This window comes from Girardinichthys multiradiatus, chromosome 22, assembly GCF_021462225.1.
Source record: "Girardinichthys multiradiatus isolate DD_20200921_A chromosome 22, DD_fGirMul_XY1, whole genome shotgun sequence".
Taxonomy (NCBI): Eukaryota; Metazoa; Chordata; class Actinopteri; order Cyprinodontiformes; family Goodeidae; genus Girardinichthys; species Girardinichthys multiradiatus.
Window position 1 is genome coordinate 11,578,159 of NC_061814.1, and position 214,020 is coordinate 11,792,178.

Consider the following 214,020-nt stretch of genomic DNA (forward strand, 5'->3'; position numbering starts at 1 on the left):
CTCAGTTGACCTTCTGGGGAGTTCTTGACATTGTCTCTGCTGTGTTTTGCATCTTAGATGTATCTAATTCAAGGATCAATGCACTTGAACTGCTTTCTTTTTCTATGTGGGCTAATCAGCATAACACTACAGCTAATTTGCTTCATACTTACGTTGCAAATAGTTTAACGTTTCCTGAGTTCCACTATAGGCAGCTCAAGTCTCTTGTACTCGAACCAATGCTTTATAAGATGGCACAAAGCTCTTTAATTTCCTGTGCTATACTGAAATGCAGATGCAGGTTTCCTTTTAAGTTTATCTTTTAACTCTTAATAGGCTCGCAGTCTTGTAAAGGTAGTTTTTGAAGTACAACCTGAAGCCTTTACCCTGTTAGAGATATGGTAGATATTGAAGCAATGGTGAAGGGTTGTGGAATTTATGTGGAGATTAAATGCTTAGAGTTCTGCAAAAATAAAAGTTTAGAAAAGCAATGCCTGAGATGAGGGGGATTAGTAAGCACCAAACCCTGTTAACATCTACTTCTACAATTCAGTAAAACTTAAAACAAAAAAACATTTTCATGAGACTTTTAGTTGATTAAAATAGTTTGTTTTTCTTACGTTGTTTATACTATGAACACATAAAAGCATTATGTTCAGTTGTTGCAATAAAACCATCAAATAAGTTGGGAGAATGAATGTTGTGATAGCGGCTCTACACCAGCAGAGGGCAGCAGTGTTTAAAGGGGTTGACAAATAAATAGATTTCTTTTGGCGCCTGTTATTTCGTTGCTGCTTCTGTGCTATTTGAGAGCAGCTTGTCACCAAGAATTCAAATAAAGATTATAATCACAGACGTAAAAACAGGATGCGGGGTCTAGTTCGCTCTGTGTTCAGTAAACATGTGGGCCTCCATTCTGGAGCTTCTCAACCAACACGAACACTAGAGCGACAGTCACTGCCAGCAGAAGATCTAATCAGAACAGCAGAAGAGATTTTTTTTTTTTATTATTAATTGATTTTTGTATTTCTTTATGAAGATCCTGTCACGCTTATCATCATTTCAGCATAGAGGTTACCCAGAAATCCAAAGAAAAAAAAAAGGGAAAAGTTCCTTTTTATGGATTCGTCCATTCTGTATAAATAAACTCTGTGTGTTTAATGTTTTTTCACCTTTCCAATTAGTAGATATCTGAATTACAGTCAGACATCTGCTGAGACTTAATTTGTGTGTGTATCCTCCTCACATGGAGATAAATGTAAGAGGAAACACTGTTGGCAGGAAAATCGTATCCCTAAGACATGGGAATGTAAAAAAAACAGGGATATTCAGTGTGAGAGGACCTCAAAGATCTAATGACCTTTTAGGGAGAGCTGTTTAAAATGAGATGGAGTTTCATCTTTGTCTTACAAAGATCTTGATGTTCCCTATCAGTTTAAAAATTGTAAAATATAATATAATAAAATCATTCTTGTTTTAAGCTTCAGGCAGCTCCCTTCCAGAAAAGAATCCCTATTAATAACAATACAGCAACTTATCTGGTATCTGAAGTGAACTGCTTTAATATATTTTTATTTTTCCTTTTTCCTCTTCCGTTTAGACTCCAGAGTTGCATCCTGTTGGTGGAGATTTGTCCACAGCAAGATTTCAGCACTATGTTTCTCACGTCCTGCTATGATATCCTGTTCAACCTCCAAAATAAATTTAGACAAGAGCTCAGAGGGAGTTTTTTGTAACCGGGAGCCATCTGCTGCAGGAATGATTTCACCAAAAAAAGAAGAGAATCTTGTAAAAGTGCCAGATTTAACCATAAAGGGGTCTTTTTTTCTCTGCAGTCCATTGAAGGTAGAAAGTATAAGTTAATTGCTTCCGATATTGATCTTAAAAGTGTGATTTGCATGTGCATTCAGCCCCTATTATTCTGATACTCCTAAGTAAAATCCAGTGCAACAAATTACCACCTGTGTGTAATTTAATCTCAGATTAAAAACAGCTGCTCTGTGAAGGCCTCAGTGTCCTGTTAGCGAACAGCAGTCACCGAAGAGCATCGCTAAAACCCATCTTCTGAAAACAATTTGTCAACTTGGGCAATCAGATAAGCAGCCAAGAGGCTCGTGGTAACTCTGGAGGAGCTGCAGAGATCCACAGCTCAGGTAGCAGTACCTGTCAACAGACCAACTATTGAGAAAAAGCTGAGACTGCACATCAATGTGATGAAACATGGTGGTGGTAGCATCATGCCATGGGGATGTTTTTGGAAACAGGTGAACTAAAAGGTAATCAGAGTTCCTGAAAGATGGATAGAGATGGACATATAGCAATGCTACAAGAAAATCTGTTAGAAGCTGACTTGAAAACGGGGCGGATGTTAACCTTCCAGCATATGCCTGATATACAGCAGATTGGTTCAGATCAGAGCCTATTCCTGTGTTAGAATGGCCCTGCCAAAGTTCAGACCGAAATCCATTTGGAAATACGTAGCAAACCATGCTCCTCCCAGATGCTCTCCATCCAATTCTGATTGAGCTTGAGCTATTTTGCAAAGAAGAGCGAGCCAAGATTTTAGTGTCTGTAGGCAAAGCTGATGGAGAAATGCAACACTTTTGTGGCTGCAATAAGATAAAAAATGCAAAGGTTTGGGCAGTATGAATATTTTTGCAGAGCACTCCAGCTGCATTTATGCTTTATACATTAGCTAAAGCTGAGTGAAAGATGAGCGTTGCCTCTTAAAAGCTGCATCGGGACAGTGAATCACAGCTCTGACCCAAACTTATACAGCTCTATCACCAATAAAATGTGAAAAATGTTGTGTTGATATTTAAATAGGACCACACAGCAGGAGAAGCCAAAACACTTTATGGTTTCTCATCTCAAAAGATAATTAGAGCAAAAACTGACTGAACTACTGTCTTCATTATAACCTCTGTCTGTAAACACAAAAAACAAACCAGATGTTTTAACTCTGTTCCATAAAGAATGATACTAATAAGCAGATACCTCATGACTGGAAGTAACAATAATAGAAAAAGTAACTATCCTCGTACCTCTTTGCTTCCAGTGCAGAATGCTTTTGAGATACTCAGGATGGGTGGTGCTACAGCTCACCCACCCTTTGGTTTTAACAAAAATAAAGCTCACGGTTTTTCCACTCGAGGTTTTGAGAGGGAGGACACTGATTCTTTACATTCTTTAGGGAGAGCAGAAATGTGGAGACACAGCCAGCACAGAGGGGAAATAATGGAGTGTGGTGTTGCAAGGGGGAGGAAAAAGTGTTTAAAGGGGAAGAAAGGGTGGAGGAAAAGCAGAAGAGGTGAAAAATGGTCGATACAAAGAGACTGGTGAAAAGTGTGGAAAGGGAAGCAAAAGTGCAGAAAATTCAGCAAGAGAAACTGTAACTGGAAAAAAGTTAATCGGTGGAAAAACGTTTGCTTTCAGGCAACATACTACTTGTGTGTACATAGCTTACAAGATAAATTTTCATTTCAGACTTTCTGGCCAGGGGCAGTGGGTAGGCCATTGCTCCCCACCTCCTATCCCTCTTAGTGGCATCATTGCCTTCTTGTAATAGCCTTCCAATGTGTTCACTTCCTCCTTGTTTTTTCCATCTTTAATGGTCTTTTTATTGTCCCCAATAGGAAAGAGATTTACAGCATGTCCACACATCACACAACAATTCACAACAGCACATAAACTGTACAGTCAGCATAAAAAAACTGCAGTGTGCAGTAATATGGTCAACAGAGTTATGGCTTCATATTATGAAGGACAAAAATAGCAGCAGGTACAACAGAGGCTGAGTTGCACTGCAGACCCTTTATGTTGCTTTTGTTTGTTTGATTAGGCCTTTATCTTAAAGTTGATGCACAATTAGCAAAACTGAAACTACTGGAAACTTTACTTGTCCTCATTGACTAAATACTTCCAAAATATTAGACTGTTTTAAAAATGTTAACTTTAAAATCTTTGCACAAAATGTAAGGAAAAACTCTTAAGGCTGCATAGTGACCCAGTTTGTAGCATTGTTGTTGCCTTGCAGTAAGATGCTTCTGGGTTCAAATCCCAGCCTGGGGTCTTTCTGCAGTGAGTTTGCATGTTCTCCTTCTCTCACACTGTCCAAAAACATAACTCTTAAGTTACTTGGTTATTCAGTGTGTCTGTTATGGGTGTTGTCCGCTTCTCGCCCAATGACTGAAGGAGATAGGCACTCATTGGGTGAGAAAACCTTTTAACTTGGCTTAAATCATTTGTTTATCAAACATGCTGGGTTTACTGTCGGAAATAATGATTAGATACACCTCAGTGAGAAAAACATTCAGATCCGACTCTCATCACAGTGAAAATATTTATTTTCTGTTTATTGTCACTCCCTTCGTCTTCCTTCTTTCATTTCCTCTGTTTCCCACTCAGCTGACTTGCAAGGTTTTATTGGACCGGCCCTTTCTCCACTTTGCTGTGCTAAATTATCCAGTGATTGTGTCAAATCCAAGTAAACTTAGAGCAGCATACAGCTTCCATTCCCAGAAATGTAACTGCTGGTTCAGTTTAATACCTGGAAACACAACCTGAAACCTCCCCACAGCGTTGCTTTATTCTGGCTTGTTGTATTTGTCTGATATCCAAGGTTCGCTCATTTTGTTCCTGACAGCCTCTTATCCATCTTCAGACAGATAAAATATTTGCTGGATCTCACAGCAGGGTGAGGTTTTGCCTTTTTTGCTCAGATCTGTATCAGGTAGGAAAATAACTGGAACTGTTTGAACCTTATTGTTTTCCCTCTGTCTGCTGAGAGTGAAAACAGTTTTCTCTCTGTCTTGTACCGAAAACCTGCAGCTCAGAACTTTGCAGAGTCTTAATGTCAGGGACCACGCAGTAAGGCACCAGGACAAAGGTATAGAAAAATACAGGTCCTTCTCAAAATATTAGCATATTGTGATAAAGTTAATTATTTTCCATAATGTAATGATGAAAATTTAACATTCATATATTTTAGAGTCATTGCACACTAACTGAAATATTTCAGGTCTTTTATTGTCTTAATACGGATGATTTAGGCATACAGCTCATAAAAACTCAAAATTCCTATCTCACAAAATTAGCATATTTCATCCGACCAATAAAAGAAAAGTGTTTTTAATACAAAAAACGTCAACCTTCAAATAATCATGTACAGTTATGCACTCAATACTTGGTCGGGAATCCTTTGGCAGAAATGACTGCTTCAATGCGGCGTGGCATGGAGGCAATCAGCCTGTGGCACTGCTGAGGTCTTATGGAGGCCCAGGATGCTTCGATAGCGGCCTTTAGCTCATCCAGAGTGTTGGGTCTTGAGTCTCTCAACGTTCTCTTCAAAATATCCCACAGATTCTCTATGGGGTTCAGGTCAGGAGAGTTGGCAGGCCAATTGAGCACAGTGATACCATGGTCAGTAAACCATTTACCAGTGGTTTTGGCACTGTGAGCAGGTGCCAGGTCGTGCTGAAAAATGAAATCTACATCTCCATAAAGCTTTTCAGCAGATGGAAGCATGAAGTGCTCCAAAATCTCCTGATAGCTAGCTGCATTGACCCTGCCCTTGATAAAACACAGTGGACCAACACCAGCAGCTGATACGTCACCCCAGACCATCACTGACTGTGGGTACTTGACACTGGACTTCTGGCATTTTGGCATTTCCTTCTCCCCAGTCTTCCTCCAGACTCTGGCACCTTGATTTCCAAATGACATGCAGAATTTGCTTTCATCCAAAAAAGGTACTTTGGACCACTGAGCAACAGTCCGGTGCTGCTTCTCTGTAGCCCAGGTCAGGCGCTTCTGCCGCTGTTTCTGGTTCAAAGGTGGCTTGACCTGGGGAATGCGGCACCTGTAGCCCATTTCCTGCACACGCCTGTGCACGGTGGCTCTGGATGTTTCTACTCCAGACTCAGTCCACTGCTTCCGCAGGTCCCCCAAGGTCTGGAATCGGCCCTTCTCCACAATCTTCCTCAGGGTCCGGTCACCTCTTCTCGTTGTGCAGCGTTTTCTGCCACACTTTTTCCTTCCCACAGACTTCCCACCCCACTGAGGTGCCTTGATACAGCACTCTGGGAACAGCCTATTCGTTCAGAAATTTCTTTCTGTGTCTTACCCTCTTGCTTGAGGGTGTCAATAGTGGCCTTCTGGACAGCAGTCAGGTCGGCAGTCTTACCCCTGATTGGGGTTTTGAGTGATGAACCAGGCTGGGAGTTTTAAAGGCCTCAGGAATCTTTTACAGGTGTTTAGAGTTAACTCGTTGATTCAGATGATTAGGTTCATAGCTCGTTTAGAGACCCTTTTAATGATATGCTAATTTTGTGAGATAGGAATTTTGGGTTTTCATGAGCTGTATGCCAAAATCATCCGTATTAAGACAATAAAAGACCTGAAATATTTCAGTTAGTGTGCAATGAATCTAAAATATATGAATGTTAAATTTTCATCATTACATTATGGAAAATAATGAACTTTATTACAATATGCTAATATTTTGAGAAGGACCTGTATTCTGTGCTTAATTTTCTAAAACAAAATAGTTAACAAAAGTCGATGGAAAAGGAAATATTTCAATAAGCTGGACTACAAGAAACGAGGGTGGGGGCACATACCAAGGAAGCTAAATCAAGCCAACAAATTATAACTACAGCAAAAGTGTTAAAACAAACAAAAGTACAAACACAAAATGTTTCAAATCATTAGAATTTAGGGATCTTTGATGGCTTAAACAGAGTCACATCCACTGCTTCCAGCAGCCTGAAGGATTCCTCCACTGGTATGGATTGTGATTCATTACGTTTGATACTGGAGACCACTGCAAGTTTTAATTTGATAGAATCACAAATTTATGGAAGTGAATAATTTTAAAGTGAAATATTTAATGTAGAGCCAGAGAGGTAGGTTTGAAGAGAAGGTCTTTGCTCTTAGAAAGCTTAATGACAACAGAAGACATTTAAAAGCAGTCGTTTCTTTTTTGTCTCTGCTGCGTTTGCCTTTTTGTTAAGTCCTTTGAGTACAGCTGAGGAGCCCTGAGGCAGCTTTGTTTGTGCTTTAAATTCACTTACAGTTCATCAGTCTGTTTAGAAAAGTAATGAATCAAATTACTTAGGCTGAGTTACCCAGGCGGCCACAGTTTGCTGAACATTATTGTGTTGTTCTGTCGTTTGTTGCACCTCAAATGATTGATTAGGGACGCGAAATCCACAACTCACTCAGAGCAGGGCTGCAGGTTTTAAGTCAGACATGCTACTGACGTGTAGCAGGAACTATAAATGAAATGATGTGAAGAAGAGGAGGAGGAAACATTCTGCAGCTTTTTAAGCTCATTTAGAGTTCAACTGAAACATCTGAGCTAACTAATGATCCGTGTCCCAAACAGAGTTCTCATCTTTCTCATATGACCACATGAGGTTGTTGTGGCATTTGGCTCAAAACCTGTGATTAACCTGCTGGGATTTTAGGGGCGGTTCACTTACTTTCTAGAAGGCTCTTTTGAGAGACAGTTCCTCTCATCCCCACCATGTACATCCCATTGTATATGTGTACATTGTAATATGTGGGCCATGCCTGTTTGGTTTTTTTGTTCATTTGCTGCCAACCCCTCAAACAGAACCGTCACATCGTACCGAACTATGTGCTCAAGAAACATCAGACAGTGAACAAATGGATGATAAAAGAAAAAGCTGTTTGGTCTAAAATAGTATCTACATTGGATGAGGAGTATCTGACAGTTGTGTCTTTAGGAAACTGAAACAAATTCACCAAAGATCAGACACAGAACCTGGGAGACGCATCATTCTTCAGCTACTCTACATTATATGTTTAAAGGTCCAAATCAGATTTTTAGATAAGGTCAAAGGTTCAAAACAACCTTTGGTGGGTAAATAATTTCAAACAAATTTTCTGAAAACATATAAATCGGACTTTTGCCCATAGCTATTTGTTTGTAAATCTTAGCCATGGTGTAAATTACAGGGAAGGATGGAGTCTTTGACCTGCCTAATTAAGGCTTGGCCCCCCTGAGAGAGATAAAAATAAAAAGGCTGGGGGGTATCAGTATGCATTCACTTAGATCGAGTATGTAAATTAAGTGTGAAAGGATCCTCTCTAAAGTGGACTGTACCATCGGTTGAGGCTGCCTATCACCGCCATCAGAGAAACAAGCTGAATCAGCCAATCCAAATTAAGTAGGTCCATCTTAAAATTAACTTTGTTTTTTTCTTTGGTTGAATGCTAACCTTTCTAACATTTGATTAAATTACAGTTTTGCTAAATACTCTTAGCAAGTTGCTTCTGCTGACCTTAGGAGCTGAAGTCAACATAAGATTTATAGCCTCTAATTTAGCGCCTAAATAAAAAGACCCTTTCACAAAACACTCCCGAGGTGCAATAAAGGCACCTTCTATTTGCCGTCTCCATGTGTTTTGTGAAAGGACTGATGCAGTGAGGGGGGTAGAAGTCTGCCCACCTCTGTTATGATGCTTATTTATTCCAGATCTGACCCTATTATTGGAACTGTGTAGCTTCTAGGTACCATAATAACCAAAACATGATTTGGTTTAAAGCTGATAATTCATGTGGGCAAGTTAAGTATAAACAATCGAAGTCACAGTTTTGCTGTCTAGTGTTGGTTTCCCTCTTCTGCTTGATTTCTCTAAGGTACCTACACTTATTATAAAAAGGAAAACACTAAAAAGCATAATTTTGTCTTATGTTATTAAAATATGTAAACGTTTATAATCAGTTACAGCTTCGTGTATATATATATAGATCTATCTATCTATCTATCTATCTATCTATCTATCTATCTATCTATCTATCTATCTATCTATCTATCTATCTATCTATCTATCTATCTATCTATCTATCTATCTATCTATCTATCTATCTATCTATCTATCTATCTATCTATCTATCTATCTATCTATCTATCTATCTATCTATCTCTCTTCAAGCTTAGCCTGGCCCAGAAGAAGGTTCCGGTGTTGTGGAAGACCTCCTGTCTTGTTCCGGTACCAAAGAAAACTCACCCATCAGTCCTCAATGACTATAGACCTGTTGCCCTGACATCTCACATCATGAAGGTCCTAGAGAGACTCCTGTTGGTCCACCTGAGTAAGCAAACAATGAACCATCAGGACCCCCTTCAGTTTGCTTATCGCTGTGGAGTTGGAGTTGAAGATGCCATCATACACCTGCTTCAACAAACCCACTGTCATCTGGACAAAGCCAGCAGCACTGTGAGGATCATGTTCTTTGATTTCTCCAGTGCATTTAATACAATCCAACCTGATTTACTTTGTCAGAAACTCCAGAAGACTCAGGTGGAGGCCTCAACAATCTCCTGGATCAAAGACTACCTGACAAACAGACCACAGTTTGTGAGACTGAAGGGTTGTGAGTCTAACCAGGTAGTCAGCAGCACAGGAGCACCACAGGGGACTGTACTCTCACCATTCCTTTTCACTCTGTACACCTCAGACTTCCAGTACAAGACAGACTCCTGTCATCTGCAGAAATACTCGGATGATTCTGCAGTCATGGGGTGGATCAGAGATGGACAAGAAGCTGAGTACAGGAAGGTGGTGGACCGCTTTGTGGCATGGTGTGGAAACAATCATCTCATTTTGAACGTGACTAAAACAAAGGAGATGATTGTAGATTTTAAGAGAAACAGGAATAAGTCAAAAACTATTTCCATCATGGGAGAAGAAGTGGAGGTGGTGGAGGAGTATAAATACCTCGGTGTTCACTTGGACAACAGACTAGAGTGGAGATGCAACTGTGAAGCCATCTACAAGGAGGGACAGAGCAGACTGTACATCTTGAGGAAGCTTAGGTCCTTTGGTGTTTGCAGCAAGATGCTGCATATCTTCTATAAGTCTGTTGTGGAAAGTGTGATCTCTTCTGCCATCATCTGCTGGGGAAGCAGCATCAGAGCCAGGAACTTAAAAAAGCTCAACAAGCTGATAAAAAAGGCTGGTTCTGTTCTGGGGACTCCACTGGAACCTCTGGAGATCATTGTGGATAGACGGATTCTTCATAAAATGAAGAACATTATGGAGAACCCTGAGCATCCTCTTCATGAGACTGTCCTACAACAACAGAGTGTCTTCAGTCAGAGGCTTCTTCAGATCTGCTGTAAGACGGAGCGCTACAGGAGATCCTTCCTGCCCACAGCCATCAGCATCTACAACGGCTCTTTGAAGGAACCCTCATAATATGAGCTACAACAACATTTAATGTCCCTTTGGGATTAATGAACCATTTTTGAATTGAATTGAAATCAATATTGATGACGGATATGTTAAAACAAGACTGAACGTGTCTGTATTGTATAGGTCTGCATTCATATTCTGAGACAGTCAAAATTTAGACAGCTGAATAGAAAAACAGTCCATATTCAGAGGGACTGAGCCAATATTCTTATAAAGCTCTTAAAATCCACCTCGGTTGTACTAAACAAAAAAAACAAAATAATTTTCATAAAATAAAAACACTAGCTTAAAATTCACACTTGCCTCATCAGTGTTGGATGTTCTGCAATAGCATTGTGGGTTCTATCTAACTCACTCACCATTAATGATCCAATAATGCGCCTCATCTTTTCTACTCACAACACTTTGCCTAAAACATGCATAACTTTACAATTTACACCTGAAGGACAATGTGACGCGACACATATGACCACAAAAAGTCTTCAGTAAACGCCCATCCTGCTCAACTGAGGATGAGTTTAAGCTAACGTTAGCATGCCCCTCCTCAGTTTTGATATGTCTCTTTGATAATTCAGCTCAACACCATTTCTCTGTGGTTCCGGTTATTTGTGTGTGGACTTTCAGAAAGAGATGTTCTTCTGCTTCAGGATTTTGCTTTTAAAATCATAATTACTAATGACTAGTGTTTTAACAGTGCTACACTGAGCTATGGTCTCTTCCATAACAATAAACTGTGGACTGGGTCAGGATGGATTTGCCGTTTAGTCTGGATCCGGATCAGATTCCAAACTATGAGAATCGCAAATCTTCTGTATGTGCAAGTTTTAAACTAAAAGTTCTTTGTGGATCACCTTATTGGTGCTAAAACTTTCCAACAGGCTATTTGTGGTTATTTTTAGAGACTCAACTAAAACTAATTGGTAACAAATGTCTGACAGTTACAAAGTGCACAAAAATCCAGTTTAGAACCTGTTCTTTGCTAAGTTATCTGTTAACACTGGTTCATCTATTTGGTTTAGGAGCTTTTTATGTCCAAATATTTCACAGGCTCAAATGATGAAAGACTTTCTAAAGCCCAAAAACCATTTTTGTAAAGAAAAGGACAAGAAAGTCTGCCTCCACAAGGTAACATGTAAATGCATGAGCAGTTACTCAGGAATTACCCACAAAATTCACATATTATGTAGGATAATGATATTCTGTAGCTCATCAGTCTGAAATATGTTGATTCTCAGGCTACTTTGACCAAAGCATCATTCTTAGTATATATTAAATTGACTTTTAACATCGGTTTCTCTTTGGTTTTGGAATCCACACGAAGTGCACTCAATGACCCTGAGTGAACTACCATCTGGTTTGTATTTCCTCCTCTATTTACTTTGTCCTTGTTGGTGTCAAGGTTTGTGTAGCGGAGGACCCCGGAATGCAGACGAGCAGGCAGTATGACGGTAAGTTAAATGATTTAATTAACAAAAACTTACTACAGAGGGTGACGGCAAAAACAGACATGGGCAGGCTGGCAAAACAGGCTTGGCATGATCAAAAACGGCAAGACATGAACAGAGACAGTGATCCAAAAACCTAACTTGACAAAACATGAACTAGAAGACAAAAACTAGAGCATGACCAGGAAAATAATAAACAGAAGCATGATTCAAAACCTTAACTGTGAGAAACATGAGGAAAAACCTGCAACCAAAAACCAAACAACCCCAAATCATAACAGTCGGATGGTTTTCAGCTTCTCTGTTTTCATTCATGTAATAATACTTTCTTTAATAACACTGCTTGCAAGGTTTAAAAATGATGCTGGCCTTTATAAATCAACATCTGACATGATACTGCAGAAGATGACAGCCGTAATGATAGGATGATTTCTTTCTCAGCAACACTTACAACAAGTTGCAAATGTCCAAGTAACACATACCTCCAGGAACATACTGAGGCCCTGGATCAGTTCATGTTGTTATACCTGCAACCAATAAGCAGGCCCACAGGACACTCTGCATTCTGCAGGTCGACCAGTAAGGATGTGAAGCTATCATTCCCTTTTCTCCATTTTTACTGTAACTACTTTGTAGTTATTAAAGCTAGATAAGACAAATGTAGCATTTCTCCCTCATCTGGATGTGTTGTGTTTATTTTTATGTACCTGTATATGGAGGGCCTAAGATATGGACTCAGAAACCAGATGAGGCGTTAGATACAGTCTTACCATGATAAGTTCAAATAATGACCATTCCAGAGAGGTTATGTGGGTTTGTCCAGGTCGTTTTCCAAAGTGGCCATTTGGAAAACATTTGGACATAGAAACTTTAAAATGCTGTAATTCCTGAATCCTTCAGCATACTGAGTATCACTATAGACAATCCTGAATTATCCCTTTCAGTGAAGTTCAGACAATACAAGTCATTTTGAATTCTTTACTTTGAACTTTTGGAGTTTAGTGGGTTACAACTCTACTGTAAGTCCTTTCTAAAGTAAAACTAAATGAAATCTAATGCCTGTCGAAGAAATCTGGTGCTGGCTGCTTTTCAGCCATCTAAACAACTTTAACACATATCAGCAAATTGTTTTTAATGAATCAAGAAAACAAATGAAACTTAATCACCCGAGAACGTAAAATCATGACCGTAAAAAGACTGCTGCGACTCTTCCTCCCAAAACAGGCTGTCATATTGTAAAATGAGGGAAAAGAGGATTCTTGGATGAAATGTTTGTATTCCATCTTTCCCAACTGAAGATCTATCTCTGCCACCTGGAGACTGTGCATGCAGACTGGAATTAATCATATCCCTCTTTAGTGAAAAATGTATCTTCCTAATTTTCCTCTCTGCAGTTTTTCTCTTCAAAAAGCACTCTAAAAAGGAGATCCAAGTTAGAGTAAAGTTGGAACCACCTTCTCTGAGCTCGATATCCAAATAACAGAAACACAACTACAATCCTACTCTTGTCTCTCAAATTCATCTGTTTCTGTCTCTATCTGAGGGAATAGCAATGTGTTATCCATGTGTTAACCAAATTTAGGCTATAATTACATGATTGCTAAATCTTTGACCATCTGGACACCGTTTCCTTTAGTGAGCAAATCAACTTAAGTCAGCAACATATTTGCAGAAATCTGGATGGTGGAAGTAAAGCAAGCAACACTCCCACATGAATAGTCCACTCTCCTACTCCCAAAACAAGTACAGCTACAGGGGACAATGACAGGACAATGGACAAAAGTCAGCTAGCATATCTGAATGTATTTACAGATTAGCACTAAATAACCAATAACGTCAGCAACTTACCGTATTTAAAATGCCACAATATTTCAGAATCAATTTTATTGGCCAAGTTTGTGCACAAAAACAAGGAATTTAACTTTGGTTCTCCTTTGCTCTTAATCTACAGACATTTTAAATATAAACATATAAAATTTGGTGGGAAATAGTTTTTTGTTTTTTTTGTTAATATGTATATACAGTGTTTTTACAAAAGAAGAATACAGGGATAAATTAGTGCAAAGTTGCAGTGTTTCGATCTGGGCACTGGGAATGTTAAGTGGTCATCACAGAGACCGTCTGGTTGAAGAAACTGTCTCTGTGGCGGCTCACCTTTGCAAACAGCGTTCTGTAGCACAGACCTGAAGATCCTGACCCTAGACCTGTACAAGTCCTCGATGGAGGTAAGGTCAGCCCAGATGATTCTCTCGGCAGACCTAATTGTTCTTTGCAGTCTGGACCTGTCCTGCTTTGTTGATGAGACAAACCACATAGAGATGGATGTGCAAAAAATAGACTGAATGATGGAAGTGCAGAAGATGACCAGCGGCTCCTGTGAAAGCTTGCAAGTCTTGAGTTACCACAGGAAGTACAGTCTCTGCTGGGCCTTCTTCCGAACAGTGTCTATGTGTGAAGACCACCTACGGTCCAGAGGTTCCTAGGAACCGGGAGTGGTCCACGGTACACACAGTGTTGTTGAGGATGGTGAAGGGGAGGACATGTGGGGGTGCTCTCTGGAAGTCCACCGTCACTCCACAGTCTGAAGTGAGTTAAGCTTCAGGTGGTTCTGACAGCACCAGTGGACCAGCCGATCCAACTCATGTCTGTATACAGATTCGTCACTGTCACTATGATGACAGTGGGGTCATCTGCAAACTTCAAGAGTTTCACAGCGGCTCTTCTGAGATGCAAATGCTTGTGTAAAGTCAGAAGAGGAGTGGTGAGAGAACACAACCCTGTGGTCGCTGGTGCTGGCGGTTCTTGTATCAGCACTATGAGCCCCTTTCATCCAAGGGAATTCTGCCTTGCAAAATACCGCGTGTGACTTTATCTGGTGAAGTAAGTTTAACATATTATTTTGGACCCCAGGTATGGTAAGGTGAGTGCGCCAAGATAACCCTGTTGTGTCTTCATTTAAGACTCTTATTTTGAAGTAAGTCAGAATCAGAATCATAAAAGCTTTATTGCCAAGTATGTTTTTGGACATACAAGGAATTTGTTTTAGCGTAGTCGGTGCATTAAGTAAGGAAGTAGTTCTTGACCAACCCTGTTATGGTTACAGAGTCAACTAACCAAGACTTCCTCTGGGGTTGGCAGACAACACTTTGTTACAAAAGCAATGAAAGAGCCTCCCCAACCTTTAAAATGTTTTTTTGTGGCACCATTGGTCCTTGGTAGAACAAAGAAAGAATGACATGCAAGTGATTTATATGAACTGTAAGAACCAATGTAAGAATAGCAGCCTCAGAACTTCTTATCTGCTCCAAACTAAAGGGCTATTTTAAGGTTTTTGATCAGTCTTGCCAAAGTTTTCCGGAGGTGGGATTTGTTTTTGTCGTTTCTGCTCTAAATACTTAAACTGACCCCATACAGAAGAAGTCTGTTTCATTCAGGACAGCTACTTAACCTTAAAACTGCAGCCTATTCTTGGCTGGACAGTGCGTCTCACCACACTGCAACAGCAGCACAGCAAGGACTTAAGGAACTTGACACATCCTGCTAATTTGATCATTTCTTTTTGTAGTGTAATCATTTTGGTAGTTCAGGTTGCACACTTATACAGTCAGGTTATTGCACTCTATGAGACAAAAAAAGACCCTGTGAGAAAGATAGTGACAATAATTGTATGAGCAAATGTATGAACATTTTGAAGAAAACAACATGAGCCTGTTAACTGAAAATGTTTTTCCACTTGCTGGAATCATGCCTGTAGGAGCTATTTTTTTAACATAAGACACAACCTTTAACAACTCATCTCACCAACATAGGGTTAATCCCTTGTGTCCTTTCATATGAACACCCTTATTCTCAGAAAGGAACATGAGAACCCTGATAGCTTAGACTGAAGATGAGCTGAGCAGAACCTCAAAATCTCAGAACCTCTTTTCAAAGAGACAGCAGCTCGTTGGTTCTGAAATCACCCATCAGATGATGAAACACAGTCAAAGAAAACCAGTGACAAACACTAGACAGAAATGACTACTGATTTTTACATATCAAACAAGCTCTGAGGTGTTGATTACTTCTGGCTGAGAACACCTTACTGACTTCATCTGGCCACTGCACTGTTAATTAACAAGCTAATAAAAAGGGAAGGAGGAAGTGTCTAATCTTGTCTGCTGGAGCTCACAAGGAAATCATTCTGTTCCCCAATGAGCAGAATGAGGGGCCACCCAGGGACTCATTCAGCCTTTATTCAGGTTCTGTGAATGGCAGTGTGGAACTGCCGCTTGGGCAGAGTTACAGGAGAGGAACTGGCCTGCTGCGCTGTCACTGTTCCTTCACTGAGGTGATATGACTAATAATTTAACTTCTACTGGTTGTTGTCATTTCAGACTGGCTTGCTGCCTTTAAGCTCTAAACCACAGGAATCTCTCATCAAGACATAAGAAAGAATAAACACTAAAGGCAATGTATAACAGTTAAAGCCATAGTAAAAAAAAAAAAATGAAAAAAGATATTACACCCTATTTATTCAAGCGTTTTAGCACAAAATGAAAAGGATCCTAGAGAAAAAGAAAATCTAACCTAAGGGTCTTTTGAATCTGGAATTCCTCAAGGCTCCGTTCTTGGCCCAAGATGCTTTTGAAAATTCGTTTGAATTTCACTTGGTTGAAAAAGAAGTGACAACGTAAACAAATGCGTTAAACCAACATGGAGAGCCAGTTTTGGATGTATCCCTTCTCCAGCACGCATGAATCAAGTGGCTGAATTGCCTCATCAGCAGCTATTAAGCCATGCAGAGGTCTAGGAACGAGACATTCATTAGTGTTCATTGTATTGGAGCAGGGACGCATTTAACGTTGGAGGATGGTAGTTCTCCAGGCTTGGACTTGGGCACCCCTGCACTGTAGTCTAGTTTATATGGCTAAAAAAGGTTTGAGCGTTAGGTTTGAGCTCTGGAATTGTACCTGCTCTAAGTAACTGTTAGCCTAACTCCCCTATAGGAATTACTTCCCATTTGCCAAAATAAAACTGAGCGTTGTCTACTAAAGATAAAATACTGATCACTCATAAGTATTCCACACAACTTTGGATTTTCCCCCCTCTAATGCTCTTTTAAAAGTTTTTTATTAATTTGTAACCTTTGTGTTGAAAGTAGCATCTACAAAAACGTATAGTCCAGTTTCAAACCACAATATGGCGAAACATCCCTTTCAACAGTTTTGAGCTTGCTTTAAAAGTGAGTCTTCTGGGTTTTTTTTATGTAATTGTTGTCTTTGAGATTTGAACAATGTTCACATAACCAGACCTGAGCAACACCTACACACTACAGGTATTCTACATTTATACATGCCATAGCAGAGGAAAAGTCTCTATTAAAGCCCTATTTATGTCTGGATTTTCTCAAGGACCCGTTTTGTGGCAGCAGATGCTTTTTAAAATATATTTTTATTTTAGGGTCTGTGTTGATTAAATACATTTTTTGGCAAAGGTAAAAATGTTTAAGTGTTTTGATTATGTTTACTGTTTGTTTTAATGTACTCTACGCATAATTACAATTTTGATCAGAACATGACTTTTAATTAGTGAGATTAAATTAGTTCAAACTTAGAGCATTTTGCATTATCTTTATTACAAAAATGAAAACAAACGTATGGCTCTTGTCATCTTTTTTTCTGCAGTCAGAGGGGATTTGGAATACAAGACTTTGAACCTTTCTGTGCAGGTTCATTCAAAGATATCCAGGCCAGCTGCTCTCAGACTCTCTGCAGATGATGGGATTTTAATCTGTAAAAGCTTGAGCAAACATTTATTTTGTAACCGTTGTAATCCACTGTATCACCCAGCCCTGTGCTGTCCTTACAGTCAGCTAAAAGTGGAAGTATGAGGTATTGGTTTTCACTATCAGCAGCTAGCAGTCAACATGTAATCAGCACAGAGTTGCTGTGAAAGAAAAAAAGATTCTTCAAACGTAGGATCACTGAGTAGTCTGTGCAGTGTCAACGCTCTCCCTGGTTTAATGCGACTTTAATTTCAGACTGATCAGATAACCCCTAAGCTGAGTGAAAATGGGTAATTTTCTTTTCCTGTTGATACATGTCTTAGCTGGTGTTGAGAATTATTTTACCTCAACACTGGCAAAAAAAAAAAAAAAGCTAAATATAACTCTGATTTTCAAGACATAAAGCAGAGCAATCCTGGAAGGACCTCTGTGACCAGGTTTAATGGGTTCATAAACCAAACACCTTAAATGACCTGAATATAACAGTTCTCCTTTGTTTTTCATTTTCAATTAATTATAGGAGTCCCTTATTAAGTGGTTTGTTATACTTCACACTTTGGTGTAGTCTGTTTCCTTCCAAATGTTGATTTTACCACATAGAGAACATAACTTTGTTTCTGAGCACATATCTTGGCAGGTCCTGAAGAGCAGGTGTGAGCTTGCAGCTTTCAGTAACTGTGGGTGTATTGACATACTTTATGATCACACCTGTGTAACTTTCCCAGCTACAGACAGCATTGTGGCAGTGTTGCATTTTTGCTGTTCCTGTCACAGAAATAAAATGATCTTTCTGCTTTATCTTAATATATATTTTTGCAATTTGAATGGATTTTTGTCCTGCAAAGAGGATTAGTTTAGCTTCTAAACTACAACAGATTTCATTTTAAAACCTGTCTCCATTTCTGAAACTTTTGGTGTAATGTGTTGGCATGCTAAATATTTGATTTGCATTTATATATCTGGAAGGAGCAATAAACAGTTTTCTGTGCATATTACAGTATAATAATGTAGTATTTTGTAGTATAGTTGTCAAACAGCCTAAGTAGTAGTTTTTACAGTACAGTTTATAAATGTTAATATAAATCAATTACTTTATTTGCAAAAACCTGCATCTTTTTCTATAATGGGTCTGTAATCAAATTAGTTAAACAGTAAAGTCAATTTTTCATCATAGGCTGCCTAAAAAAGTTGTCTAAAACAAGCTATTATTGCAGGTCTTTCCAGAATCAGTTGATTGTTTTGCCATTATTTCTCTTAAACCAGTTTAAAAATTAAGCTGGTATGAATGTTAAAAAAGAAGTTGTTTGGTAGCTATTGTCTAATGGTTGGCTGTGAATCACAGCCATATTTGACTCAGTCATGGCATCAATACACACATCAAAGAGGAAATTACCTCTGCTTTCATCGATCTTTGAATCCAGTCAAGCGTCTGAAAACATGGAGCTTTCCTGAAACAGATAGAAATCAAACACTATACCATGAGTCAGGAAGGTGCACTTCAAATCAAGAGACGTTTATCTGGTATCACAGTCATATCAGTCACTCTTCCACAAGGAGATGAGCTGAGATATTTGAAGGAGCAAAACAACAAGCTGCCTTTGTGAAATTTAAGTCATTTATAGCTTGAGATTGGCATCATATCCAAAATACTACACACCTTACAAAAGTATCCAGGCTCTTTGAACTTTTTCACATTTAAACCCTTTTAAACCCACAAACTTGGATGTATTTTATTTGGATTTTATGTGACAGACCAACACAAAGATGTGCATGATTGTGAAATGGAAGAAAAATGAACAAAGTGTGGTGTGCATTGGCATTGAGGCCTTCGGTTACCCTGTAAAAAACATGTAATGCGACCAATTGCCTTAAAAAAAAGGACACCCTAATTACTAAACAGGGTCCTCTTGGATGTTTCCATCTCTGTAACAATCCATCTGCTCTGTGAAGGCCTCAGAGGTTCGTTAGAGAACATCAGTGAACAAAAAGCATAATGAAGAACACCACATTTTACAGGTGAGACATAAAGTTGTGCAGAAGTTTAAAATTGGTTGGGTTAAAAAAAAAAAAAAACTGTCCAATCTTTGGAAAAATTTGAAGAGCACATTTCAGTCTATGGAAAGACTATGATACAGATGAGACAATCAGTGAAACAGCAAAGATGCCAATGGTAGCTCTGGAGGAGCTGCAGGGATCCACAGCACAGTTGAGAAAATGTTGACAGGACAACTAATTATTCTGCACTCTACAAATCTGTCCTGTATAGATGAGTACCAAGAAGAATAACATTGTTGAAGGGAAGCTAGGAAGTCCACTGAAAATGAATGAAAAAGATGCCAAAAATCAGACATATTAGAGAACTATTGATCGATGTGATTTTAAAAGATTGCAAAAGATCTGCAACGCAGTTTTTGTAGAGAGGGTGTTTTGCAATTAATTACTAACAGCTTAAACGGGTCATGAATTTAAAATACATCAACAAACAAATACCTGAGTGAGACCTTTTGCTTTCTGCAGTGCCTGACTTACATGTGCTGATAGAAATAATATCAGTTATTGGTAGTTATTGGTAGTGAGGTCTATGGCTCAGAGAATCAATGTCATCTGCTAGCCATACGCTGGATGAAGGCTTTGATAACATTAAAATAGTAATCACTGATACAATTTAATTTTAAACTGAATTTAAAATGATGCAGAGGAAAGTTCTTACTACTACATTTACACTAGGAAACATTAAATAATTCTGACAAAGATCAAAGCATGACTGAATCAAAAGTCTCTGCCATGTTTTACCCCTATTGGTATTAAAAGAGTGACACATTTGACTAGCTGCGCTCTTCTGAAGTGGTTCAGGCTCACTTGGCTTCTATCTAAAGGGCCGTGCCTTGTCAACAGGTTGATTCAAGTGGTCCAGCTCATACACATCTGATACTCTGCACTCAGAGAGCTGGCTATCATCCTGGAGAACGTGTTTTTGTTGGCTCCCCACAAGGATAGAGAGGTGTGGGATCAAGAAACAGAAGTTAGGCATGACCCTCTCCTTTTATTCAGAGCTGCTGAAATTTTTGACCACACTTGGCAGAATAACGCCCTCAGAAAGATCCACAAACTCATACTCTCTTTGCAAAAAGCCTGGTTTAGTTTGGAATATATTGTGCTGTGCAAAAGGGTTCTTAGTCATTGTGTCATGTAGTAACCACAAGCTTCAATGTATTTCATTGGGATTTATCTGATAGACAAACACAAAACAAGTAGTACATGATTGTGAAATGGAAGGAACATGACCCATAGTTTTCAAATTTCTTTTCACAAATAAAAGTCTGAAAAGTTTGGACTGCATTTGTATTAAGCCCCCTTTACTCTGATTATCCCCCAATAAAATCTCCTGCAACCAATCATGTCAGCTTTATAGCACATAGTCCATGTGTGTGATTTGATCACAGTATACGTTGGTTAGTGAACCTTAGTGAACAAACAGCATTATGAAAACCAAGGAAAAAACTGAGCATTTTGGGCAACTTCCAAAATACTTTGTATAGTGGAAAACCAACACTGCACATCATCCTGAACACAGTCCCCATGAGGAAGCATGAGGATGGCAGCATCATGCTGTGGAAACTTGAGACAGGGGCAGATATTCCCCTTTCATCAGAACGACACTAAGCATTCTGCTGGAAGAGCTCCAACAGAATGGTTTAGAAGTTTCAAAGTTCAGACCTAAATCTGTGGTCGTCAGTGTTCACAGACATTCTCTATCCGATCTGGCTGAGCTTGAGCTATTTGGCCGAAAATTCTCTAGAAATGCAGAGATGGAAACTATGTACCTCAAAAGATGTACAACAAAAGGTGGTTCTACATAACTTTTACTCAGGGACTGCTAATTACAAACACATTCCACACTTTTCAGAATGTTCTTCATAAAAACCTTTGAAAACCATTTCTTCTTCTGCTTTCACTTCACAATTATGCACTACATGTCTACCACGTAAAATTCCATTAAAATACATAGAAGCTTGTGTTCGTAATGTGACACTGTAAATGAGGCAGTGTCTTTCAACATGGACTGGAACCTGGTGAAAATTGTGAGGCAAAGACAAAAAATACAGCCAAAGTTTTACAGGACTAGTTCATGAAGAGAAGATGTGACCTGATTTAAAACACAGGAATCTGGTAATCATTAAATGTATTTGGAAACCAACCATCTCTCTCAGATTCATGTCTCTTTCTTCAGGTTGGGTTTATAATTTGTTCTGCCGTTTTCTACAACAAATATTTTGAGCCCTAAGAGGTTAATGACATTATTGGGAGAATTTCCACTTGAAACAAAACGCTGGAGAAGCTAATTGTTGACGTGATAAATAAAGGAGATGGTATCATGAGGGTGCGCCAGCCTTATTTTCTGACCAATAAGCCATATAAACATCTAAATCCAAAAGAAAACATTTTTACTGAGTTGATCTGTGCCAACGTCTCTCCTTTGATTTCTGTAAAATCCTCATTTTTTTCCACCAAGGACCCACATCAGGAGGCCTATCAGCCCCCGGTGTTACTTCTGAATTGAGGCCTTGGTTGAGAAAGCATTCCTTGATGCATGGAGGGAGTCTCCCTGTAATCTGCAGGGCTGAAATGTAAACTGGCAATGAGAAGCAGCAGGACCAGCAGGCCCCCTGCTGTCAAATCCGCCCTGACCCCAAGCTGCTTAATTGTTTGCAAAGTCATGTGTGAATGTAGGCTGATCTGAAATACGGCTTTCTGTCATAGAAATTTACCACAAACATTAAAAACCTTACAGATAATTGCAGGTAATTCCTTACACATATAATAATAATGCTTATTATCCCTTGCAATCAAATTATAAAACACAATCATGTATTTGTGTTCTATTAATATATTTTGGTAACTTATATTTAGAACAAATCCAAGCCTATGTGAAATTTAATATAATATTTAACATAATGTTTAATGTTTTATTACAATTTACAGAAAATTCAAATCGTTTTTTCTCAGGTTTTATAGTCCATTTAGATTACCTGAATTTTTATGTATTTTTTAAAACAATATCCATATGCCTGAGTATATTAGAAAAACACAGGCTGTCATAGGGTCAGCTAATGTTTTCACATGACTGTAGATCTACTTTTCAAGGTGCTCCAAAATATAAAAAGGAAAAAAGAAAACCAGCATCTCACATGATGTTTGTAGCCTCAAGCAAAGTATAAAAGGCTAAGAAGTCAATTTCCTGTTATTATGCCTGTGTGTTCTTTTAAAATTAAATGAATCTGACTCAGATTATATTTCCCTCAGCATGCATCTTATTTTGCTTTGCAGTTACAAGGCAGTGGTTACTGAGAGTGGGTGAGGGCAGTTCTGTGCTGTATGTATGTATATGTGTGTGTGTGTGTTTGGAGAGACAAGATGAAGTATTGATTTGTGATGGATGGTGAGTGTTTCCTTTCCTTCCAATATGGTAAACAAATCCTCCCAGCATGCAAGATTACAAGATTAATACCCAGTTTTTTGTGAGACAGAATCGGGAAATTGAAGTCTCATCTTCCTTTAAAATGCTTAGATCAAATATTATGTCTAAACTAAATGTGTTGTGTTTATCCTTGATGTAGCTTTGGAGACACAAAGGTAAGGTACGTTTATTTATATAGCGCCTTTTAGCAATGAGACACTCCAAGCGCTGTAAATACAATTACAAAGCAAATAAACACAGATACAGACACAGAAAAACAAATCAAATGATAAAAATCAAACAGAGGTTATTTAAAAAAATTAAATTAAATAAAGAGAATAGAATGATGGACAAGAAAATGAAAGGAAAATTGGACTGAAAACACAACTAATCATGCCTAGATGGCACAGTCAAAGGCCACTCTAAACAAATACGTTTTTAATCCTGATTTAAAGCAACTTAGGGTTTCGGCGATTTTACAGTTTTCTGGGAGTTTATTCCAGATTAGTGGAGCATAAGAACTAAAAGCTGCTTGTCCATGTTTGGTTCTGGGTATGCAGAGTAGATTTGAGTCAGAAGACCTGAGAGTTCTGGGTGGTTGATACACTGACAACAAGTAAACAAAGTAAATGTTTAAGACAAACATGTGACTGTCACGTTGTGGTTTTGGGATGGACTGAAGCACAGGCAAGAGCTTGGCAGCAGCATCTTCATCATGATCTTAAGTTATATTCACAAGTCATGAAATAGCAAAACATAGCAGAACTCACAGCAGGTGCAAGGCATGAGTACAATCGAAACTTATGCGTTGTACTGTAGGAACGTAGCAAACACTGAGCAAAATCAGGTAATGTGATCAGAGGAACCAGCAAAGGACAAAGAAACAAAAACAACTAATATACTGAAGGAGAACAAAGGCAGGTAATCAAAGAAACTAAGAACAGGTGAGACAAGGAGGCAGGAAGGCAGATGGAGCAGGTGAACCTAATAGAACTAAATGAGGAAAAGGACTAAAGACAAGATAGTGAGTCGACCCTAAAAGAAACTAAAAACCAATACTGAAAGAACAAATTGTGAATGAGGAAGAGGAAGCGGGGACAATAATAAAAGTAAACAATAACAAAAGCTAACCTATAAAGAGGGACTGGAGAATTAAGATAAAGAGAACCAGACTGGGAGGACTAGGAAACAAAGACCGAATACAGTATAACTGAAAAGTAACTGAAAAAGAAACTAATAAGCAGAAGAGTGCAAGGGGGAAGAAACAAATACCTAACCACAAATAAAAAACATAGAGAAACCAGATGGAGAACTAATTAAAGAACCCAAGGAAAACAGAGCACAATAATAATAAAAATGGCAACAATGACAACAAAGAGAAAACCATACTAAGTCATAAGAACAACAACAGTAACTAAAGGAGCTATGAACGAGGGGGGAAGAAACAACCAAACACTCAAAATAACACAAAGCCACCACAGAGTCCAAAAGACGACAGATCCTGACAGTGACTTCTTAAAAAGATATTCTTCCCTCAGAAACCCAGAGATATTTCTGTCAATGCACTCTTCAATACAAATTAAATATATATTCAGCAGGTACAAAGCAGGCCCTAGACATAAGCAAGGCATAAGCTGTTGCACAAGGCCCCCCCGGGGGTACCAAAAGAGGGTTTTAAGTCACCCACGACATATATTTTAATCCTTAATTTATATGTTAATGAATCAAGAATGGACAATACTTTAATTTGCTCTGAATTTCAAACCTTTATCCATTATCTATACCTGCTTGTCCTTGCAAGGTTGCAAGGTTGAAATTCAATTTAATTCAAAAATACTTTGTTAATTAGGGTATATTAATTGTTGTTGAAATTCAAATAGAATGGAAATGTTATATACCACAGATGACTGGGAGCTCACACGAGTAAGTTAAAGGATAAAAATCGATTACTACAATTTATTTGCTAATATAAGAAGAGCTACACTGAGAAATCAACTGGTGACCTGAATCATTTGATTTCCCGCTTGTTTGCCCCTGATCCCTAAGGGTCAAATATGGTGGTGTACCATGATGGTGTGGGACTCTGTTGCTGCTTCAGGACCTGGGGCACTTGCCAAAATGAATGGAACCATGAATTCTACTTGCTACCAGAAAATCATGAAGGAGAATGTGTAGCTGTCAGTTTATCACCTTAGACTCAAGTGAAAGATCCAAAGCACACAAGCAAGGTCCACATCTGAATGGTAAAAAAACAAACAAACAAAAAAAAAACAAATCAAGAAAGAAAGAAAGATCCTTGAAATTATTTTCCTTAACATGCTTCTATTGGAACATTGGACATTGGACATCCTCAGACAGAGTTAAAAAATCAAGTGTTTTGGAGTGGCCTATTCAAAGTATGGATTTAAATTTGTTATTGCATGACCTTTTCAAACCCGGATCATGCTTAAAAAATTTCTAATGATAAATTTAGGGTGCAATTACTTTTTCACACAGGGTCGACTAGTTTTTTCTTTTCCCTTTAATACATTAAATCGTCAATTGGGTGATAGAGCAGCAACTTTATGAGTGGCTGTTGCCCAAACTCCCCTGGCCCATCCTTCCTGGCGCCACCGCCGTCCAGGTAGGCGAAATGATGAGAAGCTGCGTCAAGTCAAACACGGAAAATCACAGCGGAAGTAGCATGATGTTGCTTCAAAAATAAAATAAAAATGTTGGTGATTGCATCATTAAAATAAATATCTATGTAGTCGGTTTCTTGCCGAAAAATAAAGGATCCACTGTGATATCACATTTTTCTAAATGTTTAATGTCTAACAGTTAGACGTATGTTTGTCTGTAACGTGGTCGGAAGATGTTTTATTGTGATCATCGTTTAATCGGCGACTGGGTGAAATTCCCCTAACTTTACCAGCTGATAGAGAAGCAGGTCAGTCAAAACTATCGGTAACTACTGGCACTAGTTAGCGGTGGAAATCCCTCTAAGAAGTCGGAATACTTTTGCTCAGCTTAGGTGCGGGAAATACGCAGACAAATGTCGCTTGTTTTTCCGCCCTGACACTCGGAGCTGACCGGCGGAGTAAAACGTCTCAACCGTTAGGCAACGGTTTCCGCTCGTGCCGTGTTGTGATGGCTAGCCGTCGCTGCTAGCGCCGCAAGCTAAAACTATGGCTTGTGTTGCTGTTAGGATAATCAGCGAAGGCTGCTCTGCTTCGGCTGCTAGTTAGTAGCAGACAGCTCGCCATCTCTGTCGTTAAGCCTAGCTTTACTTGAAAAGCGTCGGATATCACAGTAAGGTGAGTGTTTACTGAGTGGTTCTGAAGCCTTAATGGTCCTGCTTAGCGGAATGCAGCGGCTCAGACTATTCCCTGGATTCAGAAACATTCCATTAAATATGATATGTTTTCAGAATGTCTACAGGAATCCCAGTTTTGGAAAGAGCCACTCAGTGTAGCGTTTGTGGACTGGACAAGTAACTCGAGTTGTCTTAGAGTGATGTCATTGCGTCTGTATTTACTGCCGTGGTACATATATTCATATTTTAACATTCCAAGTTGCTTCAATGCGCCAGTGAATACTTAGCCTCCCCCTTCAGCCGAGCTCCCCGGCACGCAGTGTTGGAGCTCTCTTCTTACAGACGAAGTGCTTCGAGCTGTTGGTTGTCCATAAACTTGTTTATAGTAATATGTGCAATGCCATTCTTGGTCCAAGCATCTTTGTATCCTGGAAGAATTTCATTTCTGTAATTTACTTTGTGGTAATTGTAGAAATAATCCAGATTGCTTCAAAATGCCTTGCCTCTGCAGCCTTACTTTTGATCTGCTGACCGTCTTTTATTTTTTTCTTTTGCAGGAAGATCATCAAATGGAAATGGAAATATGATATTTTTACCCAATGGATTACTCATCATGCCATTTGAATCTATGGAGTACTTTGCCTTTCTGTATCATGTTCACCATTAAATCAGACCCGGAGTTCTGCAGAAACATCATGTCCTTACATTTGGATTCATTCAGCAGTTTGTAAATATCACTCATTGCTGGATGTGCTGGATCTTAACCTTTTGTTTCCTCAACGTTTTTCTGGTGGAACATTAAGTATGTGTCTATCAAGGTTGGACATGCTCGGATACCTGTAAACATTAGCTTGATTTCTTGTTAAGGAAGCCCCAAATAAGGAAGTGCAGGGCTGGAGAATCTCACAAAAACTACCAGTTCTTAGAGAAACATGGCCTCGGTGTGGAAGAGACTGCAACGCGTGGGGAAGCATGCCTCCAAATTCCAGTTTGTGGCTTCATATCAGGAGCTGATGGTAGAATGCACAAAGAAATGGTGAGTGTTACTAGTGCTCTCATGAAAGCACCATAAAATCTATCTGCGTCTGTCTGTGAAGGAAAGCTGAGTTCCCTTCTGGTGACCATGAGACGCGGACACAAAGGCACAATTTTCTAGGAGTGCAGGCTTGTCTTTTGTTGGGAGGGGCCTGACTTTCTTGTAAAATAGCATTTTTTTCTCTTGATGACTTGTGTTGGAGTAATTTCTCGGTCTGTCTTGGCATGTGCCAGTATGAGGATCTCACAGCATGATGACATTGAAGACAAGTACCTTTGTTTCATTATATTTATTAAAATTCAAAAAAAGATATACAATGTGTTTTAACTGCTTTTATTTCAAACAGTAAAGCAGCAATTATTCCAGGTGCTGCTGAAACGTTTATTACAGTTATGATAATGCTATATGTAATAACAAATATTTGCAGAAATATAGAAGAAACAGCCTCTAGATTTCGTAGTTTTTCAGCGCTAATTGCTTGTATTATACTTTCTAACAGTTGTATAGCAAAATGATATAAGCTTGTTTTTGAGCTATTTAATTAGATAGCCAGCCTATAGCCTGCTGTTGAACAGACATGCTTATTAGCTAGTTTTAAAACAGAGTTGCCTCTATCAAAGTGATGGATGGTACTCCTTTACTGTCCTCAACATGTCTTTTTCTTTTGCCAATGGAAATATTCCCAAACAGGTGCAATTTCTTTCTTGACAGCAAGGAAAAATGTGGTCGCCTTCTATCAGCTAGTTGAGGTCAGTTAGGGCATCAGAGATGAACGATTTCCCTTCAGCAGATAGTTCAGAGTGCCCTCATGTTTGTGATATGCTCTTAAGTTGGGGTGCACCGATTGATCGGCCCCGATTTCCATAATCTTAGGAGATCGGTGATCGGCCGATCACCCAAAATTGGGGCAGATTTAGTTTCTTTTTAAATGATGAAAAATGAAAGGTTAAAGGAACTGCAGTGCTCTAAATGTTTCATTTATATTTGAGAACTCCGCCTCATGTGTAGTTAGAACAAGTTTGTAATATTTCATGGGCATTGTTCACTGTTTTTCAGTAAAATAAAATCGGAACATTGAAGGTGTATTGTGACCTTAGAACACGTGACAATGTCAAGTATAAAAAAATGTTGGTATTGGCCAAAATCGGAATCGGCAGGTCAGGCTTTTCAAAGATCGGTGATCGGCCAGAAAACTATCGGTGCACTCTTAAGCAAACCTCTGTTTCTCATGTTTTTAAGCATGTTGTTAGGAATCAGACCTGATGTCTAGTCTTGCTGAGCATTTATAGGACCATTACAATATTAACCATATTCTTCCATTCAAACACTGATTTTCAGGTTGTGTTTGAGGTGAAGTGTCTTATCAAAGGACACTTCGAAATGTTGTTAGGGTAGCTGAAATTAATCTGATTAGGTTGGTTGGTGATTACTCTTCCTTCTGAGCCACTTCCTGAGTAGATGATGTGTAGACACCATTTAGATTGAAAAATGGCTGACATCCAGTTTTACTGATGTTTAAATAATCAGAAAATGTAAAGGGAAAAATATGTTTTGCTGTTTGAATATCTACTACTTAGCTATTCAGTCGTAATTATTTCGATTAGAAACGTAATAAGTGAAAGTCTCTCCATAGAGGCAGACAAGCAGCTGGGTGTGTGTTCAGAGGTAGAGATAGAGAGGATAGATAGGAAGTTGTGTGTTGCTCTTCTGCCTCCAGCCCTGTGTCCTGCAGTGAGGGAGAAGCCAAGGCTTGTGAAGAAAGATGTAGCCTGCAGACATGGATTCTCTAGTAACTCGCTGTAGGCGTGACTATCTCAGCTCAACAGAGCTTCGACCTGGGACAGATGTTAACGTGTTCGAGAATGGAATGAGAAAAATGTACAATTCTAACCAGAGTAAAGGGGGGGTGGCCCCAGTGCGTAATCAGTACTACATGTAGTTGTTAGATTTCAGTGTTGTTTTGATTGGAAGCATGGGGAATGTCTGTACACAGTCGAAACGTTTTCTAAGTGTGACGTTGGAGTATGATGATTTAATGTAGGATAACGTGCAGGTGTTCTTCAGTATGCTTTGAAATGTATTTGAGGAAAAGTTCTTAAGTTAGAGTTGGTGGAAAGTTTAATCCTTTCCGAGATTCCATGAGAACCGTGTGTTGCTGTTGCTGTGGTGGAAATGTTCCATCTGCATAGACTGGGGACTGTCCTCAGAGCTTAAGTTGCTCCCAAATCCTGAAAAATACCACAGTTGCTTCATTTCTTGAAACACAAACCTGAAAAAAATGTTAATTTTGTTTGGCTTTTGTTTGCTACCGATGTATGAAAGTGTGGTTGCTTCTTAACTACACACAGTAAAAACACTGATTGTGTTAAAGTGCTAAGAATTTCAGCAACACCTGATATAATCAGTAAAAAAGAAGTTCAAGCATGTGGGCGTGAATTGGGATGCCTCAGGTGAACAGCCACTTGACACCCTGTGACATATGAGTTTAGTTTGTGCTTGCATGAATAGATCCATTCAGCTGGACTAAATCATTAAGTCCTTGAGTTTTTATAGATATTTAAAGTTAACACCTGCTTGAGCGAAGTTGATGGTATTCAGTTTGGTAGCAAAGCAGAATTAGAAGTTGGGTTCATCTAGAATATTAATTGCAGGGATAATTGCGTTGAAAGGGTCAGATCACAGCAGAAGCCTGTTTTGTTGCCAATTATCTGTTTCCCTTCATTAACAGTATGTCATTTATTGATCACTGTTTATGAGGAATAAACTGTGACTTATTCAGCTTGGCTAATAATTCATTTCACCGTAACTGTCCAATAATTTATGTGGAAACTATGCTCTAAATGATCTTTTTTTTCTGGTGTCAGTTCTTCTGTTTTGCTTCATCTTGCTAATGAAATAACACTGTTAGTGGGAGGATTTCTGCCATATTTATTTTTAAAGTAGCTTGTGGTCTTTATCTGTTCTCCGTACCCTGCTTTAGTCTACTGATCTGTAGAGCAAAGGAAATTGTCCCCTTAACACACTACGTCTTTCTACAAAATCAGTTGTAGCCAATAATGAATTCAGTGTTTTTTGTTTGTCTCTGAAATTAAGTGCCATTTTCTTGTTTAACCCTTTGGCTGTAAGAACTTAGTTTATAACATGTTAGAAAAAGAAAATAAAGAAGCAGAGTATTAGAATAAAGGGTGACAAATCACATTCTTTTGGAAGAAAATTTGTACCAAACAGCTTTGCGTGCACTTATATACACTATATTGCCAAAAGTCATCCCCATCCAGATAATTGAAATCAGGTGTTCCAATCACTTCTGTGACTACAGGTGCATAAAATCCAGCATCTAGGCATGCAGACTGTTTCTACAAACATTTGTAACAGAATGGGTCGCTCCCAGGAGCTGAATGAATTCCAGCGTGGTACTGTGATAGGATGCCACCTGTGCAACAGGTTCAGTTGGGACATTTCTTCGCTGCTAAATATTCCATCATTAACTGTCAGTGGTATTATAAGAAAGTGGAAGCGATTGGGAACGATAGTAACTCAGGCACTTTGTGGTAGGCCACATACACTAACGGTGCGGGGGGAAGCGGATGCTGATGCGCATAGTGCGCAGAGGTCACCGACTTTTTGCAGAGTTAATTGTTACCGACCTCCAAACTTCATGGCCTTCGTAGCCTCAGATTAGCTCAAGAACCATGGTTAGAGAACTTAATGGAATGGGTTTCCATGGCCGAGAAGCTGCATCCAAGCCTAACATCATCAACTGCACTGCAAAGAGTCGGATGTAGTGATGTAAAACGCGCCGTCACTGGACTCTACAGCAGTGGAGGATAGTTCTCTGGAGTGACAAATCGCGCTTCTCCTTCTGGCAATCTGATGGACAAGTCTGGGTTCGGCGGTTGCCATGAGAACAGTACTTACCTGACTGTATAGTACCAAGTGTAAAGTTTGGTGGATGTGGGATGGTTTTCAGGACTTGGGCTTGGCCCCTTAGTTCCAATGAAAGAAACTCTGAATGGTTCAGCAGACCAAGAGATTTTGGAAAATTCCCTGGTCCCAACTTTGTGGGAACAATTTGGAGATGGTCCCTTCCTCTTCCAACTGTTCACCAGTGCACAGAGCAAGGTCCAGAAAGACTTGGATGAGAGAGTTTGGTCTGGATGAGCTCGACTGGCCTGCACAGAGCTCTGACCTTAACGTTGTTAATGTCGTTTCAGGTGAGTAACTAAGTTTAGTGTAGAGAGAGCTACGTACCTTAGTTCTGTTGAAAAATGCTGACGTAAACCTTTGGTTTGGTCCTCGTTTCGTTTGCCATCATCACTGTTGCTGAATGAGAAACAGTCATGTTCCCAAGTAGCAGACTTTACTGATGGCTATGTAGCTCTTTGCTTTGTTTTGCTGCTTCTTTTTAAAGGCACACTTAGTCTTGCACATACACACTGTGTGTGTGTGTATGTGTGTGTGTGTGTGTGTGTGTTTGTGTTTGTGTGTGTGTGTGTGTGTGTTGAGGTTTAAAACAAGTTGTATTAGTTGGGTACTGGTTACCCAAGGGGGCTGTACCAGAAAGCTTTTGTTATGAATTACAAAGTAATTATACAGTACATTTGTCAAATCTTTTGGTTATTCATTCTTTATTCTGTAAGATGTTTAATTTTCCCACATTTTAGGGTTTATTTCCACTCCTAAATAAAACTCTGAGAATGAAATCGCTTAGAATTTGTACATTTGTTTTTCAAGTTCAACTTTTTGTCATCCTTGCGTATAACTGATGCTGGTGATCACTGACATCATTTTCTACAGTAGTTCAGCGGTTTATGGTTTTACTGTGATTGATTTAGTCTCTTCCTGATCGCATATAAGTATGTTGTGAGGGAAGATCATGCACTTCGAGAATTAGTAGGCAGAACCTCGGCAATTTCTTTTGGCAGAATTGAATAATCAAAACATTTTTTAATAACATGAATGTCAGTTTTGCTGTTGGTACAAGACTTCCAACATACAGTATCTGCTGAGTGAGCAGTTTCATTTATGTTACATAACCTGTAATATGTCTTTAGACAGTTATATATATTTAAGCAAACAACATACTATTTAATGTTTGAATTAAAAAGATAGATTCGGAGGATTGCTTTATGCACTGTTTAACTTTGATTTGATGCAACTAAGACAACCAAGTATTTCAGATTAAATAGCAAATATCATGCAACAGGAAGGCCTGTCACCCCCAGGCTGTCCTTTTAGAAAGAATGTTTTTTAATCAGACTTTTTAAAAACAAGATGTGAAGATGGGGGTGCGTGTTGCTGGCTTACAAGCATGACAAAGTCACCCAAGTCATAGGTGTCTGTTAGTGTTTACAGTGTCTACATTGTTTCAGTATCTACACACAGAAGATTTTAGCTGAGAACAAACATATTCTCAGCAGGTCCAAGTTCAGTGGATTGGCTGTGTCTAAAAAAGGCACAGAAAACTATTATAACATACTGTGTAGCATTTAACCTAAAGCTCTACATTTAAGTATAAGTGATATGTTCTCTGAATATATTCCCTTAATCATGTCATGATGACAAAGAAGTTCTCATTAGCTTGATTACAAGTGCCCAGCATGTAAGAATTAAGACGCTCTTAATGTGCAGTATTATATTTTTTATTGGAGGGTCTTTATTCTGCAACAGTCTAAAGTTGTGCATTAACTTTCTTTTACCCATTAGTTGGCCAAAACACTGAATACCTACCTGCTTCTTTTTCCCACTGTGGCAAAACCTGAATGTTGGCATAAAAATAAATTCTCAAATTGCTGGAACGCATAATGTTTCATTGGAGGTGACAAGCGAATGTCAGGCTTTAACATGCTAAGTTCTGCTGAGCATGTGTTCATCTTGGCAAGCATTCATAGGGTTTCTACCAGATGAAGCTCTTCCTGCCAAATGCTTGACGTGGCTCTTCATTTTACTCAAGTCTAACAGCCTCGACAGATTCCTCAGTACAATTTTGGCACCAAAAAATGGTTACCTTGCCAGGTGACAGTACAGTGCTGTGGTTTTAGTGAGGAATTTTGGATGAAACCGTAGTGTTTGGATTTGAGTCCTCTGAGTCACTGAAGCAACGTAAACAGGCAGCAACTAATCGGGATGCTTCCAGTGGGCTGTTTGCAAGCTGGTTACAGGGTGAAGAGTCGTTCAACGTGGAGAGTTGGCAAGTAATCCCAAACAGACCACTGGAGGCTGTTCAGTAGAAGTGAGCTATTTTACTTTGCAGATTATCTTATCAATTGCCATTACTTTCTGAATTTCATTGTTCTTTTGATTTTCCTAATTTGTATTTTCTAATTTTTATATTATTTCATTTATTTTAGTACAAAGTGCTGGTTTTTACTGTCACCTCCCACTTTACAAATCTTGGACTCTGTGGCCATCTGACTTCATAGCCCAGAGGAGCATTCGTTCTCAGCCTTCGTATGCCTCTTAGCCTCACAGCTAGATGGCAGTGCATTCAAGAATGGGTCACTCTGAGGAGATCCGTGAATCCCAGTGTGGTACCGTGATAGGATGCCTCCTGCGCAATAAATCCAATTGTCAAATTTCTTTTCTATGAAACTATCCACTGTAAACTGTTAGTGGTATTTTAACAAAGCTTTAAAGAAGTAGAGCAAAAAGTCAGAGGCCTTGTAAAATCACAGATCAGGCATCAGTGGAGGCTGAGGATGCCAACTTTCTGTAGAGCACATAGCTACAAACCTGCAAGATTCACTTGGCCTTCACATTAGATCTAGAATCTTGTGTAGAGAGCTTTGTGGCTGAGCAGAAACATTGAAGGCCTTTATTACCAAGTGCGGCGCAAAGCGTCAGATGTATTAGCATACAGCAGTGGAGACATGTTCTCCGTAATAATGAATCATAACAGTCTGTCTAACAATCCAATCTGGGTTTGGGAGTTACCAGGACAATAACACTTTCCTGTCTGCATTGTGTCAAGTGTCAGGGTTTATGCAGAGAGGGTTATGACGTGGGCCTGTTTTTTCAGGAGTTGGCCCAAACAGTTCCAGAGATAGGAACGCTTTATACTTCAGCATACTAATGTACTTTTGGAGAATTTCATATTCCCAACTTTGCAGGAACAGCTTGTGGATGCGCCCTACCTTTTCTAACATGACTACACCAGTGCACAAAGCAAAGTCCATAAAGATATGACTGAGCAAGTATGGCCTGGTAGAGCTTCACTGATATGCACAGAGTCCTGACCTCAACCTGATAGAACCACTGTGGGAATGAAGTAAAGCAGAGACTGCACCCTAGGCTTTATTGTCCAACATCAGTATCTGACCTCACAAATGTGTGTTTGAAAGAATGGTCAAAAATTTCCATAAACCAGTTAGAGCTGCAATGGGCAAGGCAACATTATATTGAACTCTGGGGATTAGGAATGGGATGTCTTTTATGTTTATATGTGTGTGAAGGCAGACGATCAAATACTCTTGTTTTTTTTTTTTTATATGAGACCTGAATCCATCATAATATTGTTCATGGTTATTTAAAGACAAAGTTAGTATCATCCGCTTCTTCAGGAAAAAATAAGTAGGACTACGCTGCATACTAACGACCACAATATAGATAGTACAAGTTTGAATAAAAGGGTATTACAGCGTCATTGACACATTGACTCTAGCTGTTGATGTCCCTTCAGTCTTTACTGGTCAACTATACCACTGTATTACTAATGATTTGCTTGTCCTTTTACTAGTGATCTTTGTGTTGCTAGCTGTTCCTTGGGAATAGTACATTGTTGGATGGAGATTGGTACAGTTGTATAAAAAAAAATAGAATCAGCTTTCTGACGAGGCTTGTTTGTCAGATTAAAAGAACCTTTTGGAAATAACTACCTTTAAGCTGGTATCAAACATACTTTCATTACGCCCTAATTTCTGTGTTAAAAACGTTTTTTTATTGGTCTGATGTAATCTAATCTTAAATGTCATGTTTACATTGGGTTTAAGTGGAAAATCATCATTAACAAAAATATGCTTGAAAACATTATTCTGTGTAATTAATCTATATAATGTCTTTCCCTTAGTGAATCGAGTTGCTGACATAAATAAACTTTTCAATAGTATTCTAACTAATTGAATATAACTGTGTATATTATTTCAACACAGTGCAATCTTGAGAAAATGAAAACGATAAAAGTGTAATTAGCCTTTTTGTTTGAAATGCCCTGCTCCAGTAGAGCCCCAGCATGTACAACAAATAGTGTCAACCCAAATAATGTACAGATGGTTATTATTTTGAAGAATCTCTGTTCACAGTGAGTCATGTAACGCATCTTTAATAAGAATTTAGAAGGTCTACAATGCCTCTGCAACGGTGTCTAACCCCCGGAAAAAAACAAATGAAGGCTACGGAGAAGGGTCCATTTTAACATTTTCCTTGGAGGAAAAAAGGTCTGCTTTAAGTACATGGGAGTCAATGAATATGCCCAGCCTGTGAATGCTCAAACATGCGGGCTCCAGTATTTGTGTTCCCTGGTGTCTTTGTTGTCATTACATCAGCAAACATTGCATGCATGTGTAATAGTGAATGTAATGTGTATGTCTTGTCTTTCTGCAACTTATCACAACAGTGAAAATTCATCTTTTCTGTGTTGTCCTTATAACCCCACACAGTCTCCTGATTCCTGAATCCCAGTGGAAGACCTGCTGTAGCCTCTTACTTCCCATGTCACGTGTTTCTTTAAGACCCACAAGAAGATAGCAAACACACATCCTTCTCTTACGCGTCTGAGGTGATTTCTTATAGGGAGAAGACATAAAATCGGCAAGTGATCTTGTATTTAAAGAGGTTAAGAATTTCATTTAGACTTGAAACTTCCAATCATTTTAAATATAATGTAGTTTAAAAAATGGACTTCACCTCTGTTATCACTAAATACACTCTTTGTTTTGTGTTTTGCTCTCAATGTGGCCTGACTTTTATGGCAGAAATGTGGTTTGATACGAGACCAAACATGATGCACTGATGAGGTCCAAAATACATCAAAAGTCTTCAACAGCTTAAAGGGAGGAATTGTTTGATTGCATTAGTAATCAAACAAAATCTAAATTAGTAGTCAAACAAAATCTAAATTTAAAACATCCAAATTTTTAACCCTCCTATTACCTTTGGTGTCAATTTGACCCCAATGTTTATCGTCTCTAAACAAATATATATAATTTTTATATTTAGTGATTTAATGGTTACATATGGGTAAACATAAATAAACACAACACAGACACTACACATGATGTAAGCACCGGTGCTCTTTAGGGTCAATTTGACCCCAGACTGTTTTTGGCTGTAGAAAATGTATAAGAAATATCAATGTTTTACACACACATGTTTTGGATGATATTGATGTCTCTGTAACATGAAATTTTCTAATCTTCAGATAACCTGAGGGCCCTACGTACCCATAAAAGCTTGCAAAGCCACCTTTTAAACCATTCCTTTTGGTTTTCTTCCTTTCTGCTCTCTGCTCAGCTGAAAATGACTTCTAAGAAAATGTTTTCTGTAAATGAGGTGTTTTCGAACTCTTTGACCATAACGGGTGACATAGAGGGAAACGTGTCCGAAACGGAGCATAATACTGAGGAGGACTCTAATAATGAGGCATCCTCCTCTGATGAGAAGGACACCCTCAGTGTTGACCTTCCTGTTGTCTCTCAACTTCCAGCAAACACTCTACTTTCCAAAAATGGAAAGTTATTGTTGTCTGTCTCCCCACTTCCACAACAAGGTATACTTAATGCTGCTAATATCTTTAAAATGGTTCCAGGCCCCACTAGATACACAGTCAGCTATGTCCAAGACATAAAATTCAGCATCTGAGCTGTTAATAACACCATCAATTAAAATGGATATACTTGGGATGACAAATTTCGAGGGTAGGCATGTGTATGCAGAAAGAAGTGGATTGAACTCACAAGCTTACATTGGGTCACTCATTTTGGCAGGAGTGTACAGGTCAAAAGGTAAAGCAACAGCAAGTCTTTGGACTGCTGACACTGGAAGGACATTACAATACAACAGTTTTCTTGCTTGTCATATACTTTGAGGTCGGAGAAACAAGGCAAGGCCGACAAGAGCGTGAGAAGCTAGCAGCAATTGTTTGTTTTTCCTGGCATCAAACTGACACCGAATATAAAATGCGTTGCTGTTCTTGATAACTTCAAATGAAAAGCTTTTTCTGTTAACTGGAGGGTTAGGGGAAGTTCCTGGGTCATGTTTAACTGTTTGTAAAAGAGTCCAGGTGTCAGAAACAACAGATGTGTGTGCAGCCCAACAAAGTGACATTACTTGTTAACTCCTAGTCAACAAGCAACTCGACAAACATTTGTTCCACCAACTACTAAATGTTGTATTTCTAGAACTATGCGTGTCTTAAGAAGGTATTACAGACTGATGAAGGGTGATTTTTCAAAAACAACTTAACTTGGTTGCTTTTATCGTAAATCACAACTTCATCCTGTAACACATTTGTTTAAAATAGATAAAATATGAATTATCCCCGAAATTAAAACAAGTCATGATTTTGTGACATGATCTAATTGGTTTTCTTTAAACAAAAATACACAAAAATATTTATATTTTAACATTTCTTCATTATTTGGATTTTATGTAAAAAAAAAAAAAACTAAGTAGAAACGTAGATTAAAAACCTGCTTCATCTAGTAGCTGCCAAGTGCTTCCTGTGTATACAGGTCCTTCTCAAAATATTAGCATATTGTGATAAAGTTCATTATTTTCCATAATGTAATGATGAAAATTTAACATTCATATATTTTAGATTCATTGCACACTAACTGAAATATTTCAGGTCTTTTATTGTCTTAATACGGATGATTTTGGCATACAGCTCATGAAAACCCCAAATTCCTATCTCACAAAATTAGCATATTTCATCCGACCAATAAAATAAAAGTGTTTTTAATACAAAAAACGTCAACCTTCAAATAATCATGTACAGTTATGCACTCAATACTTGGTCGGGAATCCTTTTGCAGAAATGACTGCTTCAATGCGGCGTGGCATGGAGGCAATCAGCCTGTGGCACTGCTGAGGTCTTATGGAGGCCCAGGATGCTTCGATAGCGGCCTTTAGCTCATCCAGAGTGTTGGGTCTTGAGTCTCTCAACGTTCTCTTCACAATATCCCACAGATTCTCTATGGGGTTCAGGTCAGGAGAGTTGGCAGGCCAATTGAGCAGTGATACCATGGTCAGTAAACCATTTACCAGTGGTTTTGGCACTGTGAGCAGGTGCCAGGTCGTGCTGAAAAATGAAATCTTCATCTCCATAAAGCTTTTCAGCAGATGGAAGCATGAAGTGCTCCAAAATCTGCTGATAGCTAGCTGCATTGACCCTGCCCTTGATAAAACACAGTGGACCAACACCAGCAGCTGACACGGCACCCCAGACCATCACTGACTGTGGGTACTTGACACTGGACTTCTGGCATTTTGGCATTTCCTTCTCCCCAGTCTTCCTCCAGACTGTGGCACCTTGATTTCCGAATGACATGCAGAATTTGCTTTCATCCGAAAAAAGTACTTTGGACCACTGAGCAACAGTCCAGTGCTGCTTCTCTGTAGCCCAGGTCAGGCGCTTCTGCCGCTGTTTCTGGTTCAAAAGTGGCTTGACCTGGAGAATGCGGCACCTGTAGCCCATTTCCTGCACACGCCTGTGCACGGTGGCTCTGGATGTTTCTACTCCAGACTCAGTCCACTGCTTCCGCAGGTCCCCCAAGGTCTGGAATTGGCCCTTCTCCACAATCTTCCTCAGGGTCCGGTCACCTCTTCTCGTTGTGCAGCGTTTTCTGCCACACTTTTTCCTTCCCACAGACTTCCCACTGAGGTGCCTTGATACAGCACTCTGGGAACAGCATATTCGTTCAGAAATTTCTTTCTGTGTCTTACCCTCTTGCTTGAGGGTGTCAATAGTGACCTTCTGGACAGCAGTCAGGTCGGCAGTCTTACCCATGATTGGGGTTTTGAGTGATGAACCAGGCTGGGAGTTTTAAAGGCCTCAGGAATCTTTTGCAGGTGTTTAGAGTTAACTCGTTGATTCAGATGATTAGGTTCATAGCTCGTTTAGAGACCCTTTAAATGATATGCTAATTTTGTGAGATAGGAATTTTGGGTTTTCATGAGCTGTATGCCAAAATCATCCGTATTAAGACAATAAAAGACCTGAAATATTTCAGTTAATGTGCAATGAATCTAAAATATATGAATGTTAAATTTTCTTCATTACATTATGGAAAATGATGAACTTTATCACAATATGCTAATATTTTGAGAAGGACCTGTAATATTATTCCTCTTTTCTGTTCTGCTCCTTTCTTGTCATATCACTGGGGGAAGCTGATATTAGCTGGTTGGTGATAGGGCTGGAGCTATTAAATATTGTATTAGTAATCGAGTAATCTACTGAATAATTCTTCAAATAATCAGATAATTGCGTGCATTCTTCAACAGATGTCCATCCCCATCCCCCTCTTTCTCCATCAGAACTGCCTGCTCACATGTACCTTAGTGTATACATGAAGTATTGTGTTCTATAATACTGAATAATAATAGTTTGCAACAAATTATATTTACTATATAATGGTAGTTTAAACAGGTCAATCTTGAAAATGAGACCTCACACCTCCGTTATGAATGAATGAGTGTACACTCACCAGCCGCTTTATTAGGTACACCTGTCCAACTGCTCGTTAACGCACATTTCTAATCAGCCAATCACATGGCAGCAACTCAATGCATTTAGGCATATAGACATGGTCAAGACAATCTGCTGCAGTTCAAACTGAGCATCAAAATGGGGAAGAAAGGTGATTTAAGTGACTTTGAATGTGGCATCGTTGTTGGTGCCAGACGGGCTGGTCTGAATATTTCAGAAACTGCTGATCTGCTGGGATTTTCATGCACTACCATCTCTAGGGTTTACAGAGAATGGTCTGAAAAAGAGAAAATATCCAGTGAGCGGCAGTTCTGTGGGCACAAATGCCTTGTTGATGCCAGAGGTCAAAGGAGAATGGCCAGACTGGTTCGAGCTGATAGAAAGGCAACAGTAACTCAACTAACCACTCGTTACAACCAAGGCATTCAGAAGAGCATCTCTGAATGCACAACACGTTGAACCTTGAGGCGGATAGGCTACAGCAGCAGAAGACCACACCAGGTGCCACTCCTTTCAGCTAAGAACAGGAAACTGAGGCTCCAGGGTAATGCGCCATGTCATAAAGCACGAATCATCTTAGACTGGTTTCTTGAACATGACAATGAGTTCACTGTACTCAAATGGCCTCCACAGTCACCAGATCTCAATTCAATAGAGCACCTTTGGGATGTGGTGGAACGGGAGATTCATATCATAGATGTGCAGCCGACAAATCTGCAGCATCTGTGTGATGCTACCATGTGAATATGGACCAAACTCTGAGGAATGTTTCCAGTACCTTGATGAATCTATGCCACGAAGGATTAAGGCAGTTCTGAAGGCAAAAGGGGGTCCAACCCAGTACTAGCAAGGTGTACCTAATAAAGTGGCCAGTGAGTGTAGAAACTATAGAAATAAATAACTAATTGTTTGTCCTATGTGCAGCACTGTGCTTGATGATTATACTGCTTTAAAAAAATAAATAAAATACTGCACTTTGTGAGCAAAGCAGAAGTGGAGTGCAGCAGCAGCTTGGTGGAGCTTGTGATCAGATCACATTTGAAATTTGTTGAACTTTGACCGTGTTGCACATTCATGCAGCCAACAGAGTCAAGATATATAGCAAACACTCCAAACTGAGCAGAAAGCCATTTAATGTGGAAACCTTCACAAGCTCCACACTGTTCTCTGAATCATCTCATTATCATTTTCTCTTGGTTTGTTTTCTTCCCTTAGGTCTCACTAAACCAGATTTAGTGTTATTGTTGGTTTTAGCACAAGGAAACTGGCTATTTTCTCAGGTAGCCAGCCTGCCATTGGCTGCTTTACAGGCTGATTGTAATTTCAAAGGAACATTACTTTGGAGCTACAGTAGTAACTCTGACAGGATTAGCGTTGTTTTTCATGATCGGAAATATATACAAAGTGTAGAAGCCTTGTTTTAAAGATATTTTTTCATTACTAGTGGCCTTTATTTTAATTTCTTTGACAGTAGGCAGACAGGAAAGAGGGGTAGAGAGAGGGGGAGACATTTGACAAATGTCGCCGGGTCCGGGACTCGAACCCGGGACCGCCGCTTTGAGGACTGTAGCCTCTGTACATGGTCCCGCGCTTAACCCCTACACCATAAGCGCTACGCCCTAGAAGCCATGTTTTAGCCAGCTGACTGGCAGTGTACAGAGACGAGTGGGGGATGGGGTGCGCTGTGTTGCCCGATGCTTCAGAAAGAGAAAACTAGTCATTCTGGCCCTTTCTTTGGCATTTTGTAAAAGGGTCATTAAATCATAGAAACATTCTAACAACAGGAACCATAACCTTTTAAAAACTCTGAATACTATGTAAGCAGTAACTAGAAACTGGCTGTTCAGTTGATATCTTGTAGTACTTAGCAATAGTCAGATACATACAAACTACAAACTTTTCTAGACACATGGACTCATTCTCTTTCTGCTGTTTATTGGTCATAAAGAGTAAGTCACTAGCTTTACATTTAGAAATGGACCAATGTCCAAGTCCAGTGTTTTTAAACTTGTTTTACCATGTGTAATGCCAGCCTTGATATGTTTTACACTGCTCAAAAAAATAAAGGGAACACTTAAACAACACAATATAACTCCAAGTAAATCAAATTTCTGTGAAATCAAACTGTCCACTTAGGAAGCAACACTGATTGACAATCAGTTTCACAGCTGTTGTGCAAATGGAATAGACAACAGGGCGAAATCTTTGGCGATTAGCAAGACACTCAATAAAGGAGTGGTTCTGCAGGTGGGGACTACAGACCACTTCTCAGTACCTATGCTTTCTGGATGATGTTTTGGTCACTTTTGAATGTTGGTGGTGCTTTCACACTCGTGGTAGCATGAGACGGACTCTACAACTCACACAAGTGGCTCAGGTAGTGCAGCTCATCCAGGATGGCACATCAATGCGAGCTGTGGCAAGAAGGTTTGCTGTGTCTGTCAGCGTAGTGTCCAGAGCCTGGAGGCGCTACCAGGAGACAGGCCAGTACACCAGGAGACGTGGTGGAGGCCGTAGGAGGGCGACAACCCAGCAGCAGGACCGCTACCTTCACCTTTGTGGAGGAACAGGAGGAGCACTGCCAGAGCCCTGCAAAATAGCCTCCAACAGGCCACAAATGTGCATGTGTCTGCAAAAACGGTTAGAAACCGACTCCATTAGGATGGTATGAGGGCCCGATATCCACAAATGGGGGTTGTGCTCACAGCCCAACACCGTGCAGGACGCTTGGCATTTGCCAGAGAACACCAGGATTGGCAAATTCGCCACTGGCGCCCTGTGCTCTTCACAGTTGAAAGCAGGTTCACACTGAGCACATGTGACAGACGTGACAGAGTCTGGAGACACCGTGGAGAGCGATCTGCTGCCTGCAACATCCTTCAGCATGACTGGTTTGGCAGTGGGTCAGTAATGATGTGGGGTGGCATTTCTTTGGAGGGCCGCATGGCCCTCCATGTGCTCGCCAGAGGTAGCCTGACTGCCATTAGGTACCAAGATGAGATCCTCAGACCCCTTGTGAGACCATATGCTGGTGCGGTTGGCCCTGGGTTCCTCCTAATGCAGGACAATGCTAGACCTCATGTGGCTGGAGTGTGTCAGCAGTTCCTGCAAGATGAAGACATTGAAGCTATGGACTGGCCCGTCCGTTCCCCAGACCTGAATCTGATTGAGCACATCTGGGACATCATGTCTCGCTCCATCCACCAACGTAACGTTGCACCACAGACTGTCCAGGAGTTGGCGGATGCTTTAGTCCAGGTCTGGGAGGAGATCCCTCAGGAGACCATCCTCCGTCTCATCAGGAGCATGTCCAGGCGTTGTAGGGAGGTCATAGAGACACGTGGAGGCCACACACAATACTGATCCTCATTTGACTTGTTTTAAGGACATTACATCAAAGTTGGATCAGCCTCTAGTGTGTTTTTCCACTTTAATTTTGTGTGTGACTCCAAATCCAGGCCTCCATTGGTTAATAAATTTGATTTCCATTGATGATTTTTGTGTGATTTTGTTGTCAGCACATTCAACTTTGTACAGAACAAAGTATTCAATGAAAATATTTCATTTCCCTTTATTTTTTTGAGCAGTGTATGAAAAAAGTGGCAGCCTTGTTTGCCGACAGGAAACACAGGGCAGCCACTACTTCCTGACACTCCCTGCACTTCCAACCATCCCCGTGGACAGCTGTGCACTGAGCTTCAAGGGTTTAATCAGCATTTAATGCTTAAATCGTTTATTTTTTTTAAAGCCAGCAACTTATTTCACTGTCTCTGTTTCAGCTGGCTCCTTTAATTCCATTGCCGTCCACATTTATGGATTAGTTTTACTGATAATTTATTCCATAGGTCCTCAAAATAGTTACCTTTTCTTTCATATTTTAAAATCCGTCTGTTTATTTGATGCAACTCTGCAGCTTGTGGTTGCCCTTTTTCCAATTGATTTATTGTTTTTCCTCTCACCCTTATGTACATAGAATCAGCCACAGCATTAAGACCACTGGGATGTGAAGTGCTGATCAATCAAGGATATCCAATACAATGAGACCTGGATGTTACTTTGACAAATGCTATTTGAATGTTCCACACCACGCTCTCCACTGATTATTTTGGCTCTTCCTGCAACAGCAAATCAATAATGTACTCAGCGACTGCAAAAGATGTTCAGGAAACACTCGGGGATGACAAAGCCCATGTTGTGGTTTAAATGACCTAGAATGTTTAGTTGTGGTGTCCATTTCTTCTTAATTTTTGCAAAGAGAGCTAACCATGGAGTTTTCATTTGCCTTCATATCCACTATAATCTAAAGCCCAGTGACAGATTGTTTGAGCTGCAGGTGTGAGCTAAAGCACTGATTTACAGAGCTGGTTCGATACGGCTCTATTAAATTTTTAGGCTTTTCCATTAGCAAAGGTTACGTAGAACCATTACTATTTTAGTATTAAATTATTGTACGCTGGGCTTATTGTGTATATGACCACTATAACAAGCTAGCATTAGGCAGCCTAAGCTTACCCTCATATGTCTTCTAGCTTGTACCCTTCAGTTTGGTACCACTCCATGGCCTCCCTTTCTCCTGTACTTACCCAGAGTACTTTGTCTTGCTGCCTGCAGCCTTCCCTGGCTCTCAACAGCAGCCATAGGCTGGCTCTACTCTGCACGGTTTGGTTCATGCAGAGTAGAGCCGAGTCAAGTAGAGTAGGTACTAATGGAAAAGGGGCCAATACAGAATACTGTATGTCAAAAATGTTACTTGACTGTTGAAGGGAGGCGTTTCCACCCCACCCCTTCAATAAAACTACAAGGGGAACACTGAAGTTTCTCCTTACATCAAGACCTAAGAAGGCATGTTCTTCCGCCATAAGTTGGAAACAATTAAGTTCATGTACAAACGTGTAATAATTTTTTTTTTAAACGGGTGGGGGCGCAGGCTGTTGGGGTGTTCTTGGATGATGGGAGGGGAAACGCTGCAGGTATAAGAATGATGGAGGCACCATCCCCTTTCGTATAGCACTGTTAAGCTGTGATGTGGGCTTGTTCTGCATGCCACAATGTGTCTTCTCTTAGGACTGCTGGAACCGGTCCTTGTAATGTCACTAAGACCCAGAGTGATGTAGTCAGAGCTGGAATGCCGGGGCTCCATCATAATAAATGGTCCTGCTTTCATTCACGGGTTTAGTGATGCCTGGTTGACTTATTAAAGGACACATAATCAGAGGACATGTCTACCTGGGAACGGTGTGTTTGGGGTGACCCAAGGGGAAAAGGTGCTTCTGATAGGAGTTTCCCCTCTGGTATCTTTTAGTGGTTTTCTGCTACATACAGGGACATGCAGCCTTGAAGTTGGAGGGAAAATCAAAAATGGTGGTAAAATCACTTTTGCCTGCAGACAAATGGTCTACATTTTTCTCATAGCAGAGAAAATACTACACAAAGGGAAAACCAGTGGCTGATATTTGTATTTGTGTGCACTGAGACAGCATGTGTTGATGAACAATAGCTTTTCTGTGAGGGGCCTCTTCTCAAGGCTGAAATTGTTTTGTCATTCTCTCGATGCTCTCCTTTCTGTGTTCTGCCTCTGGTACACTGTCTCATTGTTTTCTATAACAGCTGCTTTGGTGTTTTTTTCTTTAAGAGTTGATGACTTAAGGGTTCATGTAGACACAGTTAATCCAGTGTTAAACTGGCAAAGATTATTTGTTAATAGTAATACTTGTGGTATTGCAGTTGCATTAAACTCCATACACAACCATAAACATTATTGTATTTTATTGAAAATTTGTCATAGACCATATTTTACAATTAAAAATCTAAAAGAAATGTCTCTTGCATATGTATTAGCCCCTTTTAATCTTACAACCCTAAAGAAAACCCAGTGCAACCAATACCCAGAGAAGTTTAAAGCAGGATTAGATTATAAATCAATATTCCAAACCTTAAACACAGTAGAGCACTGTTCAATCTATCATCTGAATGTGGAGAGAGTAGGGGACAACTGCAAATCTACCCAGACATGGCCTTCAACTGACAGGCTGGGCATGGAGAGAATTTTCAGAAAAGAGGTCCACTGTGAGTCAGGAGGAGCTGCAAAGATTTACCGCTCAGGTGGAAGAATCTGTCAATTTAATTACTACTCATGCACACTTAGAAATGTGGCATTTATTATAAATGGGCAAGAAGAAGGCTGTAAGATGTCCAGTTTTTAAAGTTGTCCACAAGCCATATAGGGGAGACAACAAACATGCAACGAGGTGCTCTGATCAGATCAGGCCAGAACTGAACTTTTAGGGCTTTTCCACCAAAGAGGTTCCAGTTCTTAACCAGGGCTGGTGCAAGTTCATAACTGTAAAAGAATCTACTTGCTTTTTCACCACCTGAGAGCCAAGTCTGAGCCACGTCATTATAAATGTCTCATTCATACGTTGTTTGATCATTCCCCTTCATTCAATTTAACCAGACAAATGAAATTATTTTTCCCAGTATCCCTGCAAATAGATACTCCAATATAATTTAGTCTGATTTTTTAACGCTTATTTAAATGACCAGCGGTGCTTGTGAATGCTTCACAGTCCTGATCAGCTGATCTCTCATGTGCACCAGCAGCTGGAAAACAAGGAAATGAACACAGCTTTTAAAGCAAGATTTATTAACGCCACCTGGGTATGTTGAATGATGGTGGTAAATGACTGAGTTGAAACTCATATTTATAGATTCTGGGGAGAATAATAAGATGTGGGCAAACCTGTAAGCGGAGCATTGACCTACTTACACTGTGTGAGGAGGGATTTCAAAATAAACTTCAGGAAGGTCAGAGACAGTTTGTTATTTTAGTCCTCAGGTATTTAATGGCTGTTGTTCCCCAAGAGCCTGTCTCTAGCCCCTGATGAGACAGGTTCTTTACTCTGGTCCAACACAAAAATCTCCATGGTGAAACATGGTTGCTGCTTCAGGGAAGTTGGTCATAGCTGATGGGAAGATGCTTGGAGCTAAACACAGGCAATCCTGGAAGAAACCTTTTTAAAGACTGTTAGAGACTTGAGACTAGACTGGATCTAGTTGGCGGACATCTTCAGCACCTCAGTTTCACTGGCATCTGTACCCACCTGCTTAAAGACTGTCACCATTGTCCCTGTCCCTAAGTGTTCCACAGTGACGTACTTAAATGACTACCGACCCGTAGCCCTAACCCTGGTAATCAATAAGTGCTTCAAGAGGCTGGTCATGACTGCTGAACTCGAGCCACACTCTGTAGACTCTCTCTCTCTCTCGCTCGCTCTCTTGCTCTCGCTCGTTCTCTTCACTACCCACTGATCTGCACTAAACACTAAATACCCACCAACGGTGCAATATTTTCATTCATTTATTGGTACAATATTAAGGACTACCTCATGCTTTACATATGTATTTAGTACTTTAAAAAGCAAATTTCAGCTTCACCATTTAACTGTGTATATTATTCTGCTCTTTGGTCAAATACTGAAAGTTTCTTGAATACTTGAATACAAATGCAGGCCACACCTTTCAGATTTCCTTTGTAAACATGTTTACAAACTATTCATTGCTTTTCTTCCTTTCTACATCTAAGCACTACCTTGTGTTTGTCTACCTCATAAAATATAATGAAGTCTGTTTGTGTTATTAGGGCAGCACAATATATTGCGAATAAATCCCCCCTGCGATATCCGCTTGCAGAATAAAGATATCACAACCGACCGTTTGAAGTGCAGCAATTGTTGACTCGTATATTGGAAGCATTATAAACTCTCATACTGCATGCCAGTGCAATATTAGGCTTGTTGGGCAGTCTGACAGCAGTAGGTGCTCATGTGACACAGCACAAGAAATTGTGCTACAAGACTTGTAGCATTTTAACACAAAATGCTTCAAGTCACAGTGAGTTTTTGAGGCCCAAATGAAAAGAGACGAAGGATGAAAAAGTGCCACTTGATATCATTGGACAAAAATATGACGAACGTTAAACAGGAATGAATACTTAGTTATGCCAATATGTTGGCATAACTGCTTTTGTGGAGCTGCTTTAAGAAAGTGACTGTTGTAGTACTTAAGCCACTGTATATTTCAGCATTTGTGTTTGAGACTAATTCCTGTTTTATGTGCTGCAGTCCAGAGATAAAGTGATAAAGTGATTTATTCATGCAGCGAGACTGTGCTGTTGTGTGTACTTGTGTGCAAATGGGGTTTATGTTCTTGATAACTTGTTGAGGCTTTATAAGTAAAGACAATAGGGTAAATGCTCTGTTTGACAGTCAAATACTGATGTTTAAGTCCTAGAGGACTGCACTGATAAACATCCTTTGCCTTTTCCACTAATTCTTTGTTTTTCTTTTTTTACAGGCAACCAGATAAATTGGTAGTGGTTTGGACACGTAGAAGTCGTCGGAAGTCATCTAAGGTTGGTGTTTCATAGATAGTAAATGGCAACAAAATACAAAATAATTTAGAAAATGATGTTTTTCTTTTCTCTCCGTGTCCTGTAGTCCCATAGCTGGCAGCCCGGCATCAAAAACCCATACAGAGGAGTTGTAGTGTGGCCGGTACCAGAGAACATTGAGATTACTGTCACTCTCTTTAAGGTAAACTACTGCTGTTTTTAGGCTGTAGTTAAAAACATATATAACAAAAAACATTTCTAAAACAAAACATGTGTATATGTACATTTTTCTGCATACATTTGCTTATGTAATTGTCTGTAAATGACATTCCTTAATCCACAGGATGTTCCAAGGTGCCTGGCTTACTTAAACATGCCAGGGTCTCTGTGTTGACAGACCAGCTCACTGTTCAGTGTCCTGTTTCAGCTCTTTGCCTCAAACAGGCCTCCCAACATAAAAACCTACACACAGTGCTGGAGAAATTATTGGCACCCCTGGTAAAGATGAAACTATTGAATGAATTTGTATTATATTGGAGTAGCAAGCTTTAATTTGTTTAAATTTGTTCAGTTGGGTGAAAAGTCCCTGTTAGCAATAGTTTTTAACAAACTCACAGGTGGCACTTCTAACAATTCCCTCTGAAATGAATGTAAATGTAGCATTTTCTTTCATTTGTCTTTTTCTTTTACTAAGCTGATCAGGAATTTACTAACTAGTAATTCATGACTTTGTTTTCCCGGGGTATAAATATGAAACGACACCACAGCTCATTTCTTCTTACCGCTGGTAAATGGAAATCAAATTACTGAAGTTACCGCGGAGACAATATGTGAGCTTTTCAGCAGCAAACACTCCAGGTGTTTTTAAAATGTGGAACAGCGTCTCAAGCACAGTGTTAAGTATGGTGGAGAAGCTGTGATGCCGTTGGCCAGTTTAGCTTTCAGTCGGCCATGAGCCTTGTTATTACGTGGAATCATGGACTTTTTGAAATACCAGGAGATTTTTAATACAAATCTGGAAGACTCTGTTGTCATTGGGACTTTGGCACAATAATGAACGGAAAATATATGGCCAAATTAACGCAGAAATGGCTCACTAGACATGACATCATTGTCCTTCCACGGCCATCTCAGTCCCGACGTCTGAATCCTATAGATTGTCTGTAGGGTGAGTTGAGAAGAAGAGAGAAGCCAGGGCTGTGGAAGATCTAAACAGATTCTGCAACAAGAAATAGTCACAGATCTGTTTGCAAGCTCTGCCCTATTACTAGAGTACAAATGATTGTTCCACATTGATTTCTTTAAAAACAGTTCTTTATTAGTGTGGGATTTCAGTCCTCCACTGAATAAATTTACATGAAGTAAAGGTTTTATTTTTCTAAGTTTTACATGGTGAGCCGATGCTACATCAGTAAGATTATTTATTTCAAGGCTTTTTACAAATCATAACCAGGGACAGCAATAAATGGGACCAGCTCTGTATCTAGGTTTCGATGAGATTGTGATGGTCTTTCACTTTCTGTCGCATGTATGTTCTTTATTAACTCTATTAACCTCTTGTAACCCAAAGCGTTATTGTCAAGTTTGTGCTCAAAATTACATGGCCAAATGTAACTGAGTTTTTCTCAGCAATTAAAAACTCTATTTAAATAAGCTTGGTGTCAAATTAAAGGTAACACTCTGGGGATTTAATCAGAAGTGTAAATATCACAGTAGATAATGATGAGATAATGAGGATGGCACACAGAAAAAAAATGACGATTTTTTTCGCTCGCCAGAATTTTTCCTGCATTGTACAGTATATAAATCTTTTAGAAATATCACAAGGAAGGCTACAAACTTTAGAAAACCCTAAATCCACTTGTGGACATTACCTGTGCAAAGGTTCATGCAGCTGAGGTAAACTAAAGCAAAGTTACAGAGGTTTTAGTAAAGACATTCGTAGGCATTTTTCCTTTTGGCACCATATGGCACATTTCGGCACCTTCTGCAAAAGTGGAGATTTCTTGTGTTTTTACTTGAAAAATTTAATAAATTACATTACTTTTTACTTTACATGTCTAAAACAGCCTGTTTTGATTTTTTTTTTGTTTTTATTACCCGCATTTATTTTTTAATAATTTTCAATAGAACAAGAAAATGCTGTGTTGCATCATACTGGAGCACATTTATTGAACAGGAAGCACCAGTGTAAAAAAAAAAAATCAATCTTCGCAATAAAATACGTAACAGCATCGCTAAAAATAAAATAACTTCAATTTAATGCCCACTAGGTGTTCACAACACCTTTGTTTACCGGGCAGGTGGGGGTGGAGGTGTCGGGGCTAATAACAGATGCAAACATTTCATTGCTATCTTCCACTGTGTGGCTTACAAATCCATTTATTACGGGACATCACCAAGCACTAGTGTATAAAGAAAATCTATCTTTAAAAGTATTTCCCACTAAAACTAAAATTAGATACCTTTCAAGCGGCAGAACTGCATAATCCACCTCATCGTTGATCTTGCCGGGATAAATAAGGTCTTCGTCTTCAGATGAGGAATCCTCTGCACAGACTTCAGTACCGCAGTCGATTGTAATTAGGTCCAAAGCTTCAGCGACGGTGTAGAACTTTGTGCGGGAAGCCATTGTGTTTCAAAAACAAACGCTCAAAACACGCGAAATGATAACCACAGCGCATAAACAGCCAGAGGTAGGAAAGTCTGGTGCGTAACAGCGGTAGCGACTGCGCCTTGTGGTACAACGTACTTAATGTTTAAAAATAACAATCTACATTACGCACACCAATAACTCAAGTTTGGATTGGCCAAATTGCACAAATGACCCCTCCTTTTCATCCTTAGAGCCAGTAGAATAAAGTTATCTCCACGTCTTTCATGTAAAATCCCACCAATCAGGAAGCAGAGGCCGAGACGTCCGGTGAATCCATTTTGTTTACTTCCTGCATTTTTCTGATTCATGTCTATGTTTAAGTAAGGGAAGTTGGAGCAATAAACATAGAACAAAAAGAAGCTTAAGAGGTTAAGCTCTTGTTTTTTGAGACAGTTGAGAAACAAGACTTTTGCAGAGCTTCTTAACCATCGAGACAAATCTTGTGACTGCGTCTCCAGATATCTGTGAATAAAACAAACAAACAAACCAGTGTCCTACCTGCTAGCTTTTCCTGGCCTTGCAATCTGGTTTCTTCACAGAGTGGTTTGTGTTGGTCGACAAACACTAAAACAAAATCTAGAGAATCCCTCAATTTATTATAATTCTCGTAGCTTTTTGAACTAAACTCCCTATAATTTAAATTGGTCCAACCATATTATAAAGAAATTAACCAGTGACACATTCCATGCTGCGTAGTGTTTGCTACCTTTAACCTTTTCTCTGTTCTGTGTGTGAGCAGCTTTGTCGGCTCCATTAAGCCTATTTACCCAGAAGTCCTCTGTAGAGTTTTACTGGTTGGTTACAGAGCTACGTGACTTGATCATTCAGTGTTAGTGCAGGTCTAAAAACCTGCAGAGAAATGCAAAGGAATGCAGGGTTGATGTTACTCCTCATGTTACCTAAAACAAATGATGGCTTTAATAAACATCATTGGTGAAAACAGCCCCTCGCAGATATATTCATAGTCCTGCCTGGCCTGAGGCTCAGCAGTGAAAGCAGCTGAGTCAGCAGGGTGCACAACAGCGAGATGTGCATCAGCACACAACCTCGGCTGAACTTTGTAAATCACAAGTAAAGACTGCAAATAAAAATTAACCTTGACGGCAGAATGAGTGTCAACAAACAGAGTGCAGATGGGTATCTGGAATAGTCCGATATCGTGTTTAGCCCTTCGTGTTTACAGGATTTGACTTGTTTGTGTAAATCATGGCAAATGCATTTTCTCAGCAGATGGGATGCACAAGAAGAGAAAACATTATGGAAATACGTTGCCTGTAAAAATCCTTATTGGTGTCAAAACAGGTACATGAAGACAAATACGTGGAAATTAGATCCTTACCTACCTGCAGGTTATATTTAGCAGCACTGCAGGCAATAGAGATGGTTACTAATAGCTGTCAGAAGCAGTTTGTGTGCTTGTGAAATAATGGAATTTAAGGGGTCGTTTGGACCAATCACCTCTTTGTGTTTAGGACTCAAGACTGGGGTGGTATTGATTTCCCTGGGGATGTTTATACATGTTGCCAGACAATAAAAGCTCTAAACACTGATGGAAATTGCTTATTGAACTGTGAAAAGCAACCACATCAAAATAAGTTGATCAATCATTTATTTAACATTAAATTGTCCTCAACGTTTTCTTGAAAAACGTCCAGGATTCTTTGTTCTTGTTATTGTATGGTAATTCTGTGGGGACAGGTGAGAGGCGGTTTCATTATGGTCAGCGCAACATGAAACAGAGTACACACTGACATTACTTGAATTACTACTTTTTGTAATTAAAGCTGGAAGTCTTGTCGACATTTCCATGTCTAGGGACTAAAATCATCTCCTTTTTTTTTGCAAAGTATCCTAGGCTCAATCAGTTTGGATTGATAGTGTCCATGATCAGCAGTTTTTGAGATTTGCTACACATTTCTCAATTGTTTTAAGGCCTGTACTTTGACTAGACTATTCTAACAAATGACCATGCTATGATCCAAATCATTTATTTATAGATCTCGCCATATGTTTACAGTTGACCTGCTGGAAGGTGAACCTTTCCAAGCCAGGGTGTCCTAATATGGAAAACCCTGATTTAATCTTTAACAGTGTTCATCAAGCTCCTGGAACATTCGTGTAAATCAGTGATTTGTGTCGGTTTGTGCATATTTGCTTCTATTTATGCATTCGCCTGCTGAAGGTACCCCACAGCAGCACAAGAAACGGCTGCTTTCAGTCTCTTGCCTTTTCTCCGTTAGGCTCCATTCTCACCAGTTTGTGTGAGAGAGACGGGAAGTCGGACTGGGATGTTCCTAGAGATGTTTAACCCAATCTGACTACTCTGCTTAAAGAATTGGAATACATAAAAAATGTTTTACGTTTCAGAGTTGCAGTTTTTCAAGGGCAGCTTAAGGCGGTGGTGTCCGAACATTTTGCCATGACGGCCAAAATCAACAAGTTCAATGTACTGCGGGCCTCAAAATTTCATCTTTTTCTGCACTCGGTAACAAACTAAACACGCAAGAGTTTGGATTGAAACGAACAAAATATTCAATTTTTTACGAAAAGGATCTGTAGATCATTGTAGATGCAAACTATAAAAAGGGTCAGGCATACAGTTCCCAAATATTTGGCTAATTTGTTTTCTTAGCAGACGTCTGCTTCTCAGTAAACATTGCTGGATAGTTGTGGTTCTATTTTCTTCGAAATTATGATGAATGCAGAAACCTGGTTAATCAATGAGAAGCATTTTGTGTTTTACATAAAATGTCTTTTTATTTTAAGGAGATTTTATTTGTCTGTGAAAATGTCACCCTTACAAACATAAAAAGTCTATCTTCATCAACCAGGCTGCTGACGAATCATTTAGAGGGCCATGAATGGTCCCCAGGCCACATTTTGTACACCCCTGGCTTGAGACTTTCATGCAGTAGACATGTATATAAAAACAAACACGGTACTTATTTATTTCAGGTAGTTGGTAAACCAGAAAGCTAAGACTGCAGAGCACCAGTAAGTGTTCTTCTGAGCATGAGTTAGACTTCTAATAGTACTTCTGTAAAATAAAAACATAAATAAATGGAAAATACTAGCTTAATGACTAATATTCCTGCCTTTACAGGATCCTCATGCAGAAGAGTTTGAGGACAAGGAGTGGACATTTGTCATCGAAAATGTGAGTATTATGTATTATTCCCCGGATTTTAATAAATATTTGCATCATATGATTTATGTGCTCTGCACAATTGGATTTGACAGCAACCTTTAAGTTAAAGTGAAATAGAAAAATGAAAGTCTTGGCACCAATAAAACAATAGGAAGGCGCTGAAAAGTTGTTTTATGTTCTGGAACAGAAAGGGTCTAAAGTTAGGATGTGAAGTTACAGATGGCAGTTGTGGATAGCAGCAAATGTTCTGGTCTGATCCATGTCAGACTGAGTCCACAAGAACATATTTTTATATTTGGGCTGTTTCTGCCACCATGTGGTTACTGGATGTCACTACATGCTGCTTAAAGTTGGGTGAAACTCTTAGTTACGGTATAATAACATTGAGGAAAAATACCACATTATCACAGTATTGACACAAAGGAAGCAATACTTATACCCACTGCTGCGGAAATAATCTTAACATTGATGATTACAGTTATAACGTTATCTGTAACATGTAGTTATTAATTGTTATTTTGTAGAGAACACAGTTGAGTGTATTGACAGTCCTGCATAAAATCAGTCTACAGCGTTACTATTCTGCTAATGTACAAAGTAGGGAGAATCATGCCAACGCTAGTGTAAACACCTGCTGAATTTAGCAGCAGCTTTTAAAATAAACATGCTGGTTCCTTAGAATGGGAGGAGCCGTATTATGGACAATTTAAACCCTTTTTAAATCTGCGATACACTTTGACACTGGTAAACGATTCATTTTCACTTTTCTCTGTTTGGTCATGCAATATTTGGATAATATTATTATTCAGGTGTGATGCATTCACAGTCTGCATGTAGTTTAAAGGTCTTTTCCCACCTTAATGCCATCATCCAATGTATATTTTAGGGGCTAAGATGCTAAAGCTAACTGGGAGACGTAGGAACATCATGGTAACAGAAAATGAAGAGAAAAGTGAGGGAACTGTGGGTTCATGGTGGTCGATATAGTTGATGCAATATTCAACAATAAAGTTTTACTGATATCATGCAGCCCTATAGTTTTGGAATAATTAGGAAACACCGTTAAATATTCAGTTTTTTATTTTTACAGTGGGACTGGACAGTATATCCCAAATGTTTTGTTATTGCAATAACAATGTTTTCATTATAGTAAACAACGGCTTGGCTTGCAGTAAATATTTATGTTTATGTCTCACTGCCTAAACAGCAGGATGTATCAAGATACAACTTTTTCAGTAGACCCTTTTTTTTTTTTTTTTTTTTTGTCATAAATAATGAATTAGTTGTTTTTTTTCCCCATTAGCCAGATAGTCTTCTCAGTATCTGGGTTCTATATTTTCAGTAAACCAAAAGCAACAAAACATTAAAGCTGTTTAGTAGTATTTGTTTGTCAAAAGTCATATCTTCATCGCAACATTGCCCTTCATTATTGCATATCACATGTTTTCCTAATACTGTGCAGGTCTAGTTCACATATTCACTTGTTGATTTCTAATCTGATTTTTATCTGGAAAAGCTGGAAAAGAGAGGGACTTTAAACAACCAAAAAAACCTTGTTTGCCTCATTAAGCAAAATATTTACATTAATTCACATTAAAGTAATCTGTGTGAAATGATTAAAAAATAAATAGAAAATAAAAACATAAATAAAATAAATACTAATAATGTTTGTATTACTATATATGCAAGAATGTCTAATGTTTTTATGTCTAAAATGATCCACTAGGATAATTATCTGGACCAGAGCCCAGAACGTAGAAAATAAGGCTCAGGAGTTCTGATGTTAGCGGGTTGTGGCAGGAGAAGCAGAGAGGAGAGACGCTGCTGTCTGGATGGTGAAGCTCCAAAGTTTGTCTGAAGAAGTTACAATTTTGGGCTTTATGAGGAAGTTTTTGTCTCATCCACGGCAATAACGAGGACAAGGACTTAAAAGCGCAAAACTGCAGACTTATGACCTTTGAAGTTAGTTTTAGGTTGGATATTGCATATTCATGCTCTGCAGATTCAACGGACTCGTCCTCCTGTTCGGTCCGATGCAGGCAGTCTGATCCTCCTGCAGACGCTGGTTCTCTTGAGGACCGACAATAAATGTCCGAACCAAACACGTTGTTTCATGGTGGTTTTGTTTTGTGTGTTTTGGGGGAAATGTTTGTTCCTCTGGACAGCTGATTTTATGTGTGATCAGCTGGTTTAGGATGTTATTAAATACAGCGCTCTGCCTGCGTGTAATTCAGAAAGCTGATGTGTCCTTTTTCCTTTTCTGTCAGCCTTCATGCATGGTTTATGACCCATAAACTGTAAACATTACATGCTTGACCTGCTCCGGCCACTGTGGTCCTTAATATTATTGTAGTTGCTCTTGAGTTTTATTAACTTTTCCCTGCACTGTCTCAACGAAAATCTACTTATTTCTCCTGGTCCCACGGTCAATCAGTGAAAAGAAGTCTGTTCACGTCACATGTTGTCCCTACTCGGCCCCGGTCGGACCTGCTCAGGAGCAGGGACCAAAAAAGTAGGTAAATGTACAGAAAAAACTGTAATGAAAATGCTTGCAAAGTGAGCCGAGTGGAGTCGAGTAGGGCCAAATCGAGCCGGTGGAAAGGGGGGAAGGCCAAATATAGCTACATCTGAGAGTGTTACTGCCCCCAACAGGTCAGGTATAGAAACTAAACACTGTTCCCCTGTTTAGACTGCAAAGTCGCCACTGTGGCTTGTGCTGTGATCAAATTTACCTGCTACGTCAGTAATTTACCTGCATTTGGCTGGTGGAGGGTTCTAATTTCTACCATTGGATAAAATTCTCAACCGTAGACCGCTGGAGATGGCCACCCGCTCCCCCGCGACCCTATATGGAAGAAGCGGGAATGGAAATAGATGGATGGACTTGTTTTCGTTATTTCTCGAGACAAGTGTCATGTTAAAGAATCAAGGTTGTTTTTGATAACATCAGTGGATTTAGTGTGTATTACTTACAACCGTGTGCTGTAGGACTGAAAAGGTAAGACTCAGTATTTGCAAACACTTTCTCACTTGGATCAACAAAGTTGTACTTTGGATATTCCTACCAGTCACTAATCTTCTGAAAGCATTGCTGTTGGAAGGAATAAAAAGGGCTTATAAATCTCTAAAGAAATACTCCCTGATGATGCCTGATGTGGCTTTAGACCAGGGTTTCATCACTTGATCTCAGCAAATGACCTCTGACCTCTGAGACTCCTGAAAAGTTCTTTAAAAGAATGTCAGCGGGGAAAGAAAAAGCATTAGGCGAGCTAACCGAGTGCACTGATGCTGTCGCTTTCTGTACACGTCAAGGTAACGAATGACAGCACATTCCTCCACCTTTATGTTTTGAAAGAGACTTGAGGAGACAAACTGGTCAGCCGATGTCTTCTGCATGGAGCGTGGGAGAGGGCACATAAAAGGGAGAGAAAAGGGGCAGGTTGGAGATTTGCCTCTGTCCCTGCATACCTGACTAATGACAGAAAGATCAAAGCCATACCAGGCTTCTGACAGCTGGAATGAAGGACGGAGAGGAGGGAGGTATGATGGGAGGGAGAAAGTAACCGTACACCTTCGCACACTCATATGTGGAGGGCTTTTGGCTACGATTGCAAGCAACAAAACATGCTCGGCTATTGATGGATTATGTGTAGAAATCACAATATTATGATATCTTTGCTTACTAATAGGTTCAACTAGACTGAGTCAAAACGGCTGGGTTCTTTCACTTCCTCATGATCTGGGATAATAGTAACTGGATCAGGTAGAAAGAAATAAAGTTGTATGTTGAATTAGATTTGCAACAAGACCCTTTTCCAAACTTTTTTATACTATAAAACGTTTAAGACTGCTCTAAAAAAACATTTTGGTTTATTTCTAATTTTAGAAATTTAGAATAGTTTCTACTTTTGGATGACCACATGTCAGCCCTTAAACCTACACACATCCTGATGCAGCAGTAGGGTCACCTGATTGAAGGCTAAAGTGTGGGTCAGAGGTTTGGATACACTCATCGTGGTATTGACAGTCAGATCAGTTTTGGTCTTTTTAATGAAGCACTTGAACTGTTGTTTTTTTCACGGTGCAATGATGATGCAGTACGCTTCCCTAAATGAATTTTATAAACCAGAATTGGATGCAGAGGTTCTTGTAGATTTCTTCAATCCATACAGAGTCAGATCATACAAGCTGAAATATCTACACACGCTTGTTCATGTAAGCAGCTGTGAAGGTGAAACACTGTCAGTCCACAGCGATGTGAAACTCCACTGTAGACTGGTGATCCAACAGTTTCCAGTTTAGAGTCGGCTTGAGGTTAGGGGGTTCCCGGGTTGCTCTTGATCATTCTGACCTATTTAAGGTCAGACGGTTTAAACTGAAACGCACCTGGTTTTTCCAACAGGACACTGATCCCAGACTTGTATCGAAACTGGGTTTGGACCTGATAAATAGGCTAAACTTCTGCGATGGCCCCAACCTCAGCCCTATTTTTAACATTTGTGAACTATGATTAAGAGCCAGGTCCATACTAAGATAGCAACCAATTTAAATAAACGCCACTAAGTCTGCCAAGCAGTTTGCTGAAATTTTCAACCAGAATTATACCAGAAGTTTTAGATGGCAGTGTGGTCCAAGCACTGCTTGCTAAGATACTTCTCAACTTAGAAATATCAACCAGGAAACATAAAAGTAGTTGAGCCGTTAGGTGTAGTTTGTAGCAGTAAATTCCAACTGCGTCTGATAAGTTTTTGTGAAGTCATTCCACCTTGGGAATGGAACATTTCTACTAAATCATGAAGAACTTAAAATCATTATGAAATCAACGCCTACAATGAGTGGGTCCAAACGTTTTACAGTGCAAGGTGTTTCTGGTGTCACAAGAGTAGATTTGCAGAAATGTGGGAAACTGTATACATTCACCACCACAAGAGGGCAGCCTAGCACAATGGTCTGCATGAACCTTTATTCACGCAGCTCTGATTAATTCTGTTTGCTCATGTTTTTATGCGAGTTGAATGTTTGTCTCTAGATAATTCAGCCTCATGTGCCTCTGCTGTCTTCTGTGTTATTTGGAGATTTCCGATGACGGGTTGACATCATTAGGACTTTTTACATATACAAAATTAGCCATTTATTTCCCAACTGTGATTGTTTGTTCACAAATACGTACAGCTTTGATCTTCTGAGGTACCCCGCCACTCGGGTATAAGTCGGGAAATGTGCCCTGAAAGCAGTCATAAGTGCCGCTCTTAGTAGAAGGAACCGAAGAAGAGGAGAGGTGAGTTCTCCTGACCCCTCATCAGACGGCAGAAGAGAAAAGCGGAAGAATACGCCATTGTGCCCAAGCACTGAAGATGATGAAATTCAAGATCCCTGCGCTCTGGCTTCGTCTTAATCTTGAGGCCCAACCTCGTGCTAGGCTAATCCCTCTCTGTCAAATTACTGGCCTTGTCTAGATTGTATTTTGTCATTGAAAAAGGTAGTGTCAAACACTACCTTTTTCCCTCCTCTATTTGTTCGTCTGACAAGGCAAATCACATAATCAAAAGATGGAAAGAGAGCGAGAGAGTGAGCGAAGGGGAGAAAGCAACGGAGAGAGGTGCATGGCTGCAAATGGCTCCACAGTAGTATCTCTAAATTGCATGCCACCCTTGCCTTTCACCCTTTTTCAAACAGCTACATATTATCAAAAAGGTGGGCAAATTGAGAGCCAAAAGATTGGACAGCTATATTTGAAGGCATTGTGCTAAGAGGCCCTTTTGTGTGTGTATAGTGGCGGGGGTTTAATGTGTGTATGCATGCCTGTGTGTATTCTCTCTGCGTTTGCATATCAGCCAAAGCTGGAGATTGGAGACCAACTTCTCTCGTCTTCAAAGCTTTGTGAGAGGATTTAAATAACGTGCACCGACACACACAGAGGGCTGTTGTATTTAAAGCGAGAAGCTATCATATCAGAATACATTGAATATACAGCGATAGAGACTCCAAAGCCCACTCTCCTTGCTCCTCCCCCATCTTTTACCCTTCAGGTCCTACTTCAACAGTTTTTTTGTGCACATTACATCAATGTCACCGAGGAGAGAACGCATTTCTGACCGTGCATGGATGCTCTGCTGTTTGACAGCCAGTTTAAAACAGGTTTCAACGATCATAAATGTTTTATTATTCTTACTGTGCAGTGTTTTGAGGTTAGGGTTCCTGTGTATCAAAAAATGCAGTTTGATACGCAGAAACAAGTTTTCATACTGGCATAATGGCTTGGAAAGCAGGATCTTCTTTTTATAGTGTATCAAGCTCCAGAGGTATGGTTTACTGTAGCCCAGACTAAGAAACCAGAATACTATGATTCAGAGCAGGCCTTTCAGATGGTATATTAACCTCGTACAGTCAGTAAATACACATAAGGATGGGGACACTCTTTCATTAATTGCAGTCTACAAATTCACACCTAGATCTCAGGTCCTGCATTTTTAAATATTTAAGGCACTTGAGTCATCATGTAAATAACTGACATCAAATGAAATTGTATTTAGGACATATTGTGATACATGACACATAAAAATGTGTGCACCTCTACTTTAAAGAGCGCTTGCAAAGATCCCTTTCTCTTTACTATACTAATACTAATACTATATCAGTTTTGATACCACAGCAACATTTTTTGAAAATATGATTGCTTACAGTATGACAGTATTTTAACTTGCTTAATTAGGGGAAAACCAATAGGGACAACTGTGCTCTTGTTTAAAAACTAAATGATTTTCAAGTTTCAATTCCCTGGTTGGCAAAACAGTACAATTTCTGTCTTTCTGGTAATTTTACAGATTTTGCTGTGATCAGCTACAGCAGCAGGGTAGCTTGCTATGGGTTCCTATTTATTTCCATTCTGTTAGCTTCAATCAGGCTCCACCATAACCTGTGTTATCATTAGCAAAATTAGCCTCCAATGCCTTTAAAACTAAAGTGAGGAGTAATTGAGGGGGGCACACTGGCTTGTTTTATTGCTTCAGTATTTTATAGCTAACTGAGCCATCTGCTGATTAAGATTTTCCTGCGTTAGTTCGTACCGCAGTAGAATGGAGCGTTGCATGGTCCAGAACTGCGCGCCTGGGAAGTGCATCTCAACGGAGGAACTCAGACCATCAGGACATCGTCACTGTTCTGTCCGTGAAGCTAATATTTAAACAGATAACATGAGCTTATGTCGTCCAGGTGGTTTACTACTTCACTGTTGCAGATACAGGAGCTTTAATAACCATTTTATAAGTTGCACTCAAACATCAGTGTCGCAGCATTAGCCTGTTGCATTAGCCTGTAGCTAGCTAGAGTGTCTCTGTTATTGCAGCACAGCTGCCAGAAGAAGTCCGACAGTTTGGGAAATAGGAACAGTTTATATTGATTTTTATGCAAATGAGTATCTTTGAATAATAAATTTTTCTAGAATCGATTATATTGAAATATTGATTATTTTCACAACCCTTCTCTGTGTGCTCTAACCTGGTAAAATAGTGTACAACTGTTGCACACAAACAGTTGGTTCTCACCAAGGTATTTTTGCATACTAAATCAATGTGCTAAATTTATTGTTAGATTTTTCCAAACCTCATTTATTTGAAACAGAATGAGAGAAGAGAAGGCAGTGTTCTTTCTTCAACATTAGGCACACCTTCCCAAACACACACCTTTTCTTTTTGTGTTGTACCCAAAGCCACTTTGCCCCCCTCCCCTCTCCCTGTCTGGAACATATTACGTAGGCCAGTGGCTTGTGAGCGCTGACTGGGCCTCGGGGAAGAAAAACACAATTATTTCAACCCTCGGCTATTCACGCAAAGGTGACAAAAGCTGGTATGAAGTATGAAATCCCAAAAGTTTCTCCCATGCCGTGGCCGACAAATTGGGATTAATTTGTGCCTGTGTGCACGCGTGTGTCACCAAAGTTTTCACCTTTGCTCATTTCCCTTTTTTTTAATACTTGTTAGAACTCAATAGGGTTCATTTATTGTGTCAGAGGAAACAGCATGTTCACTTCAGTTGTTTGTATGTGCCTGCAATGCTAATTTAAACTAAAATGTTCTTCATAGTTCAAAGCTCAGAGAATGTACATTATTTCCTGTGTGGGTGGGCGTAAGAAGGCGGGAGGTTTTTTTAGTATTTGATCACACGTCCACACATGCTTTACAAATTAATTTAATCTAATTAATTGCCATGAGGAGAGAGGACAGATGCTTGTGATTACCCCCCACGCTCAGACTCCCTCCTGTGCAGGCACACACACCACATAGGAGGCACACACACAAAACTACGCTGTGTTTTGTTTGGAATGCATAAACAGTTTTTTTTCATCATCTAAATAAGAAAATAGTGCACACGCTCCCTAACAGTTTGGAGCAACCTGAAATACAAGTTCAAAATGTTTATGTAAATGCTTTTATTTCATCTCTGTGTTTGTAAGACTTGTGATTTGTCTGCTGGAGTTGATATTTGGCTGTATGTCCAGTTAGTTGTATGTCAGGCCAGTGTGTGGGTATGTTTGTAGGTTGTAGGTGACTGTGGAGGCCGGGTGGTCCATGCTGTCACCCTAAGAGGCTTATTGGCCCCTAATCCAGACCACACCAGCCTGTCACATGGTCGGTCTGCTGACTGACCGCTACCATTGCCATGAGGTTTCTGTGTGGTTGCGTTTCTTAACAAGTGTCATGAATGTGTGTGACCGTCTGAACTAATGTGCTGGCTGTGTTTTTTGCATTCTTGGCTTCGCGGGACTCTGAAAAGGAAAACATTCTGCTTTTCTATCCAATGAGTAAATCTGCTTCTACCTGTTTTTCAGCTAAAACCATGTTGTTGTTTCTTTGGTGATTTATTTTGTTTTGTTTATTTTTTTGTGTTCTTTATTTACCTAGGAAGTCCTTTGAGATTAGCATCTCTGTTTCAAGGAAGGCCTATCCAAGAATGAACATGTTACAAAGTAGTGGGAGGTGATATAACTATATTAGACTTTAAATAATTCAAACATGTTGATGATCTGCCAAAGCAGAGGGATTGTGAGGTTGTCTATAGCTAGGGTGTCGACCTCCAGTCCTCAAGGGCCGGTTTCCTCAAACTTTTAGATGTTTCCCTGGTCCAACACACCTAATAATGATAATAATAATAATGATCAAACTTTTGTGGGTAAATCAATAATAAATTTGACACACATCATGCATTAAATGCTGCTAAATGTTTTTTCTAACATGCACTTTAACAGAGCTATTTACTTGCTGGTAAACCACACGAACAAGCACATGCTCCTCCAAACTATCTCTCTGCTTTCTATAGCTCTTGGCACACTCATCTTTGTATCTTAGCATGCGGGCCTGTTTTTGCTTACATGCCTATGTTTGTTAATTAAACTGATTAAACCTTTGCCCAGTTGAGGTAGAGCGTTGCTTCTGTGCCTACCTAATTCATTTCATACTTTGTTTTCTCTGACTCTTTTATGTTTCTGTGTGTTTCTTCTGTCTTATTCTGTCTTATTCTGTCTATTTGACACAGTTGCTTTTTTATCTTCATCTTATTTATTCTGTCATCTTTCGTCCTTGCGCTTTTCCTGTCATGCTGTGTTCTGTGTGTGTTATTGAAAGACCCATATGTTTGCACTAAGTCCTGTGTACGCCATGCGCATGCAGCCTGTGTACTTTCAGGCTTGCATGTGTGAGACTGTATTTGTGAAAGTGACTTGTCCCACTGGTCCAGGTTGTGACCTCTGCTTTCATCTCCTTAGTCTGGGGCTTCAGCCTCCTGTTGTGATTCGTTTCCAGCCAACAACACAGCAGATGTCACCAGACACTACAGCAAACACAGACAGTTCATATGTACATATGTTCCATGTCACCGGATGAATTATACATTTATAACAAGTAAATATGCATGTGTTGTTGAACAAAATGTTGCTTTTCCTTGTCCAAAGCTTCCAGTCACACACAGGAACCATCATAACTGCATACATGACTGGCTTCATTGATGATGTGGTTTGTGTAAAGCTTACTGGGAATCAAATAAAACATCATGGCTAGACTATGTTACGATGCTGGTATCAAAAGATCTATTACTCTGACAGGATCTCTAAAAGCTTTGAGTGAGAAAACACTAAGGGTGTGAGGACGCATTCAGCTCATAAAACAAGACAATACAGTTTTGGGTACACGGGAATTAGACAACGCAAGACTTAACCAATACTCCAGTCTCTAGTGGAAATGTTGACGTGCCTCTGAGAAAAACATCTATTGGACAGTCAGCTTTTCCTGTCCATGGCTCTAACCTGTAGAACTCCCAGAGTCCTGAACTCAAACTTGGATTCATTTCTTAAACGTGTTTTAACAAGAAGTCGGTGATGTGATCATAACTAGTTAATTATGAAATGTTTATAGGCCTTTTGTTAAGTGCGTCCTAATTGGGTGCTCTTATTATTGTTTTGTAAAGGCCTTTCTAGGGACGAGCATTGCAAATTAGCCTCGGCTACAAGTGCTATACTATCAGGTTTTCCTGCTAAGTACTCCAAATGCAAATGTTTTAAAAGTGACGGGGGTTTCTTTAATCTTAACTGAAGGACTATTGGCCAATCCAGTGAGCAGTCTTTATTTGACACCAACTTTGCAACACAAGAGCTACTTCCATTTTTACTACAAAATAAGAGAAGATACTCGGGGAACAAGCTAAAAGCACATACCTTCATATCCAAGACCCATAATAATAGCTCAGGACGATGGTGATAACAATTCAGTTGGGCTTTATGAGTCGGTGATTAAAAACATGGCAGCATTTTAATATCGCAAAATAGAAAGTCTCCAACAAGCCGTCTGGGACTAGAGTAGAAGCTAATGGAACTTCTCTCTGTATCAGAAACTTCATGGTGTAAAAAGACAATACAGCATACACCAGCATCCTTGTGTACGGAATCATCTGAGGTTTCTTCAGCCAAAATATAATTTCCTTTTATGCCCACTTTACCTTTTAGTTCGTTTTTGAGTTGTAGTCCTGAATTTTCATTATGGTCATTATCACCTTCACTCTCTCAGCGGTCATGTGAGGTTGTCCTCTATCACCTCGTGACTTTACATGCTGTCACCTGCATGTCTCCTCAGTTGACTCTAATCAGACTTTCCCTCCTTGTCTTTATCCTCATCTCATCTTGTTTTCATTGTCATGTGGTACATAGCGATGATGGGTGGCCAGACGCTCCTGGTGGGAAGCGAGGCGTGACTGAAACGTCCGTTGAACAGTTATCTCCTCTGCTTCGGTTAGTTATTTTGTTCTCTTAAGACTTAAGATGGCTGCCCGCGATGTAGACATGCCTGTGTGGCCCACCAAACAGCGGCCTCTGCAAATCCCTCTGTTTATCCACAAGCTTGACCCACTGGGCATGAGTGGGCGGCATATATGCTGGGTTGTCTACTGGATGGTGAATGGATATGTGTTTATGCATGCAGGCGTCTGTGATGAACTTAGCTTAAACTTGTGTTTAGGGTGAATCATTCCAGATTATCGCTTGAAAATCCGCTCTCAGTGAGTACGTGAGAGTGCCTGTTGGGATATGAAGATGTGAGGGATTGAACCCTCACACACTCAAGATACACACAGAGTTCCTGGCAAATGGAGGCAGCTGTTCTGCTAAGTGACAAAGAATAGGGGTCTTTTGATGTCCTCTGATGCCAGTGCTAAGCCAGCTACTGACAGTTAGACTGATCCCCAACAATGTTCTGCTTTGGATCTTTTTCACAATACCACACCCAAACAGTTGCAGGTGTGGAATCTATGTTACTTTACATTTAATCTGAATCTACAAGAAGGAAAATAATTAAATAATGCATCCCCTGCACTGTTAGGCGACTATAAAAATGCATCTAGAGACAGTATGATTTAATTTGACCCTCGAAGCTGTGACAGTTTTCAGCCCCCCGGTTCAAACAAAGATTGCTTCCATGCACGGCAAAGACGGCAGATGCATGCTAAGAATATCACGAGAACCATTTTAGGTCAATGTAAATGCACAAATACAATCTGCAAACTGTATTGTTCTTTCATGGCAAAAAAGAATTTCAAAGAACAAGCGCTCAACCATGCACCACACATACACACACCATGGCAAACCAGCTTCTTATCCAATCCCTCCACTAATTCCCTCTTGGTAGAAGGTGTTCATTGTTTCTCTTTCATTCTAATCTCTCCTTCTCCTTTTTTTCAAAATCCATATTAGATTCTCTTTGAGTTGGCCACAATCAGAGGCACTGGAGCAGAGCATCACCCTGCTAATGCTCTTTGTCTCCCCAGATTTGTCACTTAGCATGGAGAGTACACCTTTGTCATGGAGCAGGGTGGGAGAGAGGCAGACTCTCACTTGGGGCAATTGTTTCTTGTCGGAGGGCATCTTAACCCCCCCTTTCCACTACCCCTTAAGCAAATCAGCTTTGCCCTGGATTAAAGCCCTATCATAGCCCTGTCAGATCTCAGCAGCCTGACAGAAACTGCTAAAACAAACAGATCCTTAAAGTTTGAATTGGATGGAAATTGCTTCCAAACACGGTTCCACCACATCTTCACCTTGATATCACCACCTGATATCTCCTAAAAATAGATGTTCTAGTTAGATTTATCATTAAAATCCTTGAGCCTCTTAGCAAAAAATGTTATCTTAGAGCGAAGCTAAAAGAAGATTAGGCAGTATTATCCGACCAGCATCTCAGTACTTTATTTAAAAACAAAAATCACTATAGAAGTTCATCATTCAGTTTGCTTACTGTTCAGACGTTTTATTCTAAATACAAAGTTCCAACAATTTGTTTTCCTGAATTTATATAACATAATTGACATCTGAATGTTAAATATTTACCTAGGTGTTGTTTTATTGTCTGTAGGTTCCTTCAAAAGTAAAGTTAAAGTAGTAAAGGGCTATGTCACTGCTTTTTTGGCATCTCGATGAACTATGAACGAACTAAACAGAGTAAGCATGTTGTGTTTCAAGATGTAAAATAAAAGGTCTGCTCTGGATTATTGTACAGTAAATACATATTTCTTAAACCACAGATTGCGATATACGCTAATTTTATCTGTAAAACTTTGCCATCTGAACTAGGCCCAGTGTCAGAACCACAGGTCCAGTTTAAAACCCTGATTCAAGAGGATCCAGAGTCCAAAAGAAGAACAGTGGAATTACGTTTTGTGGTTGATGAATGAATGCTCATTTATCTGTGGGTTCTGTGACAGCAACCCAAAAACCAAAATGATCAGTAAGTGACAAAAAGGTCAGTTGGATATATCTACCGTATTTTCCCGACTATAGAGCGCACCTCAATATAAGCCGCACCCACAAAGTAAAAAAAAAGGAAATGTACATATATAAGCCGCACCGGGCTAAAAGCCGCTGATATCGACTGAACTGATTACATAGTTTAACTGAACATAACTGAGCTGATTAGTTTCCGAATGGTGCCTGTAGCATAAAAGTGAAAGTGCTGATCAAACAGATCAGAAAAGTTATTGATTGGTTTATTCATTGTCCTCCTGCCCACTGAAACCACTGAAGTCATCTTCTTCAGTGTCGGAGTTGAACAGCCTCAGAAGAGCTTCGTCACATACCTTTTCTGTGTCGATGTCAGTGTTGCTCAGTGTCCCACCTGTCTCGTTTTTTTCACTCTCTACTACAGCGCCCCCTGGCAGGTGAAGAAAAATCCACAGAAAATCCGCATCCCATTATAAGCCGCATGGTTCATAGCTTGGGAAAAAAGTAGCGGCTTATAGTCGGAAAAATACGGTATTTATAAACCAATGGAAAGAAGAACTTCATTTATACTTGGATTTTAATCTTTTAAATAATGAAATGAGGTCTGGGTTTATTAAGTCACTTTACAAAACTGTACAGATGCAGTTTGAGTCTCTATAACCATGAGGAAATATGACTTCAGAGATATAAATACATACATACATGGGTACACGGCATTTCAGATACCCAGTGTGAATCTGTGGATTTGATACATACACTTCTGCTTCATTCATAGAGAGTAATCATTCCCAGATATTGGATCAGTAATTCTGTGTGTGTGTGCATGTGTGTACTTGTTCCTGAGTGAGAACCATTTTTCATATTTTTATCGCAAAGTGAGGACATTTTCCTGGTCCTCACTTATCCAAATTCCATTTTTGGGACAGGGGTTAGGTTTAGGACTAGGGTGTGAAATGAGTTAGGGTTAGTGTCAGGGTCAGGCTAAGGCACTAAACATCAAGAAAATGAATGGAAGTCATTGGAAGTAACTAAGAAGTCTTCATAAAGATAGTAAAACACTGATGTGTGTGTGTGTGCGTGTGTGTGTGTGTGTGTGTGTGTGTGTGGTTATGTTATTGGCCATTTTAGGCCTCTATGATGACCAGAGGTGGTAAAATGGCAGGAAACGTGATGAGCAGGCGTTTCACAGACCAGGAATGAACCCCAGCTAATCCCTTCAACCTGTCCTACTCTCTTTCAACGTCCTGCTTTCCCCTTGTACATTCTGCCTCATTTTCCCAAGCAGTTTTCCCTTTTCTCAACCTTCTCTTGTCACTCTCCTAACAGTCGTCTGTTTTCCTCTCTCTTCTTCTTTACCTTTCTCTCTCTCTGTTTTGGACCATCTCCCTTCATCCCAACCAGCCCCTCCCGTGGACCTTCCTCTCTCCTGCAGAAGTGCAGAGCCAGGGCTTTTGCCTGCTGGTAATTTATTTTCCCATTAGCCCCCTGTCTGAAGTGCATGCTCTGGGTGTGAGAGTGTGTGTAAGGGGGCGAGGAGGGCCACCCAAAAGAAAGAACCAGAAAGTAGAAAAGAGGAGGGCACCCTGGACACACTGATAAGACGAAAGAGAGTGAAGGAAGTAAGATGGAGGGGACAGAAACGAGGAGCAGAAGTGAAGACAGAAGATATCCGCTTAGTGTCCATCTAAACATTTTTATTCCTTACGAAGTTAAAACGATAAATTCATTTGAAAAGCAGAAGATTGAGCCGTGATCATCTCTGATTATCGATCCACAGATTAGTCTACAAACCGCTGGCTGTTGATCAACTCAAATGATCGAATAGTTTCTCCTCTGTGCCTCAGTTTTAGGACCCTTTCTGTTTCCAGTATTTTAGGTAAATTTAAACAAAATTGTTTTAATAACACAGAAACAGTATTACTCACTTTGGGTTGCCTAAACTGTAATGAGCATCTTTTAGGGTTTTCTTATATTTTTTTGTAAAAACGATCATAATCCCTGCTGCAGCTGGAATTAAACGATGTAAAATACGGTTTGATGACAGCAGCGGTGTAATAGGTTAGCAACGGTGACATTTTGAAGGATTGATAGCTGCTGCCGCCGCCCAGTGACCCTCTCTCTGTGGATCATAAACTGTGATTACCGATAACGACGAGATGATCTGTAAAACCATCAGAACATGTCCAGATAAATTTCATTACTGGGTTATGCGGGTGTACCTAGATTCTTTTTATATTAAACTCTTCCCAGGCGTCCGTACCTTTGTCCAGAGGTGAGTTGTCTGGATGTCTGTTGCACCAAGTTAAAGGTTTTGTTTATCCTAATGAGATGTTAGTTTCTAACAGGTGTGTATAAAGAGAATAGCCTTAAATTCAGTGTTTTTGTTTTGTCGGGGTGCAAACGGGTACCCATTGATAATCTGGAACCTTTTACCTCTGTTCTTTTGAATATACTGTATTTCTTCAACATCAAACAGACATGACTGGTGGGGAAGCTCTTCATAGTTGGAGTGAGTCAGAAGACTGCATCTATACAGTTTTTTAAAGATTATTTTGGCCTTTGTTGAACAGTAGTTCTACAGGAAAGACGGTGAAGAAATGCAGCAAATGACCCGAATTGGACACAGTCGGGAATTGGACCCAGGACAACCACGTCGAGGACTATAGCCTTTACGAACAATGCGCCTGCTCTACCAGTCTAGCCACCCAGTGCCCATATGGTTTTAAACTTGGACTTATGTTCCTCTTGGAGATTGTTGGAAATCTCTGTATTACATGACACATAGCTCTGTGTTTGGTACTTATTATCACCGAGTCTGATTTGACATTTTTAAGGCAGTTGTCTATGCCACTTGGTGCACGATGATTCGGTGCGACATATTGGCTCGTTGCTTTAACTGTAAAGATTTATTGTTTCTACTGGAAATGCCATTTCAAGAACTAGAAATGAATTCCTTTACAAAGTTAACATTGGACTGTTGTGCTAAGCTTTTGTGGTTTACTACAGAGTAAATGTTTGCCTCTATTTTGTTTGATATAGTCCCAAAGTAATAGGATGTTCTCCTTTATTATCTCATCTCCCATCTTCCTATATTACTGTATTATTAATGGCTTTATGTTGATCAGGAGGTCTTGTAAACACTAGACTAAAAGCAACTATTCTTCTTTTAAAACAAGACCAATTGTGCTATTAATTATTTTCTTTTACAACTTGTCTCATGTTTTACTTTATTTTCCACTTTTCCTATTTTTCACCTTCCTTTAACCCTGGACCAAGAAGGCAATCTGCAAAAGATGTTTTCCTTTCTCGGTTTTTGTTTTTATTCAGACCTGGGACGCAATGGGCTTTTCTAGTGTGGTAAAATCCTGTCAACCTGTTTTTCTGAATGCATGTGAGTGTGGGACAGATTGAATCAGCCTGTCTTTGTGACCATATACGAACACACAGACAAGAAAACCATTCTCACGGTTCATTCCAATAATAAAACATGTTTATTGTAATTCCCATAACCAAAGTAATGGTATTGCATGCCTTTTATGTCCATTGTTGCTTTTAGAATACACGCAAACACACAGCTTTAGGGGGAAAAAAGGTAAATCCTCACATATAATAGTAGCAGATGAATAAATTGGCCTTAATCTCCGTGTGTGTATGTGTGTGTCCATAATGCCTATAGTGTGACATTCATAGATGGTATGTAAAAAGGGCTGCCTTATCAGTTATCAGGGGAGGCCAAATTGACACAGAGGAATCACTCCATTGTGTGCGGATTCAAAGAGAGATGTGAGCACATTGGATGTCTCCATTTCCAATAACTGTGACCTTGAGGCAAGAGGAATAGCACCTCCAATCTGCTGACTGTTGGAGTCGGACACAGCCAGCTGATTTTTGGGTGTTGGGGTGGGGAGGGCTAATCGGTGCTGGCTGTGGATTACTCTGTTGGGTAAATTGAGTTTTGCTGTAATTGTTTCTAAACCCTTTGAATATAGATTACAGAGGAGCTGTTGCATTGTTGTTGTGTGTGTGGTAAGTTTTATTTCAGAGAGTCACATGTTCAGTAAATAGACAAAAACATTACAAATGTAACATGATCCAGATGACTATCTTCCTTAAAATTATTTTAGTTGGATACTTAAAAAGCAACAGATAACACATAGCTGGTGTGCATACAGTGCTTTCACCAGAGCACAATTATTATTATCTAACATAGTGATATGAACTTGGATTTTACATCCTGATTTAATATTCAGCAGGTTGGACAGAGCCTCATGATCCTCCCAATGTTAAAGGTCACATAGTGATGGAGGCACAGATGAGAAAGAGAGGACAGAAGAAAATAGGCAATATTTACCATTCTTATCTTGCCATTGCAAGATTTTCCAATATTGTGCAGCCCTGCTAGTTACAACCAAAATTGTCAATGTATTTATTTTTTATGGCATTAGTGGCCTTATTTTGGCCATTTTTCCAAAGCAGGCAGACAGGAATTGGCGTTGAGAGAGGGGGAAGACATCCTGGGTCGCCACTGGAACCCAGGACAGCTGCGTCAAGGATTTAGGCCTCCGTTTATGGGTTGCAGATTCTACCGCGACGCCACGTGCCGCACACGATTGCCAATGTATTATATTGGGATTTTATTTGATAGACCAACGCAAAGCAGTGTGTATTTGGGAAGTAGAAGAAAATTGGTGCATAGTTTTTAAAGTTTTTATGAATAAAAAACAGAAATCTGTTCAGCCCCATTAGTCAATACTTTGTAGAACCAGCTTATGTTACAGTTGAAGCTACAAGTGTTTTGGTGCATCTTCACCAGCTTTGCACATCTTCAGACTGAAATTCTTGTCTATTCTTCTTTGCAAAATGGTTCAAGCTCCCTCAGGTTGGACTGAGCGCTTCTGGGAACACCAGTTTCCAGATTCTGCCACAAATTGTCAGATTTCTGTCTAGACATTGAATGGGGCATTCTAACAGTTGAATATGGTTTGATCTACCCCAGAGTATGATGCTACTACATCCGTAGTGTATTCAGAGTAACGAGCAGTGTTGGCATTTTTCCACACAAAGCATTTTGATTGTAAGCAAAAAAAGTTCAATTGTGATCACATGTGACTAGAACACCTGCTTCCACATTTGCTGTGGTTCCAATGCAGCTTGTGGCCACTTTTGCATATAGGCCAGATTTGTGGAGACCACAACTTCTACAGCTGATAGTTGTTTCTGTTACTTTTAACTGTTTTTCCTACCTGAGCTGTGGATCTCTGCACATACTCCAGAGTTACCATGGAGGACTTCTCTGATTAATGTTCTCCTTTCCTGCTCTGTCAGTTTAGGTAGCTTTACCATACTCTTTCCATTTTTAGATGATTGGTGGAACAGTGGTGGAACTTTTTGCTTCTGAGGAAAATGGGTTGCACTCGATTTTTAATTATGGGTAACAGAGTAAGAGGTTTTGTTAAGTATGTATCATTGTAATTTCACTTTCCAATTATGCTGTCCTTTGTGTGGGTCTGTCCCATAAAATCACAATAAAATATGTGATAGTGGTTTTAATGTGATGAAATGTTAAAAGGTTCATGCACTAAATGAGGAAAAATGCATTCTCATCAGTTTTCTCGAGCTATTCCCTTAATCCACTCTGTACTTGGAGTGTAGTTGACCTCATCTTGTCTGTTCTTCTTCAGTTCAGCAGTGTTTTGTTTTATGGTAGCAACAGGCTTAAGTGAGATAATCATCTGCTTGATGTGAAACCAGGGATTCATCACTTATCACCCTTGTAATAACAGAGCCATGGTTTAATCTTCTGTCTTTGTCAACAACATATTCAACATCACTACACTCAGTTCACTTTATTAAAAAAGGCAGTTGGGCAATTTGACTATATACATATATATATATATATATATATATATATATGTATATATATGTCTATCAGAGAAGATCATTAGAAATGAAGTGGTGACTTGTGACCTTTGTTAAAACCCCATTAGTTGATTGATGTGTTTGTGTGCACTGGGCACTTAGTCTTTTTGTTGATCATGTGCTAACAGTACCCACCTGTCAGTGTGTATCTCAGACCAGGTCTAAATGGAGCTACGTTCTTTTAGCACTCAGCCTAATTAATCCATCTCTCAGCCACAAAGGGGTCCCTTCCCCTTCCTTTTCTCCAATGTGTCCCATTGGCATTTTAGTGCAGAGGGATTCAGCAGGACCCCCGGGCACCCTCCTGCCCTGACCCCTGCCCCCCCACCAGGGGAGCATCTGTAGATCAATCCAGGGCCAGCTGGCACTAGGGAAAAAGGGCAGAACTGGTACTCTAGAACACAGTCCACCTTAACATACACACCTCCCTCTTCAATAGAAGTCATGTGTAAAGGTGTTAATGATTAGCAACACAGCTCTGAGGCTTGGTAACTTAGTTCGCCAGTATAACTTTGCCCTTTTCTCAATTTGTAAGCCTTTACCTTTTAATAGCACATTGCAGTTGTAAACAGCTGCAGCTGGGGGGCAGCAAAGAGCTATCACCCCTCTTCTCTTTCTATGTGCTCCTTGCTTGTCCTTCCCTCACTCCTGCTGCTTCTCACACACACACACACACACAGATAGACACACAGTTGTTCTCTAGGCTCAGAGAAAGAGCATATTGATAGTCCTATCCTCTTTGTAATAAATTAAACTTCTGTATTGTCCTTCTCTTTCATTTTACACATTGTCACATCCTTCTAGTCGCCCTAATCCGTGCTACTTCCCACACCTTCTCTCAAACACACACAGTGATTGACAAGTAGCATCCAGGGAAATGGAGAACATTTCCATTGTTTGCCGCCGCCACCACCTAAATCTGTTGAAACAGTTATTCCATTCTTGCGCTGCTGTATTTGCATATCCTTAACTATTTCCTATTTCTCAACAGCCCTCCTCCTTCCATCACCCCAAACTGCTTTTCTAAATCCCCTCTGCTTAAGTGTTTGCCACATTTAACAAATTCATTCATAAAGTATCTGCATGCGCTATTAGCTTAGTATAATAGCAATGGGTGTAATCTGCAGGGAAATAAGAGGTAAAAGGAGTGTTTTGCTCTTCTTTTTACTCCCTTTGCCTTATTGGCTCTTCTTGGGACAGTCTGGTCGGCCACATCGCAGTCATACGTCATTATGTTTTCATGGCAAAAGCGACAAGGCTCAAATGTCAGCATGAAATGTCAAGTGGTCTTGCTAGTGAGTTGTGTTTTTTATATAATCATTGGTTTGAGCATGGAGACAGGTGGAGAAGAGGAGCAGATGAAGATGGGAGAGATGGAGGGTGCTGAAGGTTAGATTAGATGGACTGTTAAATGCTGGCAGAAGATGGAGAAAATGGAAAGCCCGTATTGATGCTGGGAAGCATTAAAGGTTTTATATGTAATGTAAAAGTGTCTTCTCCCATAATTTTCCATCTACTGCAGCTCTTCATCCTGCCTGGATTAACATATAAAAATACTGATAAATTTGAACAGTTTTTGGCCTCCTGTCAATGGAAAAAGTCATTATTTTACCAACTGCCTATGATCCTTTACTTCTATGGTTGATGCAGTTATGGTTGATGGGTCTTTATTAAAGAACATTATTATGTACAAAAATGATATGTCAGATGTTTGGATTTTAATTGAAAGCTTTTTGTTGTATTATGATGTTTTGGACCTTTTTCAGGAAATTTCCAGGTTTACTATTTACAATTTGAAATATTTACAGATCCAGATAAATATGAAAAAAGAAAAAAACAATATGTAAAAATGTTGTATTTGTATCCATCCATGTTTTTTATTTTTTTTGCAGATTCCATGTTTCAAGCCTGACCTCTGTACAATAATCTGTGGTCAATTCGTCCTGACGTTTTATATTTATTCTTAAAAAAAAAGCAAGACATTAACAAAAAATGGTGAAAAATTAAGTCGGCAAAAGTAAGACATTTTGAGTAATATGTTGGTAACCTGACTTTGACTATGTAGAATTACTAAAGTCCTTTTATTCATAGTTTCAAAGTGGCATACAGGACAGGTCTCTGTACTTTTATAGCTGACCTGTGGATTTATAATCTCTGTTTGTAGCTTGAATAGTTTATCACCTTATTACCAACCGCTTTACCACTCCATACTGATACATGCTCTGTGTGGATACGTGTGTGTGTGTGTGTGTGTGTGTGTGAATAAATCACCTGCAGTCCTCAGCGATAAGGCTGAGAGTGAGTTTGCCTCCACAGTGCCAAAGCGTCTAAGGTTGAGTGTGTGGTTTTCTGCGTGAAGACATCAGAAAACGTAAAGAACTTGTATCGGTTTATCTGGGACACATGGCGGAGCGTATGTGTATATGTATATATGCTCTTGAACTGGTGTAGAGTGAAAGAGAGCTAGCTGCTCCGCTTTGTTCGCTGTTGTGCACACGAGAGGATGAATCCTCAGAGCTCGATCCACGGCTGAGACAAGATGGTATTTTTACTGCTGTGCAAAACCAGCGTCTGCATCTGCCAGGATCGCTGGGTGCTGTTTGTAGACACCCGTGCAATAAAACCGGGACAAAAAAATGGAGACCAGCTGGATCCAGACATTTCAAAAACAAAACATGTGCTTTGTGCTTGTGTTCAGTTGTGACGACATGTGGGTGAGCACCAGTGTCGTCCCTTTAAAGATCGGTTTTGTCTTTTCATACAGTTTGAACCTGTCATTAAAAAGAAACAGAGTACTTTCCTATCACAAACGTGACTTTAAATGGAAGGCATCATGAATAAGAAATTTTCATGTGAGCGGTAGCGACACAGCAAGGTGGGGAACCAGTCTGATATTCACTGACAGCATGGTGCTTCCGTATCCAGACCTGCAGCAAACAAAACCCATTGGTTATTGCTGGAAGGAGGGTAGACAAAGGGCCGGAACATCCCCAGCTGTTCGGTTTTCAGATCTCTAGCAGTCAGTGACCAGACTTTCACCAGTTCTTATTCCGAATGCACAGCCTTTTCACTTGTTGTACCTGAAAGCAGGATCAGATCACACAATACATTCTTATAAAAACCTCCTCTCATTGTGGTGTTAAGAAATAGTGAGTTGTATCGTTGTAAATCTAATGCAATGTTCAACCTCCCTTGTCTGCAGGAGTCTCCATCAGGACGGAGGAAGGCTTTAGCCACCAGCAGCATAAACATGAAGCAGTACGCCAGTCCTATGCCCACTCAGACAGATGTCAAACTCAAGTTTAAACCCTTGTCGAAGAAGGTGGTGTCGGCCACACTGCAGTTCTCTCTCTCCTGCATCTTCCTCCGGGAGGGAAAGGCCACGTACGTATTAGCAGCATTAACACTTAAAACACAATTTAACCTAAGGGCCTACAAACATTTTACAGTACACACTCCTGTTCTCATGGTTCCAGGTTCTATTTAACATCTTCTGCTTCCAGGTTTAATTGCAGACACTTTCAGTCTGTGTTTGCCTGTTGGTTATTCATCAAAATATGACAGCTGTCGCTTTGATTTTAAACTTTCTTCATTTTAAACATTTGCCCCCCCTCCCGCATTTGAGCGCAGCACTGAGGCCTTTGTTGTGCCGCGGACAGCGGGTCGATGGCGCGTAACCCTTGTTAACCCTTCTGGGAATGATGTCGACCACACACAAACAAACCCCATCACACCAGTTCAAATGAGCCTGTGAGCCGAGGAAGCTCCAAACACAAAGGGGAAAGAGAGAGAAAAATACAGCAATTATGATGGAGCAGTGATATCAGGAGATGGAGGGGAGGGTTAGAAGACTACATAAAATACCAGGAATCATGTAGAGATGGTTGCATTGGTGTGATGGCTGGGAAACACTTGGAGAGGAGAGGATCAGGTTCAGTCAAAACACTTCAATGTTTGGAGTGAATTTGAAGGTTAGGTGTTTCTAACAGAACGTTGAGGAAATGAAGGTCTGAAATAAAAACAAAGAGAAGGTCCAGAGATCTCTCTTCTGGAATCCTGAGACAATTATGTGAGGCTCTGTGAAAGAGCTTTGTGTTAAAATGTGTTTCTTCCTCCACTGTTCAGCAAATCTACGTAGACAAAAGCACTGACACAGTACCTTTCCATACTTCACTTCAGGAAATGTCCCAATCAGAAATACATTTTTTAAGTGCCTCCTACCGTTCCGAGTCATTTACTAATCCCAGTCCAATACTTAAATAAAATCAGTGCCGGGTATATGTTTCCAAGCTTAGAAGCTTAATAGTAATACACCTTATTTTTATCAGTGACGTTCCGTATGATGCAGTATCAGTCTTTGATAGTGACATCCATTTTCCCCATAATAGGTAGAATAACTTTAAGTTTCTAAGGGTATATCTGGCTTAAAACCCAGGTTTGTTAGATCGATGACTGTGCATGAGCTGGAATGCAGTTTTGAGCAGCCATGGATTTGAGGAGTGGGCCGAGCTGACTCCAGGCTCTGGGGGTGTATTCAATCACAGATAGTTCACCAGTGGCAAGTATCTAGAGTTGAGTTTAGTCTGTGACTCTGATATTAATCATTGAAAAAAAAAAAAAAACCCCGATTGGGACCCAAACCATATTCTGGGATCAATCAAAAGATTGTCTGTTCCAGTGATGAGGACATGCAGAGCCTGGCCAGCCTGATGAGCATGAAACAGGCGGACATCGGCAACCTGGATGACTTTGAGGAGGATAATGAAGAAGATGAGGAGAACAGGGTTAACCAAGAGGAAAAGGCCGCCAAGATTACAGGTATAAACTGGAAAAGCCCATTTTTATTCTTAGATAAGGAACGCAAATGTCTTTCTTATACCAGAGTTTTTGCTGTTTTCAGAACTGAAACGGTTGAAATAATATAAGGACAATGGATGGAGAAGCATCCCTCAATGTCTGGCCCAGTTCCTAATGTTTTATTGCTACTATATTTCTTTTTATTTTATTTCGTTTTTTGTTTTATTTTTCCTTTCATTTGTTGTATGGATTGTACTGACTATAGAACACGGTACCCCATATTTCAATGAGATTTACCTGATTAAATAACGGTGTAGTAAAAAAAAAAAAAAAAAAGACCCTTTGGATCAAAGCAATAAAATATTTGTGTACTACTTGTTACCAGATAAATGTGGGTTCAGGATCTGTTCCCAATCTGTCATGAAATCATAACAGAAACCTTGTTGTCAGACAAAGGTGTGAAAATATGTATTTTAATGTTTCCAGTATGAGAGCTTGAACTGGAAGAAAAACCTCGTTTAGACGTCCCTCAAAGATCACCACTGACAGGGCTATATATGAAGCATCTGTGTGTGTGTGTGTGTGTGTGTGTGTGTGTGTGTGTGTACCCCCCAATCATAAAAGCAAGTGGGAGTCTCTAAATGCATGGGTTTATATAGCATGGTTGCAAGCTTCAGGGTTTGTTTATCTTGCTTAGGTTTCTTGTCCCATACATACACTGGGATTTATTGTATGGTCTAAAATCAGGGCCTTGCTATTTCCTGCTTTGCTTAATCCAACTTTTCTGAGCAGCACCTCTTTACGTTAGGCTTCATGCATTCTTCCTTTCTTTTTCCTTCTTCGTCTTATTTATATGTATATGCATTGAGCGCCTACAGCAACGCTCCACTAGCATGCATCTCTAAATCGAAGCCCGGGCCAAGCTACCACATCTCCATGCAATCATATTCCTCCTACGGAACAAGCCGGCGAGCCTCTCGAGCATAAATAATAACATGAGGCCAACTGGAGCGTACTCTGGAAACACTGTGCTCTCTCCAATCGTTTTTATGCAGAATGTAAATATTTGACCCCAAATAGATGTCTGTGTTTGGATTTGATGCTGTTTTACTCATTCTTAGTATTTAATCAAGTAAACCTACCAACTCCTTGTGTTTAGGATAGAAAGATTCATTCATAAAGGAGATTTGTGAGCCCTGTGAGGAGTGGCAAGCCAGAGAAATGCTAGTTGACATCTGGAAAACCAGCGATGGAATTGGTTTCAAAGCCGAACACGACAGCTTTAGCGTGGGAGCATTTGTTGTAAAAGAGTAGCAAGTAAACGCAGCAATACAACAAACCTGCATCGGCACTAAAACATAATCACCCAATGCAGTTTCCCCAGCTGGTAAATAAACAACTGGGCTGTCTTCGTCTTCCCGACAGTGGACAATCACTGGAGCGTTTAATCTGCCAGACTAAACTAGCAACAGATTTACATATGGCCTGTTGACGCATCTGTTCTGATTCAAATCAAGTGCTTTTGTTGTTAGTTTGCTCTTTTGTTTATAAAACCATCAGTTTTATGAGAAATATTTTTGGAAGGGCAGTTTTGTTTACAGAGACTTCATAATCTACTTTATTTATGTTTTTTGGTTGTTTATTTATTTTAGATGTTTAAAATGTCTTCAAGTGTTAAATATTATTTAGAAATGAAAGGTAATTGATCTTGAGACGGTGTTGATTAGTTAAAATGGTCTCTAAACAACAATATTATTGTTTATGGCAATAATTTCTGGGACATTTTGTCATTGTGACAGGCCTGGTCACAGATAATACTTGACCTTCTGCTTCATAAACCCAGATGTTTGATCACCAGAATAATGTTCATGATCTTAAAACGACAACAGAAATCAGGAGTCAGGTTTTTATCACTCCAAAACTGCATATTTCAAAATGCCTTTTTGTGAATCCCAATATGTGGAATAGCATCGGGACATCCCTGATTTAAATGACCTTCCCAATGACAGCTGTCAATAGACTGTCCTGTTAATTCAAGGTTCTTTGTTGCTGATGTTAGTTGAGGTTTAAAGGGCTCATATAAATTTCTCCTGGTAATTTTATGAAAGGCTGTTTCAAACACGTTATACCACCTGTCTTAAAGTGTGCTTTTTATAAATTCATAAACTCTGTTCAGTTCTTCACCTTCAGATCCCTTTTTTAAATGATTAGGATAGCATGCATTGAAAGCTGTTTTAATGTAATGCACATTATTTAATGTGGTTTGTACCAATGTACTGGTGTGCCCTCTTCTTCTCCCCTTGCCTAATGTCGCCATGCTAACTGTACAACCTTTGAATCATGTTATTGAATTTACTCATTTCCTTTTCTTCTACCACATTGTGTTGAGTGTTCCAGTTAGTTGAGGATTGTCAGTAATACACCAAACCGAAGCCAAACCTTCTGTTTGCTTCTCTGTTTTTACTCTCTTTGTGTGTATATATATTTATGTGTAAATAACATGAGTTGGTGTTTGGTTGTGGGTGAATATTATGCATAAAGGTGTGTTATTATGCATTGTTCACTTTTATTTTTCCTCCCTCCCTTCCTGTATTGGGCCTTTCATTTACAGAGATAGTAAACCAGTTGAATGCCCTCAGCTGCTTACATGGGGATGGGGATGATGATGATGATGGTGGTGGTGGAGGTGGTGGAGGTGGTATTCCCAAGCGAGCACGCAAAGCAACAGCTAAGCCTGCTGCTTCCTCCCAAGGTCTTTTTTCACCTTTCTTTCACCCCAACTCATCTTCTCATCTGTTCTTTTCTTTCAATTACCTGTGAACTCAATTTGACCTCTACCCAACCATTACATATTTATTTCTATGTATATGTTTAGTTATTGAAAACACAGTTGAATTTCTGTTTGGTTCCAACCCCACCTTCCCAAACAACTCCTTGATCCTCGTCGTCATTGGTGTTGTGGTCGTGTTGTGATCATGTGATAATAAAGTTTATTTTGCCTCATTTCTTGTCCTGTACATCGTGTTTTAAAGATCAGTAAACATCAGTTGGTGTTCATTCTTTTGGTTCCTTATGTTGTTGACATTGTGACCCTGCCCTTTCTTTTACTGCATTTGGAAGTGAACCAATGTAGGTTAATTGGGTGCTGGTTACTTGGTCCCTTTACCATTTTGTACCTTTCCAGACTTATTCAGATACAAAATGAGGCCCTCAGGATGTTTTGTACTGACCACCATCACTTTTGTGCCTGTTGGTTGGACTTTTTGCCATAGACAGTTTAAAGTCAATTTAGATATTTTGATCACAGTCTAGGTCTAAGAAAATGTGCATTTATGATTCTAAATCCACGTTTATTATATCCAGTGGATAAATAAATTCACTGGATTATGATTTTTCAGTCAATATCCACCAGCAGGAGGTTGTTTAGAGTTACTTTGTTTTGATCAAGGATACCTGTCTGTCATATTTTCTAATGCCTGGTTCACACAACAGAATTTATTGGTTGATTTTAATTGATTTTCAAAACCTGAGATACCCCACACATGAAGATGGAAAATCGTAGATATAACAGGTTCGGTCCTACAGTGTGGCGTCCAGCCACACGACAAGCACAACACACCACAAAGCAGGAATATCTTAAAGGAGTATCTTAAGAGCCATCATGATGATTGGGGCATGTCATGAGGAGAAGATCGGTCAGAAAACGGCATAAATATCCTGCCGTGTGAACCAGGCATTAGACTCAACTCCCACAAGGAGTCAGAACCAGAATGAATGAAAACAGGATTCAATATTTGTTTCAGAAAATGACATATAAAAAATAACTTCTTACTATTATTTCCATAATTCATTAAAAGCACTTAACTACCTGGAGAAATACAAATTGGCGGTGTGAATTGGTGAAGGACCAGATTTACTTTGAGCCAGATTTAACATACCTAATTAAGTCCGTTTTTTCTTCAGTATGAGTAAGTATGAGTTGTTTTGTCCTATTTTTAAAAAAAAAGAACAAAGAAAATTTCTTCTCACGATCTTTGTGGTCTTTGCTAGTAGCTCACGAAAAACACTGTTGTCTAATTTCAGTTGTTTGCATAGTAAATGGCCACAAAGCCGCTAGCAATCGTAAATATATATAAAACCTTTTGACACAACTTGCACTTACTCAGGCCTGAAATAGACCAAGTAGGAGAGCACCAGTATGAGAAGAGATGAAGTCCTGCATCTCTTATCAGTTACCTCCACTTCACACTGCCACACTACATATAGACATATAGGCTCCACACAGCACTTTCTTCCTCATTCAGATTTTCACAAAGCTCTCAGCAGTGCTTCTTGGCATCTACTTCAGACACATTTACGATCTTTTCAAACCAGCACACACCCCTGCCGCCTGGGAACAAGCTACAATGAGTATGATTAAGACAAAGTGGACAAGCCTTTGAGATCTCCAGTAAGGATCTCCATAGAAACTCTCTGCTTTCTCCAGTCTCCCACAAGACCCCGCCATACCGCATAACTTTTCCCAGAATGCCACTGTTATAACATGCACTGCAGTGAGGGAGCTGAGAAAAACAGAAGTTCAGGCAGCGGTCCCCTAAAAGAGGGTGTACTTCTGGTTTTTCTTCTCATGGTTCACTCCAAGTGCAGATTTTGGATACTTGCGTTTTTGGATGTTTGTTTATTGTGCTGTTCTGTGTTCTCATGCTTTTTGGCTTTGTGGTTTCTGTGTTTTTTAAATGTCCTTCTCTTGGAATTCAACAGAACTGATCAACAAGCTGAACTTCCTGGAAGATGAGGATCAGGACACTTCTCCTGCCATGACTTCCAATCCCTTCGATGACCCTGATGGTGGCCTTCAACCCTATCCCTTTAACCCGTTTGGTGAACTGGATCAGGAAGGTATGTGCAGCACCTGACGGTAACAGGACCTGTTTGAGTTTATGACGATGGTTAAGCATTGATCATAATGTTGACTAGTTTTAAGAAAAGATGCACCAATCAGCTTTGCTGATACTAGTTTTATCACAATATGAGCACAGCTTGAAATTTATATATTTTGTAGCTTTTATGTTGTGAGCGTTCATTAATTTTTTATATTCAGAGCAGAGGCGACTTCATGCCACACGTGAGAGCGGGTGTTGCAAAACAGGGTTTTATTAACATTTCAAATCAGGGAAAATGATGACGGCATCGTATATTAGCGGTTAGCTTTACTAAAAGTGCAGTCGCTACGTGTCCTCCTTAGAGAATCTAGAGCCTCGCCTTAACTGCCAACATTTCTGAATCCCGCATGTCTCATGCGAGTCTGGAAAGAATGCTTCTATCTGATGTCTTCCAGAATAAATCGTAGACTTGTCTGGACAAGTTGGAGAAAGAAGTTTGCTTTTAAATTGCTACTTACATGCTTGTGCTTAGTCAGACTTGATTTTAAACACCTCACTAATACTGAAAGTAGCTAAAATAACCATACGTTTTCTCCTGTGAGTAGCATCTTCTACACTGAAGAGAGTTATCTGCGCTACCAGGTAGTGCTGATAACTTTTACTTATACTCACTGGAAAAAGATCAGATTTTTGGGTTTCTGACCAGAATAAATCTGTGTTGGAGGGTAAGCCATACATGTCAGAGGGTTAAAATGCACATACCATTTGCAGAGCACCACAAAAGGCTTTGAGACAGCTAAAGTCAGTCAGTGAAGGGAATATTTTTGTCTGGCCACATGATAGCCAGGTGTGTTGGGCTGCCTTTGTTTTAAAAAAAAAAACTTAAACACATCAGCATCGTTGCTTCTTTTCTGTTTAAGTTGATTTTGATGCTTAGTGTAAACTCCTAAATTTTGAGTTAATACATGTATCTGTCATGTCCATAACGTCTTAAACCCTTTTAGAAATGTTATATTTTGCACATTATTTGCAAGAACTGGAAATAATTTCCCCAGTTTGTTAGAAAATGCTTCTTCCTTTGTTTTCCACATGAACCAATTTAAAATATTAACATATAATGAAGGTAATGCATTAGAGGGGTTGGATGTATATTGTCGGGCATTGGATTTCTTAAGGGAAAGCAAAATAAATGTGCACACATAATAGACACTAGCTGAGCAACCAAGTATGTAATGCTTAGCTAGTTCCCAAGATAGACTGCAGTCAGATTTGTTTTCTTGCTGTCTGTCGTCTGGCTCTGTACTTGCTAACAAAGCTCTTGTCAAGTCTGGTGAAAGACGTGTTTATGCAGCCAGTTCTCTCATCCTTATCAAACAGAGCCCCCTCCCCAGCCGGCTTTAAGGCCGCGGGTTGATGAGGACTCCTATGACTACAACGACTCAAATCCGTTCAGTGAGCCGGATGGACTGGAGACCCGTTCAGCTCCTGGGAACCCATTTGATGAGCCCGACCAGGACATGGAGCTCCAACCAGACCCAGAACCTCCCAGGCCCAAGCAAACGAAAGGAGTACGGCCAGTCGACATGAGCAAGTACCTGTATGCTGACACCCCTCACAATGAGGAAGATGAGCTTGATGAGTAAGACCTTTAAGTCTTTAGCAATAGTTTTTTTTTTTCTACATTTGATATTCCTAGTCTGCAGAATTGAGTTTAAGGTTGTTTTCGGTTATATTTTTTAAAATGTACTTTCATTTCATTTCATCCTGCTGATATAGCTGTAGGGTAACTAGCTTGTTTACCAGTAGCATGCCAAGCTCTATAGGAAACCCTCTTTAGTTGTAGCCATGGCACACACCCCGCCCCCCCTCCCAAAAAGCAGAGTAAAGTGAGGAAGCAGCTCTTTCAACGGGAACAAGGCCTCTGTTGTTTCAGTGCATTCTTCAACTTTGTCTCTCTTTTTCTTCTCTCTTGGCCTCCATCCCACCTATCAACATCTTGCATTATACTTTCACTCTTCGCCATTCTTCTAAACTTCTTTCTGAGACCCCCCTCCATATCTTTTGGAGACCATTGTACCAAGTCACTAAAATAATTCATTATTATTGGTAATCACAATAATATGTTTATGCAATGGTTATTTCAGAACAAACACATACATACAAACCAAATGTAACACAAGAGGAAAATTCAGAGGGGAGTGACACATTTAAACCATCGTTAGCTACTAAAAGGCGCACGAAGGCAAAAATAAAGCTTGGAAGATCAAAGAAAGACACGGTGAGCTTTTAAACAAGTGGATCTTAACTTGTCTGTTGATTTGAGTGGACAACATTTCTTAGATGGTTCTGTAGGGTCAGTTCATCATTATCTCTGGCTTTCTCATTTAGCTCTTTTCTTCCTTCTCTTCAGGCTCCTTGCACTGAGCGGCAAAAGCTCAAAGAAGGCGTCCCATCGCGACGTCATCAGAAGCAAACCACGACAAAGTGTTTGCCGCTTGTGTTTTCACGTTTCAGAGGTCGTCAGGAAAAATAAATTCCAGCATTTTTTTAACGTTTCTCAAAGTTCACACTCTAGGTCTGAGACGGGCTCTGAGATGTTCAGTTTAACACACAGAATTATTATAGAATGATTGTCCACCTTAAAGATGTTTTGCGTATTTAACGCTACAATAGATTCAACACATGATAAATATGCTAAATAATAGATTTCAAGTGCTTAAAATGTACATAATGTTTTAGCCATTCTGCTCTTTATTAAGTAAAAGGAATAATAAGCTGAGTTTGGCTGGTTAGTTAAGCTGCTATTTCACCGCTGCTCGATGCTTGACATCTGTAGCTATAAAACACCATGATAATAAGAGTGGCTCTCCGGTTGTTTCAACACCACAACTATCTTTGTTTTTCATGATTGCAAATATTTCTACTCAGCCATGTTTGTCTTTTAAGTAAGAGAGACGTGTAGGAGCTGTCTTTTAACCCACTGATGGGCAAAAGGCAGACACATTTAGGGTAAGGCCACACTGCTCTTTTCTGTGCTATATTTAGCTGGAGAATAATCTAGTCATTCTTACCTTCAGGTAGCGCTAATAGTATGAAGGAATTGTTTCAGTCAGTCAGTCATTTTCCATAAGCTGGTGCCTATCTCCAGCAGTCTATGTGCGAGAGGCGGGGTACACCCTGGACAGGTCGCCAGTCCATCACAGGGCAATACACAACCAACCATGCACACACACATTCATACACCTAAGGGCAATTTAGAGCGACCAATTAACCTAACAGGCATGTCTTTGGACTGTGGGAGGAAGCCAGAGTACCTGGTGAGAACCCACGCATGCACGGGGAGAACATGCAAACTCCATGCAGAAAGACCCCTGGCCGGGAATCGAACCCAGGACCTTCTTGCTGCAAGGCAACAGTGCTACCAACTGCGCCACCGTGCAGCCATGACTTTTTAAAATCTTGCCTAGGCCCATGCCTAAAAACAGGCTCGACTAGTGGCTAGGTAAAGGTACGAGAACATCTGATGGCTCCTCAGCAGGTTTTTATGACAAAATCTCAAGTCTTTCAGCAAATTTCTTTCTGCCGCGATCATTCTGTAGTACTGCTCAGCGAGATGTTTTAAAGATAGCCGATGACCTTTCCAGAAGAGTGTCCGTGACTGAACTGTAAATGTGAACCTCTCGGCTGTGGCTGTAGAGCAAAGCTGTAGAGCAAAGCTGTAGAGCAAAAGCAAAGCTGTCAGACAGATAGCTATGTTTTTTTTAACGCCACTCAGTTGTCAAAATACAGACAGTTTATTGACTGCAATGTCTCTTTTTTTCTTGCTTTTGCATCAAGAGCTGTTTTCTGCAGAATAGAAAGTTCAGGAGGGCACACATTGTTTTGACTGAAGCCCTTTCGCTTGTCTTTTAGTCTGTGCTGGCTGGTTAAAGCTTGTCTATAGGCCTGACTGCCTTTCTTTACGTTTCTTCACTTGTTTATACTTGTCAGAGTTTATCGTTTTGCTTTTATATTGACACAGAGTTAGCTCTAAATGACCATACCCGCTCAGTCAATTTCTTCTTTCTTACTCTGTCACCCCCACCTTCCCTATCCAGTTCTCTTGTATGTTTAGGGCTGCAAATGACATGTTGAATGAATGTCTTAAGGCTGTGCCCCTGCTTTCAGTGTCACAAGCATGCCGGCATATTGGTAACATCTCAGTGTGTTTTGTTGCATGCTTGTGAATGTGTGCATGCTCTCCTGTTCGTGGCCATCTGTCAGTAGTCCACCCTGGGTAGTAAGGATATGAGGTCACACAGCCCTGACCTCAGTGCACCTGCTTCTTCTATTATCTTACTACTTGTGTGTGCTCTTCATTGTACGGCACTAAACCTTTGTTATTTTGTAGCAATATCTTTCTTTTCAATAATGTCTTCAAAGATTTCGATTATCCCTCTATGATTCTTCATTGAATATGTCCACGTTTGATAAACCGATGTTATGTTTCATCTCTGATGCTTGTATTTAAATTCTTACATTTTTAAAAAGGGACAATGATGCATGGTTTTCAAAATCTGTGACAAGTAAAAATCTAGAGTGTGGCATACATTTGCCCTCCTGAGGTGATCCTTTGTTGAATCACCTTTTGCTGCAGTTACATCTGCATGTCCTTTGGGATATGTCTCTAGCAGCTTTCTGCATTTAAAAATGAAAAGTTTGCCTGTTCTTCCAAGCCAAAACTGCTATAATCTGCAGCCTTGAAGTGTCAAAAGGTTTTTCTTCCAGGATTGCCCCTCCATCCGCCTTCCCATCAATTCTGATCAGTCTCCAAGACCCTGCTAAATAAAAGCATCTCTACAGTTTAAATCTTCCAAAACCATGTTTTTCTGTCAGGGTGTTCAGGATGATGAGCAGCGTGAGTTTTCTGCCACATATCTGGCATTTGGCATGTTGGCCAAAAAGTTCTGGCCTTGTCTGACCAGAGCACTTTCTTCCACCTGTTTGCTGTGTCCCCTACATGAGTTGTGGCCAATGTTTCTTTCACCAATGGCTACTTTCCTGCCAGAACAAACAGATTTGCAAAGTGAAATACTAATGAACTACTAATATTGTCAAATAGTTTCTCCGACCTGATCACTGATGATCTCAAACAAAGCTCTGAGGCGTTTACAGAACATCTATAATTATATGGAGTTTAAATTAGACACAGGGAGATCATTTAGGGTGAGAGTAAATGAAACTGAATTCAACGTATGCCACATTTCTATGATTGTTTTCTTGTCTTTCCTTTAAATGTGAAAAATAAATTATTATCAGTTGATTTTTAAACTTGAGAAAGTTATTCTGGTGACTGTTTGACAAACCTTTGCACTTTTTCTTGATATAAATGTTAACCCAAATGTTCTATTTCCATCTGTTTTTGGCTTTGGAGAAAATTGTAGAGACATTGAAAAAGCAAGGCTGTAATTGTCTGGGTAATGACTCTCCTTTATCATCTTACACTTTCAGATCCAATCCATTTTATGAGCCAAGGACATCAAGCCCAGCACGTCCACCTGCCGGCAGCCCCTCTCCTGATGTTGGCAGTAACCAGAAGAGGAGGGCTCCTCCACCCCCGAGTATCAGCACAGGTCTGGGCCCCAGTCCACCAACCTCCAAACCCAGCTCTGGCCCAGATGGGGAGAGAGCCCAGCCCGTCGGTCCCAGCCCACTGGCAGCAGTGTTTGGGAGAGAGCTGACCTCCTCTTCCCCAAAGGTGAGCTTGCTTCACTTTGACGCCAAGAAACCTGAGTTGGTTCAATGACAGTTCGCAGACCCCTCAAACAAAGAAAAACAAATGAAATAAATGCTAAATAGGAAAAGGCTTAAACAAAAGGTTCACAATTTGACAGTAAGTTTAGAGAAACAGCATAGGAGCTCTAAAGGTTCTGTTTGTTAGAAATACGCCTGCCAGTGTTTTGGCCTAATTAAGTCTGAGCATTAGATTAAGCTCCTTTTCATCATGATAAGTCAGGGCAACAATATAAACTAAAAATGTTAGAAGGAGCTTTGGACTGAATTTATAAACAGCCTAAAAGCAAAAGCTCTGGTTTCATTAAACGGACGTGTCCACTAGTGAAGGCTCACTCTCTAGTTTTATCATCTAAATTGAACACTTAAAGTTTGTCCGAAACTTAAATCAGAACCATTTCATAAGTTCTGATCATAAAACCTGGAAGATTGTGTTTGTGCTACAGCTGAATTAGAAATAAACATTTGCTTGCACCTTTGGTCTTATTACAGTCATACGTCACTGTGAGTTGCATGGAAAAAATTTGACTTTGTTTGCATCCCCCGAATAACTACCTTACTGTATATAGTTTATCACTGACTGACCTTGTTAATGCTACTACCCCACACAGACCACCATTAACCCAAACCGCCAAGAATTGCAAAATTGTAGGATTCGTGAGAATTCTTGGTATTTTGCAAATATCCGGGTCCAGTCTGTGACACCGTAAGATTCAGTTACGACACAGGGCCGATAGCCAAAGATAAATCGTGATATTTGGCTTGATATTCACGAATATAGGAATTCAGTACCGTTTACAGGAATCTGAAAAGAAAAGTGCACAAACGTTAGGAATCAGTTAACAATATGCAGAATGCATCTAAGAATCAGGTACGATTAATTACTATTAGTTGCAATTCTTGACAATTTTCCATCACGATGTAATAAGAATTGATGACTGACTAGCAGGAGGGAATATTATTTGAATGATGGCTGTTGATGTTTAAAATGTTTTGACTGAAGTAGAATAAGATTTACCTTTTTTATTAGTTATTTTCCTTATTTCAAATTTTTTATTTTATTCCAAGTGCCTAGGTGAGATTTGGGCAGGTTTAGGGGTAAAATGGCCTTGAATGGTCAAGGCACTACTTCACGATTGAGTTAAGAACACATAGGAATGCCTTTGAATCAGTTAGGAATCAGTTATGATACCTAAGAATGAACTAGGAAATTATCAGGAATTTGTTGGGGATTTGGGAGTTCTGCACCAAAATTTTGAACAGCTCAAAACCTTTGCCACAAATTCCAGATGGCTTAAGGACAAGAGAACTGACGAAGAATAAGCAGCATCACATTTGCATTCGGAGTCAGTGGAGGGTTCTGTGACATTAGCCCACTTTTGATGTCTAATCTAGTGACACATTTTGAAGCATCCTTCAGTTTATCAGTGGAGCAATGTTTCTGTTGGTTTGTGCTGCCGTGACTTTTTCACCATAGGTCTCCGCTCTAGCTGTCTTACTGTTTCTCAATGTGGATCATCTCTGGCTGGATGTGTCATTAAAAGTCAAGGACTTGTGTTTGTATGTTTGCAATGGCGTGTCCCCCTCCAGTGGTCCTTATATGACTTTTTTCCACATACACAATCTCATATTTCTGCTCATAAAACTCGCCAGCTTCTCATTTGTTATTTGTAGGTTTTTGTTCATTGGGGTGTTTTTTTTATATGTTTATTTATTTATTTAAATTAGTTGAATCATGGCTGGCTCTAATTAAATGGCTGATGGTCACACACTCACGGCCGGAGTCACACCACTGGTGGGGAATGATTGGCTGTGGGTGTGGAAAGGAGTGGAGGTTAAAACTGTGTGTGAGTGTAGGGGCTCAATGAACCTTTTTGCTGGTTTAAACACCGGGGGCTTAACTACAGCAGAGCGATCACAAGGGGGTGTTGACCCCCTGTGCACACACTCACACAAGCACAGTACAGTTACTTACACGTGTGTCCCTCCTCCCTCTGCAGTTGGCTAGTTGACTGTTTTAGTGTAGCTGAGCGGTGATGCTGGCTGTCCGTGTAATTATGGCACAGCGCCTTTATCGCCCAGCTGCAGTTGCCTGTGACCATGGGTGAGGGGCCCTAAACCACTTTAATTACCCAGAGCCAGTGGCCTGTGGTGGACCACACTTCGCCAAGAGATGCCTCTGACTCTGGAGCTTTCAGGGAGGGAGGAGTGGGGGGATATACACAGAAAGAAATGTGAGCGGGGACGGAATCTGTGGAAGACGGTGAAGATCAGAGGGGAACAATGGGAGGAAAAGGAAGAAGATGGCCACATTATTTCACACAGAGGGATATGATGTTCACAGTAAGCAGAGGTAGGCCTATGGGGTTTGTTGACACATATAGCAGATGTGAATAGGCTTTCCATTCTTATTCACACCAAGTGCAGTGATATACACATGGCACAGCCTGCAAATGGGCTGAGAGATGACCTTTGAATGTATGAAGTCAGAAAGGATTAAGAGGAGACATTCACCACTACGAGAGGCCAAGAAGAAACCGACACATTCCATTTTAAGCGTGCACCGGGTATAAATGTACGCTTCCGCGTGTATGTGTGCTTGATTCCTGTTCTTACAGTTTGTTGAGGGCTTCAGGCTCAGTTCAGTAAACACATTCTTGTGGAGTTATAACCTGAACCTGTATGATGAGTTTAAGGTGTGATTTAATGTAGGTTTATTTTTACAGGCTATTAACTAGGGTAAAATGATGTGAGGAACTGTGACAAATGCACTTAATGTCATCTCAGAGGAGGAGTAGAAATTTATATTGAAAGCTACAGCTTCCAGTTTAACATTTACAGCCCCCAGTGACACATTTTGAAACATCCTTCCGAAGATCCCTGTGTGTGGCCATATCTTTGCTAATCAAATGAGATTTTCATGTTTTACGTGTGCGTGTAACGCTGCACGTCATATTTAAACTCCATCCAATCTTACCAAGCTTGGACCGATTTGCAACGAAAGTGAAGTGTCCACTCAGAGCCCATAAATACTTGGCAGTGCCACTTTTCAGATTTTTTTTTCTTTGGAAAAACTTCATGTATCATTTTCCTAACAACTTCCCAATTATGTATTATTCAACTTTGTGATAATTACATATTGACCCCACCATCCACACCTACCAGAGAAAAGATGTACTGAAGTTTGTGATTGTAATGTGACATGTGGAGTACATTCATAGTAAATGCTTTTATAAAACCAATGCAGGCTTGTCTGTAGTTTAACAACACTATTACAAATTAGCTCTTTTAACACAAAGAATTTTGCATTGCTGATTCTGTTGATGACCTTGTGTTTATATTCTTTAAGCATGCAGCAGGAAGAATATTAATGTCTACTGAATATTTTTGTACAGTGTATTGCGGTATGTTTACATCTGCTACACTCCGCAGTAATTCAGGGGCCTTTCTGCCACTCAGTGGGGCTCTTAATGAGACTTATGTAATGAAATTCTGTGAATGAACTCTTCTTTTCTCTTGTCTTTCTTGAACAGATGTTTCATTACCTTTGTCTAAGATGCTTTATCCGCCTTGTCATTGCATTAGAACAACCCACTTCAGTGCCAGTCTGTGACAAATCGGTATGCCTGCATGACATTTGGCATGAGCCGAATCAATCTATATATAAATGAGATGTATATATTAAATTCTGAAAACAGCTTGCAGTTCTGGACTTTCTCCCATGCAACACACATTCAGCTTTAGCAGTTGATGTTTGTGTGAAGCTACTTACTTGTGTTAGTGGCCATGTACATTCTCGCAGTAAATTAATTGAGTAAAATAATAGACAATTTGTTTGTATTAAAAATATTGACAAATTAAACACCTAACCGTTGCTCAATGAAATATTAAACAGAATGGCAGAAGGCCACTTTTTGTTTTGTGCAGCTAAGGTTGATCTCCGACTTGTGGAAAGTGATACTTGAAGCTGTCAACAGACAGTTCACATCTTCATGCCAGCCTGCCCGTCCGTTGTCCTGTCTGAGAGATACGGATCCTCGAATGTGTCAAGTTCAGGATTTATGAAAGAGCTGGAGGGATGAAAATGTCTGTGGGATTAATGTAAATGAACGAAGGGAGTTCCTGTTGGGCGGGCTGGGAGCTCTGTCTGGTCGGATTCAGTCCATCTCTTCTCCGTGGAGCTGATTTCTTCCCTCCATGTAATTCAGTTATCCCCTGCTCCTCCTTTTGTTTTATCTCCGTCTCTATTCCGTAGTCAGACCGTTCTACACTTAGATGCTCTTATCTTTGGATTTTCATCAGGTTTCCGCTTCATGAATTATTTGCCTTATTTTCATATAGAGAAAAGTTAAAAGTTCTCAAAAGTTTCACGTACAATTCTCTATCTTAATTTACTTATAAAACCGTAGAAGTCGGATATTTGTTGTTCTGGAGTTGCTTGTATAATACAGTATCCTTGACAATAGGGCATCATTGCTAGTTCATTAAATTCATTTGCCTAATTTTAATTCCAATAGCCTAAAACACATACAGTCAAGTTTATTTTTATGTCCCATCAACACACTTTGGCTTTCCAGGAGTGAAAATTTAAACCAATAGCAGCAATATGTTTTCAGTTGTAGGGCTTCTTTAATTACTAATGTTAATCAAAGGGTTCAAATGAGAGTTTTGTGGGCTGTGAGAGCTCCTGCGCCGGGGGGTGGCAGAGGCCAGAGCCTCCCTTCCTCTCCCAGACTGTGTTTTCCCACAACCCCCTCCAGTTCAAATTGCCTCCAAATTGAAATTAAAGTATATTAACATTATTTAATTGAGTTCGCAGAAGGCTGGGATATTTCTTAATTAGCTTTTGCTAAGGTTTGCAGCAGGAGAGGACCATATACATACTGTGAGGTGTTTCTGAGGTTACCGTGACGACTGAGGGATGAGGACAGGAGGAAGCTCAAGAGACGAGGACAGTCATCTCTCGTCTTCTGATCTGTGCCCGTTCCATGGTCGCTCCTCTCGTTATCATTTTATTCAATCCAAAGTTATTCCATCTTGAGATAACTTTGACGAACCTTTTAAAGGTCATACATTTAATACTTAGTGAAAGTGGGTCATGTTATGAACATGTTATGTCTCTTTTCAAGATCGATTTTCAGTCACTTAAATTTAAAAGCTGTGTCTGTCCTGTTTTTAAACGTCACATTAGCAAATACTGGTGTTTCAATTTTCTCTAATGAGGAGCCACTGATTCCTGGTTATGCTGTCGACCCTGTGGTCTTGATTCCTTATACCTTGAAGTATTTTTATTTTACTATCGTATAACAGAAATAGGGAGGTTCTGTTTTTTTTTGTTATAATGTATCGCAAGGTTTTAAAAGCTTCAAAACCGCTAAAATGTGGTATCAATTTGCTTCTTCTGTTTTTAAAGTGCTTTTAATGAGATGCTACAGAAGGTGACAGTTGCTGCGCACTGCCTAGCAGTTGGCTGAAAAAAATGCAGCTATACTTTTTCCCTGTTTTGGAAATATTTTGTGGGTCACAAAAAATGCATGAATTCATGTTGTGGAAACTAAAAGAACTGTGGTTGGCTTGTGGGACTCCTGAGGCGGCTGACGGGTACCGTGGGGCCAAGCGTGCTGCGGCCCGGGCTGTGGCAGAGGCAAAAACCCGGGCCTGGGAGGAGTTCGGTGAGGCCATGGAGAAGGACTACCGGTTGGCCTTGAAGCAATTCTGGCAAACCGTCCGGCGCCTCAGGAGGGGGAAGCAGTGCTTCACCAACACTGTTTATAGTGGGGGTGGGGGGCTGCTGACCTCGACTGGGGACATTATCGGGCAGGGGAAGGAGTACTTTGAGGATCTCCTCTGGATCCTCAAAGTACTCCTTCTGGATCCCCTCTGGTCCCCCTTCATAAGAAGGGGGACCAGAGGGTGTGTTCTAACTACAGGGGGATCACACTCCTCAGCCTCCCTGGTAAGGCCTACGCCAGGGTATTGGAGAGGAGAGTCCGGCCGATAGTCGAACCTCGGCTTCAGGAGGAGCAGTGTGGTTTTCGTCCCGGCCGTGGAACACTGGACCAGCTCTATACCCTCTACAGGGTACTCGAGGGTTCATGGGAGTTTGCCCAACCGGTCCACATGTGTTTTGTGGACCTGGAGAAGACATTCGACTGTGTCCCTCGTGATGCCCTGTGCTCCAGGAGTATGGAGTCGGGGCCCTTTATTAGGGGCCATCCGGTCCCTGTACGAGCGGAGCAGGAGTTTGGTTCGCATTGCCGGCACTAAGTCGGACCTGTGCCCAGTGCATGTTGGACTCCAGCAGGGCTGCCCTTTGTCACCGGTCCTGTTCATAACTTTTATGGACAGGATTTCTAGACGCAGCCAAGGGCCAGAAGGGGTCTGGTTTGGGGACCAGAGGATTTCATCTCTTCTTTTTGCAGATGACGTGGTCCTGCTGGCCCCCTCTAGCCAAGACCTACAGCATGCACAGTGGCGGTTCACAGCCGAGTGGGAAGCGGCTGGGATGAAGATCAGCTCCTCCAAGTCCGAGGCCATTGTTCTCGACCGGAAAAGGGTGGCTTGTCCTCTTCAGGTTGGAGGGGAGTTCCTGCCTCAAGTGGAGGAGTTTAAGTATCTCGGGGTCTTGTTCACGAGTGGGGGAAAAATGGAGCGGGAGATCAACAGACGGATCGGTGCGGCTGCCGCAGTAATGGGGGCACTGTGCCGGTCCGTTGTTTTGAAGAGAGAGCTGAGCCGAAAAGCAAAGCTCTCAATTTACCGGTCGGTCTACGTTCCTACCCTCACCTATGGCCATGAACTTTGGGTCATGACCGAAAGAACGAGATCACGGATACAAGCGGCTGAAACGAGCTTCCTCCGTAGGGTGGCCGGGCACTCCCTTAGAGATAGGGTGAGGAGCTCGGCCATCCGGGAGGGGCTCGGAGTAGAGCAGCTGCTCCTCCACATCGAGAGGAACCTGTTGAGGTGGCTCGGGCATCTATACCGGATGCCTCCTGGACGCCTTCCTCGGGAGGTGTTCCAGGCACGTCCCACCGGGAGGAGGTCCAGGGACGGTCCAGGACACACTGGAGGGACTATGTCTCTCGGCTGGCCTGGGAACGCCTTGGGCTCCCCCTGGAGGAGCTGGAGGAGGTGTCTGGGGAGAGGGACGTCTGGGCGTCTATGCTGAGTCTGCTGCCCCCGCGACCCGGTCCCGGATAAGCGGAAGACGACGAGTACGAAACTAAAAGAGCCTCCCTCATCTTTCTTCTTAAAGTAATTCTGTTTTAAAAACTCCATTAGGACAGCTAACAGTCATGTCTCTTAAGCAGTAAACTATATACATGCTAACCAAGCAGCCCGACTATTTGACATTTACATAATTTATGACCACTATGTAATTTAACATTTTATGTTGCATTTTTGTTTTCATTTTCGTAATATCATGACCCTGTGAAACGGTGTCTTATACTTTCAAACCCTGGCAGCAGTATTAAAAAAATGGGCAGTGTAGTCCATTTCTTAGACCAAAGCAAAGAGGCCTCTTTGGCTTTCTGTGGCCACGTTAGCCTTTCCATAAGCTGTGTAATATTAGGAGAATAATCCTTGAGAGGACTAAGGCTGCATCATTACCTCTCAAAGTCTGCTTTTTCCCAGTGTCGGACCCCTCCACAACCCTTATTTGCTGTGTGTGAGTGGTCTGTCATTGGATCTTGTGGGAGAGCAGAGACATGGTTTCCTCTCCGATGCTGTTTAGGCCCAATCATAGGGCTTCCTTTGGATGTTTCAGGCTGAGGGCATTTCTGTCATCAGGTTAGTAGAACGGCACAAGGCATCACCAACTTCTACTCAGTCTCAGCTATTTTAGTTGGGGTGGGGGGTGGGTGTTTTCCCCCACAAGTTTGAAAGGAATATTTGTGTACTTTTTTCTGCTGTTCTGTGAATTTCAACTCAGATTTAACTGTGAATAAATATTTAGATCTTTAATATTTTACAAACTGTTTAGAGAGGCAGTTGTGACCTCAAATATACAGCAGATCTTGTCTTAGAGAGGCACCAATATTTGTTGGAAAACTTAAAAACCATTTAGATTTTACAATGTTGTGATGAATGGACATGCTGCTGTCCATTGCATGGACTTACATGCCTTGTGAGGGATATGCTTTGATACCCTGACTGTAATGCGGCTATCATTTCTGCACCTATTTCCTCTGTTGGGTGCATGTCGAGTTCACAAGTTAAGCACCGCAAATAGCTCTCTCTCCTCAGCACCCGCTCCGACTTCCGCAAAGCGCCTCTTGTAATCTGTCTTTAGTAAGTCCTCCTTAGTTTTATCTGCCAAGGATTACCTCACAAGCTGCAAGCAGGAGAGAACGAGAAAGACGCAAAGCGCGAGTGGAAGGGAGAAAGAAATGAAAGCAAGTCAAACAGAAAACGATGAAGATGGAAGAAAATAAAAACAAATCACTGTGTAATCTCTAAAAGAAAGAGACCTGGCTGGAGTTAAAGGGAGGTTTCCCTCGCCACTCATTTAGAGAGGGAATTGACTAATCCCCCCATGATTGATGTCTGCTATGAGAGGCTCTATAGCAGGCTAATAGGGCTTATGAGGATGACCAGAAAGTCCTCTGTGTGTGTGCGTTGCCTCTGTGTGTGTATATGAATAAACCAGACCTTTTTGTCTTGTGGGTCCTTCCATCCACTGACCACAGAGGCCTCGGGTTTGAATGACATAGCAGCCCAAGCAGGGGTAACTTTATCTTAATCTGGGCTTAATCTGCCCCAGTTCTCCAGGTGTGTGTGGTTTTAAACCAAGAAGGATCCAGAGTTTTGGGGTGAAGTTTAAGAGGGCTTTGGGTGAAGAGAGAAGCCCGAGCACTTGAAAAGTCCTTGGACCTCCAGTCTTCTCGAGACCCCCCGCACATTCAAAAACCAGCTCTCATTTAGTTCTGCCAATCCTCCTAGCCATCTGTGAGTGGCCCTCAGTTCATTTCTAATTGGATTAACCCAATCATACTGCACCATTTAAAAAGACCTGCAAATTATTTGATGAATAAGCTTTTGATATGGATTTTCAAATGTGTGCAAGTGTTTAAGAGTATGAGTGGCCACATATTTAACTTTGGAGTGTGATGGAGGAAACTAGAATGAGTTAAGACATTAACTCCTTTTTTAAAGCCTCCCTATATCCCCCTGTGTTAGATCGCCACATTGTGCTAATTGGAACAATTGGAAAAGCTCAATTTTAGTTTTTATCCTGACTACATGATCATGAGTAGCAGCATTCTTTAATATTTAGGAATTCTGCTTAGAGTTGAGTTGATCTACCAAATATTTGACCATGCAGTCCTATCAGCTCATAGATACAAAGATATAGCAATAAAAATCTTCTGCAGTGCAGATTCCCACACCAGCTGCTATCCCAGCAAAGACTGTGTGGAAGATTAAAATGTACCCTGGTTATTTTACCCCCTGCTTTTAAAACAATGTTCTAGCTCAGCAGATTAAATGAATGTTAACAAAACCAAAAGGATGCTCATTTGTTCCCCTGGTGAACCCCTCAGTATGTACTTGGGTTATTTAGCCTAACGCACTTTTTCATAGTACCACCTCAGTAAATATGTTTTAGTACCATCTTTTGACAGGCATTTGTGTCATAAAACGGTGAAAAGAGAGAAAAAGCATTCTCATGCATTGACACGAGAACATTTAAATGTAGAATTATTAGTGTTATTATGAGTTCTGTTATTACTCGGGTAATTTGGTACATTTCCAAGTTGTAAAAATGAACAAAGATCCCTAGAAGTGGGAAAGTCGAAGGTTTCTCACCAGCTCTTAACACAAAATCCAATATGGCTGCCATGCATATAAAAGTATGTGCCTTTTTGACGATTTGTACCAAATTAAATCTTTCACACAGTGCTAACGTACCTCCTTCAGTGAGCATGTTTTTACAATGTTAGAGCGTAAAAATGTTTCTAATCTCATAAGCCTGGAGCGTGTCCATTTTCAAACCGGAAACTAAACTGACTTCAGACGACTTTAAATAAAACCCAGCCTAAAGAGCAGCCATTATTGTTCCTGGCTTGTTTACATTTACCTTCCAGATAATTACTACCAACATTTCCTCCTAGTACTGCTAAAGGCAGCCCAAGTACCACAGATTGAGAGCCATGAGATCAAACAATGCCCTTCAATAACATGATTAGTAAGTGAAAATCGTCTGCTCTTTGCCAAAGTTGGTTAGTGTTATGCTACTGAATAGAAACAGCTAGAGATGGAGGTAGGGAGTAGTTTTAGATGATTTTTGGACCATGATGATATATTCATTAGTGTTTCCTCAGGGCCTAATCCAGCACCCATACACACTGCCAATAACAGGATTTTTATTTGTATTGATTCCTGTTTCTGCTCTTTATGAAAGCTCCTGCCGTACATCCTGAGTTCTCTCCGCTTATGTACAATTCTTCCCCACCTCATCCTCGTCCTTCAGTGTGTGTGTGTGTGTGCGTGTGTGTGTGTTGATGCATGTGTATTCTGATCAGGAGTCAAAGGGGTGACTTGGTAATTATGTTCATTTTAATTGGCTGTGCTATCATCTCCCTCATCACTTGGGCGCCCAGGCTGCACTGGACAATGGCAGTATGTGGTGTGAGGGGGTTTAGTGGCTGCTCTGTTAAGACCCTCCTCCCGCCCCTGCCCTACACACACATGCATCTTCTTTACCTTCAGAACATAATTCCTGAAGTGGCCTCAGCGGCATTGTTATCGCCACGTCTGATCTCCGACTCCATTGCACCACTAATTTGTTTGTGTAGGACTGCAGTTAAAGGAGATTAATGCGATATAAATTTATGACAGTAGCTCCTCCTAAATTTCCTGTTATTTGAAGTGTCATTCTAATTTTGGAAAAGCTGGTTGAGATTAAATCTGGAGGGTCTACAACACAAAGGTGACAAGATTGGCCCAGAAGGAGCGTGAAATGTCATCTTCTGATTACAAGGCAGCATACGGAAAAGAAAAATTAAAGATTTTAACCATCATCGAGGTTTCTCCCATGTCATTTTTCCGGCTCTCACAGCGTCCTACCTGCATAATGATGGAGCTGCATAAGGTAATTTACAGAAGCATGAGTTTGGTTAATGGGGCTGCTTTTGTTTACATCACAAGCTAAAGCCACATTTTATGTCTCATGTTGCCCCTGCATTATATGTTAGATGAGCAGGTAAGCAGCTGGGCACACTCCATGCCAACACAGGCAATTCTTGTGCCTCTGGTCTAGTTGAACTGTCACTGCATGTTGTTTTTATTAACTGGTTAATGCCTTTAAACTAGAATACAGTAGAAGGACTATGATCTTGAAAAAATAAACTGCTTTTTGTTGTTGCATTTTACACCTGTCTGAAGTCTGTCATATAAAGCCTATTGTGAATCTTCATCTAATCCACACAGGTTCAAAATGATGACCGCTAGCTAAGCATTCTCTAGTGGTCAAGCCTAACCTGGACTACTTTAAACACATGCCTTGTCATTGAGACCATGTGGCTCAGTCTTTGTTTCCTTTGACCTTAAAGCTTCTCCCCAGAAGGAAATCAGCATTTCAAGCTTGACTTATTGAACCTTTATGTTATGTCATCATTTCAACCTGGAGAAGGAATGATTCAGATTTGTCATTGAAAGCCCAGATTCAACCATTTTGCAGGCCAACACATGTAAATATGTATTATTTCCCCTGTTAACACACCTAAAAACATTAAACTTGACTTCGCTTAACATCTGCATGTACGGTCCCATTAATGCGCACTCACTTTCCCTTCCGACCGACTTTGGCAGGAAAGCCCCCTCCTCTCTGTGATTATGGCCGTAAAGCGTTATTTCCTTGGTTGTTAATGTGTATTATTTTTCACGCTACGTTCGCTCCCCTCTCCTGTTCCATCCTCCCACTCCTCGTTTCCTTATTGTTCCATGCACTCCACATCTCCATTTACATAATTGAACTTTTGATTAGGCTTCGTTCCATCCCCTCTGCCTCTCGTGGAGCCAATGAATGAAATCAGACGCACAATTTCATGGGTAAGATGACATGAGGTGATCATCCTCTGTTTTTTTCCTCCTAATATGAGGACGTCAGACCTATAAAGCTAAGTTTAAACTAAGTGCTTGTTTTGATTGAAGGAGCAATAAAATAAATACTTAGGTAGGTCCGAGTCAGCAAATTAAAAGCATTTTTTATTAGCAGCAGGGACAATAATGAATATTTTCAAGTGTTTGAGTTTAAATCTGGTGTGTTTAAGAGTCCTGTATAACCTACGGTAATCCATTAAAGGGATTGTCTTAATGTTGTACAATGCCTGTCCAAATATTTGAACCACCCTCCTCAGACCTATTGTCATTTAAAGCAATGTGTGTTTATATACACTTTGCAGGATGTCGCTGTGTAGATGGGCTTTTTCTTCGTGCGTTTCTTCGTTTTTTTGCTCTAGGCTGCCTTGAGCGGATTACAAGTTTTAAAGAGTATGAGATTCAACACCTCCTCAAATCTGACACTCTGACACTGCTTAGAAGGCTCGAAAGTGAGATTGGAAAGACATGGAAGCTCTTGTCTCTGCACGGAGTCGTGGGTTTATGTCATTGGTTTGAGGCCAGTTAAGTTTCCATTGAAGCGTCATGCCCCAGAGGGAGAAACAAAGCTGGCACTTAAAACGTTTGACTTGTATCTTTTTTATGTCTCCAAAAGGCCAGTTTCAGCCGCTCCAGTGCTTTAAACTCCTTTAGCTGCGTGTTTCTCTGTTAAACTCTGTTTATATTTGTCCATCTTTGTCTCGACCTGCAGGACAGTCGGGCGTAGCTTCTTACAACGAACTCGGTCAAACTTTATTCCTGATGTAAAGAGCTAGATGTGAAAGAGTACCCTTAACTTAACGGTTTCCTGAAAGTTTCAGATGTGTCTCTGCTTTAACACACCAAATGTATGGCTCTTTACCAGGCCTGTGCATACCGAGGAAGTCATTCAGCCATTTGGTTCAGGACCAAGGACACCTAAAAGTTGCAGGACACCGGCCCTTGAGGTCTGGAGTTCCCCCCACCCCTTTGTGTTAGTAGGTGGGCAGCAAGGGAACATTGGAAAAATGGTAAAAAGGTCAAATAGTAGTAGCCAAGAAGCCTTGGTCAGAAAATCTCCTAAACTGCAGCTCTTACATTGTGTTCCCTGTCTGCAGTGGTCAGTATCTACCAGAAGGAAGGAATGTATGGAGAACTGGCAACAGAGCAGCCGAGGCTCATTCATACATCTAGGGTATAAGAGCCGACCCATGTGGTCCAGTCTAACAGACTAGCTACTGGAACTCAAATTGCTGACGTCAATGGTGTGTCTGATAGAAATGTGTCAGAATACACAGTGTTGCTACATGGCTGCAGATGCTAGTCACAATGTTATGTCTAATCAGTGAATCTCTATTTAATTTGGCCCTTGGATGCATAGTACATTAACAGTGTAGTCAGTTTTTAAGGCAGCATCTAATAATTAAGTTGATGCTGCCAACTCATTTCAAAATGTTTAATGGAAATTGTGTTCAAAAGTTATAAGAGATCAAATTTGTTTGTTCTTGTGGTGTATGTGTTGACTTTTAGGCTCGGCCCCTTTGGGACTTGCCTAGGTGCACATTACAAGCAAATCATACGTAACATGGCTTCAGCATCTATGAACAACTAATCCAAGCGAATTACCTGCTGCGTTTAAGACATTGACTGTTCCTAACTTTTCAACAGAACCTCACATTGAAAGTTCTGACCTACTCCTTTAAAGTTTGCTAATTTACTTCATAATGTTTCACCTGATTCACTTTGTCTTCTTATCTTGCAGCATGTTACACCTTCTTCAAAAACTAAAATCACTTTTTTTCCAGACAGGAGAAATCCTCCTAATACCAGGACCAAGAGGAAGTCCAACACTTCCATCACTAGCTTTCTTCCTATCTACTCATTCCGACTGTATGAGCTTAACTTGCCGCTCCCACACCCACCTTTTTCTCTCTCTAACCTCCCTTTTTCCTTCTCCAGTTTTTTTCCCTCCCTTTCTTTGCCCCCTTAGATGTATGTTGTTGACACTGAGGCATCAGGAATAATGGAATCTCTTGTCAGAGGCTTGTATTTTCTGCCCAGGCTGTTAGGGCTGTGTATAATATTAGCAGCGGAGGAGGAAGAGGGGAGGTTATGTACCACTGATAGTAATGAAGGATGCCTTTTCATTTTTTAATATGGGACGTTTGTGGGCCGAGGCAATGCTTTCCGCTAATCCTACCCTCGAGCCGAGCTAGCTACATGGAGGCATCAGTGTTACGCACACACTCAGTGACATTCACACAGCCCGATAAAACACAAACACACACACTCACATATAATGCATGCACCTTCCTTTAGGCGAGACAGCGGTCTGTTTGATAAGTCAGGGTGCATTTGTGCTCCTCATGAAAATTTTACTCTCGCTGTGTTTGTGTCTTAAGGAAATGCACCCTGTTCCTGTTGCAGATGATATGGTTATTTGTTTAATATTTGATAAATTTGCAGGCTTGGCCGACTAGCTGCTGCATTTTGTAAACCTTTATCAGAACAGCGTGTAATGGAACAGTCTGCAATGCAGATTGAGAAAAATACAGCATTCATAAGACTGATGAATAGTCTCTGTCACAGGTTAGATAGGGTGTCATAGAAAAAGTAGTTATGCCTATTTAGACAAAAATGGCAGCAACAGTTAGTATACACTTGCTTAACTTTGTTGGTAAACATGTTATCAAATCATTTTTCTATACAGCCTCAGAAAATGATCCATGCTTATGGAAACTTTTTAATTTTGTCCTGTTACTTCCACAAACTTAATTGTAATTCAATGGGATTTTATGGGCTAAACCAAAAAAAAGTAGTGCATTCGCACACTAACCTACTCTAACACTTAAAGGAGACATGATTTTTATGTTTCTTTAAATAACAGCAGTACAATAATTGATTACTTAATCAATTTGTACACATTACACAGAACTTTCCAATAAAGGTAGAATTATTAATGTTATTTATAATATCCCTTTTTCATTCTTTATGTATTTCAATCGAATCTATGTATTTATTTCTAAGTTTCTCTATCATTGTCTATTATATACAGTATGTATTTACAGCATACTTACCAAGATCAGTCTTGTACAGCCAGGGGGAGTATTTTCCCCCTCACAGCCAGGTCGGGTCAAAACCTGTCCCCCGGTTATGTGTCGGTTTCTGCTGCTTATAAGGGCGGGGCTTGAACCCCGCATACGGAGCAGAAGAGTTATGACTGCTACTCATAGGAGATTGAGGGCTGCTATGGCCACAGCTTTGGAGGCATAAAATGCAGATATTTGAGCCTGCTTTTCAGGTGGTTGCAAAACAAGCTCTGCCACAATCTGTGTTTACTGGCTGGAGTGTGTGTTCACCAGGTGGTGAAAAAGTTCAAGGGGTATAAAAACAGGTACATTTTGTATGTTTTTTTTTTTTTTTTTAGCTGTTCATTTTTGTTTTTTATTTGCTCAGACTTGGAAACTTGCCTGTAAGAAAGTAATGCCTAATCTGTGTTTTTCTTTTGTTGTTTTTCTATGTTTTCTTTTCTACTGGCAGCGCTATTAGGGTGTATTTGAAAGTGTGTCTGTGTTTCCTGCCGGCTAGGATGCAGGGTCTGCAGCACTGGAGTGTGCTGTGTGTCTAATTGCTTTAATAGCACCTGGTCTCTAATCCCAGGTAATTAGAGCGCTCAAATTAGACAGCTACTTTCAACCGTCACTTGAAAAAGCAGGATGAGGAGGCCTGGAGGAAGACCCCTCCACATTGAAGCTCTCATTTTATTCACACACAGAGCCCAGTGAAACAGTGGGAACAGAGGGATACAGATTCAAACACATTTTGTGTAGAGCTTGAGCCTATATTTACAAAATGTACTTATTTATTTATTGTTTTAGGTCTTCGATTGTAAATATAGATTCATTTCGTCACATTGACTTCTCTCTGTCTCCACTCATAGTAATTCTGACCTTGTTATAATCGTTACTGACTTTCTCACTTCTCCGTTCTTTCTGTATTTTTGTCGGAGCCTCCTAAAACGTGTTTGAAGAAGCTGTGGTGAAAGGTTAAGGCCCCCTTTTAAAGATGAGCCGGAAATGTCAAGTGTCTGGCCCTCAGGCTCCCGCTACCGTCTCCCTGTACTAAGACTGCCACAGGGATCTGCATCACTAACACACACACAGACACACACACACACACACACACTCTCTGATAGGAAGGTTAGGAATTACTGTTACTGATGTCCTCTAGTCTCTTCCATTTGTTTTGGCTTTTATGGCGTCTTGGCTGGCTTCAGGCTCGTGGTCAAAGGTCAAACTGTAACGATGGCTGAAAAATTTAGGAACTTGTAGACTTGTTGTTGCACAACTCCATTAGTTCTTCCACTGACATTTTAAATGAGTAATGTTTCATTACCTTAAGACCTGTCAGAATCAATATTTGTCAAACATAATCTTGTTGTTGTCTATAAAAAGTCGTGCAAATTATGTCATTTAGGCTAATAAGAGAATCAATGTCTGTTTTTTCCTTTCTACAACACATCCAAACAATCAAACAGGCAGCAAATATTAAATGTTATATTAAATCTTAGTTCTCTTAAGAAGTTTCATTTTCTGGTCATGTAATAGCGAAAGGATGCCAACAGAGGGGGTTAGTCAGCTTCAGCAACCTGTGTTGGGGAGCAGGGTCCCAGCCAGACAGATTGTGGTGATCATTAGGCCTCAACTGTGGGGCTTTAAACTGGATTAAATGTTTTCAGTGCTCAATATATTGTGATTTGATCAGTTCATTCCTATAAAGATTGCAATTATTGTACAGCAAAAACATCGTGAGGAGGATAGAGTACTAGTAGATTTATTCAGGTTAAAGTAACGCTTCTAGTAATTCTTTGTAGATGTAATAAAAGTTCTCAGAGACAACAACCAAATGTATTGTGCCACGCAGCTGTCCTATGTGTTAAATATTCCCTTGGCCTTGGTGTAGACATACCTTGCACAGTTTTTAATCTCTCACTATTGCTTTTAAATTAAGCCCTCCATCATGTCTGTAATGTTTCTCCAGAATGATCAGAGAGCATTTGCACCTATCAGCCTTCCTGTAACTAGATTAGTAAATATTCATTTGAATCATCAGAGTAGCATCAGCTGTCGGAAGAAGACTATTGTCTGCACAATACCAAGGATTTGTTGGATTTGGAGTCCAGGAGAGGACCGGCTTTTTATGGCGAAGGCGTTCAACACAGATAAGGCTTCAAAGGCGAAGCTAATTAATAAGATGTTTACATTATTCACGGTCACACACTGCTTTCTGAATGACCCTCCAATATGGTGTGTGTGTGCCTGTGTGCTCGCTCTCACATGTGAATGCCAGTATGGCATGCTAATTGATTAACTGGTGGTGGTGGTAAAACATTTGACTGAAAAGTAAATGAACAGAATGGGAGGTAAATGGAGGGTGGTCTGATGTGGGAAGCCATTGTTCATGGAAGCTTAGTTTATCTATGCTCAATTTGTGTTGCGTTAAAAAATACACAGTTTTCATCTGTGTTTCTTTTTTCTATCCATTTTCAATCTTTTCCCCTTTAAATCTACATCCTTTTTCCCTCTCCACCTCCTCCTCTCTGCATACAGCCTAGCCCTGCACCAAGTCCAGTTCTTGGAGGGAAACCCAATGCCAGTCAGTCCCTGCTGGCCTGGTGTCGCGAGGTCACCAAGAACTACCGTGGGGTGAAGATCACCAATTTCACCACCTCCTGGAGGAATGGGCTGGCCTTCTGTGCCATTCTGCACCATTTCAGACCTGACGTAATGTATGACACACACACACGAACCAACATGAAACAAATCTCATTCTTTTTCACAAAATCTTTTATTATAGGAAGCAAACAGTGGAAATCCAACTATGTACCAGCAGGTTTTCCACTTATTGCAATGTAAAAATAAATGTTTCATGTCTTAATATGTATGAAACATACAAACAGGGTTCCTATGCACTCTTGAAAGTCCGGAAAAGTTTAAAATGAGCTTTTACCATTTTCCAAATCTTGATATGTTTGGAAGAAATAAAACTGAATAGGGGAAAATGTTTGCTTCTTTCATTTTCTAAAGAAGAATCAACCTAATAATGATTACTACTTGGTTTTCACATTGATTTATGTTTAAATTTCATGTTTTATCTTTGGTTTGCCACATCACATGTTGATTTCAACATTTAATCCATCAGCATTTTGTTTTGTAACTCAGTGACTTAATGCAGGCTCACTGAAGCATCACAATAGGGCAATTTTAATACTTGTTTGTTTCAGTTTTAAATCCATCGGCTATTGGTTTAAGGTCTGGTTAAAATACCAAACAAAGCACTAAAAGCTGTTTTATTTTTAAACATTTTACAGGTGAGATAAAGATGCTAATGTTCTTTAAGCTTAAAAAAACTGCATTTAAGTTGGATATTTCAGCCCCTATTTGGCAAATGATGCTGATCTATTTTATTTCAGATTTCAAAAAAGCAATAAAGCAGCTCCATACCACACGCTGAAAATCAAAAGACGACTTCAGCTTTGTGTTGTTTCAAAATTTTTAGAACCTAAAGATCATAATAACTGGTTAGTATTTAAGCAGTTAAAGATTTGTCATTTTGTTCTCAAATGTTAAGAGTGAAATTTAAAATGTGACAAGTAAAAAGTGTAGGAAGCCTGTACAAACTAACGACATCTGCAGCGGGATCAAAAAGCACTTCAGGCGTTAGCCGGCTAACGGCATCAAGGTAAACCAGGGACGCCAGAGAAAGTGCTGGAATGACTCATATGTGCTTAACTTCCTGGATTATAAATTAGCAACACTGTCTCTTCCACATTTGTTGCTGCACACTGCTGGTCAGCTGATCGAAAAACGTCTCCTAAATAATAATAACAACACATAAATACACATAAAAAAGGCAGATTTGGACATTAAAATCTACACTTTTCCCTCGCTTAAAGTTACAAGAAACCTATTTCCATGGAAGCATTTCTGGTCACATAAAACACACATGATGTGGAACAGCTATGGACGATGTAGACTTCAAATGTGATCACAATACAAAATAAAAACTATCATCACACTCTCCTTCTCGGTTTTAAATCTGCCGCCGCACAGAGACAAGCTTTAGAGAAACAAATACTGCTTCAAAAATACGCCTGACCTAAAAATCAAAACTGTACTGCTTAATAGTATGAAAATAATGTTTTAATTATATTTTATTGATAATGCCATGGCACCAGCAGCTAAACAATTGTAAAAGTACCAATGTTAATCATATTGTCAGTTTTTGGGGCTGGCAAACATGATCAGTTAGTGTTTATCACTATCATCACACTCTAAGTAAAGTAAAGTAAAGTAAAATATCATAACCTACTCCTAGTGCGGAAACTCAGTGACACCCAGCAGTCTTATTAAGGTAACATAGTCTAAAATAGGAATAATTGTGAGTTTCCTGGTTTAAGTAAAAGAAATTAACCTGTAAAAGAAATTAGAGCAAGGTAGATTTGTTTTTATTTGGATGATACTGTAACTCTGTGTTATTTTTCCTGAAGCTTATCATACCAGGAGGATCTCCAGCCTGCCCATGCCTGGAGCACACATAAAGATAGTTCATTAAAACTCTGCTCTGTGTACACCTGTGTGTGTTTATGCCCTCCAGCCAGTTATTTTTACACATTTTCCACTCCATTAGTTCTGTTGATTGCACTGCTCTGAAATTGCATGTTACAGTTCTAATACCATTACATGTGCTACGCATATTTAAACTCATCTGTTCCTCCACTGTGTCGCTCTGTTTACCATCCTCTCCCGCCCCTCACCCCCCTCCCACTGTTCTTTCAGAGACTACAAGTCGCTCAATCCTCAGGATATTAAAGAAAACAACAAAAAGGTAAGAGGCAGCCACCGCTGGGCCCTTCGCACCACATACCTCCCTCCCATCCCCATCTCCAGTTGGCCTTATTTAGAGACCTGCCATTAATCCCAGGATGAAGTGTTTTTGTGTCTTTACACAGTTTGAAGGGGGGGAGGGTGGCAACGCGCGAGATGACAAGTAAATGTGTGTAATCATACAGAAACGCTTTGGTGCCGGGTGGTGGAGATGTGAGAGTATCTGAGCTCAGTTACCTGACTCTGCTTCATTTGTTGTTGGTAGTGAAGCTTGTATTGTCTTGTGCTGATCAGGATGGAAATTATTTAGTGTATTTATGCTGTTTGCGTACCTGTTGGGCAAGTGAGTATTGTGTTGTTATTTCTATGCATATTTTACTCTGAGCTCATCAGCTGTTGGGCATGTTTGACTTTCAGGGTAAATGTATTTATGTAATCTGGCCTATTGTGTCCTAGAGTGATTAACCCCTCATATCAAGATGTGCACCATTATTGGCAAGCAACTTTCCCTCAAACAAAATGAGCCCAACATGGACATTAACAGGAAAATAAAGGTCTGCAGCACTCTTTAAAAAGCTGTTAGGTTGTTGAGGAGCAAGGATCAGTCGAATGTCTTCTTCTAATGCTCTACAAGGTTGTAAAAAGCACGATGAAAAGAACAGATCCAAACAGACCATATAAGACTTGAATCTGAAACTTCTAGGAACTCGTTGTCTTCCTGTGCCACCGTATTTCAGAACTGTAATCTACCCGTAGTGTCCAGAAGTACAAGATAATTGGTTCTCAGACATGGCCTCAGAAAGTATGGTTAAGACCCAGCCAGTACTGAACAAGACACACAAGCCAAGACTGACCAAAAAAATATCCGAACCAAGAATTCTTTTAAGTAAATCTGAATGAACTAGATGGATTGGCTGCATGATGAAGGGACACGGGCAACACTGTAGAGGTGGTGAACTGGTTTGACTGCCCATTATCCAGGATAGGCTATTGAGTTGAAAAGGAGTTGAAAACCTACTCTCAGTTTCTTGATGATACTTTTTTCACAGGACACCACTACATCCAGGTAATCCACACCATGGCTAGCCACTAAAGGCCTCCTCTTCCTTAGCTGATGTAAACCTCCATCGGGAGCTTGTGGGCCATTCTGAAATGTGAGATTTCTAAAGACAAAACCCAGTATCCCAGCCTTTTGGGGGCTGTGGTTGCTTCTGCTGCAATAAAAAGGCAGATTATCATGATGGTAGCCAGTGAAAAGAAGTATGGCTGGATACTTCACATACTGAGGAGTGATTATTGTTCATTTTGCAGGGTTTTTGGTATTCTCCCAAAAATATAAAAAGTATTACCTGCCAAATCCATAAAGAAATGGCATACAGACCTTTTTTTTCTTTAGCTCTGCGTCATCACATCTGCACGTTTACTCTTGAGGTGCATATTTGCACGGCTCACCATTTTCACACTTGCTTCATGTTTGCACGTTTTGTTCCTTAGTCTGTAGGTTCAGAATGCACAGATGCACACTCCACTTTTGTCCCCTCACTACACACCTATATAGGCACAGCACACAAGCGTCCCCTCTTCGGCCCTGAGGGCTACATAGAACGATATGCGTCAGGTTACTGCAGCTTGATTTCCTCTTCTCATACACACTCTGGCTAAGCGATAACCTCTGGTGGCCCTGTTAGGCATGAATGCTACCCTGTTGACAATAACCACGGTGGAGGGAGAGGCAGAGAGCCATCCCATATCTGCTAACTGTCCTCACCTCCCTCCAGGTCCTTGAGTAGCCCTGAAGAAATTGGTTAGATATAAGTAATATGGGGAATATGCCGTACAAGGTGATAGCTTGTGTGTAGCTGCTGTGTGCTGCACCCAGCCTTTCTTTAGAGCTCTACACCCTGTTTTACACCAACACACAGCCTCCTTAGTGAGCTAATTTCTACCTAAGAGTTTACTGTATGTATTCAAGACTCCAGATTTGTATTTGCCATTTGCTTCAGGGTACATTGAAATTTTTTTGAGCAGTGTGCATCAAGTCAGATTCTCAAAAAGAGCAAATAAAACATAACTAAAAACAAAGAAGAACAAGAGAACGTGAGCAAAAGGGGTTGGTATATCAACAAGCAATGACTGAAAACCATTAGTGCAGCAACTGGACCAAGCAACATAATATTACTGCAATAAGTTTGCTTTAACATGTTGACCTTTGATATTAAAAGTCCAGTCAAGTTGTGTATATTTATATATATGTATGCACTACTCAAAAAGTTTGGGATATTTTGCTTTTGGGTAAAATTTATGGAAAAAGAAAAACGTTCCCAATACAGTGATATTATATCATGCAAGGCGGTGCTGCCTGTGCCTGGTGGTGAGGTCATGTACCCTTGCAGGTCGTGTAGCACGCAGATTACGCTGATGTAAATGTTTTCAAAAGGTCTTACATGACACTTTGGTGCCTTTCACCCCCCCTTAAATGTGCCTGGAGTTGAGTGGCATTCATCTTCCAGCACTGTTCACAGTGAAGCGGTCATCAGTGTTGGATGTGGCCACTTCTATGTCTTTCTGTGACTCTGAGAACATCCTGTTTGAAATTCCTTCAATGGTCGAGGAACGGTTGTTCAACTGTTAGGTGTCATTTTGGTCTCATGATGTCAAAGTGTGAACAGCATGATGAGGAGGACTGTTTAAATACCAGTCCTGATTGAACCTGGGAATGTATTGGTTGACTCATGGATCGAACACCTGTTGTGAATTTTGTGGTTAAGCTCCTTGTTGGAGAACAGCAAGTTGTGCAAAAAGGACTGAAACATCGAACAGTTGGACATGTGCATTCACAAATGTAGAGAAGGTCACATTAAGTTCACCTGTAAAGGTTATACTGCCTTTTAGGTTCATCCTGAAAGCACTTGAAGTTTTTAAAGAGAGGTTGCAGTGAATCAACTCATTAATATTAATTGCTTCAAATATAAAGCAACAACTTGTTAATTAACAGGCACTGATAAGTCAGAGAAGAAATATTTGCCGCCTTAGTTTGGTTTCTATAACAATCAGACTAAATTTAGAAGTAATGAGGTATGAACAGCATAACATGAACATATATGCGTATGGGTGATGTCGTTGGAAAGCTTTGTATGTTATAAGGTTGTTGAGATAAGAGTCCAGGCATACCTAGAAGCTGCAAATGTCCCACACGCTGATGTTTTTTTCTAAAAGCCGACTGGATCAGGGGAAAACAACGAGAAGTTGGGCGTCTTTAGATGTCATCCTACACCCTGAGAGCATTTGACAGAAGGTTACATATGTATTTTCTGCATAAAAACTACATGCCCAGTTATTAACCATAAAAATGAAGTTAAAGAAACTACTTCAAGAAATTAGGAGAAACAAGATCACAGCTAAAAATGTTCAAGAGAAAATCAAAATCTGAGAACAGAAGAGGATAAAAACTTGTTTCTAATCTAATGTAACATATTTGTTAGTTTATAGAATTTATTAGATGGACTTTAAGAATGGAAATGCATAGAGAAAGCCACTATCTCTGTCTCTCATAGCTCGTTGTTAGACTGAGAGAGGAGGAGGGGTAGCTCTATCTGTGAAGAATGATTGCAGTCAGCTCAGACTGCTGAATTATGACAGATAAGAACAATCAATATTTAGGGTGATTAAAAAAAAAAACAAGAAAAAGGGGAATATTATGTCATCTGGAGCCTTTAAAGCTACCTATGATCCAAAGTTTACACATGCAAAAATATTATATAAGGACTGTATTGATAGATGTTGGGTTTGTGGTTAGAATTGTTGAAAGCTCTAAAACATTTTGGACTGCTTGCTTCTCTGTCAGTTTTTTAGCCTTTCGTGTGTGTGTGTGTGTGTGTGTGTGTGCGTGTGCGTGTGTGTCTGTAATGAGGCCAAGGAGAAGTAATTTGTCATGCCATCTGATAGTGTTGCACCAAGCAATGGGATGAATTGCCCTCAGCACAACCATGAGGGGTTGGGCTGAAGGGAGGAGGTGCTGATGATTGACAACGATAGATAGCTGTCAGTCACTGAGAGGGAGTGGAGGGGGAGCACAGAGCGTCGGCCTGGGGCAGGAGCCGTTAACATTAAGTCAAGCCCCAAAGCTTCATCACGTAGATGGGAAGGGAGAAAAGTAGGTAATTCCCAAAACACTGAACAAATGCTTAAAGTAAAACAGATTAAATAGTTTGTTTTCTGCGCTGGTAATAATTATGACCCATGGTTTGTTGATCAGGCATGGTCAGATATGAGATTCTCATGATAATGGAGTTTCAGCTCATGCTAAATAAAGAAAGATGGTTGCAGAATATAAAGTTTTTGGAATGACAAAAGTTGTGCACTAAGTTGAAAGTGAAAAACACAGTCAGACTTGTCCTCAGGAATTACAGCTTGAATTGAAATGATCCGACCAGACAGTCAAACATGAGACATACCCAGGGGGCTCTGGACTTGTTGTGTTTCTGTATTTTATTTTTACATAACCTTTTCTGTGTTGACACAAACGCTATCAAGTTTAACCAAGATCTGTCATTTGGGGTAAATTTAAAGTTTTGAGTTGTTTTTTTGTTAATACTTAATATCCATTTTAACCTAAATAGAATAATTGATGTTTTATGCCACTGGCTGGTTTCTAAATAAACTCTTGTTGTAATTTGATTTCTATTTTTATTTGATTTCCTAGTATAAAAAAAATTTTTTTTTATATATTTAGAAGCGTTGTGTTAGAAATATAATTTTAGTCGTCAGCATAATAGGTGTATTTTCCTGTTCAATTATAATTTCTACTCTCGCCAGAGCTAATAAAAGTTTTATTAGCTCTGGCAATTTACTGAATATTATTAAAATATACACTTGGTAAAGCTGTGTTCCGCCAATATTTCCCCTCTTATCCAAAGCTATAGTTGCTCATGTGTTGTAGTATATCAGCTTGGTATACAAGTATTAGTCTTTTAAGAATACTACTAAATTTAGCAGGCATTATGCTATATTTTTGATCAAGTCAGTGTATAAAAACTGAAATAACTAAATGTGTTATAACACTAAGTGCAGTAATCCACGTGTTCTATTCATTGTAATTGTGATGATTGCTTTTGTGTTTTTAAATGAAAGAACGTTGATAGTGTTATAATTTTTTTGTGTAAATATTGTGACACCATGGCATTATTACTTATCATATAGGAGAATGTCGTACAGTCCCACGTCTAATGAGAATTGTTAGAAAGAAAGAATAACTCTTAAGTTAAAGAGCATGTCAAGACTTACTTTGTTCCTGAAATAAAACCCAGCTCGAGAACCTTCCTGTAAAGCTCTCCTTTGTCCGACACTTTTCTCTATTATTTCTGTTTGTCCATTTTAAGAATCACAGTTGTTGTCTTTTACAGCCTACCTTTAGCATTATGGGAACAATGAAAGCACACTTTGCTCGCCTGAATAAGTTTTAGAAACCCAATCAGCCCAGTTTTTCCTCATACTGGTCTTTTCTTCTTTCTCACACTGTTTCTGGGAAAAAGAAAGAGAAAGGACTCTAAATATGCTGGGTGTAAACATGGACACCTTTGTGGTGTTTCTTTGGCTTTTTTTTTTTCCATCTGTTCGTTACTTATTTGCTCAGATGTTCCCCGAAGTGCAAACAGGGAAAAAATGCAAAACATTTGGATAAAATTCACTTAAGTGTTTATTAAGAATTTAGTTGAATTGTTTCTCTTTCCAGCTTTGTTGCCTCCAGTTTCTCTCTTATGGAAAAGCTGCGTCTTGCATACATCCAAACTAAGAGCCCTGAATACCAGAATGTGCATGTTATGTTCAATAACATGTAGTTTATAGGGCTCTTATTTTGAAGTAGGAAGGGAAGTATTTCTTGAATTGCCCTGCTTGGCCTACAACGCTTGGCTTTAAAAGCACTGAAGAACTCCTCACCACTTATTAGTGAAAGAAATGATGACGGAGCAACAGAAAACATATAAAACATTTGTAAAGGCTGTAAGTGTACAGCCATGGGCTAACCGTTAGCCATTACCGACCTCAAGGTTGACTGTGGGTTGGTTCTATTACTGCCTGTAAAAAGTCACACTTTATAGGAAAATATATTTATTTATGGCTGGCGTGATTGTTTTTTATTTTGTGGTTCCGTCTTGGTTTAATACATTTCTTCTTAGCTTCAGATCATGAGCTGCAGCTCAGTTTGCTGCATGATTTTTAAAACATGTTTAAGTTTTAATGCTTTTCTCCCAAACCCTGTGGTAGAAATGCCTTGCCGACCATATGATGATCACAATATCCATTGAGACGTTTTTGTGGCGTTCGTTAGGCGCAATTTTATCAATAGATGACATAAGAATAACAAAGTTTCCTCGTTTTATCACTGTGAGTATGTTTTGGACAATTCTCAGACGTGGCTACACACATACATCAAGTAACGTCTGATGGCTCTTGTGCATCAGCAGTTGTCTCTAAACTGTGGTTGTCTTAGACAGCCTACAGGTGTAACTAATGAATGCAAAGCAAGGGCTTAATAAAAAGTCATACATGCTTAATAATGGCCTCTTCAGGATTAAGAAAGGTAAGAAAATGTGTTTGGCTGAAGGAGGAGAATATGATGCAGGACGGGGCCGAAAAAAAGGTTAAGTAGGCTCTTCAAGAAACATCTCAGGGGTTGAAAAGAAAGAGGAGGAGAGTCTGGTCTCCAGAGTGGGAGAGTCAGAGAGAAACGGAGAAATTGATAGTCGGGAGATCTGCAGAGGCAGTGAAACAAACGTGCGCTGCAACAGGTTGGAATTAGATCAACACTATCAAGCGGGCCAGATACAAGCCGTGATACCTGGGAGAGAAGGATGAGGAGGTTGTGTGTGCGTGCAGGAACTGGAGGTGGCATGCGTGCTCGCTGCTAATCTATTTATTTACCTGTCATTGGCAGCGATAATGGTTTTCATCCCTTCTCTCTGTGTCTCAGTCTATCTTGTGATGGGGGATTGGTTTCCGTGTGTCGCTTGATAATCACACCTGTATTTTCTCATCAGACTCTAATCAGACCAATTACACGCGCGACGGAGAGCGTGGGCACGACGATGTAGGCGAGCGATAAAGACACGCTCGCGCACGCACACACTTTAGGATTAGGCGCTCTGTCTTGGGATATCTGCGTCTCTTATCGGAGACAGCCAACCCTGACATGACCTGTCAGCCTGTCAGGACTCCTGGCAGAGGTGTCTCTCATGAACATATATAGTGCAGACTTGCATTATGTGTACAATGCTCCAACTATGTGAAAAAACAAACTAGATTCAACCCATGCCATCTCAGTCCTTCGTTTGTAGATAAATTGTTGCTATGGTGAATCTTTATTGAAAATGCTATTTTTTCTTGTTTTTGTAGGCATATGATGGCTTTGCGAGTCTGGGGATCTCTCGTCTCCTGGAACCATCCGACATGGTGCTCCTCGCTATTCCTGACAAGCTCACAGTGATGACCTACCTGTACCAGATCAGGGCTCATTTTTCTGGTGAGGAGCTCAACGTGGTGCAGATAGAGGCCAACAGCAGTCGCAGCACCTACAAAGTGGGAGACTTTGAAACGGATACTAACGCCTCTATAGACCAGGACAAGTTCTATGCTGAACTGAACGACGTGCAACACCATCAGGCTAACTCTGAGCCCGTTACATCTACCGGTGATGTTCCGACTGAATCTAATGGCGCCGCGGCTGCCAAAGGGGGAATGATGGAGCCACGAGCTGAAGTAGAGTCAACCAGCTCCCCAGCAGCATGTCCCGTACAGTCCTCACCTCCTGTCCCGTCACCACGCACAGTATTAGCTGCAACAGCTACAAACTCAGCCCACGTGGCCCCGCCAGGCTCCGAGGACAGAGGGAGTCTACTCAAAGCCAACACTTTAGATCTTTGTGAGTTACCGCAAAGAGTGGACAGAGAGATGGAGATGGACCCACAACACCAGGAGGAGGTGTTAGAGGATAGAGGAGAGAGAAGTAATGAACCATCGTCCCCTACAAGGAGAGGAAACTGTTTATCACACTTCTCCTATAACAGGGACGCAGACCTCATTAAAAAAAAAAGGGCCAGTCTGCGTCACTCAGAGTCAGAGCCGGCTACGAACACCAAATCCACTCCAGTCAACCACACAGATACCCCCATCAAACAGGTAAATCCACCAAATCACAATATTTTGACTTCATGTGTTGACCTTTTTCCTCCACAATTTGGCATGTTACAACTGCAAAATGCAATGTATTCTATTGGGTTTTTCATGTGATTGGTTGAGACAAAGTGGTGCGAAAACATACAGAAAAGTGTGGCGTACATTTGCAGTCAGCCGTCCTTTACTCTGATGCCCCTAAATAAAATCCAGTACAATCAGAGTAACGCAATTAGAAAAGTAGAGTCTGCCTGTGTGTCGTTTTATCTATATCCAGCTGTTCTGTGAAGGACATCAGTAAACAAACGGCATCATGATGTCCAAGGAACACAGCAGACAGGTCAGGGAGATCATTGGAAAGACTTTCAAGGTAGAGTTATGTAATTAAACGATTTCCCAAGTTTTCAACATATCTTAGAGTTATGTTCAATTTATCATCTGAAAGTGAATATTATAGCTCAACTACAAACCTAAACTCAATAATAAGGCCGTCATATGCATGGCAATCTCAATAACACAGGACTCTACTCATCAATTACAGGAATACCTCACCCCATTGCCTTCAGGATGCAGATATGGGACACTGAGGTGCAGAAGGGCTCGTTTTGGGAAAAGCCTGATGTCCGCGGTCAAAGCTGTCCTAAACAACAGGCCCGGCTGAGGCTGCCATTTATTATTATGTCATGCTCTGTGCAGTATTTGCCTGATGTGTTCTGGGGCTGATCTGTGGAAAAGAATTTCTCCTTCGGGACAATAAAGTTGAAAGTAAACCTACCAAAACATGGCTTTCCAGCTAAACTGACTGACTGGGGAAAGAGAGTTTTTTATCAGATAGCAGCCAAGAGATCCATGGTACCTCTGTTGGAGCTGCAGGGATCAACAGCTCAGGTAACAGAATTTATAAACTGGAAAACTGTTAGTCATGCGCTCTACAAATCAGGCCTGTATGGTAAGAAGGAAGCCGCTATTGAAAGAAGCCATACGGAGTCCTGGTTGCATTTTCTACAAGCCACGCAGGGGGCACATCAAACACGTGGAAGAAGGTCTTCTATTTAAATGGGGTTAAATTGGAACAAAATGGCCTCCATAATAAAAAACTATGTGTGGCAGAAAACGAACACTAAACATTCCCACAGTGAAACATGCTGCAGGCATGCTTTTCTCCATCAGGGACTGGAGAGCCTGTCAGGATTGATGAAGGTAAATAGAAGAAAACCTTTTAGAGACCACATAGGACTTGATGCTAAGGCAGAGATTCACCTTCCAGTAGGAGAATGACCAGAAACATACAGCCAGAGCTGTGATGGATGATACATCAAAGCATATTGATTTGTTGGAATGCTTTCAATCTGAATATAATCTGAAAATCTGAGGACAGATACAGATACAGGCAAAGCTGTTAGAGACAAACCCAGTTAGTTTCCTTTGTTTTGTTCCATCACACAAAGTCCCAAATAAATGATGCAGTGATGTATGGTTACAATGTGAAAAGAGGGTTAGGGGCTATAAATACTTTTGCAAGGCACAGTACCTCTGTGGCGTCTAATTCTGTCAAAGTCCACATGCAGACGATGTACAGATCAGTAGAAACATGTCATTCAGTAAACTAGAAAACTAATTCATGAATTCTGTATGTTAAACAACCTCAGGACCAGTCTGGTTTATAAACTCATTCTTGCTACTTAAGATTCCGACAGCGTTTACCTGCAGGTTTCTGTCTGCGCCCTAAATGGATTGTTCATGTTTTTATCCTCGCACCAAGACTTTGATTGAAACTTTCTCAGTGCCGTCAGTCATAAGACAGAGGATACCCAGAACATTCATTTCCTCCTGGCGCTTGCTAAGCTTCAAATCCCAACGTTGGTGATACTAACGCAGAGCTGACCGTACCGAAAGTCTTCCATTCTCCATTAGGTGTTGTTGTCACTTGTCTTGCTGCCAAGAACCAGACACATCGGGACCCTTAACATGTGGCGACTACCGAATGTGCCCAACAGAACCCCTGCTTTGACATTTCATTATATTTTTCATTATATTTTCCATCCCTGCAGTTGATGACAGTTTGTGCCGTGACTGCTCAGGCGTGGCGATGCTTTGCACAGAGCAGACATCATCTCGTCTTACACTCTGACACACACCTGTGCATGAGTGGGTGCACACATGCGGACACGGTGCGGGGCTGCATTGGTTAACCCCAGATTACTGCTGCTTGTTTACAAGCTAAAAGGTCACGGGGCAGGCAGTGGGGCTTGCAGAGAGGGTTTTATTTTGGGGGGGTTTTTTTATGTGACGTTATCAAGTTAATGGGATGCATCGTCACCTTCTTCAAGGTTTAATTGAAATTCTTAAAAAGATGAACACATTTCAGTGTCAAAACCCTTAAAGATAATTTTTTAATCTATTTTGTTTTGTTTGTTTTTTTTGTTTTTTAACTTGTTGCTCTTTCCACACCATTTCACTCCTCATGAGGTCCGTATTATAGGAATTAACCCAGCTCATGCCTTAGCAGACCAGGGCATGAGCTGTAGACCCATTTAACTTGATGTCATGAGCGCCAGCTCCACCCATTGGCCTCCTCCTGGCTGGCAATAAAGCCCAGCTGGTTTATTAAAGCAGAGCGGGAAACTTAGAATATCTGAGAAGTAGATCAGAAGGTTTTATCCTCGTTATTATTCTTTAAGTTTTATTAGGAGGTTAAGAGCTTTTTCTAAAGAAAAAAAACATTTTAAACTAGGTTGATAGATAGCAATGCATTGCAGACATTGATGGCTGTGTGTGCTACCCGCTATTTGCTACAGGCAAATCTTTGTTTACCTCCATAATTTTTATTTAATTATGATCAAACCTACACTTTAACAGTGTTGCCCAATCTCTAACCCTCTGCTGCACAGGAAAGCAACCCTCTGATCAGAGCGAGTGGAGTTGGTTGGGGGCATAAAGTGTGTGCTGTTAACAGTTAACTGTTACGGGCTAGTGGAAGTCAAGTAATGTCAACAGACTTAAACATTGCAGTTAACTTCTTGTGTGTGAAGGAAAATGGAGCTAATGTCTAAAGGGACTGGTTTAGGCAGGCATGAGGAAACAACGGTGACCTGGACCTCTGGAAACCACTGGTTGCCCCTACAACTCATTGACGCCCCACGGGTGATGCTCATCAGCCAAATCAACACTGTATACCTTTCCATGATGGTGCGTTGGCTGCTGCAGGACATTTGAGCACCAGACAGAGGACAGCTACACCACACATTGTTTCTCAGCCAAAACCAGTCCATAACTTGGGGGAATTTTCAATTACTCTTAGCATAACTAATGAAATAGGATTTCAAATATCCACTCAGCTTATCTTTAAATTGGGCACTTTTTATAATGTTTTCTGATGACTCAAACAGAACAAAATTCAATAGCTCTGAAAAGCTTATATAGCTTTAACTAGCTGAAGCTATAGCTTCACATATCTGTGGGCCGCAGCATTTTATTAAAGCTCCATGTGACATGAAATGCATCACCAGTGAAAACTATGATCTAAATAACTCTGCAGACCAGCTTACCTCAGAAACATTGGCTGCAACGCGACACATCCATCCGTGCTAACATTGTTGATTAGTGAGGCTGGTTAGATACCATCCAAGATGTTCTCTTACACCTCAAAATATTAATATTATTTTATAGATATCAGGATGAGAAATAATTCTAACTCATGTTTCCATTCGGACCCAGAACGGTCTAACACCTCATTTATCATAACATTTTTAAAAGATAATGCTTTCTGCTTGGAGTATGTTTTTTTTTTATTCTCAGTACTGATTTAACATCTCCTCGTCATCTCCTGGTCTCTGCAACGCGCATGCACAGAAATCCAGAAAGTAAACATAAACATGCATCATTTTTCCAACTAAAGAACTTAAAACTGTGGCAACTGTTGGTATGAAACGATAGATCATATTAACAGCAGGTACTTTATGTTGCATTTTTCTTTTCAAAGGAGCCATCAGCTGCCCCTATACCAAGTCCTCCATCTGAGAAGGTGAGTCAGATGTTTACTACTAGCCTGCAAAACTATATAAAATATAATGCATTATTAAATGTATTTGAAACAAAGCACAACTAATGTATGTCAAAACATTTTCATTAGGGGCAAATTACATTTGGCTTATTGTCACTACATACTTTCTGAGCTCCAATCACACTTTGTTTTTGCATGTAGAAAGGACTTTCTCGTCAGGAGGAGTTGAAGGAGAGAGCCAGGCTGCTGTTGGAGCAGGCCCGCAGGGATGCTGCCATGAAAGCTGGTAACAAGAACGCCACCAACTCAGCAGTCACAGCACCCAACAGGACTTCAGGCATCTCTGATGTAAGTCCTCCTGCTCGTTGTTTATATATTTATTTATTAAATTGTAGCGTCCTTTTGGCCCTCAATAGAGAAGAGCTGGTCAACTAGTTTTAAGAGCTTAATTTACTACATTATTGTTTTCTTTAGCAGAGAAAACAATGAAGCACAGAATCAATATTTAACAGGTAAAAGCAGAGAATGTCATCCCACGTGATCCACTTATAAATCTGTCTCTGTCTGGTTGGAACTGGTGATCTATAGGTCAAATATTACAAGATTTGACCTTTTTTCTTCCAATTCATTGAATGCATCAGAATGGGAAACACCCACCTTTTTCAGGACCTAAAGCACCAACAATTTCAAGATAAAGGCTAAGGAGATGTTTTGGTGTATAAATGTTGATTATTCAAAACTACTACCTCTTATTGAAGAATCTATAGCATGTTTTCGCTTTTATTACCATTGTTTGTTGCATTTGATTTAAAAAAAAGTTTAAAGAGAGCAGAGCGTAAAAGCCTGGTCAGGGAATATCTGAGCTATAACATTTAAATGGATGCTTAAATGCGTTTATAACGGTTTTTTTAATGTTCATGTTAGCATCCCTGAGAATAAGTGTGAGAGCATGTGCACAAAGGTTTATTTATTTTTTTTGTTTGTTTGTTCTTATGCAGCAACCCTGATAGTTACGTTTTCACTGGGTTGTTCAAGCCGATTCATGATCGTTTGTCCATTTATCCTTCATCTTGGAAATGATCAGAGTGAGTTTGTAAAGGTCCTGGATTTGAGGGGCCTAACTCTCCTGTTTAATGTCACACCAACCTTTGCTCTCATATCTTTCCCTTTTTCTTGTGTAGCATGGCGTCAGTGTTCAGGAGAAGCAAACAGTATGTCTGTCATTCTCCCTCATGCATCTTCCACTGTAGTCTATTTGCTGCTCGTACGCTTCCAACATGTTGGAAAATCCAGTATAAACTGTCTCATCCTCTAGCAGACCACTTTCATGACCACTTCCTTAGTAAGCTTTTAGAAAAGGAGAAGATTTTTTCTTATTACCCTCTGCTCAAATTCTCTCATGGGTGTCTGAGCGGTACAACCTGAGCACGTCAGAAAAGCTCAAATGTAGATGGACTTCTTCGTTGGACTTCTCTCTCTCTAGAACCGTAACTCTCTGTCTCTTCAGTCTGTCTTTGGTCATTTTCACAATTTATATGACAGTGCTAACTAAATTTTCTGCCCGCTTTCACTTTCCTCAGTGCACTGAGCAAATGTTGTCCGCAGACAGCTGTCAGCAGAAGTACATTCATGGTAAAAAAAGGGGGCTGGGAGGGGTGAATAATCGCTGTACTGAAGCTAACTAGACTAGAAACGACGCGATTGAAATTGCCGGCTCTGAACTGAGCACGCTTCACTGAACATAATATACTAAGAGGAAGGGGCACACTGATGAACCAGGAGTTACCCTGAGAAAGCACCGCGGTCAAATCTTCTGTCACGTTTCCAAATATTTCAGAAAAAAAGTAAAGGAGTCAGAAAAAAAAATGTGACAAGGGATTTGAGGGTAAAATGAAATAAATACCTTTTGGTAATGAAATATCTAAAAGGCAACAGCTGCTTGGCCCTGCATTTGCTGCTGGGATCCTTAAAGAGAAATATGCCCTTGAATTAGATGTTTTAAGAGGTGTGTATTTTCGTGTGTGTGTGTGTTTCTGTTTTGGCATCACAGTGAGAACCAATTTTCCGATATCACCATCAAATTGAGGACCATTTGTACCAAAGTGAGGACATTTTGCTGGTCCTCACAACCTATTTTGCTAACGGTTAGGTTTAGGATTGAGGTGTGAATTGACTTTAGGTTAAGGTTAGGGTTAGGTAAGCACTGGTAATGGTTAGGTTTAGAGTTATTGTCAGGGTTAGGGCATAGAAAGGGTTGAAAATGACTGAAAATCAATGGAAGTCAACACATGGTTCTCACTACATATAGCAAAACAAGAGTGTGTGTGTGTGTGTGTGTGTGTGTGTGTGTGTGTGTGTGTGTGTGTGTGTTTGCATGCCAACCACAGGAATAACCATTTTGGAATAATCTGAGGACATAAACGAGGAGCTTCCAAGGACTGGTGGCGTTGAAAGTCTTCAGAGAAATAAAGTAAATTAAAAGACGTTTTCAAAGCTTTTGCAGCACCAGTATATTTCCTTGGTGACAAAAAGAAAGGTCCTCTTCGGCCCCTTGTTGTGTGCCGCAAGATGGCTGACTTAAGTCAGATTAACTACTTAAAGTAGCCAGGCCCACCCTTCCAGCCTCTTTTTTTTCCTGATTTCCTGACTCATTTCCAAGGACAATTGGATAATATCCCCCTCACACGCTCTTGCTATGCATACGAGAAGGAATCAAAAGAGGAGGGGTGAAGGGAGATATTGAATTGTTTACACTTTTTTTAATAGAAAACATTGATCAAAGGAATACGCCTGGCCTCGGGGCCAATGTGCTGATAATTGTTAGTGATTCAGATTAGATTACTTGATGTCTTGTTTTGATTAGCATGAGTGTATATGTGTGTGTGGGTCGCCGTTATCAGCTGGAGAGGCAAAAGCCTTTCCCATTTACCTCTCCATCTGTCTAAGTAGGTGCTTTGTGGTTTAGCATGCATAAGGTATAATTTAATTCAATTAAAGCAGGCTTCTTTCTTTGAGGGAAGTGACTAATGTGGGGTAAAGGAGGGGCCCCACATTAGCTGTTCTAGAGGTGCCGCTTTCAAAGTGAAATTTAGAAATTAGGCTGATTTTACGTTTATTTATTTATTAACAATCCTAATGTCTTAATCTGAGCCTTACAGTTCAGGGTTTTCAAGGTTTTGCTGGAAAACAAAAATCTGAATCCTATTATGAATGCTTCCTGTGCGTCCCTATGATTACATTACATAAACCCACAGAGACAGCCCTCACTTAATTGATCCGATCTCAAAGCTTCTTAACATTTTAGCAAAGCCTTTACGGCACCCGTCACGCAGGTAAATATGTATAAAGTCCCTCAGGATGGGACTTTATTTTTGCAAACATACAGCACCTAACAAAAGTATTCTTCCCGCTTCAACTTTTTCACATTTTCTCCTCCAACACCCTTAAAGGTATTTTAATCAGAATGGATTTGATTGACCAACACAGAGCAGTGCATAATTGAGCCGTGGGTGAAAAAGGATGCACTGTTTGTAATATTCTCTGCTAAAACAAATCTGAAAAGTTTGGCACTCATTTGGATTTGGCCCCCTTCAATAAATCCAGTGCAACCAATTGCGTTAAGTCACCTAATTTGTAATTAAACTCCACCTGTGAGTCATTGTATCTCAATATAAAACCACCTGTTCTGTGAAGACTCCAACATTCATGAACCTACAGCATCATTCTGACCAAAGGCCAGGAACAAAGATCTGGAGAAGTCCAAAGCAGGATTAGGTTTTAAAATGATACCACAAGCTGTGAGTATATGGGAACTGTGGAGGAGCTGCAGAGATCCCCTGTTCATTTGGGGGAATTTGTTGCCACGACAAGTATATCTTGTAAGCTTTACAAATCTGGCCTTAGTAAAATAATAACAAGGAGGAAGTGTTTGTTGAAAGAAGGCCATTAGAAGCAGAAGTTCCATTCAGTTTGCCACAATCCACATAGAGGACAATGCAAACGTATGGAAGACGATGTTCTGGTTAGATAAAACCAAAACTGAACTTTCTGGCCAATTGGTGCGGTGGAAGACTCCATCGTCATGGTGGTGGCAGCATCATGTTGTGGGCATGCTTTTCTTCAGTGAGGACAAGAGAACTAGACAAAGTTGATGCCCCGATGGATGGAGCTGAATACAGGGCCATCCTGGAAGACTGTTCTGGAATTAAAAAGTCCACCCTCCAGCAGAATAATGGCACTAAACATACAGCCAGAGATCCATTTGAAGGGTTTAGATTAATGCATATTTACCTGTGGGAATGGCCCAGTCAAAGTCTGAGCAAATGAGCAAAAATGTCAGTCCAGCGTCAGTGTCTAGGTGTACAGAGCTAGTAGAGACGCATCCCAAAGAACTGCACATGTAATTGGGGTGAAAGGTCATTGTACAAAGAATTCAGGCGAACTAGCGTTGCTTTTCAGGTTTTTATTTATTAAAAGATTTTCAAACATTTTACTTTCACTTCACAATTACTCACGTCTGTGTGTTGGTTTGTTGCATAAGATCAAACATAATTAGTTTGTGGTTGTAATAACACACAATATGATTGCTATTATAAGACATCATGTTAAAGTTGCATCATTTTTTTATCTGTTGAGTAAACCTAAAGGAGTGAATGTGTTTAACATGTGCCGTGTATCACACACCCACAGCTATTGTGGCGAGATGTGTCAATGCTTGTGCAGTTGTGTGAGTCTGTGTAGTTCTCCTGACCTATGCTCTCCCTCCTGCCATCCCTAATTGTAGCCCACAGTGACTGCTTCTTTCATCTAAGGTCACAGGTTTGGGTTTCTCTCTCTCTGCTTGTCTGCCCAGTCACTTTCTCTCATTCTCTCCCTCTTTCATGTCTGTTTTTGATTTCTCAACCAGTTTCTTTCTTTTCCAATCACTTTAATTTTCTCAACTTCTTTTTTTCCCAGATCGCCCTTTTCTTACACGATTTGTTGCTACTTCCTCTTTGAACATTCATGGACAAGATCCTTCCTAGTCATTTTGTACCCGTCACGAACCCCACCCAATAGGTGGCCAAAACATCACTAGTCTTTGGTATTGGGTGTCTTGAAATATTTAAATGTCGCTGACCCTTATTCTAGTGTGATGTATCTGTTCTTGTTTTATTCTTCATTCCATGTTTTGTTGCAAACTCCTGCTCTTTAGTCTTTCCCACTGTTCAAATTTTAATAGAGAAGTTGGTGTGTGTGTCTGCTTCTATTCGCTCCAGGTCTTCTCATCCATTAGCAGATGAGAACAGTAATTTCACAGCGGCCTGGCCAGGCTAATTATTAGGATCCACACTAGGGTTTGCAATGAATGTGTGCTCGTGAGCTACACTTTGCGTAATTCTCGGCGAAAACTGTAAAGCAAAAAGATGTATGTGTGTGCGTTTTGTGCAAATATCCAGCACCTGTGGCTTTTTTATAAATATGTGTGCTTGCTTCAAGAGTGCACGCAAATGCCTTGGTGTTTTCCAGGTAAGAGAGTTCCCCTGCTCACTGACTCGTTGTGATTCCTATAATTGGATCCCGTTTGATTTTTGCCGACCAGCACCCCTGCCGCCGCCTCCCCCCTCTCCATCGCTTCCCCCTCTCCTCCTCCTCATCAGTGGAAAGGGCTCCTGGGTCTTTGCTTTTGTGACCTGTAGGTGTTGTCATCTGCTGTCTGCACTTTCTGTTTTGGTCTCTTTTTCCTTTCTTTGTTTTTATTCCTGTCATTAGATTTTGTATGAAATATTTCTCATTTCATTCCAAGAAACCGTTGCATAGATTTCCTTAACACGTTTTCTTGTCAGAGGCCATCCAGATCACTGGTTTCTGGTGGTTTACCCTTATTGACAACAGAGTGGAAAACTGAACTTTTCAAAGATTCACTAGTTGCAAGATTGGCAGCTAACCAATCATAACAGCGAGTCAGATTTACTCTTTAAAGCTGATCAGTGATGAAATAATTTACAGCTCCACTTTTTGCCCTTTCTGCTGATCAGTCTTACCAATAAAAATACAAGAAACAAGGTGCTGTCTGTACAAAGCATACAGAATAAAATAGTGTTCCTTTTTAAAATTCTAATATGGCTTTGTGAGCTCTGCTCCTTCATCCACACTTTGTTCTTTGTTCCTCCTCCTCTTGTCCTCTCCCTTTTTCAACTTTCTCCCTGCAGTAATAGTTTTTTCTTCAGGTCTTGTTTGAATGTGGCTGCCGCTCCTTTCTTCTCTCTGTTCTCCTTTTTTGTCCTTCGTCCTTCTCTCCCCCCTCTTTTCTCGTACTTTCTCTCTTTTTTTTTTTTTTGGGAAAATGTGCCCCAAATGAAACCAAATAGTTTGGTGGGGAGTTCCTTTGGCCTGTGTATGTGCGCGCGTGTCTTGGGGTTTGAAGCTATGTGTCATGACTGAATAGACTGGAGCAGAGATCAAAGGCAGAGCCTAAATTGAGTGTGTGTGTGTGAGAGCGTGTGTGTTAACGAGGGGGAGAAAGATAGCTCTCTAAATTGCATGACAAGAGCTGATCAAGCCATCAGAGAAGAAAGCTGTAATTCGCCTACACTTACCAACCTCTTCAGAGTGCATGTACCTCTCTTCGTTATTTTGCTCACGTGACCAGCTGCAAGTGTCAGCAGGAACTGCAAGATACAGCACAAGAACATCTCAGAGTTGTGGATAAAAACTTTTGTTGCTACTGAAAGTACCATTATTCATCCATCCTACTGTGTTGTTGGATCTCTGATATGTCTTTTTTTGTTTTAATGTAATTTTGTGCCTTTTTTGTTATGATCGAGTTGGAACTTAACAGAAACTTTAATCTGATTTTACTCTAAACATGATCCAGAAATGCATCATTTGCATAGACAACAGGAGCGCTACAGAATGATCCCGGTCTGTTTAGCACCGCACAGCTATTTGATGCTTGACGACTACGCCAGAGCTGGGCTATGTGGAGAGTGAAGATTTAATACAGAAATGTAAAACATAATCTTATTGCTTTTAATTAAAAAGTGTTGCAAACTGTAGAGTTACCTTAATTAAGAATGATGAGTGGAGCTTGCCTCATTTCAGCCAGCTGACCAGCAGTGAACTGCAGCAAGTTCTCTACTCTGCTAAATGCATTCGGACAATTCTGACACTTTCTCTGGCATCTCAATAAACAGTATAAAGGATCTAATATGGGTGCAACGGTTTACTGAGAAAATGTTGCAGTTTTTAAAAGATCGATACCTTCATGCCACTGACTGACCCATGCCTAGACTGCACATTTTAATCGATTGTTTTTCAATCTCTTTATTTGACTTGGATATAAAACCAAAAAAATTAAAAAGATGTTTGCTTGAAAATGCCAAAGTGTTGTCATAAGAGATGGGCTATATGGACTTAAAACTCTCTAGCACAATGTTTTATTGCTTTTGATGATAATGATTAAGTTGATAATGGCTTGAAATCCATCATTAGCCACAATCAGAGCCTTACACATACATATTTAAAACAAAACTGACTCTACTTCATTACAATGTTTGAATTAGGCTGTCCAACCCTACTGCCACACAGTAAACAACTATGTTCAACTATATGTTAAAATGCAAATGCAGCATTTATTGATGAAACCAGCATTGGAAAAAATACTACCATGATCGTTATTATGACTGGATGACTACTTCCTGAAAGGTATAAATCATCTTTTAATCATTTAATCTACTGTTACATATTTGTAAGAAAGGGAATTATCTGGGATTTATTCAGTTTTTTTTGTTTTGTTTTTCCCTGTTAGTGGTTAGAGATGTATCGTGAAAGCATGTCTACGCCAATCCAACATATTGACTTCTCTCCCGTTAGTTCACAAAGCTCCACACGTGAATTGAATAGTAGAACAGGTTACTACTGCCAAAGTTACTTATTCTCTATGAACAGGTGCAGAATCAGCTCATGTTCTTCATCCCTTTCTTTCTCTCTCCTCCGCTTCGTCCTTTCAGCTCTCGCTGTCTCTATTTCCAATAATTACACCATCTATTTAAAGGGGAAAACCTTTCTGTCCTTCTTGCCTGTCGAAGTTATGACCCACCCTGTTTTACACATGGCCTTTGTTACACACACAAACACACATTTACTCAGTGCTAAAGTTTAAATTAGATTTTTAACTGCGAAAAGTCTTCAACAAACGGCAAAGACAATAATTTTTGTTTTAAAAAACAATGGCGGATTTTGATATAGGTCATATGGCTAACCTGACAGGGCGTCCTTCCATCAGGGGGCGTCAGGATTAAAACAGAATATGTCCTTACAGCTCGGCTGGCTCCAGTTGCTGTCCAATAAGATTCCATTTCAGTGCAAAACTAGGCAATTCATTGTTATTTAATAAATCTGGATTGTATATTTAGCGTTCAACCCTAGTGGTTGAAATCTAAACTACTTAGTCCGCTAAAATATTGGCCCTGTCCCAATACCCACACTACACCCTACGCCCCTCTATGATAAGTGTACTTTATACAAGTGCCCGTCGGGGTTGAAGTGCGCAGGTTACAAGCGTGCGAAATTGCAGAATTGGGACAGTAGGGGTTACGTCATCGACTTGCGCCTCTGGAAGCAGCGCTGTTTTCACAGTCTTGCTGCTAAAAAAATATTTTAAAACTGCAACAAGCAGTTGTTTTGAGGAAAAAGTGCAGGAAGTGAAGGAGGCTTTTAGACCGCGCCAGTGTTTGTTTGAAAGGTAACTTCAGTGTTATGGCCTACTGACTGTCCAGACCCACTCTGAACCCAGTGGTATCTTACAATGTTGAGCCTGGAAAACCAGTAAAAAAATATATATTTGTCAGCTTGCTGTCTAAACTTCACGCAGTTCTTATTCTGATTTGATGGTTGATTACATTGATGGTTGTGATTGGTTTTTGCTAAGAACGCCATCTGCAGCAGTGAATTGTGGGTAATATACTTCGGCGAAGTCCGCTTAGATGCGGGCTTAGCATCTTAGGATTGAGGGCGCAAAGGGGGCGGGGCTAAGGACCACTCTGGAGAATTGGGACACACTACGCACTCGAACCCATGCGCGTATTTGGACAGGGCCATGGAATGGATAATTCTGCATTGAACCAAAATTCTGTAAAACACATTTCTAAAACTTGTATTCTTTTGTAAAAACATCAATTTGGCATCGGAAGAACCTTAGATTCACACAGGAGTAAATATCTAAGATTTCTGAAAATATACTTTAGAATGAAAGAAGTCATTGCTCAGAAACAGTTGTTTCAACAAATAGAACTCTGCCTTTTTCAAATTATGTTACATCACAATGTCCATTAAAAGAGAAGGCACAAAATATAAAAACTTGATACAAAAAACCAAATTCAGAACATTGCTGAACCATCATTAGCTTAGAGGTGTCTATATACAACATTTGAACTTGTATTGCAAAAACAAAATCTTGTTTTCAGAGCCTCAAACCATCACACCACCTCTGCCGAAATGAGGAACACGCTCTCTCACAGAGAAACGAACCAACGTAACCCTTATGCATAGACCAAATATATACTGACACATTTAGACTTCTATGTTTATGTACCTGCATACGCTGACATACAGGTACATGGAGCTGTACGTCCATCCAAACGTCTTGCAGAATCATATTTCCATACTTATAATACTCTAATACGCACACTCAGACCCCTATCATGGGCACGCACCCGTCAAATCATAATTAGGCCCTGTCCCTGTTCTTTGATAGCCGTGTACAGTGACTCTTCTTTAATTCTTTATCAAATGCATTGATCGCTGTGGGCCTCGCATGCCCATTGATCCGTGCCCTCCGTCTGGAGGCAGCCGATAAGCCCCACACTCGTCTCCATCTGCCTCCCTGCTTGCTTCTCTGTCACTCCCCTTTTTGCAGTCTCGCTGTGTTCACCTCATTTTGACCAAAAAATTAATACATTTCTTAATTTGCTCCGTTCCACACACTTGAACGTGCTAGCTCTGTGTGCAGATTGGTCCAGTTTGAAGTCTCCATGTTTTTGAAAGTGGAAACCTCATTACTCATAAACCCCACTGGTTTGAGCATCATATTTTTACAATTTGTACTGTAGTTTCAGTTTATCACAAACACTTTGTACTTTAAATCAATTATAATTGTAATGGTATTGCTAAAAACAACCTTCTGTGTTATTTAGATTCACATCAGTATGTGGCAATAGACTGGCAGACTGTTTCAGTACTTATTTTGTACACCACACATTTGTTTTAGAATATGCTTTAAAGCTTTCACAGAATGAGAAAATAACATTCTTGTATCTCTGATGCATTTTGTTATCAGATTACTTTAAATTAAGCCCCAAAATTTTCAGTCAGGGACTGAACCTAAGTTTTGTCTGCATCATGAATCTTCGTTCCAAACTATGTTGAGCAATGTGACTTTCTTAGTGTGTGTGTGTGTGTGTTCCTGTCTTGGCATCACAGTGAGAACCATTTTCCCGATTTCACCATCAAATTGAGGACCGTTTGTACCAAAGTGAGGACATTTTGCTGGTCCTCACGACCTATTTTGCTAACGGTTAGGTTTAGGACTAAGGTGTTAATTGACTTTAGGTTAAGGTTAGGGTTAGGCATGCACTGGTAATTGTTAGGTTTAGGGTTATTGTCAGGGTTAGGGCATAGAAAGGGTTGAAAATGACTGAAAATCAATGGAAGTCAACACATGGTCCTCACTACATATAGCAAAACAAGAGTGTGTGTGTGTGTGTGTGTGTGTGTGTGTGTGTGTGTGTGTGTTCAACAGCGCTTTTTGCATGTGTGTGCTGGACAAGATAGAGACCTAAAGGACCTCTTGACTGTGAATTAGCCTGTCATGACAAATGTCTGGAACTGCATGACTGGCTGCCAGACTGGCTGGCTATCTGGGAGGTTGGCAAACCCTTTTAGATAGTGATTGTGTGTGTGTGTGTATGCGTCTGTGTAGCATCACTCCGTGCCCACGCCAGGTCTCTGTACTTGACCAGCAGTGCGTGCCCTCCCACCCTTTTTCTACTTGCCCAGTAAAGAGCAACCAAGGCGACAACCTGCTCCCCCCTGCACAGAAAGAGCTGCCAAAGCAGAGAGGGGTCCTTACCCTACGCCAGGCCCCCAAAGGAAGCTTCTGTCTCAGCCTCGCACTCAACCGTTTAGCCTCCCTTCCCTTGGAAGTTCCCACACGTCAATGGAAGGCACAGTACACAATTGTTCTTCTTGTCGCCAGTTAAAAAAAGAAGTCTCTTCTCCTCCTGAGCCTCCTTTCTTAAAGCAGGGTTACCCACTGACCACCAGCTGTCACACTTTCTCTCCTCCTTTTTTCTGCTTGTGTTTTTCATCCTGACTTTGATCATGTAATGATGCAGCTGGTTGGGTTTGTACTTTCTGTGTTTTACTGCGGTTATGTCCGCATGGCTTTTGGACATTCTGTTGTGCTGTTGGCACATTAGGGCAAGTGTTTGTTTCCATCTATTGTCACTTTCCAATTTGGAAACTCCTAGTGTGAGTACCCCTTTGCCCTGGCACTGTGTCCACTAGGTGGCATTTAATCTCCACCTGGTCAACCAATTTGCTCTTCAAAAAACTTTTGGCATATTGTCTTGCCACAGAACACTGGGTTTTAATTGGAATGACAAAGTTGGTAGCACTTGATTGACAGACTCCAGCCTCAGTAAGTCTGGCAATGAGCTGAAGTTTTGGACATCGCTCAATTACAAGGGGAGACAATGTCCTCTTATCCATATATGCAATACTTTGAGCTTAGAAGTACATAAACAATGCTGTGTGCCTCAGATGTTAGGGCTGGGAACCTCCCTTTCCCATTTACCTCTTTTGCAAAATAATACATTTCTCAAGAAGTGTGATTGACATCTTTACAAAAGCAAGATCCTTCCAAAGTTTTGATACCCTTGAACTCTTTAACATTTTGTCACATATTGGGATTTAAAAAACCATGTGACCTCTATATGATTATTGTTCTGGATTTTATATAGAGGCATCTGATTAAAAGATACTAAATACAAATCCACACCAAGTTGTTCAGCTTCTTTCCAGTAAAAACATTTTAAAAAACATGCACCGTTTTCCTTCCGCTTTACATTCGTCTACTACTTTGTGTCGTCTGGTTTGTCAAGTAAAATACATTGAAGTTTGTGGCTGGAGAGGAACACTGAAAGCGAAGATTTAAATGTGGTGCTTTTTTTCTAACACCAGTGTTATTAGTATTTTATTTGATAAGCCGTGGAAGGACAATGGTGCATGGTTTTCAAAATCTTTAATAAATAACGATCTAAGAATAGTGGCTGCATTTGTACCTAATCTAACCCTGCTATGAACTTCTCCACAACTTTATCCTGGACCTGTGTGCTTTGTACCTTGGTCTTCATGATGCCGTTTGTTCACTAATGCTGTGGACTTTGCAGAACTGCTAATTTTGTGACTTCTATGGGCAACTGATTGAGCTGGATTTTATTTAGGGGTATCAGAATTAAGACAAATTGAAAACCATGGATCATTTCCTTCCACTTCACAACATTACAACTTTGTTACTCTATCACATAAATCCAAATAAAATATCTTGATGTTTAGGGTTGTAACCTGACATAATGGAAAAGGATCATGCACATGGATGTAAAATTAGCCACAACATGGCTGCATCATCATAAATTTTTGCCTTCCTCTCACCCCTCTCCTCCCACCAAAAGGCATTCTTCCTGCTACTGCCGAAGCCATACAGTATTCAGCTTCCATAGTGGTAATCCTGGCCCCTGGACAGTCAAACTCAATTTCCCGTTTTCTGGCCCTAAAATTGGCGAACACCAATAATGTAGTTGGATGTTTTGGATTGTGTTGATTCCGGAGCTTATGCATATATATACAGATGCAGCGAGATCAGAGTGGTAGTTGTATCTGTAGAGGCCATATTGGATATCTAAACCAGGCGATAGCCACAAGGCCATATGTAACATTACTGTTATCATATTACATTAAGCAAACAGCTACCTTCCTGCTTCCAGATCATACAAATAAAAGACATGGAAGTAAGAAAGAGGCAAAAAACTACTAGAACAAAACCAGCAGACATTAAGACGTCATTAAACCCATTTTTAGGTTTATAACTTTAAACCTTTGAAGGAATTAACCCTGAACATATACTCTTTTACCTTTTACTAGCAGTTTCATAGCCTCTTTGATACAGATCAATTTTTAACTAAATTCTCTAAAGAAGAATAAAGCAAAAGAAGGTTTACTTTAACGTGGAGTTTTGAATAAGCTTTTTGTTTGTTGGAGGTTTCAAAACAAAAGAAGTCCACCTAAATCTCAATACTTTTCTACAGAACCGTATCAACTGCCACTCCTGTCCTCCCTCTTTATCTCCCTTTCTGACTCTTTCTCCCCCCCGACTGTCTTTCTTTTTATCAGTCTCTCTCAAAGGTGCGCTCCCCTCTCCCCATGGCCATCCCCCTAGGCGCTCTCTCTCTCAGCACACACACTGGCAGAGTGCATTAGGGCTGCTGTCATTTACAATACAGCCCCATTGTCCCAGCTAAACAATAGCTACAAACAAACAATTGACATGGAAATGGAGAGATGTAGCTCATTAGCGGGCGCTGCATGTTTTGTTAATGGATAAATGGGCGGCTTCAATAGGCCTGCCCTAAAACCCTGCTTCAATATGGAGAAGCCTGATTAACAGGAAACCGCAGGGAGGAAAGCAGCGACAGAGAAACGCTGCTTCGCTCTCCCCTGGGTCGTATGTGGTGAGCTCTGTTTAGGAGAGGAGCTGCTAGTTTAGAGCAGGTTCATGCTTACAAGTGGAAGACAGAGCGTGTGTAAGTGTTAGTTTGTTATTGTGGCAAAAGTTAAAACTGACTATATCCATCTTTCCGTGTTTTCCAACATTTTTTAAACTCAGAATCACTTTTTCTGCCCAGGATTCACTCATAACTTCACAGCCTAATGGGAAAACTCTCTCATATCTTTTCAGAGCACTTTTGAATAAACTATATTTCTGTCTAATCCTTTTATCTTTTCAATGTCTTGTCAAAACTTAATTTCAGACTGGCTGTCCTGGATATTTGGTTGTCTCCCTGGTTACTGTAGCCAATGGATTGCGCAGTGAGTGCATGCTTGTGTGATGGTTGAGCCGTCATCAGGTAAGTGCCTGTCTTAACTGATGGCGGTAGCTCTGTGAGTGTGTTTCTCTGTGTATGTGTGTGTCTATAGTGGCCTGCGCTATCAGTAAGATCATATTGAAACCACCTGAAAATGGCATTTCTGCCATTACTCTGATGATGACGGCTCAATACTGTATCTGTCTGCTGCCAAGATGAGGAGTCTACGCCTGTGTGCTTTTAGCTGCATAATGCTTCCAGATGTATACATGCATTTTGATAACAAAACTTTTAGTTCAATTTTTAGAGGCAGGTCTATCTTTCATTGCCAGAATAGAACGGAAACACAAAGCTGTGTGAGGTGACTATAAATTGATATAAATGTATTAAATTAAAACAAAATGTTTTATTATCTCTAACATTTTTCCTTTGGATTGCCCATTTGGGGTTCCTTGTACACATAGCAACTTCTAAAAAGTCCCTACACAGTCTGGTAAAAGTATGATTTTTTTGTTGTTGTTGTTGTTTCCAGGTTTGCAAAAGTATGGCAAAAGAAACTATAGTATGGAAAACATATCCATTCATCCATCTTTCCATTTATCCTTCCTTCCTTCCAGTCTGTGCTTTTTGCAGGTTGCATGTCTAAACCCTGATGACTGTCAAAATATTTGCAATAGATGGATTCTGATGTTTTTATTTCTACTCAAAAACTGGCAGACCTGATCTGAGAAATGTATGGAATTTTGTCATGAACATGTGTTGGAACCCATCATTTAAATGTTGCTGCTTTAAATGAAATGGCCTCTTGTGACAAAAGGTTTTTATTAAAACATATAAATTAATTTGGTACTTTGAGCTGGTGGGGTATGCCTCAGTACTCCCTGGTCTCCGAACCACAAGAATGTGGTTGGATTTCTCACATGTCACTTAACTACAGAAACTGACTTCAAGCTACTGCCCCACATTTGGTTGATGGGAGAAGTTAACGGACTAAAATGAAATCAGACAGCCGCTGGTGTCAAATGATCTTGTGTTCATTTGGCCCAGGCACTGTAAAAAGTGAGTTCCTGCTTCAGCTCATGGTTGTTGTTTAAACATTGTTATTGTTAAGGTTATTGATTTGTTTCATATCTGGATTCATGGACATTAGCAGATGTTTTGTACCAACAGTGTGCATATAGGCCAACACATTTTCTTACCTGAGACGTTTCTCTGCGACCGACAACACAGTCATTTCAGTGGTTTAGCTTCTGACTCTCTAGAGCTGCGTGCTCATTGCTGTGGCAGGAGATGTGTTTTTAACCCTATTTTTTCCCTTCTGTAAAGCACAGATTTGCCGGACTACGTATAGTAGTTGGTGGGTTAAAACTCCCATATTTTTTTTGCCATTCAGCTACAGGAGAAGATTGTGGCAATGAGATAATGTTCTGATAATGTTCTGAAAGGGCAAAGAACTGTATGAAAATGTAGTCCTTATGTTACTTTATTATGTTTTTAGCAGGAGTATGATAATCTGAAATTAAAGCAACTCTCCGATTATGACACACTTCATACTTGCTCTCTGAAGAGCCCCTGTTCTCTTGCTGTGTGCAGGAGCGGGATGCAGAGCGGCGGAGACAACTACGAGAAAGAGCCAGGCAGCTTATAGCCGAGGCTCGATCCGGAGTCAAGATATCTGACATGAGCCTGCTGGATCCGACTAACATGGAGAGAAGCAAAGGCAGCCCCGCCGGGTTTGCAGGAGGTCAGGACACAGCTGAAGAACATCACTCATGAAAACATGCATAAAAGTGAACCAGAATATTACAGTCTTTCTGGTGATGATTTATATTTAATTGTTTACTCACATTAACATTAAAAACTTCACACAATCATTCAACTGCTTTGCAAGTAACTCATAACAATCACTAATACTAATTTAATATAATTCAGACGTCACACTTGTATGGTTTTGACCTAAACGTTCTACATTCACACACACATTTCCATTATGCTCTCTAAAGGGGTTCAGTCTAATCCTCAGTGAAAACAAAATGTCATTTGACAACAGCCGTGGGTCTAAAACCCACCACCCCCCATTACGAGAAGCGCTTCATCTTGCAACTCGTCCGCCGTCTCTTTTGCCCAGTAATTATTAATCAACACTGCATATTGTGCCTTTAAATTATGTTCCAAGCACCATACACTTCTAATAGCATCTTGCAGCGGTAGCAAACGCTGCTTATGTGCATTTCCCACTGCTTTCCATTTCCCTGAAATTGAGGTTATTATCACAATGACCATTATTAGGCCTCGCGAGTCTTTTGTTTCAGATTCCACTGTAATGTGCACCCTGCTTTTAGTTGGGTTGTTTTGGGGGATCAAGTGCACTGAATGCAAATGACAGAGTGTATGCAGGCTGCAATAATGTTGATGATGTTCATGATGTTGAGAAAGTACTGAAACGAATTTAACTGAATGTAAGACCTGTAAAAGAGAAAGAACAGAAGAAGATTACATATGTATCGTGAGACGAGTGAATAGATTACTGCTTTCATATGTGGGAAAGATAAAACCAGATTAAAAGATTGGTATATTTTCACTTTGACCAGTCTTGGTAGGTGAAAAATCAAAAATAGAGCAGAGCAGACGTCTGTAGACACCAGGAAGGCTAGACGTGTTACAGCAAAGTTGTTCCGTTTTATCCCTGTGAGCTTTCAACCCATCTGTCATTGAACACGCGAACATCCAAGGTTTCTGGCACAATCTCACCGACTTCCAAGGTGCATGGAGAGGGACAAAGATCTGGTGAGGTGATGACTCCAGCAACCCTTGAAATACTAGGAAACAACGCTGTTAGCAGACCAGCGCGTTCTGGCTTGTGGCCTTCATCAGGGTCAAGAACCAAATGTAGGCAGCTTTTAGGAAAACTGGGTTGAAGGGTCTAAGCATACTCTGGGGAATTCACACAGAGACGTTTCTGTTTACAGTTAGTAATGCCGACTGTGCTAATGCCTGATAAAATGTCAGCTCCAAACAGTTTTACCTTGATTTAACATTAGAATAGCCCTGTTTTACAGCAACTCTGTCACACACAGTGTGACGCCGCCTCTGCGATGCTTTAGAAATCAGATATTGGGCATAATGGGCACCAATCTCTTGGTTGAAATTTCCTTTTGAGTTTATATAATGTTTCTTTGAATTATCAACTAATTGATTATAGTTAAAGTTATTGAGACCAATATTCAAAAAAACCTGAAAGCAATGGTGAGTTCCACCAAATACAAAGCACCAAAATCAAAGCTAATAAACTCTTATCAAGAGGAGGAAAAATAAAAGGACAAAGACGCTGAGACAAACTGAAGATAACTCTTGATTTCTTTTTTGCTCCTTCAGCTTTTCTGTATAGGACTAATTGTTGGTCTCATTAAAAATGGAGTCGGAGGAAAGAACAGAACCAGAGAGGAGGAGGAAAGACAAACGCTGTGGGCTGTGATACACAAGGCCTGCCGAGCAGAACGGCTAATCCTAGCCCCCACTCTCTCCAGCTCTCTGCCGCTCTCCCCTCATCACCATTCACAGTCCTTTAAACGCAGCTCCGGCTGCCCCCTCCAAGAGTCTGCCCACACAGAAACTTTCCAAACTCCATCACCATGGCCCCCCATTAATTAGGCTTCAGCCAGCCACGCAGGGATGGCGCTTGCTAGCACGCTTCGCATCGCAGCTAGCAAATTAGAAAAGAAAAATCAGGAAATACTGTTATTTTAACTCCCTCTCCTTCTTTCTTTGTTCTTGGTCTTTCTCTCCTCCAAGTAATAAATAGCAGAGGAAGGAGCTCGCAACGTATGACACTGTTCACTGATTGTTTTGTTTTAATCCATGGTGGGTTATCCATGCAGCTAGAGCCGAGCAGGTCTCCATTTGACTTTCTCCTAACATGCTTTTTGTTTTGTTCCTAATGTGGAGACACCATTGTTTCCAATGAACCCCTCAGGAGACTTAATAGAATATGTGCTTTCATGTTTTTGAGGTTTTTGTTTGCTTCACCTCTTTTATCTGGAACAAGAAAGGCAAGCAACAGATCTTTGAATGAGGGAGAAATTATACAGAGTTCTCATTTTCACATTGTGTGCCAGAGTATATTTTTTTTGCCCCAACACACACACACTCCAAACTTGACTCTCTGCTAGGCTTTATTACATTTTGCTGTCAGCAATGTTTTTCATTTCTGAGCTTTTATAGATGTATTGTTTGGACCAGTGCCGGAAATTCTTGTAATTGCTTGAAATTTAGTTTGGAGTTTGTTTTCATGGTTTGAAATATGGATAAAGAGCATCTAAAGGCTTGGATCCTTAATTGCATTCAAACAAATAGGTGTCTTATCAAAGGGTTTCCTCTTTAGATTAAAACAAGATTAAACTTTTAAATTAACAAAGACATGTCCAGCACACAGCACCGGTGGTCATAAACGTCATATTCATTCTGGGCTTTTATTGATTGAGTTCAACCAACGAATTTCAAAAGCACGTTTGTTGCCCAAGAATAAAATCTGTTGTCAATATTTTCAAATTCCCACAGAGTCCAAATTGTACATTTATGCTCAAATCTATACCTACATCCCTTCTAACATTTGATTAGAACCCCTTTTTCCTTAATTCTGGACGGATATTTGACAGCTCCTCTTGGAGGAGCTGGTAGAGTTCATAGTAGTTGTTTTTCAAGGATGGTCCATTCATTTTCACTAAAGTTATGGCTGTATTTTACCTTAAATGTATTTGAACACTAACAGTAAACATAAACCAGGGAGCTTCTAACAGCAGTCATGAATGTTCTGTATGTAAGCTAAGCTGTAGCTCTACAGCACAAGTTAACAGCTGTCAGTTCATTGTGTTTCCAGATGCATAGAACAGGATGTGGGAGGAATGTTAAATGGTTGAGTTTTCCTTTAAGAAACTGATCAATCACCCAGTTTGTAGTATCACAGCCTACTGTTAATACAAGCTAACCAAACACTGTCTTTCTGTTCTTTTTCCTTCATTCTCCCTAAATGCCCTCCCACCCTACCACCACTATTACACCTTCCTAACTCTTACCACCTTAATCCTTCTCCCTTCTTTCCCTGCATTCTCCCCTCATTTCCTTCCATTAATATTCACTTTCTTTTCTTCCTTTTTCCTTTCCTCTTTATTTGCTTCTGCCAATCTTTCTAACTTTGCATCCACAGATGTTTTGGGCAGGTTGAGAAGTCTTGAGGGGGAGGATGTTGATGGTGAAAAGAGTAAGGATGAGGAACAGAGTAGGGCAGAGGAAGAACAGCCCCACTTCAGGGATGGTGCTCCAGATTGTGTTGATGCTGCCTTGTCTGCCTCTGCTCACGTTACTAACCAGCTACCACAGGAGGCCCTTCCGACCACATCCAGCGCCCGGGGGTACCTGGAGCTTACTAACCCTGCCTCTGAGCTAACCTCTCTGGGTAAAACTAATGGCTGATGTTTTGTGGTGTTACGTGATTCATTCTTCTAACTCTTTACTTTCCAGGGTCAAATTTCACCTCTGACTTGAATAATCACTAATCACTTGCAGTTACTATGATTGTTTTTCCTAATCATGCAAATACATCTTTGTTAATCATAGAGCACATTTATTTCATGGGGTAAACAGGAACTAGAGTTTGTGGCTTTAAAACTCCCTGAATCTTTGTGTTCACAACTAACTTTTGACAGGTATATATCTTTTAGATCAATGTCAGCATCAACTAAAGACTTATTTGTCCAAAATTCTTTTAATAAAACTGTCAAAATCATCCAATCTCTATCTGATTCACATGTTTACTGCACCCGCTTTCACTCTCTAACATTGTTTTTTGATTCTTTTTTTTCTTAAACTCCCTAAACTTTTTATTGTTAAACTAAAAGGTTTGTCCCAAACAAAAATAAAAAATATCTTCAGTAAAACATTTGGCCAAATCTTCAGAGGTAAACTAATTACTTTTATTTTTGTAATTAATGCATTCTGTTTACTGCCTTCATTTTCTGTCGATGTAAGATAGGTTAGAGTACCGCGAGGGACCTGACAAAACAGACATGAAAACAAACAAATGCTTTCTCTACCGTTTGAAGTGCATTATCTTGGACTTTTTTCATTATGTTGTCTTTGTTGGTAATGTTTTAAAAACCAATCGGTGGCTGTGAATGTAGCTTTAAAGCTTCTGATGCCACCCTTTAATCTGTCAATATTAACTCCCTGAATGCAGCGCAGATTATTAGACTTCTGCTTGTGTTCAGCGGTATTTTTTGTGTGTGTGTTTGTGTGATATGACAAAGTTCAAGAGCACGTGTCTGTCTTTGGTATCTTTATTCATACATGTTGGTGTGTGTGTGCGTGTTTGCTGGCTGCGCACAGGGAGGTGACACATGAAACGGTTGCCCTCCTGTTCTTTCATCTTCTTCAGTGCAGTGGTCTGGCCTGGCAGGGGAGCTGTGGTTACCAGTCCCTGGAAAATAGAGCTGTATGCAGCCGCTGGCAGGCTCACAGAGACAGAGAAGGAAGGATGAACAGTGGAGAAAAAAAGAATGAAGCAAACCAAATATTGATAGATGGATGTAAAAGGAGAAGATGTGGGAAACATGAATTAGTCATAAAAGAAAATAGGTGATTTATCCAGAGAAAGTGTTAAATTGGTGTTGGTGGTCACCAGTATAGTACCGTCAGAACGTTAGAGGGTTTTCAGCTGCTCATTTTTTTAAGATCTCTGTCACAATTACACCACTATTTACACACTCATCACCTGCAGTAATGTCATATTAATTTCTCACTTTTAAAGATTCTTTTGAATGGTTGTTTTTCTGAGGTGGAGTGATTGGACAACAAATGATTGATCCAGCACCCAGACATGCAAGCTGTTTGTAAAAACATTTATGAAAGAATGGGTCACTCTCAGGAGTTCAGTGAGCTCCAGCGTGGTACCATAATACATTAGCTCTCTTCAGATAATCTCAAGAACAGTGTGTAAAGAGCTTCGTGGATTGGGTTTTAATGGCCGAGCAGATGTATCCAAACCTCCCACCACCGAGTGTACTGCAAAGGGTTGGATGCAGTGGTGTAAAGCATGGCACCACTGCACTGTAAGGAGCAGTGGAGACATGGTCTCTGAAGTGATGAATCAGGCCTCTCTTTTTGACAGTCCAACAGAGAAGTCTGGGTTTGATACTCGGAGAGCTGAATTTTCTTGACAACGTTGTGTCAAGTGCAATATTTGGTGCTTAGGGGGGATTATGGTGTGGGGTTGTTTTTTCAGGAATTGCCCCCCGTATTTCCAGTGAAAGGAACGATTAACGCTTCAGCATGGTGACTGAGTTTGATGTGGAAGAGCTTGACTGGCCTGCACAGAGTCCTGACAACAACCTAAGAGAACACCTTTGGGCTGAATTAGAGAGGAGGCTTTGATCCAGGTCTTCTCTTCCAACTTCAGTGTTTGACCTCAAAAATACACTTCTTGAAGGATGGTAGGACGGCCTTTCCAAAACTGAAGCAAAGTACCATCTGGCTGAAACGGCTGAAACTTTGACATAATTAGACATTCTCACAGGATAAAGACCCCCAAAATAACAGGCTAATATTAAGAATCTGGAATGGTTCTGACCTCAACCCCAGTAAGAAATGTGTGGACTACTAAAAAAAGCTGGGTTCATGCCAGGACGTCAAGCAATTTAAATAAGCCAGACAAGCAGTGAGATATCGAACCACAACTATGCCAGTTCCTTGTTCATGGCTGAATTCTCTGCAGTTATCTAATGGGGGTCTATCCAAATGTTAGAGGAAATGTAGTTGTGTTCAAAATAATAGCATTCCAACTAGACTAACCAAGATCAGTCAGTTTTACTCCTAAGTCTGTGTAATTGAATAATTGATTGGAATAGGTGTGTTCAAACAATACCAGCATGGAGTTCAGTTCATTCTGTGAAGAAACTGGTATCAACCAGGTGACCCTAATGTAAGGATGACTCCAGCACATGTTGTGCATGCTTTTTTCTCTGAATACCTAAAGAAAATAGGATGTCCCAGGCATTGTTCAGAAGATCAGCGTACTTTAAGAAGTTTATTGGAAAGGGGGAAACTTATAATTAAGTGCAGAAAATGATAAGCTGCTTGGTTAAAATGATCTCCAGTGCTTTAAAAGGGAAAACATAGAGATGTGAAAGAAAACGAAAGACTACCATTCGAATGGATCAAAAAATTGCCAAAGACACAACCAATGATTAGCTCCAGGGTGATCACAGAATGTCTGAAGTGATCGGTGAAGGGCGAGTTCCTTGACAATTAGAAGACGACTGTGTGAAGCTAATTTATCGACAAGAAACTCCCGCAAAGTCCCACTGTTAAACAAAAACATGCTGAAGAGGATACAATTAGCCAGAGAACACCTCAACTGGCCTAAAGAAGAATGGAGAAACATTTTGTGGACTGATGAAAGTAAGATTGTTCTTTTTGGGTCCGAGAGTTTTAAAACAGTTTGTCAGACGACCCCCAAACACTGAATTGAAGCCACAATGGTTCAAGCATCATGATATGAGGATGTTTTGTCTTACTATGGTGGACGACAACCCCAAACACACCAGTAGGTGAGCGGCATCTTGGTTCCAGACCAACAAAGTTCTGGAGTGGCCTGCCCAAAACCCGGACCTTAATCTGATAGAAAACATGTGAGGTGACATCAGAAATGCTGTTCCTGAGACATAAACAGGGAAATGCAGAGGAAATGTAGAATGTTGTCAAATTATCCTGGGCTGGAATATCTATTCAGAGGTGCCAGACGTTGGTTGACTCCATGCAGCACAGATGTGAAGCAGTTCTCAGAAACACGGGTTATAAAACTAAATATTAGTTATATTAGTTTAGTGATTCACAGGAATGAAAAATCCTACAGATTTATCAGTTTAAACAGTAAATATTTGAGTAAATGCAGATACTGATGTTTTATTGAATGTTCATTTTTATTACTTTTCTGTAATGTGGTTAAAAGATTGCTACATTTTTTTCATGGTTTGATCAGAATATAATGCACAGTGTCTCCAATGAATGGAAGTAAAAACAATTCTAAAGATTTTGAGCTTCACTCATGTTTTTACCTCACAATTCTTTTTTTTTTTTTACTGCTATTACTTTGAACACAGCTATGTATATATTTCAACCTATGGGCATATTCTTTACTCTGAGTAACAACTAAAAAAGCAGAGGAAAACAAATTCAAGCTTTTGCACCAAATCCTTGTTTTTCAAAATCATTAAAGTTGTTTTTTGTCCAATAAATCCTCCCTAGAAAAACAACCGATCAAATAAATCATTAATGCAGCAAATTAACTTAACATTATTGATAAAACGGGTAAATCATATGATTGAAACTGTATGGAATGTGCTATTGTAACGTGTCTCTCACATTTTTCTTCTTCCTTAGGCACTAACAGTAAACATGTAGATCTGAAGCTGAAGAAGCTAGCAGAGACCAGTCCAAGAGTAGTAACTTCCCCTTCATCTCCTTCCTCCTCGTCCTCCTCATCCTCACCGACTACCTCCTCGGCCTCTCCACTCAGCCCTGCAGGATTGGAGGTACTGACACACACACACACACAAAGACCACCTTTTTGTTTCCTCAATATCTCTTAGTCGATTCACCATCAAAGGTTTAGTCCAATCAATTAGACCAGATTGACCCTGTTTGTCCACCTGCTAAGCCTTTGTACTTATTTATCAGTTGTACTTTCATGCAAGACCCTAGTTTACCCCTCTCATGTTCATATATGTCTGTTTAAAGCCATGACAAGCATTCACCGACACATGTTTGGCATCACAGTGCTCTACATTATTAGTCGCCATCCCTTCTATTGACTGTGACCTTTACAGACAGTTAGCTGTGTGTACGGGGACAGGTGTGGAGGAGAGTTGTTACTGCTGCTTCGGTCTATAGCCTCTGATGAGAATATTGAGTCAACAAGGCAGTTTGAACATCTGTTTAATTGATTTTGAATGTCAAGTAGAATAAGGTGAATGCCTGTGTTGCTGTCAGTACAAGTTAAACTCTCAGGCCGTACAGCCGTGCTATTCACATAAACACCCTCTTGGGTTCACAGCCCTAAATAGCTTAGTGCTTTATGGCTGGAGGTGTGTATATGTGTGCATGTAATCAGTTGACCCTCGTGGAAGTAGAATCAGCATTTGACAGTAATGGGACTCAAATTTATTACCTGAAAGTGCTAAATGTTGGATCTCTAATAGCCAACAGTGGGATTTGGAGCTCCATCACTACCATTGTAGAAATATGTATAGGCATGCCTTCTTCTCCTGTCTTTGTTTATTTGAAAGATAGTTTCTGTATTTATCCCATTTTTCTTAGTCGCAAACATTTTACCTAATCAAAACAGATGAAATTGAGCAACTGGAAAATCTAGTACCTCAAATACCTTTAGGAAAATATGTTTTGGTACAAATTTGTGTCAAAGTATATAAACGGGCACAGGCTGAATTCCCAAGCTAAAAAACCCTGGCACAGTGAGCTTTCGCACCTCGCTATGCTACACATTTATTTATGAAAGTTTCACTTTCAGAGTGCAAACTTGGTAAGAAGACGAACACAATTCAAATGATTAATAATCACTGGGTATCCAGTGCCACTCATTTATACCACAGAAATCTTCAGTCTGGAAACTATTTGAATAAATATCAGTTTTTTGCACATGTGAGCTGGACAAAATAAACATAAGCTACATTTGTTTTTGAGAAATAACGTTCGCCTAACTCTGCCTTAGCCATGCGGTGGACTTCCTTCTATTGAAGTTTATGATGGACTTTATTGCTGCCTACTGGAACAGTATAGGTATTACAACACTGATGTATTTTTAAACAGAGAAAGAATATCCATTTAATATCTATAGAGTGGGGTAACTGGGGACAAGATATTGTTGCTAAGATAGTGAAGCTGGCACACATGAGATGGCTGGGACTAAACCAACACTCCCCCCACTGATTAAATGATGACTGATTAAAATAGCGCATGGGTGTTGTTGTGTGTAGAACTATGAATTAATGGGAAATTTGGAGGAACCCTGAACTTTAAAACGTTCTTTAACAGTGTTTGGAACAATTTTTGTCATGTTTCATTGTAAACAGAAGAGAAATATGAAAGCAATGTGCATGTCTTAAAGCTGTTTACCTTTTTTTAATTGACAAAAAAATATCTCTCTGTATGTAGTTGTGAGTTTGCCTTGTGTTTTCTTTTAAAATAAGGATGCTTTTTCCTTCCCAAGAAGTTTAGGGGCTGCACAAAGTCCTTCAGGCCGGTGTAATGCCCCGCAAGAGCATCACCACCAACACACACTATCCCTCTCATTACTGATTGTGTGTATGCGCAACCTCAGTAGCCCACGATAAGGGCATGCGACGCTCAGCAGACTGCAACATTAGTCACGCAGCCCCCTGCATGCACATTTACAGACTCACATGCACTGAAAGCCCTGAATCACCACTGCTGCAGCTTACCACAGTGATGGTAGCAGTGATAAGAGATATGGAGGGAGAATGAAAGAAAGCAAGAAGGGGCCAACACCCCAATTTCTGCTTGTGCCAGAGTGTTTAAAAGAAAACGGAGGCGTAGCCAAGTGGGCTGGTGTCCTGCATGCTTGTGAAATTTAGTGATCGAGATGGTTTTGCCTTTGGTTGAAGTGCTGCAGCAGATAAACGCTTGAGCAACAAGACAGCACAGTACAACAGTTAAGGAATATGTGTCTTAATTGTGAGGGCTCTCATCAGGTCCCCCAGGAGTTTTACATTTCTGGTAAATACACAATTTTTTTGCAAATAGTGCAAGGGCTTGCAATGTTAAGTTAGCATAGCACAAACACGTTTTTTGTAAATCCTAATGAAAAGAATGAAAATGATGCAAGCATTAATTCAGTTAATGTGTTGACATCCAGTTGAACCTTTCTTACAACAAGCATTATTAATTATTGATCAAATCAACCCACCGTTGCTGGGTCTTTCCTCTGTCATTTTAGATGATGTGATAATCTGGTAGATATTTAGTAGAACCCCTCCTTGAACCGCCACCTTAACGTGGTGGAGGGGTTTGAGTGCCCGAATGATCCTAGAGTCTATGTTGTCTGGGGCTTAAATGCCCCTGGACAGGTCAGACAAAGAGCAGTTCAAGACATCCTCATGAGGACTATACGATCGAGGCATGTGACGTCGCCCGGTATGCCGGAGCCGGGGTTCCACCCTGGAGCCAGAGAGCGCCTGGTTGCTGGGTTGCTCCTCACGGGACCTGGCCGGGCCAAGCCCGAAGGAGAGACGCGAGGCCATCCCCCAGTATGCCCACCACCTGCAGGGGGAACCGTGAGGGACCGGTGCAAAGAGGATTTGGCGGCAGACGTAGGTGGAGACCTCAGCAGCCCAACCCCTGGATGCTTAGGGTTAGGGTGAGGTTAGGGCTAGGGTGGGTTTGCTTGTTGCCCCCCAGCTCAGCCGTCTCGTGTTGGGGTTTACCCCAGTGGATGAGAAGGTTGCATCCCTGTGCCTTCGGGTTGGGGACAGGTCTCTGACTGTCGTTTCTGCCTATGGGCCGGGCGGTAGTGCGGAGTACCCGGTCTTCTTGGCGTCCCTGTCGGGGGTGCTGGACAGTGCCCCTCCCGGGGACTCCATTATTCTGCTGGGGGACTTCAACACCTACGTGGGAAACGACAGTGACACCTGGAGAGCCGTGATCCGGAGGAATGGCCTCCCCGATCTGAATCCGAGTGGTGTTTTGTTATTGGACTTCTGTGCTAGTCACGGATTGTCCGTAATGAACACCATGTTCAAGTATGAGGGTGTCCATCAGTGCACTTGGCACCAGGACACCCTAGGCAGGAGGTTGATAATCGACTTTGTTGTCATATCGTCAGACCTTTGGCTGCATGTTTTGGACACTCGGGTGAAGACAGGGGCTGAGCTGTCCAATGATCATCACCTGGTGGTGCGTTGGATCCGCTGCAAGAGGAGAAAGCCGGACAGACTTGGCAGGCCCAAGCGCATAGTGAGGGTCTGCCGGGTACGCAGACCCCTCGGCCAGGGACGTATTGAACTCCCACCTCCGGGAGAGCTTTGACCAGATTCCGGGGTATGTTGAAGACATAGAGTCCGAGTGGACCATGTTCTTTGCATCTATTGTCTATGCTGCTGCCCATAGCGGCAGCCGTAAGGTCTACGGTGCCTGTCATGGCGGCAATCCCCGAACCCGGTGGTGGACACCGGTAGTAAAGGACGCTGTCAAGCTGTAGAAGGAGTCCTATCGCCTGTGGTTGGCTGACGGGTACCGTGAGGCCAAGCGTGCCGTGGCCCGAGGTGTGGCAGAGGCAAAAACCCGGGCCTGGGAGGAGTTCGGTGAGGCCATGGAGAAGGACTACCGGTTGGCCTCGAAGCGATTCTGGCAAACTGTCCGGCGCCTCAGGAGGGGGAAGCAGTGCTTTGCCAGCACTGTTTACAGTTGGGGTTGGAGGCTGCTGACCTCGACTGGGGACATTATCGGGCGGTGGAAGGTGTACTTCGAAGATCTCCTCAATCCTGCCATCACGCATTCCCTGGTGGAAACAGAGGCTGGGGACTCAGGGTTAGACTATTTCATCAACCAGGTTGAAGTCACCGAGGTGGTTAGGCTTCGGGGGTGGATTAGATCCGCCCTGAGTAGCTCAAGTCTCTGGATGTTGTGGGGCTGTCATGGTTGACATGCCTCTTCAACATTTCATGGCGGTCGGGGACAGTGCCTGTGGACTGGGAGACTGGGGTGGTGGTCCCCCTTCATAAGAAGGGTCACCGGAGGGTGTGTTCCAACTACAGGGGGATCATACTCCTCAGCCTCCCTGGTAAGGCCTACGCCAGGGTATTGGAGAGGAGAGTCCGGCCGATAGTCGAACCTCGGCTTCAGGAGGAGCAGTGTGGTTTTTGTCCCGGCCGTGGAACACTGGACCAGCTCTATACCCTCTACAGGGTACTCGAGGGTTCATGGGAGTTTGCCCAACCGGTCCACATGTATTTTGTGGACCTGGAGAAAGCATTCGACTGTGTCCCTCATGGTGCCCTGTGGGGGGTGCTCCAGGAGTATGGAATCAGGGCCCCTTTATTAGGGTACAAGTGAAGCAGGAGTTTGGTCCGCATTGCCGGCACTAAGTCGGACCTGTTCCTGGTGCATGTTGGACTCCGGCAGGGCTGCCCTTTGTTACCGGTCCTGTTCATAACTTTTACAGAAAAGGGTGACTTGTCCTCTTCAGGTTGGAGGGGAGTTCCTGCCTCACGTGGAGGAGTTCAAGTATCTCGGGGTCTTGTTCATGGGTGAGGGAAGAATGGAGCGGGAGATCGACAGACGGATTGGTGCGGCTGCCGCAGTAATGGGGGCACGGTGCTGATCCGTTGTGGTGAAGAGCTGAACTGAAAAGCAAAGCTCTCGATTCACCGGTCGGTTTACGTTCCTACCCTCACCTGTGGCCATGAACTTTGGGTCATGACCGAAAGAACGAGATCCCGGATACAAGCGGCTGAAATGAGCTTCGTCTGTAGGGTTGCCGGGCACTCCCTTAGAGATAGGGTGTGGAGCTCGGCCATCCGGGAGGAGCTCGGAGTAGAGCCGCTGCTCCTCCACATCGAGAGGAGCCAGTTGAGGTGGCTCGATATCTATATTGGTTACCTCCTGGACGCGTTCCTCGGGAGGTGTTCCAGGCACGTCCCACCTGGAGTAGGCCCAGGGGACGGCCCAGGACACGCTGAAGGGACTATGTCTCTCGACTGGCCTGGAAACACCTTGGGCTCCCCTGGCGGAGCTGGAGAAGGTGTCTTGGGAGAGGGACGTCTGGGTGTCTCTACTGAGTCTGCTGCCCCCGCGACACGGTCCCAGATGAAGTGGAAGACGACGAGTATGACGACAATATTTAGTAGAATATTAACATTTTTGCCTTTATGTTTTATTATATAATACAGATAGTGGGCTAATTAGTCAGACTATCTGCTCAGGTAGCAATCACCTGCTAAATGTGCATGCGACTCGTAGCTTGGTAGCTGTAGTTTTAAGACAGCCTTTAATATGAGTGATCAGTGGTGCTTCAGTAGCTCCACATCTTGGCTGTGGTTTTCTGGAAGTATTCCCAAACATCAGAAGTTGTAATTTTTGTAAATAACTAAAAGTGTAACAGTCTTTTTCAGCCAGCTGACTGGTGGTGCACGGCTCCAAGTTACTCTATACTCTGTACAACCAGAGAAAAAATAAGGGAAAGGAAAACCTAGAACAGTTAGACCAGACACTTTTTAAAACTCTGGTATTCCTTGATATTGGTACCATGGCTGTGCCTCCAGAGAGCTACAAGCACACAGTATTACAACATTCCCTTTACTGAGTTAGGAGCCAACATCATCTGAGAACTTTCCGCTTTGAGATACTCCTGCTTTGACCCGTGCTTTTTACTTTGAATCCCTCTCAGTAAATGTAATACTCACAAGTTTTCTGAGCTTCTGCTGGTGTCCCTGGGTGTGTGGGTATCCAAACACTCAGACACACACAATCAAAGACATCAGTGCTTCCACACATCCCAGCTCTTGTCCTCTTTTAAAATATTTAATTGGTCTTTTTGTATAAAAGCCCAAAGCACTTCATAAATAAATTTGCCTCAATTTGACTTGACACAAGGTTTTAAGTGGCTGGTGGAAGCTGACAGACTAATAGACAAAACAAAGTGAGAACAGGCTAATTGCTGACTTTGTTTTTGAGAGTCAATAATGCGAAGAAGGGCTAACAACTCGTTGGCTACGCCCCGTTTCCCACCCACCCACGCTGTCTCTATCATCCGTCCCTGCCCTTCACACCCTGCTTGACTATCTTCCTCCGTCTCAAGCGGTGGAACTTGTTTGCCCTAATTGTCGACTTTATTACACGTTTCGCCTTCTTATTAACGTTGCCACAACGTCAATCTTAACCGAACTCCATTTCTTTTTCCACTCGGCTTGGCATATTCAGAGTCTCGCTAATAAAGCGTTTCTGCGTGCCGCTCCTGATAGAGGGAGAGGCAAGCGTTCAGCTTTTTAACATGTGTTCACTTTGAAAACAATAGCATTTTTTTGCATTTTGCATAATCTGAATATATTTTCTGGCTCGAGGTTTTGTTGCAAGTCAAGTTAATTGCCTCCTTTTTGTCTCACTCATGAGTGAGACAAAAAAAGAATGAGCATGTTTGTGTGTGTGTCTTTTTTTAGAGACTCGTGCTAACAAATAATAACAGAGCTTCTATACCAACTTGTACCAGATTTCTCTGCTGACCTTGTTGGAGGTGTGCGTATACTTAATATGTGAACTACATTGGCGTTTATGATCCGAGCAGCTGTAAAACTTTATGAAAGCCTGAATTGCTCTTTCATGTCTGTTTTTCTTCATATTATAGATAATTTTGTTGAGTAGATTGTTATTGAAAGTGGCATCTGTCTGTTGCAGAACAATGCAGAAGAGCTGCGGGCAGAGCGTCTGCGCAGAGCCACGGAGAAGCTGCGGAGTCCAGTCGTTTTCAACAAGGATTCTGCTGTGAGGAAGACTCAGCTGAAGTCCTTCAGCCAGTATGTGGAAAACAGACCAGGTGAGGGCAATACAACTCAAACATGCACCATGCATACTGTAATTAATAATTAGCCTGTTTACACTGGCAACCCTTGTTAACATCTGGTTTATACTTGAAAACAGTTTTCCCACAAGCAGGTTGTTAATTTGCCTCCAATTTATCCTGTTTGTCGTCTGTTAATTTGTAAAGTAACTCCTAACCACTGAACCAAATTATGAAAGATTAATAATACTCAGTTACTTTTATTAAGAGAATAAGAATGGGCCTTTTCCAGGATTAAGGAAGACCAAGGTTTCAGCGGCACTGAAATATTTCCTTTTGGGCGTTCTCATGGTTTAGACCTTTTTATTGAGATGCCTGGGAAAGTGTGTTACTGACCGGAGTCTTCTCAAGCTGTATTGGGCATTGATTATAACAATTCCGCCCCTTCCCTACCTGTTGCTGCGGACTGCCAATTAGTTAGTTGACAAAGAGACTTCACAAGAAAAACTAATTGAACTGTTTTAAAATATTTCCTATGGTTAGAAACACAGACAGAGTGACACCCATCACAGTTATAAAGGCCCATTTACGCTCTATGTTCTATTCACATGCACATACAGACATAGTCTTCTATCTGTCTCCTGTTCATTTTGTGCGTATTTTAGTCCATCATCAGGGAGCTTGGAGATCCCGGTCCGAACCACCAGTAATCATGGGCCTCTTTTTATATCCTTTTCCAAGAATCTAAATCAAGATAGGTCAGGATTTCTTTCACCGTCTCCATGTTTGCCATTTTCCTCGGAATTCAGAAGCTACCTCAGAACTGCCCTCTTGTGGCTACGTTGCATAACAACCATGCACAACTCCATAAATGCTTTGAATGCGTGAGAACAATGACGCTTGACAACGTTAGAAATGGGTGGACCTATTTACATGAGTGCAGGTAATGTAAATGGGCCTTGAAGATGACACAGTTTTGAAACTACACTTGGCAAATCAAGGGCAGCATGCCTGCAAAGCAGCTGACTGAACACACTACTTGAGCAGATGGTCTGACTAATTAACCAGATATTAACTTGTTGTGTGTCAGCGGTAAAGAGCAGAACAGCAAAAAGGCGGGATATGCTGTGCAGTAACCACTTGAAAAATACTATTCAATGTTAAGTGTTTATTGTGTTATTTGCTGTTTCTGTTACCTTTTTACCAGGAATAAAAATAACTGTTGAGTTCTGTTTTAAATTAGCAGTCAGATCATATTTTTGTGTAAACGCGGTGAAACCAATCTATTTTTCACACTGGGATATCATACTGGTCCATACCTGGAAGAAAATTCAAGTTTTACCTTTAATAATAAAGGACGGGACACTGAGAGTGGAAGATGCATTTGAACATTTATACAAGTATTCCTGCAGAATATCAAATGTTTTTTTGTTTATTTTTGTCTCTTTGCATTCAGAAGTGAAGCGACAGAAATCTGTTCCTGAAGAATTAAGGAAGGCTGATGAGGACAGAGGCTCACTGACAGAAGCTGACTTTCACAGGCCGTTTGAAGAAGAGGTTTGTTCATTTAAAATAAGAAAAGATGTTCAGTTCAAACAAAGTGAAAAATATAAAAATTGGCTAGGACTGTTTTTAGTAGACTCTGGATTCTGCCTGATTATTGTCCCAGTTCTTGGTTTAATTTCTATGCAGGTCTCAGAAAACTTAGGAGAACATCAGGGTGCTAAAATGTTCAAGGTCATTTCAGTGTTTTAGCATGTTTTATTTCCTCATTGCCAGTTGTGTGTCTTGCCTTGGTACTTTTTTCTCTCTGTTCTGCCCACAGTTACATTTCCCACCTTGTCTCCACCTCACCACCTCTGAGGCTCAGACTTGCTTCTTTCTTTGCGGTCCCTTCTTTACCACAGGGACATCTAAGTATTGATCTAACACACTGCCATGTTAGTTATTACAGTAGTAGATATCAGCTTCTGTGTGGAGGTGTGTGTGTTGTGTGCTTTCACGTCCTTTAAGTATACACACATTTCACATTGTCTTCTCAAAGAGAATGTTTATAGGAACACTATTATTTCAGTGAGTGAGTGTTTGAGCATATGGGCCACTAGGGACCATGAGGTGAATCTCTCTTCCCAAGCAGCCCTCTCCTACCCTCGACCCTCCATCTCGGTCTCACACACACACACAACCCTCCTCCCAGTGCCCGGGCCCCAGGGTTAATGGGTGTTCAACCTTTCCATTATCCCGATCAGCCAAGAATTACCTGCTGAATGATGTTTGCATTAATATAATATATATGGTAATTTCCCTCCTCTTAATTACGGCTGGGCCGAGCGCGGCAAGGGGAGTGGGCTGATCATGTGTAAAATTGATTTGCCAAGGAAAAATATGGTGATAGAGCGAGAGCGCGCAGAGGGTGGAGTGGGAGAGTAGCAGAAGGGAGGCTGCAGGAAATCTGTGCACACACACACTCGTACAAATGAGACGTGCACAGAGCTCCGTGAATACACACTCTCATATGCTGGAAATAGTACAGGAAAAAGTGCTGGTCTGGGTGGAATGAAGGAGGAAAAAAAACTTTTTCTCCTGCTCACTAGTTCTTCTTCCCATTAAGAAAAACGAAGTGCATCAGCAATAAAAATGGAGATATTTTTTCGGATGCATCCTTAGTGGTAAATTTGAATAAACATTTTCCTCACTCAGAGGAGTCTCTGAAGACTAGCAAACAGCCAGGAGACAGAGGTGAAGAGGGGTCACAAATGGAGAGTCTATTAAGTGCCTATGCTTATAGAATGATGGGGTTGGTGTGTGTGTGTGTGTGTGTGTGTGTGTGTGTGCTTCACAGTGTTGAGCGTAGTTTGTATTGGTGGGTTTGAGAAATTGGAGAGACTTTGCTGAAGTGGGAGAGTATGTTCAAGGGTTTAAGGAAAGCTGAATCAAAGATTTAATTTAATAAATTAGGAGGATATGTAAGCTGCAGGTGGATTGAGTCTGCTCTGCAAAACATAAACAAGTCAGTCACTAATAAATAAAGTAATATAGAATGAAAGATCCCATCAATTTTGCATACACAATAAATTGTGAGTTTATGCAGCCATCATAGTATCAGTGTTTGCAATTTTAATATCGCAAAGACCTGATGGGAAAGTGATATTTGTTGGGTATTATAGTCCAAGTGCCTCTTTGCATGCAAATATTATATTTAGTTATTATCTTACTGATAGCTGAGAAAGAGTAGACATAAAAATCTGGATCAGGTTTTCAACAGTATCACATCTACATAAAATACTGGGCCCCCCTAATACAATAACATCTGTGATTTAAAACATACTGCAACTTTTTGAGGTTGTTGTAAATAATGCTTTAGGACTTTCTATGATACTAATTAATATCAAGGGAATCAGGGTTTATGTGGGGTCTGTTTTAAATAGTCCTAAGGAGATTCAGATTAGGTCTTAAAATGCATCCAGTTACTGTTAAGCTCACAATTGTCCATACCCCTGGCAGGTTACGATTCAAGATTATATTCAGCCAATCAGGACGTCTGTTTCTGATTGGAAATGAGGCAGGCATCTCTCTAAACATTATAACAAAATGTACTTTTTATTTGTGGAAAATATTTTCTAGTTTCCTAAAAAATAAATGGAAAAACCTTTATCTGCATTACAGTAGTAAAACGCTGCCTATAATTGCTGAGCAGCTTTTTGCATGTTTCCTCTGATATTTTGACAATTTATTGTTTGGTGATGAGCTCTGAGTTTTGAGGTGGGATGACCTCCCTATCATCACCCTCATCTTCAGCTTCCTCCACAGATTTTCTGTTAGATTCGGACTATGGCTGGAGCGCTCCGAAAACCTTAATATTCCTTCCAAGCAGAAGAAACTTATTGGTAAAATGAAAAGATTACTTTAAAACTAAATCTGTCAGGGTTTTAGCTCTTAATTCATTGTTTCATTTTTTGTGGAGAACATTTTAAATTCTGTTCTGATTGTTTTGTAGTTCTGGCTGTCAAATGCTGTGACAGGGAACTAAAACCTGAGTGTAATTGTGACGACATCCATTAGTAGCTCCTTCATCATTGGAATGTCCATTTTTAACAGGGTTTGTCTTGAAAAATGGCATTTCGTAATAGTTGCAATAGTTGGGCTAAAGCCATCACTGGGACCTGCCAAGAGCAGAACTCATTGGGTGAGTTAAAAATATAAGCCTCAGTTAGTTTAATAAAACCCACATCTGCAGCTTCTGGACACCATCCGCCACTCCACAGTGCGTTCTTCTCGGTGCTGTTCTCTTCTCAAGAATAATTTCTTCTGAAGAAATGTCCCATGTGATCTGTGGTATCTGCAGCAGGACATGTGCTCTGTTTATAGTGAGAGTTAAAGTGCCTGTGACACAATTTTCCCACAAATGCAGAAATTGAAAGAAAACATCTTAATAATGAAGGAATTGGGCTGTAATTGACATGATATTTGGATTAAAGATGTGATAAAAGACGATTGTGATACAAAATAAGCTTATTTCGTTGTTCAAGTCCAAAGTTGCCTGGAAATGACATCTAGGGGGTAGTCTTCAGTCATTCACTGTTAGCATCAATGATAAATGGTTCAGGTAGAAATCAACTTGCGTTAAAAACAGCGTTTAATATTGTAAAACGGTGCATTGCTGTTAGTCTGCACTATTTTCCTGAAGTGAAGAGGATCAGAGCTGGAAAACTGACGTGTTGTCCTCCAATCACTGACTTGTGATCAGAGGACTATTCAGCAAACTTCTTTGAACAAGAAACCTCTGAATTCACAAGAGAAATGATGTCATCGGTCAGGATATCTGACAGACGAGGGAGAATGTTGAAGCATTAATAATAATTCATAATTATAATAATAATCTAAAATTATTATTATTAAAATAAGATAAATTACATGCATACATGTATTTAAATAAATTCCTTCCTAAAGATTCTAACTGCTCCATTCTGCTCACTTTGCCTTTATTGCTTCACTCAGTATATATAACTGTAACCCTGGATTTAGACTGTATCTGCTCCGGTCCGGTCCGGTCCTGTTTGATGCGTAGTTCTAATGGCCAAGATGCAAATGCTTTTAAAGACTTTTGGGAATATGCTTGAAATAGTCTTATTGATCTGAAGCATTTTCCACTTATTACTTTCTTTAATGTGGTTCTGTCACTTTCTTGACCTTTCTTTACTTCATTTTCCTAATTATTAAATTGTCAGATTTAAATTGCAGTTGAGGTTTAAGTATCTAACCTGGATACTTTTTTCTTCTAAGACATTTTTGATCCAATGCTTGGTTATCTTTTATGAGTTTGTTTAGAATGAATTTAAAGTGCTATAGTCTGTAGTTTTCCTTAAATCTGAGTTAGAGATGCACCAGATGATCTGCCAGAGATTGTAGTCGGCCCAGACTGGCTCTGATAATTGTTTTGTCTATTTTTTTAGATGCATCAAAACTGAGAACTTCCTCCATTTTCCAAGTATACACCCATAAACCAATAGCAATGTACTTCGTTGCACTTTTTTTATTTTAATAAATAAAGAATAGATACACGCTTTCACACATTAACTACGGTAATCTTGTAATTCCTTTATTTTGGGATTGGATTTAAAACTGCTACCTCTATCAAAAGAACTTTCTGCACATTTTTTCCTTTTTATGTGTTGAAAAATCTCAATTAATGAAAATTTGAATCTGCAGACTCGACCTTAAAAGACAACCAAATGTCTGTATTGGCCAGGAAAAGTGTGATTCTTTCGTCTCTAATGAAGAAGATTTAAAAAGTTCAAGACTGGATTAGAAAATGTTGAGGACTTTAGAAAGGTCAGCCCTCAGACAAATCAAGAGGCACCAACAGCTGTTTCAAGTTTATTCGTTGTTTTTTTTATAGTTTTCTTGACAAAATGTTTTTTAAGCACACTGATTTTTCTTCAGCTGTTTTAACCAATTTTACCCTCTTCTCCTTCTGCCTTTATTTTCCTTCTACTCTTCCATCATCCTCATTACTTCCATTATTTCTCTGATTTTCTCCTCTCCTGCATTCTGCTTCATCCCTCTATCTTTTTCTCCTCCCCTCTGTTTAATGCCAACTCTCACTACTCCTCCTTCTCTCTCATAACTATTCTTTCGCTGTTTTGCGCTCTGCCTCGCTCTCACTCTCTCTCGGTTGACAGAAGGCGTTCAAAGACACCAGTCAGTATGTGGTTGGGGAGCTGTCTGCGCTGGAGAGCGAGCAGAGGCACATAGACGCCCGAGCAGCTCGCGTGGAGAAGAGGCTGCGCTATCTCATGGACACAGGTACCCCAAGCCCAATTACACTGGAAAAACTGTTTTGGCAAATTGGGCGTACACACACACACACACACACACACACACACTCACGTACACATTTATGTACACTCGGAGAGTTTGTGTGTTTGTGAGGGGTAGAGAATCTTTGAAGCCCCCCACTTCCCTCCCCCTCCCTCTTGGATGAATGTTGTGCGGCGTAGCGCTGGGTGGATATGAAAGGAGGGAATTGGGGGGGTGAGGGAGGAAGAGAGGGGTGGAGAAGATGGGAGGGGTAGGCTGGATGGGGAGGGAACGAGTGGGAGTGTGTCTCGGGGATGGGAGAAGAAGGGAGACCTCTCTGGGCTGGGGTGATAAGGGAGCCCTTCATGGGGGAAACGATAACTGGGTGCGATAGCGGAGCCCAGCCGAAGTCTCCGCTGCAGCCGTTTGCCAGCCACGGCCCCAGCCAGGCTCCGAACTATTGAACAGTGCGCTCAGCCATGCACAGCTGCACACGTACACACCCATACACCCTCCTTCCCCCCGGTACATATCTGGCCTTCATTGATATGCTGTATAAGTAAAGACAGGGGTGAGTTAAAGGGAGGAGAGAGGGAGAGGAAAAGAAATGGCAAAGAAAAAAAACATGAGGCAACACAACACGAGCACTGACACAGTTCACAAATCCACCACAGACACACACAAACGCTCACACACCCGCAATGTGGATTGGCATGTGGAACCAGATTGGGAAGGTTTTTATTTAAGGTTTGGCCTGGGGTAAAGCCTTGTTAAGACATGAGACACTATACTGAGCCAAATGAAGGGCCTTGGCTCTGTTAAGTCCCAAACTGAAATTGGAGAATTGCTTCCCATTGGTGACAATAATCATCCCATTTCTCACCCAGGAATGCTTCAGGAGAAAAAGGAAAAACATGCTCCATGGAATGGTAACATTTTGATATTTGCAAATATTTTGAAAGTGTAGGTAAAGTATTTGCTTTAGTAATTTAACAGTAGCTCTCATGCTTTTCTTGATATATCAGTGCCTAACGTGGCGGATTTACCCCCTAAAATCCTGGAAAAAGCAACAGGGCAGGTCAGAAGAAAGCGCTTTTAGAAATGGAAACTGGGGCGCTGGGATTTACGCTCACCTTCCCATCCCATTTGGGTGCTGATATTGAGGCTATCTCATTGCCGTTTGTTGTGTTTGCTTTCCTCCTTTTCGCCTCCCTCCCCTTCTCTGTGCCCTCTCCCTGTCGGAGGACATGCTATTGTGTCAATCTGAAGGGCTGTTTTTTTTTTTTTCTTCTTCACCAACTGTTAAAGCAGTGACTTGCCAGCAAGAAGCCAGGTTATTTACTCTCAAACACCTTCAGCCATATCTATATATAGATATATATAGATATATATTTACAAACACCCCTATAGTCCCCTCCTGAAAAGGTTATTCACTAGAAAGAGATGAGTCAAAAGGTGAAGAGAAAATATTGAAAGGATATCACATCTAGAAATACTCCTCAGTTTATTTCCACCTTTCTGTATTACAGTGTGCCACAGCCATTTATGTCCTTCCAGAATAAAAAACATGATCTTCGCATTGGCTTGCAACAGAACACATGCGACTGACCCGCTGGCTTTTTAATGACATTTGGTTGTTGAGGTTAGAGGAAAGAGATATCATACACACTGCAACACCAAGTTAAACATAAGGCTGAGCATATTGCTAAGTTTCTGTATGTGATTTCTGTCTTCTCATCTGAGTATGTTGCATTTGTCCCAAATTACCCGTCCAACAGGATGGATTTGGTCTTTAAGGCCATGTCTGATTACCAGGGAGAGAAACCAGGCGTCAGTGAGTGAGATTTACTTCTGGTCACCTGTCTGCGGGATGTTTTCGGTTATAATTCAGTGTCAACTAATTGTATTTGTATCTCATGTGATAGACTAACACAAAGTAGAAAATGCTACATATTTCTTCCATTTGTTTTTTTCTTCTAACAAACAAACATCTGAAACATGTGGCTTACGTTTCTACTTAGCTGCCTTTGCTCCACAGCTCAGGTGGTAGAATCTGTTGAAAGGACAACTATTAGTTGTAAACTCCACAAATCTGTCTTGAAAGAGTTGCAATAAGAAAGCAATTGTTAAATGAAAGGTATAAGACGCCCTGTTTGCAGTTTGCCACAAACTATATAGAGACACAGCAGACATGTTGAAGAAGATGGGACCAAACTCAAAAACGCTATTTGTTGCTGAAAACTAACACTGCACATCCTGCTCATCACACCATCACTCCTACTGAAACATGGTAGTATGTTGCTGGAAGGCTTTTCTTCCACTGGGACAGGGAAGTTGATAAAAGTTGATAGGCAGATGGATGGAGCAAAATACAGACACAGTCCTGGGGGCTGAGGTTCACCTTTTAGCAGGACAACAACCGTAAACATAAAACCAGAGCTACAATAGAATGTAATAGATTAGGGCTTGGATGCTTGGTTTGGTAGCTTATTATATTTAGGGTGACATGCCTTAATATCAGCGTACAAAGAGGACTTTTTGGCTGATTGGATGAACTTGAACTAAAATTGATGCTCAAACCTGAGATAGATTTTAGTCACTGAGAGGCTAAAGCTGAGATAATGTCAAAGAAAAAGAAGGGTGAGGAAAAAGTGGATTAATCACAGTTAATGTTTTAATTGTAATATATATTCCTGTGTTAGATTGAAGATCTGCTGCTCAGAAGTGAAAAGTCTGAAGTTGTGACACTAGCTGGCTGTAGTTCAGTTTTTCCCCCTTCATCTACTTTTGTGTGCTTATGAAACTTAATGAAACAGGTAAATTAAATATTTTTAGGATATAAATATAAATGTAGTTATTTTACCATTTAAGTATGTTTATTGTTTTGGGGAAGCTGGCTTAGAGAACAGGTCATTGGTATATCTACTGCTACATGTAGGTACATGAGTGCACAAAGCACGAGCGTTAGTCTCCTTGTAAGATTAAAACATTTAGTCTCCTACTAGTCCCTACTTATTCCCCTGTGTGACCCAATACCTAGATGGGAATCCTCTCCTTTGTGCCTTCAGCTTCAACACTGATCATGTGTCTGCTCACAGTAACCTAAAACCAAATTACGCATATCCTCTTCTGTACTCTGAATAATACAATTCCCAACTGCTTGAAGACAAAGTACTTCTTGACACTGCTCTCTTGAAACCTGTAATATAGAAAACACTACTGTGACCCTATTTATGTGTTTTCTCCTCAAGAACTGGACTGGAAATGGGCGCTAATTTTACCCTGCACCACAGTTTTGTATCCAAGAACTTTTACAAAAAGTCTCCTAGCCTCTCATTGTTTCCCTAATTAGGGAAGACTTGTTGTGAAAATAAAACTTCTTAAAATGAGTCTTACAGCATTGAGGTAAAATGAAGGAATTAAGAAAGAGCAAATTATGAGCAACTCCACTAAAAATGACACAGTTGTATTAGTTACTACCCAGATGTAAGACCTAATGAGTCCCAGCTCCTGATGATGTATATAAAGATGTAAAGACTACTTAATATGCTGTTAATTAGGGATGTAACCATATGAAAAATGTGTGTCATTATTATTATTATTTAAATTTATCATTATCAATGTTCATCACAGATTTGCTAAACATGTGATTCCAAAACTTGAAAAAAAATTTTTATTAAAAGCCTTTACCATCAGCTTTCCTTCACCGTAAACACAAGGATCAGCTTCTTTATTATTATTATTATTATTATTCACTCAGTCACACTTTCTTACCATAACACTGAGAATGTTTTCAGTTTTACTTTGCGTCAGTTTTAACTAAGATTTTGTCTTGAGCACAAAATAAATAAAAGCAAAGAATAAGTTAACAATTCTAATAGCTTTTTGACTTCTTCTTAACTATAATAAATAAACAAATATGTTACTGCCTAATTCCTGACTGCTGATGCTAGGTGAACCCAGCATCGAAATCATTTCCAGTATTTTAACACCATCAATCTTGACATTGCCCTGGTTAACTAAAGTCGCTGACAAATTGCAGTCTGCAGCCTGAACACACAAACTGAGTTTTTACAAGCAGATAAGCTACAGTAAGTTGTTTGATAAACTTTAAAACATGTCATTTTAGGTTCAAAGAGCATTCTGTTTTTCTCAAGGGTTTTATTACAAAGGTTTGCAAGAAGTTATGTCTGAGTTCATTTGCTTTGGAGAAAGTACACTGTCGTCGAACTGCTTCAGGTGTTAGGTCTTTTAAAATTTTGTTTTTCCTTCTGAATATACATATACCCTCATCTGCAGTCCAGTTAGTCCAGGATATCTGATACACTCATATCTGATTAACCAATAATTCAGAATAACCAGACCATTCTAAAGACTGCTACATATAGGTAAAAGTTAGCTTAGCATTAGCCACGAGGCTGCTAGTGGCTAAAGGATGATTTCCTTTCCAATGCATTGAAGACAAAAACCTCTTTAAAAAGCTTTCTTTGGACAGATCTGCAGTCCAAAATACAGCTACGTTGAACATTTGGCGCTCTGTAGTGGTTGGAATATTGACTCATTACGTTCGTTTCCTACTGCTTGTGTCTGCAGTGACGTATCTGAGATGCCGTTTAATGGATAACGCTGGACCTGCAGTTTTGAATTTTGCTGTTATGTAACATTATTTATATTTTATTTAAAATACTAATACTAAAATTATCAAGGTACTCATTTAAACTAAATTAGAGGTTAGCCTAGGTTTATATTTGGAGGTTTTTGTAAGTGGGGGAAGTGTTGAACAGCAGAGCTGTCCTATCAGCCCGGATGTGTAGAATAATCTCTGAAGTGCATGGGATCATATGATTCAGGCCACTCATAGTGAGTTTGTGTAACCTCGGTGTGGTGCTGCGGCAGCACACAGCGTCCAGGACTGGTGAGCAGATGTGAACAGACAAGACGGACTGACCCATGAATGATTGTTCATCTCTCCGCTCCAGCAGTGGAAAACTTGGGAAGATCCACTATGCTCTGCAGCTTCACATTCCGCCTTTCTTTGACATCACATGTCTTCGCTTTGTCATTCACTCTTCCGTTTATTCAGATGTTTCTATGATCAAAGGCTTGCTTCTTCTTTGTTGTGTGTTGTTTTTCATTTCTTTTCATCCTTGTGAATCTCAGTTTCTCCCTTCCTTCTCTCACCCTTTCTCCTCTCATCTCTCCTTCCTTTTCCACCCATCTCTCCTCCTCCTCCCTCTGCTCTCCCTCGGTTTGGGCATAGTGCAGCTTTCTGCAGCATTTTCTATTACGCAGCAGCCCTCCCCAGATGAGTCCAAAGTAATTGGGGTGGTTAATTTATTTACTCAGAGGCAGTTCACAGCACATTAAATAATAGAGATAATTGAACAAGAATTGTCAAGTGTCTTCTGATATCAGACACATTACAGGAGGGAGTGTGCATAAAACTCCATTTCTATGCCCCCATTGTTTATGGTAATTAAGTACACAGATTTATTCCTTGGTTGCCTTCCAAGCTTATGGCAAGCGGCATTGTTGTCTTCTATTAATATGTAATCAGTAAATAGTTTAATTTTCTAATCTGCGGTTGGAGAATTCACTTTCTAACAACTCTTAATTACTGCTGGGCTCTAATGAGTCTCGCCATGCCATTGCTGCCAGCCAATCAGGGGCCCAGCTCTGGGTCAGGGGGGAATTTGAATTCTTGCAATGCCCCCCTCACCCCCAACCCCTCAACTAATGAACTTGTTATTCTCACACCTCTGGGAGCGCTGCCCTTCACACATCCAACATTAGGAGAACATTTCACCCTCTGCAACAAACCAGATGCTTACAGTAAAACGAATCTGAGCATCCCAACTAAATCTTGTAAACAGCACACCATTCATAGGCTGGGTTTATCTTCAAACTATAGCTAATGCAGTATAAAGTTATTGTCGCCAGTTACTGATAACATACCATAGTGGTATGTTGTCTAATATTAACTATGTAATTTTTTTGAGGGTGTTGTTGAATAGAAAGACAGATGAGGCATTATTGAAACTTTACCGTTTGGTATAAGGTTTTAAAGCTTTTAAAGCATCATGTAGCCAATGCAGAAATCCCCTGACCCCTGTTGAATGTATCTCAAACACCCCCTACCTGGCCCCCAGACCTATTTACACATCCCTTCCATTTCAAATAGCTATATAAGCAGCAACAATGGACGCAATTATCCAAATAATGCCACTTAGCTGCGCCGCAAAGCTGCCCCTCACCTACTGTGCGTTTGATAAGAGATAAACAAGCACAGAGAGGAAAGAATGAGTTTTAGCTCTCCCAGATTAACATATGTTTAAAAATTGCACTCAAAGCCGATAAGATTGACACAGGGTTTTTATGCTGCGCGCTCTTTTAATCTGCCTTTGTGTCTGTGAGTCGGCGAAAGGAAAATGGCACAAGGAGGAATCCAGCAAGAGCTTAATGCACCTTTAGACGTGAGGCATATCGCCCTCTGAATCTGAGCAAAGGACAGAGCGGACTGTCAATTTCACATCTGAGAGGACCGGTTCTATTTGAATGTGAGTTTTTGCTTTGGATTCAGTGACATGAGCCTAAATATAAGCTGGTGACTAAATATTGTTTATCCAATCAAACCTCTAGAAGCACAGGAAGCACCTAAGAAGGTGGGGACCCACCTCTGCTTCGGTCCAGCAGCCACTGACCTCTGTTTTATATTGTCCACTCTGTAATATTTTTGCGCTTGACAAAGACCAGATATTTTAATTAAAACCTGAGTTAAACTGATTTTATTATAGATTGAGATTTTCTTGACAATTATATAAACCATTTTTGCATTATTTATTGAATGAATAAATAATAGTTACTGTATTTCTTATGTTTTCATTTATCCTTTTTAATGTTTAATTTCCATAGTAATTATAAGTATTGTGTGTAATTTAATTTCTATTAGTACCCCAGGAAAGCAAGGGGCAGAAGCTACTACAAGGTTTGCTTATACCTTGAGCAGGCCCTATGGACACCGGTAAGAAAACCTTCATGTAATTTCTTTTTTTTTTATAATATTTGACCAGGATTCATCTGTCACCAAAACCTATCCTTGTCTTGTGTTTACAACACAAACAGCATGCAGAGCTTCGAGTATATTATCAGGAGCAGTTCCTTCACAAACGTAACATGGAAGAAGCTTAACATTAATTGTTGTAACACCGGGCAGATTACATCCACACTCTCCTTGCAAGCACCGGCAGACTCATCTTGACCTCCTATATGAGAGCTTAAAGACACAAGAATGGCATTTTACCAACTTTAATGGGATAACCAGTCTAATCTCTCGGGCTTTGAGAGAAGTAGTGGTGTTTGGACTATTATACCCTTCGCCGTTAACAGACCAAAAGATGCAGGGAGAGACGTTGTTACTGTTGCTTTATTTCCAGGTGCTGTTTTGCATATATTTACATTAAAAATTACAACCCTGTCTAAAAATAAGTTGAATATCATGAACTCTCTCCTGCAACTCCTTTACTAGAAATGCAGGCTTTGCTGAGGGCTCGTCTGCCGTGTGAATTTTGATTGCTGAGCAGCGAGATTGCAACTATTGTTTATCGATAATCACAGAGCCAGTTTGTAAGCTAAGCCCATGGCAACTAAGATAGACACAGCTAAGAGAAGATGTGCTCCCTCATGAGGCCCTCGGTCATTTTCTTGTTGTTGTCAGGGTTACAAAAAAGAGCACTCATTTTCAGTCGGAGGATTTTGTTTCGGACCCCACTGGAATGTGTTTGCGGTTATCATGGATTCTCTTAAGGAGTAAAAGCACTGTTCTTCCCAATGGGGAAGAAAAAAGATCTAAGGATCACTCCTTTAAAACCTATTGCATTTTTTTTTTTTTGCCTTTGAGGTGACAAAACAAAGGATTTGAGCTTTTTTTGTTGTTTTGTATGTGTGCGCGCACGACTTCAAGGGTTCAGCTGGGTCAGAACACAGATTAACACCCTCCGCTTGCAAACACATATACACTCTCCTACATTCCCCGCTCCTACCCTTAATCTCCTCGGCCATTTGAATGTTTGAGCAGCAAAACAATTTAATTAGTCAACTTGCAGGGACTGTGCAGAGGGAGTCGAGCTGTGTGGAGCTCTCCTGCCTTCCTGGTGCTTTCAGCATCCCTCGAAGCCCCCACCCTCCTCCACCCTCAGCAGGTCCAGCACAGCGACACGACCCTTGCTCCCAGATGTGCGCCACTTCTTTTTTTCCCCCTTTCTTTTCCGCAGCTCGGTGTCAGCCTTTCATACATTCTTTAACAGTGGGGATGAAAGGGGGATTTTTAGGAAGATTAGGGAATGGGATCCTCTAGGCATTGTCTGAGAATCTTTAGATAAAACGAGTGGGGTGGATGGAGTCAACGGGAGGCAGGCAGGGAGTTTGTTAGGATGAAGGGACCTGCAGCAGCCTACGACACGGTTACTAAAGTAGGATGTCTCTTGTTTTCCTGTCATAATCTCTTCATTTTTCACGTTATGGTTGTCTATTTATAACTCAGATTATTCTGTCTAACTTTTTCTGTTTTGTTGCTCTTTCACAATTTTTAAGCCTACTAAAACCCATTCAAAGTTGCACTCACGTGGCCAGGCTCCCCATCCTTCCTCAGACAGCCGGCGATGGTGCCGATTAACATTTTGAGCCGAAGGGTGAGTAAATGGGGAAGGGGGTGGGGCAGCGCTGGAAACAAGTGGGAGATGGACAATGGCCGCTTATGATAATCTGTTCTTTATTGGAGCATCCCGCCAATGCTTTCATCAGCCGCCCCTCTGCTCGAGACCCCGTGCAGCAGCCAGGCCAAACAGTGCTGCTAGCTGCCAAACACATCGTCATTGAGAGGCAGCTGCTGAAACACACACATCCATGGATCCTTGGAGCTGCACACACTCTGTATTAGTCGACAAGCAATACAACCAGGCAAAACAAAATTTATTTATGGATTTTGCTAAAGTTTTACCTACTTTTTGTATGAATTTCTACGTTCACTACCTTCTTTATTTGCTACACAGTTTCTACACCTATCCTTAGTTACACTGGGAATGGCTATAATTATTTGTAGGGTGGTAATAATCCTGTCAGAACATTAAAACTACAATTTTTACACCAGAGATAACAACACTCTTCAGTGTGAAAGTTGTGACGGGTCTGTGCGTGAGTTAAAATGAAATCAAAGGAAGAACAACAGCTCTATGAAGCTTTTAGAAAACAAACTTGTCTTTTCTAAGATGGCATTGTTGGCTTTCCTTCCCGCTGCTCATTTTAAACAGGACGTTTCACTTCAGCAGATACAGGTCCTTCTCAAAATAGCATATTGTGATAAAGTTCATTATTTTCCATAATGTCATGATGAAAATGTAACATTCATATATTTTAGATTCATTGCACACTAACTGAAATATTTCAGGTCTTTTATTGTCTTAATATGGATGATTTTGGCATACAGCTCATGAAAACCCAAAATTCCTATCTCACTAAATTAGCATATCATTAAAAGGGTCTCTAAACGAGCTATGAACCTAATCATCTGAATCAACGAGTTAACTCTAAACACCTGCAAAAGATTCCTGAGGCCTTTAAAACTCCCAGCCTGGTTCATCACTCAAAACCCCAATCATGGGTAAGACTGCCGACCTGACTGCTGTCCAGAAGGCCACTATTGACACCCTCAAGCAAGAGGATAAGACACAGAAAGAAATTTCTGAACGAATAGGCTGTTCCCAGAGTGCTGTATCAAGGCACCTCAGTGGGAAGTCTGTGGGAAGGAAAAAGTGTGGCAGAAAACGCTGCACAACGAGAAGAGGTGACCGGACCCTGAGGAAGATTGTGGAGAAGGGCCGATTCCAGACCTTGGGGGACCTGCGGAAGCAGTGGACTGAGTCTGGAGTAGAAACATCCAGAGCCACCGTGCACAGGTGTGTGCAGGAAATGGGCTACAGGTGCCGCATTCCCCAGGTCAAGCCACTTTTGAACCAGAAACAGCGGCAGAAGCGCCTGACCTGGGCTACAGAGAAGCAGCACTGGACTGTTGCTCAGTGGTCCAAAGTACTTTTTTCGGATGAAAGCAAATTCTGCATGTCATTTGGAAACCACTGGTAAATGGTTTACTGACCATGGTATCACTGTGCTCAATTGGCCAGCCAACTCTCCTGACCTGAACCCCATAGAGAATCTGTGGGATATCGTGAAGAGAACGTTGAGAGATTCAAGACCCAACACTCTGGATGAGCTAAAGGCCGCTATCGAAGCATCCTGGGCCTCCATAAGACCTCAGCAGTGCCACAGGCTGATTGCCTCCATGCCACGCCGCATTGAAGCAGTCATTTCTGCCAAAGGATTCCCGACCAAGTATTGAGTGCATAACTGTACATGATTATTTGAAGGTTGACGTTTTTTGTATTAAAAACACTTTTCTTTAATTGGTCGGATGAAATATGCTAATTTTGTGAGATAGGAATTTTGGGTTTTCATGAGCTGTATGCCAAAATCATCCGTATTAAGACAATAAAAGACCTGAAATATTTCAGTTAGTGTGCAATGAATCTAAAATATATGAATGTTAAATTTTCATCATGACATTATGAAAAATAATGAACTTTATCACAATATGCTAATATTTTGAGAAGGACCTGTATTAAAAAGCAGAATGCATCGCACCAAATGTGTTCTGGTGCATTCTTTTGAGAAGTCCAGTTCTGTTGTGGAGCATGCAGGATTGGGAAATGTTCCCAGGCTTTTGGAAATCTCCCAGTTAGGGGCAGGGTCTAGTAACTGGAGGGGGAAATACACGCTAACCATGCTAATTGTGCTAAAAACTAAAGTGCAGCGCTAAGGACAGTTACAAATGACAACTCTCTAATCCTTTTGTTTTTGTTTTGAAATATAAGTGAAATCCTGTTTAACTGCAGAGTTTTTTGAAACGCAGCCTAAAAACACTTGTTATAAAAAATGATCGTAAATGACAAAACATCTGACAATCTAATATATCAAACAAACATTGGTGCTTTTTCCCATCATATATTACATGGGACTAAACTATTGTTTATTTTGAGATCATCTAGTATAAGAAAATGTATATATTGGGATATGGTGCACTTCGATATTCTGAGGTGTGCAAAATAAAAGGTTGGGGAGAGATAACCTTTCTTATTAAGGGTTAAACAAGATATATCGTAATTCTTTATTTAGGTTCTCCTTATAGATACCTTCGTCCCATAATCAGGAGGATTTTACTGATTTTCCGTTTTGCAGAAAGAGACAGCTCTGTAACTTTGTGAATGTTTGTTTAATGTTACTGCTGTATAAACAGTTGTTAAAACAGTCTCATTTTTCATTTATCCAGAAAGTGCTAAATATAATATTTTGTTATCTATAGTTCTTAAAGAGAAATCTGAATCACCTACAACCTGTATGGGTAGGGGAGAGCTTTACAAAATCGGTTTTTAGAAATCAGTCACAAACTCTGTGATTAGTGCATCTGTAATTTTTGGTTTGTTGTCTGTTTTTCATCCACTTGATTATTATTTAATTTACAAACTGCAGTCTGAGCACATAATTAAATTTCAACCTTGCAGTCAATTAATCAAGGCTTTCTTATGGTAACAGATGTGGTGGCACTCAACAATACAGGTTAATGACAGAGGTTTGGCTGGTAATTACACCATTCACGTGCTAACACAGCTGCTCGCCTTGCTACCGTTGTCATCCCCCCCCCACACACACATACTCCATCCCATTTCCCATTGTAATGAGCACTTCGGGCTACAAATACCAACAGCTGTCCTTCCCAAAGCATTTCCATTTAAATATCTATTTAAACAGAGCAATTTTGCATCTGTGTATTGAATCAAAGCTCAAGCCGAGGCCCAGAGGCTTTAACTGCCTGGTGTTGGTGTCAACTGTAATGTAATGCCATTCCACATTGAAAGGGGATTTATCCGTCACATTCACGGGGACATTTGGGGACAACGTAAAATAGGAACACAAACAGGTAAAAACGTTTAAAACTTTATAGTTAAACATTTTTAAAAAGGTAAATGGTTTTGGCCTGAATCACTTATTCGTTTGAAAGAAACCTAAACTAATTTGTGACAGAATGGCGAGAGGCAGGATTTAGATACAACTGGTAGCGACCAGGGAGGCGAAGCTGCTGAATCTCAGCTCAGAGATGAGAGGAGGATGACTAATGTTGTTAGCAGGGCCATTACTGGTCTGCAGATTAATTCATTAAGTAAATTTATCGTTTCACCTCCCCTCGGCCTCTTGTCACGAGGCGTGTAATATGACACCTCTCAAATTTGTTCTAACATCTACCCCAGGGGTGGGCGTTGAGCACACCCTCCCACCCTTGCGTCCACACACGCACACACACACCCACACCCTCCTCCTTCTCTTTGCTAATAAGCCAGGAGGAGCAACTCATGCTGAAAAGACAGCATCCGTCTGTCAGCAGGTTGACGAGGGAGTCCTCCAGCTGGAGATGTCGCTGCTTGAAAAGTTTATTATTCTGAAATTTCTCTTTGAACACAAATACCACTTAAAGAGAGTAATGCATTTACTGTCCCATTAATAAATATTCTTCTGGTTTTCTACTTATTTCTTTCATTAACTTGCATCTGAGGAAAGCTGTGTAGTTTAAAATTATATACTCAAGAAATGCTACTTTGATACAGGTGGGAGGGTGGTGGTGTGTGTGTGTGTGTGTGTGTGTGTGTGTGTGTGTGTGTGTGTGTGTGTGTTCTGCAGGTGATGACTCTTTGGCTCGGATCAGAATCGCTGCAGATTTATACTGTTTGTGTTTGTCAAGCTGTCCCAATTAACACTGTTAACAGGTACTAAGATTTAAACTAGCACTAAATCATCTCATGTTTCTCCTCCCTTATAAGCTCCCCAAATAGTTCACACCTCAGGCTCTCAGAGAGCTAAACCCACCTGGCTTAACCCTGCAGGCCTCAGCTTATTCTATCAGCGAGTCTCAACTGTGAACGCACAGTTTTTACTTCTGTGGTTTTATGTGGCTGAGGAGGAAAACCAAAGAGCCTTAAGATGTTGTTACAGTAAGGCATGTTGGCTAAGTGATGGAAAAAATAGGTATCTTTAAGAGAAAACCTTTCTTTTTTGTTCTTTACTGTATTCTCCATTAGAAAACATGCATAATTTCAAGTTTAAAAAAAACCTGTTTAATATATTCTGAAGATGTTTTGGGCTTGTTTTTGACATCAGAAGAGCATTTTGTTAATTTTTAAGATACATTTAAACTCCAAATATTTTAGAAACATGTGCTTCTTGATTCACTACACCAGGTATAGGTATAGTCTTCATGACAGTGTGAACACCACATCCTCACAAATTTTCAGAAGGCTGTTGTGGTGATGTAACCCCCCTTCTCCTCCCAGCTCAGCCACTCTCAAGCAGAGCAGTCAGAAGAGAAAACGAACCCGGAGCCTAACAAATACATGAAGGTTTGCTTTTACTAAATCCCACAGATAATGGCTTCTGTGTCACAGACCAAAGATAGCAGGAGGGGTGGTGGATGGAGGGGGGAGATTACTCCGACGTTTTGCATCAGTTGCTTTCTGCTGGGTGGCCCCGCTTGTCAAAAAAAGAGAAAGAAAGAAGGAAGGGAGAAACGGATGGAAAAAGAGCAGGAGAGAAAAGCATTTAATGTGGCACATTGAGAAGAGGACTCTTAATGCCATCAAAGCAAGGGGAGGAATCAGCCATTGATTTATTCTGGCCCTCACGCACATGCAAACCGACAGGCAAACACATCCACCATCTACACCCTCCAGTTCCCTGTTTCCTACAGTTGTTGAACATTTCGGTAACATCTGGGGTGACAAAATGTTTGAGACCCACTTTGTGTTGCTGTGTGTGCGCACACCTTAGATGGTTAGTGTGTGGATTGAATTATAGTCCTGACGAGCAGAGAAAATTTCCCTCTAAGATACAGAAGGAGGAGCAGATGACTGCGCTATTCATTGGATGATAAGAACTGATGGAGAGGTTAATAAGCTACACACCCAGGTCATCACAGGCTTTTTACAGGGCTACAGAGAAAAGACGACGATGATGATGAGAATGGGAATTTGTTGGGGGCGGTGGGGTCGTCAGGTGGTGCAGTCAAGGGGAGTGCACCTCTCCAGTATCTGTACGTGTCGCAGACTTTCATAAGTATGTCAAACTTCTTTCAGTCAAACTGTATTACAATGTATTTGCATCCTCTCCTCAGGGACCAGGTACACAGAAGTCAGTTTATTTTACACGGATGCAAATACCTCAGCTTGATTTTGATGCTACCTCTTTGAGATGAGAGCAAAGATTATTTTTAATGACCATCATCACTGCAGTGGAACCATGTGTCTGTTTACAGCGTCAACATCTGAGCCTTTTAATCATGAAAATGTCTTTTCCTTTGACGTTCCTTCAACATCAACAGCCTGATCATTTGTAGTTCTGCTTCATACTTGCTGTACAGGGGACATGAATAGCCAAATTTTCACTGGTCGTTGTCTGAGTGAGGCACATTATTTGCATAGCACACTTCTTACACAAAGATGACTGCAGTGCACAAAGATGCATCACGTTGCTTACATAATGAAGTACTGGCAGATCTTAAATAATCCGATTCCACCAACGGGACTGGTAAAACCTAACCTGTTGTTCTGCTGAATAAACCTGATTCTGATGACCTGAAGGGTCTAGATGGTTTCAACATGCAGGTAAATCACAGTTTTCTTTCATTTCTAGGACAATTCATCAGGGTTTAAAACGTTCTTTAGTGTCTCAGTATAATATGCATAATAATGCATAACCTTCAATCGCTAAACAACCCAGATTTATACATAGCTGGGATATCTGGTGAAATAAAGATTTCTCTTCAGCAGCAGCCCATTTTTATTAGAATGTCTGTTTTGAAAAGTACTCCCTTGGCTGCTTTTATTTCCCACAATCCTTCTGTGTAACCCCAGGCAATGGGCAAGCACCCCTTCTGAGCAGAAGACAAAATACTTCAGCCAAAAACAGATTTAACCCTCATTCTTACATTCAGTGTCTCTCCTCTCACTCGTTTGGTAAATAATCTCTTGTGGATCTACTGCTGCAAGGCTACAACAAAGATGAAAAAAATTAGCAATAGGAATGTTTAGAGAACTGAGTATTTTTTGCATTGTTTACATAAAACATTTAGACCCATTTTATGTTTTTTTTTTTTTTTGGATTGCAGATATCAGCAAATGCTCTAGGTCACTTGTTGGCAGAAACGGGGGAGATATCCGCACTCAGAAGAATCTTAAAACAAAATGTATTGACAGAGGATTTCTTTTTGAAGATATTGATAGATAAATAAATAAATAAATAAATAATAAATGGATCCAGACATATCATCATTTTCTCAACTACCTGGCACTTATACAAGAGACTCTGAAATCATACAAGTCATAGGACGTTGGTTATTTTAGCTCAGGGCATGTCAAATAATACCTTAAAATGTCAGAGGACTCCCTCGTTTATGATAACAATGGCGATATTATTGAGTTCCAGAAAAGACTTAAGAACCAAGATAAAAACAAAAGAATTGTCGTTAGTGTGCACTGCAGTTGTAAAGATGTGTAAGGCCTAACCTCCTGGTTGGTTCAACTACAAAGCCTGGGTTATTTAAATTATATCACCTGTTCTTGCCCACTAGGCACAGGAACCGACGAGGGTCTCTACAGCAATCCACAGAGAAGAAATCGGTTTGTCGTTTCTTCTGAGTTGACGGCATATAAAACAGTGCATTATCGCCCCCTATAAGCTTTAGTGAAATGTGTATATCTCTGAGCTCAGGTGAGCTAAAATTAGTATGATTGGGAGAGCGGATTTATCCGTGAGGTCCAAACAGCTGGGGTCCTTGAACACAGAGAGGTCTGTAATTCCCTTAAGTTTAAACTACGGAGTTATTCATTCATCCTAATTTTCCACTGTCAGTGCATTTTATGAACTTTAAGTGTTTGCACAAATATAGCTCGAGATGTATAAGCTGTATATAAAACTGTGGCACCAGGAGTAATAATTTCAACTCGAAACACAGCAACGTTGAAAACTATTTGCTTTAAAAATGAGCTGAGTGGATATTTTTAGATTGTAGATAAAAACTTAACAATACACATTCTACTCAGAGAGTCTGGAAAAGACCCACCATGCTCTGATTATGCAGCAGGTTCACTGAAGAACTGATCTGGGAAGAACTGGAATTAAGTAAGAGCTCTAGATCAACACATAACACTGTTACAGGAATGAGAATAAAAGAAGATAGCAAAATGCCTGTAGTAAAAAGCAAATGACTGATCTGAAGGCTCCCAAGGTTTTTGTGAGGCATAGATGCCTGGTGCCTAATACCCAGGTTTTTCCTAAAGAAATGAACTCTTGACCTGTTAAATACCCTTCATGTGTGCCCCTGTTTGCAACATCTCGTCAGTATTTTGATTGTGTCGCTGTTTTCCTAAGCAGATGAAAACCTAGAGTGGAACCAGGACTTATGAAAACACGGCCATAGATCAGAAGTCTCAACCTGCATCTAAGTGTTACTTCTTTTTTTTTTCCCAATGTCGGAAATAGATCCATTATTTAGAATTGATCCCAGACACGTCCACTGTTGTTATGAAGCTATATGTGGATGAATCATTTCCAAATGGATGTTAAGCTGTGGTCTAAGTAAAGATAATGATGCTGAAAAATGACGAGAGAGATTCCAAACAGGACCTTAGCATGGGGTCTCCTCTCTTTCCCCTCTCATACCTGCTCTTGTCCCGGAGGTAATAGAAAGGCGCCGGGTGCTCTTCCCGCTCACTATCACCCACTCCCCTTTAATAATAAAGAGAGCCCCTGTGGAAAGGAGCTAGCACTAGCTGGTGAAGATCACGCTGGTAATAGGATGATGCCTTTTTGCCTTTTGTCATCAGATTATGAACGGGGATAGCTTCTCCTCTCTGCTCCTTTACTCTTCTTCAATGTTCCCACACAGCTCCAGACATCCTGGAGGGCCCTGTCGAGTTAAAGTGGAGACAGGCGTAGCTGAGGCTTTGTTGCTCTGCTTGTATGGTAAAAGCCTTGCTAATGAAATACCTTTTAGGGGGTATCGGCAGGTGAGCTCCCCAATCAGGCATTTCAGCCAAAACACACACAGCCGAGCCTATGCTCACATCCTCTCCGTCTTCTCATCTGCCCCCTCTTGCTATATTAATTACCTGAAGTGCCCTGGCCTTGCAAAAAGCTCTTGATTCTGCCGCTTTCCTGCCTCCCTTCATCCAACGTGACAGCCACGGCTGCAGCTAGCCTAAAGTGGGGGTGCAACAGAAAGACAGATAATAGTCGTAATGAATACGGGTGACAATAATGAGGAAGGTAATTGAGAAATAGTGTATTACAAGCCCCTTGATTTTTCTTTTTCAGCCCCAGGCGAAGTGGGGACAGGTTGTAAATCATCTTATTTAGAGCTCTGTTAAATGGTTTGTGTTAAGCGTTGGAGAGAGTAGGGATTTATGACGTTAAAGCTAAGGCAAACTGACAGGCATAGAGTTGTGATACCGTGGCCTAATGTGGGAGGGAATATTTAAAGTCACTCTCAACTTTAGACTCATTTATTTAACTTTTAATTGACGTTGAGTGGCAGCAGTGCAGTCTGTTAACTACCTCATTGATTCTCTGCCACTCTTTCCTTTTTCTGTTCAACATTTTGTTTTCTGCTGTGTTTCTGTTTGCAGGAGTGGGAATGATCCCACTCTGCTAGGTGATCCACTCTGTCTAATCACTGCTCTGTGTGTTTGTATTTTGCTTCTGTTATACGTCCAGCGAAGGTGCTTAGAGATTTCTTCAGAGACGCACCGACCAAGATTTTGTGTCCGATTTACAAAACTTTGGCTTTTATAAAGTTTTGAGCAACTTATGTCAATTCAGCTTCCTCTTTAAAGACCACAATAAAAAAGAAATGAGAACAATTTATACACTCTGTATAAACGGACATCTTTCTCTCTTTTTTCCCTTCACTGTCAAATCTGTTGAATCCGACTTTCCTGTTTTAGGTCAGTTCAGATTACAGTTATGATGCTGGAGGGCTTAACATTTTGGATTTCGGCTAAACGTTTTCTTAAAAATACGACTTCCATTTGGAATTTTATTCCGCGCTACGTCTTTTCTCCTTTTGGTGGACAAAATTTTGTTCTAGGTTGTAATTATAATGCTGATAAACGTTTAGTAAAACTAGCAGAATTTCATAGGCAGGTTCTTCTGGCATGGTCACAATTTTTCTTGTGATCTGATGAAACAAAAATTGAAGCATTTGGTCATAAGGAACATCGTTACATTTAGAGGAGAAAGGGAGACGTCCATCCTAACTGAAGCACAGGGGTTGGAGCATTGTGTTGTGACTGTTTTGCTGCAGGAAGGACTGGTGCGCTTCACAAAATGGATGGTGGGATTGTGGAGCGATACCAAATAGTCTTAAAGTCATACAATTTCAAAGGCAATTCTTGCAACTACTTAGAAAAATCATGGTAAATTTCCGTATTTAAAGAAAGTTTAAAAATATTCTTGTTCATTCTGGCCTTTTACTAAGTATAAATAGAAGTGGTAAAAGCATGCACATACCTGGATTCATTATCAGCTCAGTTAACATCACCCTTTCTGTGCATAAAACCAGTCTGAGTAAAACATGTTTTTTTTCTGATATTTGAAAAAACAGAGACAATATGATTCTAGAGTTTACACTCTGAATGTCCTTAGCATCTTGATTAGCTGTTAGAACAGCTAGCACAACAAAAACAGCTGCCTCTGTGTGAAAATTCTAAAGGATGTAGATCCTTACCTTAATTCTGAGATTTCCAAATGTTTGCCAGCATTTCCAGATCCAGCGTGCTCCATAACAGACTGGTTGAAAGCTCAAATGGATAAACTGACGTCTTGCTCTCTCACAGTATGAATGAACCGTAGACATGTCTCAACAGGTCTACAAAATACAACTTGTTTTTAAAGGACCTTCTCTGATCATGAGGGTGTGTTCACTGATTGCCAGGAAAAAAAGAAATGCCGGATTTTTGAGTTCCTGACCGGCCAATCAAACTGGGAACTGATTCTGGTGAATGGCTGATTTCTCAGTGCATCTCCTGTTTTAGTGTGGGTTTGCAGACGTTTCTTATTTATGTGTGTTTGTGTTGTTTTTCTGGTCCTCTCACTCAGGTTGTGATAGAGACATGGCGGTCTGAGCTTTAACAGGCAAAGGCTGCCTCCACTAGCCCATAGTCTGCCACTCTCTGATAATGTTTATTGATTTGTAGCAAAAACACAATTTGATGGACTGGGGGGAGGGAGGTGAGAGTGGGAAGGGAAAAGATGGTGGTGGGCCGAGGCAAGCAGAGGTCTATGTTTGATTGTCACAGCTTGGCTGGCTTTGAGACAAATACAGAAATATTTGGGGATTGGGATGTTTTTTCTTCCCATATGAGCACAATTCTATATATGTTTAAAAATCTAATGGCAGTGTCACATATAAAAACAGATTTAACTGAAAAATGCCGAACAAGACTGTTGAAATTGAAAGAGAAGACAGAACTGCTGTAAATGACTTCTCTTGCACAAACACACCATTCATCTCTGTTGAAGCAGGAGAAAATGTGTACCTGTTTTAGGGTGAAGACTCCTCATGTGAATATTTCATCCCCAGAGTCAGTCTGTGAGCTGTTTGACTGAGCCCCCGTCCCTGCCTGAACCTCTGAGGTGGAGGAATGAGGGGTGTCTGGAGACTGATCTAGCGTTGGCTTTCAGGTCAAACATGTTTACTCAGGATCATGTGTGTTTGCTTCTTTTTCTCTATTAGCTGCACAGTCTACAGATGAGAGCAAGGAGGTGTGGTACTGCTGGAGAGAAAGATAGAAGCATGAAACCTATTAGGAGTATAAACTCCACGTCACATTTTCAAAAAGGAACATAAAGAAACAAATTTCTCCTGTTGTGCTCATAGATAAATATTATCTGTCATCAGCATTCCTCCCCTTCTAAACGGTGCTCATGTGAATGGCTAAAACTGGACTGGATTGAGATTCATTTGCAAGTTTCCCCCTGAAAAATCTGCTTTTAATGCCTACAAAGCCCTCCTGGTGTAAAAAAAAATAGATCTTATTTCCAGTTTTCTTATTTGTATTGTTAATAAGACCAATTTTATTTTAGGTGTATTTATATAGGACCAATTCACAACATCCTAATCTCAAAGCACATTACAAGACAAAATGGACCAATTTTGTCTCAGTTCAATACAAAACATTTGTAACAATTCAAATTCAGCTACATACATTTCAGTTCAGTCCAAGTTATATTAGAATAAAGGCAAATTCAGCTATTAATTTGGTTCAAGGAAGCTTGTGGACACGTGGAAAGAAACCAGCTTTGCTTTGCTTTAACTCTGCAGAACCAGGCTCAGGATGAGAGGCCATCTGATCCGACCTGCTGGAGGTTGAGACAACAGAGCATACACACCAAAAACAAAGAAGCAATTGTCTAGGAGTACTTTCTATATTAAACAGAGTTAATGGCAGCAGTAGTTCCTTTAATGGATCTGTCCAGGAAACGGCGCGGTTGAATTGAATCACGGGGCCACGTGTGTCATCTATAGAGGGAGAACATGAAGGTGTTGGCAGCAAGGGCTCAGCTGAACAGTTACACAGCCAGATGCTAACACCGGGCCAAGTATTGTTTCGATGGAGAGACAAACAAGACAGAAAGAGAACACAAAGATAATGGCAGCATTAAATGCATCTAACACACACAGGGAGAGTAATCATAGAAAGTAGCAGAGGGGGGAAAGAGGGCCAGTATGTCCTTCAGTAAGCTAAGGCTGTAGCATCATAGCTACATAGATAGCTCCGGATAACCTAGACCCAGACCACTGTAAGCTTTACCAGACCACATTTACATGACATCAGAAACACCCAAAAACAAATCCAGGTTTGTTAAAGTTTATTGCTAATGCAGCACACTAGTTTATTGTAATTTTATAGCAGTAGCAACAACAACCACTGGGTTAAATTTATAATTGTTGTTTGTTCAGGTTAAACTTTGTTTTGCTCCAGTATTTGTGGATCAAATATGAAACAAGGTTTCTTGTCTATATAAACTGATTCACATCACTTTGGTCAATAAAAGTCTTAAACACTTATCATCACGTTATCCTAATCTGACATTTTTCATATTAGTTGTAAACCTTTAACTGAGCCACGCAGTTTAATTGAAAACAAATAACTATAAACCTCAGCTAATAAAATTTTAAAAATGTGTCGCTCTGCTTCCTCAAACCACTTGCTCTCTCGTACCTCTTTTGTCAGGTATAAAGAAAGCAGTGGTTGACAAATGACACCAGTGGAAAAGGCACTCATTGTACCACAGTGTGAGAGGAGGCTTTTTCTTCCTCTTTTTTTTCCTCAGTCTTACTTTTCTCCTATTTTTCTGTGTGGGGAGGAAGGGGGAAGAGGTGAGAGCATGAATCAGTTAATGTGTTCCATTCAGCAGACATTATACACAGGTTCAATAAAGCAGGAATCTGCTCTATGCTCCAGGACTATTGTCCCATTCAGGATGGATAAAAGGCCTCGTCCAAGACTCCCCTGGAAAATAAAAAAAGCTCTCTGCAGCACTTGAGTGGAGAGCGGTGGAGAGAGCAGAGGAAATCACATGTGCAATGTAGACGAGAATGGGCAGTTTGATTCTTGCACACAACTCAAGTTTAAAATTGAAGAAGTCGTACCTACTGTTGCACTTGGTGTGGTTTGCTTTGAATACTTGATTAAAATGTGATTCTGTGTGACAGTAAGAAAGATGAAAGCAAATTGACATGAAACTCTATAATCTTAATGATTTAAACCGAAAACTTCAAGTTTGAGAGCTGAATCATGGAGCCTCCAACCGCTTCTGCTCTCTGCGAACAGGACGCTTCTCTCCTATCCTCTCATTAATTAAATCAAGTCTTCACCAGGCTCCTTAAACACAACCCTCCTCAGTGCCCCTTCCGATTAGCCCGGCCCATCATGCATATTCATATCGGTGCAGTGACAGCCTTTTAACGAGCTCTTACCTAATCACAGGAAACAATGTTCATCCTGTTCTTTTATTCCTCCTTTTCTCATTTTCCCTTTATGTGTGTTTGGCTTTCATCTTCCCTGATCCCCCGCTGATATCAGCCGGGCCTGATGCTCTGATGGGAGAGAACGATGGGAGAGGCACAAGTGCGGCTCGGGCCCTTAAATAAACTACAACGGAGAAGGGTGGCTTGAACACAGAAGTTCAACTTTATCTCCTCCCTTTCCCTCCTCAACATTCTCCCCCTCCTCCCTGCCTTTATAACTGTCTGATAGACAAATTGGATTAGCAGCTACTGGATTAAATAACAAAATGGTGGGAAAAGAAATGAGATAAATGTGCTGTGATCACAGCTTTTAATGTGTTTCTGTTTCACTCATTTTCCTGTTATCTTAGCTTCTGTTCCCTAAAGAAGACCTTTGAGGGACAAACAGATGCAGGGTGCATTCAGTTACTGTAGTTCATATTCAGTAACCGGTCATCTTTCAGCAGGACAATGGCTCAAAGCATACAGCCAAGGTATCAAAGGAGCGACTTCAGGACAACTCTGTGAATGTCCTTACGTTGCCTACCCAGAGCCCAGACTATTAATTCGATTGAACATCTCTGGAGAGATCTGAACATTGCTGTGCGCCCATCTAACCTGATGGAGCTTTAGTGGTTTTGGAAAGAGGAATGGATGAAACTGTCCAAAGGTTGTGGCGTCATATTCAAGAAGGTTTGAGGCATCAACAAGTTATTGAAAAAGGCGGTGGATAATGGTGTACATGTGATTTCTTACTTGTTTTTTTAAATGTATGTATTTGAAGAAATCTAGAAAAACTCTTTTCACTTTGTCATTATGGAGTAGAGTAAATGTATTCTAATCCTATTTTGGACTTTTCTAAGCTTATCCAGTGTGAGATTGTTGCTGATGATGTTGCTACAGTAATGGATATCTTTATTTATTACTCTCTTGTAGACAGTGTATATGTTTTATAGCCAGTTGATGCACCAATGTATAAAACTTTTATAAAAATTGTATTTCAAGCAGCAGCTGATAATTTGTTTTGTATAATTAGAGCTAACAATATGTTAATGCATTCAGTGAACCCTCCTATTGAAGCTGTTGAAGCACCTCAGAGCTATCAAACTGAATGGTGTAGAGGTTGAGGTGGCTATATTAATCAGTCATTGAGGCTTTCTCTGTGTTTTTACCTTTTCTCATTCCTTTTCTTCCTCTTTTACTTTCTCTCATATTGTTTCAAACAAACACAGTGAGATGTGCAAATCAGCCTTTTGTTGACGCTTTGAGGATCTCTACCCATGCATCGTAGTTTGTGTCACTGTATCCTGAATGTGATTGTGTGTGTGAGTGAAACAAGAGAAGAGACAGGCAGGCAATCAGATAGAGGTGCTGTTGGAATATGTGTATCAGTTGTATCTCAGCCGCGTGTATGTCTGCGTTGATTGTATCTTCAGCGTTTCTCGCCACATTGATAGCTGAGCTAACTGAACACGATATTAAACATGATAAATGTTTCGTGTAGGTGAGGAAACCCTGTGTTTCTCCATCAGGCATATCTCCCTCAGCCTTTGATGTTCTGATCAAACATTGTATCAGTGCCAGTTTTAATACTTCGGCCTCAGCAGAGTTTGGCCTGTTCCCGCTCCATGTTGAGCGCTGAGAAGTGGCATATAAGGCGAGCAGCAAGATCCACACTGCAACCTGCCAAAGTGGCAGATGCTTTGGTCCAAGATGGCCCCCTGAGAGCCAGCATGGATCCACAGTGTCTCAGGGCCAAGACTGGATTCACAGACACAGTGTCAGCACTGGCTGCCAGGGATATTTACACCATTTGTCTTCATACAAACAACATTCAGCAGTTTTTCTTCTCCGAAATCATACAGGGGAGCTCATTACAGTTTCACCTTGTTTGTACATATATATGTTTGAGTCTAACAGCTGATTTTTATTAGAGCATTAGTAATTCCTGCCATTTCCCATAAAACATAACTATAGTTGTTAATCCATGTTACTCAGTATTGTCCAGTTTAGCATTTTTTAATTCAATTAGTTTGTCTCATGATTTAAACAGTTATTCTAGATGGTTACATGTATTGTTTTCCTCCTTTTAATTTGGGATTTTACTTTAGGTTTCAATTAAAATGCATTAAAATATGCTGAATCATGGGGTTTTAACATTTCTCAAAAAAATATAAATATTCCTATTAAATGACAAAGAGTGGAAATGCTGTTTAGTGGTAAGCACTGTTTACTGGAATAAAGGTATGCTGAAGTTCTAGGGCTCCTTTTGGTCCACTCTCATCTAATGATCTTCCCATAGATTTTCATTTGGATACAAGTCAGGCAAATAAGTGGGCCATTCTGGTAGATTTATTTTCTTCCTTTGAAACCAATTAGGCGTTTCCTTGGCTGTGTGTTGGCTATTGTCTTGCTGGGAAATTTACACTTGTTTCATCTACAGATTCTAATCAAGAATGTCCTGGTCCATTTCTCCATTCATCCTGTCTTCAGTTATATAAATCTTGCCAGTACTATATGTTTTAAGACTCCATGATGTTCCCACATCCATCACATTTGGCATGGTGTTTTGGGAATGATGTGCAACGCCACCAATCATGTTGTGTTCAATGAAATCCACAGAGTTCAGGCTTGGGCTCACCTGAACCAGACTATATTCTCCCAGCTTCAACAAGAGACAGCTTGTTGGAGCTTTTTTATGTAAACATAAAAAAACTTCAACAGGCTCTTTCATCAGCAGTGGAGTCTTGTGCAGTCAGTTTGCGTAGAGGCCTTTGCTGTTGAGTGAATTACTTGTTGTTTTCATGGGGAAAAAACTGTACCTGCTCTTCCCAGGTCTTTCTGTAGCTCTATGAGTGCTCCTTGACTCTAATATAGGAGGGGCTCCTGGCCAGTTTATGGTGAAATGATGTTCTATCCACTTCCAGATTATGGCTCCAACGGTGCTCACTGCAACATTCAGAAGTTTAAAAATGCATCTGTAACCATTTCTATTAATAGGTTTTGCAACAGTAAGACTTCTGAAGGACTCTTTGCTTTTACCAGTTGTACCATTCTACAATGCTTTGGTAAGAGAATCAATTTTATGGGTTCCCAGTCAATATTAACATCTTAAACCCGACGAGCCCACCGGCGGGCCCGCTAGGCCACGACCCTTTTTGGCGGTCTATAAAGCTAGGTAAAAATTCACCAATTTTTTTTTCTTAATATATTTCAAGATTAGGCTTTAATCTTCACAAAACAATTCCCCAAATCAGTTTCGCACAAATACCTTTTAGTTTTACAGCAACTTAAACACAGGCGATGACATATTAAGGTCCCTCAGACATTGCTGACTCTCTAAACTAAACGGTACAAAAAGCACCTTTCTCTTTGCAGCACCTTCTCATGTCTCATATCATAACAAAATAGAGACACTCACCTTTCTAACAAGGCATAACTTATCTTTCTAGGACCTTCTCTGGTGATGTAATTTGCTTACACATTACAGTCTACTGGTTGCTGTCCGTCGGCTGCTAGCTTGCGCGCTACTCAGATAGCTTCCAGTTATGTTTGAAACTGTACGTTTTGATGATACACAGGGTAAATGTCATAACCAAAGGCTATTTCATATGCAGAAGGACTCCTGCAATGGAAATCAGCACTTTTATTTGACCAGATTCCCTTTCTCCTTTTATTTTCCTTTCATTTCTTTTTTATGAGGTGAAAACACATTTGGGAAATTTTTGGCACCTTTGCCTATCTGCCATTTCCGCCTGGCAAATTTCCTTCTAAAACTTTAGTGGAACATATATGCTTCAACTTATTCAGTCCAAATTTGCTGCAGTTATAATGAATATGTGGATGAATGCAACTTGGGGGTTCTCCTAGGTGTTTTGCAATGTTCATTTAGAAAAACCTTTTGACGAGGATCAAAAATGTTAAATCAGACATAGTAACAGTTACAATAGTGGTTCCACTGGAAAAATGTTTTTTTACGTTTTACCCTTTACACAGGTACCAAAGGTTTGCATGTAGGCCTTATAACTGTGGAGCTATCCTTGATTTATTTAAGGTATGTAATTTCAGGTGGAAATTGCTGTAAAAACCCTTAGGTTTTTGAGTATATCAAAAACAATGATTCCTAAATGCTGACAGACTTCAACTGATTTCTTGGCTTTCTACACCTTTTCCCACATCCTTTTCTTGATGTGTAATTCCAGTTTTTACCCTTAACTTGATTTGTAGACTTATTTCCTTGTATTTCTTTGTGTGATTTGATTTCTTTGGTTGTACATCTGGTGTTAAGTTCACGCAATGTTTGTCACTTAGAAATGCCTCTGAACATCATGGCTTTATGAAAAAGAAACACATCAGTCCAAGCTTCTACATGCGACTTCTAAACTGAGAAAAACTTAATTTTATTTTACCAACTGTAACTATCATGTATTTCAGCAGGACTGATTGTTGCTACCTTTGTGTTTTAGCTCGATGAATCCATGGTATTTCTACCCCAGGTTAGCATATAGTGAGAATCGCTCCACCAGCCGATGGCTGAATGCAGCATGCCTTTGAACCACAGCCGCTGAGTGTTGGGTTCATGGATGTTGTGATCGAATGAAAAGTTTAGGTGTGGCTACAAACATGGTCCTTTTGTCTTTTTCAAACTCAACTCTGTTTCTTTCAGTCAGTTGGTATCTGGAGGTCAGTGGTCAACCTTGGAGAGGAGGATGCTGCGCAGCTGTCGAGTGCCCTGCTCGTCCCTCCATCTCTCTCCTTACCTGCTTACTCTTACCCTCCTTCCTTCCATTCCCTCTCTCTCTGCCTTTCTCCTTCCTCTTAACCTTTCTTTCCTACCCCCTTCTCTCCTTTATCCCACTTTTCCTCTGACCTCCCTGCCTTTCTCCTCCCTCTTCCATCCCTCACCCTCCCCTCCTATCTCTCTCCCTCTCCTCCCTGTCTTCATGAAATACAGTGGGTGCTTGGCTGATAGCTGCTGGCTGGTTAGCGGTGGGGGATATAGCTTTATAATCCCCCCTCGTCTTCCAACCCGCCTCGCCACAATGTCACAGGAGCTTAATATTTGCCATTATTATTTGCTTGTTTTATTTGACTTCGAGGCAGCACAATGACCTGTCAGCACAGGCTTTATCCCCCCTCCGAGTGTCGTCCATTTCAAAGTTGACTACAGTAATCCACGAGCTCCCGATTCCGCTTAAATCCTGAAGCTTCCTTTTCATTCGCTCATTTTTTTTTCCTTTCACTCCTCCACTCCCATCTCCTCCTAAATGAAATTTCATACATCTGCCGGCTCAGAGTATCACAAATGTCCACACACTCACCGGTGTCCACGCACAAATCCACGTGCCCGCCTTTTGTCATCAGTAATGCTGTGGCCCAATACTCCCTGTGCTTGGTAATGAATAGCGGTGTGTATAGAGGGGGGGTCCGACTAAAATACCTCATGGATTGTATTTAGATGCTTTTCTTTTTCAAGCGGCAAAATGTATTTCACAGGTTCTCATCAGATTTGAACAGTTTTCCAGTTAGATCTGCCCCAATAGGAGATTCTTACACTGTAACAACCTGAAGTAAAAATGTTACTGTAGTTACACAGAAATGTTTAGAATAAAATCTATTTGCATATATTTAAAACAGAAACTAATTATTCCTACCGTCTGCAACACATTTATTACCTGTTATTTTTAGGTCAACTAACATTTCTTTATAGTTGTTTTGATTTCCACTCAGTAGTCTTGGTAGTAGTTTTCAACGCTCATTGCACAGAATATTGGACCTTTTGCTGTTCAGCTTTTCATATAATGATGTCATAATAATAAGCTGACATTAGCTGCTTAAAAAGTTAGGATACTTGCTCAGGTAGAGCCTGCGGTCAGCTGACATGTAGCTCTTCCATTACCAGGAGAACTCTTTTAGTTCTTGCTCTATGACTGTCCATGTTTTACACGATCAGAAATATTTTCCAAACAGATGAATTTGTCGTTCTTATCAGGGAAAGGCCAGCTGACTGTACTGACTTCAGTAGTTTTTTTGCCAGAATATAGACAGAAAAAATCAGCAGGTAAAACCTCAAAGAAAACCAGAAATCTATATTGAACAGGAACGGGAAACACTCTAAAACAATCCTAATCTAGAGTGCCACTAAACCCTTGTGCCAATTTTACACCAACACACTGAGAAATGTGACAAGATGCACAGTGTAGAACATATTAAATTCATATTTTCAAAGAGAAATAATATTTCTGACGTATGGAACAAGTTTAGGTGTCCCTGCTATCCTGTTACATGTTTTGGAACATTTTCGTTACAGACGGATCATATAGTTTTCAAAAGCTCCTGTCAGACAAGTGTGAGGCTCTTTCTGACATTTCAGGTTTCCCCATTTGATGTGCTGTGTCTGTATCAGCTGCTCGCATCCCATAATAGCTTGTAAGTAAGTTACCGCATGGAGCTTTAGCTCCAGGCATGGGCAAAGCTTACATTAGCTATGCATCTGAGCCGTACTAGTTCTCTGAGTGCTGAAGTCTTCCACTAAATGGCAGAGTACCAGAGACATGGTTTTTTGTGGTTATTTTTTTAAGGCCCGCTGAGTTGATTGGTAGGATATGTGTTCCTCTACAGTGAGAGGCTTTGCTCTTTAAAGACGCTTGACGGTAATCGCTGAGTTAATCCCGCCCAGATTGAAGCTGTATCGACGTGGAGGGAAGTGTGTGAATGTTGACATAGAGAACGTAGATGAGAGAAAGGGAACAGACATGCTGAGTCTGTAGTAGGTTCAGCCGACGGCTTTCTTTTACAAAGATTTGCAAGTTGTTGATGTGATGATAAAGGTTTTGTTGTTTTGTTTTTTAGGCAACAACAAGGAGGAGGAAGAGGCCATGATGCAGGAGTGGTTCATGCTGGTCAACAAGAAGAACGCCCTCATCAGGAGACAGAACCAGCTCTCTCTGCTGTATGTACACCTTTTCTTTTTATTGTTCTGTTAATGTAAAGCTGTTGTTTCATACAGTAAATCCTGGAAACATCTCGTCAGTATTAAACCACTGGATGAAACTCATTGAAGCCGGAGTGTTCTTCTGACTCCATTCAGCCCCTCTGTCTATCTGCTCATTGATTTACATGTGGAAAGGATATGAAATCAATAGAAATGTGGCAATCGCCACTCTATCTCTAGTCTCTTTGTATGTGGTCAGCTGCGACAGGTGGAGACACACACACACACACACACACCCTGCCACACACTGGCTTTTTCCTCATTTGCAGGATTTCAAAGAGAGCGAGTGGCTGGGAGATTGAAGTATTCATAATCACATTATATCGTGGGAAAGGAGAGGCTTTTAAAGTGGCCAATTGACAGAAGGGCTGATTATTAGCCCTTTCTGTTCTCTCTTTATGGGGCCGAGGAGAAAAGGCGGCTGTGAAGGACAAATTCTATTAGGGGCCGAATTAGCTCATTTTTTAATATGGCTGAAAGAGGAAAGAATTCAATTTGAGCTGCATAGACACACATCAGCCTCACATAGAGTTAAAACACGTACCTGTCACCACACTTCCCTGCAATTCCTCGTTTCTTCTTTCCAAACACACAGTTTGACCCAGGGCTGTGTGAGTGCACCATGAGTATCAGTTATGTGCAGTAGATTAATGCAAAGCGGGAGAAGGTTCGGGCAAGTGCCTGAATCGATGTTTATTGCAGGTTTCTTTAAGTACTTAATGATTTAGTCATTAACATATTGATGAACTTTGTGTGTGTGTGTTTTCGCTCTAACTTGCCACAGGGAGAAAGAGCACGATCTGGAGAGACGATTTGAGCTTCTGAACAGAGAGTTGAGAGCCATGCTGGCCATCGAGGGTAAGACACCCAGAAAAATCAGTTACCGTCTCAGTTTGTGGACGGATCAGCTGGATTATACCTCTCAGTTGGTCGTGTTGAGAAATAGGACTCATTTCACTGTTCTGATAGAAGAAACAATCACTGATGAAAGATATGAGCAAGACCAGAGTAGCCATTAATATTAAACAAAATACTATTTTAACAGTATTATGTTATTTATCCCAAAATATCGAACCTGATCTAATTGCTTCTATTTTAAACAGGAAAGCAAGAATTATTCCTACTGGTGCTTAAATAATATATGGATGTTTACTGTTTTAACTAATGCTGCATTAGCTGGTTCTTTAACCAGACCCTTTGCTATGGTAGAGCTGCTTAAAAGAAATGCTGCTTTCTTTCAGCCTCCTGACTAGAAGTGCTCAGCAACAGGTGGATGAGGGGCAATGCTGTGTTAAGGCCTCTACATAATCCACAAAAACAGAGAAATTTCTTAGAAAAAGACTATTTCCTCTGGCGAGGACATTTCATACTTCATGAGAACTTAATTGTAGAACCCCATGGGAAGTCCTCATTGGTCCCTCCCGCTGCGTTCACCAGTGTGATAACTACACCTCCTCTGCCCAGATAATCTGTCAAGTACAAGTTGCAACAGCTCCCAAACCATTGCAGCAAGAGCAGAACAATGTCATCTTGCTCTTGCAGTCCTGGGGGAGAGAACATGTTTTTCTGTTCTTGTGGAGTTTAAGGTACATCTAAAAAAAAATTGAATATTGTGAAAAGTTAATATGTTTTTGTCACTCATTTCAGAAAGTGAAACATGTATAGATTCATTGCAGGGTGAAATATTTCAAGCCTTTATTTCTTGTAATTGTGATGATAATGAAAACTCAAAATTCAGTGTCTCAGAAAATCTGAATATTGTGAAATATGGGAAACTCATAGACTCAACACCCTAATCAGCTGATTAACTCAAAGCACCTGTAAGGTTTCCTGAGCCCCTAATGGTCTCTCAGTTGGGTCAGTAGGGTACACAATCATCAACAAGTGACTGCACAGATGTCCAGAAGACACTCATCGACACCCTCCACAAGGAGGGGAAGACACAACTGTAGGTTGTTTACTGAGTGCTGTATCCAAGCATATTCATTGAAAGTTGAGTGGAAGAAAAAAGTTTTGGTAGTGAAAAGGTGCATCAGCAACGGGGATAACCTTGAGAGGACCGTTAAGCTAAATCCATTCAAGAATTTGGGGGAGCTTCACAAGGAGTAGACTGAGTTGGTGCATCAAGAGCCACCACACACAGACAGATACCAGACATGGGCTACAAATGTTGCATTCCTCATGTCAAGCCACTCCTAAAGCAAAGACAACGTCAGAAGCGCCTTACTTGGGCTAGGGAGAAAAGGAACTGGACTGCTGTTCAATGGTCCAAAGTCCTGTTTTCAGATTAAATTAAATTCTGCATTTCATCTGTAAATCAAGGTCATAGAGTCTGGAGGAAGAGTGGAGAGGCACAGAATCCATGTTGCTTGAAGTCTAGTGTGAAGATCCCATGTCACCTGCTGGTGTTGGTCCACTGGGTTTTTTGAAGTAAACACAGCCATCTACCAGGCCATTTAGAGTACTTCATGCATCCGTCTGCTGATGAACTTTATTGAGATGCTGGTTTGATTTTCCAGCAGGACTTGGCACCTGCCCACACTGCCAAAGGTACCAAAAGCTGGTTCCATCACCATGATGTGTTTTCAGTTCTTGATTGGCCAGCAGACTGGCCTGACCTGAACCCTAAAGAGAATCTATGGAGTATTGTCAAGAAGAAGATGAGAGACACCAGAACCAACAAGGCTGCTATCAAAGCAATCTGGGCTTCCATTACACCTCAGCAGAACCACCGGCTGATCGCCTCCATCCCACGCTGCATTGATGCAGTAATTCATGCAAAAGGAGCCCCAACCAAGTATCCATAGAATCCATAGAAATGAACTTACTTTCAGAAGCCTGACATTTCTGTTTAAAATATCCTTTTTATTGATCTGATGTAGTTTTCTGAGTCACTGATTTCAGGTTTTCATTATCTGTAAGACATAATCATCAAACTTACAAGAAATAAAGGCTTGAAATATTTCACTCTCTGTATTTAATCTATACAAGTTTCACTTTCTAAAATGAGTGACCAAAAATATTGAGCCTTTTAACAATATTCACATTTTTTTAGCATGTACCTGTATGTGGGGCCTTTACTTTATGCTCTCCACAGCTGGAGAAAACACCGAGCGCTCTGGCATTAAAACAACTTTAAACTGTAGGAACTGTATGACAGAAAACTGTTTAAAACCTTTACACACCTTGGTACTGGTAACCAGCCCATGTCTAGACTAAAGTGATCATTGTTTGTGTGTTTTGTTTGGAGTCCTGCTCATACTTTATCCAGATGTTGGCTCTTGATCCCTGTTCATTTAGGGCCTGAAGCAGAACCATTTAAATTCTGTCTGTTTCTCGAGGATTAAGATGCGAGGGATTTCACTCTGTGATACCTGATCAATGCTATCTGTTTCCGAGCCAGACCTGACTGGCTGGAGCCTGATTTGAAATCTAGCCACAGCTGCATTGAGAAAGGGTCTGCAATGAAAAACAGCAGTTTTAATACTGAAAGCCTGTTTAAATACACCACAAACAGAAAAAGCAGCCATTGTGTCGCATCAAAGTTGTCGGGGGGCCAGGGAAGTTTAATCCCCTTCGACTGCATCCTCTGTGGGAAAATGAACCTTTTGCCAATCAATGCTAATTGATTTTGCTTTTCGACATTGACCACCGCCGCCACCCTCTTTCCACAAACCCTACCGCTCCTCCCGGCCTTTGGGCAGCCATTGTAATTTCAGCGGGCAACTGATAAGCTACCTGCTCCATATTAAATCAATTGTAATTAGCAAGAAAGGGGTCCAGGCAGAGTGGGGGTTGATGAGGATGAGCACACATGCGTCTCTAAACAGGAGCTGCACAGCCTCCATCCATGTTGACTTGCTGCATGTTTCCTATCCATGTCTGCTGCATCCATTTTCTGGGTCATATTTGGGTGGATGCAGTAAAACATTCACACACGTCTTTGGTCTCAGACACATTGTGCAGATGTAAGACCAGCTTTAAAAACATTCAACCATCTCAACAATTAAACTTTAAGAGACATTTGGCTCTTACTAATAGATTCAGCTTTTGGATATTTTTTGACCATATTCAGAAAATTACTGTTTAGGTTTCATTAAGGTTTTGGTCAAATAGTTTTTGTTTTGCTGGCTAAAGATCATGACATGTCCCACTCTAATGTTCAGCTGAATATTCCACATATTTGCCGAGATAAGTCTTCCTGCTGCCTCGCCTTACTGGTAATTCATAGCTCAGACGGGCAGAAAACGTGTCCTACATCACATGGCTTTGGTTTCTTATAACTGTTGTAAGGAATTTAAAATATTTTCCTCTGAAGCCAGAAAATGCCTCGTTGTTCAGACCATTATGCAAAAGTCACACAGATTAACAGATTGTTTCAAACATATTCAACCTAATGTTTGTGATCATTTTTAGAATTAAACTCAGATTTCTGCAACTTGTTCAGCTAATGTGAACTCCTCCATTCAGGTTCACGATGAAACGTTCTGGTGTCGTCTGTGTCGGCGTAGCTCCTGTCAATGTGTGGATGTTCTGTGTTTTAGGGCCGAGCTGAGTTTTCAGGCGCTTTGTCGTTTTAAATATGCGTTGCTGAGTGGCTGTGAGCTCCTCTGAGTAGACACCTCTTTATATGTTGGGTTTGTCTGATTTGTCATTCTGCCCGTCTGTGTGTGTGTGTGTGTGTGTCAAGGTGTGAGAGCAGAGATACTGTGTGGAGAGGTGCTGTGTGTCGTGTCGCTGCCTTCCTTGCTGCCTTCATGTGGACTTGTTGGGTTTGCAGTTGACTAACTTATCAGCCGGCCTTCTCTTCCTCCCTAAGGGAGGCACTTAACATTCACCGGCTCGTCCTTTTCTGCAGCAGCCACAGATAGTCCCGAGCTGCTGGCAGGAAAGCTGCCGATGTGCGAGGATCTGTCAGCATCCGTGTGTTTGTGTCCACCTCTTTCCCCTCTGTGTGTGTGTGTACGTGTGAGCACACAGGTGTGTAGCTTTTATTTGGTGCTCAGGCAGGTCTATTGAGCAGTGGCCGGGGCGGCGAGTAATTGGTGATTTGGTTGGCCAGGCAATGACACAGACAGACAGAGATGAGAGAAGGTGAGAGAAAAACACATCTGTGATACACCTGCCCTGACACTCGCACACCCTGCTGAGAAAAATCTACGCCTGCAGTCAGTCAAACATTTCTCCATCTGTCACAACCTTTCAGTCACACCGGGTTGGACTGCAGTATATACCAACTGTGCAGGCCAGCCTGCAGAACCGCTAAAAGTCTGGAGGAAATATGCAAACAAGGAACCAATCATGAAAGGATTCTCTAAAAATGTAAACATTTTAGATTTAGGTCAGAAGGTGACAATGACACATTATATATTAAGGTTCTCTACCAGTACCGGTGGGGCGGTAAATGTTTTTCCTCTCTGAAGAGGAAGTTGCAGCACATTGAGAACCAGAATGAATCCAGCAGGGACTCGCTACCCGGATCAGGGTATATCACAGTCTTACAAAGGTTACGATTCAAAACCATTTCAAGCAGAAAGCCTCTGAGACACCAGGGTAAGTCCCCTAGTGACCAGAGTTTTCTCTAGCTGTTTACAGCATTGAATTGTGTTGTACTCCCCCTGGCCTGCTTGTTGCTGTCTGCTGCTGGTCAGCTGGCTGAAAGAATGCTCCCTTTTTTTACAAGCATAACAAACTGGGCTGTTTTGGGTTTGTTATCCTTGTAATACTCTGTGCAGCAGGAATGTTTGCCTGAAAACAAACAGGAAAATTAATTTAAAGGTTAGTTTAAAGGCTGTCAATTTAAAGGTTTTTGTTTAAGCTTATGTATTAAAATTACATTACACACAGTATATCACTAAAGTCAGTATTTTATTATATCATGGGACAACATTAAAGACATGACACTTTGATACGATGTAAAGTAGTCAGTGTCCAGCTTAATACCTCAACATACAGCCATTAATGTCAGAACCGCTGACAACAAAAGTGAGGACACCCCAAAGTGAAAATGCCCCAATTTTGTCTAATTAGCCATTTTCCCTTTCCTGGTGTCATGTGACACGTTACAAGGTCTCAGGTGTAAATGTGGAGCAGGTGTGTTAAATCCGGTGTTGTCGTTCTCACTCTCTCTCATACTGGTCCCTGGAAGTTCAACCTCTCACCTCATGGCAAAGAACTCTCTAAGGATCTGAAGAAAAATACTTGTTGCTCTACATAAATATGGCCACGGCTAAGAAGACCTCCAACGCCCTGACAATGAGCTGCAGCATGGTGGCCAAGAACATACAGCAGTTTAACAGGACAGGTTCTCTCAGAACAGGCCTTGTCATGTTTGACCAAAGAAGCTGAGTGCATGTGCTCAGCATCATATCCAGAGGTTGTCTTTTGGAAATAGAAGTTTGAGTGCTGCCAGCATTGCTGCAGAAGTTGAAAGGGTTGGGGGGGGGGTCAGCCTGTCAGTGCTCAGCCATACGCTGCACACTGCATCTAATTGGTCTGCGTGGCTGTTTTCCCAGAAGGACGTCTCTTCTGAAGATGATGCACAAGAAATCCTGCAAAAGTTTGCTGAAGACAAGCAGACTAAGGACATGGATTACTTGAACCATGCCCTGGGGTCTGATGGGATTAAGATAAACGGGTTTAGTTCAGATGGAGTCAAGCATGTGTAGCAGTAACCAGGTGAGGAGTACCAAAACAATGTGTCCTCTCAACAGTCAAGCATGGTGGTGAGGGTATCATGGTTTGGGGTTGCATGAGTGCTACCGGCTGTGCGGAGCTACAGTTTACTGAGGGAACCATGAATGCCAACATGTACTGGAGCATACTGAAGCAGAGCATGATCCCTTCCTATGGAAACTGGGCCACAGGGCAGTATTCAAACATGATAATGACCCCAAGCTCTGGTGAACTCCATGTCCAATAGAGTTAAGTCAGTGTTGGAAAATAATGGTGGGCACACAAAATATGAAAATCTGGGCACAATTTGAAACCTTTTCACTTTTCACTTTTGTTGCCAAGAGTGTAGACATTTTTGGATGTATGTTTTCCACGGTTAGACAAGGTGAACACTGACTACTTTATATTGTATCAAAGTGTCATATCTTCAGTGTTGTCCCATGAAAAGATAGATTTACAAATATGTGATGGGTGTACTCACTTTTGAGTGAGTACATGAATGTTACATTGTTTTGACAGCAGAAGTAATAATTAAGTTTCTGATTTAAATAACAGCATTTATATCATGCTTTGCTTCTGTTGTAAAACTTTTTGTAAATACTGTGATACCGTAGTATTACTAAGGATTAGTATATGGTGGGGACCTCATTCTTTAGGTACAAAACACAGTGTTACTATCAGAGCAGAGCATGATATTTTTATCATGTCAGCATCAGAGCGTCTCACACAGGTCAGTGAAGCCCCTTCAGTGTGAAAATAAAGTGCAATCTGATGCAGATGCTGTGTAAAACTCTGACATTTAGCGTCGGTTTCAAAGAGCAACTGTTGCTGATTGAAACATCAGGGCGAGCGGAAATTTTCAGCCTGGTGATGATGTCGTTTATGAGCATGCTCAGTGATGGCCACCTCCTTGTACCATCTTGGTGTGATGCCAGGCAGGGAAATGCCATCTGTATGCCACACTCATCTCCCTGCCACAAAATTGATCCACTATGCCCTCTTTATCTGCTTACCGATTCACACCTATGTGGTGTCTTGGCTCGCTTCAAGGGCCTGTGTGTATGTTTTAAAGTGGACACCCTCTCGCTGTCGAAAAGGGATTTATGCACAGCCGGGACCGCGAGTTCTCCCTGTTACGGTTTGATATGATAAGCCTTTTTTTATATGTTTAAAATCAATATGTAATCCTATGCAGGAGCTTATCCCTTTCCACACACACACACACACACACACACCACGTCATTTGTAAATCTATTTGGGCTTTGTAACACGTCGGGGCGGTGCGTTTCAGACCCTGATTGATTAGGTGCACTGTGCAATCCTATCACATGGGCAACTTTTGATGATGTCCCGACTCTTTCAGGGCTGTGAGTTGACTGAAACCAAAGATAACAAGTGTCTTAATGGGGAGTTAGGGACTGAGTGCCCCATGCAGACGGCCTGCTGCCAGGCTGTTATTAGTTGATGTAACATTAAAATTAACTATATCTTTCTCCTATCATTTTAAATCTTCTCATCACATCCTCTGCTTACCTTCCATTGTAGTTGTGCTTTAAAAGATCGTGAACCTTCCAGTGGTGAATGTTATAAATGACACGCTGTAGTGGAACAGGTGCTGAAATCCTGCAGGTGGTTCAGCTTCATCAACTTCCAGCAAGGTTTTAAGTGGCTTTCTTCATACTGTTCCTACAGTCTTCTTTGGCTTTATGAAGCAGAGTAGTGTAGCGATGCACCTCCCCCACCTGTTGCTGGCGACTGCTAATCACCTCGCTGAAAGGGTCATTGTTCTGGTGTACAAGCTAAAGCAGCGCCACTCATTACTCTGATGAAGGTTGAGGTTTGGTGGCTGACTGCAGGCTCTACCAGAGCAGACGTCCTGACTAACTAACCAGCTAGTAAACTGTCAGGGTTACTCTGTAAACAGCAGAGTAACCCTGCTGTTACTCTGATTGAAATCTAATCTGAGTTAACAGTGTTTATCCTAGATTATTGTTTATGTCAGTGTATAGTTTCATTTAGTTTTTAACAACTAAATGGAAGGTGAAAAATCACAGTATCATAACTGTAATTATGAATGTATTTTAGCAACAGTAGGAATAATTGTTGCTTTTCAGTTTTGAATCCAATCAATTAGATCCTGTGATGCAGTTTTGTTTTCTGTAAATATTGTAAAACTGTGGTATTTTTATCAATCTAATCTAATGTCTGGATGAGAATGCTTTCTGGATTATCATTGAGGAATAATTGTTCATATTTCTCATCGTTAACAGCCTTCGTTTTGAAATTAAGGTTCAACTAGCTGCATTAATGGGACAATTCTCAAACATGTGTTAGTGTCTGCATCGATAAAGTTTGTTTTTTAGAAAAAAACTCTTCTTTCAAGATTTAGTGACGTGCAACTTCACTGGTGCAACTTCACTGGTTACATGAGTAACTTTTATTAACCATTAACAGCTTATTTACCCGCAGATCACCAATCAGATCATTTTACCGGGTTTTTTTTTTGTGTAAAATCTATTTATTAAATGGAAGTTTTCTTTTTCAGTTTTTGGTTTATGAATCTTTTTTAATTTACTACTTAAAACACGTAAAAATGCCTTAAAAAAACTCAACAGAACACAGTTTATTTATTTCTTGCGATTTTCTGTAAAATTCATTGACTTTAATAAAGCTTTTTTGATTACTTGCACGTTCCTGGATCACAAGCAGTTTTACTGCTCAGGATCAATTAATATAAAGTATTATTGTCATAATGGCATTGGAGCGATTAAGACCAGTTCAAAAGTTCTGAGCTTATTTCAGGTTTTTCTAAACTGAATCAGTCATTGAAATGATTTTATGTGAAACTGATTAAGGCCTGATTTCATTTTTCTAACCTTTAAACATTGAATTCAGGGTTTGTTTTCTACTTCTTTACCTTTGCTTGTGACACAGCGGAAGAATCCGTTTTTATTTACCAGACGTTTTCCTTCGCCTGTTGTCTTTCTCTTCCTTTGGTGACACTTTTTGTCTCTTTATTCCATTTGGCCTTTAGCCAAGAGCAGCTTTTAGGGGCCTTTTCCAGAACAGAATAAAGCGGAAAGAGGAACGACAAAGAAATGACGGGGGATACGTTTATATTTTAGTGCTTGTGGGTGTAAAAGTCTCAGGAGATCTCTGCTCAAACGTTTTAACGTTTTGTTGTCATATTTAGTACGAGAAGGAGAACAAGGCAGGCAGCTGCATGTCGGGCGGTCTCGCCCGGCTTTGAGGCGACGCAGCTTTGGACCACTTTGCAATCTTGAATAAATTTAGTGCCGGTGAGAGCCGAGGCAGGCGGGGATGGAGGGAGAGAGGGTTTTGTACGGATTTGGGCCAGCACATTCTTGTGTGTTATGAGCAGGCTCACATGGTAACCGCTAGGCGTGCACGGTGAGGTTCATCTGAACACCTCCTAAGTCTTTAACCTCCCTCTACCTCTGACTCTCTCTCCCTCTCTCTCGCACTCTGATGGAGGGGGCGGAGCTTATGTGGGGGTGTGGAGTCGGGGGGTTGAGTGCCTGCAGGGTGTTTTGTTTGTTCCTCTGTCTCTGGTTACCCAGCCTGCCCCGCTCTAGTGTTGCCTGGTCACGTCTCTCATCGACTCTTTTTATTGTTTACCTTCCTAATGAGGGGGGCGGGTCCCTGCACCATGTGATTGACAGCAGTAATCCCCACCCCCCCACAGTCTGCTTCTTACCCCTTCAAGATTCGACCAGGATTTGGCTTTTTGGCTCTCTGTTGCTGTGAAGGAAGAGGAAGGAATTATCAACTTTTCTGTGGTTTTAAATGAGGGTTGTAAAAATTAATTTTTTTCCTTTCTGTGAGCCGGCTTATCGGGGAACGCTGTGGGAGAGTTATGGATCTGGCTGCACAAATTCCTGTCACACAATTGCCTAAATCTGATGACTCATCTCTGTTTCACTGATTGTCCCAGTTTCTCTGTATCCTAAATTACCACTTGTGTCAAAAAAGGGCAACCCACACAATGTTCAGAAGCAAGTTCAGACGTATTTATTAAGTGTTTGACGATTTCCGCACAGAGGGTGGGGAGTAAATTTGCTTCTTATGAAGTGAAAAAAGCCCAAAGAACAAGGCAAGAAGACGGGAACGCTGAGAGCCAAATATTGGGACTGTGTTTGTTTCGCTCCGTAGCTGACTTCAAAGGGACTAGCAGGGCCAATGGAGAGAGTGCAGACCTTTCAGGACCAACACACTGGGCCCAGCGTGACACTCTAACACACACACACACACACACACAGTCCAACTGCTGCAATTTCACTCGAAGGGAGGGAATATTTATTTTTAATAAAGCTCACTTATTTTGGGACTGACATTTCACAACATTCTTTTTCCTCTCGGATCAATAGCCGGTTAAATATTGATAGAGAGAAGTTGGCCTACAGAAGTCACGCAGCGCTTCAGCTGTGTTTGGATTCTCTCTAGGATGAAACGAAGGAGGGTTTGTGGTGGGGGGGACTTCTTCACACAGAGTGGTGGAGAAGCTGCAGATTTCCTGCCTTCCTTAAGCTGTGCGAAAGCTGAATAAATCTGCACATTCAAGTGTTGGTGTTCTTTATCTGAGCAGCAGAGACAAGGCGACTTCTGTGATCAGAACAAAGTCGGATCTCATTCAAAGTATGTGCCACACATGTTGTTCAGTCTTTGCAGGATAAATATGTAGAGCAGTTGTTGAAATGGTGCAGAAATGTTGTAATGACACTAATGTTTTAGGCTTTTAGGGGTGGAGGGATACAGGGAGGGAGGAGCGCTGCCATGGTGTTGGCTAAGCGTAGATCCGAGGGCGGCAGGCGGATATTTGAGCCCCAGGGGGAGTGGGTGCTCTCCTGTTGGCAGCCCCCCCCCCCCCTCCTCCAGAGGGAGGCTGAGGGGATTTGGATCAGGGACCCACCTGGGCCCTGTGGGGCCCCTTCCTGGAAAGACCCTGGAGAATTAGGACTGGCGTCAGGGGCTCACCTGCTTGTTTGTTTATTTAACTGAACAGACGAGGAAACAGTTTTCTCCAAGGTGACATTCAGATGAAAGAACTGTTTAAAAAGTTTCAACCAAAGATGTTTACCTTAATCATAATGTGACTAAAACATTTCATTGTTTCAGGCTAAAAAACAACTGAGTAGAGAAGTTCTGTTTGATCCAACATTTCCAGTTGTTCTCTGATTAATAATCAGGGCCTTGACAGTGGCAGCATGGTGCTGTGGGAATGTGAACCTTTGTATCTCTGTGAGCATCACGAAGTTGTGCAATAACCTAACAAGGTCACCGCATTACCTCTGCACACACAGAACCTGATGGAGAGTGTTTACATGTCCCATACGGGTCCCATTCACACACTGCTCCATCCTCAGAGCTGTTCTGGTCTCAGTCCAACAGGAGAAGATGATGAGGAGCTTTAATCAGCATGTTGTTGGTTTTCTGCAGAACGGTCTGAACTCCTGAAGAAAGTGTACAGAAATACTTTCATTGAAGATGTTGGGTTTTTTAGAGACGCAGGTTTTAAGGGTCATTAAATAACATTTTTTCCTTCAGGTGTCAAAATATCTTTGGGTGTCTCAAAGTCTGAATGTTCCTCTGATTTTGCAGACTGGCAAAAAACTGAAGCCCAGAAGAGACGAGAGCAGCTGCTGCTGGATGAACTGGTCATACTGGTCAACAAACGAGATGCACTGGTCAGGGACCTGGACGCCCAGGAGAAAGAGTAAGTTACTGACAGAACAATCAAGAATGGAAATGTTACAGAAAAAGCAGTCTGAAGCAGTCGAGGTTTTTCAGGCCTCTGCTGCTCGTTTTTCCTGACAATCCTCCCAGAAAGTGTTCCTGAGTCTACAGTGTTCCACCTGGCCTGCAGCTCACCTGCAGGGGTGGGATCCCTTCCAGATCCGTGGTGCCAGGAGGGTGAAAGGTCAGAGCGTGGCCCCTGGCACGAGGCCACCATGGCACCAACAGCGTTACCTGTGTCTGCCTCCCCCCACCACACTGACACACACACACACACACACAGCCCCTTCAAGACTTCTGATCTTTTGATGTTTGTCGTCCGCAGGGCCGAGGCAGAGGACGAGCACCTGGAGAGGACGCTGGAGCAGAACAAAGGCAAGATGGCAAAGAAAGAGGAGAAGTGTGTCCTTCAGTGATCATCAGTGAACAAACCAACAACTGTAGCCGATAAAAGAAATGTATCATCATGAATATTCTCACTTTTACTATTGTTTGATAGCAGCTTTTAGACATTTCTGTCAGTTCTTGGAATCCTGACGAGGTTTTTAGTCCAATTAACAGCAGAGACTGAAACTTTGCACCAACTTTATGCGGACTCACGGTTCTACTTTGATTTTTTTTTTTTTTTTTGTTCATTTTAACTCAAGGTTATTAAAAATGGTACCTTTATGTAATATAAATATCTCTTTGAGACGAGCGCAGAGCAGATAGGGTGATGTTTGTAATGATGCTGCAGCACAGCTTCCTTTGGCTGAATGTGGACACCAGGTACAGCACAGCTGGGTTCCATCATCATCTCCAGATAATACGTTTTTTAAGAAAAGAACAGAAAAAAAGAGATCGGTTCTTTATTACTTGACTTTTAGTTGCATCACTTTTTAACTTGTAAAATATCTGAACTGCATTACTGTTCATGTAAATCTTTCCTATTGTTTATTTTTTATTGTCTTGGCTTCAAACCAAAAGAAATAGTAAAGAAAAAAATAATTCTTGTATATTTTCATCCACGATCTGCTTTCCACATCCTCCTTTAAATCACTGCAGTCTGAAACAGCAGATTTCTATATTATTTATTGTGGTTTGTCCTATAAGCTGCGTGTGAGTGAGTATCCCATCACATTTCATGTGCGTTTTTGCTCAGCAACTTTTTGGTTCCTATTTATTGTTTTCAGAAGAGGAGGAAAATATGCTTCCACTTGCATCTCGTAGAGCTCCACATGTCCTTTACCTGTGAACATGTATCTGATTATTTATTCCAGTCATAACCCAAGTCTCCAGTAATAAAGTCTTTATGATTTCATACTTCAGAACAAGTTTTGTGGAGTGTTTTGTACCAGTCAAAGCGGGTTTCTGTTTTAAAAGGTGAATGTTTTAAATGTCCTTGTTTTAGTCATCTGATATGAAAGCCCCCCCCCCCCCCCCCCCCCCCCCCCCTCTATCTGTAGGTTTAACCTCCTGTTCAGTATGATCCCAGCTGGACTGTTAGTCTACTTTGGGCTCATTTTAATAAAATGCGCATTTTGGCGGATGGAAGTGGCCGCTGTCGCCTTTTATTAGTCGGACCTCTGAGCAAGACTCCTGCGGTAGGTGTTTTTATGTTAAATGGGCGTTTGGGGTTTTATTTTAAGTGTACAGTTTCCACTGAAGGAGATGTTTTATATCCTTTTATATCGGAGCGGATGTCCCCTCCGTCTGGGCCGCTGCTGAGCGCGTCTGAGACGCTGGGCCGACCTGGACAGGACCGAGGAAACTTTACATCCGTTATATATACTTTTTAAATTGACGGTATTTAAGTTGCACTAATACCCTGACGCACAGGCAGACGCCGAACCGAGCTGACCTGTGAAATGTGGCCCCCGAAGCGGGGCTATAAGCGCAGGATGAGCGCGGGTTTACCCTCCTCTCCGTCCCCGCAGGCAGCCCTCCTATCCGCGCTTAAAGCTGTGAAATCGGTTGTGACAGCAGACGTCCTCGGCTTCTCTGATACTTTTCAAATTAATTTGCTGATTTGTTTCTTCTCTGCTTGGGACCGACTTTTTGCGCGCACGTTACGCGCGGTGCGTCCCCGGAGGCGCTTTGTTTTACGCTCTGTGTGTTTAAACCTTAAAAATAATTGACTGTCCCTTCGAGTTAAGTTCAAGCATTTACAAACATTTGTCTTTAATATATATATATATATATTATATATATATATTTCCAGACAGAGTTATTGATGCACCAAACTTTACTTTTTCCTTTGGATTTATCGAAGTTTTAAGCTTGTTATAGTTCATTTGAAACGCGCTGATGGGATTAAAAAAAAAAAAATCATAGGGCTATAATAATAACCAAAATATTTTAAGCGAATTAAATACCTGGAATGATTGTTTCTTACCTCTGCGGCATCACTCATTGGCTATGGAGAATTGATCAATGTTCCAGCTGCAGCAGGAAGAGGGGCAAACATCTGGATCCAGTCTCCTTTCTTCCGTAAAAAGCGCCTGATTTGCGGGAGCTCCGCTACGTTTTCCCGGGCCTCACAGGTGCTGCGCGCCGCTCGGCCTCCGCGGCTCGGTGAGAGGCGCACCTGAGGGACAGAACTCCGGCTCGACGTGCGGCGGGACGGAAGCTTCCCGCAACAAGCCACTCCGAGGTTTATGCATCATGGTTTTAAGAAGCACCGACAACATCCCCGCAGATCCGCGCTTCTTGAAATCCTCCCGGCTGAAGGGACAAAACTTTTCTCCCCCCCTCCTCTCCTCTCCTCTGCTCTGCTCTAATCCCAGGCTTTACCAGCTCAGCATTAAGAAAATTCAACTGCAATGTGGGATTAGACAAAATACTCTTATTACAAATAGCTTGGTGCAACTTGATAACTTGATACTTGTTCAGGGGGGGTTATCTGGAGGTCCCGCACCGAGAAAGGAAGAGGAAAACTAGAAATGTGAGGGGGGATGTCAGAATAAGCCGTCTCTTTTGTGTTGGGAAGGCCATATTTGTTGAATGGCCTTTTTGCATAATTTAACGGAGCCTCTGTGTGTGTGTGCGCTTGTGAACAGGAGGGGTGCTGGTATTTGGATCTTTGGCGGGCCTCTGACTGCTTGGACTTCAGAACTAAAATGCAGAAAAGGGTTCGGGAAAGGGTTTGACCTCTTTTAAATCACCTTTCATTTTTTCCCTGCTTCTTTCATGTCTGATTTTGATCTGATTTGATCCCGTGTGTGTGCGTAAAATGCGCCCTATTAAACGCCTCCTTTCATGCAGCATCACTGCAGGCCTCAACACACAACCTGCAACATTTATCTGTGTTTCTGCTCATTTATGCTCAGCTTTAACGCGTAAAGACGCGATTTCCACCCCAGTACCTGGCTTTATTTTATTTTATTTAAATTTAGAGGTTCACCAATGTAAATCGTTTTTTTTTTTTTCTCCCCGTTGTTGACCTTCACCAATAAGAAGGTCAGAAAATTTAAACCCATTCATCTTAAAAGGTTTTGCTTTTTAAAACTGAAACGGGATGCGACGCAGCTTCTGCTGATTTCTTTCCCCCCATTCCTCCGCAGTGAGTTGGAGGTCTTTCCCTATTAAACTTTACGTCAACCATCCACAAATGTAATTCTAAATGGGGATTAAACCTCATTAATATTCATGAGATTTGTCTCTCTCTGTGTGTAAGTGTGTGGAGAGGGAAAAAAGGGAGGGGGGGGGGGGAATCAATAAAAATCAAGATGGATAAATTAAACTTCTCTCCGCCTGGTTTTATCACTCCACTTTTTTTATAAATATGAAAAACAACTGAGTTTTAAAAAGGAGATCAAATGAAGCGTGTGGGGAACCAACAACCCAGAAGCTGTTCTAAGTCTCTGAAAGCCAAATTCTCCCAAAAATGTCTTCCTGTTTTTAAATTCTGGAGATAAGACCTGCAGATGATCTGACCCTTAAACAATAACGGAGGCATTAAGTTTAAATAAAAATAAACTCCCATATGTTTAGTTTTATTTGAAGTTTCCCATCACATCTTCTTTGCAAGTATCTTCCTATAAATGCAGTTTCTTCCTTTTGGCGCACAGCAGAGCGCAGGCCTGGCCGCTCCTGCAGGCCTCTGAATCGTTTCCATCTTTTAGAAAACCGCTCCGAGCTTCCCCTGCTCTCCGGGATCGGCTGGTGGATGAGGTGCAGTGGAAGGGGTGGAGGTTGGGCGGTGTTCTCCTCTGGCCGCATCCCCGCCCATTGGCGGCCCGCCCCGTCCGTCACGTCCACCAGCTCAACTTGATTGGCTGCGGGAGGCGGATCCCGCAGGTGATCCTCCGCTCATAGAGGCGCGGGGCGGAGAGAAGGTGATCAATCTCCATCCGTCTCCATTAGAAATCACCTTTAACAGCCTGACAGACGACGACGAGCCCCCCTGAAAAAAGCAAATGAGTTTGATTTGTGCGGCTGTAAAAACGCCCGGAACCGCAGCGAGGACGCGCTGAGCTGTCTGCGCCTTTTTTATCCGTGATGCCGCTGGCTTTGCGCGCTGTTGTTTGGTTTTGAGCAAGTCTGCGACTTCTTCTGCAGACTTCCTCCTGCTGGATAATTTTACTCGCCTCTCGTGGTCCGAGGGCTCGGGAGGAAAGAAGGAAGGAGTGAGTGAAACAAGGTAAAGTATTATTTTAATACTTTAATTAAACTCGAACTATTTTTTGTTTTGGTTGTCTTTGAGTTAAAGCGACAGAAACTAATTGAATTTTCATCCGTGAGAATCTCCCGCAGATTTATCAATTAATCCCGCACTGTGAAGGACTTCCAGCTTTCCTCCAAGAGTGCAGATCATTTTCATATTTCAATTCCACTTCTTCCCTTTGAGTTTTTTTTTTTTTTTTTGGAGTTGTTTAACTGAGCGCAGTTGGCCATTAAAGTGTGTGAAGCACTCGGTAGATAATTGCAGAGGCGTGTTTTGGTTTTTGTTAATTTATTTCCCTGATAAGAGCCCTTGTGAAACGCTCACTCTCTCTCCCCGGAGGTCTAATCTAAATTCTAATGGAGTTCATTTTCACCGAGATGTCGTCTTTCTCTGACCTGCCGGCGCTGGAATACACGTTGGGTTAGTTGGGTTTTGGTTCGGTCGGTTAGGGCCTCATTGTTGGAAAATAATCGCGCTAATTTAATTCACGCTTCTTTGCGTGTTTTGGTTCAGATGAGGAGTAAAGAGTGAAAATCTAACCTTTTTTTTTTTTTTTTTTTATTCTATGGATGCAAAAGTAAATTAGTTTATTGTTTCAAATATTTAGATTTGCTTGTTAATATTAGAATTAAGTAAATTTAATAACTACAGCGTCTACAACATATCTACTAATTAATAATTTCTTTGGAGTAAATATGTACAATTTTTAATGTGGTTTGTATGAGTTATTTCTATTAATTAGATTGATTTACGGCATGTTTAGGACGGAGTTATGGCGTTTTAATGCAGCTGGCTGCAGCCGTGGAGAAAATGCAACGAGCAGAAATAAAACGATTCTGCAGAAAGGCTTGAGTTATGATCTTCATAAAATACCAAACACCTCCAGAATCTGTGCATATTTCTAATTAATGTGCAAGTGTTTGTTTGGTCGAGGTGGTGAAAACACACCATAACTCACACACACTGGAGCTTGACTCAGCTGGCTGCAGTTTTATTCTGAAACTTTGCTTTTATTAGACGAAATCATTTCAATTGACTTTACTGAACGATCCAGGATTTTTGTTTTGCAGGGCGGTGCGTGTATTTTTTTTTTTTTAAACAAGATGTGCACAAAGCGCTAAACTCTAAATAATTGTCACTTGAAAATCAAATTTTAAAGAGTTACTAAATGCGCGCATGGATGTCGATAATTACAGCCTTTTAAATAGAGATAAATGCTGGTATAACGAGATAGAAACGACAACTTTACATCATCCGTACCTGCAGCTCCACTCAGTCCACTTTCTTCCCCTGAGCTTTCACAATTTAAAATGGAGATATTATTGTAAATCCTTTTATTCTTCAATTGTTTTCAATGATGTGTTTTGGAGACTCGTCCACTTTTTTTTTTTTTTTTCTTTTTATAATATTTTTTGTTTAGTGCGCGTTATGATTAATGAGGCATAAAAACAGGTATTAAGATGTTTATAACTGCGTTTGTATTTAATTAGTGCTTTCTGTCTTTCAGGCCCACAGAAAAATGTTTTTTATTTTTTATATTTATTTGTTTTTGCTCAAATTTGATCAATTAACGCGTTATCTGGTATTTGTTTTGAGCTACAACAACATTTAATTCCACTTTGGGAAAGTATTTTCAAATGGAATTGAATTATTAATTTAAACGTAAGGCTCATTTCATGCAAAAACGCTTTGGTTTGACTAGACTTATGTTAAACTGTGATATTATCATCATCCTTGTTCTCCCTGTGTGCGCAGTGACTTGGATCGGTCCCCTGCTCCGTCAAGCTGCAGCATCGGGGGAAGCTGAACCACTGGCCTGAGCTGGGTGGAGCAGTGACCGCCTGTAGCATGATGTCCTACCTCAAACAGCCCCCCTATGGGGTCAATGGCCTGGGGCTCAGCGGCGCTGCCATGGACCTGCTGCACCCCTCGGTGGGATACCCAGGTAGGAGCCCCGGCACGTCCAAACACTGTTAATGTGCTCCTGGGTGCAGTTAGATCACCCTAAACTACTACTCTACGATTCGGCCTGAAGTTTGATGGTGAACATAATATAATTTAAATCGGGTTAAAGCTGTCCTGGCAGTGTGAACGAACTCAACTTAAACTAGTTCATATAGCTCGGTTTTTACTTTCCATTTCACCATGTCCGACTTCATCACACTCTGTGATATCCACCGTGTTTCCACCTTTTTTTGACCGTGTTTCGTGCCTCTTGGCCCGTGTCTGTTTTCCCGCAGCGACTCCCAGGAAGCAGCGGAGGGAGCGGACCACCTTCACCCGCTCGCAGCTGGACGTCCTGGAGGCTCTGTTCGCCAAAACCCGGTATCCAGACATCTTCATGCGGGAGGAGGTGGCGCTGAAAATCAACCTGCCGGAGTCCCGAGTCCAGGTAAATTAAAACAAACTACCAAAGTTAAAAAAAACAAAAAAAAAACTAAATACGTTGAATTAAAAAAAATAATAATAATAAAACAAGCAGGCGGTTTATTCTCTGCCGATTCTCTGACCTTAAATCAAAATTGTAATTTAGGTTATTTTTACTTTATAATGAACCTATTTTATTCTTTTACATGCAACAATTCGCTGCTAAATAATATTTCTAAATTGTTGTGAATTATCAGATTAAAAAACGTGAAACAAAGAGCAGAAATGTCCTGAGATTGATTTTACCGTTAGTGACGTCATTTATTCTAGAACATTTATTAGCTAGCAGTTAACTTTAGCTAGCTAGCAGCGGTTAACCGTCCGGTATTTTAATATTTTCGTCCTATTCGCGCAAAAAAATGTCACAGAATTACTTTACTAAATATTCTTAAAAATATTTAATTAAATAAAGTATTAGAGACCTGAATGAGGAAATTATATTAATATTTTAGATTAATTTTGTGATTTGACACTCTCTAAGGAGCTAAGTAATTAATCTGTAAAGCAATAAAAGCCTAAATTATGACTAAATTAATTAATGGCCCATAAAACACTGGCTCAGTTACTGGGAAAATACCACAACCACCTTTTAAAATCAGTGAGGTTTGCTAGTTTAGATGAGCAGCTGGTTTAACTTGGTTACCTGCACACAATTTTAGTTCAGATAACAGAAAATTCATAATAAATTGCATTTGTTGTTTAATGTATTTATCACTGGCTGATGTTTATGATGTAATTTGATCTGATATGTAGGAACTATAAGAACGTTCCCTGGGAATACTGCACACACACTGAAGTGCACCAGTACAATGCCAAACAAATACTACTCTTAAAAGGCATAATGGGGGGAAACCAAGGCCTCTGTCTCACAGTTTGAGTTATTTTCAGAATGTGTGTTTGTGAAACAAAATGCTCGACAAGATCCTACCCTCTCAGTGCTCTAGAGTTACCCTACTGTGTGCTGAAACTCAATAGCCTGTTATCTTAGAGCCGTCTACCAGGTATGAAATTAGACCCCTGGCTGATCCAAGCTAAGGGGTTGAGGTGGAAATGAACCTTGATGGATAATAACCCTCAATTTTCCTCCATAATGTACTCCCAGCATGGCCTAGGAGTTTTTTTCTTTCATATTTTTTTTTCTCATGACATGCTCAGGTTGTTAACTCCTGCCTGGTGTTTTTTGGTCGTAGGTGTGGTTCAAGAACAGGAGGGCCAAGTGTCGCCAGCAGCAGCAGAGTGGCAGCAGTGCCAAAGCCAGGCCGCCTAAGAAGAAGTCGTCTCCAGCTCGGGAGAGCACTGGATCAGAGAGCAGTGGCCAGTTCACCCCTCCTGCTGTCTCCAGCACGGGCTCTTCCTCCTCTTCCACCTCATCCACCAACCACACTGGTCCTGCAGCGCTCAGCAGCACCTCTACCTCCATCAGTACAGTCTCCTCCATCTGGAGCCCTGCTATCTCTCCAGGAAACGCCCCTGCTCCTGCCGTTGCCCCACTTCCAGAGCCCGGACCTCCGTCTAATGCCTCCTGTATGCAGCGTTCAATGTCGGGATCTGCTGCTGCTGCTACTTCCTACCCTATGTCCTACAACCAGACACCGGGCTACGGCCAGGGCTACCCCGCCCCCTCCAGCTCCTACTTCAGCAGCGTGGACTGCGGGTCCTACCTGGCGCCCATGCACTCGCACCACCACCCCCACCAGCTGAGCCCCATGACGGCGTCCTCCATGCCGGGCCACCCGCACCACCACATCAGCCAGTCGTCGGGGCACCACCACCACCACCACCACCAGGCCTACGGGGGCTCCAGCCTGGCCTTCAACTCCTCTGACTGCCTGGATTACAAAGAGCAGACTGCAGCCTCTTCATGGAAACTCAACTTTAATGCCACGGACTGCTTGGACTACAAAGACCAGGCCTCCTGGAGGTTCCAGGTCTTGTGATCAGCCTTTTCTTGGCCCTTTCCCTTCCTGCTCCCTCTTCTTTCATTTCACTTTTCCAGATTAGTTTGTTGGTTGTTATAAAAACAAAGAATTTATGAACCATAACAGAACGAAAGCAGCAGGGATGCTCAGCAGTCGAACAGCTTTTTCCACCCACTTGTCCTCCGTATCTTAAAAGAGAAAAACACAAAAAAATATATTGTTGAGTTGAGCCTCGGGAGCAGGAGCTTTGTGACGATGACGAGCGGCTTTATAAAATGTGGAGGAGCTTAAACTGTTTTACGAAAATAACAGAAGTTATTTCAACAAACTCCTTTGACCACCAGCCCTCTGGATGAGAGGAATATGTTCCCCTCTGGTGCACCGACGGGAACAAACTGTCTGCCATGCCCCTTTTACCTCCAAACCCATCAAATTCTGTACAGTTTTTATTTCTCAAATTTGTTATTTTAGGACAACAGAGATTTTTAGTCAGCTACAGCGAGGAGCTGAAATATGTAAATATCTATTTGGGTCAGTTACAGTGACCATGTTTAGTTGTTTTCTTTTTCTCAATTTGAAATTGTTTATAACAACTTTGGGAGGAAAAAAAAAAACCCAGTATGTAAATCTTTCTAAATATTCCAAAGATGATAAATTGGCCATGAAGTTTAGCTTTTTCACGTGGTTTTATTCAGAAAAAAAATGGAAAAAATTGAGATGTCTTGGATTTGAGAGAGAAAAAAGGCTTCTGACCGGATCCAGACATTATTCCAGCCTTTACGTTTTCCAACTAGATCTCCTCTCTTGAGCATTGTGGTAATATCGGACATGTTTGAACCGCAGCACTTGGCTTGATTATTGAGTCAAAGTAATTTTTTTTTTTTTTTTTTTTTTTGGAGGGTAAATGTGGATTTAATGCTCCAAAAGAGAGTGAGATGTTGAATGTATCTTAAAGGCAACCCCACCTGCATACATATTCATCCAATAAAGATCCCTTAAGTCAAAATTAATTTTTCATAAGTGGATTCTGTCTGAGTTTGGCTCCCAGTGGGGCGCTTTCTTCATTTATTTCATTTTCTAGATACTTGTACATACGCAAATTACAAAATCTCCACTGCTGTTTCCTGCCATTTGAACTAGTCACAGTTTTATTTAAAGGCTTGTTTATTTTGTTTCTCTCTAATTATAGCGAGGTAAATGCAAATTAGTGTGTAATTAAAACAAGCCTTGAACGCATGTTAGAGAGCGGCTGTTTAATCCTCCCTCCCTCCCTTAAATTGAAACACTAACGTCTCTCCTTGCTTTAGGGAGGCTAATGGTATTTATTTATTTTTATTTTGACTGCCGTTTAAAAAAAGGAAGCCGGAAGACATTTGATCGAGGCGTAATTGAATGCAGCGCAGTAATTGCGTGATAATTACTCCTGGTTTTTTCAAAATAACCCGCAGGAATCTCGGGGTCTCTGATGCGGTAATTACGGAGGTGGGGCCAGGTTAGGGGGTCACATGTAAGGGTGTGTTTGATGCGTTTATTCTCACAGGCCACAGAGAGGCTGGGAAAGTTAACAAAAATAAAGGATGGCGGCAGTTCTTCAGAAGGCCGCACTGAGCAGAAGAGCCGGGTTCGTTTATCCGTGTTTTAACAAACCAGACCGACCCATTTACCGGGAAAACTTTCATCTGCTGATTTTATGTTTCTGTCTAACAGTTTATTAAATGACAAAAATACACTTAACTTCTTTTGTCAAATTGAGCTCTGAAGATGCTCAGTTTAAGGACTTTTTACGGAGATTTATTTTTAGGAGATCAATAATTAGGGCCTGAACAGAAGGACAAGTTGTGAAACCTAACTTTAAAAAGTCAAATTGTGAACAATCCCGATATAAAATGGCCTCTTACTGCTTTAGCCAATGGAAAAACAAGCGCAAGTTACATAAAAAATATTTTTTTTAAATATATATTTATCTGTAAAATGACGCTTTTTAAAAACGCTTCAAACAAAACGTAAATGTCACAACCAGAGTTTGCTTCATTTTAAAGGTCAACAAGCTAAAAACACAACTTCACCTGATCAGATTATCGGCCTGATCGGTCCGGCCCCTCTCTCCTCCGGTCCTGCCTGCAGGGAGAGTTTTCTGCTGCTGCTGTTGTCTCTGTTTATGTAAATCAACCTCGCAGCAGCTGAATAAATATCGGCCGAACGCGACATCAAAACGTGTTTGCGTCAAGACGCGCAGACAGCGCAGCGCCATGTCCACCAACAGCGGCGGATTTGTTCGGATATGCATCAAACAAACATTTGCGGACCAATCTTGCGCGATTTGTTAGAGGAGTTCTGAGGAGCTACAGGTTCTTCATGAGGCAGCTGCGAGCAGAAATAAATAATATATCCTTTAGTGTGCAAAGAGCTGCATGGAGCCAACAAAACATTAGTATATGTGCGCAAAAAAAAAAAAAAAAACTCATCTGGGACGGACAGGAAAAAATGACGGATTAACGGCTCGGCTGAGAGAAAACTGCCCTTTATGACTAAAATACTTCAGAAATAAATCATTTTTGTACAGAGTAAATAAAATTGGCCTTTTTTCGTTTTTGTTTTGCTTTGGAGGTTTTTACCTGCTGAAGAGTTCTTAAACATCCGCAAATTTAAACTATATGCAATAACCTTTGGATTAAAGCAAGACAATTATGATGATCTGTTAGAAAAACTGAAAATAAAGACTTTAGCATTTTTGTTTATCAAGAAAATTATGTCAACATTCAGACTTTAGGAACAAATGTCGCCAGAGTAGGGCCTCCACCTTCACTGATAGTTTATTTAAAGGACAAGTTAAATTGCTGAGTTTCAGAAACTTGAGTTAAAATATCTTCTAAATCCATATACAGAAACTGAGATGTTTAAATTAGGAATACAGAGAACTAAATACTAATATTAAAACCTGAAATAAATCCAATAGATGAATGACATTAAAAAAAGACAGATTATTTTTTTCAACAACTTTATTTTGTCAATTTGTGCTTTGAAACTGAAAAAATAACAGACTTACAAGAACTCTCCCCAAAACTTGAATATTAAATCTAAATTATTGTTTTTTATGTCTTGTTTATTGGAAAGTTAAGAAAAATCATTAAGAGTGATTAAAACAGAAAATGGAAACAAGCAAATTAAGAGTAGTTTTTTATCACATATTTTCCTTTTACTGCCTGATTGATCAGGTTTCACCCCTATAAGAAGTTAAAAGCAGAAGTGGAAAAGTCAGTTATGTTTGTATTTGAACTGTAAAAAGTGTCACAAGTGAAAGAACGAGAACAAAAACCATCTTTAACTTCCAAAAGGTTCAAAAGTTGTTCAGCTGATGATGCTGTCAAGTCAAACCGCTTCTCACTTGGCTCAAGATGCACTTCTGGCAGCCAGCACCCATGTTGTTTTAGTGCTTTGAGAGGGTTTAAGGTAAGACTATGTGTTTTCAAAGCAACAGCGCTCACGGCTGTTCAGATCAGATCTTTAGCCAGTGAGGTTAATGCCTGAGCTTCTAAAACCGAGCTGCATAAATACCCAGACTGCTAGAAGACAACAGAGCAGACTTTCCTGCATATGTGTCCACAGAGGTAAAACGTTAATTGATCCTGCTGTATGTGTGTGGGTGACCAGTGTTTTAACCAATGCTCAGGGTCTCCATCGATTGCACCTCGACATTGCCTGTTGACCATTTAACCGTATGGCTCGTCGTCCTCTCCAGAGAAGTCGTGCAAATCGTGGGTGGACTGGAACCTGCTGACATTCTGTTCACACTTTGACCAGGAAGTGAACTGGAACCATGCTGCACTATAACTTTGCATTAGTGCTTAGATTTCTATCTGTCATGGAGAGGGAAACAAAGAAGACAAACCCAGATTGATCCACCAGTATTTTGGTTTGCAAGATCTTGCAGGCCTCAATAAGCGATAGCGGCCTGCGTGCCAGGACTGTTTTCTCCCATTTCCATGAAAGAAAAGAAAAAACCACTATTGCGCTTGTTTTTCATTGGCTAATGCAGTGAGAGGCCATGCAAAGGAGGATTATATTTACCTGAGAGGTTAATCTGGGGTCAACTATACGGCAATGTGGGTGTAGACCAGGCTGCCATCTCTCGTTTCTTTGCTTTGTCTGTCAAGGCCTTCGTTACCAAACCTTTTCCTCGTGTGCTGGGAGATTTGGTCCACCTAAACCAGACAGACCAGTCGCTTTACTGGACAGAACTGTAGCTGAGAAATGGTTTCCGATTGGTGTTACAACTTCTGCAGCTTGTTTCATAGTCAGGAATTCTTCGTCATTTAGTTACAGGGATTCAACAGAAGTCCTTCAATGTCTGAGAAAGATATCATGGGCTGTAGCGAAATGCTTTTGATTGATGATGGTGAGGAAGTTAATGGAGACAATTATTGGAGATAAAACTTGTTCAACGCAAACCACATTTGGTAAAAAAAAAAAAAAAAAAAACCCAGTCGCCTCGTTTTTGTGCGTTAGTGCCACAAAAGTGAAAACAAAAAAATAATACAGGAAAAACTTTGTCTCATAAGACAGTTTATGGGTCCCTCCTGCAAATGACCAACATCCAACCCTGTAATAAAAAACAAAAATACAGATGACCCTGAAGAATGTGCTACTGCTATCAAACTTTATGCCGAGCACTTCCCACATCACAGGGGTTAAAATGCATAGCTTTTGAAGCTCGTAATCACAAATAAAGTACTTTGCATATTAGGTGGGCTGCTAGCCTAGCTCATCCTGCTTTGGCTGAACAAGATGTCAGATTATCCTGGTTTGCACCATGAACCCAATTCTATAGAAAAAGACTAAATATTTTGGGCATTTGTGTTGTCGTGATAAAGCTGGTTTATGTTAGAGGCCTTCTTAGAAGCCAAAGGTCAAGTTCTTCAGCATTATCATTATTGTACATGCTAATGTTTTAGCCCTCTTAAACTGCTGAAAAGCCACTTGCAAAATGTGTAAAAATGCAATGCTTAAAGTGATCAACACATTATTGTTGACGTTCGTGTTAAAAAGACACAGCGTAAAACCTGCAAAATCCTCATGTTTGAGCATAAAAGGTTGCCAAAACATTAGCTTGCTAACCAAACTTCCTTGAAGTTCAAACATAGGGCAGTAATACGGAGGTAAACAGCTGCTCTAAGGTCAACGGAGCAATCAAACTGCTTCCTTCCTTCTTTGCTACACCTGATGGGAAATCAGACTAAACTGGTCTGGTAACCGCAGCTCTCTGTGGTTTCTAAACAGACCACTCCCTCCAGATGAAACTTCAGATGACGGCTGCTTGTCCCAACAACTTCCTCGCTTCCCAGTCTTCTTCCTTGTAAATCAGTTGCATCTCCGAGAGGAGGAACGGATTAGGAAGGTATTTGAGGGGAATTATCTCATCTGAAAAGGATGCAGGGACCTTCGTCCCAACTTGTCTTCTCCCTGCAGCCCCCTCCAGACCTGCAAGAGCTTAATGGGGGCTTGTTGGCCCGCAGGCGTCAAAGGTTCCCACAGAGCCTGATGTCTCTGTGAAAACTGATTGCTGTCTGAGTTG

At 40.7% G+C, this 214,020-nt stretch overlaps 2 protein-coding genes and 1 long non-coding RNA gene across 11 annotated transcripts; 2 read left to right on the top strand and 1 right to left on the bottom strand.

Annotated features, from left to right (window-relative positions):
- The first annotated feature begins 25,691 nt into the window (after nucleotides 1-25,691).
- On the top strand, nucleotides 25,692-200,764 carry ehbp1 (EH domain binding protein 1). Of its 8 annotated transcripts, none has more exons than XM_047350685.1 (26): nucleotides 25,692-25,804; nucleotides 26,728-27,206; nucleotides 48,265-48,322; nucleotides 48,408-48,503; nucleotides 54,061-54,114; nucleotides 76,482-76,663; nucleotides 77,958-78,097; nucleotides 80,688-80,828; nucleotides 82,838-82,975; nucleotides 84,337-84,598; nucleotides 88,450-88,696; nucleotides 106,422-106,600; nucleotides 108,651-108,699; nucleotides 116,091-116,873; nucleotides 120,850-120,891; nucleotides 121,072-121,218; nucleotides 136,587-136,737; nucleotides 140,197-140,445; nucleotides 144,426-144,577; nucleotides 151,470-151,608; nucleotides 153,029-153,129; nucleotides 157,755-157,878; nucleotides 186,887-186,986; nucleotides 187,813-187,886; nucleotides 199,323-199,437; nucleotides 199,783-200,764. In XM_047350685.1, exons 2-26 carry the CDS (start codon nucleotides 27,103-27,105, stop codon nucleotides 199,871-199,873), a joined length of 3,918 nt encoding a protein of 1,305 aa, XP_047206641.1. In that variant the 5' UTR covers nucleotides 25,692-25,804; nucleotides 26,728-27,102; the 3' UTR covers nucleotides 199,874-200,764. The 8 variants fall into 8 exon arrangements, with proteins under 8 accessions (XP_047206641.1, XP_047206639.1, XP_047206643.1 ...); XM_047350683.1 differs by lacking the exon at nucleotides 25,692-25,804 and adding an exon at nucleotides 25,811-26,171; XM_047350687.1 differs by lacking the exon at nucleotides 25,692-25,804 and adding an exon at nucleotides 25,811-26,171 and having other exon boundaries at nucleotides 157,758-157,878.
- Nucleotides 196,876-202,566, bottom strand: LOC124858621. Its single transcript, XR_007035887.1, has 3 exons — nucleotides 201,832-202,566; nucleotides 199,593-199,816; nucleotides 196,876-199,417 (listed from the first exon to the last, which is right to left on the bottom strand). It is a non-coding gene; the product is annotated as an uncharacterized LOC124858621 (long non-coding RNA).
- otx1 (orthodenticle homeobox 1) lies at nucleotides 201,021-209,458 on the top strand. Of its 2 annotated transcripts, none has more exons than XM_047350693.1 (4): nucleotides 201,021-201,040; nucleotides 205,858-206,047; nucleotides 206,343-206,494; nucleotides 207,720-209,458. In XM_047350693.1, the coding sequence occupies exons 2-4, from the start codon at nucleotides 205,951-205,953 to the stop codon at nucleotides 208,464-208,466; spliced, it is 996 nt and encodes a 331-aa protein (XP_047206649.1). In that variant the 5' UTR covers nucleotides 201,021-201,040; nucleotides 205,858-205,950; the 3' UTR covers nucleotides 208,467-209,458. The 2 variants fall into 2 exon arrangements, with proteins under 2 accessions (XP_047206649.1, XP_047206648.1); XM_047350692.1 differs by lacking the exon at nucleotides 201,021-201,040 and adding an exon at nucleotides 203,403-204,078.
- Nucleotides 209,459-214,020: the final 4,562 nt, after the last annotated feature.

Coding starts and splice junctions, on each gene's coding strand:
- ehbp1 (XM_047350685.1), top strand. CDS start 27,103: ATGGCCTCGGTGTGGAAGAGACTGCAACGCGTGGGGAAGCATGCCTCC. Junction 116,874..120,849: donor CAGATACCCCCATCAAACAG/GTAAATCCACCA, acceptor TTCTTTTCAAAG/GAGCCATCAGCTGCCCCTAT. Junction 140,446..144,425: donor CTCTGAGCTAACCTCTCTGG/GTAAAACTAATG, acceptor CTTCTTCCTTAG/GCACTAACAGTAAACATGTA.
- otx1 (XM_047350693.1), top strand. CDS start 205,951: ATGATGTCCTACCTCAAACAGCCCCCCTATGGGGTCAATGGCCTGGGG. Junction 206,048..206,342: donor CCCCTCGGTGGGATACCCAG/GTAGGAGCCCCG, acceptor GTTTTCCCGCAG/CGACTCCCAGGAAGCAGCGG. Junction 206,495..207,719: donor TGCCGGAGTCCCGAGTCCAG/GTAAATTAAAAC, acceptor TTTTGGTCGTAG/GTGTGGTTCAAGAACAGGAG.